This window comes from Oryctolagus cuniculus, chromosome 9 (assembly GCF_051225735.1).
Source record: "Oryctolagus cuniculus isolate XC-2025 breed Fujian yellow rabbit chromosome 9, ASM5122573v1, whole genome shotgun sequence".
Classification (NCBI taxonomy): domain Eukaryota; kingdom Metazoa; phylum Chordata; class Mammalia; order Lagomorpha; family Leporidae; genus Oryctolagus; species Oryctolagus cuniculus.
The window spans coordinates 15,073,085-15,361,442 of record NC_142875.1 but is presented as its reverse complement, the minus strand read 5'-3'; the positions used below and the strand labels follow the sequence as shown (position 1 = coordinate 15,361,442).

At 42.3% G+C, this 288,358-nt stretch overlaps 1 protein-coding gene across 20 annotated transcripts; it reads left to right on the top strand.

Annotated features, from left to right (window-relative positions):
• Window positions 1-109,880: 109,880 nt before the first annotated feature.
• MBNL2 (muscleblind like splicing regulator 2) lies at window positions 109,881-282,552 on the top strand. Of its 20 annotated transcripts, XM_008260116.5 has the most exons (10): window positions 109,881-110,079; window positions 161,572-162,346; window positions 226,392-226,556; window positions 236,782-236,982; window positions 240,101-240,364; window positions 246,759-246,812; window positions 247,440-247,593; window positions 254,391-254,426; window positions 255,722-255,816; window positions 279,774-282,552. In XM_008260116.5, exons 2-10 carry the CDS (start codon window positions 162,173-162,175, stop codon window positions 279,786-279,788), a joined length of 1,158 nt encoding a protein of 385 aa, XP_008258338.1. In that variant the 5' UTR covers window positions 109,881-110,079; window positions 161,572-162,172; the 3' UTR covers window positions 279,789-282,552. The 20 variants fall into 20 exon arrangements, with proteins under 20 accessions (XP_008258338.1, XP_069904780.1, XP_051706486.1 ...); XM_070048679.2 differs by lacking the exon at window positions 254,391-254,426 and having other exon boundaries at window positions 161,735-162,346; XM_051850526.3 differs by lacking the exon at window positions 255,722-255,816 and having other exon boundaries at window positions 161,735-162,346.
• Window positions 282,553-288,358: the final 5,806 nt, after the last annotated feature.

Here is a 288,358-nt window from a genome sequence, read left to right as displayed (position 1 = left end):
CGATGTGTTTTGCTACGAGCGTTGTTGCTGCCTGTTATGGGACTTTCCAGCCAAGCTCCACACTGCAACAGCCCCCTGTTTGAGCTCTGTTGCTGCCGAGGCAGAGGCCGAGGGTAGCAGGGAAGCCAGGAAATGCACCATCAGCCGGTGGGGAGTGGAGGGTTGAATTTGACCCATCTGTAGCTTAAGCCATCTTGGCTGGCAGGATGTGGTCATCTATTTGAGGCCTTCTTCCCACTCAGTTCCTTCCTAAGTCAGGCAAGACTCTCCTCACCTCTCCCCTCCCCACCCCCTTTCTCTACTCTCTCTGTATTGGAACCTTCCAGGGCCCAGGAATCCCTTCAAATGCTGTGTGCTCCAGAAACAGGCCATACAGCTGGTTCTGCTGGGATTCAGAACTCTCTGCTTCTCACCTTTTTCTTGCCTTGAATGTATGAATAAGTGAATGAATAAATGAATGAATGATACAGGGGACACCTTGTAGTTTGATCTTAATTCTGGAGCTCCATTCAGATGCAGCTATATCCTTTTGATGAAGTTTTTACCTGGACAGCCGGTTTCCATCTCTGCACGTTGTTGGCAGTTCCACGAGGTCTTATTTATTTCCTCCTTTTTCTCAGAGTTCCAGTTTCCTTTTTGTTTTGAAAGAAGGATGCCATATAAAGAGTGTGGAACTTGGAACCAGGCTGTGTGTGTGTTAGGCCCAGACTTGTCCCCACCCCACCCCCCTACTAGCTAACTGGTCAACCCTGAAGATGTCACTCATCCCACAAGCCTCAGTTTATCTGTCAGTGAATGGAGACCCGGCCCAGCTCCCATGATTTCTGTGAGGATGTATGTGAGAAGGTGTCATGAAGGTGTGTGTGTGTGCTCTATCATTCTTATCGGCTTTCTCTAATGGTCTCTTTTCTCTCCTCAAAACTGGCATTTTAAAAACTGTTGCGTTAAAATGAGTACTTGCCTTTTAAAAAAATCTCGAAGTTGCTAAGCAGCATCTACTCCCCCCACCTTCTCTTTGATGCAGCATGGTTGCCATAGTATCATCTGAGCATGGTAACAAGAAGCAAAGAGCAATCATTTTTCGCTAAGTAGGGTTGGGCTGACGGATCAACAAGCTAAAATGTTTCCTTCAAACCCGTCTTGAAGAAGGAGGGAAACGGCTCTCTAGTACACATCTGGCTTCTTCCACCAGTTACTGCCCCCCGTCGGTTGTTGCCAGCTGTTCTCCCTACCTGTTGTGCCACAACCCCTTCCTAAAAGGGCTGCCGAAAGGGGCTGCTGCTGCTACTCCCTTATTTGTAGCTATTTAGGGCTAAATGAAGACTCAGATCCTTCTCAGAGATTTGCTAAACATAGACATTGAGTGTGAATCAGTGTTGTGACTAAAGGCGCCCGTGCCGTAGCAGGTTTAGGGAAGATAACAAATAAACGTCATCAGAGTGACATCAAAGCGCGCCCTTGCAAAACAGGATTAAGAGAGAGGGAAAATAAAGAGCCGACTTGAAATCTAACACGTCTTTGAGGAAGAGAAGTCTTCCCGCTCCTGTTCTTCAACTCTAAGCTCACCAAGTCGGGTGGCTGATGACCAAGAACATGGACCAAAAAGCACAGACCTGGAACCAGAAAGTGACCCCCCCACTGAGGCCCATGTAGTGCTGAGTGGTCCAGTCCACAAAGCCACTAGGCACAGGTTGTTGAGGTGCTGTGGTGTCTCTCAATTGGTCAGTGTTGTCACTCACTCCCAGTGTTCCAGCCACCCATGTTCTGTCTGGGCGCCCGTGGGAACTCCTCACACCCCGGTGTCTAAGGGGCTATGGGGCCTCCAGGAGCTGCCCAGCTCTGCAGACAGCAGCTGTGCCAACTGGTCAGCATTCCTTTCATGCTCCTTTTGAGATCGGCTGCATATCACCTCTAAGAGCCGCCCTCACATACCCCCAGCCTGTTCCTAAATATGTAATGAAGTCCACATTTTCTTGGAAAGCAACATTTACTCTTGCAAAGTAAGCCATCAGTGCGGCGTGCTGCCCTGTACAAAGAACGTGCCTGCCCTCAGCTTTCTTGGGGAAGACAGTCCCTTTGAACTTGGGTCACAGGACTGCGACGGACAAGCACTGTCACCCGCACTCTCATGCTTGGCTGCCCCCCGACAATGACGAAGAACTGCCAGGCTGAGAGTAGAGAGCTCGCTCTCTGGTTCCACAGTGCTGAGTGTGTTGATCTCCTGAGCTGATCCTCTACAATTTCAGCACACAGGGCACAAGGGGTCTTACAGAGAGGGCTTTCCAGGCAAAGGCAGGGCGTCCCCAGATTCCTTCAAACAAATCAACTTCGCCCGCCAAGTGGAAAGACACTTCCTCCCATTGTCTTCCTGGGTTGTCTTCATCTAGGTGTGACAGCTTCCTCTGCCCCTGCTTCCTGCTGGCAGCCATGCTGTGGTTAAGAGCACAACTTGCCAGAGGAATCGCAGAGCCCAGGAAAGGAGCAGAGAGAGTTCCTGATTTTTTTCTTCAGCCAGGCAGTATCCTGAGACATCCCAGGCAGATGGTGCCCGTCCAGCATCCTGCAGAAGGAACTTCTACTCCATCACTCACTTTCACTGGGTGACAAGCTGATGCCTGCCCTGGGAAAGCATTGTGTGTGGAAATGCTCTGTGTATGGAATGCATTGCGGAAGCCCGGATTCCTTTCACCTGGGCTTCCAGGGAAGTACAGGTCAGCTGTCCGATACCCAGTCAATTAGTCCTCTTGAGCCCTGGGTTTCTCGGCTCTGCCCCCTTCTTCCTTCATCTGCAACATCTGCTCAAATGAGAAAGACGTGTAGTACCACAGGGTCCTTTGCACTTGCCTCGCAGGGCCCTCACCCATAGCCACCCCTGTGACTGCAAAACAAAGCTGTTTCCCTAGACTCCTTGCCTCTTTCCAGACTCTGCAAACTTTACACACCACCCCTCCCACGAGGCCATCAGTGAAAGCTTCTCGGGGCTTTGGCTATTTTGCTGGCCAAATAATCTTTGGATTATGTTCCAGTGAAATGCTGATAAATGTTTCATAACAGCCTCTCAGGGGAGGGGGCTGTTTGAAAAGAACAAAAGAAAGAAATGCGGAGTATAGAAAAGAAAAGCCCTGATTCGTGTCATCTGTTCACTTCTCTACATCGGTACTCCCACCATGACCAATTTCAAGCCACCAACACAGAGTCACTGAAGGCAGAGTGGGGAAGCGTGAGCTGGTGAGAGCTGGCTCTGGCACACCCTTGAAGGAAGCCCCTCTTCAGGGTAATATGATTTGATCTTGTTTCAGGTTCTTCTCTGCATCTTGTTTCTGTCTAGTAGCTAATTCTGTCAGACATACCAATCCTTTAAACCAGTGGTTTCCAAACTGCTTTTTGGCCACAGGTCTTTATGTCTATATCAATAAGTGGAGTGCATAACAGCTTGCTGCCTGTCTGTGAGCTGGGAAGGGTTTGGGGCTCCACACTGCCCTGAAGTGGTGCAGAACATTAGGAATCATTACTTTAGGGTTTCCCTCCACTTCTGATGACTTGAAACAATCCAAAATTCTACGGCTTGTCTGAGAGTTCTCGACGCATAATTATTTGTTTGAGGTCTGTGGAATCCACTGAAATGGGCAATACATTTGGTCCACTTGGAACCATTTATGAACCCATGCCCTCAGCTAGGAAGGGCTCTCGGGAGCTTTCTTCAACAACATACCTCAGTAATGACCTCATCCACGCTGTAGGACAGCCGCTGCAGTGGGAGCCCTGGCTCTAACAGGATGCCTAATTTAAGGCTTGTCTGCAGCTCCGAGTGTTCTCTGGCTTCAGCTGTCTACCAAAACCCGAGAGCTATGAGTCATGCCACTTAACTGGCTGCAGGTTTTCAGTCCGGCTTCTTTCTCAGGCAACACCTTTCTCTATCTGTTGTGTCTCTCTGCATTTGTTACACTATTATTCCATGTTAATTCTGATAGCCTTAAAATATTCTCTTCTATATTTCCTCTCCAAATAGTGCTTCCATTTTATTAATATATTTTATGATATAAGTCAGAATTTGATGGAGCTGCACCCTTCAATCTTAGTGAGTGCATGATTTCATCTGATGGGTTACTTTTATTTTGATGGGAGAAATAGGCTTAGCATTTCCTGAGGTTTCAATAATCAAGTTATTAATAAAGAAATAAGACAGAAATTAGAAAGCAGGAAATGAGCCTAGGAAGATGGGAGCTGCAGGAAGGTCTTCACAATCTATGAGCACTTTTTATCTCTCCCCAGTGTTTTGTGTCAGACCCAAAGGTTCTTCTTTTTCTTTTTCTTTTTTTTTTTTTTTTTTTTTTTTTTTTTGACAGGCAGAGTGGACAGTGAGAGAGAGAGACAGAGGGAAAGGTCTTCCTTTGCCGTTGGTTCACCCTCCAATGGCCGCCGCGGCCAGCGCGCCACGCTGATCCGAAGCCAGGAGCCAGGTGCTTTTCCTGGTCTCCCGTGGGGTGCAGGGCCCAAGGACTTGGGCCACCCTCCACTGCACTCCCAGGCCACAGCAGAGAGCTGGCCTGGAAGAGGGGCAACCGGGACAGAATCCGGCGCCCCTACCGGGACTAGAACCCCATGTGCTGGCGCCGCTAGGTGGAGGATTAGCCTATTGAGCCGCGGCGCCAGCCCAAAGGTTCTTCTGATTCCAAATCTGTGTGGCCACAGTCTTTGCTCAGACAACTGATTGGGACATTGTACAAATGTTTGGACAGCCTGCAAGCAAAGTATGATAGAAGTGGCAGCCCCGGGCTCTCCTGTGGTAGGGAGGTACATGAGTGCAAAAGCTTAAAGGGCTTTAGCTTTGAGCTACTGGTGAGAACCACTAATAGTTGAACTTCAGACATCAAACTAGGTTAGGGAATAGGACTAGGAAACATCTTTTGTAAATGAATAGTCCTTATCAGTGGCTCCAAAACCACACAGGGAGGCTATTGATTCCTCTGTTTACATGACAGGCCCACCTTGTGTGTCCACCAGGAATGGGGAAGGCCAACCTGACCCATATCACCAGCCTTGCTGGACTTGTCCCTCTAGATATCTTCAGGGGCTTCACACTGAGCATATCCAAAGCAGAGCCACCTAGGCTCAGTGTTTAGTTCTGTGCTCTGTATCTCAGTTAGCAGTACCGTCCACAAGATTTCCCAGAGCACAAACTGCAGAGTCCTTTTTGGCCTCTTCCTTCTGACTGCCATCCACCTAATTGTTCAGTCCTATAAACTGCCTTTTCAGCTTCCTCTCACATTTCTACCTCTTTCCATTTCCAATGCCATTCTGCTACTTTGGGCTGTTTTAATTTTTGCCTAGCTTGGTAGAATGTTTCATTCATAGAACACTTTCAGTATCAGTGGACTGGGTTACTATAGACCCTTGTCTTGTCCCCAGTCAGTGTACTTTCCATCTCCCATTCATCCTCTATACTGCAACAGAAGTTCTCAATATAAAGTGGATCATGGTGCTCTGGGAGGTCATGACATTGCACCTGCCCTGTTCCTCTGCAGGCATCTAGTGAGCTTGTCTTCCGCTGCATGGTCTCACGCTCTTTAGTGTATCCTTCCAAGCACTTTTACAATATTCTATTGCTTCCATAAGTCTACTGGGCCTTGCTTCTGCAAACTGCATCCCAGACTCAGCCTTCCTAAATTCATGTTTCAATCCGCCCTGTTTCAGGGAATCCTCTTAGTATCGTATCTCTATCTGTAAGTGGAATATTATTAGTATTTCTCACTTAGGTACTGTGCCAGACTTTCTCTCTGCCCCTTCTGTGTTCTCCCTGAATCACGAGTTGGCAAGTCTGGAAACTACACTTCCCAGAATCCCTGTCAGAAGTTTCCAGCTCAGATTCTGCCAATGAGAAAAAATCTCAAGCAAGATTCAGAGTAGAAGCAAAGGAGACAGCAGCATTGTCCTTGAAGCAGCATTGGTCAAGTTTAGAGGCTTCAGGTGGCTTACATGAGATTTGACTGCGGCTCCCAGAAGGTCTTCTACAGATCACCTATGGGCTCTTGTAGGCATCTGAGATTCTTGATTTTGGTTTCCTGTAAATCCTGAAATTCCTGATTTCCTAAAATTTTTAATGTTTATTTTAATAGTTGCAAATTTGCAAATTATAGTTGTAAGCTTTCCTAAATTCTAAAGGAGGCTCTCTTTGATCTTTGTGTTATTCCTTGAACTCCCTTCACTCCATCATTTTTGCTGGAAATTTCTGCAGTGGTTTCTATTTTCCTAACTAAAACTTGAGTACCACAAATCAGGTAACCACTGATTTGGAGATGAGTTTAAGCCAAACCTCAGTTTTCAAGCTTACTAGATGCAGGTTTTTTGTCCTATCTGTAGCTACAAAAATCTATAAGATTCCACTTATGTTCCAGTTCCCAAGTTGTATCCTAAATCCTTCCCAAGAATTAAATCATTGTGGTGGATGCTAGCCCAGTTGGCCTAAGTTCCTGGTACCTTTCCTAAATTCTGCAGGCTTATCATAGAAGGTAACTTAACCCTCACTCCTTGCGCACTCTGACTCTGGAGCCGTGGTATGAACTGGGCAGCCTGTCAAGAACCAGTTACTTTCACACAACTTTGATATTAACTAGTGCCTGGAAACTTCTGCTCTTGTTCTTTATTTACTTTTGGCTCTAATGTGCCTTTTGCCTCCAGTCAGTGTTGGTTAATCATTAAAATCTTGCCCTATCTCTCTAGGTGACAAATGACAGACCAAGTTTTCTAATGTGCTATGACTCCTGCCTCAGCCCAGTTTTTTCCTGGTCTCTTTCCTTCTATTGCTAGTGCAGGCCTAAAGTCTCAGTGAATTCCTCAGTGAAGTCTGCCATGCTTATAGCATAATCTGATAATATATCATCAATTTTTTGAAGGCCTAGGTCTTTCTTTTTCTTAAAGATTTATTTATTTATTCAAAAGGCAGAGTTACAGAGAGGTAGAGGAAGAGAGAGAGGTCTTCCATCCACTGTTTCATTCACCAAATGGCCGCAAACACTGGAGCTGGGCTGATCCAAATCCAGGAGCTTCTTCCGGGTCTCCCACGCAGGTGTAGGGGTCTAAGCATTTGGACCATCTTCTACTGCTTTGCCAGACTATATCAGAGAGCTGGATTGGAAGCAGAGCAGCCAGGACTCGAGCCAGAGCCCATTTGGGATGCCGGCACTGCAGACAGCGGCTTTACCCATTATACCACATTGCCAATGAAGGCCTAGAACTTTCTATTCCATCTACTTCCAGTAATTGTTGTAACCAGCTTCAAGATGCTGTATAACTTATAAGTACAAAAGGAACTCAGTAAGGTCATAAAACATGACATTAAATTCTTTAACCCAGAAGCATTAACTGGTATACTCATGACAGATCTTCCAATTTCTGAAGTCACCCGCTCTTTACCTTGACATATTACATTGCAGTAACCTGTTCTACTTTTTCCTCATCTACTCTATTTCCAAGAGCTTATTTGCTGTCCTGACAAATCTCTTATTCCATATTTCAGGAACTGGCATGCACATATATGCTGTGCCTTTGAATTAGCCTGACATAGTTCCTCTGTGATGCTGAGAGAGTTCTTTCTTTTCTTTGGCACTCTTTCTACTTTTTCTGTAGATTTTTGTAACCACATGTATTCATTTAGTAGTGCAGACTCTTCTTTAAGAGGTAATTTATGGAAAACCAATCCATGTGTATTATGAGTGCCAATGTTGTAAGTCCATGTAATCATAAAATTTCAGGATCTGTTTCAGCCAGAATACAGGGAAATCAATCTTTGATATGCCTGTAAAATCCTCACATCCACTTTCAGAGGGGAGTGTTTAGCACAAAAATCACAGCAGCGATTATTTTTACCTGCCTCTATGCTCAAGATTTGAGTGTGTGTGGGGGGGAGTTCTACAAAACATTAGAAATGGCCATGCCACCGATTCTTCTTGGAAATATTTAAAAGAGATTCCACCCACCTATCCCATTGTTCTGCAGGATGAGTCATGAGCACTGGAATGCCACAAAAGGCAGATTCTAACACATTGACTCCCAGACCTCCTGGCTGGACAGATTGGCTGTTCGTGTCCGTCATGCTCAGTCTTATAACAGTGAGGTGCACTCTAATTGACACAATGGCATTGTGATGACTCTGTTCCCCTTCAGTGTCTGACTTCAGTCTAGGGCTTCTTCCCTTCCCCCTCTGTCTTGCCATCAAGTCTTGCTTTCAGTCACTTTCCAAAATCCAATTGCCTGCTTTCCAATGAGGGTTTCCATGACAACTTCAATTTGTGATATTGTTGACTCCATTACACTATTTCATCTCTCCTTTGTGGCACTGAGCCCTTCCTTCTATGTTAGGCCTGAATATTCCCAATCCCTTTCTCAGCCTCTTGTGTTCTTCTCATATTGTACCTGACTTTCCTCCCAGCCCCCCAAGCTTAATTTCAATGTTGGGTTTTGTTCTCACATCATCCAGAGAGGATCAGAATCAAAGACACATCTTTAAGCACTACCCTATCACAGAGTACTGGGTCAAATCAAGGGCCTGCTGTCTTTTATTTATTTTAAAGATTTATGTATTTATTTGAAAGGCAAAATTGCACACACAGAGAAGGAAAGAAAGACAGATGGAGAGAAGGAGAGACAGAGATCTCCCATCCACTGACTCACTCCCCAGATGACCACAATGGTTGAAGCTAGGCAGGTCTGAAGCCAAGAGCCAGGAGCTTCCTCTGGGTCCACATCAGTGGCAGGGGACATCTTCTGTTGCTTTCCCAGGCACATTAGCAGGAAGCTGGATTGTAAGTGGAGCATCTGGGACTCAAACCAGCACCCATATGGGATGCCAGTGTCAAAGGTGGCGGCTTTACCCACTAAGCCACAAGGTTGGCCCCACTATGCTGCCTTTCAGGAGTGGAGGCTATAAATTGTCTACCCTGGAAAACAATGGTTTGATCAAAATAAGGGGTCCTTATCACCATTGTCCTGTGGAGATAGGTGCAGGGTGCTAGTGCTGGTGTTTGTGCCACATGGTGCCATATGCAATTGAAATCGTCTTTGTGAAGTGTTCTTGGAGGAATAGCAGGCCCACAAATGCAGATCCATTATACTCCACTGAGAACACAGATTCTCATCCTTGGTCTTCCCTTGCATTTCAAAACCTTCATAAGCAGGGCTTATTAGTAAGTAATGTTGTACAGTTAGTGATGTAGTCACTTAGTTTATAGAGTCAGATTAGATGAATAGACATTTTGAAATCTTTGAAACACAAGACATCTTTCTTTATTAGAGAGAGTATAGGTTCTGGACATGGTATGTTCTCAGATCCAACTAGATTCCCCTAAGTAAATAAGTTCACCCAGGAAAGAGAATAAAAATTTTCTCTTTAGGGCCATGAAGATTATGAAATAACATCTATTATATCTGGGAGAGTGTCAAACCAAATCAAATCTCAATAAATGTTTTCTTTAGTATACACTGCTAAAAGGGGAAGACATTTTTAGTTTTCTAGATCTTCCCTACCAATATTCATCCCAAAAATTCAACAAAATAATTATTGACTAATATGTGTCAGCTTGTGTAAAATTTGGTATCATTTATTTTTTGTGGATTTCAATTGAGTCTGTGACTTAGACTTATTTTGAAATCAAATTGCTGGAATAGAGTCACCTTAATTAGACTCATGATATGCGTGCTCTTCTTGGCCAGTTTTCCATTCTACGTTGGCTCCTTTCTGTATTTGAAAAAACAGACATGATTCACTGTGTAGTCCAAATTGTCTTGAGAACCCTTTGGCCCATTCGTTTCGGTGCAATCAATATTTATGTGCCCCTTTCTGTGTGCAGAGGGTAGTGCTAGATGTTCGGAGGCAGGGAGCAGTGAAGGAAGAATAAAACAGTATTCTGTTTCAAGGAACAGTAAATATGGCTAAGAGCCAAAGCATTGAGCAAATGACTAATAGAAAACAATGAAATGAATGCAATAAGCAAGTGATATGGGAAATGCAGAAAGGTTCATTCTGGTTGGAGAATCAATTAGTGGATGAGGCAGCATTTATACTTGGACTTGAAGACTGAGAAGGAGCCCAGCAGCTGGGAAGAATAAGTGACCCATGCATGCAAACAAGGTTAAGTACCTACATCGCCATAGTCAAGAAAACAATGAATTTGGTTAAAGTTATAGCACTGGAAGCACAGACTCACTATATTTGATAGCTGGAATAGAGCCTGAAATCCAACCCAATCAATTTAATGGCACACATTACAGGGAAATAAAGGAGGGGGATGGGAGTATGTTTAAAAAGTCATACTGGAAGGGCCTAGGATTTCATTTGAAAACGCTTAGCTTTATATTGCAGCAATGGGTGTTTTCTGGAGGTTTTTGCAGCTTTGTGGTAGACCTGAATGCATTTACAACTCTTACTCCCATTTTGCCTCTTTCTGCAGAAGCAGTCCTCAGACTTAGACAAATACCTGGAGAGCTTGTCTAGAAATGGATTGCTGACCTCTGACCCTAGTTTTGGACTCAGTAGGTCTAGAGGGGCCCAAGAATCTGCAGTGGTAACAGGTTCCTGGTGATACTGCTTCTGCTGGCCTAGAAACTACATTTTGAGGACCACTGTTGTGTTGTGTGCTCTCAACACGGCTGCCCATCCACGTCATCCTCCCGTGCTCTATCCCAGATCAACATATCTGGAAGCATGGAGGATGGGACTACTTAGAGGTAATTTTTAAAGCTGTTGGGTGATGCCTTGGGTGCACATTGTCCCCTTTGCTCATGCATGGGAGTCAGTAGGAGCCTTGTCGAGATGCAAATGGCTTCCTAGTAGGCCTGAGTCGATGCATTTATAATAAGCTTCCAGCAGATGGATGCCAGGTAGCAAGTTCAACATCCTTCCATTCTTTTTAAAAAACTATTTTTCACATCGTTTTTCTCTCCAAGTTCCTCTGAAGTGGTTGATTCTCCCTTTCTCTTTCTCCCCACCCCCACCATTCCCCATGCAATGTCCTCAAACCCCAATTTGAATTATGCTTAGTCCAACAACCACAGGGGGATGGGGTTTGGTCAGTAGCTGAGCTGCACTGGCACCGGGCCCCGACACAGCCTGGTGCACACAGGTGACTGTGCCACCAGGAGCCCGGAGCCACCTGTGTCCGTCTGCAGCCTTCTGTCCCTGCCCCCTGCAGCGCCTGGCAGGGCACCCACACACCTTCCCCACAGGTCTTCCTTTACATTTCTGAGCTGTGCTTGCCCACTCTCTCTGCAACCTGCTTTTTTTTTTCTTTTTTTCTTTTTCTTTTTTTTTTTTTTTTTTTTTTTTTTGCACAATTACTCTCTGGGATCAGCATAGCTCCCGGAGAAGAAGCAGCTTTCTGGTATGTCTATTAGTCAGGAAGGCGACTGAGAGCTGTGGAGGAGGAAAGAGAGAGAAAGACCTATAAGCTACATGGAAAACACCCATGTGCCATGCAGATTCTCTGGCAGGCTCCAGGGGGTGATGTGCACCCCTGTCCTTCACTGGAAATGCCCCCTCCCCTCCCGTGTCTGTGGGTGTGGTGTGGGGAACTGAGGCAATGCCCCCCTCTTTGTTTCTTCCATGAACTCTGACAATAGCTTGCAGGGTTCTTGCTAGAAACACATACTTGGAGGAGTAAGAATGAAAACAGCCCAAGGTTATGAGGTGAACCCCATTCCCTGACAACCTTGGGGAGATGCAGGGTAGGACAACCAGATTATTTCAATTAAGGGAAGGTATCGGAGCAGGGCTGCACTGTGCTGTTATTGAACAAAGAAAGCAACCCGTCATTGTTTTTTTGCTAAGCTGTGTTTACACGAACAAAAGCTTCTGGAAGAGTTTAGCCCCTGAAATTCTTCTTCGTGGGACCTTGCGACACTGCCACTGAGGAGAGAAACTGATAATTTATGTGCTGATTCTGTGTGGGTGAGGAGATTTTTTGCAAGAGTTCCAGGAACGACTTCCAAATGGACAAGAAGACCGCTGCATGCAAAAGGCTGCAAGAATTCAGGCCAATTGTGATACTCAGTGATCCTCACGGATTTGGGTCACTCTCTCAATTAGTGTAGCTCCTCATCTTAGTGAGCACAGAAACAAGAGCTACTTGGAGCCCTTGTGGCTTGGCAGGCTATCCGAAAATACCCTCCTAAAGAGGCTGTGCCGCAAATCCAAAACAGACTTCTCAAAGAGCCCCAGCAGGCAGCTCTCCTGGAGCTGGCAGTCTGGCCCTTTCCCCAAGCTCGGGGTTTGCAACTTCAGTGCCGATGGCTACAACACTCCTGGGTGAGCTGCCTCCCCTGGGAGGAATCCATCTTTCTGAAAGACTGTCGAGACTTCTACCATTCCAGACACAAGCTTTCACAAGCCCTCCACACTCCCCCTCTCCTGCTAGCCATTTTCCATCTTCCCGTGGTGGGAGAGGGAAGCGCGAGTCCGCAGCACACTCAGGAATGAGCAGTCATGGGAAGGCCACGCATGGCCCACGTGGAGCTGGACAGGGACTTCGGTCTTGAAAGTCGTCTGGGATGCAGGTGGTGGATGGCAATCAGTAGAGTGTTTAGAACTGAACACAAACTCTGTCCTGTTTGTCTCAGCCGTTTATGTCACCAGAGCAAACTTTTATGTTTTGGAGCAGAAGTACAGATCATCTGTTGTGCTTTAAAGTGGGTGTTTTTTTTTTTTTCCAAAGGAGCTAATTTGGTTGTGCAATACCATCAAGAGGAGCCACTTGTAAATTATATTTAGGTGTGTGTATGCTCCTCCACTTGTGGCAATGATGAATCATAGCCTTCTTTGCTCCGTTATGTAACTCAATACTCACAAGAAGGACTCCCAGCCCCTACCCATCTGTGCTTCCCAGCCCCTCTACCTGTCCTGGTGTTTCTGTGCAGAAGGCAGTAGAGTGACCATCTTGTCCCCGTTGGGACTTTCCTGGGTTTAACAGGAATTCCTGAGTTCCAACAGGAAAGAATGGTCACCTTCACAGGCCTAACTCTGCCCATTCCTGGCCTCAGGTGCTGAGGGTACAGACATTCAACTTAGGCCCTGGCTGCGGGCCCACCAGCCTTCCACCCTGCAGAAAGTCAGGCAGATGACACACCCTGGAGTCGTGAGGCAGATTTGGAGCCTTGACTAAAGCGTGGACTATGGACATGCATGCTTGCTTCTAAGCCCACTTCGTTACAGTGAGAAGGCAGCTGGGACATTGTCTGTGGGGGAAGAAAACGAACTTTGGGTACCAACTGGGTTCAAATACTAGCTATGCTCCTTCTCCATTCTGTCTCTAGGGCAAATTATTTTGTCTCCTTCAGCCTCAGCTTCCTTGTCATTAAATAGAGATCATGGGTCTTAGACTCAAACTTCTAGATAGTATTTCTTAGATGAAAACAGCATCAAACTCCATATTGTTTCCCTAGAATAAGGCAGTCATCTTGGCTTTTGATCAGGTTTCTGTTGTCTCTAGAACATCCCAGCATCTCCACCCTTTTGCCATCTCTTGCAAATCTAATATGTTTTGGCATTCAAGCAATTTCCACTCTCTGTGTACTCATTAAAATAAAACAACTGCCATATCAAATAAACCCCAAAGTTCAGTGACTTGATGCAGCAAAAGTTTGTTTCTTACTCTTGGAAATTTGATGTAAGAGGGGAATGGAGTGCTCTGCTCCACACAGATATTCAGGGACCCAGGAACTTTGTCATGTTCGGTACTTAGCTTCTAAGATAGGTGCAAATGTTCATCCACGTGTTTTAGGAAGGACCAAGTTGATTTAAGTTCCTGTTCAGTTTGTGAAAACTAGAGACATTGCTCCACTTAAATGCAAAATAGACCAGAAAATGCAGTCATTGGCTGGGTAACTACTTCCTAGCCACCATTCTAACCAGGAACTCTCTTTCCACTGAAGACGATTTCAGACGTAAAGACTTTCTCACTTTCAGAATGTGTGAGGCCTGCAATGAGCATTCAGAATAAAAAGATGATCAAGACAAAGCCTTTGCTCTCAAGGAGCTTGCCTTAAATACTGGCAAACTATTAACCTTGCCACATCGCTCTTGCTTGCCTTGGAGCTCTGAGATTGAGCCTTCTGGCTTCTCCCTGATGAAAGGGACAATGAACGCCGAGTACAGGGGAATCAGCTGATGTCCCAGCCCATTCTCTGCTGCAATAACTGAAAACCACTAACTGGGTAATTTATTTTAGAAAATAGTTTTATTTAGCTCACACTTTTGGAGGTGGGAAGTGTAAAGGCACGGTGAGGGCCTCCTTGCTGCACCTTAACACGGCAGCAGGCATCACATGGTGAGACACAGCAAGTGTGACTTGCTCGAGTCTCTGTTTTGCCTCTTATAAAGCCACTAATGCCATCAAGTTCTCTGCCATGACCTCATCTAATATTATTTACTTCCCAAAGGCCCTACCTACAAACACTATGGATATATGAACTTGGGAATTCAGTTTCCAAAACGTGAAGCTTTAGGGAAACATTCAAACCTCAGAAGCTAATAATCAAATTAAAGCTGAGAACAGGAGTTGGGGGAGGTTTTGATACACTGCTTATGTTGTTGCTTGGGACACCGGCATCCTATACGGGACTGCCTAGCTCAAGTCTTGGCTACTCAACTTCTGACCCAGCTTCCGGCTAATGTGCACCTTGTAAGGAAGACGATGATGGCTCAAGCACTTGGGCCCTGCCACTCCTGTGGGAGACCTGAACTGAGTTTCTGGCTCATGGTTTTGGCCTGGCCTGGCCTTGACTATTGTGGGCATTTGGGGAATGAACCCACAGATGGAAGATCTTTATAGATCTGGCTCTCTATCTCTCTGCCTTTCAAAGAAAATGAAAAAAAAATAATAAGGCTTAGAGCAGTCTTAGTGGTCATCTACAAAATTTTTTTCCCCATGGCTAAGCAAATAGGAGACCCAGACAATTTGAGTGACATATCTAAATTCTCCCAGCTAATTAGTGCCAGAACCAGGTTAAAAGCCTTCTCTTTCATCTTCCAATCGCAACTGTTTCCCAACACATCCTGATCATTCTGGTAACTTTGCAGTACATAAGAGTTTCTGAGTTCAGCCCTGTTTAATGTGTGTTTAGGTAAAGGGGACGAATGGCGGGTGGAATTGCAGACAACACAGTCAGCGTCACTGTCACACCTGCAGAACCCACAGGCCTCAGTGCTTCACGGGGAGAACATCTGGCGGCTCGGGCATATTGCCTTTACAGCCACCTTGGATCCTCCCTGCATTTAACAACCACGCAGCTCACATGTACAAAAACTGTCAGCTTTACCCAAGGTACCAACAGCTGTCAGCATTAACTCGTCCTGTTAGAAGTCTGATGCCTACCAGAAGTTTGAACAGTGCTTTCTTTCAACATACAGTGCTCTCTACCTTAGACCCAAAGCCACTGGCCAAATCTGTAAATTGCTTCATTTTTACTTAAAACCATAGTTGTCATTATTTTCTCCAAAGGACCCAAGAGCTTGGGTCCAAATGGTCATGTCAGAGGGCGTTGACAGTGCTGGTTGGATTCACCTCGCCAGTTTTTGCATTTAGCTAAGGGGGTCCTGGGGAGCTTCGAGAGTGAGTGATAATCCTGACCAGCAAGTCCCCAGGCAAGGGGCACCCCCAGCATGTAAGGTCACATTTTCCTGAATGGAGATTCCTCTTCCTGGAGCTACTCCTGACACGGAAGCTTTTACCTCCATAAAGTCTCAGTGCAGGGTGTAGTTCTCAGATGCACATGGACCTGAGCAGCTGGAACTCAGGCTATTCCTGAAGATTCCAAATCTCCATCCTGGAAAAGTGAGGGTAGTGGGGAGACTCAGGAAGGAAATGGGGAGAGCAGGCTGCTGAGATTCCAGGTGAGCTCCTCGAGGGTGAGGGCCATGCCTTGCTGGATGTTTAGTTCTCTTTCATATATTCATATATATATTTAATTACATTAAATATATATTTATATATTTAATTACATTAAATATATAAATATATATTATATATAAATATATATAATTAATATTTTGTATATTTTGTGCTCTTGAGTGAAGCTGATTGGGGAACTCCATTTCTACCCCAATATGTATGGCAGTTAAGATCTTGGGGAAGCATAGTCTATGTTTTTTTTTTTCTTTTTTCTTTTTTTTTTTTTTTTGACAGGCAGAGTGGACAGTGAGAGAGAGAGACAGAGAGAAAGGTCTTCCTTTTGCCGTTGGTTCACCCTCCAATGGCCGCCGCGGCCAGCGCACTGCGGCCAGCACACCACGCTAATCCAAAGGCAGGAGCCAGGTACTTCTCCTGGTCTCCCATGCGGGTGCAGGGCCCAAGGACTTGGGCCATCCTCCACTGCCCTCCCGGGCCACAATAGAGAGCTGGCCTGGAAGAGGGGCAACCGGGACAGAATCCGGCACCCGGACCGGGACTAGAACTCGGTGTGCCGGCACCGCAAGGCGGAGGATTAGCCTAGTGAGCCGCAGTGCCAGCCTAGTCTATGGTTCTAAAACTAAGCAGAAGCTGTACAATGGTACCTTAAAAAGGTTTCAGAAAAGTGGAATCAAAAGATAAATCTTGTGATGCAAAACAAATTGAAATCCACGATAGTCACTTGATAATGCACATTTCTCCATGAACTTTTTGGAAATATCGTCACATATATCCTGCAACTCTAAAGCTACTCTTCCCAGATGGTAGGATTACTTTGGAGCAGAGTAGATGCAATAGAATTTCTAGACCAGAGCAGTTTGGGGGGCTTGCAATGAACACACATAAACACACGGGCATGTACACACACACAGGCACACACCAAAGTGGCCCATAAACAACCGAGAAATGCTAGGAACTCTGTAATCAACTTTCCAAGAAGTTGATGTCTGTGCTTGAGGTTCTGAGACTGAGTTGAAATTCCCTGGAGGGTCACAGACGCTCCTGAATTCTACAAGTCATGCACTCAGCTGTTCAGCTGGAAGAAACAGCCCTGATGGGAAACCTAATTTCTTAATATATAAATAGAAATGGAGCTTTCCCTCCATCCTAGACTTGGATTTTTGCTAAGTTTTTACTTGCATTTCCCTAGAAAGCTACTAAGGCACTAAAGTATTTCCCACAGACATGTTTTAGGTGATGCTGAAATGGCCAAGTGTCTCCTCAGTTGAGAAAAAGAAAAGAAAGAAAAAGGAAGGGAGGGAGGGACAGAGAGAGAAGGAGAAGAAGGAAGGAAGGAGGGAGGGAGGGAGGGAGGAGGGAAGGGAAGGAGGAGGGAGGGAGGGAGGAAGGGAGGGAGGAAGGAGGGAAGGAGGGAGGGATGCAGGGAGGAGGGAAGGAAGGAAGGAGGGAGGGAGACAGGGAGGGAGGGGAGGGAAGGGAGGGAGGCAAGGAGGGAGGAAGGAGAGAAGGAAGGAGGGAAGGAAGGAGGGAGGGAGGGAGGAAGGAAGGGAGGGAGGAGGGAGGAAGGAGGGAAGGGAGAAAGGGAGGGAGGAAGGAAGGAAGGGAGGAGGGAGGAAGGAGGGAAGGAGGAAGGGAGGGAGGGAGGAAGGAGGGAAGGGATGGAGGGAAGGAAGGAGGGAGAGAGGAAGGAAGTAGGGAAGGGAGGAAGGAAGGAGGGAAGGAAGGAGGGAGGGAGGAGAGGGGAGGGAAGGAAGTAGGGAAGGGAGGAAGGAAGGAGGGAAGGAAGGAGCGAGGGAGAGAGGAAGGAAGGGAGGAGGGAGGGAGGGAGGAGGGAAGGGAGGGAGGGAGCAACGAGGGAAGGAGGGAGGGAGGGAGGAAGGAAGGAGGGAGGAGGGAGGAAGGAAAGGAGGAAGGGAGGAGGGGGAAGGAGGGAGGGAGGGAAGGAGGGAGAGAGGGAGGGAGGAAGGAGGGAAGAGGGAGGGAGGAAGGGAGGAAGGAAGGAGGGAAGGAGGGAAGGAAGGAGGGAGGGAGGAAGGAGGGAAGGGAGGGAGGGAGAAAGGGAGGGAGGGAGGCAGGGAGGGAGGGAGGGAGGCAGGGAGGTTGGAAAACAGAGGAGGAGGAAACCCATTCCGTGTAGCTGGAACAAGGTCTCTGAGAGTTTCATCAAGTAAAAATATTCTGTATGTGTATCAAAATCAAGTTATAAATTACTTTTGGGCCTGGAAATGTGGTGCCGTGAGTTTAGTTGTGGCTTATAAGTGCTGGTTCAAGTCCTGGCTGTTCTGCTTCTAATTCAACTCCCTGCTAACGCGCCTGGGAAAGAGTCACCCAGGAGCCACCTGGGTGACAGGGGCCCAAACACATGCTGCTTTTTCCAGGCCACCATCAGGGAGCCGGGTCAAATGTGGAGTAGCTGGGACACAATCTGGTGCCCATATGGTGCCCAGTGTCTCAGGCAGTGGCGTCACCTGCTATACCACAATGCTGGACCCAAACCTAACTTTTTATATATATATAAAGAACTGGCTGTATTTTTTCTGCACCAATATCTTCATACTAGTAGCATTCCTGTCAGTGAATTGGCATTATTCTCTTTGCATGCATAATCAGAAAGGCCAGCTCCAGCTGGCCCACGGAGCCCATCTCTTCTTCTGGACTCTGAAGGTGAATGTAGAAATTATTTTCTTTTCCTTTCACATAGAATACCTACAGACTTCACCCTCCTGTTCATTCAGTCATTTATTCAGTGACGATTTCTTTTGAGCTGGTAATGTGTGGGATACTAAGTTGGCCAATAGGTTTTTAAAGATGAATGAGGCATGGTCTTTTTCTTCATGGAGACTCCCTTAATGTCTAGAGATGAGTATGTTACCCGATGCTATTCATATTTGGAGAGACAGCAAGTTCATTTTAGGTGGCCTGCGGTCCTGCCCTGGTGCCCACCTCCATGGGCTCAAGTACATGACTTTCAATGTGATCGCTAGCCATTGGGTACAATGTGAATGGTCCCCTGAGATGTGCAATGTGGTTGCTAGGAGAGTATTAAAAATAAGACTTCCTCAAGGATGAGACACTTGAGTTGAGCCTTGAAACCATCAGTATGTTGGCAAAACCTAGCAGGACAAGGCAGAGAATAACCCAGGCAAGGGAATAAAAATATGAGGCTACAAGTAAATAAGGCTAGAGTTCAGTAGGCAAGAGCAAATGTGGTAGCTGATGAGGCTACATAAGAAGGCAGAAGTCAGACAGGAAGTGTCCTGCACATGTAAAGAGTCTGAAAATGCATCCAGTTATTGCTGGGGAGTCTTTAAAGAATTTTAAATATGGTAGCAACTTGTAGTTTGAAGATTCACTTTGTAATCAATGTGGAAGATGGACTTGAATGGGAAGAGGTGGTGTGGTGAGGTGAAGAACAGGGATACCAGTTAAGAGGTGACTGAAATAGCCCAGCAGAGAAGTGATGGGACTTTGACGTAGGGTGCTGAGGTGCACATGGATGCAAGACATGTAAGAGGTGAAATTCATTCATCTGGGTGACAACTAAGATGCAAGTGATAAACAAGGAAAGTTGCTTGATTGAAAGCCCAATGATGGGAACATAATCAATTCACCAGGATAGGGGACCCAGAATGAAGGTGCCTTTGGATACAAGGACCTGCTTGGGTTTTGGATATGTTGAATTAGAAATTGGGACCACCAGGAGCGTTTTGCTAAGTCGGGAACTGAGGAGACAGATCTGGACCACAAAAAGCAATTTAGAACCATCAGTATTAGGGCTGGAGGAAGAGATTGTCCTAGTTCCTAATTCCTCCTCTTCTCTCCACTCTATGTGACCTCTGATGAACTTTCCTGGTGATTTAACTTTTTCAGAGCCATCACTGGGAATCTATTCCGTCTTAGCTGTCAACTTGAATTACCACTTACATGATCCTTCACCTGATTATTGCAACCCCAAGTCCCTTTCTAAGGTTTCTGTCTGTTTCTCTGATTGCTTCTAGTTAAATAGTTGAATAGACTTTCTCCTGGGCTCCGATCCAGTATAATTCAGTAAAAAAGACAAAAAGCCCAGTTCCCTCCTTGCCCACATTTGAGTCCTGGGGTCTTGTAAAATTATTTAATTTCTCTGTACCTCTGCTTACTTATCTTTACATGCAACTCAAATAAAAACCTGAGCAAGATATTGTTGAAGTTTAAATGAGATAATGTATAATAGTGTTTTAGCATGCCACATCAGTAGATGCTCAACAAACATTAAATTTACATGCACCAATTTTGTAGATCAGATTCTATTAGAGTTGGAAGACAACTCAGGGACTATCTCACCTAATTCTATCCAAATACAGAAGAGAAAACTGGGCCACAGAGAATGAAAATGACTTGGCCAAGTTTACACAGCCAGTAGACGGCAATTCTTGGACTCCACATCTTCACATTTAACACTATACCAAGGCCCTGCCTTCTAGGTTGTTTGGAAGAGTTTACAGACATCCAAATATCACTAGATCTTGATTGGGCTTCCTGTGCAAGACTGGGAACTGAAGGCTATATTATTTATCCATCACTACATAACAAATTACCACAAACTTAGTAGCTGAAAAACATACATCTATTATCTCACAGTGTCTTTAAGTCAGAAGGACCAGCCCAACCCAGCTGGGTTACTGCTGAGCGTTTCACAAGGCTGCAGTCAAGGTGTTGACTGGGTTGTGTTCTCATCTGGAAGCTCAACTAGGGAAGAATCCACTTGCAAGTTAACACTGGCAGAATCCATCCCCTCAGGGTCGAGGGACTGAGGTGCCCATAATCTTGCTGGCTCTTAGCCGTTAGATGGGGGCCACTTCCAGGAAGCAGAGACTACTCATTTTTGACACCATCTGGTCCTCTCAGGTCCTCTGATGATGTGGCATCTAGCCCTCAAGCCCAGCAGGACAGTGTCTGCTTTGACTCATGTTCTGCATATAATTGCAGGACATAATTACAGGACTGTCATTCTATCATCTTTGCCATTTTTCAAAGGCTAAATGCAAATCCAAGTTCTACCCCCTTTAAGATGAACAATCACACAGGGCGTAATTCCATGAGACAGAGAGCATGGGCTCTGCCCTCTGCAGGTGCCACCGTGGACTCCATCCGGAGAGTGTCACAGAGCTCATTCTGGTTGAGCCTCTGCCTCCTGTGATTACAGCCCAGCACCCTGCACCACTGTAGGAGCACTGTCCCTGCAGGACTGCGATGGCAGTGAGAGCCAGACTGAGGTATCCTCAGGAGACCCTGTGAGGCACATAGCGACAGCAAGGGACACAGTGGCACCTGTGCCGGTGGAAAGACAATGTGTGCACTGTGTGTTTATATATGAGTGTTGGTGTATTGGTGTATATGTGTGTATATATGCATTTGTGTCTGTGTATATATGTATATGTTTATGTGTATATATTTATATGTGTATCTCTGTTTATGTATATGTGTGTTTGTGAGTGTACAAAGGTTCTCCAAAAAGTCCATGAAAAAAGTATATTATGAAAAACCTGCATGAATTTCAAAAATTTCTGCATCAGAGTAAACTTGTTTTTTAATTCTATTTTCCATGAACTTTTTGAAGTACTCCCGTGTGTGTGCGTGTGTGTGTGTCCATATGTAAATGTATGTGTGTGTGTGTGGATGTGTGTGTGCATCTGTGAGTGGATTGTGCATACGATCGTGCATGTGGATGTGTGTTTACATATGTTCATGAGTGGATGTGTGCATGTGAGTGTGGGCATGTGTTTGCGAGTGGGTTGTGTATGTGTTCATGCATGTGTGTGTGTGTTCTATGCTGAGTGTCAGAGGGTCCTTCCTGGGAGCTCACTGACAGACATCACCTGCCATTCTTGCATTTTCTAGAGTGGCTTTTTCCTGAATTGTTGGTACACTCTGTGACATGAGTCACACTGCTTCTTTATTAAAAATCCATCTCCTCCAGCTGAGGCAAAGCAAATATTTACCCACTTCCTACTCTGGTCCCAGCCTGGGCAAATTCTGTGCTTCTCCATGGAGCTGTCCATCCCTAGTAGGAATGGCTAAAAGAAGGAGATACTCCACTTGTCCTCAATCCCTTGGGAATGAACAGGGAAAGGTGATTTCTAACCATGCCCACCATCTGCTTCACCTTATCCTTGAAGGCTTTCTAAGCTGTGCCACCCTCCTTCTCTCTACTTCCTTCATGCTGCCCCGCCTTCCTGCTCCTGGGAGGGTGAGGAAATTCCTTGTGGTTCAATAGCTTTAAAAAAATGATTCATTTTATTTATTTGAAAGATAGAGTTACAGAGAAGTAGAGACAGAGAGGAGTCTTCCATCTTTTGGTTCACTCCCCAAAATGCCCACAACGGCTGGAGCTGTGCTGATCCAAAGCCAGGAGCCAGGAGCTTCTTGCAGGTCTCCCACTGGGTGCAGGAGCCCAAGAACTTGGGCCATCTCCGTTGCTTTCTCAGGCACATCAGCAGAGAGCTGGATCAGAAGTGGAGCAGCTGGTGCCCACTGGGGATGCTGGCACTTCAGGAGGGGACTTTAACCCACTGTGCCACAGTGCTGGCCCCTTCAATAGCCTTCATCCTTCCTGGGAGATACCCCCCAAGGCTGATAATTAAGGCAAACCTGTAATAAGAGCCTAAAAAATTCTTCTGGGTTTCATGCCCTCATTTTATGCCAGTTGATACCTAAACCCTAAAGACCATGATCCAATGGAGGGAATCAGCCACCCTGATCATTATGATTTTTCTGTGCTAAAAGTTAAAAGTGGAACCCAGCAAAGCTATCCTAAGGATACAGCATAAATGTTTGTCTCCTTTGTTTTGCTCAACTGTGGACTTTCAGGAGCATTCCATGCCTTCTTCATTCCCTGTTGTGGATGGTTCAGTAAAGAAGGAAAAGTGTTGACATTAATTTCCATAAAGGTAAAACTGCAAGTGATAGAATTCATTGGTTTTCCCTTTTACAGAATGCAGAGGGCCTTGATTATTGATATGAAATAATGCACCATGCAAGGCCCAGTGGAACCAGAGGTTTCTTGTTTGAGAGGTGCCCACTGAGCGGGGAACTCAGGTGCAGGTCATTGCAGGGGAAAGGGAACGCATCAGAGAAAGGGAGAGAGATCGCTTGTGCAGTCCACTGAGTGCCCCACATCGCTGCTCCAACTTTCTCCACTGCATTCGGCCATGCCCCATCTGCAAAGATTACTTTTTCCAGTGAAGCCAATCTGTGCCATCAATTACCCATCAAACAGTGCTACCCCTAGGCCTGCCCAATTCAGGAACTGTGCCCAAAGACCTCAGATGTAGAGCAAGGGCTTCGGGAACCTTGGAATCCTCATGGCAGAGAAGAACAAGAGGCAGGTCTGCATTTTGGAAGACCCCAGCCCTGTGCCACTGAGAGGAAAGACAGCTCCCATTTGCTTCTCTTCCCTCTCCTTCCTGACCTATCCTTGGGTCAGGGCAGATTTGGGGAACTTTGGACCAATGCTCTTGACAGCTTTCTCTCAGCCTAGGCTTTCTCAAGAAGCCTCCTGTCCGAGTTTAAGGGGAAAATCAGGACAAGAAAATTACTCCGTTCCTCCCTGCAGAGTTTAGCTGTTGTTGCAACCTCTATGTATCCATCTTTTCTCTGTCTGCCACTGCGCTATGCACAGTGGATGCCAAGGAATCACATCAAGGAAGTACCCTTATTACCCATGGTTGCCGACAAAGAAACAAGATCCAGTGATGTTAAGTTAAGTGCCTACAAATGCACAGGTAGAAAACAAGAAAGACAGCCGGAGTTTGAGTCCCAGGCTCTCGTCTGTAGCCTTAACTCCTAGGTGCCATGCTACATCACTCCACACGTCTGCAGAAATTTTATTTTACTGCTTCCCATCATCTCTCTGTTTCCCACAAAATTTCCTCTCTTTTGTATTCTCTTGCCTTTTTGATGGTCTCTGTCTTCCTTCCTTCAGGCTCCTGTACGAACATAACATGGACCAGGTGGCTCATAATAGACATTGATTTGCTACAGTTCTGGAGGCAGAGTAAGACCAAGGCACTGCAGACTTGGGTCTGGTGATGGCTTCCTGGTTCATGGATGACCGTCTTCCCTGTGTGGACTCGTGTGGTGAAGAGCAACGTTGTTCTCTCTGGGTTCTTGTATTGAGTCAGCTTCAGGACCTAACCATCTCCCAAAGGCCTCACGTGCCATTACCATCCTATTGGGTGCATGGTGTCAACACAGGAACTTTGTAGGGGACACACTTTCCAATTGCTCATTGAACCAAAGATTAGCTCATGTTTGTTAGTTTATTTTTAAACCTACCTGTGTTTGGCACAGTAAGTGCTGGAAATCTATTAATATTCAAACTTAGCCTTTAAGCCTGGCAAGCACGTAGGAAGCACAGGAGGCAAATAATAGTCTCATGGTCCAGCTCTCAGGGGAAGGGCCAAGAAAGAGGAGGGAAGTGAGGTGTGGAAAGAATGAGACAAGGGAGACATTATCCTGGGCTTCAGGTTGGCTGGAAGCACAGAAAACCGAGTCCATGGGCAGTTCATGCAGCAAGTTGGCATGATAACAACTGTGGTTTTGCACAACTGTGCAGTTCAGATCTGATGAGCAATCTTAGCGTCACAAAAAATGGGACCTGTGGATCCTGATGCAACTCGCCATGAAGAAAGCAACCACACCTGTGAAGCCGTTTGCCGAAAATGTGAACTGAGTTGTACGTAACTTCCAAGTCACAGGAAATAGAGGGGTTAGACAGCTAAGGCAAATGGCTCAGTGAGCAAGTAGTAACACAAATCCAGCAGGGGGGATCTTCCATGATATCCCTGCTAGTCTCTTCTACCTCTTAACAAGATGGAAACTAGGAGACATGGAGAAGCTGTTTGAGATTAAAGGAAAATAAAGAAATACAACAACCAATTGGATCTTACTTGAATAAATGGATAATAAGACATTTGGGAGACAACCAGGGAAATTTAAATATGGAATAAGGATTATGTTATATGCAGGTATTATTACTAACTGCTAGATGCAGTAAGGGTACTATAGAGAAAAATGTTAATTTTTAGAGATGCTCCTAAAGTACTCAGGAACAAAACGCTAATATGTCTGAAACTGACTTTAAATACTATGCCAAAAAAATGATACAATAGGGTTTGAGCCTTTAGCCTAGCACTTAGAATGCCCACAACTCACATCTGAATACCTGGGTTTCTTTTTTTTTTCTTTAAAGGTTTATTTATTTATTTGAAAGTCAGAGTTACACAGAGATAGAAGGAGAGGCAGAGAGAGAGAGAGAGGTCTTCCATCCGCTGGTTCACTCCCCAGTTGGCCACAATGGCCAGAGCTGTGCTGATCCGAAGCCAGGAGCCAGGAGTTTCTTCTGGGTCTCCTACGTGTGTGCAGGGGCCCAAGGACGTGGGCCATCTTCTACTCTTCTACTGCTTTCCCAGGCCATAGCAGAGAGATGGATCAGAAGCAGAGCAGCCGGGACTTGAACTGGCGCCCATATGGAATGCTGGCACTGCAGGCTACACCACAGTGCTGTCCCGTGCCTGGGTTTCATTCCTTGTTCCTGCTCCTGACTTTCCTGACAATCCAGACCCTGGGAGAGAGCAGTGATGGCTCACGTAACTGGGTTACAGCTCCCCATGTGGGAGACCTGGATTCAGTTCTTAGCTCCTGGCTTCAGCATTGACCCAGCCTCAGCCACTGCAGACATTTAGGGAGTGAACCCGTGGAATGGGGGCTCTCTCTCTCTCTCAAATAAATAAAAAATAAAGTAAAAGTAAAGCATATGCAGCAAAATGTTAATGTTTTCAATGCTAGTCGAGGGTGTATGATGTTCATTATACTATCGTGACTATCATAAATCTAATGAAATGGAAAATTACAGCTTTGGTTTGGCAGTGTAAAAGCAATGTAATGATTTATAAGCCCTATTTAGTGACAATTGTCACGTGCACAATGGCTATTAGGCATATTGTGAACGTGTCAGATTCGTTTTGGTGAGTCCTTCTGATTCCCAAAGCACTATGTTCAAGTGCACCCAGTGCTGATGTATGTGGCTTGAAAGGAATCTTCTTGTGTGGCCTGGCTCTGCTTCTGATGCACATGGAGGGACTGTTGCTGGAGACTTGAGGACACCCATGGTGAGGGGTCTTCCCTGGACAGGGCTGGGAGGTTGGGCAGCCCTTGCCATGGCCGACATCCAGACCCATCAGGGCAGACAGCAGCAGCCACGGCAGACAGGGAGACTCCCCATCGCCTATGCCCTTCTATTGTGTCCTCGTCTGGCACTTGGACTTTGCTGGTGTCACACGTGGCTGTGATGTTCATCTCTGTTCTTACAGAGAGGCTGGGCCCACACTCTTGCTTCTTTCATGTTAAGTGAAACTCTTGTGAGCATTTTTACCACTTAATTTTTCCAAGCCTGCTCCAATACCTGAGGTTTTCCCTTTCTCCATTGTTCTTTGTTCGAGCTTTTCTTGCTGAATTCTTATATATCTTTCTTGTCTCGTTCTTATGCCGCTTAGGATTTTATCATGATTTATACAGTGGCTCTGAGTTTGACAACTCTCTTTCCCCCAAGGACCATCTGCCTTTTTGCAGAGGACTTGTGACAACCACATGTACATAGCCCCCTTGGTGACTATCAAGTCAAACCTGGACTTGTCTATTCGCAAGTGATGCTTGGGAAAGGTGAATTATTCTTCAAAACTGGACCATGTAGTTAGCACTTGCATCATGCCAGCAATCTCGTTTTCACTGCAATCATAGTATTGCACCTCCCCCAACCCAAGTGATGAGCGCAGCTCCAATTCACCTTACCCCCATTGCCGAATAGTCCATTTATTTCCCTTATGTCTCATCTTGGTTTGTTTGGGGTAATTTGGTTTTTGAGCCATTCTTCCCTTGTTAGAGTCTATAATGCCTCTTCTAAATTGAAATTCTTCCTTCAGGGAGCCAAAATTCTGACGCTTCTAAATTTACATCTGGGTAACAGATTTGCTACGAGGTTGGGCTACTGGGGAACAAATTCAACATTTCAAAAATTTTACAAAGAGTTACATTCCTCAAGATCTCATCTGATGAGTTTCGTCATAAGGGACAGATGGGCCACTTTAAGTATAATCAGGAAGTTCCAGAAACATGACATAATGTTTTCATCTCTTATGATTTTTCTCGTAGGTTTGGCTTCTGAGAAATACTCCATGTGCCTCTCTCTCTCTCTCTCTCTCTCTCTCTCTTCCTCTTCTTCTCTCCCACTCCCTTTGTCTCTCTTTCTCTCTTTGGCAGATTTAAAAAAAAAAGTCCAGAAAGGCTTTTACATTATCTTTCATAGAAAGAACATATTTGTTTCTAATAACATATTTGCTCCACTTTAACATCTTTAGAACATTAAATGTCATATTATTCATGAAAAATAATATGCTTTATTTTGAGCCAATAGATAAGCCACAAGTTTTCCGGAAAGAGATAATTATAGGAAAAGAACCTAAAGGCAATCAAGTTGACCCAGGACTGTGACCCAGACGATGGCCCTACACCAGCCCTACATCTGACATTTGGGCTCAGGCTCTCACTACAGTCTCATGTGTGAGTGTGCATCCAGGATGGCAGCCAAGGACAGCCTTTTATAAGATGGGTGTGACTACAGGACGGATGTTCAGTAATTTACAGAAAAAAAATCTGAAACGCAAATTAGTTTTAAACCATCTTCGTAAAAGCAAGAAAATGCCCCAAACCAAAACCAACTGTGCCAGTTCCTTTTGAAGAAGTAGTGCTGATTTAGGGGCCAAAATACATGTTAGAAGTCTCTACTGCTTTCTGTGCCAAAAATTATTCAAAAGTAGCACACACATTTTTTTTTTCTCCCATCTTGTTTGGGGCATCAGGAACCACTGTGTTGTGCACTGTCACTACGATCTTAGGCTCTACATGATCATTTAATGTAGTTCAGAGTCCTCAAGGCTCTTAGGGGGAGGTGTTACAAGGAAACAGGTGATTGCGCTAAGCTATGAGTGTCAACTCCCCTGAACACCAACTGACTGACACTCTGGGTGACTTGAGTCCCTCCCAGGCAGAGCTGGAGCTGTGAGTTACTACGTCTCCCCATCTTCCTTCTCCCAGCTGCTTGTTTGTTTGGGAGGCAGAGCTGATACTGAGGCTGGGGAGATGTAGTTAGCAGCAAGGCACGGAACACTCACTCCACAGAGAGCGGCCACAGCTGGGTTACCCTGGGGCTTTCTATCTCAGAGCATTCAGTTCCCTGAAGCAAGGTGCTGCTAAGATTTTTTACCTAAGGAATTAAGCCAGACAGAAAGTTAGTTTGCAAAATAAAAAGAGAAAAAATTGACAGCATCTCTAAGCAGAGCATTGATAGAGGTCAAAAGAGTTCGAAAAACTAAAGTGGGTAAAGACCCCAGGGATAACAGCTTTATCATTTATGAGAATTAATGTACATTAGAACCGTACTTATTATTAGCTGTATCTAAAATGGTGGCAAGTGGCTGATTTAATGGGACAGCTTAGTAAAGATAAAGTATTAATGACTGTTTCTTTTCACTCATTTATCAGTAGCACTTGATTTCCTACAAAGAATACAACTGAACTTATCTAATTGAGATAATATACTCACCCTTGATTTCTCAATTGTAAATAGACTCATCAAATGCTCCAACGCAAGGGTCTTGTCTAAACAACTCCCGCTTGGGTTAAGCATTTGATGTGTTTGGAACTATTATGGAAACTTAACATTGCTCAGGTCTCGGTTTCTCAGAACCTACGGCAGTGGAGCTACCCATGCCCCCACACGCCCTGGCATTCACCTCTGCCCTCCCTTCTCCCTCACAAGCTCCCTTGGAATAACCTAGAAGTAGTCAGCAGCTGGCCGGTGTGAGCCAAGCCATCCCCATAGCTGCTTGGGCTCTGTGCCCTTAGCTTTTCCACACATCTCTTCTCAGCCTGACCTGTACCCCTGCTTCCTGTTCTCCCTATCCATTCAAAGGCTTACGGGACACTGCACAGGCAATTAGGACTTGTTAACTTTCTCCAGGGATAACTTAGAAACATCTTGTAGCCCAGTGAATAGAACTAACATATAATTGTGGAAAGCTTCATCTGTAGACATTTTTCTAGTTTGCCTTGAGAAAATTTAGAGCTGTGCCTTAGGAAAATAAGAAGGTGGTGTGTTGTCTTTGGTCCTTCTGGTTTCTCAAAAGTGCCAATTGCATCCCCTCAGGACTAAGGGCTCTTCACTTCCTACCTACTTACCTGGACCAGATTTGTGCTGTCAGTGAATCTTCAATGTAGCGTTACTGAGCCATGGCTTAAGGATTAGTGTTGCAGATCCCAGATACTCATATTTTTGTTTTGTTTTTATCTGGGGAGCGGAGAAAGAGGGAAAACAAGCTCCTATCCACTGGCACTAGCCCAGATGCCCACAATGGCTGGGGCTGGGCCAGGTTGGGCCAAGGCTGGGGGTCAAGAACTCAATGCAGGTCTCCATGTGGGTGGTAGGAACACAACTGCTTGAGTCATCACTGCTGCCTCTCAGGGTCTGCATTAGCAGGAGGTTGGAGTCAGGAACTGGAGCCACATCCTGAACCCTGGGACTCTGATGTGGGATGCAGACCAAACACCTGCACTTCCACTAGCCTTCTTATTGGTTCTTCTTGGGAAGGAAAAAGTAAAACTTCATTCTCAAAGGAATAATCTCTAATTGTAAAATCATATGAACCTAGTTAACAATGAGAGAAATATTTAAGAGGCATCCCCATGACCTTTATGATCTTATATAAGAAGGCATGTAGCACTCCCAACATTAGGCCAATTTGTGCCTGATCCTATCTGTCATTAGTTGATATGAGCCTCTGCACCCTCAGAAACATGACGGGGTCTGTTGAAGGACCTTCCTGTCATCAACACTTCCCAAGTTCCTCAATGGCCCTGTGCCAAAGAATGCTACCCAGGAAAGAAGTCAAACATACAATACTGCTGCTATTTTTTCAGTAAAGTGGAGAACAGGGGCAGCTAGAGTAGGTACATGGGCTTCTTCCTTATTGATCCCTGGTGCAAATGAAATAGGTGCCATTTATACCCAAAATAATACACTTGCCTTTCTTCAACTCCCAGAAAATGTTTTATTAACAGTTAATCTTTGACCTTAGGGATATTATTGCAATTTTTATAATTTTTATTTACTTGTTTATCTAATTATAAAGGCAGGAAGAGAAAATAAAAAGAACTTTCATCCACTTATTCACTCCCCAAATGCCTACAATGGCTGGGACTGGAACTGGCTGAAGGCAGAGCCTGAAACTCAACCCAGGCCTTGCACATGGGTGGCAGGGACACAAGTGCTTGAGTTATCACTGCTGCCTCCCAGGGTGTGCATTAGAAAGAAGCTGGAATTAGAAGTGAAGTTGGGACTTCAACCCAAGCACTCTGGTATATGGCATGCAGGCGTCTAAGGAGTGTCTTAATTACATTGATTGTCTGCCCCATCTTATAATTTTTAAATGCAATTACTCATGTTTTCTAGGGCTCATTCCAACTATAGTTGATACTAAGTAACCCCTCTAATACTTTTTTTTACTTTACGAAGTGTAATGAAAATGGCTTAACCTTGACTTATTTGGGGGCAGCTCAATGACAATTATGAGAGAAGAGAGTTTACAAGATTTTTAATAGGGAGCCATGTCAAGTGGGAAAGGGAGAGTGTGAAGCAATAGCTGGGGAAGAGCAGCCTCAATGAGGTCTGCGTCCTTCAGTGATGTGGGGGCCCCAGCTGAAGACAACTGCAGGACCCTGACAGCCCATGCCTTCTGCATCAGGCATTAAAAAAAACGAAAGATACTCTCACCCCCTCTAAGTAATACTCCTTATAATTATTCTGGGTGCCACCACCATAGAGGGCCTGAGGATGAGGAGGAAGCAGAGGAAGATCTCCAACAAGGAGGGCAAGGGGCAGACTGGAGAGAGTGGAACTTAGAAGCAGAGTGTTGGGAAGGGTTCTGAAACGACAGAGTTGAAGCCCTGGCTGGGGTACTCACCAGGGATACCCAGGGTATTTGGACTCCAACCTCACAGGTCAGGCGCATGGCAGAGGTGCACCTCACCCACCAATGGTGACTGTGCCCTTGTAATGTGCTTCAGCCATGAAATGTGATGGAAGTGATGCATATCTCATGTCTAAGAGGAAGCTTCCAGAAATAACTCTCTTGATTTACTCTCTTCATGCTCTAACAGCATGTGAGAAATCATCGCCCTCTTCCCTCTAGCAACCTCTGATGGACTTGGGGAATGATTGGGAAATGCACTTTGTTTAGGAGAGTTGAGGGATGTTTGTTACTGCGGTGTAACCTGGCCGAGTCTGACTGACACTGAAGCAGCAGATAGACCCAGAGAAAAGGCCCAAAGCAAACATGATAAGCACGAAAGTGAGAGAATGGAAGATGAACAGGAGGGAGAGGGAGGGAGAGATTAGAGGAGATACACAGAAAAAGAGGGAGCAAATGAGTAATACAAGAGAGAAAAGAAGAAAGAGACCATGGTAAGGAGAAAGTGACCAGGAGGAAGAACCAAGGCCACAAAGGTAAGGCTGGCCAGCATAGCTGTCAACAGTGTCAACTTGCTGCATGAAGTGACAGTGTGCACAGAGTGAGTACCCAGACCTCGACTTTAACTGCTAACTTGATTATTTCCTAAGTACTTCTTAGTTAGCATTCTCTCTCTCTCTCTCTCTTTTTTTTTTTTTTTTTTTTTGCCTCAGCCTGTAGATTTGAGGTCAGCATTATTTTTACATGGAAAGGAACTACAAGGTGAGGGTGCTGGATAGTGTTTGAAACACGGCAGTCCAGCTGTATTCTGAAACCACAGTTGATGGCAGAAAAGAGGCTGCCAAGTCATCTAATCCTGAATTCTTTAGGGAATGCCTTGAGGTGCCACCAGGATTCCATGGCTATCACAGGGGCTGCACCCTGAACAAAGCCAGGCAGGCCAAGTGAGTGATCTCCCTGGATGATTACCTGAGCAGCTGCGTTTTATCAGATGTCTACAGCAGGCTCTCAATAAGGTTTTATTTGAAGAAATGGTTCCATTCCTAAAAGAAAGAAGGTTTACCAACAACGCTGTGAACAAGATACCACAACACTTCTCAAATACTCCATGTGAGCATGAGGTGTGGAATTACCTGTTCATTCAGAATGAAAGAGGTTTGCAACTAGTAACAAGGACTTAGGAATGAAAAATGAATGCAGGGATATTGCTAGTCAGGGATCTCACTTGATCCATGGACCCTCAAGATGGTCACTACGGAATCTAAGGGATGAAAGACTTAGGCAGAGATTTCCACACAAGCCAGTCCTTTATCTTAGGAGGAGTATATAGCAACAGGAAAATTGCCTGAAGCTCTTTCTACAGAAAGTCTTGCCCCTGTTCACACTCCAAACCAATTCTAGCTTTCTCATCAGAATGCATGGCTGGTCTTCCCTCCTACCCAAAGCCAGAAGTAGCCACCTAGGATGTCCAGGATGTGCCACGGTCAGTCACAGGCGTTGTTAATCTCTGAAGATGAAGTCAGCAAGGCCAAAAGGAAGCCATGCAGGCCAGTTCTGGTAGGGATGTTACTTTTCCTATGGCTACCTCCCAGTTGAAAGGCAGCTTCCATTGGGTCTGTCTGCAAACAGGAGGGAGGTGTTCCTGCTGTGCTGTGGACCAGAAGATACACCCATTTGTTGTGGGTACTTTCGTTGGAACAAGGGAGAGGGTAGAAGCATCTAGAAGAGTGTTTGACACCAGATCCTACTAGAAAAGGAACTACAATGGTGATTAACCAGACAGAACCAGAGACAAGAACCGTATCTGAAAACCTGGAAGGCCAAATGAACTCCTATAGAACTCCTATTCTTCCTAAGGTTGACTCTCTCACTGCTGTGGTCGCCGAGGAAGTGGCAAGTTGCACGAAGCATGAGAAGTACCAAGCACTCCTTCCAGTGCAGCACACACGATCCGTTCAGTTTGTATCATCCCAGACTAAGATATGTGGAGGAATGGTTTTCATCTAAATTCAGAATGTATGAAGATAATTTGAGCTGTGTTGGGAAAATGCATGTTCATGTTGGCAGTGCCCCTAACTCCGCTTCCATACTCATTCCTTCCCACCCAGCATTGTGACTTTGGCTGAGTGTAAAGCAATAGCCCACCAATGGCTAGGCATGATACCACTCTGACAATTTGGAATGATTTTCCCCCACTAACTAATAAAGAGATGTTCATATTTACCTGATTCTTCAACTTGCAAATGAAATAGTCCATTTCATATCCATTTCTCGTGTCGGTTAGCATTTAGATGTTTGGCAGTGTAAAAATCTAGCAGAGCCAATGAAAACTATAGCTTCCTCTTCCCTTAACATCTAAAGTGCAAAGAAATAACACTGCAACACATCCACTTAGATACCCAAAGGATGGCACTGAGCTAACACAGGGGATTACCTGATGTCAGGGTTTGTTTTCATGAGAAAAGAAGAAATCCATGTTTTAGAGAAAGTAGATGTAGCTGATGGTGAATCAGGAGGTGAGAGAGTGGGTTATAGAGTTAAGGGTAAGAAAGCACACATGGTATTAGAGCAGGAGGGGAGCGGGAAGAGGGAAGCTGAGGACTCCTTGGCTGTGGACAGTGAAGCAAGGGTACTAGAAATGGCAGAAGTCAAGTACCGGGCAGGGCTCTGCTTAGTCTCAAGCATCAATGTGCACGTTTGACCTTGAAAAGAGAAGTCTGCATGGTACAGAATGAAAGGTTGAGAAGGAGGATGCTGGTCCACTGGTTACATAAGAGGAAAAGAACAGCCAAGCTGGTTCAATTCCTGACAAATACATTCATTTGCTGTCAATGTTCCATTTAGCTCTCTGTGGAGACGATTTAAAAACCAGGTCGAAGCCTTGTCATATCATCCGACAATATTCAGGGTAGACAGGTGGCTCCCTGTTCTTAGCTGAAATGGTTTTGCCCATGACACCTGGGAGGGAAAAAAAATCTCTGTACTGTAGTTCCCTATTCTTTTAATGTGACCAGTCCCAAAGTACTATTAAAATAATACAACACCAAGAGCAAATCCTAATGGGTGACACTGATGTGTCACTGTGAGATCCCCACCTGCGACAAATGGATCACTCTGGTGGGGGTGGGGGTGTTAGGTCATGGGAGGAAGCTGTCAGTGTGTAGGGGCAGGAGACATATGGGAAGTTATGGTACCTTCTGCTCAATTTTTGCTGTCAATTTAAATTTGCTCTAAAAAAGCATATTTAAATGGAGAACAGAGAAAAACCATGATCCTGCTGAGAAAGGACAGTGCTTATAAAAGACGGATCAGTATGATTGTCTTCCATGGAAAATTACAGTATTTGGCTGGTAGGCTATATCTTCTATTTTCAGAATTAGTGAATGTTCCTCTTAGGATGTGTAGTAATAGTTACTATCATTAGAAGTAAAGATGAGTTAGTACAATGCTTAGTATGATTCCATATGCACTTGTGTCTGCATTGACACACACTTGAGAACATTCCCCATTCAAAAGCAGATTTAAAATGCCTAGAAAGGGGCAAAGGCTCCAATCCCACTCAGCTTGGAGACTTTCCTTTGCTGTGTGGTGGATTTGAGGCAACATGGCTGCTCTTGCCACTGTCACCACGGTCGTTTATCTCGGAGGTGCAGGACTTCGCCAGGGAACTATGTGGGTGTAAAACAGAGAGGGGAGTAGTGATAGGACAAGATTCAGCCTTGCCAGGCATTATGGGAATGCAATATTATGCTGCCCAAGGTCCCCTCTCCGTAGTGATTGAAGGAGGATAATGCCCTGCTTTAAGGTGATGCTTAATGCCTTGTCTGAAGTGAGGCGTTCCTGAAGATAAATCCATTTGCTGTCTTGTTTGCCCTGCATGCTTGGTAAATATTTAATGTCAATTCTGCATCTTCCTCAGGTCCACTAACTCGTTCTGTTTTCTCAGGGAGCAGCCCCAGTACCTCTGCAGAAAGCAGACCCTGCCTCCGTGAGCTCTCCTTTCACACGTAGCCACCTGGATGTGACTCTGAGCTGACTGGGGCAGACCTGCCACCCACGGGAGTAGCATGTACCAGCAAACACTCGTGAGTCAGCCTGTGGGCTAATCTGACTCCCTTCTTACCTAATCCTCACAGTGCTCTCGCAGGTAGTTCTCATTACTCCCTCCATGTTGCAGATACGGAGGACGTGGTTTAGAGCAGAGCAGTTGCCCAAAGGCAAACAACCCTACCTTGGTGGAGCACAGCCCTGTTTCTAACTGAAATGTGTGCGCTTGTGTATTGGGCAGGCAGCTCTCTCTGATACCCTACAAGGTAATGCTTTTTTCCAACATCATGGATTTTCTCATGCTTGCCACCCTTGAAATTTATCCCCTAAGAGGGAAGATGCCCTTCTGACTTCTGGTTTCAGAGGGTGAATTTAGGAAATCCACTGAAATGGTTGGTTGGCCTGAGGAACCATATCACACATCAGCCCCCTGTAAACAGATTCTCTTGGGAGTCTGGGCTAATGACTTTGAGGGTTTTTTCCAGTTATCCCTTGGCACTGTGTGGCCAGCTGCAGGGACAGGGGAGCTTTTTGTCTTGGAAATTGTTGCCCATCACGGAACCAAAAGTGAGGAACTCTTCCAATCCACAGTCTTCAGCTGTCCTACATTCCTGGCTGGTGGTGCACGGGACATGGAATGAAAGGACTCAGCCAGGCTTCTTATTTGCCTGGCATACATTGTGCTAAGTGACCTGCCCAGAAATGCCATTCATTCTTCAGTGTTATTCATGCCGTGACGCTTCCTTACCTTTTGAAGTTGAAAAAGTGAATTTAACAAGATGAATGGTGAGGCTGCATGAAGCAGGAGCAAGATTAGCTATTTCTCAATTACCACATACATTCTAACCAATTTATAGATTTACAGGAAACGACTCAAATCCACACGATCGCTTCAGGTTGCCTCGCTACTGGGAAACTTCTCCAACTGAGGGGAAAAAAAATATGTATTTTACAAAGGCCAATAAAAGCGTGAATTTTCAGGAAGTCAGAGAATGACCAAGTTTGTAATAGTTGACCAGACATTGGATACAGTCCGGCAAGTGGTTAACTATATATGGGGACTTGTTTCGCACTTAATATGATCCTGGTCCTGTCCTCAGGGGCAGTCCTGACCACCAGTTACACCTCTTTGTTTTTCTGATCTGGCAAAGCTAAAAATCACCAACTGTGGCCCAGGGAAAGTGACCGAGCCTGTTGGGCTGCCCAAGTTCTTTAGAGTTACTTCTGGGTGTACTCAGGGTAGGAGAGGGTATCACTGAGCCATTCTGAACTCTTGGCCTGCCTCTAAGGGACCATGAAATCTCCAGCCAGATTTTTTAATAAAAGCAGCATATCGAGTCTGTGTTTCTGTTGCCCCTCTTCCAGACTGCTAAAAGGATTGCAAAGGGCAGGGTTAAAACAGAGACAAAGAAGAGAGTAGACAACAGAAACCCAAGAGAAATCTCATTTGGCATGTTGAAAAGCAGGTAGATGAGTGATCATTGAATTGGCAGATTACAGAAAGCTGAACCCTAATCCCAGGGCTGGGGAAGTGAAGCAGAAAACCAGGAATGGTGGTACTTTGAGGGCTAAATATAGCAGAATTGTTTCAAAGTGTGTTAAGTGTCAATAAAGCACTATATTCCTTTGCCCCGCTCTGTACAACCCTGTGATCCTGTCCCCTTTCTCCAACCCTAATCAAAGACCAAAACACTACTTCTTGATGGGGTGTTCTGGCATGGGGCAACACCACATGCTGGGGGCCACCCGGGGCCAGGTGTCCAGTGCTCATTGGTGCAGTGCTTGTGCTTAACTATCAGCTGGGATGGGGAGGGGGTCATTGCCAATGGCAATGTTGTAAATATTCCCATCAAAGCTAATTCAAGCTACAAGCATAAAATCTGCAGCCATGAAGTTGTAAAGCAAAGCAACTACCATCTTTTTGAATCCGCAAGCTGGCTAGAAGACCATGGAATATTCTGAAAATTGAGAAAACAAGTGGAAGCAATGAGCTATGAGGAAACCTCTCTCTTTATCTTCCTTCTCTATTTGATGCCCATATTCAGGCAAGCACAGGAAGTATATTGGAAGGGTTTTCTCTGAGGAATCTGATTGGTAGAGAGAAGACAATGGGGTTGTAGAAGTACTTACAGACATGTGTACCCCCATGGAACAGACAACCAGGTTACTCTGTCCTGAGTTCCATCCGACAATGAGCCCACTCAACAAAGGGCACTTTATAAATTCAATTATATGTAAGTAGTTGTTCAACCAAAAATTTTAGGGAATCCACCAACTTGAAAGTCAGATACAAAAATAAAGAAATAGGAGAGAAAGGAATTTGAAATAAACAAGACAATGTAGAGAGCAAACTTTGGAAAAATTGAGAACTGTTATACATTCATGAAAGAAGAAAAGGAAACCTGCATAAAGGCTGGATCAAAACGCAGGAAGGAAGCATAGGAATAATAAAAAGATAGAAAAATGAAAATATAATAGGCTATTTGAAAGATAAAGTTCAGAAAACATTCTAGAATGGAGAAAAGGCAAATGAGTGAACAATGAGAGAAAAATATTTGTAGAGTTTTAACCCAGGAGGTCCAAAGTCCAAAGTGAAATTTCATAAGGAGAAAAAGAAAAAAACATAAAAAGAGAAAAATATTCAAGAAATGACACAAAAACACTTTTGAACATTGAAGGACATGAATTTCCACATCAGAAATACTACTGTGGACACAATAGATAGAAAACACTCAAGCCCAAACACATGATTCCTTAAATTTCAGAACACTACAGGCAAAAGAAAATGTCTTGAAGCTTCCAGAAAATCAAAACAGATATTCAGCATTCAGAAAAGCACCAGCCTTCTCAATGCCGTGTTGGACAGTAGAGATAAATGTTCCATGCATGCCTTCAAAATTTGGGGTAAGTGGGCACCCATCTACACCACCAGTCAAGTGAGAGGTTAAAATAAAGACAGTCGAGGCCAGCGCCGTGGCACAGTAGGTTAATCCTCCACCGGCATCCCATATTGGCACCGGTTCTAGTCCTGGTTGCCCCTCTTCCAATCCAGTTCTCTGCTGTGGCCTAAGAAAGCAATAGAAAATGGCTCAAATCCTTGGGCCCCTGCACCCACGTGGGAGACCCAGAATAAGCACCTGGCTCCTGGCTTCAGATCGGCACAGCTCTGGCCATTGCAGCCATTTGGGGACTGAACCTTTCTCTCTGTCTCTCCCTCTCACTGTCTGTAACTCTACCTCTCAAATAAATAAATAAATAAAATCTTTTAAAAAAATTAAGACAATCGTCAGACATTCAGAGTTCAAAAATGTCCTTCTGTTTCAATTTTTCTTAGTGGAATACTGGATACATGCTCCAAAACAAGGAAAGACGCCAGTTTGAAAGACATTGGATCCAGGAAACAAGAAATCAAACAGAAAGAGCAGCCAATAGGGGAGAGAGGTCCCTGGAGGACCTCAGGGTGACCTTGGCAGTGAATCCGGAGAAAGTTAAGAATGAAACAGGAGGTTCAGGAGCATTACCTCAAAAAGAAGAATAAGTAGTAGACCTAATGCATGTGTCTGTTATGAGAAGAGTTACATTTATGCTAAAGAATTTGTGGATCAATCATGAACCAATACAAAGAAAACTAAGCAACCCTCCCTCCTCAGAAGGAGAAACGGTGGAGATTACTAATTCCAGACACATAAAAATGCAGTATAAGGAAATATAATAATAATTCACTACCTGGCTCAGCTGCGAATTTGTTTTCCAACCTCACAGCAATGTAAAACACCATATCAACCCAAGCAAACACCACAATATAATTGCATGGGAAGAATGTGGGGGAGGGATGTGTGTGTCATGGGAAGGGGAAGAAATGAAAAAGCCAAATTCTAGTCAATAAAAATTGGAAAATTAAGTTTAAATAGTATGTGCAATTTATTTAGATAAACATAGATATAATATGGAGGGGCAAGTATGTGGCTCAGAGGTTAAGATGTTGCATCCCATGGCAGAGTTCTTGGGTTTGAAGCCTGACTCTGCTTCTGATCCAGCTTCCTGCTAATGTGCATCCTGGGAAGCAGCAGGCAATAGGTCAAGTACTTGGTCCCTTTACAGGAAGCAGGTGACAACTCAAGCACTTGGCTCAAGGATGGCATTCTAGGCTCCTGGCTTCAGCCTGGACCATCTCCAGCTATTGCAAGCATTTGAGGAGGGAACCAACATATTGAAGCTCTCTCTCTCTCTCTCTCTCTCTCTCTGTGTGTGTGTGTGTGTGTATGTGTGTGTGGATGCCTTTCAGATAATTTTTTAAAGGTTGGTTTATTTATTTGAAAGGCAGAGTTACAGAGAGGCAGAGGCAGAGAGAGAGAGCGAGAGAGCGAGAGCGAGAGAGAGAGAGAGAGAGAGGTGTTCCATCTGCGGGTTCACTCCCCAGATGGCCCCAATGGCCAGAACTGCACTGATCCAAAGGCAGGAGCCAGGAGCTTCTTCCAGGTCTCCCACACTGGTGCAGGGGCCCAAGGACTTGGGCCATCTTCTACTGCGTTCCCAGGCCATAGCAGAGAGCTGGATGGGAAGTGGAGCAGCTGGGACTTGAACTGGCGCTCATATGGGATGCTGGCACTGCAGGCAGTGGCTTTACCAGTTATGCCACAGTGCCGGCCCCCAAGATAAATTTTGAAAAGAATTCATCTTAAAAAACTATAAGGAGATCATTAAAGGTTAAGGTTAGCTACAGTTGAGATAAAAAAGGTTGTAGAGATTTTTAAAAATGAAACTTGTAGAACAATTGTGTTTTTAAGCACTGAACACATATGATTTTGATTAGAAAGTAAATACATCATAATAAATAAAATATATTTAGGGAGAGAAAACAAAACTTTTAACAAGGTAGTGTTGTTTGAATGTGTGCTCCACAGTCTCTCTCTCTCTCTCTCTCCCCCCCCCCATATATGTACACTCTGTCCTGCCCCTCCACCTTCAACCATAGGATAACGCAACAAAAAGACCCTCAGCAGATGCAGCCCCTTGATCTTGGGCTTCTCAGCCTGCAGAACTGTAAGAAATAAATTTCTTGTCTTTATTTTTTTTTATTTTTATTTTTTTTTGACAGGCAGAGTGGACAGTGAGAGAGAGAGACAGAGAGAAAGGTCTTCCTTTGCCGTTGGTTCACCCTCCAATGGCCGCCGCAGCCGGTGCGCTGCGGCCGGCGCACCGCGCTGATCCGATGGCAGGAGCCAGGAGCCAGGTGCTTTTCCTGGTCTCCCATGGGGTGCAGGGCCCAAGCACCTGGGCCATCCTCCACTGCACTCCCTGGCCACAGCAGAGGGCTGGCCTGGAAGAGGGGCAACCAGGACAGAATCCGGCGCCCCAACTGGGACTAGAACCCGGTGTGCCGGCGCCGCTAGGCAGAGGATTAGCCTAGTGAGCCACGGCGCCGGCCAATTTCTTGTCTTTATAAATTATCTAGAGCTGGGTATACCATTAGGGCAGCACAAAATACGTGGAGGGTTGCACAGGGTACGTGGCGGCCTGGGAAAGTCCCTAGCTAACAGCAGTGCAAACTTGCCAGTTCTGCCCAGAAAGTCAGATTTCCTAACTGGGAGAACACACTGGACCACAAGAAAACTCAAGTCAACCAGGCTGTGAGGAGACTGCCATCAGAGGGCCATGCACCTCTTGGACTGTCGTGCTGGTGCAGCAGGCAGCCTGTGGCTGTCCTGTCCGCTGCTCCCTTGCAGCATGTTAAACAAATCCACCTCTCTTCTCTCCATCCGACTGCTCTGGTGAATTCCTCCACCACCCATGCCCCAGCCACTTCCCCCAACGAGATGGACTAACACTACAACTATCTTTGAATGCCTCTTCAGTCTTCCAAACGACTAGAACAGAAACAAGTCATAAGGCGCTATGCCTAGTCTCCAGGATTTAGTGTCTATTTACAATTGGGAAAGGACATAGTAGGCAACAACTTGGCCATGTCCACCTGACCATGAGATTTCATAAAATTTTGAAAATTTGTCAATGTCTGGCTTCCAGATAAGTTGTCATAGCCCCTATATGTTTCCACGACCCTTAGCATACTTCTATGTACAGGACCCTTGCCAAAATCTTTTCTAATGATCAATTTCTGCAGCTGTCTCATTCGTTACACATTAACTCTGTGAATTGAGTCTCCTGCAGTAAATATTTATGTGGTATACATATTCTGTGCCAGACTGCGCAGTATGCTCAGGAACAATAGGCATTCATTCCTTCCTTCATTCATTCAACATCTGTGTCTAACGTGTCTAGAAGCTGAAGAAACTTGATAAGTTAAAACAGGCAGAATTCTTCCTCCTGGAGCACAGGGTCATAAAAGGAAATTAGATGTCTAGAAAAATTAGACAGAAGAGAGACTGACCTTCTAATTCTCATCAGAATCTTGGATAAGATTTTTAGCTTTCACAAGAGGATTCCAGCCCCATTTTTTACCACGCTGATTTTTTAAGCATATGGATCAGCATCAGCCCTAGAGAAGCGGGAGTGATTAAATCTGTCTGGATGTAGCTGGGAAGGCAACGCAGAAAAGTGTGTCTTGTTCTCTTGTTCCCTCATGTCTAGCAGAATACCTGGCATGGGGTTGCTTTTATGCAGATACCTCCTGAATGATCACATGGTGTAGGGATAGGTGGGTAGATGGACAACCTCATCCACCTGAAAATCACCTGGCCTAAAGGACGTGGTTCTGAGATTTCAGCACTGAACCAGCACTGAAGCCTGTGTGATAAGCATTAAGTAGGTAATTCTAAGAGTAATGGGGACATTTTCTTATTCCAGAAAAGAAATATTTGGGGCAGATCTGATTCTATAGTTCCTGGGTAGTCAGGATATGAGTTGTTCAGCGCCTTCAGCTGTCATCAGTACAGGTTTCAAGATGAGCCCAGACTCCCAGGGGCCCTTGCTTTTAGAAAGGGCACATATTTTAGAGCTCTTTGCATTCTCGGTTTAGATCTCAGGGAACCAGGGGACTGATTACATACATGGACCTCAGGATAATTTTTTAGATGTTTTTATTTGAGTTGGAAACACATTTTCCATTCTCTCATTCTAGATTTTTCCCTTTACCATTATTAACATATATTTTCAGATTCAGGTTTAAAATAATTTTTGTCCAAAATCAAGTCTTTCTCCACTTACTGTCATCCTTCCAAAATCTGTCTACATCCAAAATCATTATATTTGCTAAAAGGAAGTTATTTTCTTATGTTTAAAAGACACTTTCACTGTCAGGGGAATGATCTCTGTTATAATATTAACTCTGGGATGATTGGACCTTCTGGAATTAAATAGCTGTCTGTCAAGCCAGTTGTGTGATTTAAACTCAGTTGTAAAGACATTCCAGGCTGTGTTTAGCTCACCTTACTAGACTGACTTCTCCCATGCTCAACTGCAAAGGGCAAGAAGCAGTCCTCCCTGGTAGAGCTTAGAATGTTGCCATCAACAGGAACCCTGGCTTCAAGATAACAGTCAGTTTAAGTCCACCCAAACAGGATGCCTCCTGCTTACTAGAAATTAATAGCAGACACTGCCCAATTTCTTTGTTTCTGTCAAACTGCATTTAGTTTGCATTGAACTCCTTAAAAACCCAGTATGAAAATTGAGGTAGCTTTAACTCAGGCAGTTAATTGTGAGGCACTTGAATACATACATACACACACACACACACACACACACACAGAGGCAGATGAGCCCATGAATTTACCTAAAAGGTACATGGTCCATGATAAAGGCATCTTTTGAAACTTAAAAATATTGCATCGATAATTCCTACTTTGGATCCCTGCCCTTAACTCTGTTGCCTTTGTAGGTGTGTAACTCAAGGAGGTCTATGTACTGCTGTATTTATGGAGTGTGATTTACGAGGTCATCACAGCCATTTAAGCCTGCGATCATCCCCCATTTATCCCGAGTGTGGACGTGTTCTCCCACTTGCTCACAGGTCATGTCTCAGATGGGTGCTGGCAACCTGTGCAGCCCAAGCTGGCCAGCGTCCACCTGCCTGCAGCACTCGGCTCTCTCCGCAGCCTGGATGGCTGTCCCACTGCTGTGCTAGAGCTGAGTGAGCCGTATTCACTGGCACTGGTTTTTTATTCTAAAGGATAGACTCCTTGGAATGAGAACCAGGCCTGCCAGTTTTCCAAACATGCTCTTGTAAGCAGGGCGCACCCAGAGATTTGTTGGCATCACAGCCTGATGAAGAAGGATTTCTTTCCTTTCACCCTACCAAAGTTTACAGCTTTAAATCCATCTTTTCTGACACCACAGATTAGGCAAAAGCAAAAAGAATTAATTCTCACATAATTTTTCAATTGAAATGGAAAATGTCATGCAAAATTCTGTCTCAGATTGAAGATGGGATTTTCCAGGGTTATGAAAGATGTTGGCAAGATTGGTCATTGCTACTCAAAATGTGGTCTTTAGACAACAGAATCAGATTCACCTGAGAATTTTTAGACATGAGGAAACTCAAGCCCCATTCCAGGCATACAGAAGCCCTTCTTTTAAAAAAAGAGAATTGCAGTAAGTTGAGAAAGCAGTTTTGGATGTTGTCTTTCACTGAAGACAAACAGACTGGTTCCCAGTGGCATTTGGCATTGAGAGGAATATAGGAACATAATCCAGTTGGTCTTCATACTCTTTAGCTCTAAGAACCCAGTATCTGCTTTTGCCCACCCACCTCTACAGGCTTTTAGGAGTGGGGCTTGGTTCCTGTTTTTTTTTTCCATTGTGATTCTTATCTTTGCTCCTTTTGTAGCTTAACTTGTACCTTAAATATTGAGGGTGAGGAGAGTGAGTAGGTCCATGCCTGTGTTAGACTTCAGTCTGAAACTTCCAGAGCACATTGGAACTTCCAGCAGTCTTAGTGACCTTTCTACTTACCCTCAGTATAGTGGTGTCTTAAGCTCAAATAGTTTTGGGCAATATTTGTACAAGCAATTATGAGTTTATATTACAATTACCATTATAAGTGTAATATTTTGGGGAATAAACAATAAGCACATCACCTTGTGTCTAGAATGTCTATTGCTTAGAGGATCATGAATCCTATCATTACATTGATAGAAAATAAACACTGCTAAAACAATTGGGAATTTAACAGGAGGTGATGAACAAGTGCTTACCATGCTCTCAGTTGACCCAAGCTGTGTAAATTATCTGGAATTGGCTGGACATACTTGTTTGGCATTTGGACCCATTTTTGAGTATAAAAGGGCTATTTTTTAAAGGATCAAAGCTCTGTGTTTTATCTCAGGATCTGAGAAGTCCACCCAAGTGACATCTACATCAAATGAACTCTAAGAATGATGGAGAGCGTGGGAGAGCAGGGAACTGGCTGTTCATTAGACTTCAATCTTGACTACGTGGAAGCATTAGCTATGGAAGCAATGACTTGTTGACTTGGATTCTTGCAAAGAGAACACTCCTGCATGGAAATGTGAGTTCGTTTTCTATTTCCCATCTATTATTTTTAACATGTGCCTTGGTATATGTAGGTTTCCTTGACTTCTGATTGCAGTTCCTGCTGATTGTATCTAAGGGAAATTATAAAAAATATGAAGACCGGGTTCAAAAGCTCTGGAGTTACAGACATCTAGTGCTCCTCAGGGCCCTTCCCTGTCCTCAAGAGAAAGTCAGGCTAGTGATTAAGAAGGAAGAGGACATTACGCAGCTCAGCCTCCCCCAGCACCGCAGGCTGGTTGTGGTTTAACACACTCATCTTTGCATATTGCTTACAAGAGTGGAAACATATGTGAAGTAATATTTTTAATAATTCATTTTTAAGATCTAACATAAGACAGGTTTATTTTTAATACCTAGCTGAGATCTGGGTGACAGGACAACACTTCAGATTGGGTGAGGGAGACAGGAGGGCCAGGGCATTTGGAGTAATGATGGGAAGAAATAAAGCTCTTAAAAAATCTTTGGCTTCCCAGGTAATAGATTCTGAACATCAGAGAAAGAGCCCAACGCTGAGGTATTAGAAAAAGCCATTTCCTTTGCCAACCTGAGCATACACCTACCTTAAGCTGCAGAGTGATCAGATTTTTAGACTACCAGCACTGTCAACAGCAGAGAACATGAGTGGACTTAAATGCTGGGAAAAGCAAAGCAATCAGCAGAAAGAGCACAGCACAACCAGGGGGCAGGGTCTGTGGCTTGCAGGATGACACCTTTCATGTGCCCCTCCCTCAATCCCTTCTTTCCTAGGCTGTCATGCTCATGGGCTAGGACAAGTGGATACTCCAAGGTCAAGATATTGTGTATTTAAAAGTGCAAATTATTTAAAAAAACAGCAAGAAGTCATGTCTCCCAGAGCATGAATATAAGAATCCAAGTCATATTGGATTCTTATAAGAGGAAATTTTGGACATGGAGAAACAGGGGGAAGACATCCTTGTGTGGACAGAGACAGAGCAGAGGAGGGTTTTGAGGGAAGAATCTAGAAGCCAGGTGATGCCTGGGACTACCAGAGGCTGAAGGGGGCAAAGGAGGTTCCTCCCCAGGGGCTGCAGGGGGTATAGCCCTGCCAGCCTCTTGACTTCTGACTTCCAGCCTCCAGAATGGGGAGAGAAGGCTTGTCTGTGAGCTAAGCCTCCCGTGGTGTGGTACTTTGTTAGGGCAGCCCTAGCAAATGAACACAGTAACCAGATTGGATTAAAAGGCCCTTCTTCTCATCCAAATTTACCTGGTTGTAACCTGCCATCACTCTGCTCCCCAATAAGATCGTGTTCTGAGGGAGTGGAGGTTAGGATTTCCACGGTTAATTCTTTGGACAGGTTGCATGAAGGCTGTAACCATGTTGGTATGGTGGAAATTTCTATGCCTTTGATGCTGCCAACTTGGGATTCTCTTGTGTGCCACGACGTCGCCATATTAACCAGAATCTATTAGCACAGTGCGTGGCACTCAGAGATAGTTGACAGATACAGAAGGAGCAGATGACTGACTGCATAATGAGTTGAGAAGGTTTGTGCAGAAGAAAACATTTGTCAGCATTTAATCACGAGTCTGGGTGGTGCTGCAGCCTTGGCACCAAGGGGCTAGGAGTAAAACTGGCAGGGAGTAACCATCCTTGCTGTGCTGTGACCTAACAGGAACTTTTACAAAAGCACTGTATTTGCATTAATATTTTCTCTCTTGCAGAGAAACCTGAATTTAGGCAATTTTTTTAATAATTAAAAACCAGGTGAATAAGTTTCCCTCTTCCTAAATAAAGGCCAAGGGAAAGAATTCCTCTTGGCTCTAGGGAAACCCAGTCCTGGTTTTGCCCTGATCCAGTGCCTGCCAATGACCAGGTCTGTTTAACCAGAAGAAAGATTCGGTGTGAGCCTCCTGGGAGCAAAACCAGCAGCTCTCATTATGTTCCCTCCCTTAGAAAAAGACAACAAGCTCCATTTCCAAAACAAACTGCAAGAAGCTATACAAAAATATACCCTGAGGGAGCTGAGGAGAAACGAATGTTTTTATAATAATCCCTTAAAAGGGGAAATGTCACCTTAATTTAATTGGAGCTCTGCTATTACATTTCTTCTCTATCGGTGACACAATTAAACTCTATTATCTAAAGCACTGACCCAAGATGAGCTACTTTTTCTCAAAAAAAAAAAAAAAATCTTCCTGACATCGTTTTCCCAGTGTCTTTTTTGAGTCCTTTGGTTCTGAATTAATTATTTAGAGGAAGGGAAAGTAAATCAGAAATTCAGTTGAGAGGTTTGGGGCATATGTGGTTGGGAAATCACATTCAACCCTGTAATATAGATTCATTGCTAGAAAAAATGTAAATGTTTTAATAAAACAAATAATGGAATTTAGAGAGTACCACAGCCTTAAGTAGAGGGGTGCATAAAAGAAAGAACCTGGCTGGCGCCACAGCTCACTAGGCTAATCCTCAGCCTTGCAGCGCCAGCACACCGGGTTCTAGTACCGGTTGGGGCGCCGGATTCTGTCCCGGTTGCCCCTCTTCCAGGCCAGCTCTCTGCTGTGACCCGGGAGTGCAGTGGAGGATGGCCCAAGTGCTTGGGCCCTGCACCCCATGGGAGACCAGGAGAAGTACCTGGCTCCTGCCTTCAGATCAGAGCAGTGCGCCGGCCTCAACGGCCATTGGAGGGTGAACCAACGGCAAAGGAAGACCTTTCTCTCTGTCTCTCTCTCTCTCACTGTCCACTCTGCCTGTCAAAGAAAGAAAGAAAGAAAGAACCTCCAGGGTATCACAACTCCCTAGCATCTACAGCCTTCCCCAGGAAGCGTGGTGTTTATCAGAATCTGGGACTTGTGTGCCATGACGCTTGAACACTGTATGGTTTTTTTTATTATTATTGAAGCATATCATATTGTCTAACCTTCTAACTTTCTCTTCATAGAATTCATATATCGAGTCCACACAAGGGCAAGTCTATGAGGCAGGACCTGTTGTTTGGGGAGATGTTGTTTGCCATGGAGCTATGGTTGTCTCTCCTGTGGCGGCCTCTCTTGTGGCTATTATTGATCAATATTTGCAGGCAAGGAAGCAGGAACCCTGTCTGATCACAGGGACAGTTGCTATGCAAACATCAAGTACAGTCACAGTGTTTGCTAGAAATCTAACAAGAGTGGAGAAAAGATTGCAGGAATCTCTTCGGAAGATCAAAATGGTACTATTGATTATGTGTTGAATAATAGGAGGCAGATCTAGCAAATATCTAAACTTAGGTGATATATTGTTTAGGCTGTTTCCTCCTGAATTAAATAAATTATCAGAAAGTACATGAATCCAGTGAATTCAGAAAATACTTTTAAAATGTCTATTGGGGCTGGTGCTGTGGTATAGCAGGTAAGGTTGCTGCCTGCAGTGCTGGCATCCCATATGGGTGCCAGTTCGAGTCCTGGCTGCTCCTCTTCTGATACAGCTCTTTTATGGCCTGGGAAAGTGGTAGAAGATGGCCCAAGTCTTTGGGGCCCTGCACCCATGTGGGAGACCCAGAAGCAGCTACTGGCTTCTGGTTTTGGATAGGCCCAACTCCCACAATTGCGGCCAGTTGGGGAGTGAACCATTGGATGGAAGACCTCCCTCTCTCTGTCTCTCTCCTTCTGCCTCTCTGAAACTCTGCCTTTCAAATAAATAAATATATCTTTTTAAAAAAGAATCTATGAACATATTATACACTTACAGTTGTAGATCCTTTTCATCTTCATCTTAGCATCTATCAGGTGTGGATGAGAAAGGCAGATAAGGCATAGGACACCCACCACGTAGGCTAACACAGTTCTTTCCTCATCCGTGTAATTCTGGATCTGCAACAAGCAGACAGGAGAGCATCCAACAACCTGATGATTGTACTGCTTTGAAGGTCTTGTTCAACCCTGGTTTCCCCCACTGAGTTCTTTCCCCATAACAAAGCTGAGACAAGAATCTTAAATGCCTTGAATGTTGCACAACACAGAGTAAGTGTTCAAGAATCTTTGTTGGGCAGGGAGGCATTTGGTACAGCAGTTAAGTCATCGCTTGGGGTGCCCACACCCCACATCAGAGAGCCTGGTTCCAGTCTTAGCTACTCTGCTTCCAAGCCAGCTTCCTGCTAATGAACACCTAAGGCAGCAGATGATGGCTCAAGTACTGGTGTTCCATGTGGGAGACCTGGTTCAAGCTCTGGGCTCCTGGCTTGGGCTGGCCCATCCCTGCCTATTGGAGGCATGTAGGGAATGAAGCAGTGGATGGAAGATCTCTCTTTGTCTTCCTCTCTCTCTCTCTCTCTCTCTCTCAAATAAAATGGGAATAAACATTTGAAATTGATGTACCAATGCATACATGAATATTAAAATACTAGGTAATTACCTGTGTATACAAGTATTAAGAACACTAATTAATAGAATAAAATAACAGATTCATTCAATTTGAAATCTCAGGCATTGAGTTCATTACCCAAAATAACAAAATAACCAAAGAAAATGGATGTAGGAAATCTTTAGTTTGAAAGGATAAGTAAGTTAAATCTTGTGGGATTTGTCTCTCAATTATAGAATTCACCTACATATGCCACACTGTTGCCATTATGAGTGTCCAAAAATACAAAGATCAATTAATGCTTTATTTAAAAAAAGAAAAAGACAAACCTGAGAAATGAGGACCAGAAAGTAGAAGTTATTATAGAAAAAATCTAAAAGATAGAAAGAACGAAGCACTTAAAAAATAAAAATAAACGACTATAGGAACCGAGTTCCCTTTAGTCACAGAAGTCCATAGTTCACCACTTTCCAAAAGGTAGAATTAACCTCAAATTGGACTTGGATATTACATTTTCTTTATAAATTATAAATTTATATAAATTATAAATTTCTTTATAAATTAGCTCCTTTAATGTATTTAGATGCATTATGGCTAAATTTTATATTTAACATGAGGCTGAGCATCCAAAAGGTTTTCATTCCATGGATCCTGGAGAGGGCTAAGAAGTCGTGTTTTCCATGTTTCCCAGTTCCTTGTGCCGCAGTGAGTAAAGACCACTCTGAAAATAAAAGAATGAGGTCAGCGGAATGAGGGCATTCACCACTCTCAGACAGACTCTATGTTTGTCCCTGAACCTGTATGACTGTCAAATTTGAAATTGACTAATCTCTTCCCACATTAGCACATATTGTGGCAGGAAAAAAAAGGGGAAAATCTAAAAATTTTTTTGCTTGTACACACTTTTTTTAAAAATACAAATTTCAAAACTTGTCAAATCCAGTTAATCCCCAAATTAACCTTTGTTTCCCTTGTGGCTCCCCAGACTGTCAACAAATGAAGAACAATGAAGAATAAACAGGTATTGCGTAAGACTAGAAATTCTATATAAATATCGTGCTTCCTATCTCCATTTCCTATAGTATTTTCCCCATAGAACTATCTTCTAGCATTCTATAAACATTTTAACTTTGTGTATTTTTCTGTATTGCTGCTAGAAGTCAACCTTCATGAGGGCATGAATTTTTGCCATGTTTTATTTTCTGATGCATCCCCAGTGCTTAAACAGTGTCTGACACATAGTGGGCACTTTATTAGCATTGTTGAATTAAATAAGCATAATGAAGAGCTACAGATTCCAAGCCAACAATATTTCCAATAAACTTTGTTTAGAATAGAACATGGCATAAAGTTCTTCCCAGGACTACCAAGTCAAGTTTTACAGAAATGGCAAATTAAATAACATTTCTATGGCACTGCAGCAATTGAAAAGTGGGAGAGTGGGAGAGTGGTTATGGGGGGAAGAACTATAATCCAAAACATGTACTTAGAAAATTTATATTTATTAAATAAAAGTTTTCTGTAAAAAGAAAGAAAAAGTGCTTTCTCATGCACTGTCTCATTTGATCTCCCAGGAGCACCCCCAGGAAGCTTCTTTCTATTCTCACAGTGTCGTAAAGGAGGGTACCAAAGCTCAGAGAAGTTAAAGGATTTGTCCCAAATCAGCCAACACAGAAAGTTCTGGATCCCAGACACAAAGGGGGTCTGTAGGCAGCAATGATTTGTGCCCTCTCTCACCAGCCAGCGGCTTCTCATTTCTAATTCTCTTTCAGCCTTGTACAGGCTGTGCCCAGAGCTGTGCTCTTTGCAGCATGGCTGCATGTAGTCATTTCAAGGACCAATAACTTGCACCATGAGTGTGTCCAGGGCACGTTGCTAAATGGTCCTAAATCTGGGCAACTGTCACTTGAATGCCAAGTTCTCATTGTTCTTATTGGACATCATTTGCCAAATGAAACAGAGTGGCTAAATGTCTCAGGTGACTTCATTTATATCCCCCCAACAGTTGATTAAAAGCAAACTTATTCAGTAGTGTGTCAGACACCCTGAAAGACATGGGATACACCTTGGACATCAGAAAGGGCTTGAAAAAATGAAGGCTCCGTTTCCACCAGCAACGTTTGGGCACTTCTCCAAATGTTTTCAACCGATGGTGAATTAGATCAGAAATTTTGTAGAAATAAGAACTCTCAGCTCTCAGAGTTTTCTGAGGAAATTCAAAGCAGGTCAAAGCTAAATGCTTTATTGTATTTTGGAAGCTTTTTGTATCCCTAACTGACACCACGAATTCAAAATGAACATGTAATTTTCCTTCGCATTTAAAGAACTCCATCTTTCCCAACATTTGAGGTTGTGTGTGTGAGGTCAGGTCAGAGGTACACACAACTCCCGCCACCTGCCTTTCAATTCACAACTGAGACCACCCTTCCCAAACTTTCTCTGACGTGGATGCTAAAAAGGGGTTCCCCTATTTTACGTGGCTGCTGATGGTGGTGGCTCTCTGAGAGTTATCTCCCTACAACGCTGCCACATTGTTTGATGTGGACATTCAGATAATAGCAGCATGCAACTAACAATGGTGCATTGGATTTCACAATTTTAATCCCAATGAGATGGCTTCAATTTAGTGCAATTTGGAAAACTGCTAATAAAAAAGCATCTGGTCATTCTCTACTTATATTGCAACCACATGTTAACAACCACATTAATGCATTAGAACTCCAAAGCTGAAGTTCTCATAATTGCAAGTGGCTATTCTTGTCATTCTGACACTACACCTCATAGTGTTATCCTCATCTCCTTCACTTGGGGTCACTTCCTCCTTTGCCTGACTTCATCCTAAATCCCATGGGCTAGGAGACACCTAAAAGTTATATATATATATATATATATATATATATATATATATATACATACATACATAAAGGTTTAGGATGATATTTAAAGCATATGTGTTACGTGAATGATACTAACAATGATCACCCCCATTTATTGAGAATGAACTATGAACCAGTCAACTGTGTTAGATGCTTCACATGAACTTCTGATTCAAAACACCCAATGACAATAACTATAGGACATAAGTATCCCCCAGCTAAGTACCTTGATGAAGGTGGCACAGTGGAAGTGCTATATTCACATGTAGGTTTGCCCAGTCTCCCATGCTTGCACAGGATTGTCTCTCTACTCCAACCCTAGGATTTTTCTTCAGAGTTCAACCATGCTGGCTACATAATAATAATAATTAATTCATAAGAGTCACTATGAACCAGGTACTATTATTGCCTACATACAATCTCATTTAATAGTTATAAATAAGGGAGGTGCTATTTCTCCAGGTGAGGAAGCTGAGGCATGGAGTGGCAAAGGATCTGCCCCAAATTCAGAGTTTGTTAATTATAGAATGGGAATTTAAAATTAAACAGCCTAGTGCCAGAGGCCCTGCTTGTAACTCCTATGATATATTGCCTCCTCAAAACCATTTACGCTATAAAAATTTTCTTTTAAATTACCTAAATATATTAATGTAATATCCAATACACTACACACACACACACACACACTTGTATACTTTGTACACTTTCTTAATCTCTTCACCATGTTATTCATTTAGACTTTGAAACTTACTAAGTCAAGTGTATCCCAATTACCTACCAAAATTACATCTAGAATTGTCTCTCTTTTTCCACCCAACAAGTCTAACAGATAGCTGTGAACACCAAGCCAAGCAGGGCAGTAATAAGAATGTATCTGTGTGCAATTCACTTTGTTATTTTGTTTTCATTAGCCCATTCCAAGGAGCAAGTGCAGAGATTTTTTTTTTTTTTTTTTGGTCGTACCCACCTGGAGCACTCAGAGTGGAGCGGAGGGAAACTGGGTGGTACTCTCAGGGGACTGCCTCACACTGAGTCAAGCATAGGGACTCTAATTAGTGCCACTCTCGTTCCTGGCTCCTTTTCTACCTAGCGGGGGCACATTTCTATTTCTTCTGTTTTATTCTCCAGGTGAAGTGCTAACAATCTATTTAAGGCAGACTCTGATTTGGATGTCAAATAAAACTGATTGATTTTATGATTCTGTAAAGGTCACCTCAAAAGGTGAAACGATTCCTGCTGCAGGGGAACACCCATAAATTTACACTATTTGTGACAAGTCTTGTCCCACCATAGGAAGATGAATTCTTGGATCTGCATCTAACCCTAGGAAAGGTAAGCACATTTTCCTTTGGTTTGGGCTCAAGGAAGCCTACATATATTCATACAGCATGGTTAAATGAGAATTTGCTGTCAACTACTCTTAGAGTAGAACCATAAGAATGAAAAATTAAATTACTACACAGGTCCTTTGGCAAAATGAAAGGACATCTCTCATACCGTTTGGTTACCTCATTAACATCAGTTAAGAGCTCCTGAACAGGTTGGTCTGTACCTAGATGCCATCCATATCTTCTAAGCTCCTTGAAGACAGGGGATATTCTCCTTTGATACTGCTAGGGTTTGGATGTGCTTTATCCCTCAAAGGTTCATGTGCTGGAAGCTTGGTTCCCACAGCCATGGTGTTGAGGTGGTGGGAGCTTTCAGAGGTGGGGCCTGTGGAAGGTGGTTACATCATGGAGGCATTGACTTGGAAGGAATTAACACTGGTCTATCTACATGCATCAGATAATTACAAAGTGAGGTCAGCTTATCTGCTTGATTCCTCTGCAGGCAGTCAGTCTCCTTTCTGCTTCTTTGCCCTGTTGTGACACAACCAGGGGGAAATTGGATGTGCATTTTTCAGCTACTAGAATCATGAATCAAAAAACTTTACACGCAGTAAGAAACAACGAAATCCAGTCATTTGCAACAAAATGGAGGAATCTGGAACACATCATGCTGAGTGAAATAAGCCAGTCCCAAAGGGACAAATACCATATGTTCTCCCTGATTGGTGATGACTGACTGAACACCAAGAGGGAAACCTGTTGGAGTGAGGTGGACACCATGGGAAACGGTGGCTTGATCAGCATAGCCCTGACTGTTAATGAACAACTTAATACATTATCCCTCTTGGTAGTTTTTTTATCTGTTCTACTTAATATGACTGGTTTAGATCTGTAATTGATGCACAGTTATTCTTAAGTGTTGAAAATTAACTGAAATGTGATCCCTGTTGAACATGGTGGTGGGAATGGGAGAGGGAAGAGATGTATAATTTGGGACATGCTCAGGCTGACTTGCCCCAAGTGGTGGAGTTGGAAGCATACCAGGGGATTCCAATTCAATCCCATCGAGATGGCATGTACCAATGCCATCTCACTGTTCCAGGTGATCAGTTTCAGTTCACAGTTGGTCATGGTGGAGGGACTGGGAGTCAAAGGGAGCACATAGACAAGTCTAGTACCTGCTAACGCTAACCGATGGAGTAAATAAAGGGGAGAGTGATCCAACATGGGAAGTGAGATACTCAGCAGACTCATAGAATGGCAGATGTCCTAAATAGCACTCTGGCCTCAGAATCAGCCCTAAAGGCATTCGGAGCTGGCTGAAAAGCTCATGAGAGTATTTCAGGCATGGAAAGCCAAGACACTCTGGCAAAAGATCTCTGCGAGTGAGATCCCAGTGGAAAGAACAGGTCATCGAAGAAGGAGGTACCTTTCTCTGAAGGGAGGAGAGAACCTCCACTTTGACTATGACCTTGTCTAAACAAGATAAGAGTCGGAGAACTCAGAGGGCTTCCATAGCCTTGGAAACTCATGACTGGAGCATAGGGAGATTACTGATGCCATAGACAGGAGTGTCAATTGGTAAAGTCAACAACAGGAGTCACTGTGCACTTACTCCTCATGTAGGATCTCTATCCTTAATGTGCTGTACATTGAGATTTAATGCTATAACGAGTACTCAAACAATATATTTCACTTTGTGTTTCTATGGGGGTGCAAACTGTTGAAATCCTTACTTAATGCATACTAAACTGATCCTCTGTAAAAAAAAAAAAAAAAAAAAAAAAAAAAAAAAAAAAAAAACCTAAGTTGAAGGAATGCATGAGTTTCATGAAATCTTTGATACATTTCTATATCTTTCAGGATAGCATCAAAACTCCTTGAGATTCTTAGTGCATAAAATGGAGACAAGGCTCAATAGGAGACAGATAAATATAACAGAAAAGTGAGGCTGGAAAGGCATGGATTAGGGGGGAAGTGGAGGACAGGAGGTGTGCACAAGCATTCATAAAATAATGCAAGAGTAGATGCATGGACTATGGTCCACACTAGTTTAAATAAAGGGCGTCCAATGAACTAGCTTATTCCTATTGTCTAAAACAATGTCCAATCAAAGATAAGACACTTGGGGAAACTACTTACAATAAGGAGCAGGAGTTTAGCCTTCTGATGAAGATGCGCACACCCCACATTGAAGTGCGTGAGCTCTATAACTGGCCCCACTTCTGAACCCAGACCCTGGGAAGCAATGGTGATGGCTTGAGCAGTTGGGTTCCTGCCACCCACAAGGGAGATCTGAATTGAGCTCCAAGATCTGGGTTTTGGTCTCAGCCATAGCTGTTGCAAGCACCTGAGGAATGGACCCACAGATGAGAGTTATCTCACTCTCTCTCTCTCGCTCTCACTCTCTTGCTCTTCCTCTCTCTCTTCCCCTCCCTCTCCCACTCCCTCCTGTATCTCTTAAATAAATATTTTTAAAGATTCAAGACCTTAAAAAATCATGGTAAGGCAAATAAATAACTCTATAGAAGCTTTAGAAGATAAATTCAAAAATAAAGTAGAAAAAGACCCAAAAACGGGCAAATTGAGGAGAAACATATGAAACATATCAAAACAGTCAAATTATTAGGTCTAATGTTCCAAAAGAGGAAAGGAAAAAAAAAACTAGGGGAGGAAATTATCAAATAAATAAAAAAATATAATTTCCTAAAATGAGAAGAAATGTGTTTTCAGAAAATTCCTGACAAAGTTACTAAAACCATAAACAAGACACAGCAGTATTAAACTTTCAGAACACTAAGGGTAAAAGCTTAATCTCAAAAATTTCCAGAAGGCTTAAATGTGTCCCATAGAAAGAATTAGAATGACATCAGAATTCCCAAATGAAATACTGAGAGGTAGAAGAAAATTATGGTAGAAAATTATTTTTCACCTAGAACTAACTCTCTAAGGCAAACGATCAATTAAGTCTTAGCACAGATCACCTCCATCTCCGGACATTAGAAATCACAAAAATTTACCTCCTATGCATGTGTTCTTAGAAAGCTCCTGGGAAACGTTACACCACCAAACTGACAGAGTAAACCAGGAAAGAAAGAGACAGAACCCGTGAAACAGGGAATGCAACACAGAATGAGAAAATAGGAATGGACACGCAGAATTCTGGCAAAGAGAATGCCAGGAGGACAGTCCTTTGAATGAGAGCAACTGAGGTAGATTGGAGGGGGAGGACGGAGGAGGACAGTGAGACAATAACTATGAACACGGACCCAATTTATTATGTGTTTAACTACACTGACAGGAGCAAGCAATTCTGTTGGAGAGTTTGTGGAATAATTAATGATTAGTGCAGAAAATTTAATGAAAAAACAAATAAGCTATATAAGAAAGAAAAAAAGCAATAAGGGTGTACTTTGTGGCTAAATATGAATAATAATTATACAGTAAATATTGAATATTTAAGACAAATATTGTTATACAACCATTTTAGAGGAAAATAGAGAAGAAACTTGTGCAAAAATCCATAGGATTTCTCAAATGTGCTTCAAGTTCATCTTTCATAGTAGGGAGTCAATAAAAAATTTACAAATGAAAATTGCTCAGTAATATAATAGTAGATATCAAAATTACTAAAAGGGTATGTGTTTCTGAGGGTTGATCTTGGAAATGGACAGTTGAAACAGGGAATTACATGCATTCTCCTTGTTTGTTGATGTGTCTGACCTTTTAATATTTGGTACATGTTTTGCTTTGATAAAAATTTAAATTATTCAAGACCTAAACACTGGGACCAGTGCTGTGGCACACCAGTATAAGTTGCTGCCTGCAACATCATCCCTTATGGGTGCTGGTTCGAGTCCCAGCTGTTGCACTTTGATCCAGCTCCGTGCTAATGTGCCTGGGAAAGCGGCGGCAGATGGCCCAAGTGCATGAGCACCTACCACCCATGTGGGAAACCCAGACAGAGTTCCAGGCTTCTGGCTTTGGCCACTAACCTGTTGAGGCCATTTGGGCAATGAACCAGATTTCTCTCTGTCTCTTTTCCTCTCTCTCTTCATAACTCTTCCCTTCAAATAAGTAAAAACTATTAAAAAAAAAAAAACACCACACACACACACACACACACACACTACCACAAGGAAGAACAACTAGTAGCTCTCTAACTAAGCATGAACCAGTCTCTTCTATCTCAAAGGCAACAATGCACATCTCCTTGACATCTGGACCTCATCAGCCCGCTGTTCCATTCTCTTCTCTGCACAGACCTGCTTCTTCACTGCTGAGAACTCACTAGCTCCACTTCTCACCAACCCTCAGATTTATCCAACACTGGTACTAAACTCTGTTTTTTGTTCAATCCAATGAATTCTTTCCCCTTACTCTACTCTCTTTTGTCTTAAGTGCCTCAGTTCTGCTCCCTGTTCCCCTCTGACTGCTTCCTCTCATCTCACGCCCCAGCCGACAATTCTGCTTTCTCTATTGGACATGCAAACATGCTCAGGAAATCACTATTAGGCTATTGCAAACTTATTTCCTTGGTAGGTGAGAAGTGAGATTCTCCCATTTCGTTTCCCTAACCCAGGTTCTCCTCTGATCCTTTAGCCAAGTGTTCTCTCTCTCTTTGCTTCCTTGAACTTAAATTCTAGACTTCCTTTCCCACCTGCTGTCATCCCAGGTGAGGTCACCAGGATCCCTTAAACATGCAGCGATCTCTTGCTCTCCTGCTCACTTCTCTGCCTAGTCTCAATTCCTGAGTGTGTGCCTGGGCTTGAGAACCCGGTTCCTGCTTGTTCTAGCAAAGAAACACTGGGTGTGCTGATCTAGGGAGAGAAGAAACATATGTTGAGGGAACAGCAAAATCATCTGGTGACTAAAGATTAGAGAGCTAGAGGGAAAGTGATTCCAGATGATGCTGGAAAAATGGGAAAGGCCAGATGACACAGGGCCTTTTGTTTAGCTCACAGATTTTTGTCTTGAAGACCAATAGATAGCCAGTAAGTTGTTTGGAGCATGGACTAATTGTGATTGGATTTCCATAAAGATGAGTTTGGGTGAAGTACAGACAATGTATATGATGTGGATGAAAGAAAACTAGTTAAGAATGGTGCATATGACAAATAATAGTAATTAGATTAACTTGGTAATGTGGAGATGGAGAGATGTATTCTAAACGGGCATGTTTAGGAGGCAAAGCAACATGATTTAGTCATGACTTGGTCAGGGATAATTAGGGAATGGTGGTAAAAATGCTCCCCGCTCCAGGCTTCTGGCCTGAATAGTTGAGAAATTAATGGTGCCTTTCACAGTTAAAAGGGACCCTGGACAAAGGCCAAAACTGTGTTTTCAAGCATGATTTATATATTTGAGACAGCTAACTCATGATTTTTAAGAAGGCTTGTGAGTGAGTGTTATGACCCAGCAGGTTAAGCCACTTTTGGAGTACCTGCATCCCATATTGGAAAACCTGGCATAGAATTCTGCCTCCCCTTCTGACCCCGCTTCCTGCTGTTGCACCTGGAAAACAGCTCGAGACTTCTCAAGTACTTGGGTCCCTGGTATCGCCATGGCCAACCCAGATGGAATTCCTGGCTCCTGGCTTCAGCCTGGCCCAGCCCAGACCAAGTTGTTGCAGACATTCAAAAAGTGAAACTGAAAATGGATAATAATGGGATAATTTCCCATTATTTCTGTCACTCTGTCTTGAAATAAATGGATGTCTTTTTTAAATAGAAGTTGGCTGAAGTGATCAATTTCAGTTCACAATTGATCATACTGATAGGACTAAGAGTTAAAGGGATCACTTAAACAAGACTAGTGTCTGCTAATACTAGCTGATAGAATAAAAAAGGGAGAGAACGATCCAACATGGGAAGTGGGATACACAGCAGACTCATAGAATGGCAGATGTCCTAAATAGCACTCTGGCCTCAGAATCAGCCCTTAAGGCATTCAGATCTGGCTGAAGAGCCCATGAAAGTATTTTAGGCATGGAAAGCCAAGACACTCTGACAAAAATAAAAAAAGGGCCTAAATGAAAGATCTCTGTGAGTGAGATCCCAGTGGAAAGAATGGGCCATCAAAGAAGGAGGTACCTTTCCCTGAAGGGAGGAGAGAACTTCCACTTTGACTATGATCTTGTCTAAATATGATCAGAGTCAGTGAACTCAAAAGGCTTCCATAGCCTTGGCAAGTCATGACAAGAGCCTAGAGTGATTGCTGACGCCATAAACAAGAGTGTCAAATTGTTAAGTCAACAACAGGAGTCACTGTGTACTTACTCCTCATGTTGGATCTCTGTCCTTAATGTGTTGTACATTGTGAATTAATGCTATTACTAGTACTGAAACAGTATTTTACACTTTGTGTTTCTGTGTGGGTGCAAACTGTTGAAATCTTTACTTAATATATGCTAAATTGATCTTCTGTATATAAAGATAATTGAAAATGAATCTTGATGTGAATGGAATGGGAGAGGGAACAGGAGAGGGGAGGGCTGTGGGTGGGAGGGAAGTTATGGGGGGGGGAAGCCATTGCAATCCATAAGCTGTACTTTGGAAATTTATATTTATTAAATAAAAGTTAAAAAAAAAAGAAAAAAAAAAGAAGTTGGCTGGATGTACAATTCCAGAACATAGAATAATGGTCTCAGCTGACAGACAAAAAATGGTGTCATCACAAGTATGGTGTCAGTGTTATATCACTACTGCAACATATCATCACAGTCCATCTGTGAGTGTCTTAAACAACACAGACCTCTTATACAGTTCTAGAGGTTTGAAGTCCAACATGGGCTTCACATAGATGAAATCAAGGTGTCAGCTGAGCTGCCTTCCTTCTGAAAGCTCTAAGGGAGAACCAGCTTGCTGGGCTTTCCCAGCCTCTACAGAGGTCCCAGCATTCTCCATTCCATGGCTCATGGCTCCTTTCCCCATATTGAAAGCCAGCAGCACAGTGTACCACCTTCAAATCTCTCTCTCCTCCCCTCGCTCTGACACACATACACCCCACTTTTCCTCTCTATTTGACCTCTCCATCTGTCATCAAAATGCCCGTGATTTTCACTTTGTGGCCTCCTGCTTTTTTTTTAAAAGAGATATATTTATTTATTTATTTATTTGAAAGGCAAAGTAACACAGAGAGAGGAGAGGCAGAGAGAGAGAGAGAAAGAAAGAGAGAGGTCTTCCATCCATTGGTTTGCTCCCCAATTGGCTGCAATGGCTGGAGCTGCAATGATCTGAAGCCAGGAGCCTTTTCTGGGTCTTCCATGTGGGTGCAGCGTCCCAAGAACTTGGCCATCATCTACTGTTTTCCCAGGCCATAGCAGAGAGCTGGATCGAAAGTGCAGCAGCCGAGTCTCAAACTGGTGCCCATATGGGATGCCAGCACTGCAAGTGGCAGCTCCACCAGCTAAGCCACAGTGCCGCCCCCTGTGTGGCCTCCCTCTTAAAAGGATCTTTTTGGTTACACTGATTCCATTCTGACAATCCAAGGAAACTCCACACATCAAGACCCTTAATTGAATAACAACTGCAAAGTCCTTTTTTCCGTGTAAGGTAACATATTCACAGGTTCCTGGATTAGAATGTGGGCATCTCTTGGGGGAACCATTAGTCTGTCTATCAGAGGTATAGAGATATCACTACATAAACATTTATGGGATAGATAGAGGTTTTCTTTTCTTTTTTTATTTTTTTGACAGGCAGAGTGGACAGTGAGAGAGAGACAGAGAGAAAGGTCTTCCTTTACCGTTGGTTCACCCTCCAGTAGCCGCCGTGGCCGGTGCACTGCAGCCGGCGCACTGTGCTGATCCGATGGCAGGAGCCAGGTACTTATCCTGGTCTCCCACGGGGTGCAGGGCCCAAGCACTTGGGCCATCCTCCACTGTTCTCCCTGGCCACAGCAGAGAGCTGGCCTGGAAGAGGGGCAACCGGGACAGAATCCGGCGCCCCGACCAGGACTAGGACCTGGTGTGCCGGCACCGCAAGGCAGAGGATTAGCCTAGTGAGCCGCGGCGCTGGCCAGATAGAGGTTTTCAAAAGGAATGAGCTATTTTAAGTGATATTTTGGTTTTCCTCTAATTGAATCAAATCAAACATAGATAAGAAGGTATAATGGATGAGCCCAAGGAAATGATGGAATTTATAGTACTGCTAAAATACAGGTAGCTTTTACCCAAAAAGTTTTAGGTATTGTTTCACCCAAAGAAATTGTCCCTTTTGAACAGATATAGGAAAGAGAACTTTTTCCTGAAGCCTGGCATCCTGAGAATTTGTTCAGCTTTTCTTCCCAATGAATGGGTGAGTTGTGATATATGAGAAGTCAATCTCTGTTAAGACACGCTTTGGGGGCTGGCGCCGTGGTGCCGTAGGTTAATCCTCCACCTGCGGTGCCAGCATCCCATATGGGCGCCAGTTCTAGTCCCAGCTACTCCTCTTCCAATCCAGCTCTCTGCTATGCCCTAGGAAAGCAGTAGAAGATGGCCCAAGTGCTTGGGTCCCTGCACCCGCATGGGAGACCCAGAAGAAGTTCCTGGCTGCTGGCTTTGCATCAGTGCAGCTCCAGCCATGTGTCCATTTGGGGAGTGAATCAATGGAAGACCTTTCTCTCTGTCTCTCCCTCTCGCTCTCTGTAACTCTACTTCTCAAATAAATAAATAAAATCTTTTTTTAAAAAAAGACATACTTTGATGAGGAGATGACTTTTTTTGGTCTTTTCACTCTGATTATGAGGGTACTTCAAAAAGCTCAAGGAAAATGAAATTAAAAGAAGTTTTTTTTTGGTGCAAAAAATTGCAATACCTGCCTTATGAGGGAATCTTCAAAAAGGGTTGTGAAAAATGTATATATGAAAAGTGTTATGCATGAGATTTTAAATGTATTTTGCACAAAAATAAACTGATATTTTAATTCCACTTTTCATGAAGTTTTTGAAATGTACTTGTACTAATATCAATTGTCACTGTCATGGCCTCAGTGTCACAGTGCAAAGCCACCATGATGGGGACAGCTTTCATGGTTACATCCAACAGGCTGCTCTTTATGGCTTTCTTTTCTGACTTTGTAACTCTGAGAGGTTTTACTACCCAAGGGAGTTCTACTCTCATCAGCAGATATAGAATAGTTCCAGGAATGCAAGACTTCCTTGGAACCTGGCTGTTTTTACTTGTCCCTGACTACCAACAGTTAACAGCATGATGCTATACAAAAGTGAAATTGAGATGTAGGGATTGAACCCTGGCCCTCCCATAGACACTGCCTTGTAATATCCTGCCCACTGGATGGCCCATGCAACCTAAACAGATCTACCTGGGGCTCAAAAATAGATGCATAGTAAAATCCCAAAGGCAATCAAACTAAGGAGTGGAAGAAGGAAATCATAAGTGCTCAGTTAGAACCTAGTGACAAGTTACAGAAAGAATAATTGAAGCTATTACTCATTTTTCCCTCTTTGCTATGCTCCGCATATAATTAGTGTTTTAACTGATTTTCCCCCACTATCTTATAAATGTAAGTGCACACTGGTGACACTCATGCCATTTAGCTCACGGGTGGAAGACTATTGATGAGGGATCCCAATGGAAGGAGGAGTGGGCATTGTTATAATCATCTAGGCTTAGAGGCGTTTGGACTAATTAGTGAAACTTTGAATTATTTTCCTATTGAGAGAGCAAGTTAGTGCACTTTTTATGTGTCTGAGTAGTTGACTTATATAGCTATTCATGTCAGGATAGTTAACTTATGTTAGTCTGTTTGTGGCTTTTTTTTTTTTTTTTTTTTGAGCCGTTGAAATGAGAAGAAAGATGCTGTAGATTTCAAGCAATACCCAAGAAGTGGACTATATGCACACATATTAGCAATTTTGTTGCACACTATCCATCATTTTTTCCAATAGAACCTTGACTTTCTTCTGTGGGCTTATTTCTCTCCATTGTGTATTTGGGTCTAGCAAATACTCTCCTCTTGGGAGGAGAATGCATGCTGCATCACCCTCCAAAGGCTAAATGTCCCATCTAAGTTACAAGTAAAGAGGGGTCTGGTGCTGTGCTCAGAAAATAAACTGACAATTGTTACAGTGTCGATAAAAATGTCTGATTTTACTAACATAGAATGAACGTATATATAGTTTACTGTGTACTTACTATATAATTGCCAAGCGTGAATGCAAGTTTATCAAAATCTAACACTATATGGTGGGGCTGTATTACCAATCCTAATTGCCAACCAATATAGTCTAGCTCTCATAACACAGACAGGCCTCGTATTTTTGGTAAGGCTTGAGAAGACTCCCTCTTTTCTATAAAAACTTAAAAGCAAAAAGCAAAACAAAAGAAAATACAGACTTCACTTGTGCTTACTGCTCTTTGGTTCCCCTGACATTTCGCCCTTACTTTCCCCTCCCTAAGCAAGGATCACCATCTCAGTCCTTGTGCTCTCCATCACAACCCCTCACCATCTTGCCTGCATCCCCCCTGCCCCCCAAAACAGTTCTTCTCTCACCAAGCACCAGTGATCACCTGGCTTCCTAATCCTACAACTCTTCCATTGCCATTGCTGATGTGTTTGCTTGTTTTGGATACTTTTCTATATTTGGCATTAATGGTACATTTCTCTATCTCTCCCCTGAAGCAGACACTTAATACTTCTTTGGTATGTCACTTTTTAAAATAGTTTTACTTTTCTTATTTACATAATACTTGAGAATTAGAGAATAGAATTGAAGAATGATGTATATTTCCATGTTGCTAATGAAACAACAATAATCCATTTGTTATGTTTTCTTTTGGTCTATTTTCACATTTCCCATGTTATCTCAATTGTCTTTTGCGTTCTGCTACCTTTCATGCTTTCAACTGTTGCATAGTATTCAATAGTGTTCATATGTTAGTTTACAATTATAATTGATATCCAAAGTAAGGAATCAAACTCCTCTCCATGCTATTCTGAATAAGATGACTAAAATTGGAGTTAATGCCAAAGTGTGGTGATCTAAAGTTGATCTGCAATAAATAATTCAGCTCACTTAATAAACAAGAATTTCAAAGAAGTATGGTCTCATGATCGCTCAATTTCAGATTTTTAAACTTTATTATGATGCAAAAGCATTAAGTAATCAATAGAAACTACACTTAGCATTTTGAATTTGGATCATTTTCTGGGCCTAACAAGATGCAGTATGATGGTCTCTGGTGATGCTGGGCAGCAGCAGCAGTGAGCACAGCTACCAGTCAGCCCCGTTGTCACCAAGGGAAGCAGAGATGTTCTACAATATGTTGTGTAGCTAAGCTAGTATGTTTGATATTACTTACCATTTTCAACTGATTATGGGCTTATTAGGACATGACCTGAATGGAAATCAAAGAAAATATGTATGTCTTTTTAAAAAAAAAAACTTTTATTTAGTAAATATAAATTTCCAAAGAACAGTTTATGGATTGCAATGGCTTTCCCCCCCATAACTTCCCTCCCACCCACACCCCTCCCATCTCCCACTCCCTCTCCCATTCCCTTCACATCAAGATTCATTTTCAATTATCTTTATATACAGAAGATCAATTTAGCATATATTCAGTAAAGAATTCATCAGTTTGCACCCACACAGAAACACAAAGTGTAAAATACTTTCTCAGTACTAGTTATAGCATTAATTTACGTTGAACAACACATTAAGGACAGAGATCCAACATGAGGAGTAAGTACACAGTGACTCCTGTTGTTAACAATTTGACACTCTTGTTTATGGCGTCAGTAATCACCCTAGGCTCTTGTCATGAGCTGCCAAGACTATGGAAGCCCCCTGAGTTCACTGACTCTGATCATTTTTAGACAAGGCCATGGTCAAAGTGGCCCATTCTTTCCACTGGGATCTCACTCACAGAGATCTTTCATTTAGGTCCTTTTTTTTTTTTTTTTTTTGTCAGAGTGTCTTGGCTTTCCATGCCTAAAATACTCTCATGGGCTCTTCAGCCATATCTGCATGCCTTAAGGGCTGATTCTGAGGCCAGAGTGCTGTTTAGGACATCTGCCATTCTAGGAGTCTGCTGTGTATCCCACTTCCCATGTTGGATCGTTCTCTTCCTTTTTTATTCTATCAGTTAGTATTAGCAGACAACTAGTCTTGTTTAAGTGATCCCTTTGACTCTTAGTCCTATCAGTATGATCAACTGTGAACTGAAATTTATCACTTGGACTAGTGAGATGGCCTTGGTACATGCCACCTTGATGGGATTGTATTGGAATCCCCTGGCACATTTCAAACTCCACCATTTGGGGCAAGTCAGCTTGAGCATGTCCCAAATTGTACATCCCCTCCCTCTCTTATTCCCACTCATATTTAACAGGGATCACTTTTCAGCTAAATTTAAACACCTAAGAATAATTGTGTGTTAATTACAGAGTTTTCAACCGATAGTATTAACTAGAACAAAAAAAAAATACTAAAAGGGATAAAGTATTAAATTGTACATCAACAGTCAGAACAAGGGCTGATCAAGTCACTGTTTCTCATAGTGTCCCTTTCATTTCAACAGGTTTCCTTTTTTGTGCTTGGTTAGTTGTCACTGATCAGGGAGAACATATGATATTTGTCCCTTTGGGACTGGCTTAATTCACTCAGCATGATGTTTTCTAGGTTCCTCCATTTTGTTACAAATGACTGGATTTCACTGTTTTTGACTGCTGTATACTATTCTATAGAGTACATGTCCCATAATTTCTTTATCCAGTCTACTGTTGATGGGCATTTGGGTTGATTCCAGGTCCTAGCTATTGTGAATTGAGTTGCAATAAACATTAAGGTGCAGACAGCTTTTGTGTTTGCCAATTTAATTTCCTTTGGGTAAATTCCAAGGAGTGGGATGGCTGGGTTGCATGGTAGGGCTATATTCAGGTTTCTGAGGAATCTCCAGACTGACTTCCATAGTGGCTTGACCAGTTTGCATTCCCACCAACAACAGTGGGTTAGTTTTCCTTTTTCCCCACATCCTCGCCAGCATCTATTCTTGGTAGATTTCTGAATGTGAGCCATTCTAACCCGGGTGAGGTGAAATCTCATTGTGGTTTTCATTTGCATTTCCCTGATGGCTAGTGATCCTGAACATTTTTTCATGTGTCTGTTGGCCATTTGGATTTCCTCTTTTGAAAAATGTCTATTGCGGTCCTTGGCCCATCTCTTAAGTGGGTTGTTTGTTTTGATGTTGTGGAGTTTCTTGATCTCTATGTAGATTCTGGTTATTAATCCTTTATCTGTTGCATAGTTTGCAAATATTTTTTCCCATTCTGTCAGTTGCCTCTTCACTTTCCTGACTGTTTCTTTTGAAGTACAGAAACTTCTCAATTTGATGCAATCCCAAATGTTAATTTTGGCTTTGACTGCCTGTGCTTCTGGGGTCTTTTCCAAGAAGCTGGTACCTATATCTTGCAGGGTTTCTCCAATGCTCTCTAATAATTTGATGGTGTCAGGTCATAGATTTAAGTCTTTAATCCATGTTGAGTGGATTTTTGTGTAAGGTGAAAGGTAGAGGTCTTGCTTCATGCTTCTGCATGTGGAAATCCAATTTTCCCAGCACCATTTATTGAATAGACTGTCCTTACTCCAGGGATTGGTTTTGGATCCTTGATAATCTGTATTTCTTAAATTGCAATTTATTTAATTGGGAGTCACGTGTTCCAGACCAGCTCTTAATTCCTGTAATGGGTAGAATAGCCCCTCTGCCTAAAGAGTCGCATGTCCTCAGCCCTGGACCCTGTGACAGTGTTGCCCTACATGGCCAGAAGAAACTTTGCAAGTGAAGCAAATGGTCTTGAGATCAGGAGATTATTTGGGATTATCCATATTGGGCTTAGTACAAATCACAAGAATCCTTGTAAGGAGGAGGTAAGAGAATTAGGAAAGGTAATATGTCCATGAAAGCTGAGGTTGGGCTGAGGTTGGCCATGAGTCATGAAGTGTGGGAAGCCTCTAGAACCTGGAAGAGGCAAGGGCAGATATTCTTCTCTGGGAGCCCCAGGAGGAGGGCAAGGCTGCAAACCTCTGGATGTAGCACTGGCTTCAGAACTACAGATAATAAATTGACTAGCTTTAAGCCACTAACTTCATGGTAATTTGTTAAGCAGTCATGGGAAACTAACATAAGCCCTCCCCCGGCAACCCACTCCAGACTGAAGCCCAAAGCTCTTGGATGGTTTGATCTGCTGACTCAGGGTCTCCTTCAGAACCCTGCCTCCCACCTGTTGTTCTATCTTCCTCTTTTTCTGACTTTTGCCCCATTCTTGTTTTTTTTTTTCTCTCTCTCTATGCTCAGCCCTTTTGTATTTGGATTAGTGAACCAGGTTAACTGAAACCCAGATGATCTCCCTTGATAACTCTGCTTTTGTCTCTCCAGTGCTTGTCCTTAGTACTTAGGATCCTAGATCATCAATGGCACTCCGAGTGCATCATTTGTCCAGTGTGGGAGATTAGGCTTGTCCCTAACAAATGAGCGATTTATCATTTTCCCAGAATGTTCCTGAGAGTCATGCTCATATGCCAAGTCATTTACTGGGCATACCTATTTGCATGTTTCTACAGATGCCTAGACTCAACATGTCCACAGCTGAATGCATGACATCCTGGAATCCTGCCCTTTCTTCTGTAATCCCAACCATGGTGATTGGCAACATTCAGTCGTCTCATCCAAAATTTTCAGAGTTAATTTAGATCTCTTCATCTTCCTGGTGAGTATGCTCCATTCCCATACTCCAGTACAGGAAACTCCTCATTTATTTTAAAATATTTACAGTCCAACGATTCATCAGAGATCTTGATTAGAGTTGAATCTAGCTCTCATCAGTTGTTAATATAAATTATATATGGTGTTAGATGTTACTATAACAAAATACCTGAAGCTACTAACTTTATAAAGAGAAAAGGGTTATTTAGCTCCCAGTTTTGGAGGCTCAAGTCCAAGATCAGGTGGCCCAACTCTTCCTGTCCCTGTAAAGGTAGAGGATGGCAGTGTCAGAACAGTTGCATTGGGAGGATCACCTGGAGATCTAGGAAGCAGGAGTGTTTGGGCCCAAACTCCTGTCCTAAGGGCATACCCCAGTGACCAAGGAGCTCTCCCTAAGCCTCGCCTCCAAAACGTTCCATAACCTCCCAATGGCACCACCCTGAAGATCGAGCCTTTAACATATTTGCCTTTGGGATACACTTAGACTAGCATCCAAACCTTAGCACATATTAACACAAAACCATTGAACATGGTTAGCCAACCCATGAAAGAGGCCAGAGTGACTGTATAACCATCTAAAATGTCCAGGTTCCAAGATAATGCAATGCTCTCCTCCTTAGTAACTAGAAAACTCCACCAGGCATTCACTGGTCTAATCACAGGCTCTTCTCTCTCCAACTCTGGGCATTTCCAAATTCTTCTGAGGAGCACAGCAAATCAAAGATTAGGCTAGCTTTACATTGTCTCACTTTACTCTGATAATAATATTAAAACTAGGGGCCCACATGGAAGTGTAGAAGGCTAAGCCTCCACCTGCAGTGCTCATATCCTATTTGGGCACTGGTTTGAGTTCCAGCTACTCCACCTCTGATCCAGCTCCCTGCTAATGTGCCTGGGAAAGCAGCAGAAGATGGCCCAAGTGCTTGAGCCCTTGCACACACATGGGAGATGTGGAAGAAGTTCCTGGCCCCTGGCTTTGGCCTGGTCCAATCCTAGCCATTGCGGCCATTTGGGGAATGAACCAGCAGATGGAAGGCCTCTCTGTCTCTGTCTCTCCTCCTCTCTCTGTATTCCTGCCTTTCAAATAAATAAATATATATTTTTAAAGAAAAACACTGACACTGATTGCTCTATATGGAAATACTGGCATTGGCATTTCAATCATACACCAGAAAATAAGAGGTTGCTTTCTACACTTACCAGCTTCGGTGCTCACAAAGCATTGCAAGTTGAGACAACGAATTGAAATCAGATCCCAGTGTCTCCCCAAGTGATCACTTGGTGACCTTGTTCTGTAGGGTCACACTGGACCCACAGCCTTATTCTCACTCTCCATGAGAACGGTGAGAATTCTACCTACAGAGTATTTCCTGTCCTGTGCATTTTGCCCTATAGGGGATGATACTCTCAAAGATCCTACCTAAATTTTACTAACAGGTGAATACGTACACAGTGCAGACAATATGAGAGTGTACAGACCATGTTCCTTTTGGAGTGTAGACTAGATACCATGTAGTTTTTATTTTTGCAAATGCAATTTAGCATTATTGCTTCTCTGTTTATAAAATATAGTCAAGGGTACTTCAAAACATTTATGGAAAATGGAATTAAAACATGTTTCTTATGATAGATACAAAAATTTAAAAACCATGCAAGCTGGGGATCTTCAAAAGGTTCATGACAAATGTGTTTTATGAAAAAGTTGTGTCTGAATTTCAAAAATTTTGACACTAAAATAAACTTAATCTTTTAATTTCATTTTTATGAATGTCTTCAAGTGTCTTTATATATACTCATTACAAAATCATGAAGAAAAATACAAACTAAGAGATATGAAATAAATTTCATCTTAAATCCACCACTCATATTTAGTCACTGTTTACATTGGGTTTATATTCTTCTAGGATTTTGTCTAAGCAGCAAGGAACTCAAAGGGTTTTGTCTGTGCCAGAGGGGAAAAAATGAAATACAGAAGCTAAAAGGTTCAAAAATAGGAAAAGCCAGCTCCTATTTTTGCTGTGGTAGCAAACATAAGGAATCAGAGCCCAGAGCCACACAAAATACTCCCTAATGTCATTAGGAAACCAAAATTATCTGTCTCCCTCTGCCACTGGGAATCCTCAAAGTATGCAGCTAAAAAAAATAAAACCAGAAAAACATCATTCCTGAAATGCACTGTGGACAGCGATATTAGACCCTAACCCACGAGAAATGATGTAGCCCTTGATTTACTGGAGGAATCTGCTGGCGAACATTTTGTTTCTCATCATCTCCACCGACAGATTCATGCTTACAGCAAGGCTATTAGGGGTTTCAGGAGGAATATTTTCCCTAAATTCACCCACAGAGTAATTGTCCTTAAAAGGGAGCCGGAAAAGGTGAAAGAATCCTTGGGAGGCACTTGAGATAACGAATGGCCCAGCTGCAGCCATTATCAAGGAGATAGGGCGAATCTGTCACCTCCCTAGACCTCGGCGTGGAATGGTGAGTTGGTCATGCTCAAGACACCTCCCTATGCTTCCCCAGTCACATCCCAAGAGTGGAGACAAAGACGCTCTCAGACAAGTACAGCCATGCACAAATACCAGGAATTATCGTCCTCCTGGGGCTATAACCATACCCATCCTCTCAGCACTGAAAGCTGCAGGGCGACACATTCCCCAGCATTTTCATTCAGATTACACAACCCCTGGGTGCCACACATGTATTGAAACGTGCAATGCCGTCCCTTTAACCATGACTACCCATTTCTGGTTCAACTGGCTGAGTGAGCCCAACACGCACATGTGACTGATGCACAGATAATTTCCCCAGAACTCTGACGCATGTGAAAACCAGGCAGAAAGAAAAAAAAAAAAAACAAAGGTGAGGAGAAAATATATCTGTATTTGAAGATATGCATAAAAATATTTTTAAAAGAAGTAAACACATATATTTAAATATATATTTGTAAATATTATATATGTACATAATATGTGTAGGTATATTCGAAGATACATATAAAACATTTAACAAGAGTTAAGAAAATACAGAGTTTTTAAATTTTTTTTTATTTATCTATTTTCATTTCATTTGAGACTGAGAAAGATATTTCGTCTGCTGCTTCACTCCTCAAATGTGCACAAGAGCGGGGACTGGGCTAGGCTGAAGCTAGGAACAAGGAAACCAAGCCAGATCTCCCACATGGGTGGTAATGTGACCGTCAGACTGGCTAATAGGCAGATAGGATAGAAGGAGGAAAAGAGGATTCTCTCTGAAAGAGTGCAAAACCCTTGGTTCTCCAGAAGTTATCTTCAGCAAGATGGAAGTGCTGAATCCCACTGCAAGCTTCTCCCCAAAATCTGCTTTTAGCAAGACAACAGTGTCTATCCCGCTCCGTGGGAGCCTCCAGTAGTCATTCCATCCTGTTGAGTTCTCAGTTTACTGTGAAAACAGAATGAAGTCACTGGCCATTGATCCCAGGCTTCTGATTATTTTTTTCTGTCTTAACTCCAAGTTAGATAGCATAGACAGTCCTTGGGACTGCCTCTCCAGGGGCCCTCTCCTGATGACTGTGTGGGAGGCTTCTGACTTAAATAAATCTTGTTTTTCTCTCTGCCTTGTCCATGTGGAAATTCTTCTTTCATGTGAAACAAAGCACCAGGGTTGTCTTTCTCACCTGTGACAGTGGGGACCCAAGTACTTGAACCATCACCTGCTGCTGCTTCCCAGGAGTGCAGATTAGCAGGAAGCTGAACCAGAAGCGGAGCCAGGACTCAAACCCAGGCACTGAAGTAGGGCAGCCCACGTTGTGTCTCAACATGCTGAATGCCTTACCCTTACCTTACCCTTACCTCTTATCTTTCACTAGGCCCACTGTGAGTCCCTCTGAGCAAGTGGCCAATGCTTCCTCATGCAGCCAGTCGGACTTCCCTATCCTGACAGCCAAAGTTTCCTCGTTCCTGCCAATCTTCCCCCTCTCCTCTTTCACCATCCCACCGCTTGCCCACTTCTGCTAGCCCAGGGCACACTACCTCTTTCTGCCTCAGCCAGACTACTCGAGACTGTGAAAGAGTCATGCCTTCTCAGACCTCCACACACAGGCTCTTCAGGGGAGACGGGAGGAAGTTCAAGGTGGGCTCTGTTAATGTGAAACTGAGGGGGGCTGGTGCTGTGTCCTAGTGAGCTAAGCATCCGCCTTCGGTGCTGGCATCCCGTGTGGGAGCTGGTTCCTGCCTGCTGCTCCTCTTCCAATCCAGCTCCCTGGTTAATGACCTGGGAAAGCAGCGGAGGATGGCTCAAGTACTTGGGCCCCTGCACCAGCTTGGGAGACTCCAAAAGAAGCTCCTGGTTCCTGGGTTTGGGCCATTGCTGCCATTTGGGGCGTAAACCAGCAGATGGAAGACTTTTCTCTCTGTCTCTCCCTCTCTCTGTTTATAACTCTACCTCTCAAATAAATAAGTAAAATCTTAAAAAAAAGAGATGAAATTAAATGTTTTGACAAGGAGAAGAACCAAAATAATTGCCTGTTTCTGTGGAGAAGGAAATCGATTTATCATTTATCTCTCTATCATGTATCTATGTATATGTCTATCATGTGTGTACCTATCCATATTTATGGGTGTATGCATATACATACATATGACTGTGTGTATACATACATGAAAAAAACTATGCCAGGATTTCAAATGTTTTTTAACACCAAAATAAATTCATCTTTCAATTTCATTTACCCAAAAATGTTTTCAAGTCCCTTTATTCGTGTATATGTGGATGTGTGTGTATAATAAATGTGATATGATATCATATAACATATACATGTACCATATAATGTCTAAACAGACATATATGTATTCTGCTCTTCCTGGCTCACCTATCAGCCTATCTACTATGTGTGTACAGGGTACACACAGATGAAATTAATATGACCACAACTTAAAGGGACAGATAAGGACTTTTAAACAATTTTCAGCAAATGGTTATTGATGCTTACTTTTAGAACCATACGCACAGCATGTGCAGCTGGTGACGCTGTGTGGGCCACCTGCTACCTAGCGCTTTTTCAATCATGCTTGATTACAAAGACAAGGGAGAAAAACACCAGATAGCTTCACCTGATATGGACTTTATTATTCAGCGTGTATGTGAGCAAAGGAGTCCAAGCCATGGGTGTCTGCAGCGTGGACGACGGCCTGGGGCTCTGGCCACCTGCCGCAGCGGGTCTCTGGCGTCGTTTCCATGTGCTCTGCTAGCATGGCTGAGAACAGACTCCAACTGGTCCCAGTGGGTGACAGGAGCTGAAGCTCATCCCTTCCTGAAAGCATTCCATGCTCTCCCTCACGCTGACCATGCTCTTGCTACATTTTCCAGCTCTCTTGTAAAGAGAGTAAATAAATGTTTTAAAAGAAACAGTCATCAGCAGTGATACTCATTAGCCTTGAGAGGACCAGCATAATTACACTCCCTTGCCTTTAGATGGCGTTTTGTTTGCCCCTCAGCACAAAAGATGCAGGAAGACAGGATGTTTGGGTTTTGCTTTTTTTTTTTTTTTTTTTTTTTTTTGCAAATGAAGAAAATGAGATTGGAGAGGTGAAGTTAATTTCCCAGGATTAGCCCTGATAAGCTTTGAAATGCCATGTTTATTATAGATCAGATATTTTATTCCAAAGCAAGTGCAGTACAGAAGGGGAAAAAATGGGCATACAGTTAGAGTTTGTCCATGCATATCAACGCAAGTGACACAAGGTCACCATTTACTTTCTCTGGACCTGATAATTCTCATCAATAAAATGAAAACACCTACCCTTTGCATGTCCAAAGCTAGGGTGCACATAAAAGACCACTGGGAGTTAGGAGGCACTAGATCCTGCCCAAGAAGGCTCCTGGTAGATCCTGGTGATGATCTTCAGAGGCCATAGCAACAGAGTTGAAATCCGAGGCTAGATTTGCAGTATCACTGAATACATCAGCTCCTACCAACCTATGCAAAGAGCAGGCTCCGCATCTGTACATTGGGAGCTGATTTAACCCTTCATTGTGACATCATCTGTTAGCTAAAATATCTGCTGTTGTTTTGATCAAAGATAATAACACTTAAAGTCTTAATGAGAAATGAGCACTTTCATTAAAAGTCAAATGAATTTTTAAAAAACACATTTGCTTGGGAATTATGTGCATAATAAAGTCACGTTATTATGTATGCAACAGTGCAATGATTAGCTCTGATAAGAGAATTGTCACCAGCAGCCTATGTCTGGGCGTGTTTCAGTTTACACAAGGATTACATTTTAAACGTCCACTTGTAAGTTGGTTGCTTAATGTTTACAATAAGTTACACAGAAAAATCCGTTATCCATCTTAGATCAGCCTCCCTATTTCTATATTGCTGTAGTGTGAGCAAAATATAAAATAACATTTCTGTTGTGTTTTGGATTTAAAGCCTTTTTATGGACCAGTGTGGATATTTATTCACCGTTCCTGCGGGCAAACATATTCATGAATGGTAACTCCAGACGCTGCAAGTAAACATCCCTATATTCAGAGCAGCTAGGGAAGATACCACCTTGCCAATAGGAAGAGGCCAAGGCAGGGACAAAAATCCCTCTGCAGCTGTGCCGGACACATGGAATATGACCAAAGGGACCACCCGCCTTGCACCTGCCATGGCCTCCCAAAGCAGAGGGACTCAGAGCGGGACATTCCTGCATAGCAATAGAGGGCATTCATAACTGAGAGGTTTATGAGCTAGAGAATAACTGGGATGCGTTTCCTACCCTTCCTTCCCCCACATTAGACATCTAAGACGGTCTCAGTGATAGGATCCAAAACATAGATGTCACCTGGCCCCAGAAAGACCACCCATTAGTACTGCAGCATGGCTGGCCTGTATCTGTTCATATCAAATCCACTAATGGAAGAAAACAGGACAAGAAAATAAAATCTTCAGGAATTGAGGTAGAAATAAATTCAAGGATAATTATTCAGGAAAAAAAGGAAAAATAGAGAGAGAAAGAAGGAAACTTCAGTGTTCATGCTTCCACCAAAAAATACCAGCTGCTTCCTTCAGCTTTGATCTGACTCCACTCTCCTCCCTTTCCAGGGTTGTCTTTGCTAATAGGATGGATATGACCTTGGGCTGGAACTGAACTATTACTAAAGGAGATATGATCCGGACCTGGTCCACCTGGCAGGTGTCAAATGAAAACAATCATTTGGACTTGAAGGTTAGGCTAACACCTCATCTTGAGAAAAATACCCCAAGGGTGAGGCCAGTTGAAAAGCAAGGGGTACTGAATCCTATACTACGGATAGAGTGTGCCCAAGAATTGTTGAATCTGAACAGTCGGGAGTGCCAGGTGAGCTGCCTGCTTACTGGTCACAGCATGGGAATCAGGAAACCAGGATCCTGAAAAGAGGCTGAGGAAAGCATTTAGAGCCTTTTGACGTCAGACCTTAGACTTAGCCAAGATTTCCACTGTAGAGATTCTGATTCAGTCGACTCACAATGGGCCCCGGAATCTGTGGTCCATACTTTGGAAAACACTGTAGCAAGCAATACAATTAGATCTCACTCTCAGACAAGCAAGTGGGCTGTAACACCTGTAAAGAAGTCAGTTCAGGGGCTAGTGCTGTGGCACAGCAGGTTAAGCTGTCGCCTGCAACACTGGCATCCCATATGGGCACCAGTTCGAGTCTCAGCTGCTCCATTTCTCATCCAGCTCCCTACTAATGTGCCTTAGAAAGCATAGGAAGATGGCCCAAGTACTTGGGCCCATGCCCAGGTGGAGTTCTTGGCTTCTGGCTTCAGTCTGGCCCAGCCCCCCAAAGTTGCAGCCATTTGGGGAGTGAGTCGGCAGATGGAATCCCTCTCTCCCTCTTCTCTCTCTCCCTGTCTCTCTCTCCCTTTCTCTGCCTTTCATATAAATAAAATGAATTTAAAAAAAGAAAATTAGTCCAAATAAAGATGAAGTAAAATCAGTGAGTGCGGGGATACCAGATATCAATTAGCAGTTTAACTGGAAGCAAGGAGTAGCTCAAGGAAGCCAGCAGATGAATAATAGAAATTATTTTACAGTTCTAGGTTTTAGTCACCCAGAGAGACTTGGTGGATATTTTGATGCAATAATTCTCCCAAGTTGATGCCCAATTTCCAGCCAACTCTAAAGAGCCATGACATGTGTTTGTGTTTTTGTTGTTGTTAAGATTTATTTGAAAGGCAGACATGGAGAGAGAAAGGCAGAGAGAGAGAGAGAGAGAGAGAGAGAGTGCTTCCATCCACTGGTTAACTTCCCAGATGACCACAATGGCCACCGGGGCTGGGCTAGGCCAAGGCCAGGAGCCAGATGCTTCCTCTAGGTCTCCCACGTGGGTGGCAGGGCATTCCCAGGCACATTAGCATGGAGCTGGAGCAGAAATGGAACAGCCAGGAATTGGGTGCTCATATGGGATCTGGCATCACAGGCAGTGGCTTAACGGACTGTTCCACAGTGCCAGGCCACCCTGACATGCGTCTAGCTGGGTGGTTATGCAGAGGAGAGGAAGTGTTATGGGAGAAGGAGACAGGGATGTGGTGTGGTGAGTCAGGTTGAATGCAGATATCCAGGAGGATATAGAAAGGGAAGGAATGAGAATCCCATCAAGTGAAGAAGCCGTAGCTAAGTGCTTCCTTCCTAGCCATGCCAGCCATGGCGCACAGGCTCATCTCAGCAGCTAGGTTCTGATTCTGTCAGGCTGTTAGAGCTAAAAGCCCTGCAGTAGTGAAGGCAAGCTGTGCCTGCCGTGGAAATACAGGACACTGAAGGGTATGCTTGGTGGACCCTGGGCTGCGGGGACAGTGGACTTGCTGGCGTCTACTGGGATTAAAGCTGACAAAGTGGAAGAAAGAACTAGCAAGTGGGTAAGAGAACAGGTCTTGCCACTGAACTGAATTTGCTTGATCTTATCACTTCTTAGCTGGAATAGTTATGGGCAGAATCCCGGAATTACAATTGGTTTATCAGTAAGATGTACATAATTATAGTTTCTACTGTTTGAGTTTTTGTGGGAATGAAATGTGATAATCAAGGTGAAGTGACTGGCAATCGTTAGGTAGGGGTTACCTAAGACAGCTGTTGCTACATTAAGGAGTTCATTCTTTGTCATCCTAGCCCTTTTTTTGAGAATCCATCCTCCCTTCCAAGTGCTCTCAAACCACTGACTTATTCCTCTTACACACACACATGCTACGACCGACTCCCCGTTTTCACACTCCAGCCCAACTTCACTGTGAAATGTGGCTGCTTGAGAGATTCAGCTATGCTCTGTCATTTCTCCACTATAATTTACTCCACCACGCCTTCCCATCCGCCTGCCCTGGACAAGATCCCTGAAGATGTACTTTCCAAATCTGTAGGCACCTGTCAGAGATTTCTCTACCACCCCTAGAACTCACCCTCTCCCTCTTTGCTACCCATGCCACCAGATCACATGTTTCTCCATTCCATAAGCAAATCATATGTTCTCAGTAGCATCCTGAGACCTTCTCTGCACTGTGTCCACACTCCCAGTGCTTTGGTTCAGGATTCCTTATTTTTCCCCCATATTAGCCCATTTAATAGTCATTTCCCCAATGTATTACAGCAGCCTCCCTAACCTTATTTAAAACACACACACACACACACACACACACACACACACACATTTATTTACTTATTTGAAAGGCAGAGTGACAGAGTCAGAGGGAGAGTTGCAGAGACAGAGAAAGATCTTCCATATGCTAGCTCATTCCCCAAATGACCACAAAGGCTTGAGCTGGCCCAGGCCTAAGCCAGGAGCCAGAAACTCCATCCAGGTCTCCAACATGGTGGCAGGGACCACAGCACTTGGGCCATTTACCTTTGCTTTCCTAGGTGCATTAGCAGGGAGGTGAATCAGAAGTGGAGTAGCAGGGACACAAACTGACACCCATATGGGATGCCAGCATCGCAGGTGGAGACTCAACCCACTGTGCCACAACACCAGCCCCAGTCTCCTTAAAATGTAAGAATCTTCCGAAAGTCTCCCTGTCATTCCCTGCCTCCCACATATACCCTCAGAGCATAAGAAATCCACCAAATCACCAGCCAGACTGTATTTCTAAAATGTAAACTTATTCTGCTTCCTCTCCCACCCCACTCCCAGTTGTCCACAGCTTCACTGTGGACAAAATTCTCTGGACCATCAAGCGTGGAGTCATCTGTGACTAAATCCTGCCCTCCCACAACCCGCATCCAAGTTTCAGAACACACAGCAGTGCTATCTCCAAGGTACGCCCACTTCTTGCTACCTCTCTTGCCATCACCAAATCTCAGCCGTGTGACTTCCTTTCTGCTCTTTCTTCTTCTGTTCTTGCCTACCTGAAGTCAATTCTCCAACTAGTAGCCAGGGTTGCGTCATGTCATCCTAGAGCATCCTTAGTGAACCTCGGAGCCTTTGACCCTGGCCACCCAGCTCCCGTGGTCTGACTTCTGATGAGCCCTCTTGCTATGTGCAGCCTCTTCCCTGATCTTTACGCTTTGGGGGCAGGTCAAGATCCTGAGGCAGTGTGCCATACTGTGACCTGGCACACCCTCCCAGAACACTGTTCTGCCTGGCCATTCTTCACAACACACTATGTATGACTAGAGCTTTATCAGGTCTTCCTTCTAATAACACTTCTTAGAGAGACTTTTCTGATCACCCTATCCAAAATTTGTTCCTGTGACCCTGCCAGCACCTTATTTCCTTCATAGCATTAATGGAAACTGGTGCTTATCTAATTCATTACCATTGCCTTACTTTCAGTGTCCACTCCACTGGACCTCTTTGGAATCAAAGTTCTAAGTCTCCATGGGACTTGCCTTCTTTAAAAAAAAGATTTATTAATTTAAAAGGCAAAGAGAGAGAAAGAGAGAAAGAGAGAGAGAGAGAGACCCTCCATTTGCTGGTCACAACACAAATGGCCACAATGGCTAGAGCTGGCCTAGGCTGAAGCCAGGAACCTGAAACTCCATCTGAGTCTCCCACATGGATGGCAGAGGCACAAGCACCACTACTTTACTGGGTACATCAGCAGGGAGCTGGATCATAAGTTGAGCATCCAGGATTCAAATTGGTGCTTATGTGGGATGAAAAAATCTTGGGCAGCAGCCCAATCCATTGTGCCACAGTGCCTGCCCCATGGCTTACTTTTATATCTCAAAAGCCTGCCATGGTACCATCTACACTGGTAGGCTCCTTAAGCACTTGTTAAATGGCCAAATGAATTAAACTTATAAAAAACTTCAATGAGCTTTAGAGTTTACATGGCGTAAGTCAAACTCTTTAGCATACAAGGTCCCTCCCACTCATATAGCCCCTTCTCCCAGTATCTGCCCCTATAATCCTGGTACTGCTAACATATCAATCCCCTGGCTACCTCTAATGAGACATTCTCAGGATAACCTCCACCTAGAATACTCTACCTTAAACTTGTTTTCCTGATGAAATCAGGAATTGTTTTATTTATTGTGATGACAATCCCCAGCCCACCCCACCCAAGGGTGCCAGCTCATACCCTCACACCCCCTCAGATGCCTCAATGTGGCATGGCTTTCAACTTGAAATTCATTGTCTCTCCCCAACTCTGCTCTCCCTATCAACTCTGCCTGCCTCAAGCACATATTGTCACTGTATCACCAGCATCTAGCAACTTACATAGCACATAATTAGTGCTCAGAAAAATTTGTCAAATAAACAAGTGAATGAATAAATATGCCTCTGTGTAAAGCTCTTAGAATAACTGTCTAAAACTACTCATTTTTAAGTCTCACTGCAATCAATATGTTGATAATTTTACACTAGAAATTCAATATGGCATACAGGGTGAATTAGTGTGATCTAAGCCATGGTACTAAAATTATACATAATGGCATAATTATACTTGGTATCAGATGATTAGATGTGATAAGTGACTTTAAAAGGTTTTGGGTGCATTTTCACTAATAGTTGATGCTTGGTAATCTTGGACATTTTTAATATTGCCAATTGACGTGTGACTTGGTGAAGATCCATTTCGACTGTGAGAGCCTCATATTCTACAGCGTGTTGCTTTCTCTCTAACGGCACAGCAAGTGTTGCTTTATGCATTCATTACATTGGACAGCATCAGTCAAAGGTAACTGGAGGATAATCTCCAAGGACACCCATAGTCCCAGAAAGGCAAATGTATACAAGTGGCTGCATTCATTTTTGTCTAGAGAACATTAGTTTTCAAGTAATTTCAACCTTAATGTTTCCCTTGCTGTGTTTTATATCAATTCAATAAAACAAAAACAAATATAAACCACCATTTTGTGCCATGCAAGGTTGAAGCACTGCTTCTCAGGTGTCCTCTGTAGACAGAAAATCTCCAAGGCTGAGGAGAAACTGGGTTGGGGAAGGGGAAAGGTGGATCCAGTAGATGGAGGGAATAAACATCTCTACACTGAGCCTGTTATTCACCAAAGGTTTCTATACAGATACATTAAGAGTGTACCCTGGTTTCACAGAAGATATTCTGGGGGTTATAAAACTATACAACCCCTACCCTTCAATGGTTCATTGCCACTTAAAAATTACTTAGCACTCCTGTGTCATTTAGGGATCAGTGGTTGAGAAAATGTCAATGAAAGGACTACTGCTTACAGAGGTGTGGACAGGGTGAAGGTGACCTGTAAGGCATATTGGGGTACCCAGAGATTAGCAACAGAGGGAAGCTGTCACTTATCTTTAGGTCTGAAGGGCCGAGGGGTGGAAGAGTTGCTAGACCTATCGGGGAAGGGCCATGGAAACAGCGAGGGCTATGGAGGGTCACAGCAACTTCCAGAAATGAGAATCGAAAAAAGATGGAAAATTCAGAAGTGCTTCAAAAAGTTCATGGAAAAATTGGGTTAAGAGATACATTTATTTTTGATGCAAGATATGTTTGAAATCCAGGCATGGTCTTTCCGTAATATTAATTTACCATGAACTTTTTGAAGACCCCTCGGACTTCCTCCTGTGTGTTCAGAGTGACTCAGCCCAGAGAGTATCAACTACTGGGCACAGAAAAGTGGGGAGGAAGAAGAGACAAAAACCGGCAAAATTCCACAATCCTAATTATCATGATATTGCTATAATAGTCAGCTTTCCATCACTCCATCAACATACCTGACTCAGGCTATCAGGCTACTTACAAAGGAAAGAGAGGTTTATTTTAGCTCATGGTTCAGGAAGTCTATAGCCAAAAATTGGGCAGCTCCCCTCTCCCCATTGGTGGGCCTTTAGTGATGGAGTTCTTGCTAGCAAAGTCCCCAGCAGCACAGAGGATCCCCTGGCTAAGACAGCAAATGTGTCTGCCTCTGTCTCTCCTTACAAAGTCACCATGATTTAATCTCAGGGGCTAGTCCCCAGCGATCTAACATCATCTCATCACTTCCCAGAGGCACCACCACCACCAGATACCCCATAATGCCTCTCAGTACCGGTAACAAAGACTTGAGGGACCAAGCCTGGAGCACCCGGAACTTTGCAAAACATCCAGACTAATACCCAATCAACGCCAACCCCCTGCACACTTTCTCCTGAGCTTCTCCACCTCCAGGATGGCCTTTGCCACCACAGTTTTCTGAACAGACCTAGAAAGAGGCAATTTAAATGGAATGCCCCTCTAATGTCCCTCTTGTGATCTTTGTTATTCAGATTGTTTACATAGACCAAGGGTCACCAATTACTTTGCCCCTAGAGCTAGGATGTGGAATGCGCGGAAATTGCTTTCAGTGATACTGCAAATTAAAAAGCAGAGTCACAGAACCTCCAAAGACATTGATAATCCAGCCTGCAAGTATGCAGTCAGATGCCTCCCATATTACCTCTTACTATCTGCAAATTTCAGATAAATGCTTTTCTCTAGTTTGGGTAACAAATGCACTTTATTTCTTAGGGAGATAAAGTGTCTTGATGTTATGCTACTTTTATTAAAAATGTTGTCCTTTGCACGCAGTTATTCTGCTTTATATCCTACACTTCTACTACATCAGAACAAACTGAAGAATGAATTCATAATCTCTGCAACAGATTTGTATTTTTATAAGTGAAACTATCCATTTCACATTCTTGGTTGAAACATGATTTCTGGTTCCCAGTTACTGAGGTTCTATGTTTATTCAATTTCATGTTTATTCATTTTCCTAGAACAATATTGATAATCTCTCGAAAGTTTTCTCTATAATTGGTTTTCTTTTCACTGGACCCATGGATAATCTTTGATTTGTTCAAGCAGTTTTGGGTTAACTATTTTTTTCCAGTCAGTTGTGTTTGTTTTCCTTGCTTTCTTTCCAGTACTTAACTCCCTTGATAAAAATCACATGAACAGTATGTGTTCTTTGATCTACAAATGTACTACTACTTTATTTGAAGTATTTATAATTCCCCTAATTTTGATTTTAGTAATGTAATGTTTCACTAGAGAATAATGTTATTGGGTATTTGGATTATATCGGGATCCAATTAAGCTAGTTAAGGTTATTAACTACTTAAGCATTTGTCTGATATTTAGACTGAGTTTTTCTTTTTTTTTTTTTCCTGTGGTTGTGTATTAAGTCCCTACTTCTATGATTGTTACAAATGTTTAGCAAGTTCAGAACCTGCTGTCAGGAAGTAGAAATAAAACTCCCAAAATCCTATCTCTGTCCGGACCCCTCTGCTGAATCTCAGACTTGTATTAGGCTTCCTTCCTTTGAGCATCTAAAGGCATTTGTGATGTCTGTTTGTGTGGGTTATCTTGACTGGGCCCAGAGGTACCCAGACAGCTGGCCAATCCATGTTTATGTAAGAGTGACCTTGGAAGAGATTAACGTTCAAATGTGTGGGCTGAGTACAGCAGATGGTCTGTGGTAATGTAGGTGAACCTTATCTAATCAGCTAAAAGCCTAAACAGAACAAGAGACTGGCCTCCCTCAAACAAGAGGAAATTCTCCCACTTGATGCTCCTCAAAGAGGAACATTGGTTTTCTTCCTGCCTTTGACTCAAACTAAAACACTGGCTCTTCCGGGGTCTCAAGCCCGTTAGCTTTAAGACTGGAGCTACACCATCGGCTCTGCTGGTTGTTGGGCCTTCAGACACACTGGATGTAAACCATGGGTTCTCCTGGGTCTCTAGTTTTTAACTCACCCTGCAAATCTTGGGAGTTGCTACATTCCACAACCATGTAAGCCAGTTCCTTAGAGTAAATCTTTCTATGTATACAAGTGTGTGCACACACACACCCTACTAGTTCTGTTTCCCTGGAAAACTCTAATACAGCACCTTCAATTCACCAAGTCTTTAACCAAATCCTTGATGCCCTCCACAGAGCTTCCATGGTATTCCCTGTCTCACTAAAGGGCAAGTCCATCCTTCCTTAGAGCCATCCTTGGCTTCTCTCTTTTCTATCACATTCCACAACAAAACTTCAGAAAGCCTCACTGGCTCTATCTTCAAATACATACAGACCCTCCAGCTCTTTCCCATCTCCACTGCCACTTCCCTGACCCAAGCCACCTTCTTCAATAATCAAGGGCCTCCCCCAGTGGCTTCCGCTCCCACCCCTGCTCTCTGTTGTCTGTTCTCAGTATGAGTCAGTATAAGTAAAACATCTTAGAAACTGTTGGTAGAAGTCCAGTATGATTTTCTCCACTGCCTCTTTGACCTTAGCCACTTTCACAATCCCTTTTGCCCAGGTTCACTTGTCATGCTGGTCTCCTTCCTGTTCCTCTTGCATTAGGTCTTGGAGTGTGCTCTTCCCTCTCTCCCTAGATGTTCATCCTCCAGAGGTCTGTTAACTGACTCCCCTATTTCTGTTATGCCTCTACTCCAACCCTTCCCTAATCACCCTTTCAAGGGGAGCCCTCTCTCTAGGACAACTCCCATCTGCCTTGTTTTCTCAGTTCCAGCTATATTTCCTCACATATTACATGAGCATACACACCCAGATTTTATGCCTCCCCTACTAAAACGCAATCAGGGCCAGAAATTTCTCTGCTATGCTCCTTGATGGACCCTAAGCATCCATTTCTGTTCCTGCTACCAAGTGGGACTTAAGAAATCAATACTGACTACTAAGCTGTGCATAGACCACCATTGCTGAATGCAGAATGCATATTTGCTATATGAGACTCATGAGAAAATTCTGTGCCTGTGGAAAAATGATTTCTGGCTGGAGAAACCAAAGAAGGCTCATCCTAAGGAATTTCTGACCTATATACCTCAATAGAAAGGAAAATTAAATGAAAAGCTGATAGCACAGTGGTTAAAAGCCTGTGCTTCCTGGATTCAGATCCTAACCCTGCCACTCACAAGTTTGGTGGTCTTTGGTAAGTCGCTTCACCTTTCTTTTACCTCTCTCTTATAACTGGAAATAGAACCATGTGTTGCTAGATGGTTCTTGGAATTGTGTGGGCATCACCGAGTGTGCTTACACAACCCTAGATGCTATAGGTCAGTTGTATGACCTCTTGATATAATCAAGTGATGCAGTAAACATGAGATGCATAACATAGCACAGTGTTGGACAGCGAATTGTTCTGTAAATAGAAGGGACACACTCTAAAGCAATGATAAAAATTATAGTATGTGGATGAGCATTTGCCCTATGCAATTAAGATACTGATTAGGATCCCATGTCCTACATCAGAGTGCCCAGATTCAATACCTGGCTACAACAACCGACTCCAGCTTCCAGCCTATACAGACCCTGGGAGGTAGTGGTGATAGTTCAAGTAGTTGGATTCCTGCCACCTACATGGGGTACCTGAATTGAGTTCTTGGATCCTGGATATGGTCTTGGCCCAGCCCCAGCTCTTGCAGTCATCTGGACAGTGAACAAGCAAATGAGAGCTCCCTCTCTCTGTCTGTCCCTGTCTCTGTGCATCACAAGTAAATCATAAATTTAAGACATTTTAAAGCATACTGTGGTGAATATATAAGCAATTATCATTGTTATTTATTATCATTATCAAGTATCATGTACTTTATATATGGTTATGATACCATGTTTTTCTAGGATTGGTAGCACAATAGGTGTGTTTACATTGGATATCACCACCTATTAGTGAGTAATGCAATGTAAGAAATAATGTTACAGTGTCTACAGTGCCACCAGATTTTAGGAGGTTTTCAGCTCCATTATAATCTTAAGGGGCCACTACTGTATACATGGCCCATCATTGACTGAAATGTTACGCAGCACTTGACCGTATGAGTAATAATGGCTGTTTCTTGGGTTGATGTGTGATTCAAAGGGAGTAACCTATATCGTGTTTAGCAGAAGCCTGGCACATGAAGCAACCTCAACACCTGGTATCTCTCGTTAAGCAAGGAAAATCTGGGGGGAGGCATTTTGGGTACAGAGATCAGAGAAAGCAAAGTCCTAAGAGATGGGAAAGCATGAGATGTGACCTATAAGGGGCAAAACACTCTGTCGTTTCTGAACATGGGGGTCACACAGAGGGAAAATGAGACAATGATGAAAAGGGGGTGGTTGCAGCCTGGTTGTTGAGGAACTTGAATGGCATCTACCAGAGGCTAGAATGGCGTGATGGGAATAAACTGCCTAGCTAGTAAGCAGGAAGGACTGAGATATTAATGTGCATACTACTAGTGCAGTTTAGAATGAGATAAGTCTGACTTCCAGCACCAGGTCTGCACATTCCAGCAAGTTATTTAATCTCTTGAAGACCTCAATCTCCTCCTCCTCCTCGGGTTCCTGTATCATGCAGTGGTGTTAAGATGAAATGGGTTGCCGGTGCCGTGGCTCACTAGGCTAATCCTCTGCCTTGTGGCACCGGCACACCGGGTTCTAGTCCCGGTTGGGGCGCCGGATTCTGTCCCAGTTGCCCCTCTTCCAGGCCAGCTCTCTGCTGTGGCCAGGGAGTGCAGTGGAGGATGGCCCAAGTGCTTGGGCCCTGCACCCCATGGGAGACCAGGAGAAGCACCTGGCTCCTGCCATCGGATCAGCGCGGTGCGCCCGCCACAGCGCGCCACCCGTGGTGGCCATTGGAGGGTGAACCAACGGCAAAGGAAGACCTTTCTCTCTGTCTCTCTCTCTCACTGTCCACTCTGCCTGTCAAAAAAAAAAAAAGATGAAATGGGTTAATACAGATGAAAAAGTATAGACCATTTAACATAAGGAAAGCTCCCCATTAGCATTTTCAGAGCTGCACGACAGTAGTGACATCGAGACAGAAAGGAGAGGGCACATTCTAAGGACGTTTTCATGGTAGATGCAACAGGATTCAGATCTAGGAATAGAAGATTCTGCTGTTTTCCTCTTGCATGCCTGCAGCCATCAGTGTCCTTCACTGCAAGTAAGAAAGTCTTTTCTAGCTGATCATACTCTTAACCTATCTCCCTAGCCCACAACATCTTCAGAATTCACAAAGAATCAGATTTGGAGATGACTCAAGAGAAGCAGCGCACAAAGTGTACTCTACTCTTGTCAGGGGAAGTAGGCATCACTGTTCCCACCTCTGAACTGGCCAACAGATACCATAATCTCGCTCTTGAGATCCTAGAGTACAGAAAGCATCACCGACCTCCTTAGCCAGAAAGTGAGTTCCAGATGTGCCTACTTCTGTCCTACTAGTCTTCACTCTTGTCCCATTAGTCTCCTCTAAAATAAAGTCTTACCTTGTTCCAACAGATGGGTAGCCTCAGTCAAACACCTACACTATGGCTGTAAGGGAAGCCAGGAAAGAGAATTTCCTGGTACTCACATTGTGAAAAATTCTTCTGATATGGGAAGGGAATTGAAAGGATGCTTGGGGGCCACAATTTCTGCTAACAGAAGTTGGCAAGCTAGGGCAAAGAGTAAATTTACTTGGGGGTGAGGGTTGAGCCTGGGGTTCAGTTCCAATGGAATAATCAATGGGATGCATCTGGCAGACATTTGGAAACATGGACTTGGAGTTCAGGAGTGGCACTATGAGGAAGTCATACTAAAGTGGGAATTGCTAAAGAATACTAGTGCATGGAATTGCTGATTCCTTAAGATTTCCCTTTGGTTTTATTCCTTTAATTTGGAGAATTTATTGTTGGTAAAGTAAAAATATACAACAAAGCTCAAAATCGAGAGTGTTGGATTTCATTAAGTGACAAATTTATCTTCTGTACCCTCCATAATGATCAAATGAATTGAGAACTTCCAGAATTGTTTAATTTTTGATCCTTCAGTCTTAATGGACAGAATAGTGATTTATTACTATGGTGGCCCATCAGGAAATATCAGACATAAATTTGTACTCTGTATTCAAATCAATTACCAATTTTGAGACTATTTATATGAATTTGGTGAGTTTCTTTTTCCTTCAAGAACTGAATGAACTATAATTTTTGAACTTATGTCAGTCAAGGTTTGATCAAAATCAGAACTGCTATGTATGATAAAACTAAGTCACTTATGCTATAGGAGCCATTGGGTCTGCATAAACCATTGATCCTGAAGTGTGGAGACTTTGGGTCTGCCAGACTAGAAAACAGGGAAGAAAGATGGATGTGGTTGAAAGCAAAGGCAGATGGGAGCCAAGTATGATGAACTAAAGCTCCATAAAGTCAACTGGAACCCATGAGATAAATTAGAATCTGAATCTGTCTCCCAACACCTCCAATCTTGATGTTATGGAACATCTGCTTATAAGCTGGCACCTTTCAGGGCAGAGTGGCATCTGCACCTGTCTCAAGCCATGTAGAAACTGATGCAGCAGATCTTTTGGGAGCTGGAGGAGCAGTAAGTTGGGTTGCTGAGCCAACCATCCCAATCAGGAGGGTCGCGAGATGTGCACAGTCTGCCACTTGCCTGCAGTTCTGCTCTGAGCTCCAGAGTAAAGGAGAGATGGCTGTTGGGTGCACTGCACATCTCGTATCAAACGTCTTGTGGCCAGCACCAACTCAGAACCATACAAGGAAAGGAATCTTGGAAAGCTCAATTCTCAATTTGATAAACTGACACACCATGGTTGTAAGAATTTCTACTTATAATATTTACTTTTTATAAGTCATCACTCTGTGTAGAATATTAATAGACATTGAACAACAAAGAACCCTCTTGGATTACACTTTCATGATTTGACTACAAACGGTTTTAATGAAACTTCAGTTGCAACTCTTTGAAATTTGCAACCTACTAAATCCCTCAGACATTCCTTACTTTTGAGTATTGTGTTTAACATCCTAGCACCTACTGATACCACTAAAAAGTGAATACAGCAATTGCGGCATGTTTTAAAGGGAGTAGGACTGTTGCATTGCTGTGTGCTAAGGAAGCACCCTGCTCTACCCTCCATAACTGGAGATAAATTCTAGTTGCTTTAGAGGTGAATTGAATCTCACCTTGCAGAACCTGGACTACTGACCTTCCACCCAAGGCCCTGCAACACGATGCACATACTTACTTCCCTGGAAACTCTGTTTATGAAAGTTCATCATTCATCACCCATCCTTATCCTGTTTCCTCTACTGATGACCTCAGACTCTCTTCTCTCCAGGCAATTATTTCCCCTCTCTCACTCATTAAGCTAATGGACTAGAGAGAGAGAGACTTTCTTCGAAAGCCACCCCTTCCTTGAAGTCCCTGAGTGATGAGCTTTTAATGATCTATGCTTCCTATTTGGTGAAAGGAGGCTGGGGGTTAGAGTCATCTGCCCACAAGAGGAGAAGTGCAACTTCAAAAGAACACCTCCTCCTCAGAAATGCACGAGGTCTCGTGTCTGATTGCTTCTTCCCCCACCTTACACAACCAATCAATCATACTTACAGCCTTGTACTTCACTTGCCTGACTTCGTCTTGAGTTCTGTAAAAAGTAATAGTTTCTTTTCATGTATTATTTAAAAAACCACTTTCAGACACACATCTTGCCAGATTCAGAGGTAGGCACATGACTGGATGGATGGATAAATTGATTGGTGGACAGTGGAAGGGTAGATATTAAATACATTGTGCATCAGAGAGGAATGGAGCTTTTGGAAATCATTTTCTCTGTTATTCCTTTTAACACCAATGAGTCTACTCTTTCTCAAAGTAAGAAACATTTGTCCACTAAGGAAATTTATTTATTTATTAAGTAAAATCAGTTGGGGGTTATAAAATTCAAAAGGTGCTAGAATTAGAAAATTCTGAATTATAAATTCCTGATTACTTGAATTCTTTTTTGTATATACTTGCATAGGAAGCTGAGTGATCTACTTAGGCATAGGAGTCAAAGCTTAAACTTTCCAAGTCCAATTGCTTCCTGCTGTGCCATGGAGAACTATATGAGCCTAAGCACTTCATGCAAAATAGTCTCATCTGATCAAACGCCATTTAAGTGCTAATGCTGGAATACAAATGATGTGATATGTGAGTTGGTAGAGTCCATTCTTCATATGTACCAAATCACATTACACCTATAAGATTATGGTCTTGTAGTTAAATCACAGCTTGAGGCTATGTCTTCTTCTTTTTTTTTTTTTTTTTTTTTTTTTTTTGGACAGGCAGAGTGGACAGTAAGAGAGAGAGACAGAGAGAAAGGTCTTCCTTTTTGCCGTTGGTTCACCCTCCAATGGCCACCACGGCTGGCGCGATGCGGCCGGCGCACCACGCTGATCTGATGGCAGGAGCCAGGTGCTTCTCCTGGTCTCCCATGGAGTGCAGGGCCCAAGCACTTGGGCCATCCTCCACTGCACTCTCGGGCCATAGCAGAGAGCTGGCTTGGAAGAGGGGCAACCGGGACAGAATCCGGCACCCTGACCGGAACTAGAACCCGGTGTGCCAGCACCACAAGGCGGAGGATTATCCTATTGAGCCACAGCGCCGGCCGAGGCTATGTCTTTTAAATTGGAGGCTTCAAACAAATTATTGTTAATATTTTTATATGTAGTACCAATATTATGATTGTTTTTTAATTTCTCTTTTACAAATAAGACTGAAATGTTTATCGATAAAGTGATGTGACATCTTGTCTTTACTTCAAAATAACATTATGTTGGGAAAAATTAATGAAATGGAATTAGCCTTGTGTGATAATTACTAAAACTGGGTGATGCATATATAAGGGTTCATACTACTCTTCTCACTACCAATGTTAGGGTTAAAATTTTCCATAGGATGGTTAACTTTAAAAAATGGTGCCAAGGTCTGGCGTTGTGACATAACAGGTAAACCTGCTGCCTGCGACACCATCATCCCATATAAGCGTCAGTTTGTGTTCTGGCTGCTCCCCTTCTGACCCAACTCCCTGCCTGGGAAAAGCAGTGGAAAATGATTCAAGTGTTAGGGTCCCTCTCACCCATGTTGGGGACCCTGATAAAGCTTCTGTCTTCTGGCTTTAGCCCAGTCCAGCCCTGGCCATAAGGGCCAACTGGGGAGTGAACCAGTAGATAGATGACTCTGTGTGTGTGTGTGTGTGTGTGTGTCTCCTCCTCCTCTCTGTAACTCTTTCTTTTGACTTTTTTTTTTTGACAGGCAGAGTGGACAGTGAGAGAGAGAGACAGAGAGAGAGAGGTCTTCCTTTACCGTTGGTTCACCCTCTGATGGCCGCTGCGGCCAGCACACTGCGCTAATCTGAAGCCAGGAGCCAGGTGATTCTCCTGGTCTCCCATGCAGGTGCAGGGTCCAAGGATTTGGGCCATCCTCTACTTCCCTCCTGGGCCATAGCAGAGAGCTGGACTGGAAGACGAGCAACCGAGACAGAATCCAGCGCCCCGATTGGGACTAGAACCCGGTGTGCTGGCGCCACAGGCAAAGGATTAGCCTATTGAGTCATGTAACTCTGACTTTCAAAATAAATAATTAAATCTGTTTTTTAAAAAATTATGCCACTAGAACATTAACATGGTGTGTATGGGCTCCAGTGCCAAAATGAGATTTTCATGTCAGACCTGCCATTAACTAGCTCTCCATCAACAGAATGATTGTAAAGTATCCAGCTTCTATGGCTGTAAAAATTACATGAGATAACACATGTAAACCAAGCCTTTAAAACAGTCCAAACACACTTGGAATCACTCAGATTTTAGCAAATATGTTACTATTACTGCCATTCTTTTGAAAAGATACTCTATCTCCATGGTTTTCTGTTCCACTCTTCACCCACTGCAAAGTTTAAAACACACGTGTTAATAAATAAAAGAAGTGATTACCATTATCTTAGGGGTTTCTTGTTTGTTTGTTTGTTTTGCCAGGCAGAGTTAGTGAGAGAGAGAGAGTCAGAGAGAGTTATAGACAGTGAGAGAGAGACAGAGAGAAAGGACTTCCTTCTGTGGGTTCACTCCCCTAATGGCCGACCCGAAGCCAGGAGCCAGGTGCTTCCTCCCGGTCTCCCATGCGGGTGCAGGGCCCAAGCACTTGGGCCATCCTCCACTGCCTTCCCGGGCCACAGCAGAGAGCTGGACTGGAAAAGGAGCAACCGGGACAGAATCCGGTGCCCCAACTAGGACTAGAACCCAGGGTGCCGGCGCTGCAGGCGGAGGATTAACCTAGTGAGCCATGGCGCTGGCCCATTAGGTTTTGAGAGAGAAAACAGCTTCACAAAACCTCCCCTGTGACCCAGGTGTGCAGCAAGCACACCGAAAGGTTAAACTGCAGAATGCAGGAAGGAGACTACAGGAAGTACTCTTGACTGTGAAGATGAACTGTTACCCAAAGCAAAGCAACCTGGCACTCTGCACTCAGAGGAGACACGGACACGGCTGGGGGGCTAGGCCCAGGACCGGATGATGATGATGCGCTGTCTGTCAGAGCCAGCAGATCCTGAGCACTGTCAAAGAACCGTCTGATGTAGACCCCCTGTAGCTCTTCTTGCAGCAGTGTGCCTCTCTTCCTTCTCCACTTCCCTTCCACCGTGGATCTTCTCATCCCTCCTGTATGGAGAAGTGCCATAGCTCAAGTAAGTGCGCAGACCAGAAGGGTTTGCCTGTAGGATCTATGCTAAAGCTGGGAAAGTTACAGGAAGGGATGCTTCAACCAGGAATCAGAGCCTGGCAGTTATTCACAATATGGGCCACTTGCAAATAGGGAAGCCAGAAAAAATCCCTTTGCAGAAGACATTTCTGGGAGTCAGCAGAATGTTGCCAGTGCCCATACTAAACCCTCCTAAGTGCACTAATGTGGAAACAGATCCTGGTGTCGCCAGGTATCTCAAGGGCTTGCTTCCTTTTAGTGTTTGACCAAATATAATATTACTGGTGCAGCTCTCCATGGATTCCCTCCAATCCACACCAATGGAATGACCGTGGGAACCACTGCCTGGCCTAGCATTATGTTTCCCTTTTCTCTGCCTTGCCACTCTACATAACTTTTATTTTTATAAATGCAGTCTGATTAATGAACCTAGTTAGTTAATTATCAATCTCTACCTTCTCCATGAGAGCATGTACATGTATCTGTTTCATTCTTTAGTTGATCCTCAATACCTAAAATACTACTTGGCACGTAGTTATTATTAAATACAATTTCTGTTAAATTGAATGAGTAATGAATCAATGTAGGCATGAATCAACCAGCAAGAAAGTGAATGAGTATGTGAATGAATAAGTGAACAAACAAGGAAAATAAACAAGGAAAAGAAACATAAAACTTCTAAGGTTTAGCTCATTATTTTTTCCAATATCCCTTTGTGATAAAATGACGTATAGAAGGAACATACCTCAACATAATAAAAGTACCATTTGACAAACCAACACCTAGCTTCCTACTGGACAAGGAAAAGTTGGAATATTTTCCTCTAATGTCTAGAACAATACAAGGGTGCTCACTCTTATCACTTCTGTTCAACACAGGACAGGAAACCCCAGCCAGAGCAATTGGGCAAGAAGAAGAAATAAAGGGCACCCAAATTGGAAAGAAAGATGTCAAATTATCCTTGGTTGTAGAAAACATGAGTTATATATAGAAAAAACTAAAAAAAATTACAAAGTTATTGAAACTGCTAAGAAATTCAGTAAAGTTGCAGCATACATAACCAACATACAAAAAAACAGTGGCATTTTTTTTATTTAGTAAATATAAATTTTCAAAGTACAGTAATGGATTACAATGGCTCCCCCCCCATAATTTCCCTCCCACTCACACCCCTCCCATCTCCTGCTCCCTCTCCCATTCCCACATCAAGATTCATTTTCAATTATCTTTATATACAGAAGATCAATTCAGTATATATTAAGTAAAAATTTCATCAGTTTGCACCCACACACAACATAAAGTGTAAAATACTGTTTCAGTACTAGTTATAGCATTACTTCACATTGGCCAACACACTAAGGACAGATCCCACATGAGAAGTAAGTACACAGTGACTCAGTAATCTCCCTAGGCTCTAGTCATGAGTTGCCAAGGCTATGGAAGCCTTTTGAGTTCGCCGACTTCAATCTTATTCAGACAGGGTCATAGTCAAAGTGGAAGTTCTCTCCTCCCTTCAGAGAAAGGTACCTCCTTCTTTGATGGCCCCGTTCTTTCCAACAGTGGCATTTCTACATACTAATAACAGACTAGCTGGGAAATAAATCAAGAAAGCAATGTCATTTAAAATAGTTACCCAAAAGAGTTAGGAATATATTTAACTGAGGAGGTGAAAGATATCTACAGTGAAAATTATAAGACATTGATGAGAGCAATTAAAGAGGACATGCACAAAAATAAAGACATTCACGTTCATGGATCAGAAGAATTGTTAAAATGCCCATACTACCGAAAGTGTTCCACAGATTCAATGCAACCCTTATCAAAATAACAATGACATTCTTTACAGAAAAAAAAATGGTAAGATTCATATGGAACTACAAAAGACCCCCAAACAGAGAAAATAGTCCAGAGCAAGTTGAAGAAAAGTGGATGCACCACAATATCAGACTTCAGAGCGCACTACAAAAGAGCTCCCTCTCCCACCCAGGGCTACCTTCTGGATTCCAGCTGTGCGTCTGAGGCTCTGATTCACCCAGGCCTTTGGCATCAGTGACACAGGTGCCCTTTCTGGGAGACGACTGCCGTGTGTGTGAACCTCTCCTGTAGCCCAGGATGCAAGGTCGGCTTCCGAACGCACAAAGTCCTGCTTTGACATGAAGGAGCGCAGGAGAGGTGAGGGGCAAGGTTTGTTACAGGGCCCTGGAACTTTTCTGCAGAGACCTGAAGGTCTGCTCTTGCGTCGAGCCTTGGCCAGTTACGAAATGTCTGAGCAAAAGGGTTACTTAAAGTAAAATGTTTGGGGCAGAAGCTTGCCACAGCGATTGAGAAGCCACCTGGGAAACCAGCATCCCTTATGAGAGTGTCTGGGTTTCCATCCTGGCTCTGTTGCAAGTGCAGCTTCCTGTTAATGTACACTCCGTGGGTCCACAGGTGACAGCTCTGCCACCAACATGGGAGATCAGCCCTGGCTGTTGCAGTCATTTGGGGAGTGAACCAGTGGATGGAATCTCTCTTTCTCTCAATCTCTCTCTCTCTCTCTCTCTCTCTCTCTCTCTCTCTCTCTCTCTCTCTCCCCCTCCCTCCCTCTGCTTTCCTAATAAAAAAGAAAAATAATAAATTATTTTTAAAATTTGAAAATAAAAGATATCTGTTTCAAAGAATCTACATAATCCATTGAAAACAGTTTTTAAATCTAAATACATCTAAGCAACTCAAGCTAAGTAATGCCAAGATATGAATCTCCTAGCTTTATTTTCTTGAACATATAGAGTTTATTGTGTGAGTGTGGAAAGGTTGATTTGCATAAACTGTTTAAATTTACTGTTTAAGGAAGAAATAAATTACACTTTCTGTGGAATGATCAAAAACCATCTAGTTACGTAGAGGTTCAATGGTGTATCAACTTGTTTAGGAAACTTTTTATTCTTCAGGAGTAGGAAGCAGGCCACAGGACAACCCTTTCCAGCCCGACTCAGCAAACACCCTCAGGTCCTGCCTGCCCTCCCAGACCCCGGTCAGTGCGGATGTCCACAGAGTAACTCCGTGGTACCCATGGAGCCACATTCCGCACAGAACGGAGTCCATGTAAGTAACAGACTGTACATAACCTCACAGCCTCCCTTCCTCTCCAACTTCCTCCCAACACTGATGCTCCTGCCCCACAGTAAGTAGGAATCTGTAAGTCTTGCATTTCACAGCAGAATAGCCTTTAAAAAGACTCAAAATGTGGCAGTTTTGTTGGGATCTAATTTACATCTACTTTTTTTTCCTTGTAAGAAGAAAGCTCTCATTCAGAATAAAATCTGTCAGAAGGTGACAGCTGTTTTTGTTGGAGATGGAATTAAGTAAACAGTTAAGACAGTGGAGCTTTTACTAAGATGATTTAATAAAGCTCATTAATGTTGTTGATTTTAATAGCTGACCCAGATAGAACACAAAATGCAACCCTATGCAGCAGCAATGTATCATCAGAATGTATTGACACATTAAATATGCTGCCAATGTTAAATTCTAATTTCAGATTTAATCAAGTTTGTTAAAAGAACGCAAAGGGAGAAATATTGGAAATACTGAAAAACATTTTCCGTTCATTTCTCCTTGTTTTCTAACCCATGTGAAATGTTCAGTCTACCTCATCAGGAAAGTATTAATAGCTTCATTGTTATGAAAAACCAAAAGCAACAACAACCTGCAGTTATTTCTGAGATGACGGATCAAAGCTATTAAGTCAATCAATATAATGGCCAATGAGTAGCTAGCGACAGGCTGTAGCTGCCGCTAAATATCCCTTTTGTCTCTATCAGTTGTATCCTTGATAATGAATCAGCAAGAAAGCATTTGACCCAGCAAAATTCCCCCTGCATCTGAATGGTGCTTTATGGAGCTCAGAGCCTCAGAACGCAGGCCACTGCATGCTCTCTGTGTTCGACTTCCATGTCCAAGTCTGTCCCTCTTCTTTCACCACACAGTGGTTGAGGTTATCAAACAGTCTGGACGATAAGTTTGTGATTCATTTTCATTTATTTATTAAGATCTCTTGGCCCTCCTTCAGTTTTACGGGAGTGGAAGGGGGGTGGTGAGTTATGTTTTATATTTTATTTCATTCCAGTAGCTCCTGACAGTTAATAACCCAGCCTGGGCTGTGAAAACTTGTAAACTGTGAGAATTAAGCTATGAATCGTAGTAATAAAAACAACTGGCAACATTTATTAAGTATTTATTATTTTCTGAGCACCAACTCCTATGAGGAGAGAGAGAGATGGCAGATAGAGATTCCTAGGACTTGTGCAAAGTCACAAGCTAACAGTGGCAGGGGTGGGACTTGAACCTGAGTTCTGATTGGAGCCTATACAATCACTACACCATGATGTCTCTTCAATGGCAATAATAATGATCTAATCTTATCTGGTAATATTATGCTAAGTGCAATGAAAGGGAGAGAGCATGGGAAAATACAAGGCTTGGGGCAGCAAACTGGGGTCAAGTTAAAGCTGTGCACCAAACTAGTAGTGTGACCTTGCACGAGCTGTTTGTTTAAGCTTTGGCTTCTCCATATGTAAAATGGATTTAATAAATCAAGGTCAGCTTGCCCTTTGAGTGCAAGTGCCCTCTGTCATGCTTCTGTGTCTCCTGTCCCTCTACTTACCACCTCCTCCCCAGAACCTAGGGTCCCCCTGTTCTCCTCCTTGCTGGCAGGCTGTTATGAAGCTCAATTCATTATACAGCTAAAGGGTTCATTAAATCCCGCAAATGGTCAGTTGCACAAACTATGTTGGATACTAGCTAATCAAGACAGTGAAGTCAAGTCAGGAAATACCTTTGAATCACATAAAGAATTATTTTTATTGTTTGTTGACCTTGTTTTTTTCTGTGTGTTTGCATTTCCAAATGAGAATTTTTTATATTAATAGGAGATACCAAATAAAAAATAAAAGTTTGGGGGGAAACAGAATGGAGCATTTATTTCTTGCAGGACTTATCAGAGCCTTTAATATGCTAATGCGTAATATGAAGCCCCAAGTGGGCAAGGTTTTCCAAGATATCTTGCGCGACCAGTATTTAACAGGAAAAACTATGAGAATGTCTTGGTGTGGGTGGTACCAGGTAATAAATGCAAGATGCGATGACTGTGGTTATTTCTGTGAATTAGGGACTGGGGCACCATGTGTTAGCTCCCTAGTAGGAGCTGGAGGTCGAGGCTTTTGCAGAAGCTGTGGAGTGGCCCCAATTGCACAATGCGACTGGATTGTTCCTGGGACTCTAAAGAAAGGCTGATTCATGGGCTTATCTCATCAGTCTCCTGGAGCACAGAAACCCTAATGACTATCCCTTACGCTATTAGGGGGAGTGTAGAGGAACCGCAGCCGCAGACACATTGAGAAAGATTTGAGCGAATAAAGAGAAACAGAGAAGAGTCAGAGGAGAAGCATGAAGGTTATGCATACACGGTAACCCTGTGGCAACCCTCTAACAGTTTCCACCCACCCCAAGTTTCATCTGAAGATGTTAACTGGTCAGATGTGTATTGTTGAGCAGGCTGTGTACTGCGCAACTTCAAGGGTGTACTGCAGTGGCAACTGTAGAATGACAATTAGTGTCTGAATTAGGTCTTGGAGATTTGCCGTGCACAGCCCCCAGGGCCACGCAACGATGTCCGTGGCCCCGGACATTAACCTCAGCAATGAAGTCAACTGAGACTGGGTCTTTCCAGAGTGGTGTTTTGTTTGTTTGTTTGTTTGATTTTGGTCAAACTATAACTAGTTTTTCCATTAAGTGGAGTTCTTAAAGTTAGGGGCAAGAAAAAAAGAATCAAGCTAAGAATTCAACTGGAAAAAAAAAACCACACAGAAACAACACACATACACACACACACACACGAAATAAATTAAATATCCCATAAAGATATGATATGGATAAAAAAAATCTTAATATTTTTAAATTAAGTTTCTGTGTTTCCGTTAAAGTATTTCAGGAAGTTCTCTCTAGTTCTGTGCTTCCAACACAGTCTCACTCCTTATTATTTTCCTCTATACAAACAGGAGAACCCACCGATCCACCGGAAATGCACCCAGTAACTCCAACCCAGACTTGTCAGTTGAGCACGAGCCCTTGCTGGAGTTTCCGATTAGACAACAGGTCCTGAGCATGGCACCCTCAGGGGGCCCGAGGGTTCCAAGGCACCCACCCAGCCACCAAGCTCCTAGAGACCTAGGAGTCAGTGCTCAACCTGCTGTGCCTCAGTTTCCCCACTTGTAAAATGAAGGTAAAGAGAGTGACCTCCCAGTCGGAGCAAGGAAGAAGTGATAAATTATTGCAAAGTGCTTTTCAAGAGAGAGTGCAAAATGAATGCTTAATAATAATCTTTCCAATAATGAAGACATAAAGATAAATTAGGCAGCCCTTTTGTCTCCGTTGAGAACAATGATAGAATCCTTATTTGGTGTCAGAAAGTCTAATTAAAGAAATACATACTTGTTAGTTGATTCAGTGTGAAAAATGTGTACTAATTGCCCATTTGGTAAAGCTTACAGTTTTCTATCATTTTGGCAATCTTGTTTGGCTAATTTTATTTCTAAAAAATCCTTTAAAAGAAAGATATGAATTTCTAACCACAGAAAATATCCTCATTACATTGAAATGTAAAATCTGAGATTAGGAGGATTTTTAAAATATAGTCCAAAACTATTAGCTCAATGATGTTATATAACTCAAATATGTGTCTGTAAAGCAAAGTTACAAATGCTTGATTATGTTAAAAATAGCTTTAAGATTCAAGTAGATTAAAAATATCATCTGTGTTTCTCAGTCAGGGACCCAGCAAACTGAGAACTTTGCAAATGACTTCTGGAACTGACGGGTAACGTGTGATGAAAGCGTATAAAGGACGGCTTTGTTTTCCAGCAGAACTTGTGGTTTTGAAAGCCGAGAGCCTCGTTTTGCCAAAACAGAATATGTGTGGGGATAGTTTTCTATTCATTGACAGTGCATTTGCTTCTGTCAACATGTACAAATGTTTGGAACTCTAAAGAAACACAACTTAAACGATTCTACACAACTCTGCCTTTTTAAACGTTACTTAGTGAAAGGCCAGCGCCAATACTGAATCTCGTGGGTGAACCAGGCCTGGTCCAATTCCTGGTGCGTGAAGGGGCTCTCTCTGGCTGCTGTGACCCGAGGACTTGGGTGTCTGGAATTTTCAAGTATGGAGGAGATGAAGGGAGGCGTGGAAGACATGGATGGAAAAGGCACCTAACATCTGGTGGGTGATCTGACACCCTGTGAGAATCCTCACTGAAATTTTGAGAGGCCACAAACTTCCAGGGAGTTACAATCTTTTCTGTCTTTCATAAACGCCAAATACTGTGCAGCTGTCTGTTTCCTTGCTTCCTGAGAAGCAGCTAGAACCTGCGTGAAGAGGAAGATGTCTTTCAGCCCTCAGATCCGTGATTGTAATCTCACCGGAATGGTCTCCGGGTTGGAGTGCTTTGCAAAAATAAAATCATTTGTAAATGATCAGGCTTGCCGGAGTGGCTGGCAGCCCCGAGCATTGGAGGCTCAGAGGAAGCGCGTGGGCTCTTCCGCTCAGGAGACCCCAGAGTGCAGGCAAAGCTATAGCAAAAATTGGAGTAAGTAGCAAACGAACAATTCCCATTTTGTTTTGCTGTAGAAAAAGGGACCTGCGAACAGAGCTCCAGATGAGAATGACTCAGTGAATATTTAAATGTGTCTATTTCTCTCTTTTTCATTAAGCCTTTTAGATGCAGAGATCTATAAAGCTATCGTTTGAGATTTGAGAGAAAAGAACGCAGTGACACAAGAGCAAAATGATGTCAGAATGCTGTTGCCAAGGTGAACCTGGTTTTTCCTCTCTAATCCAGCTGGAAGACGAAACCATTGCCCATTTCTGGTAAAGAACATATCCATGGCACGAGCCCGCTTCCGCAGCAGATAAAGCAAAGCCAGATGCTTGCTCTGTGCACAAGTCACTTTTAAAATAAAGACACAAATTTTACCAGAAAACATAACAGACACCCTTGAAAGGACACTCAGAACATTTTATGTAAATTAATGTGTCAAGAATATGTACTGGGATCTAAGTGGATATCAAGATGAGATATTTTAATGAATCAACCTGAAAAGCAGCATTCTGAATTGAGTGAACAAAGGAGATGGAACTTTCTAGAAGCGAAAGACGAAGAGCTGCAAGCTGGTGGTTGTTGACAGAAGGCGGCGAGGGAGTCCTGGGTGAGGAGGAGAGACAGACGCCACCACGTTAGGGCCCTGAGGGACAGATTCTGACATGAGCACAGAGCTCTGCACCACCAAGCTGAAAGACAGAACAAGGGTTGGCACTGGTGGCAAGCTGGAGCCAGAGCAGTGGAACGCGGAGTCCCTCTCTCAGATGTGACTCTTTGATTGCTCCAGGGGCCTGTGTCTTCTGCTGCGACCTCACACATGCTCCCTCATTGCCACACATCTCTCTGTGCAAGCGCAGTTTCTCCTCAAGGTCCGTCCTGGCTATGCACCCCCGATTCTACCTGACTGCCAACTTCCCCTCACCATGTCCTCCTCTTCCTTTTTAATTTTGAGTTTCTTATTAACCGTGAACACTTTCTAATTTACCATGAAACTTGCAAGTTATATTTAAAGTCAGAAAAGTGTCATGGTCAAGAACATGGACTCTGAAGCCAGCCTGCAGGGGTGGACGGTGCGTACCACCCCTGAGCTGCGTGGCTTTGCCGTGGTCAGCTGGATGGCTGGCTACGTGTTCTCATCTGTCCCTCTGGGGTGGCAACACATCATGCATTTCATGGTGCTGTTCTTGAGTCACAGGAGTTGTGTGAATGTTTAACAAATGAGTTGTCTGTCCGTGTCCCTGTAACTACGCGAGCTTCCCAGAAGCACTGTCATGAGCAGCATTTGGTAGAGGAAAGAGATGAGTAACACATTTTTCAGGAACTGATGTTTTTGGTGGAACACAGAATTTAGTCGGGGTAAAGATTTGGAAGGGTAGTTATGCTCAGAGGTCACTATACAGCCCCTAGGAGCCCTCTGCTGGCCAGAAAATCCTGGGCAAATAGTTGCCAAGATTTGGTGAGGAGGACCAAGAAGACTGGATCAGGCTGGCATATACTGGAGCCACAGAGACTTCCAGGGTAACCCTGATTGTGAGTGTTATATATTAATGTTAGCCATCGCAAAACTCACCGAACACTGGAGTAAGGGAAAGGGTTTTTTGGGGAACACCCAACAGACCGGAGTGAAGGGGCGGCGAAGGGAAAAGAGAAAATAAGAGAGAAATAGAGAGGAGAGGAGCTAGCAAGGAGAGAAGAGAGATGAGAGGAGCCAAGAGAGAGGAACCAAGAGAGCGCAGGAGAGAAGAGCGAAGAGAGCACGTGTTCAGGAACAGGCCCTTTTAAAACTTCACCGGAGGGCAGGCAGGGAAGCAGGAGCAGCGAATCCCATTAGGATGGGGGTGGAGCCTGGCTCAGGTAGCTGGGCCTTGCGGCCACCTGGCTAAAACTGCGCCAGTTTCCTAACAGTGAGCTATGAAGAGAATGTAGCATGGAGACGTGGCAGATGCCTCACAAGCTAATGGCAAAGCTGAGTAGCTTGTTAACGTGAGAAAACAGAGCATCGAACCAAAGGTGGTGAGTTGAATGGGGTAAGCAGATATGGACATGGCCCAATGAGCAGCAAAGAAAAATACACATTTATTTGGGCCAGTGTTTCCCAGAATGTCTCTCCCACCGTCATACCATCCTAGTGAGGTGTGTTTTGAGTAAAAGTGTCTGGGATAGAATAAATCCTCAAACACAGTGGACAATATACCTATCTCCTCTGGGAGATTCACAGTACACGCTCCCACAATCAAAGCTCTGAGCTGTCCAGTAAAAACGCGGTTGTACAGTTCCCCAACTGCCCCAGCTACGATTCCTTTCCTTCAGGGACACTTTGAGATGAGGGTGCGTAGGTTTCACTTTGGGGGTCACTGGGAAATACCAGAATTCTGTGGGGTCAGGTTTCAACTGCCCTTCTATCATGAAGATATAAAATCAGGACCAATGTATTATAGTGGGCAACTCTTAATCAGTTGAGGGACAAAGCAGACCTTGGTAGGGCAGCAACCCTGGAGGAAACAGAGAGATGGAGATGGCAGTGGGAGCACTGATGTCTCTCTTCACGGTGCATTACACTGTAGTAAGTCCAACTCAGTTGCACGGATTTTGTAAATGCAAGTTGGTCATCACAGCTGTGATTTCACATATGCCTCACTTGTCTATTTGCTGCACCTGTCCATATTCTCACATGCAGATGACAGTGTCTTCTCCAGTTGACAGGCTTGGCCATTAGTCTCACCAGGATCTTTGCGCACCCTTCCACTTTGAACCCGCGGTGGAAGAAAAGGTTGACATTCCATTAGAGAACTGTAGGGGAGGGGGGCTGAGGCATTCATCCAACATCCAGAAAACACCAAACTCCAACTCTGCAGCAGCACCCACTTTCTGATGACACCCACACCGCCCTCTCAAACTGCGGTGTTGGCTTCTTGACTCTTCCGTGGTTTCGGAACACTTGGCTCTAACGGCCCTAAGAGGATCCTTAGGCAATGCTGCTCCAGCTTTGATGCATGCCCTGTGTCCCAAATACAATTTCCTCCTCATCTTGTGCCGTATTTTGGTCCTCCCAAACTGTACTCGTTGATATAACACAGATTTACTGCCAGCCCCACGAGTCAGGTGCTCTAATATGCCAGCAAGCAAACCAGGAACACCTCTGCCTTGGGGGTGCTTACGTTCCCATTAAAGAAACAGACGTGGAGAATGCTGTAGAAAGGCAAGAAGTACAGCAAGACGAGTCTCCTCCAGCTCATTGCTAAAGGACCCTGTTTGCTTGATTCTCAGTCAGAAGTTGACCAAAAGGCAATGGATGGAAAAATCTTTCAAGTCATCTAACGGGGGAGGGGAGGATATCGTGCCATCCGTCTGGAGAGTTTCAGGCTGGGAGTGTCCCTTCTCTGTCAGAAACACCACTTTGACATAAGGATGCAGGGACCATGGTCTGGGAACACTCACAGAGGTGAGCTGTGATGGGGACACTCACTCTGGGGAGCACAGCGGGAAACATGAGGCATGCATGTGGTTCCCCAATCCTCAGGAGAGCAGCAGGAATGAGCAGAAAAGATGTGTTGTGGTCCTGTTGAAGAACAGTGACAGGACAAATACTCACTGTGGCTTTCTCTTTGCACTCATTTGTACACGTCGCCATTTCTAAAGGTCATTGGCAAGTCCTCAGCAGCTGGCAGGATCAACACTCACCTTGCTGCCTCACGGGCCACTGCAGCTCTGCAGAGGCATCCGTGTCACCTGCTTCTTGGAGGCTTCCAATGAGCTCAGCTCCAAGGATGGACACGTCCAGGAATCTCTGATCTGACCTCTTCTCTGCAAATTCAAATGCCCCAGGCCTGCGACTGGAAGAGATGATGCAACTATCACACAAGCAAAACAATGAGAAAGTTGCTGTGGCCAACCTGGGGGGAGCCTTTTTCAGTGTGATGGTTGCAGACCAAGCTGTCCAGTGCCCTGGAAGCTGTAATGAACACACAGGGATTGCATGGGATAGTCTATAGTCCCAAGAGAAACGGTAACTCGACATCTGCAGGCTCTGTGTACACTACTAGCTCAAGGTAATTCAAAATTTCTATATTGGAATCAAGTGGCACTACTTTGTGGCATTCGATATCTTTGAAATACGGATTTTTGACAGTTATAAAGATGAAAAGAAAGTACTATGCGAAAATCACTGTGAAACCGGAAGTGAGAATAGTGTTTCCAATCCGATTCCAGGCTTTGGGAACTCTGTGCAGTGCCCAGTAGGCATGCAAATCCATTAATAACCGATTGGAGTCAAAAATCAAACAAAAAGATTGCTTTTTTTATTCAAATACTTTGTATAAAGTTTCAAATAGCTACAAAGTTGTTAAAACATGAAAACTAAGTTGTTTTCAGGTAAATATTTAATAAGTAGAACAACCAGGTAATCTTTTGGCCCAGGAGGTCAGTGAAAAAAATTACTGAACATCAAGATCACCATGACTGAAGAAAGTTTGGATACATCTACCTTGGTTCATTACCACTTTTTTGACATGTAATAATTACTCTTCAGTGAAATCTCACTAGAATTGTAGAACCAAGAAAGCTGATGATGTTTATGATGACAATACTAGCAGTAATGGACATAGCTACAGGCACTGTGTTCTATGCTAAGGACTTCTCAGACATTATTTAATTTACATGATGTACACAATTTATTTCATTCTGTTTTCCTTAACCCAGAAAATGTTAGTCCTAATTTTCATCAGAGAAAATTTTCAAAGCAGTTAATATTTCTTGTGATAAACTCAATAGAAGACGTTAGAACTTTTTCTGACAATTATAAAACCAGTTTTATGTTTCCTGCTAGTTTCAGCCCACACACTTAAAATAATGTCAATCTCTTCTAAAGTACATAAATTTTCTCCAGGATCATAAATAGAAATCAATCTACCAAAATTAATTCAGCACTACTCCATGTTAGGCATTGTAGAGGACACAAAAAGACTTTAATACTTGGTCTCTACTCATGAGGGCCTTGTGATCTGATTTATATGTGAAACAGCTAGAGGGGGAATAAAAAATATTATATACTAAGTGACTAAATGGAGCAACAGTATATGGTAAAGGACTAAAATCAGAATATACTAAGGACTAAAACTATATTGAGAGGGAAATGAGCCCTAAAATTTAATGGTCACTGACCAGGCCCACCTTCAACTTGCCTTCCTGTCTTGTTTTTTCCTTCCTACAAACAACTACTCTTTTCTAGCCATCTCTTCTGTTAAGTCAGACACTCCTATCTGTTCTAAGATAACTCTCTTGTTCCACTCAAAGGAAGACTTTGTTTCTCTGGAAATCACCAGCATTTTAAACATCATCAAAGGTTACTTTTTTCCTTGCTGTTTAGCTTATGAACCTTGGTATACCCAACAGAGAAGATGATTTAATAACTCCATAGTACCTTTTAACTTTCATATTATTTCTCCTTACCCTTCTCTAGCTCAATAGACCAGGAGAGCCTCAGAAATAGACAGACTAGATCCACTGTCTCTAAGGCTCCCCTATTCATTTTTTGCTTGAGCCCTGTCTTTGCCACATTATTACTAGAAACATTTTCCAATTCATCCATTTAACCCTTTACTAAGTGTCTGCTATTATACAACTGCATGTGCCGAGAATAAACTAATGGAGAAAGACAGTCACTTTTCTCACAGGGGTTAGTGAGGTGCATAAACAAGCAAGATATATTTGCGCTATACTGTGATAATTGCTACAGTGAGCCAAATGTGAAGATGCTGAGGATGTCACGAGGTCAGAGAAGGCTTCCTGCAGCAGGTGGTGGGTACACTGAGTATTGCTAGATGGAAAGATGCTAGATGGGCATGGAAGGAATAGAAAATGTTTGATGTAGAAGGAATCCAGGTTCTAAATCAGAAAAGACATGACACATTCCAGAGACTAAAATTAGTTTATTAATACTAGGTGCAAAGTAGGAGGGAGGGGAGTTCAAGAGGAATAGTGATACCAAGTGGGAAACCACGCAGGGGATTTATCCAAAAGATAATGGAAATATGCAGGTAATGGTAGTGTAAGATTTGTTTTTAAAGGATTCGTTTGACTGAGATGTGGCAAATTCAGAGGGAAGTTAAGGACTAGATTGGAGTCAGAGAGGGGAGGAAGGGACCAAAGGTGATGTGGACTTGAACTAGGGATACAGCAGTGATGAGGGAGAGAAGTGATATATTCAACAGATAGAAAATGACAGGATATGGAATGTTGGGGATTAGAGAGAGATAGGCATCAACCATGCCGGATCCATTCACTGAAGTGACAAACATAACAGAAATAACAATAACAAATTATTTTAGCTTGACACTAAAATGAGTTATTTCTGGTATATTTAAGTGAAGAGGTCAAGAGTAATTTTTTTGTAACTCTAATTAATCAACCTGTAGATTAAAACTTCCATTGGGCAAATCCAAATGTGTCTTTTTTCCCCCTTTCCTCAGACTATCATCTTTACCTTGAACCTAATCAATCATATTTTTGATACTCATTCTATGTTTGGTTTCTTATCCTTTTCTTGGCACAATATGACCTCAATGAAGATTAAGCTTCATTCTAGAGTCTCTATAATTTTGAGGAATCTATCTTGAGTCACCAAAACAAGGAAAGGAACAGGAAAATGAGAAGGAGCAAAAAACAAATTTAGTTTGGATCTGTGGATACATTGCATCAGTCAATTCATTCATTTAAGATACAAGGGTATTTCAGAAAGTTCATTGCAAAGTGAAGTTCAAAGATGAGTTTATATTGGTGTAAAAACTTCTGAAATCCTTATCACTGGGTATCTTCCTTCATGTGCCAGGTACATGCTGGTGAGACAATGGGGACTTCTGGCACTAACAAGTTGGTTGGGAAGGTAGACCTTTAGTAAATAATTAACCCAGTGTAACATACAACCACATACTGAAGTAAGTTTACTATGAAATGAACAGCCACATCGTGTAAGCTTTTGCTACTCGAAGAGTGGTGCATGGACAGGCAATATCAACATCACCCGGGAGCTTGTTAGAAAAGCAGAATTGCAGTATCCACCCAGGAACTAGTGATATGGGACCTGCATTTTAACAAGATCCCTAGGGGATTTGCATGCACATTAAAATTTGAAAAGCACTGTTCTGGAGTTCACAGGGTTGGGAGAGAAAACAACAGGTGGGTGCGAACTCACCTTGTGTGTCAGGAAGGGTTCCGGACAAAAATGGCCTCTAATCAGGCTGGAGAAATAATTGGAGGCCAGGACGCACAGAGCCTCACAGGCCATGTGGAGGACTTTCTTCTTTTTCTTAAGAGAAATCAGAAGATATTTAGGGTTGCATTGGTCAGCTCAAACTGCCATAGCAAACACCATCGACTGGGCTGCTTAGATAACAGAAATGCATTTCTTACAGTTCTGGAGGTTGGACACTTGAGACCAGGGTGCCAGCGTGGTCAGGCTTTGGGGGGGCTCTCTTCCTGACTTTTAAACACCACCTTCTCCCATGTCCACTCATAGGAAGAGGAAGAAAGAGATCTAGAGAAATGCTACTGCCACATGAGGCCTCCACCTTCATGACCTCATCTAGCCCTAATCACCCAAAGGCTCCTTCTCCTAGAGCCAGGGCGGTGGGACGGCAAGGACATCAATACATGAAATTTAGGGAGACACAATTCAGTCCATAGCAAAGGTGCAAAGCAAAGGAGTATGGGAAAAAAATCAGATTTCTGTTTCTGAGTTCCTTTTATGGCTGAACTATGGAAAAGGGCTTGAAGGGGGCCTAGAAAGGAGACCAACTAAGAGGCTATTTCAGTAGTCTTGGAATTAGATGGTGATGGATTGGACAAAGCTGCACTGGCAAAGATGGAACCAAGTGAAACATTTCTAAATATTTTGATGTTAAACTTGACAGACTTGATAATGGATTTCAAAGGGTGGCTGGGAAGAAGGGTTAAGACCAACTGCCAAAGTTTATTTTGGTTTGTGCAACTGGACAACCACGATGTCAATTTTTTGAGGTAGGAATCATGAAATCAACAAGTTTATACATGGTGTCTTGCTAAATGCAATGATCAATATAGAAATAACTAAGAATATTGTCATTTAGTGTGCATTTATCATATGCCATATAGATAGTTTTTGCACATTTTGTTACTTAATATGTGATAGAAACCTTGAATTCTGAGATTGAAAGATCAACTCAGAAAAGCTAAGGGTTTAAAGAGATTCAGTGAAAAGTACAGGATGCTTTCAAATGGGGAGAACATCATAGCAGGCAACGTGGACAGGGAAAATGTGACAGAGGAAAAGGGATGAGAGGGGTGGGCGTTTGGCACAGCAATGACAATGTCAGAGAGCTTGGGATTGAGACCCAGCCCGACTTCCCATTCCAGCTTGTACACTCTGGGAGGTGCAAGTGGTGGCTCAAGTACATGGGAGACTCATGTTGAGTTCTGGGCCCCTGGCTTTGGCCTGGCCCAGCCCTGGCTGTTGAGGCCATTTGGGGAGCAAACCAGCAGATGGGAAATCTTTCTTTCTGTCTCTTTTTCCTTCTCTCTCTCTCTCTCTCCCTGTCTCTCTCTCTCTCTCTCTCTGTCGCTCCCTCCACCCTCTCTCTCTTTCAAATAAATAAAATAAATAAAAACAATATTTTACTAAAGTGAATGTGAGATGGGGTCTACATATTGAGTAAGGAAAAATAAGCATGACTCCATCAGAAAGTTTGTTAGGATAGCAGTGGAGAAAAAGATGAGTAGAGAGGAAGAGGCCAGACTATGAAGGACCTTCAGAGTCTCTAACTTGGATTTTATAGAGAAGGATTTGAATAGGAAAGCAGTGTGACCTTGCATGATTTATGAAACCCTGTGTGGCAAGAGAGGGATGTGAAGAAGAGAAGGCTTGAGTCCCAGAGGCCATCTTGCTAGCATTTGTATTACCTGGGTGACAGGTCAGCACGCTGTCCTGGCTGGGAGATAAAACATGGCTTAGTTTCACTGGATGAGAAGGGAAGTAAAAGATGCCTAATATTTTAGGAATGAGATTTAAGGGAATGTTAGCTTCAAAGTCAAAACCAGAGAGTGACCAGGAAGAGGAGCTCGCAAACCTGTGATCATGCGTTTACACAAAGGGTAACTTGAACTATATTGGTATTCCAAAGTAATTTTCTGTTTGACGACCAAGCTAATTTAAATTTCCAGAAAAAGTACAATGCACCAAAGCCTGCAAATTATGAAGCTTGATGGATTTAGTTGGGAATGAAAAAGAATATCACACAAGTATAAACAGCAAGGGTAATAAAGCATGGCGCTCTAGTGGAGAAAATATTGGGAGAAACATGAAATATTGTGTCTGAATGATGCAATTGACAAAATAAAAAGAAACCATTGCATTCCACCCTGTCACTCCATTACAGAGGCACTGAACAGTTGCTTATAAAAATTAGTGCGTTGGCTTCAACCTTTCAGATGAATAGGAGCTTTGTTTCTGTCTTGGCCTAGTCATATAACTATCATACTTTATTTTTTAAAAAAAAATTCAAAATCTTGTTTTTAGTGGAAGGAAAATGTGTGCTTATTGTGTTTGCTAAATGCCATATGTTTTTGTTTTTGTTTCCAAAGCATGCAGAACTACTGACGGGGTGGGGGGTGGTGGTGGATAAATAGCCCTTCACTACCCTTTTCCATTTTTCTTTCCCTTGCTTTGTCTCAGGGAGCCCCAGCACCTCCCAGAAGATCTTTTGTGGAGGGGCACCTCCTGGTGCCCCGTGGATCACGTGCCATGTGCACTCAGCAGTAAACATCTTCTATAATCATTGCTTCATTAGCGACAATGTGGGCCCATGCACTGCACTGATCAAATGGCATCTAAGGATCTAAGGCTGGGAAGGCACACCTAATCCTCTTGTGGGTGTTTGCCAAGAGCACCAGTGGGTAATGTATAGATAGCAACTGTGTTGTTCCTGTTCCCCCCCACGTGCCGAAGTCCCTGGTGGTCTGAAAACTTAGATGCAAGATCTATGGGCTCCAGTCATTAACGGCTGCAATAGTAGATGTGCACACAGGAAACTGTGTGTGCTAGGGGTAAAGGCGTGTGTATATTTTGAATTTGCACTTGGGCTAGCACATTCTCCCTCAATCATGGAAATCACATGTCAGTGTTTTGTAAGGTATTAGTTTCCATGGCAGACGTTGAATTGTTTTTCCTTTTGAAAAAAAAAAAAAAAAAAGGCGGGGGTGGTGGAGGTGGGGGGAGAGCACACACACACACACACACATGCTTCAGCAAATGGGATAACGACTCCAGGCTCAGGTACAACCCGGATGTCTTTGGGAATCCATGGAGTTTTGTGTTTTCCGAAGTATTTGCAGTGGCGCCGCAGGCTTGGGGCTGGCTGGCTCTCGGGGTGTTTTCTTGAGCTACTCTTGTCTCTGCTCTGCCAATTACGTCCCACTTTGTCTTGGTGCTGGAGAGGGAAATTCCTCTTTCATCAGTATGGATGCACTGTTTTCAGACCCTGCCAGCGCCGTGTTGCTGTGTCAGTCATCCTATGAGGGCCAGCTTCGGCGGAGGAGGGCTGACGACCCGGCCGCCGATTGGCCGGCCGCGGCGGGGAGGGATTTGTCGGAAGGAAGGGCTGCAGCTTAACGGCAACAGAGTTTAGACTGTCTTTGCTTCATCATCTGAAGGTAAAATTTTCCAGATACGGCAGACGGCTTGCAGAGTACAATAAACAGGGGACGAGAACTGTTTACATGGAAATTTCTTCCTCGTGATGCGGTGGGGAAGCCTCGGCCGCTGGGTGCTGCCAGATGTTCCTGGGGTTACTGTACATGGAAGAGACAGGCAGAGCTAAACAAGGTAGGAGAACCTCCCCCCCCCCCCCCTTTTTCTGAATGTTTAAAGAGTTTGCTGCAGTGTGCTGCATTCCTTCTGTGTTGCTTAGGGGAAGCCGGGGAAACCGGATTCCGCGAATTCAAATGTAATACTTGCCGGGGACCCTGGAGTTTTACGTAACATTTGGATTTGAGAAAAAGAAATGGCAAAGCTGGAGTCGGTGCTGCCTGTTCCGGGTGAGGCACGACGTCTAGTTTTATTTAAAAAAAAAATAGCTCCTTTTATTATCTTTTTTTTTTTTAAGAGCATTTGAAATCTTGGAAGCATTATTATGTTCTTGTTATAGAAAAAAATCTTCACGCTGCCATCCCTAGCTCCCGAATAGGTAAAGTTTACCTTGACCCTTTTATGTGAAAACAGACTTGCCAGTTAAGACGGAAGGAGAAAAAACTTCGTGGTAAATATGCATAGGTTGGGGGTTTGGCTGGAGACATGTCTACTTCTTGGAATTTCGGGAGCTCCCCAGCTCTGCAGTGCCACGGCTGTGAGTTTCCAGAGCACATTTTTAATGACCTCGCGGGCGCGAGCTTTCTGGCAAGTTTTCGATGCCGTGGTACATGTTTACATTTCGTTTTCTGGCATGTCCGAGCCTTTGTTTCCAGCTTAAAAGTGGAACCATTATATTCCAGAGTAAAGCTGGGTTAAGAACGCTCGCTGCAATTATCTGATCTCTATGCATTTTTAATGAGAACACACAGCCAGCACAATGATTTCACAACAGCGGGCTGGCTTTTAAAGCCGAGTTTCCCCTCTGCCCAGCCATATCAACTTTCTTGCCGAGAAGCCTCGGCGAGAGATGATGGAGAGGATTTATTTTTAACACACTTGGCCCAGGGAGAGAAGGAGAAGATGTATTTGTGAAAGACTTCTTTCTGCCCCTTCTCCGTTGTAAATTTCTGCCAGGCATGAGGTGGCTGTGTTTTTTTGTTAGGCCGCGGAAGCATGTGTTTACAATAAATGTGTAGCATTTTTAGAATAGTTAGCAAGCACTGAAGCGAAGAAAAGGATCTGGCTTGCCTAACCACCGCCGCCGCCACCGCCGAGTGTGCTTTGAGAGCGTTCCTTGCAAAGACAAAGGTGGAGTGGAAATATATTTGTTAATTGGGCGATGTGTGTATTTGGGGCACAAGAAGGCAAAAAAGAGAGGAGGCATGGGGACGGTCTTGAGATCTTTTAAAAAAGAGGAAGTTTCTGGGGCTCTCCTGCCTGCTGGGAGAGGAGCAATACAAGCACCCGTTGAAACAAGGGTAGTGCCACGTAGATCCTTCTAGACCCACTGTTTTTACTTTCAAGGAGAAGTGCAGGACACTAGCCCAGAACTTCTGACGTCATCTCCCAACTATTTCTGCTGTGTGTTCTTTTATTCGGGCTCGTGGAGAGGAATATTTCTTTATGTCCAGGCCAGCAACAGTCTAACTCCTGCTTGGCAGGACTTGAGCTATGTCTTCATATTTTAACCTGTCCTTTTGTGAATCCTGCACGGGGGCCCCTCATAAATACCACATCTTCGCGCAGCTGCCTGGTGTCGGACCCATTGCGCCGCACACGGTTCCTGCGGGTTTCTGGCTGGACTGCCCCAGAGCAGCAGGGAGCAGAGCGTGGGTTTCATTTCATTTTATTTTTCTGGCCTAACTTCCCCTGGGTGCAGGCCAGCACTGCCACCTGGGTGGACAGTCCCCGGAGGACTCAGGTAATGCCACCAAGTTCACAGCTGGTGGTGACGATGGTGGGCACAGCTGCTTGTATTAAAAAAGGAAGGAAGGAAGGAAGAAAAAGCCCCAAGTTGTAGGGCAGAAAAGGAATTACAGCACTGCAGGCTTGAATCAGTGTCACAGGTGGCAACATGAGCCAGAGAGAGCAGAGGAAGGTTGCTGCTTGCTGGCGAGCCTTGTAAAAGGGTTTTGGTCAGGACACGTTGGAGTTCCCAGGAGTTCCCAGTGCTCATTTGTCTCCCCCCGCCCCACCATACTACTACATAGCCTTGAGCAAACACTATCTCCATGTTTCTACCTCTTCACAGAACTGAAAAATACTTGCTGCACTTGCCTTCATAATTCTAGCATTTGGAGAGACCTTGACCTTGTACCGAAAAACAAAAGTTGTTTGTCTCTTGGCACAATGAGCTGTTTAAGGTACAAAGAGATCAAACCTTGGTGTTAGGAAACTGTTGCAGATGCCTTCTGGTGCTGACATACATGTACGCAGGCAGTCATGGGTTGAAAACACTTTCCTCTATTCTGTGCTCATGTGCATTTTCTGGGGGAGTTTATCCTTAGATCAACAAATAGCATTTCCAAGGAAATCAAAGCATTATTGTTTGCATTTTTTTTTGCCATAAATCTAGTGTAAGACACTAGAAGCTGTGCAAACCAGACTTTTGCAGTGATAGGCCTTGCGTACCTGAAACATTTAGTGCTATTTTTGCTTTGACTTTTGCATTGAATTTGTGAAAGTGGAATGGATAAGAGAGAAAATAAGAACGGAGGAGAAAAACGTGCTTGCGAAATACACTGGTTATGTGCTTTCCTGGTTACCAGCCTGCCTCCTCTCTGCTAGTTGTTTTAATTTGCTGTTGCTATGGTGAAAACAAATCAATATCACATGGCTACCAGCCAGTCCCGCGCTCAGGGAGCGCCATAGAAATTCAAGATCAGGTACTCAAGATTCCAAGCAAGAATTGTGAGAAGAGAATTTCAGCATTGAGCTTCAGAGGATTCCTTGTAGAAGGAATGAGTAGGTTCAAGCTAGCATGCATCTTCCTTTTATCCTGTACATTAATACTGACACGAGAAAATAACATGGGAAGGAAGGTTTATGACTTGTTTACATTTCCCAAAATGACAAAATATATTATCAATATAGAGGTAGGTAGAAGCACATTGCAAGGAGTAGTGGAAAGATGCTGTAACCACAAGACGTGCTGGTTGTCAAAAACACAGTTTAATAAGGACAGCTGCACATCAGAACGGGGTGGGCTAGAAACAGTGACCACTACCGGGTCAGGTGAAGAAAGCTGGTGACTCCGGGTGGCAGGTGGGCAGCAGAGGTGAGGGATTTTAGAAAAGGGGAGGGAGTTCGGAGAGTCTAAGTTGGGATAAAGCTGTAGACGAAAAGTCCGGCCAGGTGAGCCCGGAACCGGAAGGGCATGGCAGAACACAGGAGAGGGCATTTTGCCCTCTGCACAAAATCTGCCTGAGGCCCAGCCTCCAAACGTAGCCAACAAAGAGAGGAAGCAGATGTGAAGAGAAACAGAGGCGTCCTGAGCCCAGGTCCCCACTCAGGAATGGTCGGCTCAGCTGGGCGGGCAGAGCTGGCCACTGCTGTGTGGAGCAAGGGGCTCCGTGTTTCCTGCTTGGGTTCCTCCAGGAAGAAAGGCAGGAAGACAGCCAGGCTTTGTAAAATGGTTACAATACCTCATGCTTTCCCTCCAGTTTTTCCTTAGCTCAGTTTTTGTTTTTCTTTTTGAAACCTTGCACACTCTGTTTGCTGCAGCTGTGATAATGTTCCTGGTAAGGAGTCAAAGGTGACATACGGCTGGGTCTGCCTCGCCGCCCCCACCTCCAACCGCACAGGGTGTTTATGGAGAATAATCCCCGCCTCCATTGCTCAGTGAGAAAGCAGGTGTGCCAGGGAAGGCCCCAGGCTTGCTTTTGTGAGCCCAGGCTTCCAGGCTGACAGACGAGTTTTTAGCCGGCCTGCTCCCTTCAAAATGGCAGAAACACATGGTAACGAAAGCGGATTCAGTACTTCACGCAGTGTTTGGAACAGATTGCGTTGTCTAACATGTCCTAGGTCAGTGTATTCCATCAATCAGTCAACCAGCGTTTATTAAACACCTCTTGGGTTCCCTCATTTTTGGTTAGAACACCAAGTCAGTTACCTGATACCTGCCTCTGTGTGTGTGTGTGTGTGTGTGCACAAACCTAAATGGTACACAATTATGACTTTCAAAGACTTTCATGTTAGGTTCGTCACAGTGTGTTGTTTTGGGAGAGAATAAGAAACATAATTTTGAGTTTCATATATCTCTATGGGTGTACTTTCTTCATGGCTGCTCTATTTCTCAGTATGAGCGCTGTTTAATGACATATAAAGATGCAAGGTGAGTGACACGAGGACGCTGGAAAAATAAATCCAAAATGCAAGGCTACGGAGAGCAATTAGCGAGTCTCAACAAGCAGAGTTCCAGCTCCAGAGTCACTGGGGAACTCGGCCCATCGTCCAGAAGCACTGAAATGCCAGTCCGTCAACAAAAGGAAGTCTAGGCCTTCTCCCACACTTGGGAGCCCCGCACGCCATCCTCTCAGTATCCCCAGCTCTACCAGGAAACCCGATTCTTGGAGGATCGTGCTCCCCCTCTTTGCTTCCTGAAAGTAGTTACTTAAAAAAAAATGGTTTCCTTTTTTTAAAATGCTAAATTTAGTTTTTGTTTCGTACATCACAATTCCTGTGTCTTCTCTGGGCCTAGTTAAGCTACAAGGGTAGAGGACCCATTCAAGCTGAGAGAGGAGACTGCGGCTGTAGCTTAAAGAATTCTTTTTGGTCCTGGGTCTTGGCAAGCAGACGGGCAGGTCCAAGGTTTATGAGGGTCTGTGGCAAGCTGGTGGCTGTCAAAGAGCCTTGGGAGGAAAAGGGGAGAGGGCAAGTAACAGGGAGGATGCTGCTGGTCCTTATTCCCAGCAGCCTGCAATTCACAGAGCCAGGAAGCAAGACGCTTACAAACAAGATAAGAGCTAAGAACACTAACGTCCTCAGGAGGGCAATTAACATATGTGTAGTTCCTTTCCCTTGCTTTACAAAGGGCTTTCACTGGCATTGTCTCAATGGAAACTTCAATCAGAGAGCTAATAAAGTGGGAAACTAAAGTTAGGGCGCTCTGGCAAGGGTGGCCAGGTAAAGCACCTGTGGGAGATAAGCTGTAAGCTGGGCTTTGAAAACTTGCGTTCATTGCTTTTGCTCCGAGGTTAATGGACTTGAGTTTCGAAGCACAGTTTGGATGCATGTCACTATCTCCTGTCCCCAAATGCTCTTTCAGTCATTCAGATTAGACTTTGGGGCCCACAGGCAGCAGCCCTGCCAAGACAGAGCAAGAAGAGCCGTTGGTTGGCTTCCCTTTCTTGGTTCAGACTACTCAGAAGGAAGTGGGGGACACAGCCCTGTGCTGGCTCTGCACCTGCACCCCAGGCCAGTGGCTCAGCAGTGAGGTGCTTCTAGAATGAACATTTCATTAATGGTTGTAAATGACCTGCAGGCCTGGGATTAATCAAAGTCAACAGTGAGCCGAATTCCAAGTATTCATTTCCCCATCATCTCGTTGCGTTCTCTTAAGGCTGACAACATGGAGCAAAAAATTAATATTTTAGGACTATGTGTTATAAACTGGACGCTTTACACAGATTACCTAGAAATAGCAGGAGAGCCCTGAAAAGTTGATGTTATCCCCGGTTGGCTGAGAGAAGAGAAGATCTGAAAGGTGCCATAATATCCACAAACTATCCCCACCCCCTACCCAGTTAGTACTTGGCGGAGCCAGTGCCTATGCTCAGGGCCATGCCTCTCCTAAAGCTGTGGATAAGGCGTATCAGGTTTTCAACTGAACATACAACTGAGAAAATGAAAGTCATTCGTTTGAAGGAACAAATAAAAGCTCAAGTTGGAGGTAGATCAATTAGTTTTGAAATCCCACTTACATAGTTTATATTACACTGAGTGTGATAACGATGTTAACTTCTTACCTGTACATATCATTTCAGTTGTTATGTGTGTTATCTTTTCTAATGGTCACAAAATGCCCTTTTGTCCCTGTGTTATACATTAACTGACAACTAAATTTGAGTGACTAGGTGATCTCACTAACCAAACAGTAGGCAAGTTCATCCACACACCCACAGGAACACATGCCTATGATATTTAAGGAGATAATGCAATTACACTGCAGTCTGACTAGGAGTTTTCTTGTAATGGATGTTGCCATAGTTAAGTAGAACCCAACCCACGCAATTTTGGGAAGATAGTTATTTTTAATTAAGATATTGAATTATTCTAAAAAATCTATATATGCTAGTCTCCTAAATGCAAGCTTCACTTCATCAGTCTAAAAGTACTGGTGAAGCATATGTGCATAAGTGAACTACTACTTATCATTGTAAACGTTCAGGGACTTCGGGAAGTGGAGCTCTGCTTGGGTTGGTGTACTCGATAAGGCTTTGTGGAGGGACAGCCGCTCCCTCTGATTCTGAATGGATAAATTTTATCTGGATCAGCATTTCTAGTGTGGGATGTCCATGCCCCAGGCCAAGGGCAAGGTTATTTACAAAGTAAGGAAAGGAAATCATTGAACTTGTATCTTATATATTATTTAACATATCCTTTTAAAATGTCAATTTTGATGTATGTTTAGTAATGTATATAACATATTACAGTGCAAGTACAACATTTATAAATAAGTAACCATCTTTATAATGGTTGTTTCTGCTTAAAAAAACATTAGTTTTCTGATAGGAATGTGTGATCAAGAAAATGTTGGAGAGGTTTGTAATCAAAATGTCAGGTAGGACGGACAGCAGAGTGGTGTGGGGTAGGAGGCACTGAGGGCAACTGACTTTGGAGAGAAGGGATTCAGTGTTAGGGAGCAGTGGAAGATGAGCTTAGATGGAGGGCTGGGGTCAGACTATGGACATGCTGAGGAGTCATGCGGAAGAGTTTAATTGCCTTACCTGCAGCATCAAGTCTCATGTTTCATAAAGCTGTGACCTGTACCATAGGGTTAGAGGTCAGAACATTTGCAACAAGGAAGTCGATATCCAGAAGGTGTTTGCAGTACTCCAGTCATGGCGTGGGAAGGAGTTCGATCAGCATGGCTGTGTGAGCATGGACAGGGCGCATCCCAAAGACACCTTGAAGGAGAAGTCCCTGAAGCAAGTGAAGAATCAAAATGATAGTGGAGTTTCTGTCAGGAGAGATGTCAGTGATATCCTGAGAGAAATGGGGGGAGACTGGAAAGGGGACCTACCAGAGGGAACAAGGGTTGGGGAAATGAGGGGGCTGAAGAAACAATGTGCTTATTAATAAAGGGGCATCTAAGTGGAAATATTTCATAGACATTTGGCAACGTGGGAATGGAGAACAGTCTAGACATCAGGCTGCAAAATTAAGCTTGAGACACAACTGTGTGGAGGTCCTAGGTAAAGCCACGGATGCCCAGGGAAGAAGGGAGCATAAATACAGACAGGAGGAGGATCAGAGACGAGCTTTGGGGAAGACAGTCAGAGACCTGGGAGAGAGTACGAGCTAGCAGTGAAACAATAAAGAAAATAAATACCCACCAAGAAACAGCCTTCATTTCTTACACTGAGTAACCTCCATGGTTCCACAGGAAGACAGCCTTGCCTCCTGCACTGGACTGCTTCTACTTTGCCCTCTCTGGCAGTGGTCTTCCTGGAGGCAAACATTGGCTCAGGGTTATGCTTAGAGCCGCAGCATACTGGGTGGATAAAGTGACCTTCATAGTAATATCTTTCTTATATACACTGAACTTTAAAAAAAAAAAAAACCAGATCTTCTCTAATAACCAAGGAGAACTTTTAAAACCAATGACTTCTGCATCTGTCTCTCAAGAGTATAAAGACTAGGGATGTTACTGGTTAGGGCAGTAATTTCAGATATATATCACTAGACTCTGGCCATGTTGTTCATCAAGACTTGGGGATTCACGTATTACTGGATCTAGCAGAGCTCAGCTGAACATAGCCATGAGGAGTATTTTGAAGAAAATGGACCTTTAAGAGGAGAAAGTGCTTGTAATATGGCAGTGTTGATGCCCTCATACAGGGGGCTACAATGTAAGCCAGAACAGCATTTCTCATACTTCCCTGTGTCAGTGCAGCACTTTGGGGATCTTATTAAAAGTATAAATTCTGCCTCAGTATATCTGGGGTGGGGCCAAGATCCTGTGTCTCTCATGAGCTCCCGGAGGGTGAAGACAGGGGGGCAGGGGGTGCTCATCTGAAAGGCTCTAGAACACAGCAGCTGCTTGGCAGGAGTGTAGGTGCAGCAGGTCTGGGCCAGCTGCTTTGAGGAGCACTGTGTAAGGTGGCGCCCATAACCCACCTCTGAGCATCACAGGCCTCTCCAGCTGGCTCAGGCTTGGAGGGCGCGGTGTGCACTGATGCCTTCTTCCAGCCTTGCACCAACACCACTCGGGCGGGAGGCATGGAGGCAGAGGCTTCAGCAGTCAAGTAGCCACACCCAGCCCTGCCTGGGGCCTCTGGCTTCTGTGTGGACACAGACCCTCACGCATTCCCCACGAGGTTTGCTGGCTGCCTCCAGGGATGGCTGGTGTGCTTGTTTACACATCTGCTCCAGAGAAACTTCTTTCCCTAAGAAATATGTGAGATCTAAATCAGCCCTAGATTCCTTTTTTTTCTTTTCTTTTCTTTTCTTTTCTAGATAGTGGTCAGATCTGGAGCCCAGGAGTTTGATGGCCCCACCTCAGTCCTCCCATCCTCCATGGGTCAGTTCCAGGAGCTTCAACAGGCCCACACATTCTCTTAAGATGCAGATTTGCCTTTCTCTCCTGAGGACAGGAAGAGTAGAGAGGAAGTGTTATATGCCATGAAAGTTGTATTTGTTTAAAAATGCTGGCTTTAGGGACAAGCAACACAAATGAAGACATTATTAGAAGAGAGAGCTCTGGGGAAATGCTTAGGCCTGGTGGCAGGCAAGCTCAGATCCTGTTGCAAGTCTCACATCTGGTGCCCCCAGCTCCCCTCCCCCCGGGATGCTTCCATCCTCCGTGTGTGCCACACGTGGCTCCTGTTTCCTAGAGCCAGGAGTCGAGCTAAACTGATCTAGAGGACGTTGTCCCTGCTCAGATGCCCATTTAGTCTGCACACAGGTGGCTAGTATTTTTATGCATTTTTAATTCACCAGTCACCTTGTAGGAATGGAATGGGACAGTGTATACGGAGTTTATTGAGCGCCTATGACATGCAAGCCCTCTGCTAAGAGCTTTGTGCCCATCAATTGAGTGTAAGCTTTTCAAGAGCAAAATGGAGCTCAGCAAGACTAAGTGCCTTGACATGGTCGCACGCTATCCAGTGAGAGGACAAGGACGTGAAGCGTATTTGATTAGCAGCCAGACACCCAGGGCTTGTCCAATGGGGCTTCCTGGGGGACTGCGTTAGAGAAAGTTCCCTCACAGTTGCAAGTAGCAGCAGCAGAACTCACTGAATGGTTAAACAGAACACAAACAAGCAATTCCTGGCACACTGTACAGGCTTAAGTCCAACTGTAGCCAGGAGTCCCTCCTCACGGACTTTGTAAAGGAACAGGAGTGGTGAGGGCATCGTCATCATTTGTTGTGCTTACTTGGCCTTTCCCTAATTCTTGAAACGTGTGTGTGTGTGCACATGAGTGTGTATGCCAATATACGTGTGCTGGATGAAACTTAGGAAACTTGATGGATCTCAGCTTACAGATACCTTAAATAGGTAAACGCTCATTATCAACTGCAAGTTGTGCTGTTGTGACTTTGCTACTCTGTGAGAATCCTTACAAATCCCTTTTCTTCTTCTTACCCTGGGTAGTGCGACTTTTGTTTTTGTTTGTTTTTAAGATTTTTATCTTATTTATTTGAAAGGTATAGTGGGAGGGGGCAGCAAGGAGAGACAAAGGTCTTCCATCTACTGGTTTACTCCCCAGTTGGCCCTAATTGCCGGAGTGGGGCCAGGTCGAAGCCAGAAGCCAGGAACTCCATCCGGTCTCTCACATGGGTAATAGGGGCCCGAGCACTTGGGTCATCATCTGATGCTTTCCCAGGTGCATCAGCAGGGAGGTGGAGAGGGAGCAGAGCAGCCAGTGTCACAAGCAGCAGCTTAGCCCGCTGTGCCACAATGCAGGCCCCAGAAACGCTACCTTCTTTCACCCTGGCCTCTGCATCCTCTCCTGAGGGCCAGTGGTTCTTCTTTCTAGCTGCCAGAGATTCTGCCATCTGCCTGCTGATAATTCTCTCACTGCAGGTTCTCTCTAGTTCTTTGCCTGCTCCTGAGCTACCCCATAGTCTCTTCCCATGCTCTATTCTCTCCTCCAAGTCTGTAGCTGGCATCCCTACACTGGAGGCTGGTGTTTCTGGGGTTCTGGGCACACCTGACTCAGAGCAGGGAAGAGGAACTCTGGACTTTCCTTCTTACTAAGCCATTCTTCTGACCCTAAAGTCTCAGCTTCCTGGCAGCCACCACAAAGACCTATCCCCTCAGGAAACAAAACAAACCCTATCTCTAGTTTCCCCATTTCTTTTCTTTAAAGTTGCCTGGTGCAACCAGGCTGCAATTAAGAGGCAGGATCAAAGAAAGGAGCTGCCTCTGGGGCTGCTGGGACCAGCAGAGAGCGTGAGTTGGTTTAACTCTTTGCTTCCCACGACTTGCTCTCCAACCACTTCTCAGTTCCCCTGGGGATTCGGGCACCTGAGGGCTGCTTTGCGTGGGAAGACCCTTCGGAGCTGGTGGAAGAACGGCTTCCACTCTGCAAGATTCTGATAGTGCCTCTTCTTTGGGATCTACCAAAGCAACAAAAATCACCAACAAGAAAATGAGGACTAGATGGAATCCCAAGCAGGAAGGGCTATGAGGGAGGGTCTGGCATGGCTCCTGTCTTTTACCTACTACCCTGGGGCCTGATAAGCTGTTTTGAGCTGTTGTGTGTCTTCCTCCTTTGACCCAACAATCGGGAACAAGCACAGACATAGCAATTAACCCTTCCTTGTGCCAAAATGAAACGTGACTCCCCTGGCCTTCACTCTTCACCCCTGGTCAGGCCTTGGAATAGCCCAGCAAGTGGACATTTTCTTCATCAGGCAAGTCCCTTGCCTATTTCAAGGTGTCAGGCTTCCTTGGATAAGACCCGGCTAGCACCTCCCTTAAACACGAAGTAACACTTTCACTGGTGCAATCTAAGAGGCTCCAAGTTTTCTGGCAGCTTTGCCACTATGTTGTTGATCCACTGTGGACTCCCGTGGAACCTAGGTCTCGCTATGAAGGAAAAAGGAGTGGAGTTGTCCACTTCCCTTCCGCTCTGTCCAGGCCTGAGTATAGTGGGGGAAGCTGATGGATGAAGTAGAAGTGTGTGTGTGTGTGTGTGTGTGTGTGTGGAGGGTGGGCCATCCACCTTCTAGGACCACATGGAGTGCTTTAAAGCTGTTTTCAGTCTCAACAACAGGCTGGAAATACATGGGAAAATGCTGAACACTGCCTTGCAGAATTACCCACAAGGAACACAGGCAGACAGACAGACAGAACGAGATCTAGATGTGTGTGTGAGGAGACGGACAGATGGAGAAACATGGACATCTCCATACAGTCTGAAAAACACACTAAGGCAGCTGTCAGCGATACACGGCATGCTTGGGGTTTCCTTTTGTTTTGTTGGTTTGGGTTTTTTTTGGCTCAGTACAGACAGTGATCCTTTCAGTCTTTGGTCGCTGAGTTCCTCTGGGGGCTCTCCCGAGCCCTCCTGCATCTCACGCACCCTGCCATCAGCAGGTGCCAAGGTCACCGAAGGAGCTAATTAATCCCAGCTCCAGGCCCCAGCAGGCTGCGCCTGCCCTGCCTTCCTTCCTCGGAGCTCAGAATCCAGGAAGGCCTTCCCCCCCAGTTCCTTGAGGCCTGGGGAGGGACACCTTGAGCAAACAAAGGAAGGGTGAGGAGGGCGCTCAGCCATTTCCCTGCTAGGTGGCCTGGCCTTCTTAGAATTCTCAGGTTGATATTTAACCTACAGATCCGCAGGCCTCTACTCTGTCATAGACTCTGCCCTTCTCTCTCTCTCTCTCTCTCTCTCTCTCTCTCTCTCTCCTGTTAGTTTTTTTTTTAATGGTCTATGAACCGGGCCGACACTCTCTGCTGAGCTGAGAATGTACCTTTATTAATGAAAACTGCCAATTTTCTAGTGGATCACTCAAAAGTGTGATATTTCTCCGCCCACCTTGGGGCGAAATTTATGTCATGAAACCCAGACCCACTAAATAATGGATCAGAAAACGTAGCCAAGAGGGCTGAGTGTTTTTGGGAACCTTGAGGTTGGAGATGACAGTTATTTTATACCGTGTAGGTATCGGAATTTGTGGGGGTCCCCTTAGCCTGATGCACACTTTGGGTCTTGAGTTAAGTGCTCTGGGGCTGTGCATGGTTCTTTGGGGTTCCGATCTCTTCCAAATTAGCCCAGACAGACGAGGAAAAGCCTTTGCGCCTAGCAGGGCCGACAGGACGGCGCCCCTCCGTAGGGAGGTCAGCCGGCTGAGTCTCAGCCCGGCCCTCTGCGGGACCCTCCTCCCGGGGGACCCCGAAAACTGCCACGCCACGAGGGGCATGCGCAGGGCAACCCGTTTCCCTTCCAGTTTGGCAGAACGCAGCAAATCTTGGAGTTAGGCTTGTGACACCCTCCATCTTACTCACTGGTTAAAAACAGAAGAAGAAGAAGAAAAAAAGTGCCGTAGAAAATCAAAACCATATGTTCGGTACAATATCAAGCGGCTGGTGAGCATGCTGCTATTAAATAATCGCCGTGGCGCGATCCGCGGGGCGAAGGTTCTGGGCGTGGGAGCCGGGCCGGCGCTGCCCAGGCCGAGGCCGGGGTAGGGGCGGGAAGGCCGCTCTGTTTGCTTCCTGCCTTGGAATGGCCGGGGCTGGAACCCTTCCAGCTCCCGGCGGCGCAGGCAGGAGGAGGAAGGCTGCACCGACAGCCTGCCTGCCCTCCTTCGCCTCACGTTTTCAGGGCTGAAAATTAGAAACACTTTCCTCCGACACACGGAATGACTCCCTCACACACGCGTTCCGCACCCCCCTCTGCTTGGAATTGGCAGTTGCTGCCCTGAGAGGTGTCTCTCGGAACACATGCGGCTGCGGCCAGGGCCGCCAAGGGGCCCGCTGGATGGTGGGGAGGGGGCTGCAGGGGTCTCACGGGAGCTGCTGGGCCGGCTAATGTTTTATTTCTTAATCTGGGCTTTGGGGGGCGGGGGGGGTGGTCACACAGATGTATTCAGTTTGTGAAAATCCAGGGAGCTGCATTAGTTAAGATTTGTAGTCTTTTCTTTCATAAAACTTTTGTTTTTTCAAAATGTAGGGGGCTATCTCCTGTGGTGTAGTAAGATAAAGGAAAAGTTGGTCGGAGTTGTGCCTGCGCCCCGCCCCCGGAACAGGGCCTCCACTCCTTTATTTTTTCTCTCTTTCCCCTTGGGCTTCCACATGGGGGCCTCTGTTCCCACCAACAGCCAGCCCCACAGAAGCCCCCAGCAGCCAGATGGCCATCCTCCCCTGAGCCAGTGAGAAGTTCATGCTTTACACTTGAAACCTGAAGGGGAACACATCGGTCTTGGGTAATAGTGATGACGTCGCTTTGGCAAGGTGTGCAAAACATCCCCGTTCTCCCTTTTTTCTGTTTCATTCAAGCGGAGAACACCTTTGCTTAATGGATTTATTTTTCCTATGTGGCAATCGAGGTGAGTGGAAGGAAGGAAGATTCCGGGGGCCATGGATGACAGCTCCCTTTGCTCTTGCTTGTTGTGTAGATCTAGCTACCCATTAGTTCTTTTAAGTCACCCGAATGTAGATCTCAAAAAATAAAGAAGGATGGCCAGGGATGGCAAGGATCCAAAGCTCAGAGGTCAGTGAGGGACTTCAGTCCTGGGCTCCCACGGATTGCAGAGGGTGACCAAATGGCATGGAGCTGTGTCTTCTTCATGTGCGTGAATCTAGATGGTCTTGCCCCATCTGCTTTGGGAAGCTTTGTTATAACAGTGTGCAGGAAGTGTGGAGATGCCTCTTTATTGGTGGAAAGCGGCTGAAAACACTGTCAGTTTAATCTTGACCTGCTCTTCCAGGGAAATTTTTTTTTGTACTGCTTAATAAAGGATTTCTTGACTATAGAAAAAAAATTGCAGGAGAAAAGAATGTATGAAAGGTGTAGGAAGAAAAGTATTTCTCAATCTCCCCTGTTTCCTTCATCCTGCGGAACTTAAAAAAATATTTATTTACTTATTTGAAAGTCAGAGTTAGAGAGAGATAGGCAGACACAGAGACAGGTCTTCATCTACTGGTTCACTCCCGAGATGGCTGCAACAGCCAGTGCTGGGCCAGGCTGAAGCCAAGAGCCAGGAGCTTCATCCAGGTGTTCCACATGGGTAATAGGGGCCCAAATATCTTCTGCTGCTTTTCCCAGGCCATTAGTAGGAAGCTGGATTAGAAGTGGAGCAGCTGGGACACGAACCAGCACCAATATGGGATGCAGGCAGTGGCTTTACCTACTGTACTACAACCCCGGCCCCTATCCTTGTGGAATTAATACTCTGGTGTGACAGGCACAATGTGTAGATAACTCAGCACGATGATGGTGGTGCATGCCACTAGGAGGGCGGAGGTGCCCTGTGAGTAGATTACTGCTACTGGGGTGAAACAGAGAAGGCTTCCTGCAAGAGGCAATATTTGATGAGGCTTGAAGGATGCGTGTACTTGGGAAGCATCATGCAGGTTTCTGTGCAAGTTTCCATGGAGAATGGGTACAGTCTAGGGAGCATTCAGCATGAACTACACTGTGCATGGCCTTGATTACAACACGATGGCTTTCCAACTTCTTTCAGAATGCAGCAGAGAGCCATCACATGTTTATGAGCACGTGAGGAGCAGGGGAAGACATTGCTTAAGGAAGTAATTCTGTGAAGAGTTGACATCTGAGAATTGCAGACCTTAGGCGCGTGATGAAGGCATGAGCTGGAACAGTGGCTGTGAGAATGAGGCTTGAGGGGTGCTGATGCATGGAGTGACTGCCCTAAGTGCTTGGGTAGGGTTTGTTTGTTCAGGCCAAGAGAGAGAGAGGAAGTCAAGATGATCTGGAGACATACGCTTAGGTGACAGAAACGTCTGTAAAGCCAACGAGAAAAACATGCAGGAGGGTGGGGGAAGAGCCCAAGAGTGGTACCGGACATTGGGAGAGTGAAGTGAAGCTGGATTGTGCTCTCCAAGCTGCAGTCTTGGCTTCTGTAGAAGGCTGAGCTGTGTATATTTGAGATTTCCTTTACAGAGGACTGATGTTGAGATCATAAGAAGAGTAGAGATAGCTAAGGCAGCAAGAATAATGTAGAACAATGGTTGATGACATGGCCTTGGGGGTATTTATGTAAAGGGATTTCCTAAGGGAGCATTCATTGGCATGGCACATAGAAATCCAGTTGATTTTAGAGTGTACTTTGCAGAAGGAGTTTGGGCCTCATGGCTTGGATCTGTGAGGAGGGGTCATGTCCTAGATTAGAGTCTTTTAAAACTGGTGGTCCTGGGAAGTAATGCCAGATCCCAAAGAAAGTTCAGTGAAGTTGAGGACTGGGCCTGGTACCATGATGTGCCAGCGTTAAGATGGCACCCTTGATTTTCGGAAGAATGCTTTTGGAAGAGCAGTAAGTGGGAAGCTGAACTGCAAGATACAGGGAGGGTGGAAAGTGGAAACGCTTAGAAGGGAAATGTTCAGCGTTAGGGCAATCAAAGGAGAGATGGCTTCTGCTCTGCTTCCGTAAGCAGACAGGAAGCAGGGTTCAGGTCATCTTGTTCAGCTTTGAGGGGAAGGTGTGCTGGGGTGGCAGATGGCATGCAGTGCAGCTTTGAGCCCCTGACGGCTGCTGGAGATGGATGGGCTGAGGCTGCTGGGAGGAAATGATTTTGGGAAATGTGTAGGAATACGTTTGATTCTGCTGTACCAGGAAACGTGGAGGACATGAGATCAATTGAAAGGAAGGTAGTGAGTTGAGGTCGAAAGGCTTCTCCAGGGAGGCTACCAGAGGCCTTGGCCTTGACATGAATTCAGCTCTGTTCAAAATAATGGCAGTGGGGAGAGGCCAGTGTGCTGCGTCGATCTCCGTTACTAATTGCGGACGAGCTTTGTGCCATGATAGGCTTAACTAAAAGGCAGCAACTGCTGCTTCTTTCCAAAGTGCCATGCAAATGTTATTTGTTGTACTTTTGTTATTTCATTATTTTTCTTCGCTTTTTTCCTTCTTCTCACTGGGTTGCAGCAAAGGATAATTCATGAGCCTAGCACCCTCCTTTTAAGTAGCAAAATCTGCCAATATAGATGTCGCATATGGAATATTTTAAATGTCTCTAGTAGTCCCCATGCATCTTAAACTTGAGTCAGTGTCTGGCAAGTAGTAGATACTTAATAAATGTTTGTGCAACATGATTGAATGACTGGAGTGTTCTTTTATTATTGATATAGGCAGAAATGATTATTAGCTATTATGAGTCATACTCACAGAAATCCATAGTCAGCATCCACCCTCATGAGCCTAGAATTTTCTATTATTATGAAAAGAAAATGCAATTTTCCCACTGGGAGTGTACATATTTCTACAAAGTTGTACTTTAGTACTAAAGGGAGGCCAGCTAACCCCCAACCCCTTCAAGCAGGGATGTTTTATTTATTTAAACTCAAGAGAGGAAGTTTAACTGATGAAGGCAATGAGCAGAGAGAGACTAAAGGGTGAAATGCGTGAACTTGGTGTTATCTGGAGATCCTAACTTAAAATAGGCTTTAGTTGCTTAATTGCTATTGAATAGACATTTCTGGTTATGTTCAACTGCACAAAATATACAGCACTTCTCATCAAATGGACTGACCTATTTCTCCACCCTTGAGGCCTACTTGAAAACTAAATAAGAGACAAGCATACCCACAGCCAAAGCCAGAAGGAGATTTGCAGCCACTGGGACAAGGTCATAGACCTGCATTATACTCACTTCTCTACCCCACTCCATCCCCAGGAGGAGAAAGAAGTTACGCCTTGTTCAAAACTTCTTACTCCAATAGTTAACTGGTTAGCTGTACAGACTCTTGGGCAACTTGTTAAAAAGACAGATTTCTAGGCCTTATATTCTGACTTAGGAAATGAGAGGAATCCTGGGATCTACACTTTTTTTTTTTTAATTTTTTATTTTTTGACAGGCAGAGTGGACAGTGAGAGAGAGAGAGACAGAGAGAAAGGTCTTCCTTTGCCGCTGGTTCACCCTCCAATGGCCGCCGCGGCCGGCGCGCTGCGGCCGGCGCGCTGCGGCCGGCGCACTGCACCGATCCGATGGCAGGAGCCAGGAGCCAGGTGCTTTTCCTGGTCTCCCATGGGGTGCAGGGCCCAAGCACCTGGGCCATCCTCCACTGCACTCCCTGGCCACAGCAGAGAGCTGGCCTGGAAGAGGGGCAACCGGGACAGAATCCGGCGCCCCGACCGGGACTAGAACCCGGTGTGCCGGCGCCGCTAGGTGGAGGATTAGCCTAGTGAGCCACGGCGCCGGCCGGGATCTACACTTAATTATAAGAAAACACAGTGATCTAGATAGCAAGTGTTCACAGATCTCCTGGAATAGGGCTTAGAAGACCCTTCAACTTTTGGCTCTGCTACAGACTCACTGAAAAATTTCAGGCAAATTTTAAAATCTGTTTGAATCTCAGTTTTCTCACCTTTAAAATGGTGATAACAACACCTTATTCTCTGTTGATGATTGGCATTAAATGAGATCACCTATTTAAAGAATTTTCTTTACTTTGAATGACACATGCAAATCGTACGCATCTATAGGGCAACCATGTGATGTTTCCATACATGTACACATTGTGTGGTGTTCAAACTGGAATAAGCATATCTAACTTCTCAAGCCATTTATCGATGCTTTGTGGTGAAAACATTCAAAAGCCTTTCTTCCCACTTGCTTTGAAATGTCCAGTACATCATCACTGCCTACAGTCACCCCACTGTGCAGTAGAATCCCAGAATTATTTCTCCTGATTCATTGTAACTTAGCACCCGTTCACCACCCTTTCCCCATGCCCTCTCCCCATCACTCTCCCTAGTCTCTGATAACCACTATTTTACTCTCAGCTTCTATGAGATCCACCTTTTTTAAGATCAACTTTTCCTCTGAATAAAAAGATCTTCATATATCCACAGAATAAACAACTAGTATGTGATAATTAAGATATGTTTCTCTAAAGGAAACAAGCTATTGGAGAAGAGCCTCTCCCCCCTCCCCCCAGTGAATACTACAGACCCTGTATGCAATTCCAGAAAGAGCAGGGATATCAACATGACAATTTCTGAGAACACGAAATGTCTTATTGTCACTCACAAAAGACCTCATTGTTCTTCTAGCAAAATGCAAGAAGGCTTTATATACTACAAAAGAATTTTATTCTAGGCTTTGGGGAAGGTTTGCATTTGGGGGGGATGGCAAGACACTGACCCATCATAGTATTCCTTGGATGACTGAAACACAGTGGTGGTTGGAGGGCAGAGGGGCTGTGCTACGTTTGGAAACCTTCATGTAGTGCATTTTTGAAAATGGAGCACTTGAATGAGCTCCATGAGAGGCCAGGCCTTGAGCTGTTTTGGCTCAGAGGAAAGTGATTCTGCCCTCACCCAGCCTGTTTTGAGGTTGTTCTGACAGATGACAACTGGTTCACCTGGGACCAAACTTCTGACTTTAACTTTGGGGAATGAATGAATCAATGAATGAGTGAATGAATTTTCTCTGGGGCCAGAAATACTCCCAAGACATCTGCCAGTCCATGCTTGTCCTCTGGCCCCTAAGGAAGGTCAGCCTCTTTGTTGCCTGGGGAACGAATACACAAGGATTGCTTCAAGGTGTTTCCTGGAACCAGACTGCCCTTCCTTCCTGGCTAAGCTGACCCAGTTGCCCGTGTGGAGAGACTCAGTATCACATGTCCTTTTTTCTTCCCCCACTGAGAAGGCATCAGCAGCTGAGATGCTTTCACAAGTTAGGTGTCTGCCCGAGCTCCGGGTCATGAGATTTGGGTCACACACAAACAGGAAAGAAGTGTTGTACGGAGTGCATTTGATCAGTGCACAGGGAGAAAGGACAGAAAAGGAAACTCAAAAATAGGAGGGAGTGCGAAGTGAACCGATTGTTACCCTGGGATCTGCAAGTCTCAGTTACAGCTTACATTTGAGAAAGATTTGCAAATTTTTCCAAATCAAAGCCTGTCTTTAAATCTTCAAATTGATTGTGAATCATTTTCAAAAAGTTGCCTCCAGCCCAGCCTCCAGAAGGTATTAAGGAAAGTCCAGCTGTGCCCCTGATACCTTAATGCTATACAAACAAAGCAAAACAATGGTGATTGGTAGCCAGTGACCAAATGAGGAGCTAATGATAGAGATTGCAGGGGACTCTGGATGGCAAAGAAAAACACAGCAGGATCCCTGAGGAAGGGAGAGATAGGAGGTGGGGGACTCTTATACAATGTCATCTTTAGATGTTGTTGGGTCTGTGAAATGGACCTGGTTGAGAACTGCACACTTCTGTGCAAAACAGGCTACTCCAGTATCAGTCCCTGATTGGTTCATGTAGCACACCTCACTGGCATATACTTTCAGCCCTCTAATTGGCTTTTATTCTGGCCTCCCGATTGGTTGTTGTCCCTGCCTCCTGATTGGTTGTTATTCCACTCTTCCCTTGATTGGTTGAACCTGGATCTGGTTTTCAGAAAGTGGACAATCAGAGAGAGCCACATGGTTTATAGAAGAACCAGCACTGACAAGTTTCTCTGGCAACTCCTCCCTGGGAGTCCTCCTCCTGACTGGTGTGGCAGGAAGTTTCTCATTTTCTCACTTTATTCACTGTCCTTGTCCCCATGGATATTCTTCAGTGTGAGAGAAGAACCAAGACTGCCTCTTCCTGCATTAAGACACACGTGAAGGATGCACACATCCATGCACACATGTGCAAACAGTCACAGGAATGGATGGCAAAAGGCAATGGAGGACCCTGAGGCTAAGCCTGTTTGCCTTAGTCCCCAAGTAATTAAGCCTTAATCTAAGATAGGAAGGAGAGAAAGGCCATCAGATTGAGGCCGGTAGGCTAGACTCTAATTGCAGTGGGTCTTACATAGAGCTTGGAAGGATGCATGGGTTTAGATAACCATGAAGAGCGGAATACATTCCATAGCAAAGGAAACTACTCAAACAAAAGCCAATAGGAGGAAATGAGCTCTTATTGTGTGCACACATGGGGTTCCTCAGAAAGGAAATTACTTGATTAAAAGACATTTCCTATTCTTCCTAAAGCAACAGGGAGAGAGGTTGGGCCTGTGTTCTCAAAACCCAGAGAAGGTGTCTCCCATATTTAGGTGAAAAGACATGTGTAGGAATTTAGCAAAACCATCCACACTCCTAGATTTCCAGAAATTTCACTTATACAATGTGCCCTTTCTTTATGTTCTTTCTTGTGCTTTATGGTATTAGGATCTAGGACTAGGACAAAATGAGGGTCAAGCACTTGGTACAAGTATCTTTTTTTTTAAAAGATTTATTTTATTTATTTGACTTGCAGAGTTACAGAGAGAGATAGAGACAGAGAGAGAGAGAAGTCCTCCATCTGTTGGTTCACTCCCCAGATGGCCACAATGGCCGGAGTTGCGGCGATCCAAAGCCAAGAGCCAGGAGCTTTTTCCAGTTCTCCCACGTGGTTGCAGGGGCCCAAGCATTTGGGCCATCTTCTACTACTATACCAGGCCACAGCAGAGACCTGGATTGGAAGAGGAGCAGCCGGGACTAGAACCGGTGCCCATATGGGATGCTGGCGCTTTAGGCCAGGGTGTTAACCCACTGTGCCACAGCGCTGGCCCCTGGTACAAGTAGCTTGATCTCTATACCGAAGGGTCACCCCTTCAGGGTGCATCATCACCTGGGATGTAGCCCATGCCTAGAGGGTCACCTCTTTTCAGGCCCCTTGTTGGTGCTTGGTGAGGGTCAGGCCCACTGGCCTGAGGTTTGGGGGTGGGGAGGTTTGCATCCAGGCCCTTCAGCTCGACAGTGGGAGTGTCAGCAGTCCTGTTAGCTGCTACTTTCTGCTTTTGGATTTTGCAGAGCACAGCCTAGGGCCTGGTACTTGTCCTGGATAGCACGGGATACCGAGAGACATTCTCAAACCCTTCTAGACATTAGGGACTAGAAGAAGAACATGCATTCTGATGAACATAATTAGACATGGGAATTTTCTGGGTTTCTGGAGCCCCTGAAGTGGAGGCATCAAAATGTCTTGGAATAGGCAGGACTTGTTATTTTTTTTTTATGTTGATGACTGACAGCTGGAGTACAGTCAAGCTGGAATCTGTGGGCATACTACTGTAAATGCTAGGTGTTATGGAGTAGTTTTGCAGGACACAATTCTCTGATGGGGGTGCTAACGGAAGGTAAGATGTAGGCAGAGTAAGCAGGGCTCCGTGCTCGGGCCAGTGCCTCCCCCCTCCCCGCCCCGGCTGAGTGGAGATGCTCCTATGGAGGAGGAGTCACCAGCTTGCCCTCTGACTCAGCTTGCACCCCCAGAGCCTTGGCATGAGCTCAGAGAGTTACCAAACCCATCACTTCCTCCCTTATTCTGTCCCCAGGGACTGCCTGCAGTAGTGGCCAGTGGCAGGCGTGGACAGTAGATGTGGAAGACAAGACTGATCAAAAGGCAGTGCTCCAGGAATATGTCCATTTTAATGCAGTTTATCTCACCCTGGAAGATGAAAACGCAAGGCCTTACATTTTTCTTATAGGCTGATCTTGGGTCATTCACTTAGTCAGTCAACAAATGCACAGTGAGTAGCCCGCATGTGCCAAATGCCGTTCTGGGAACTGGGCTACAAAGGCTCATTAGCCTGACTGCTGGGCTCAGCTGGCTCATGTTCAACCTCAAGGAGAGAAGGACAGAAACAGAAGAGGCACAGTGGTCAAGCAGGGCAGCTGTGGGCTTAGTGGGAATAGGAGACTGTTGGGAATCATTTTCCAAGGAGGGACATCCGAACTCAGCCTTGGAGGATGCACACAAGGACGGCAAGCAAAGAAAGGGGCGAAGGGTGTCACAAGCTGTCTCCTAATTAGCATGCTCCTTCTAATTAGTTGCTTCTGAAGCATATCAAGTCTTATTCACAAATGAAAACTAATAAGCAATTGAGCATGGAACAGTTTCCTTTTGCGTTCTTTCTGTCTTTCTTCTTTTCTCTCTCCCTCTCTTTCTTTTTGCTGTCCCCTCCCCAGCCCCCTTCAAGGGAAAAACCCATGAATTAGGAGCTGGATTGGCCAGCCATTCGCATAATGTGGCTGCAGAGAAAGCAGGCTGTTTTACTCAGCATGGATCAGGCCGTGTAACTGAGAGTGGATCAGGCTGTGTAACTGAGAGTTCTGTTCTCTGGCCTGGACCTTATTTTGTTTTCTTTCATCAGAAGCCGCAAGTGAAAAAGGGAAAGAGGGAAACTTCTTCATGGGCCCAGTACTTGTCCCGCCTCCGCTGTTGTCTTCTATCCAGACACCAAAGAGGCAAGGAAAGGGACCCTTGTTCTCAGCCTCAGGGTGCACAGTATTTTACCTTGCCCTGTGGCTGAAAATGACAAAAACAAATAATAATTAAAAACAATAAATAATAAAAAATAAATAATAAAAAAGTGATTCATCTCGCATGACATTGAATAATGGTGGTTTCAAGATTCTTCTTGGTTTAAAAGCTAATTTACACGTTGAGCTTACACAAATGCTTAGAAAATTCCATGGTGATTCTTCCTTTACATTTTATTTGTTTGAAATTTACCTTACATTCAAAAGAAATAAATCAATAAAAACAGCCACTTGTGAAATACTTGCAATGAGCTTAATTTTTCTTGTATTTTAAACACTTCTGTAGCTGTCCTGAATAAACTCAGGCTATAATTCTGAAAGCAACAAATTGAAGGGCACAGAGAGAAAAGTAGGCCAGTGCCCAATAATACTGCGGAATAGATCAAGATCAGGGAAGCTAAGGAAAACGTGTCATGCACTAAGGAAAACACGGAGACGGAGAGAGACAGGTCAGGTCAACTTATAGTCAGGATGATTCCCCAGACCAGGCAAGTTCACTGACAGCCATGCAACCTTGACTTTTTCCTGTATTCACAGAGCTTTTGTGCCTTTGTTTTACAATGTAGATCAACTGATAACGTGCCTTGTTCCTCATTGACTTTGTAATCTCATTCTTTGCCACCCATATAATGGCCTGTTTGTTTTGCTGCTGGTGCACACTGGCCAAAGAATCAGACATTTGTTTCATGGCACTTGTTTTGAAGAAATCAGTCCTGGGTACATCTTTACACTGTGCAGAAAAACAGGGGCTTATTTGAGTGAGAGATACACCAGGTCTGCACCGGGATAGGCTTACATTTACGCACAGATATAGAAAATGCAATTGAAATATCCTAAAACTTCATTTCTAATAATTACTGAGAAGCCTGAATTACAGACTATTCATAAAGATGCACAGTTTTATTAATTATAATGGCGTACAGTAATTTGAACTGGCCAAGGGTATTTTATCTAATAATGACCCTTAAGAAGCTCTTACTAATGAAGAGATAAGAATGATTTATAAGAAGTATTACAGGTATTTATAGCTAATGAATGGTAATGAAACTCCTGAGAAGTTTGGTCTCATAAGTAGGGTAAATATTCCCGTTGGAGTTACGTTGACTGTTAATTTATTCAGCAAGCATGCCCCTTCTAACCTTTTATTTCATAAATAGCTCAAAGGTAAACTTTAGCTCTGTGGGGGAGTGGTTTCGATGCACAAGAGGATTCTGATCAGTTGATGATGGCTGCCTGCCTGCCTCTTGCTTTTGAGTTTTCTGATGCCAAGTCTAGGCTCACAGAGCACACATGTTGGGATCAATTAGTGATGCCTGCCTTGGATGGGAAACAGTTGAAGGGAGAGATGGACGTCAGTCATCTGCTGCCCTTGGCATGGGCCCTTCCAAATAATTGTGAAAAGATTCGCACAGGAGTCACCCTCATCCCCTAGAAAATAACAGCAACTTCTATGATGCTGTGACAGTTTCTGGGCTTCTCCAAAATCCAGCATTTGAAGGTGTTTTCTACAAGAGTGGAAGTCATTTAACATCTCAGTTCATTTGGACCCTAAGTAAGAAAATTCAGTTGATTTTACCAAATGTAACTATGTGAGATGTATTTTTATTTTTATTAATTTTGACAAACAATATTATTTTATGACTCTTATTTCTCCTGCATGTGATATTAAGGCAGTGGGAGGTACTGTTAAATTGGAATGAGCCCTTTTGAAATGGTATTTTAATATTCTATTTTAATTTCATGCATAATTACCATTGTAGTTTTTGAAAGAAAGTGAATAAATGCTTATTTCCTTCCACTAAAACAAATCTGAAATTCAGGGCCCTATCCACACAGTAGCACAAGCCTTCTTCATTGTGAAGCTAAATAACAGATAATGAGTAGGACAGAGGGAGGGAAGTGGTGCCAATAATGTACCTGCTGTGTTCTAGGCATCTGACATTCACTTTCAAATAAATTTCTTTTCTAATTTAATGTTCCCCACTGCCTGAGAGAGATACAGTATTGTCCCATTTTATAGCTAAGAAGAAAAGGCTTAGAAAGGTCAGGCTGTTTGTTCAGTCTGGAGCTTAAATTGGAACGAGCCTCTAAAGATGCCTGACAGTTCTGTCTAGAGTTCAGAATTTAATCATATGCCACTGGTTCCAAATTTTCTTTTATTTATCTATATAGATTTATGTGAATGACAGAGAGAGAGAGAGAAAGATCTCCCATCCTGTTGGTTCTCTTTCCAGATATCCCTGATAGTTAGGTTTGGCCAGGCCAAAGCCAAGAGTCAGAAACTCAGTTTGGGTCTCCCATGTGGGTGGTATGGACCCAAGTATTTGAGCCATCACTTGCTGCCTGGAAACCAGAACCGGGAATGGGACCTAGAACCCCGGGGATTTGATATGGGACGTGGACATCCTTAGCAGCATCTTAACCACTGTGCCAAACGCCTGCCCCACCCCAACCTTTGAACAGGACTTTTGCAGTGATGTTTTATGTACTGACTAATAAGAATCTGAGAACCTAAGCATTTTGAGAGCCTTCAAGAAAAGTTGGCTACTATTATTTTTAGAACACACACACACACTCACACATATGAGGGTACTTTAAAAAGTTCATGAAAAATGGAATTAAAAGGTAAGGATAAAAAAATGTGAAAGCCATGCGTACAAAGGATCTTCAAAAAATTCATAGAAAACACATACTACTCAAACAGTACTTTACACTTTGTGTTTCTATGTGGGTACAAACTATTGAAATCTTTACTTAATGTGGGGAGCAACTCGGACTAGACTAAGTTACTGGAATTAAGACTTATTCTATGCATCTGCTCTCCCACAATATGGCGCTGGGAGAGGAGTAAACAGCTTCTACGCAGCTGCCTCTTGCCAACTTGAGTGATGACCTGCAGGAGCTGATCCTGCTCCTGATTGGAGGAGAGCAGCGTACTCGGCGTGTGGGTAGCAGAGTTGGGATTGGTGGAAGAGGACTATAAAGGAGGAGAGACAACATGCACCAGGAACATCTAAGGGGAACACCTGAGGGACATCTGAGCAGCCCCCAAGAGAGTCGGCCGGCGGTATGCCGCTCCCCCGCGTAAGTGGGGAAAGTGGCAGGGGGAACCGCCCTTCCACGGAGGTGGAAGAACCAGCAGCAAACCCGGGAAGGGCCGAGCAGACAAAAGAACAGCGCAGGGTCCTGTGTCGTTCCTCCGCGAAGAGGGGGAGCGACAACTTAGTATATACTAAATTGATCTTTTGTATATAAAGATAATTGAAAGTGTATCTTGATGTGAATGGGATGGGAGAGGTAGCGGGAGATGGGATGGTTGCAGGTGGGAGGGAAGTTATGGGGGGGAAAAGCCACTGTAATCCAAAAGCTGACTTTGGAAATTTATATTTATTAAATCAAAGTTAAAAAAAATTATGCATGGATTTCAACATTATTATACTCAAACGAATTTATCTTTTTATTTCATCTTCCCTGAACTTTTTGAAATCCCTCCAAGTCTACTGAACTTGAAATGCTTATTGCAAACCACTTTGTCTTTTTATTTCAAAAAGAAAATGTGGGTGTCTACTCTTTATGTTAGAAAGTTATTGGGAAGTATCACTCTGTTCCTAAATCTGTATATATGAAATACATGAAATTTGTTCACCTTATATAAATAAATATAAAAAATAATAAAAAATTATCTAAAACCTAAAGCAGAAAATTTTAAAGGACAAAGACTAACAATCAGTAATGTGATAAGAAAATAGAATGTCATCCTGAGATTTCTTACAGTAAGTACACTGAACTTCTGATTCAGAGGGAGCCGGCTTTTAGTTAACTGCTGTGACCACATTCCTGTTTTTAAAATTCTCAATCTCTATCTTTTGGTGGGAGGGGTAGTGAAGTTGGTGGAAGAGAGAGTTCTCTCTCTCTCTCTCTCCCCCTCAATTTTCATTAATCTCTCTTGCTGAATTTTTGACCCTGGACAGAAAAATAGATCTATTGTACTGAGCCACACTACAAGGCGGACTCCGCCACACAGGCTCTTTCCTTCCTGCTGAAGGACACAGATACCGGCTTTATGAGCTGGTTACAGTCCGCTTTATCACACAGCCTGCAGATTTTCTTAATATACTTAGTGCTGTTCTGTAAATAGCATAGGGCGATCATGAACTCAATCACTTACAGGGTCAACAATGAGACAGATACTGGTAATCTTGGGAAGAAAGTGTTGAGTAGCCTAAATAATCAAGTGAGTAATTGGAATTCTTTCTTATTGTGCAGACTGACAGTCTGGAGACCAACTCATTGAGTACCTATTGTCAACCTTTGAAACTTAATGAAATAATGCATGCTAGAAGCATTTTAGTCACTGTATAAAATTATATGTAAATGCCAGATGATACTATTAATGATAATAATTGTATCAAAATTTTCAATTCAGACACATGGGAGCTCCAAGATTGCCCAGGGTGTTCCTTTAAAAAGATGTTTCATTTAAAAATGGCAATATACTTTATTGGTTTCTTTATTTTCAAGACTATCTAGAGGAACAAGCACTAAATCCTGGCTTTATGTTAATGGTAGAAAAGCCTGCACAGAACAGACTTCCACCCCCTTTAAAATGGTCTGCCCCTCTGGTCTTTAAAATTCTGAATTGTCCTTTGATTCCCTTTAAAAGCGGCAAAGGAGAAGGGAGATGCACTAAGGTCTGGCACTGGACACTGTATTAACTCCAATATTACCAGATATGGGTATTCAAAAAGTTCACAGAAAAGAGAATTAAAAGAAAAGTTTATGTTGGTTCCAAAAAGTTTGAAATTCATGCATTGTTTTTAAGTTAATTGGTTACATCTGAAGGGCAGAGAGACAGAAGGAGCGGAAGGGAAACAGAGAGAGAGAGAGAGATCTTCCATCCACTGGTTCATTTCCCAAATGCCTGCAATGGCCAGATCTGGGGAAGGCTGAAGATAGAAGCCAATGACTCAATCCATGTCACCTACATGGGTGGCAGGGACTCAAGTACTTGAATCACCATCTGCTGCCTGCAAAAGAGTTCACCGAGGCAGGAACTGTAATCAAGAGCAGAGCCGGGACTGGCACACAGCAACTCTGCTATGGGATTCAGGCTTCTCACGTTCTTGCTATGCCAAATGCCTGACTCATAGTTTTTCATAAAACACATTTCCATGAACTTTTTGAAGATCCCGCATATGCATGCAGTTAAGCACTGCTTTGCGTCCACATAAACTTATCTTTTAATTCCATTTCCCACTAGTGTTTTTGAAGTCCTCTGGTAGTTCGTCATGCTCTTAGTGGTGGCCTCATTTCTTCCATACCTGTTCCTCTTGTGTACTGATTAAAGTTCATGATGGAACCTGAGCACAACAATTTGCAGTATAAAATGTCATGGTTGTTCAGGCAGTCATGTTGCTTATATTAAAACTGTTTCACACTCTGGATATTTTATTCATTTCATTTATTAAGCAGTTAAAAATTAACTGATTGTTGATTAACAATCTCGCTTATTCCATATTTTAGATCACATTTTGGTTCAATGATGTATTAGTCTGCTTTTCATTACTTTAACTAAAATATCCAAGAACAGCTTCTTGGGAAAGAGAGGGATTATTTCAATTTACAATTAGAGGTTGAAGTCTAGGATCAGGCAGCCCCATGGTTGGCCCCATGTTTGGCACCTGTGGAGGCTGCTTATGGTGGGTGTGAAGGAATGATCACATGGTGAGCCAGGAAGCAGAGGGAAAAGCAAGGCAGACATTGAACTCAAAAAATCAACTCTCTGAGCACCCTCCGAAGGCATGCCCCCAGGAACTGAGACACCTTCCACTGCACACGCCTATGGAGCCATAGTCAGGTCTTCATCCTTAATCCATCAACCATTAACATTAAAACATGAGAGTTTCAATGTCTGTGTGAGTTTGGGGAAGACAAGTCCAACTCAACCCACAACAAATGGGATCATTTTTATTTCAGATTCTTCAGCAGTTAATATCTAAATCTGCAAGCCAGTTGATTCTTTATCCTTGAATTCTACCCCCAAAATATAGGTTTGCCCAAATCTAAAAAACATGTATTCTGAATCAAAGCACAAATGGCAAATCCTTCATCAATATCCTAAACTTAAATTCCCAGCAGACAACCTCATTCTGGTTTGGTGCTTTTAATGCTGCACTGGAGATAATATTTCAAATATTCCTTCAGATATTTACTACTCCTGGGGTTAACATGTAATTATTTATTCTTTGCATAACAATTTACTCTTCATAATATTTCATAGTCATGGTGGAGGCTCTTGTACATGGTTGAATAGCCCAGTTGGTTAAAGTGTAAGATAATGATCACAGGTGCCTATTGCCACAAGCTCATGTTTCATCCCAAACCCTAGCCAACCATGCAAAACCTACTTGCTATGGGTCCCCAAAGGGACCAAGCCACAGCACAGTTATCTCCAATCACTTAAAACACAGTAAGAAAGAGACCTGGTGTTCATTGTTGCTGTTCACAGTAACAAAGCTAGAATAAGTTTTTTTTTTTTTTCCTAAGAAGCCCCCTTTTCTTCAAAAATCCTGTAAAATCAAAGGAGGCAAAGAGGATGCGAAGCAAAATCCTAAGTATAATGTTCAAACTGTCATATATGGCACCTTAGTGGTTAATATTATATTAGTTATGTTTTATTATTAGAAGCAATAATAAGTAGTTATAATTTAACATTTTTATGCCAAGTCTATGAAAAGTGTTATGCAAATTTAACTATTATTAGAAAGCTACAATTTGCAAGCCATTGTCACTCTATTTGTTCTTTTATTTAATCCTTTTTCTTAAGAGTTGGCCAGCTCCCCCCACCACAGCCCTCTCTCTGTGAGTTGGAATAACTCAAATTAACATCAAGTCATTTAAGTATTAAACTGTACTTTACCTCGTGACTTATTTTTAATAATACTTATAATTTCTGCTACACAATTTGGACAACGGACTGTGATATATAATATACCCATTGAATCATCTAAATGGGCATGGCTCACAATAAAAGTGTGTCTAGACTGAATAATAATGTAATTTCCCTATTTTTCTGTCTTCTTGAATTTGAGGATGTTCAGTCTGGAAAGTGTATTCATATTTTATAAACAATTGTCCCTAAACTGTAGAAACATTTGTCCTACTCCACTTCAAAGGAGGAAATTCCATGTTTCCTGGCACACAAACCCACAGGGCATTTGTGGAATTTTTGTCTTGGTGGGTTTTTATTTGTTTGATTGATTGACTGAGTTTACTTTCTGATAATAAAATAGTCACTTCCTCAAGAAAAAAATATAACGTTGACTATCATATGGTGAACATTTGGATCAGATATTCTACATTGATAGAAAACGTTTTTTTAAAGTGCTGCTTCACGCTCAATAACATGAAAATACCAAAATTTATTCTAGTGTTTCATGTTGTTTAATATTTACATTGGCTCTAATGGTTTATTTTCATAATTATGCTATGATTAGTATCCTGACACATGAATATTTAATTCCACTCCTGAATTTTTCCTTTAGGATATATCCCTCAAAGTGAGATGCCTGGGAACTGCTGTATTTTTTATTTGCATATCTGAGAATACTTTTCATTTTCATGTAGGTAATGTAGGATGAGTGAAGACATTTTGTGGAGTATCAAGTTTCTCCCTCAAGATTCTATACACATTTTTTCTATTGATTTCTAGTGTTTTATGCTGCAAAACAGAAAATTGGAAGCCAATCAATTCTTTTTGGGGGCAGAGGGGCTCAGTGATTTTAGGAATCACCCTTTGTCTTCACAATTTAGTAATTATGATGTTTTCAGGCTCACAGAGTTTTTCAGTGACTTTTTCTAGGGCATGGAAATCACTTGGATTTTCTTTTTTTAAAATGTATTCATTTATTTGAAATATATATATATATATATATATATATATATACACAGAGAGAGAGAGAGAGCGCTCTTCCATCCACAGGTTCACTCTTCAAGTGGCCACAACAGCCAAGTCTGGGCCAGGCTGAAGCCAGGAGCCAGGAACTCCACTCTGATCTGCATGGGTGGCAGTTAGGAGTTTCCAGTATAGCCAGAAGCATAGAGACATCAAGAAACATGAAAGAAATATTTTCTTTATTTTTAACCCTGCTTAAAATTTTCTTTCACTAGAGCTTTTGTGTGGAAAATCAGACAGCTACTTGTGCTCAAGTTGACGTGTATAAAAATCAGAAGTTTGTAGTTAACGTGTATTGAAGCCTTTAAAGATCTTCTTGTCCTTTGCTTGCCTTGTTTTCAATTCTTAGGACTTCCGTGCCCATACATAGCAATGACAGATTCACTGATTTTTTCATTCTTTTGTAGATTATTTTTCGTGTCACATAAATGGTGAATAGTGCAAGTTGAGTCTACAAATTGAGTTATTATATAGTTTTTCCAGTTTCTCAAATAATAATTGTTGAATAAGGTATCCTTTCTCTTATGTAATATGTATTATCTTCTAAGTTCTTGTGTATTTTGAGATATCTTAAGGGAATTTCTGAATAAATTCCATTGATTTATTTGTCTGTTACTTCAATGTGTCAAACTGCTGTTTTGTTTCAGATTAATAGTATCTGTTCTACATGTACTAAAGCCAGTACTATATTTTATGATTCTTTTTCAGAAATTTATGTTCTGTACACACCTATTTCTTCAAGAGAAATGCCAAAATCACTAAGTTCTTCCTCATACTCATAACAACCTTCCACAACAATAAAAAATTCCTTTTGATATTTTATTAATGTATTAAATCTACAGATTAATTTTGATAAAAACTAATAAACTACAGATTAATGTTGATAAAAACTAACACTTTTTAAATGAGAAGCATGCTTGTTTATAAATATTAATTTTATTCAAATACAACTTTATATTTCTAGGTAAAGTTTGTTAATGTTTATGTTTGTCCAATGCATTTTAAGTTGTTATTTTTCTATTTGTCTACCGGATTATTGCTAGGAAACAAAACTATTGGTCCCATTCAACTTTATTTAGTTATCTCATTTCTGACAGTTTAACTGAATTCTCTTTCTCCTTGTGAGAATTGAATTTAATTCTCTTGAATTTCTTGGGATATAATCATATCTACTGAAGACATGATATCACTTTCTCCTTTTCTCCAATAGCTCTGCTACGTAGTTCTGTTGCATATTAATGCATTGACTATCCCACTTACTGACTTTTGAAAATTTTGAATAGCTTATCTTCTGAAAATTCTCAAAAGTAGATGGTTAGTGATGCAAGAATCTTTGTTTTTTATATCCTGTTGTGAATCCATGTTTCCTCCAGGGAATTCTAAGCCAATTATAGCAACCAGTAGCAGGCTTTTCATCCTGCTAACTGAAGTCTTAAACATCTTATAAATGTTGGTTTTATAACATTAAAAACAAAGTTCACAGTAGTACATTTAAGACTAGTTGTACTTAATTTCCTACTGTATAAAAACTACAACTTTGATATATAAGTTTAAAATAAAAATGAGTAACTATTTTTTGCTGTTTCATTCTTTCAGCCATCCATTCATCTACTTCGCAAATGTAAGTTCAAAAACCTTGTAGAAAAATGAAATTAAAAGACATGTTGATTTTGATGCAAAACAGTTTTGAAATCCATGCATAGTTTTTGCATAATACACATTTCCTTGAATTTTTTGCAGACCCTCATGTTAGCTGAACACTGTTTGAATCAAATAATTGAAAACATGTGGTCCCACCCTACACCATCTCCATCTACCCCTGTTAGAGATACACAGTTCTGCTCACACATTCAGGTGTATGAAGGGTCTTCAAAAAGTTCACAGAAAATATGTATTATGCAGAAACTAGGCAGGGATTTCAAAATTTTTTGCAACAAACATATCTTTCAATTCCATTTTTCCATGATCTTTTTGAAGTACCTTCATATTTAGGCCTAAAATTATTCACAGCTTCAATAAATGATATAAAGAAAAAATATATTTATTTACTAAGTTCTTACTATATTCTAATTGTATGCTTATGAGTTAAAACTTGATGTTTTCAATAAATACAGGTTTATAGAAGTAAAAACCTCGAGTTGTACAGCACAGAGGATGACTATAGTTCACAATAAGGCTTTATAAAGGACTGCAAGAGGGGAGCTGGTATATTCCAGTCAGAAAGCGAAGAAAATGGAAATGCCGATTGCCTGATGTAATCATTTTACACTGTGTGCATGTGTTGAAATATTGTACTGTATCCCATAAACTGTACAAGTGATACCTGATAATTATTTTTATAAAATCATATGTTTATAATCATAGTAATTAAAAACCTAAGGGAAAAAAAGAATTTTATAACCGTGGAGTATCACCACTAGCAGACTGGATTAATCATTATTTTTATTGAGATTCTATCAAGTTCAAGGCATTTTTGCAAATAGCTATGTGAGATGTAACATACTGCTACTACCTTGCTTTTTCTTTAATTGAAATAGTCTGTTCAAACTGGAAGAAAATGAAAATTTTGCTTGTAAAAATTTCAGTTAAAACAAAAACCAATCTTACTTTTGCTCTAAAATTGCCTCTGAAAAACATTTGCCTCTATTCAAAATATTTGAACTTGCCTTTTGACTTTTTTTTAAGATTTCTATTTATTTGAAAAGCAGAGTTACAGAGAGACAAAGAAGGTGGGAAAGAGAGAGAGAGGTGTCTTCCATTCACTTGTTCACTCCCCAAATGGCCACAATGGCCAGGGCTGAGCTGAACTGAAGCCAGGAGCCTGAAGTTTTTCCCGGGTCACCCACGCAGTTGCAGGGGCCCACTGCCCTCCCAGGCCAGACCAGAGAGCTGGATTGAGAGTAGAGCAGCCGGGTCTTGAATGGTGCCCATATGGGCTGCTGGCACTGCAGGTGGCAGTTTTACATGCTATGCCACAGTGCCAGCCCCTTGCCTTTTAACTTTTAATGCTAAACCTAGCTCTTCCTCCACTCCTTTATATTTGATTCTTAAGCCTATAGGAAAATAAAGATTCTAAATTTATTTTAATTGTATCAGCCTTCATCATAGTGTGGATTCTTAAGAAAACTAGCTAATTTAATGGATTTTTCAAAAGCAAGATGGACCTTTGTCAAGTTTGAGCAAATATAGCTGAAACTCAATAGGTGCTACTTTTCAGTGGCATGAACAGCTGATTTGTTTTCCAGCCAATAAACTGATACATTTGATTCCCCAGCTTCAAAGGCGATACTAAAGGCTGATGTATGCCATGATTGTTTCAAGCATTTGGATCTGGAGAAGTATGATCTTCTCCCTGGTGGGTTAGAGATTCAGATGGAATCATTAGCCATAATGAACCTGCATTTCTGATGCAGTGCTAACAAACTGCCTTTGGGGGCCACAGAATCTCCCCAAAGAGCCCTCCCTCCACCAGGCAAGAAACCTGATTCCTAGCATGTCCAAGACAGAGGAGCTGTGGAGGACTCTGCAGTTCAGTATTTCTCAGGTTTCTCTATTGAGAAGAGTTGGTCTCTGAGGGGTCAGAAGCACCAACAGGAGAAGTCTCCTTTTCTGTCTGAAAAGCCTTCTAAATCTTGCCTTCTCCTCCATTGTTTATGCTTACTCTAATAGGAAAAAAAAACCCAACATTTTAAATTACATACCACATCTGTTATTTGACTTTCTCCCTCACCCTCCACAACTTTCTAAGCTGCACCATAGTTAACCCTGGCCACGGATCCACCCATACGTCATTGTGAGGACCACTGCTTGGCCCAGATCCTCTGTAATGGTTGAGGCCTGGCGAGACTTGTTGCTCAGCCCCAGTCTCCCCCCAGCGTGTGACTATGCAGGAGCTAATACTCAGCTCTCCTACTCTAGCTCTCAGCACTGCCCGTTTTCTGACGCACAGTTAGGCAACCAGGCTACTCCCAAAGGACAGCCTAGGGAACTTCAGAAGGTCCTTACTTTTACCACTTTCCCTCTTTGGAAAAAGAAACGCCGATTGCCCTTTTGTTCCAGAAACTTCTTGAGACCTGATGAGCTGTGTTTTTGGTGAGGGAGGAGGGCAGCCAAGTCAATTATCAATGAAATACCCACAATCTACCCAAGTGTTTGTGTATTCCCACACTCTTGGCAAATGAAGTGCTTCTTTGAAGGAAACCATTGGGAAAACCCACAGCATCAACATAAGACAGATAAGAATGAACCCTTAAAATGGCCAGCATGTGCACATGTATCTTTATGATTGGTTTTCTCTGAAAATATTGCAAATACCATTTGCAAAGCTGGATGAAACCTTGGGATGGATGGAGGCTTGATTCTAGCAATTGCATCATGAAGAAATCATAGGCAGACTTCATAAATATTTTCTGCTGATGAGTCACTCTTACTGGAAAAGTGGAGCAGACAGAGACATCCCTGCCAAGTGCTGTGAAGATTATCAGAGTGGACTCACCAAAATTTCCACCATCAGTGTTGTAATCTTGCCATGGACACCAGGAATGTTAATGCCTTCTACGAGTGTTCTGTGTTTAATCCCCCACGTTCTTCCATAGATAGCGTATCACCAGGGTCTGAGAGAAGAAGCAACTAAAGTTTGCAGTCCGATAGCTTGTCCAGGAGAATGTGGTGTGTAAGCTATCTCTTGACTCCTAGAAGTGTGGATTTCAGTCAGCAATCGTTTCTCCTTGAGAAGCACACTTGGTTTGGCCCTGACTGAGCCATTTTGATCACCACCAAGAAGATACACACGTTTCAATAAGCAGAACATCATTTGCACATACTAAGAGTTTTATTGTGATCAGAAAAATTACTTCATATTTCACCCTTAATTAAAAAGATCATGCTAGTAAAAAAAAATAAATAGTAATTTAAACACAGATGTAGTCCTGCATGGTCAAGTGGCTTTTTCATACATAGTGCTGAAGACGAAACACTATTTTGGTCACTGGAATGTGCAAAAAGCATGTAAGTAGGTAGCCATATGCTAATCCTTATATCAGAAACATATTATCCAGATTTGTTCTCTCTCTCTCTCTCTCTCTTTCATTTTATCGTGTTAGGTTTGGTTTGATTCAGAACTTTTGTATCCCTTAGCAAAGGAGTTCAAACCAGTTTGAGGAGCAGGCGGCATTAGAGGAGCAATCGAAGTATGCATGTGGGAACTCAGATGATAAAATCGTTTTGGAAAATAATGAACAAGTAACTGGAGAGCTTGTCTTGAGGGTGGTATTGCAGGTTATGCCAGGTTATTAATTTTCCAACTCAGCAGTATGCCTCTTGAAAAAAACACTTAAAGAGAAATGGATATGATTTTGAACGAAATGCAGCTGACTGAAAGGAATTATAAAACTGAAGTTCACATGCCAGTAGACCTAGGAAAACAACACTACTTACATTTAAATAAGAACTGTGTATTGGAGAGAATGTGTGAAACATATGGTATGGACAGCTGTATTGAGTACACCAAAACAGATAGCTGAAGAGTCCCAGGTTCGTCTTAACGATAGTGAAACTGGCCCTCATCATGTGTGTGTGTGTGTTTGCTTGTTTGAGGCACGGTCGATGCCTAAGGAAATGGCCCCATGAGCAGTGAGCACAGCCCCATGTGTACAGTGGGCCATCAGCTTTTACATTTTGCTCCTCTGTTTACAGGATTTAGAGGAACACTGGCTTGTCCCTCAGTTTCTCCTTCCATAAAGTGGGAAGAAGCATGTTTGCCAGCTCAAAAGTTGGCCGTGACTATGGGCAAGACAGCTGTAACAGTGGCTCTTCCTTTCTCCCCGTTTCGCTGTTGTACTCCTCAAAGAGGTGGCCGTTGTTACCATGGTGACACAGCACAAGGTGACGTTGCTCAGAAATGATGACAACTGGTGACAGTGGGGAAGCCGAGCTGGGTTGGTGATCAGGCCCTGAGGAGCGCTTGGGCTGCAGCTGGCAGAGTAGAGGGAGAAATGGGAGGTGCTTGAGGCTACCCTCGTCCAGCAGCTAGCACGGATGTCCCCAGTAACTGCGTGGTGTTTTAACAATAAGGCCTGGGTGTCACTGGGCGTCCATCCTCATCCTCACAGAATGCACTCCTTGTTGCCAGTTTTTTATTGCTCAGAGCTCAAGGCCTGAATTGCAGTAAATATTTGTTGTTGATGTTGATATCTGGCAGTTAGCTCAATTTCCTGAAAGATAAGAGGAATTGTTGATGCAGACTCATTTCTGAACCCTACTCAGCGCTTGCGGCTTGAATCATTCCTTGTGAATGGCGATTAACAAAAAAGTGTGGCAGGAAATTGATTTTTTTTTAACTTCTAGGGTGAGTGAAATGACAACAGAACAAAATCTTCTTTTATTAAATTGACCTGCTCCTGCTCCTGAATTCCTGGGACCTGCTCTTCCTACTGAAGTCAAGGGGTGGGCAGGGAAGTTTTTACTAATTTACTAATTTCATTTTACTAATGAAATAATCAGCGCGGCTGACCCTGCTCAGAGTGTTCTCATAGTGTTCAATACACGAGCGGTATCCTGGGTCTCCTTGAACCCTTGGGAGCTCCAGGCCATAGCCCCTGGGTCCTGAAAAGACATGGGGATAAGGCTGCAAGTGGAAGAGGTTGGGGGCTGGAAGTTTCTTTCCAGGAGCACACCCCTGGATGACCTCCTGAACGTGCCATAAACTCAAAGACATAGAAGACCTGGGACCATGGCCACTGCAGAGGGCCTGATCTCGCCAGCCAGGACCGAGATGCCAACCCTGGGATGTGCCGTGAGGAGGGTGCATGTGGCTCAAAACTTAGAACTTCACTTCCTAGAGAATCCCAGGGCCAAGGATGGGCCCCTTGGAGCCCAGTCTTATTGTGGAATATCTTCACGGCCATGGATCTCTCAGCAGCCAGTTCTGCTGACCACCCCCTTGGGCCAGTGCTGCTCCCATTCAGAAAGTTCCAGGCTCTCCTCTGGGTCTGGGACCACAGCAGCTCCCACTACCAGAACCATGAGTACCTGGCTGGAGGTGCTGCTGAGGTCATGGCACTCTGCAGTGCTCCTCCTGGGACCTGCATCCTTCTTGCAGGCTGAGGCTTAGGCACCTGCACAGCCCTCTGCAGTCCTCCTCCTCACCCCTACTGCTTCTCATGCACCAAGAGTGCTACAGGCAGAACCCCCGCCACCTGCCCACCCCTCGGGGATCCCCTTTGGTGCTGCTTCCTTGGGTCTGGACTCCGGAACAGGAACAGGGTGGGACCCACAAATGCCCCCCTGCTCCCCAATACAGATGCTGCTGTTCGATCCCACAGCTCAACGGCTGCTAACGAATCTAGGCCAAACCCAGCCAAGCTGATAAGATTTCCAGAAGAGTTCCTAAAAATACATTTCTCCTTAAGTCAGCCTTGCCAATCACCGTACAGTCACAAAACTTTAAGGACAGAGATGCTTTGGAAATTGCTAAGCCCCCTCCCTCCATTTCAAACCTAGAAGCCAGAGACCCAGTGTGCCGAAATAGTAGCGAGAACAACAGCATTTGGGAAAGATTTCAAATCACATCATGAAGATGGAACAAAATAAGCCATGAAGGTGGCACAGGCTGTGAGCTGTGGGGCACACTCATTCATTCATTCAATCATCCAGTCATCCACTCAGTCATTCAGTGACTACTTACTAAGTGCTCACTATGTCCTAAAGTGAGGTGTTGCTCTAAGTGTTGGGGACACAGACCAACCCTGCCATCACAGACATACATTCTGGCTGGTGGAGGAAATGAACAGATAAGCAAGTAAAGGTGTGAGTGCTACCTAATAATAAGGACTTTGGAGGGAAATAAAGCTGGGGGAGCCAGAGTGAGGAGGTAAGACTGATGCAATATTACATCAGAAACGGTCTCCCCATAGACTGATATCCAAGCTGTGTGAGGAGGAGAGACACAGAGAGCAAGAAACACATTTAGCATTCATCACATCTAAAACCACAGAACTGAACAAGGAAGGGTTACACAGAGGCCTCTGAATTTTGTAGCCAAAGGGCCTGTGCTCCAGCCACTCTTCCTCATCTTCACATTCCCCACTTGTAGATTTGTGAGCCTCCTTCTCCAGGTATAAAACTCTCTGATGGCTCTCATCTTTGCTGCCTTTTCCTTAAAAAACATTATTTCAAATGGCTCCGTGTAAATGTTGGTTCTAAGATCTATGGGGCTTTATATTCCCATGAAAGAAGCTAGCCTCCCGGCGAGAGCCATCATCCTGGGCATCTCTCAGTTGGTTCTACCCATTGCTCCTTCCAGCACTGTCCATCACCCGCCATCTTCTTCTCACTGATACTGGTGTGCACCTGCTATGCAGTTATTCATTCTGATAGAAGGGAAGCTGCTGGCTCTTCACCCACTGGTAGAATGCATGTGATTTTTATGTGCTCAGCTCACAATTGATCCAGCCGCTGTTGGTCAGGGAGAGCAGCCATGCTCAATTCTGACACTACCCACTGCTGCTGCTTAGCAATGTGCACACTCTCTCATGTGCTTACACATCAATGGTAGATTCAGAAACAAAGGCGTGGTAACAGATGTTCTTTCCATCCAGGAGGAAACAACTTTCCCCACCTCCTCAGCTATAGTCACCTCAAGTGTACTCTTGCCAAAACCTTAGATTGCCCCCTCTCCAAGGCCTTGAACTTTGAAATTGGCGGCAACTTTTCTTGGGCTCTATTCTTGGCTGGCCTAGGGTAGATGGACAAAGCCATGATCATCATTTCCCAACAAATGCATGCTCTTCCACTGAACTTGTGCCTCCTGGACCACCTGGTTTCAGCTGCCTTTATTACTCTCCAGCATCCTCTTCTGTTACGGCCTGTGGTGGATGTCCTAACTTCAGGAATTCTCTGGAAGGCTCTCACTCCACCTTTGCATTTGCCACAATAGAATATCTATGAAACTTGACATGGCACAGCTGCAAGACAAAAAGCTCTCCCAATTTTATTGTCCTGCTTTCTGGCCTCAAGCCAGGCTTAGCCCTTTCTTCCTGCCTGCTTTCCATCACATGAGCGAGAAGTGAGTATCTTAACTTCTCTTCTCCATGAGAGCTGTTGGTCTTGTCTTCTTTAGGCCACTGGTGGCTGTCCTGCTGTTGTCTCATACCCTTGTCCTGGTTCTCTCCTTCCACTGAGAAGAGAAATGCACATAGGAAGGGTAAGAGGAGCAGGCGATCTTTAAGTGTGCATCCTCATGATTTTGTCTGACTTCAGAGGAAAGAGAGAAAAAATTTCTTTGTGGCCACATGGTGTTCTTGCAGCACTCATTCCTCAACTGTCCCTCCTCTCACCCCATAGCACAGTGCCATAGGAACCACCTTGAGCCAGCATCAGTGTCCTCATCAGGACATCTAAGCCACCACCACTGTGCAGACACCTTGACCTCCTTGTGGCAGTGGGCTTTTCTGGCTCCTCACTCTTCCTGAAGCTCTAAGCCTTTCTCCCTTGAGGTTTCACACAGTTCAGAGGATCTTCTGCCTCTTGTTAATTTTTTTTTTTTTTTGGTGGGTAGGGAGGGGGGTTGGCCTGTTCCTCTTTCTTCTTCCACCTTAACACAACTAAATGAATTATCCTTGATCCCATTCAAGTCTTTCTCTTTTCTCTTCTAGATTCACACACAGAAACCATCCCCTTTCTGTGCCGCTGTCTTGTTTTAGCCATTCTATAGAGCTGTCATCTCTGTGCACATGGATTCCAACTCTACATGCACAGCCATTACTTGTATACCTCTGCTTCCAACTGGCTTCCCTTTCTTGGCACCCTTCCTCAAAGGTGGAGCATCCGTGTTCTAACCATGCGTGACTCACATTTTAAAGTTGTCTTTGACTAATCTCTGCTGTACTTCTCATGCTCCTTCCTCAGAGATAATCCCTTCCCAATGCACTGCCCGAAGTCATGACCCAGAAGCACCCTCCTCCTCTACCTTCCCACCACTGAACCATAAATTCTCACCCGCATTTGTACCTTTCCTCCTGGACCACTGATAAACCTTTAACCAAAATCTCCCACACTAGCCTCTTGTCATTCTAATTCATACTAGGTGATGCTTCCAGAGAGAACCTCCTCCAGTTGGGCTTTTGTCTAGACGTTTCCAGTGCTCCCCAGTGTCCACCATACTCCTTTTGCCGATGTGTTATACCCACGTCTGTTGAAAATCAGGAAAACCTAAGGCCCACCAAAACTGTTCTCAGTGAGGATTGTGCCACTCCAAAGGAACACTGAGAAACTTAAAGGATTCTGGAATTCAATGGATTTTGTTTATCTTGCAATGGGCATGACTCTCTCAGAGTGAAGAATTAACCTGTATCTCACATGATGTGTGACTGTTCTGCTGACATTTACATATTTGAAAAGCCTATTCATGGTGACAGGAGTCAAGATCTTAACACTACTTTACATATTGACACCAAGTTTCGTTTTTACAATTTTTAACTTCTGGGCAGTCTTAGTGTAATTAAATTTTTCAAGAATGCAATACTACATAAAACAAGCCAAGACTATTCTTTAACTGGTTAGAAACTTTACCAGGAATTGTTGGGATTACCCCTGTCAGTCCATGTCTGTGCCTGTCACACTCATAACACTGCCACGTACATACAGGCACTGGCTTCTAATCACTTCATTCTGTCTTCTAAGATGTCTATACCTATGCATTGACATTTCAAAATGGTATTATTTTATTGATTTTTTCCTCTAATATCTTGTTATTTACAGTATGACAATATATATTTTTTCAAGTACATCGATCGTCATCAGTTATTTTAAGAATTTTGCTCAAAAGTGGGGTACTGACATTTGTAGGTGGCCAGGCAGATGACAGGGCCACAGGCTGGTGTCACTGGGGAGGGAGTGAAGCATGAAGGCCAGCTGAAGGCAGTCCCGGCACCCACAGGCTCTGGTCAGGGAAGGAACTGGAAGCTCTGCAAAGACTTCCCTGGGAATTCATGGCTAGATTTCAGCCTGCAGCTCTATAATTGCCTGTCTGGCTGCAGCCATTGGTTCCTGGACATCCAGGAAACCGGTAAGTGCTATGTCAGTCTTCAGTGCTACCTAACACAATTGCTTTTATTCTAGCAAGAGTGCCTTCTAACTGGATTATAAGTATTTGGATAGAAAACACAGACACAATGAAAGAAACATAATTTGAATACAAATATATATTGAATATATTATATCCAGCTCTAGTTTCAGGAGTATATTTAGACATTTTCCCTCTTCTAATGGAAGATAGGATTTCTACCTCTGACCATTCCTGGAAATGGCTGTGAAAATAAGTTAGAAATTTTCACCTGTGAAAATGGGCCCTGCCTGGATTCTATGAATTTTTCACTTATACTTTGAGGTACAAGACACATGAGGAAACAGGTTGTTAGGAAATTTCTCCTCTTACTACCTTTGTCATGAGGTATGGACTCATTTGACTCATTACGTGATTGTGGCTGCCCCTGTGTTTTATTTCCTCTATAGAAATGTATTTTAAAGTATGTGGACAAGAACAACATACTCTAGGAGGCACTTCCTAGCTTTTGCCCACCTACATAGACAGAGCTTTTCTACTTTTTATTTATTTATTTATTTATTTTTACTTACACTTCATTGACTTTGGAGAAAATTACAACTTTTGGTGAGTAAAAGTTATTTATACCTGTCAAGTGCACGTGTGCCTGTGTATAGTTGTCTTTTAAGAACTACTATTGATGCAGGTTAGATACCATTCAAAGTACTTGTAATGTTATATAAATATATTTTGATGCCAGTATATATATCCATGGCTTAAAAGTTACTGTCCCCTTTATTAGAAACAAGGAATCCAAAGCTTAGAGAGATCACGTGATGTCACACAGCTCTTCAGAGGTAGAAGAGGAGATGGACTCCAAGGTGGAATAGTTTTTATCCCTCATCTCAGCAGAGGGTTCACAGCACTATTTTACTCTGATGTATATATTCAGTGACTTAAAAAAACGTAGAGGCCTCTAGAAAGGAAACTTTTTAATGACAATCACTTTTGCTGCTCTCCTCCCTTGTCTCCTTTGGAAAGTCAGTCAGGTTCTTTATTTCTTTTGCATTGGAATCTCACATGTTTCCTTCTTCCTCTTGGTCCGCTGGGCTTCCTGTGGTAAGGCCCCAGTGAGGGACCTTTCCTCCTGCCTGCCATCACAGGGCACTGGTCCGCCCCGTGCCTGGAAGTCAAGTGGCTCTCAGCCCCAGCTCTGCAGCTGGGGGTTTCTCCAGGGCCCTCTGTGGGCTCCCACATCTGATAGGCTCAGCATGTGGCCAAGTCACTGATCAATGGAGAAGGCACATCATGAGCTCCAGACATAGAGGTGGGCATGCTCCTTCCAGGAAGGAGGAATTACTCTAAAAATGCATTTTCAGATCTTTAAAATTAAAAAGAGGAAATCCAAACATTTTAAAAACTAGGGAAGTCAATGAGAAAAATATTCCTTTATTATAATTAGATTTATGCAAAATGAAATTAAAGGCATCCTACAAATGACTTAATGGATAATGAGTCCTTGGCTGTCTGAGTCAGAGATGGGTTTGTTTTGCAAGAATCCTTTAACCGGCTCCCTGGGAGGCTGATTTCTGGCCTGCAGCTCAAAGGCCGTACATAGATGACCAAAAGTGAACTGGAGGAGCTGTGTACTGCAGAGCTGGTTCCCCTCAGGCACTCTTAAATTTTGATCAATCTCAGTCTCAAGATGGGGAATGATTGATGTTTTCTCCTTGAAAAACTATCCACAAAGTGTTGGCATGGCGTGGCCACGTGAGGTCCGCAGCCTGGGCTTGTCTAAAGGGGTGGGATGGAGGGAGGCTGCCTGTCTGCAGAGTGGAAAGCCAGGCTGCTGAACTGGCTTTGCTGCATGCTTAGGCGACTGTTTAGGCACAGGAGCTACAAATGCTTCCACGCAGGCAGAAGTCACAGCTTGCTAACATGTAGAAGAGCTTTGAATATATTTTGAAAAATAAAGTGTCACGTTAAGTAAAGACCCTAAAAATAATTTGGGATGATTTTGTAGAGTTGAATGGCAAGTCCTTTGGCATTTCAAGAAATACTATAGAGCCTCCCTCTCTGTATCGTGGGGGTTTTGATCTTTTCTTGCCTTTAAAGATGAGTCATACAGTGAGCTTGGATATTTGTTCTGTCATGCGCTATCTGGAGAGGATGGGGCACCATTGGTTCCTTTCGAATGGCCCTCTCTCAAACATGAGGTCATAAGACACATCCTTCCAGCCCCCATTCCAAAGGCTGGTTTCATCCTGCATGCAGTCCCTAGAGCTACTTAGTAGTCTGTTTTCCAGTTCTCACAGAATGGAGCCTTAGCTGGAAAAAAAATCCCTCAGGTGTTTTCTTTTGGTCTAGCTTTGTTTTGTTTTGTTTTGTTTGTATTGATCAGGAACACAGCTGCTGGGGGTGGCCCCTGGCCAGGCCTGCTGGGATTACTTCTGTGGGAATCCAGGAAATGAAGACCCTGCAGGCTACGCCAAGAGGTCACCCTGGCCTCTTAGCAACCAGCAGGATGCCGACACACAGAGGGGCACAAGGGGAGTTGATGAGGGTGGTTCTGAAACTGGAGTGTGCCTCAGTGACCCTGGGAGGGGCTGGCAAAGCCCAGAGTGCTGGGCCTCACCATCCAGGGTCTCTGACTCAGGACTGACCACAGAGGAGTGAGGCCTGATAATCGGCATTTCTAACAAGCTCCTAAGAGCTACTGCTGCTAGTGGCTTAGGCGCTACACTTTTGAAAACCACTGGGCTAAGGGTCCTGGGTTTTGGCACTCCAATAGTTCATCTCTAGGGCAGCTCTCTACTCTCAACCTAACTGGCAGCAGCAGGACAAGCCAGTAGGCCTGTTGGAACTTTCCTACAGATAACACTGGAGTTCCCTATTCAGAGTGTTATTCCTTTAGTTTAGACTTTGGTCCCTATTAAAATGCAAATGATCTTTGGAGGAGGATCTGGAGTTCATTCCACAAACATTTGTGGAGCACATTCTACAGACCCGGCACTGAGCGAACCCTGGAGATTCAAAAATAATAGACAAAGTCTATTATCTACATAGGGCAAACCCAGCAGGAATTGACACTGGGGGAGAGGCAGTTGCATAAATCAATATTTACAATTCTTGAGAATTAAGGAATAATGACATCTATTTAAAAATAATTACCAGGCAGTGTAGAGAGAAATTGTAAGAGAGTATCAGAGGGGCTGAAGGAAAAAAGGAGGAGAGAGTGCTGAGTCAGGGTGCAGGGTGCGAAGGCTTGCCAGGCGTGACTCGGCTCCTCTGGCAAGGGCAAGCTCATTCCTGGACTGCCAGGGGCTTAGGAAGGTGAGAAGTTTATGAATAGCTAAGGAGGAAGAGGAAAAGTGGTACCAAGGGAGACACCGAAGGCCAGAGAAATACTTGAGGGCGGCTGCTTCCAGGTTCTGCTGCCATAGGAGCTGAATAGGGTGAGACTGTTCATACATGGCAAGTAAAACTGAAGCACCCGTCCAAAAAGGAGAGGATGTAGGTCACAGGATGCAGAATAGGGTGAACACATTTAGAAATATAACGTACAACATGAGGTCTAAAGTCAGGCAAATGACACTGTAGGGATTTCTGTTACATAAGTAGATTTCAGCTGTGCTCTCTCTCTCTCTCTCTCTCTCTCTCTCACACACACACACAATGTGAGATGACAGATACACCAATCTGCTTCACTATGGCAACCATTTTGCAATCCTAATGGATCCCATAACAGCGTGGTGCAAATCTCAGATAGATACAATAATACTTATTTAAAAAAGAGAGAGAGAGAGAGAAGGAGGGAAAGGGAAAATGGAAGCACAAGCAAACCTGCAAGAATCTGAAATACAAAGACTGGGAACTGATGGGAGTGGAGACCCAGCTGAACAGAGCAGCCCAGGAACTTCCGGGAAAGGAAAGTGGCGCCTTGCATATAATGAGGGCCAAGTGGGCACAGCTGAGACCTCTGTGAGAATCAGAAGAAAGTGCCCTCTCCAGATTCACATATTATTAACTGAGGCCCTCTGGGCAGAGGAACTTGAAGGTGCTGCCCCTTCCTCCCACTCACCCAGAGTGCAAGGGAAGGAAACAGAGGTTGCATTTCCACTGTGCCCTCAAGGGAAGCAGGCTTCCCACCAAGGTTACAAGAGTGTTGGGGCCAGACTTGCCAGCCAGGGTGCTGCTCAGACCCGAATGGTGAATGGCATCTGTTTACTTTTGGGATAACAGCAGCTGGAGAAGATAACAGGCTGCAGGCCTTTGTAGCAACACTGGGGGGGGGGGGGGGGACCTTGTGTCTCTCCGGCTGCAGAACAAAGGCACAAAGAAGTTGGGTCTGCTCCAGGTTAGGGTCCTGGGTGCCTTGAGCAGTCAGGCCTTGATCTCATAGCGCAGGCACCATCCTGCTCTCAGAACCTGTGGCTGGGGCAGGTGCAGATGTGGTGGTCCATACAGAACCAGTGTCGAGGGGCTGGTGTTGTGGTGCTGGTATCCCATGTGAGCTCTGGTTTAAGTCCTCGCTGCTCCTCTTCCAAATCCTGTTCCCTGCTCATGCAGCTTGGAAAGCAGCAAAAGATGGCCTGAGTGCCTACATGTCTGCTGCCCATGTGAGAGACTCAGAAGGAGTTCCAGGCTCCTGGCAGCCATTTGTGGAGTGAACCAGTAGATGGAAGAACTCTTTATCTTTCTATTTCTCTCGCTCTCCCTTTGTATAACTCTGCCTTTCAAAAAATAAATCTTAAAAAGAAAAGCAGTACAGAGCAAGAAGACGGCTGAAACTAGTTTGGTAATTAATATAGACCAAATCTGTATTAACTGGGACAATTTATTGTTAACAAAATGGTTTTATATTTCCCCTATAATACATCTTCATGGAAGCAACTGTGTAAAGGTAGGCAGGAATGATTATCAGCATTTTATAGACAAAGAAAGAGACCTCAGAAATGCAATTACCCAAGGTTATATGATGAGGAACCTTGACAAATGAGAGCTACCTATATAAATCTGAATTTTCCAGTGGTAAGAAAAAAAAAGCGGGCGGGGCTAATTTTAATAATATTTAACCCAATAAATTAAAATGTTATCAATTTGGCATGTTATATATGTGTGTGTGTGTATATATGTACATATATATGGAGCAATATTAATAAAAGATTTTTGGGGCTAGTTAAGTTGCATAGTGGGCGAAGCCACCACCTTTGGTGCCGGTATCCCAAATGGGCACCCGTTCAAGCCCTGGCTGCTCTACTTCTAATCCAGCTCCCTGCTAATGCGCCTGGGAAAGCAGTGGAAGGTGACCCATGTACTTGAGCTCCTGCACTCACATGGGAGACTAGGAGGAAGCTCCTGCATCCTGGCTTCACATCAGCGAAGCTGCCCATTTGAGGGGTTGGGGGGTGAGATGAGCCAGCAGATGAAAGATCTCTGTTCCTCTCTCTCTCTCTCTCACTCTGTAACTCTTCCTGTCAAATAAATCTTTTAAAAAATGGTTTTCACATTCTTTTTCTTCCATAGTATGTCTTGGAATTAAGTGAATATTTTACACTTACAGTACAACTCAATTTGGATGCTAAATTTTCATTGAACATATTTAGCCTCTATTTAAAGTCCATAACATTTATAATTTGAAAAGGAAAATGATATACTCCAGTTGGTCCAATCATACTTAAAATTTTTCCAATAACTGAATCAGGAATCAGCTTTTAAGTTAAATTTAAATTAAGAATAAACACAAAAATTCAATTTAGTAACTCAGTTCCAATAGCTGTCTGTAGCTGGTGGCTCCTGCAGCAGACAGGGTAGCACTAACACTTAATCCTCCTCCTCAGCAACACGGAAAAAGCTGGGGAAAGAGAATCCATAAGAGGTGATGACAATATTATTTATGTGTGATGCAGCTCTTCATTCTAGAGCACCTTTTAAAATGTATGTATTTATTTGAAAGGCATAGTAGCATCAGAAACATACACACACAGAGTGCGAGCGAGAGCGAGCGAGCGAGAATCTTCCATCTGGTAGTTAACTCCCTAAATGGTCACAACAGCTAGGGCTCAGTCAAGCTGAAACCAGGATCCAGGAACTCCATTTGGGTTTCCCACATGGGTGATAGGCGTCTAAGTATGTGGGCCGTCTTCCACTTCCTTCCCAGGCATATTAGCAGGAAGCTGGACTGGAAGCAGAGTAGTCTCAATATGGCTGCTGGCATTGTGAGCAGTGGCTTAACCCACTGTGCCGCATGGCTCTTCCAGAGTATCTTTAGTCAGCTGACTCTGACACCAGAAAGCTTGCCTACCCCCACTTTTAAAAGCAAGCTTATCTTAACGTCTTTTTTTTTGTGGAAAATGTGTGTTATGAGAAGTTGTGCATAAATTTCAAATTTTTGATACAAAATGAATTTGTATTTTAATCTCATTATTCCATGAACACTTTGGAACATCCTAATATACAGTTATATATTCTTTTTTTTTTTATGGAAAAATGGAATTAAAAGCTAAGTTTATTTTGGAGAAAACAAAATTTATGCATAGTTTTTTCTTTTTTTTAACTTTTATTTAATGAATATAAATTTCCAAAGTACAGCTTATGGATTACAATGGCTTCCCCCCCATAACGTCCCTCCCACCCGCAACCCTCCTCTTTCCCACTCCCTCTCCCCTTCCATTCACATCAAGTTTAGCATACATTAGGTAAAGATTTCAACAGTTTGCACCCACACAGAAACATAAAGTGAAAAATACTGTTTGAGTACTAGTTATAGCATTAAATCTCAATGTACGGCACACTAAGGACAGAGATCCTACATGAGCAGTAAGTGCACAGTGACTCCTGTTGTTGACTTAACAAATTGACACTCTTGTTTATGGCATCAGTAATCACCCTAGGCTCTTGTCATGAGCTGCCAAGGCTATGAAAGATACAGTCTTTAAAAACTTAACTCATAGAAGCAGACAGTAGAATGGTTCTTACCGGGGGCTGAGGGGACTTCAGGGATGTTGGTCAAAGGATACAGCATTTCTGTTAGGAGGACAAAGTAAAAAAAAAATCTATGGTACAACATGGTGACTATAGTTAACAGCATTGACAATAGTCTTGAAAATGTCTGAGAGTAGATTTTCAGTGTTCTCATTAGCTTGACTAAGCCATTCCTTGATTTCTACATAATTCTAGACATTATGTTTTACACAATGAATATATAATAATTACTATTTAGCAACTAAAATAAAGGAGTAATTTTTTAAAGCAAGTTAATCTTTATAGAGTCTGACCATCCAAATTCTGGGTTGGTTTGTGTTTGTTTGAAAAAGGAGAGAGAGAGAGAGAGAGAGAGAGAGAGAGAGAGAGAGAGAGAGAGAGATGGGAAGCTCCCATCCACTGGTTCACTCTACAAATGCCCACAGTGGCCAGGGCTAGGTCAAGCCAAACTCAGGAGATGGGAATCCAATCCAGATTTCCCACACGGGCAGGGGGAATCCAACCACTTGAGCCATCAGTGCAAACTGGAATTGGAAATGGAGTAGGGTTGAACCCAGGCTCTCTGAAATGGGATGTGAGCATCACAAGTGCATTGTCACCGCTGGGCTAAATGCTCACCCCTGGTTGGATTTTTATAATAAGTAGAAATGGGAATCTCTTTCTCCCAGCAGGAAATGATGTCTTCCTATCCAAAAGCATAAGCAAAATGTACACTATTTGCTGGATTAGATTGAAAGTATTGAACCTGGATGGGTTTTAGGAATCTCTGAGTAGTTATTCACGCCAAGGATACATAAGTGCTTGTAATGCCCTTTTATTTTTCTGTTTCTGAAACCCAGTGAGACTATGCTGCCTCTGGAGATGAGCATCCAGTTTCTCCTTGTTATCCTATGATCAACCCTGGGCCTGGCACATAGAACACAGGGACTCTCTATGATATTTTGTACATATGAATTAAATGTGTTCAGCCCGCTGTAATATCATTAGTGCTTTACCGCCTTGCCTCCTGCAGCCTTTTGTTCTCCAAGGTGTTGGAGGGAGGGGGTTGAGGTAATGAGGACACAGGCCCAGGCTGGCCTATGAAACCTGACCCAGAGTAAATTTGGCTATTAAACTCATCTTCTTAAGTGCCCTAACTTCAGCTAGTTGATGTTAGCTGCTGTTCAAAGAGGCAAGCAGGAGCCTGCCTGGCTCCTTCAGATATTTTATAATTGAAGCTAGGTATGTATCACAGCTTCCAAGGTTGCCAATCTCGTTAAATGCACATACAATTATAGCTCATGGAAACACTTTTACTAACAAGTAGAATTACTGGGATGAGGAGGCATTCCCCACCGGTCCCAAGAGAAGCTCTTCTCAATGAAGGTTCTCTGATAAGTGAGAGACACCCTTGCAGCTCCTCCCTCCAGCATCAGACGCAGCACCAAACTGAAACCCTACTGCATGTTAGCCTGTTTGACCTGGTGTGCCCAGGGTGAACTAAACTTAATTGGTCCGAGGACCCACTTTCTCAAATACTTTTGAACAACTTCAGAACTGGCATAGCACCTGCTAATTTTAAAGACAGTTGTGTGTAGCCTAATGACAGGGACACATTCTGAGAAATGTGCGGCTAGCCATGTTCATCCTGCGCCAGCATCCTAGAGTGTGCTTACACAAACCTGGGCGGCGTGCATCAATCACTTGGCCTCTTGATGCTGTCATCAGGCAGAGTCAACACCAGATGTATGAGGCTGCTGCTGGTGTGACATGGCAGCCTGCTTTGCAGAAAACTTTATTTTAACTAAGTGGAAGGAGCACACTCTAGTATAATGACGGTATGTGCTGTGCTCTGTAGGCTGGCAGTGCAGTATGTGTGTTTACATGAGCATCATCACAAACACAAGGCACTGTGCTATGATGTTACAATGGCTACAAAGTCACTTGGTCATATCAATTTTTCAATTATAATTTTTCAATTATAATCTTATGGGATATATACGGCCTGTCAACTGAAACATCATTATGTGGTACGTGAGTGTAATCTGCTTCCAGTCTTTATTTCGTTCTTCTTAGCTGTAATTTCTTTGGAGGGCCATCAAGGCTAAGCAAGTATGTATGTAGCTTGTAGCATGTATGGTGTATGAAAATGACTGACTTCGAGACCTTAGTCCTTTAGTCATGCTTGACCTGGTAATGTTACATTTTTGATAATTTCGTAATTGTTGAAAAAAATATAATGGGTTGATTTTAGAAATCTGTACTTAATAATATTTTGATTGTAGACATATGTTTTTGCCTCAGCATTCCTTAGAAAAAAGCATTTTTCAGATTATAACTCAATAAAAAGCTGAACTAAATTAAAACAAGCACACATTCATTCAGTCATTGGCAAAAGCAGTCAGTAAGTATTGCTTGAGGACCGACTAGGTGCCATGAACTAAGGCACCAGAGAGAGAAATGAAAACTATAAAGAATAATCCTTGCTTTGAGGGTGTAAAGTGCCTTTTCAGTGTAAAGAGGGAAACTTTACACATTAACCAAGTAACAAGGGGAAAGGAAGTGTTGAGATCAGAGGATAAACATCAGAAGGCTCCCACCTGTTCATCTTTAAGTTCAGATCTCTATAAACTAGAAAGGACATAAAGAACAAGAGCCATACATTTCATACAACATGACAATGTCTCTTGTTACATAGAAGAGACACATCCCAAATAACTGTTTATAGCACTCTCAACAATAAAATCAATAGCCTAAATGTGAAATTAATTGGAAGCCACAGTTCTAATACACTGTTTTGGTGATTAAGCACATTAGATTGAATTGTTTCAGAAGGCCTAATTATTGTGTCTGCCACACTCATCTGTTTGAGTCATTCCTAACTTTTGGACTGCTGCCTAGATCATTCTGCAATACGGTTTCAGTTGCATATTCCTGGTTTTTTTTTAATACATAACTTTCCTCACTATACTCAAAGATCCAACTTGGCCTTTTGCAAATTCTAGATGAGAGCTCAATAGTTTGTTAAAGTATTGATTCCACTGCATTGGAGGTAAGTTATATCTTATTTGTGTTTTGCAGGTTCATGATTTATAAGTGCCTGTGTTGAAGTCACTTTTGGTGGAAACTGCAACCCAATAGCTCCGGGTTCACGTCTTGTTTTTCTGTCAAATACACATTTACCCGACCTCATACGTGGATGAAGATACCTCATTGTCTGACATTGCCAATTGTTTAATTTCAGAATTTAAAAAGGAGGAAGGAATAAGAAATCCTGTTAAAATATAAACATCTGAGTGGCTGATTTTCCAGCATCATCAATAGCTGTGGGACATCAGAACTGAATATTCTACCAAGGAGTGCCATGATAGTGAAGTCACTTTATTAAAAATAGTTGCGTCTGCAGAAGAGCAGAGACTCGGACGTTAGAGTCAGAGATGACACTGAGCATGCTTCCAGCGCAGCCCGCAGTCTTCAAGTGGCGCATATTGATCGACGAGTGACTGCCTGCCGATAAACGCTCTCGTCACTCTGTTCCCTGGATTGGACTTCATTAAGCAATTTATCACTTACCTTCCGACTTACATGTGGGAGTTTTCACGACAGTAGTCTTGCAGTCACTGGAACTGGATTGATATCATCATTTAGCAGAAACTAACAGAGTCCAAATTACTTTGTCATCATGGCCTTGAACGTTGCCCCAGTCAGAGACACAAAATGGCTGACATTGGAAGTCTGCAGGCAGTTCCAAAGAGGGACGTGCTCACGCTCCGACGAAGAATGCAAATTTGCTCACCCCCCAAAAAGTTGCCAGGTTGAAAATGGAAGAGTCATTGCCTGTTTTGATTCTCTCAAGGTAAGAGAATGTGTTTCACATATCCTTTCATTGCCACACTGGACCTGCAAGCCGAATCTTTGTTGCACTTTTATAGAAGTTTCACAATCACTTCTAGATTCTGTTTTCTGGACTGTGGTGACTGTTTAGAGATTTTTCACTCAAGTGTTTTTTTTTTTATATCAGGCATACATAAATTTTTCACACATCTATGTTTAAATTAAAAATACATGATGGTGTATTTCTGGTCTGGCATGACATTCGTGTACCCAAGAGTTTTAAATCAAAGTCTGGCTTGTGACAACTGAAGATAAATATTTTATTAATGTTTGATCTTCAGGAGGTTATATAAAGGTGAAGAAATTGAATGTGTCACTTTTATGTGCCAGTTACTCGGATGTACCTCTTGAAGAATTTTCTATACTTGGGGTTTTCTTTCTGGATCAAGGGTTTCTAAAATACTTCCTCATAGGCTAGTCACTCTCTTTGAGAATTTGCCATGGCTAAAGTACCCACTCCATACTTAATACTTGAGAACCTACTGTGTCTGAGTTGTGTAACAAAAGGAGTGAATAGGATTTAGAGGGTACCCTAGGTAGGAAAAATACAGACTAATAGCAAATAACTACAATGCAAGAAGAAAGGGACATGTGTCCCAGCAAGGTACAGAGAGGACACCTCTATGGGAGTCCAGTAAAGAGTGCTGCCCTCCAGGTCACTGTTTCAGGAAATGTCTCTAGGGGCTGTGGTATCTGAGTTATGTGCTGAGATTGGTGGAGTTTGGACTTAAAGAAACGGGGGAATTTCATGAAAGATCTAGTTGAAGGAATTAAGATGACTTAGTCTATAGTACTTTGAGATACTTAGCCCCAATATCATGGTGCTATGAATTCCAGGTTATATAAGACAGGTCTGAAGGCATAATACTATTGTTTTCTATAGAGAAAAGGAAGACACATAGATTAAAAGAGATTAACGTTTACAGTTCTGCAAGACTTTAATAAACATACCAAATAGGAAAAAATATGTTGACCCGTGTTCTTGATAATGGTTTGAGAAATCGTGATACTGTGAGTTTACAAGGCAATAAACGTAGCCTATTCTTGAGTATTGAAGGGACTGAGTATATCCTTCAGGAAAATTTCATTTTAAGGCAAAAACAACTTCTTACAAGACTTAAAAGTAAAAAAAAAAATTTAAAGGTTTATTTATATACTTGAAAGTTGGAGTTACAGAGAGAGAGAAAGAGGGAGAGACAGAGACCTTCTATCTATGGCCACTCCCCAGATGGCTGCAACAGCCAGAGCTGGGTGAGGCCAATGCCAAGAACTCTATCCAGGTCTCCCACATGGGTGCAGGGGCACACACATTTCAGCGTCTTCTTCTGCTTTTCCCAGGCCATTAGCAGAGAGCTAGATCGGAAATGAAGCAGCAGGGACATGAACCAGTGCCCATATGGGGTACTAGTGTCGCAAGTGGCAGTTTTATCCATTATACCACAATACCATCCCCAGTCAAAATTTTTTACTCTTATACATATAAGACTTCAAGCAACATATTTTAAAGGGAAAATTTTGTCTGTATACTAGAAGCAGAAGAATGCTTTTATAGCCTGACAAGTCTTTTAGAGGCAAAAATTTAACACATATAGGTATCCCCATTTTATTCCTTTTTATCATAAAAGATTTATTAGACTGTACTCTCTACTTTTAAAATTATGAATCATTTCCCCCATTTTAGGGAAAGGAAGTAGATTGATCACAATTCATAGAAAACACTGTAAGGGTATTTGTTACTAGTATTTGTTTTACTTCAATCCAAAAAAGTAAATAAAGCAAGTCTGGTTTTTGCTTTTTTTTTTTTTTTAAGATTTATTTATCTATTTGAAAGGCAGAGTCACAGCAGAGAGAGACAGAGGTCTTCCATTTGCTGGTTCACTCCCCAAATGGCCCCAATGGTAGAAGCTGGGCTGCTCTGAAACCAGTAGCCAGGAGCTTCTTCCGGGTCTCCCACACAGGTGCAGGAACCCAAGGAGTTGGGGCATCTTCTACTGCTTTCCCAGATCATAACAGAGAGCTGGATGGTAAGTGGAGCAGCCAGGACCTGAACTGGTGCCCATATGGGATGCTGGCACTGCAGGTGGTGGCTTTATCGGCTACGCTACAGTGCCGGCCCCTGGTTTTTGCCTTTATGATTATCTCTGAAGGGAACGTTCAGTATAAAAAGCGGTATAGGCTTAAAACTAGATCATAAGAGCTTTGAGATATGGAAAGAGGTCAGAGATGAGAAATTAGTTTTCCTGGTCATCCCCAATTTCTTCATTTTAGTAGTCCAAGCCCTCTCTGTTTGGATATTTAATATCTGTTACCATTTTTGCAAGTTTGTTAAGACATTATATTCTTTAAACTACTTACTGAAATTTGTAGAAAATATTGCTGACCATGTTAAGATGAAGTATTTATTTTTTAAAAGGAATTTATTAATACATTAGATTCTCAGGGTCATGGCAAATGCATGATAATTCCTACAACACAACTCTCATCTTAACAAGCTACTAATACAAAGAGAACAGATTCAGTGCAGTTTGTATATCAAATTCTAATATAAGGATACTTCTTGAATATCAACATGGCAGTAACTTTATATTCATTATATTCATTACATCATGGTGGACTCACCAGGAGCACAGCTGTCCAAGTCGCCCAGCCCATGGATGGAGGATTATGACCAACATCATGTTCAGAGTAGAAGCATGAACCAGCTACAAGAGTGATGAACACTGATCACATATAACAGAGCTTTAAAAATCTTTTCAGAATTACCTAGTAGAGCCATTTTCAAGAGGCATGCATAGCTATTTATGGCCTCAAGTTATCATTCACCTTCAGGATTGTAAAATTTCTGGTTACTTGAGTATGATATACACACATGCACATATGTATTTAATTGTGAGACTAAAAAGAACATGAAGAGAGCCTACAGGTATGGGAGTAAAACAGGCATGAGTCCATATACCTACTCAGCTACTTCCTTGCCTTTGAAGGGTTGTTTGTGACTTCTGAACTTTGTTTCCTCACCAGTAAAACAAGGACATTCATGAGTGAAATTGGCTAACGTATGTGCAGTCCCTAGAGTGTGATGACACATTTACCTTGCAGAGTTATGAGGATTACAAGTTCTTACAAGAGGCATAACAAATTAAAAGAACACTCAACAATAGTAGCTGAAAAAAGAAAAATGATGATGATGATAATTATGAGGCTGTTTAACTTGATTTCATTTGATACAGGTTGAACAACCCTGATTCAAAAATCTGAAATGCTCCAAAATGTGAGACTTTCTGAGTGTCGACATGATACCACAGTGGAAAACTCCACACCTGTTCTCATGTGACAGGTCATAGTCAATACTCAGGCTCACCATACTGTTTAAAACTACCTTCAGGCTATGTGCATAGTATATGAAACATAAATGAATTTCACTTTTAGACTAGAATTCCAACCCAAGGTATCTTATTATGCAAATATTTCAAAGTCCAAAAAAATCTGAAATCTAAAACACTTCTGCTCTCAGATATTTTGGATAAAGGATAGGCAACTTGCATAATTTTAAATTTGGTATTGCTCAGTCGAGCCAGCCTACAATAGAGAGAAGAGCAAAAGGCTTTCGGTCAAACAGGGCTTGAGTGGACTCTGGCTGGGCACAGGCTAGCTGCTTCATTTGCAGGAAGTTATTTTACCTCCTTGACTAAAGTTTCCTCTTACATAACAAGGATATAACTTCTACTCTGCAAGGTTACTACAAGGACTGTGACATCACCGAACTTGTCAGGAACTGGCATGTTAGTTTCTTTCCCTTCATTAGTAGAGTATCTCATTATAGTTATTCATTTTGATGACTGGCTTTTAAGACCAAGATGTATCCAACTCTTAAGAATCAACGGTGACTGATGATACCTGAGCCCTAGAAGTTAGCCACAGCATTAACATAAGTAAGACTTGAGGCATACATGGTTTTTGCCGTTATTTATGATGAGATTTTTTTTTTTGAAGACACTAAGGGGTATTTACTGATGTTCATTACTGCTAAAGGACTCTCTGTTTCTCTGTCAGTATGAGATGACTCAGCTGTGACTTGTGTATAAGTTGCTTTTATACAGGGATAAACTTACCGTAAGTACACACTTAAACAATTTTGTGGGTATCTGGAAAGAAGTTTGCTGAATTTTCTGGAAAGACAGTGGCACATATAGAACTGCTTTTATGAAAGATGTTTTAGAAAACACAGCAGCCTCTGTACGGTGACATTCGTGCGTTTTTCACAACTGTTATCACATTTGATGTGAAACATATTCAAGCAGCTGTGGGTTTCTTTTTTAAGTTCCAGTATTATTGTGAAGCACAGACATGGCTTAAATATCCGCTGGAAGGCCAGGTTACATTCCAGAACAGAACATGGCATTCCATAACATGGGTTAACCTGACAAAATGCTGCAGCGAAGGCTTTGACTAAGCTAACCCCATCTCTGATATCTCTGTGACTCACAAAGCATTTTCCCTTGCAGTTAACATGTTTGCAGTTTTCTTTTCCAATTCCTTTTCTTGACTGATAGGAATGAATATGGACTATTTTGTACATTGAAACACTCAGAAAGGGATACTTGAATTAACCTTCATGCTTCTTGAAACTAAAGGTTTCAGCACATACTTGCCACTCCCATCAAATATTCATTTGCTTAAACATTTGAATTCGAGTTCAGTTTTAAAAAAGGGAATGATGTTAAAAAACATATGCTAATTTTGATTAACAACACTGAGAGTATTCAATGAAATTGTTTAGACAGTTTTTAGAAAGTTAGACATAACATTTCATCATAAAAATTAATTCAAAGACAGTGTGAAGTTCTCTCAACACCTAAATCAGTTAGTGTCTCTCCTCTGTTCTGTCCCATCCGTGGCCTCCCATCTCACTTAGTGGAAAAGGTCAACACTGCAAAGACTTGCGAAGCCTGGGAGACCTGCTTCCCATCCCAACCACCTAACGTCACTTGTGCCCCTGTCCTCCATCTGTTCACTCCAGCCAGCCCAAATCTCTGCCTCCCCCTCTGGGTGTTTGCAATTGCTCTTTGCTCCACTGGGAATGCTCTTGCTTTAGTTACAGGAATAGCCCTTACCCTCATTTTCTTCAAGGTTTTGATAAAAAGTGTTAACTCATTAGTGAACTCTTTCTGCCAACATTATTTCAAATGTTTATTCCACTACTGCTGGGATTCCATTTCCTCCTCACTTTGTCCTAATGTTTTCTCTAACCTCAACCAGCATCTGATACACTAGACACTCATGTTTTTATTGGTTTATCACCTGTCACCCCTCCCCATCTCTTCTAGAATTTACGCTGCATATGCACAGGAACTGTGTCTCTCATCACCGCTATTCTGTCTCCTGAGCCTACAACAGTGCTTTACACATAACCGATGTTCCATAAGTATGTTTTGAGTGGTAGAAGATGCTCATCTGGGAAGTATGCAAGCCTGCTGCCTATGTTTATATGGGGGTACATTGCACTTCAGGGACACCTCTCTCATCACCGTCTAGGTGACCCACACCCCTTGGAGTTGGACAGTGCACAACCTGTGCAGACATGTGCTGTGGCCCTTTGCTAGTATCCCAATAGATTTATAAATCAGGAAGCTCTCTGTAGGAATACTGAGACACAGGCAGGACTCTGGAAGCATAATACAAGATTGAAAAATTCCCAAGTGAATCATTTCATTGTCTCTGCAGGATAATTCAAGCTGCATGTGATTCTACTCTCCTATTCTGTCTAAATTTCAAAGATATAGCAAAGTCAACCTTTTTCATTTACATATGAGAGGCAGCTATAAGCTGAGGGAAATTGAATATAGTCTTTGCATTTTAAAATATTTTTGTTTATTTATTTTCATGTTCTTGAAATGTAGAGAGATCTTCCATTGCTGGTTCACTCCCCAAATATCTGTAGCAGCCAGGGCAGGGCTAGGCCAAAGCCAGGAGCCCAGAACTCTGTCCAGCTCTTCCAGGTGGGCGGCAGGGGCCCAAGAACTTTAGCCAGCATGTGCTGCCTCCCGGGATGCATTAGCAGGGAGCTGGATAAGCAGTGCAGATGCCAGGATGGGAACTGGCACTCTGACGGGGATGCAGCTATCTCCACTGATAGCTTATTATGCATGATAACTTCAAAGTTAAAAGATGTACAACTTTGACCATTTTGGACAGTTCTTTTTTTTTTTTTTTTTTTTTGACAGGCAGAGTGGACAGTGAGAGAGAGAGACAGAGAGAAAGGTCTTCCTTTGCCGTTGGTTCACCCTCCAATGGACGCCGCAGCTGGCGCGCTGTGGCCGGTGCACCGCGCTGATCCAATGGCAGGAGCCAGGTACTTCTCCTGGTCTCCCATGGGGTGCAGGGCCCAAGTACTTGGACCATTCTCCACTGTACTCCCTGGTCACCGCAGAGAGCTGGCCTGGAAGAGGGGCAACCGGGACAGAATCTGGCGCCCCGACCGGGACTAGAACCCGGTGTGCCGGCGCTGCAAGGTGGAGGATTAGCCTAGTGAGCCACGACGCTGGCTAATTTTGGACAGCTCTTAAAAAAATATCAAAAAGGTATTTCCTAAAGTGTATGCCCAATTTTGGCCTAATTTGCAAGTATTATCTCAGATAAACTTTTTTATTGTAAATAGTAATAATTGTAGTCTTATAACACCTATTATTTGCCAGGCATTATCTGTTCTTCCAATAACTATGTAAGGTAAATATGATTAAATAGACATCATAGATGTGAACATAGCCTCAAAAAATTTACATGGCTCCTTACTAACAACCAAGCTTGTAAATGGTGGAGAATTAATGGGGGCTCCAATGACAACACTATCTGGTCTCTGTTATCACTCTGCTTTTCAAATAAAAATAAACAAATAAAACTTTTTTTAAAAAAAGTAAAATAGGAAAGGAGGTAAGAGGGGTAAAAAAATTAGGAGAACATTTGGGAGAAATGTAGCAGGAGAGAATTCTCCTTGGATGAGTCTACAGAAAGAAACAGAGACGTAAAAGAAAATGACAAAAGTCATTTGTGTTCTCCTAATTCTTTTACCCCTTTTTAGCTCCTTTCCTATTTTACTTTTTTTAAAAAAAAATTATTTATTTTTATTTGAAAAGCAGAGTGACACAGAGACAGACACAAAGAGGTCTTCTATCTACCTGGTTCATTCCCCAAATGCCCACAACAGCTGAGGTTGGGCCGGACCAAAGTCGGAGGCCTAGAACTCAATGTGGGTCTCCCAAATGCGTGGCAGGGACCCAAGTACTTGAGGGATCACTGCTGCCTCCCAAGGTGCATACTAGCGGGAATTTGGATCAGAAGCGGAGCACAGACTACAATACAGGCACTCCAATGGGGAAGTGGGTGTCTTAACTGCTGTACTAAACGTCTAATTCCCTGTTTTACTTCTAATGCCACCCTTTCTTCCTCTTGCTCCAAACTGGACTCTCCAGGACTGAAGTTCAGCCATCAGTTCTGAGAGCTCATCTGCATTCACGTGTGCAGTTCCCACTTCTTTGTTGAGGAAGCCTAAACCTGGGTCTCTGCCCTATCTGGCCAAATCTATAGCTTTCCCTGCCGAGCATCCTCATCCGAATGCCTCATTGTCATCTCCAGTTCAGCATATACGAATCCAAACTCTGCATCCTGACTTTACCCCAAGCCATCATCTCTCAACTACCTACCAATTCTTTGTTCCCCAGGCATAAAACCTGACCACCATGGCCTGGACAATTAGTCTTTCCTTTCTTTGTCTCTTTCTTTCCTTTTTCTTGTTCTGGTTGTACAGAAGTATAACATCTATAACAACTAATCAAAACTATGGAATCTTACCAATTGCCTATGCTGAAAGACTATTGCAAACAATATCAAGACCTCAATGGTTTTGTGTCCACCTCTCAAATCTATCTATAGACTGCTAAGGAAGAAGCCATCATCTAAGGAGGAGTCTGAAACATCAAAGTGGGCATGAGAAGGTGAGAGGGGCATTAAAGAAATCTTTGTTCACAGATTTTCCTAGAGCCAAGATCAGCACCCAATTTTCCCTAATAGTTCAGGTAGTGTAAGCTAAGGGAGGATAGGTTTTGCCCTCAGGACAAGCGGAGAATCATCACTCACATTCAAGAGCGGGTAGAAGGAAGTTCAGTGCCTTGCTTGAGCACCAGAATGAGGATGCTGGGGACGAGGGCACCTGCCTAAATGTCTCACTTCCTGACAGCACTTACGAGCCGGAAGTGATGCACTTGCCCAAGGACTCAGTTTCCTCCAGCAAGTTGCCTTCATTCTACCCATTTAAAATTAAAAATTGGACAAAATAATCTCTGTAGTCATTTCTTAGGGCTGTAGTAACAAGGGTACCACAAACCCAGCGGCTGGTAAAACAAGATATTTTTTGTCTCACAGCTCTGGATGCTAGACATCCAAAATCATGATGTCAGTAGGGTCACGCTCCCTCTGAAGCCTCAAGAGGGTTAGTTTCCTTGCCTCTCCAGCCTGAGGGGACCCTGAGACCCCGGTTGTCCCTTGTTTGTGACTGCATCACTCCAGTCTCTGCCTCCCACTTCACATGGCCATGGTCCTGTGTGTCTGTCTCCACATTGTCCTCCCTTTGAGTCCATTGCCTGATTCTCTTTTTTCAAGGATTAGTTTAATTAGCTGTATTAGCTTAAGGGCCCATCCTTCTCCAGTTTGACCTCATCTTAAGGAACTTCATCAATAACAACCCTATTTCTGAATAAAGTCACATTCTGAGCAGTTGTGGTTAGGACTTCAACATATATGAGAGCACTTCAAAAGGATTTGGGAAATGCATTTAAAAGATAAGTTTATTTTGGTGCAGTAAATTTTGAAATACATACTTATTTTCATCATACCCATTTTCCATGAACTTTGTGAAAACTATTTGTGTATTGGGTGCACACATTTCAACCCAAAGTAATAATATGCAAACCTGGAAAATATCAGAAATCCAAGCCTATGGTCTAACTCAAGTCCAAGTATTGGAATCGGCAAGAGAAAGGAAGCTTAAAAAATTCCAAGAGTGTTCTTCAATACTGAGTAGAAGAAGTAATGATGATTAAACACTGTGTCATTCTATGCTTGTAACATTCTTTGGGTAAAACATATAGCAGAGGTAAAAATAATTCATGGGTAAATATGACAAAACTTATTTTCACCTAAAAACTAATGGAATGCAGTATCAATTTTAATTACATCCTTTGATAATTATATTTGTTACTAATTTTTGTTAGTCTGTGCATCAGTTCTTAAGAAACTGTTTCTCATTAAAGCTTAGGTAGAAAACATTTGTCATGTTAAAAGATTTTCTTAATATTCTGTTATTTCTAAAAATGGAAATAGCATTTTGTCGGTACTTTTCTTTCATTTTTTAAAAGAATTATTTAATTTATTTGAAAGACAGAGTTACAGAGAGAGGTAGAGTCACAGAGAGAGAGAGAGAGAGAGAGAGAGAGAGAGAGATCTTTCATTTTGCTGCTTCACTCTCCAAATGATGGCAATGGCCAGAGATGAGATGATCCAAAAGCTTCTTCTGGGCCTCCCATGCGGGTGCAGGTGACCAAGGAGTTGGCCGTCCTCTACTGCTTTCCCAGGCCATAGCAGAGAGCTGGATGGGAAGAGGAGCAGCCAGGACTTGAACTGCCGTCCATGTGGGATGCTGGCGCTGCAGGCTGGGGCTTTAATTCCCTGTACTACAGTGCCGGCCCCTCTTCTCTCATTTAAACTTCTCTTTTTATATTAAGGTTTTATTTAAAAAACTACAATGACACAGAGGAAGAAAAGATTTTAAATAAAAGCCATAGCCTGGGAAACTGCATTTGAGTTCTGGATTTGCTGCATGTAAACTTGTATCATTTCACCTCTCTGGGCTCCAGGTGCCTTATAAGTAAATATTCAGTAATTAATAAATGAATTAATTCTTTTAGCAAGAGGCGCAGACTGAAAATAAAAAGTCAGTGTTAGGGAGACTCATGGCAGAAAATTAGCTCAAGAACACACAGCCACTGTAAAGATGACAGCTGCCTCTTGGCAACAGATTGAGGAGGTCTGTCTCATGACAATCTATGTGATTTGTATGAAGAACCAAGGATCCAAATTTCTATGTGAAGTTTCTCAATTTTTGAATGTTGGTAATCAATGGGAATATTGTTAAGCCAGGGAACCCAAATAAAACACATCTACAGGATGGGTTCAGCCAGTAGACTGTCGTGTTTAACCTCTGAAATAACCAAGTGAAGAAATACTGATCTTGCAACAGGCACTGCTAACACTGTAAAAAGTAGCGGTGCACATGGTTTGTTTCATCAGTAGAGATCATTGAGGGCACAGGGAACACAGTGGGCACTCTGGTCTCAATCGCCCTTGGAGGTCTTCTTCACAGTGTGGCTCACTCAGTTTTTCCTTTACCCCACTGGCTGCTCCTTCCGTTTTCCTTCCTGAATCTTTCTCCTGCTGACATCTATGTACCGGAGCCTCCCCAGGCTCTGTCCTTGAACATCTTCTCTCCCGTTCCTCACTCCTATAGTGGACACTTTGAGCTTCTTAAACTCACCAGGCGTGTTATTCTCTTAAAGACTCTGGACTAGCTGGCCCATTAGTCAGAAAAGTTGACTCCCTAGTGACCTCATTCAATCCAATGACAGTAAATTTTCTATATGCTGAATATTTCTCAGTGTCCATCACAAGCCCTTATTTCCCCCCTAATCTCAAGACTCATGTCTTCCATTGCCTACTTGACATTGCTACTTGAATATATGCCTCAAGTTTAATTCCCAATGGTTAATTAACCCAATGGTTCTCATTGTATCCATTCTTAGAAGAGTTGGTTCCATTCATTCAGTTGATCAAACCAAACGTCTTGAAACCCAGCTTGAATCTTCTCTTACCATTACCTCCAAGTCCAATTCAAATCTTATTTTCTGTATTCATTTATATCCTACATTGGAACATTTTTCATCACTCCTACCTGGCTACAATTGCATCTAATATATGACTATAAGCTGTACAGGAACTCTCATTTTTATCATTCTCTGTCTCAGCAAACAGAGCAACCCCTTTAAAACATAAGTCACAGGACACTATTCTGTTGCTCAAAACCTTCCAGTAGCTTTCAATTTCATTTCTGAAATCCAGAGGACTCTAAAATCCTGTGTAATCTGGTCTCTGCTACATTTATGAACCCATGCATCCACCATTCTCCCACCATTACCAGCTAGTCCCTCTACCAGGAAGGCTCTTCTTCTAGGTAATTAGAAGTTCCAGCTCTTCCCTGTAAACCGGTCTTTGATTAAATGTCACATTTACACCCTCCCCCACAACTTCTCATTAAGTGATATTCTCTGTTTACATGTCTCTCCAGTACCCATCTCCTCTACTAGAGCGTAAAACTGTGAGGGAGGGGTCTTATTCTTATATCACAGACCTGGCTGTAGTTGGGTACACGATCATATTTGTAAGTGAATAAATGTACCCTTAACTCTGAAACTTTTAAATACAACTCTTCCAGTAAAATTCATATAACTTATTGTGCTACCTATTATTCAGTTTCTCTGTTCAATCCACATATTAAAAATTGACCACATTAATGTTAAAGGCTTTGTACAAACAAGGCTCTTTAGTTTTGGGTTATGTTCATGTATACAGTTATTCCAGCAGACAGGTCCCATGAAGTCTTGCCCGTAACTGTCAGCTGAGAGGTATCAAAATCCATCGACTGGCTTGTTGGGATTCTGTAGGCAACTCTCCTGTCCCCAAAGACCTGGACATAGACTGTTGGCTGCTGTCCAATAGGTTTTCACCAGTCTGTTCCAAAGTAAGGCCATTAAATACATTTTTTTCTTGAAAGGAAATCCATTCAATGTTTTTTATTCTGAGATTATTTTCTTTTTGTTTCTCTCATCATCATAATATTCCTTTCTTTTATAAAATGATTACCATAATAGATGAGTTTTTTTTTTTCTTTTTCCTCAAGCCCTTACTTGGCAAAAGAAAGACAGGGAAATTCTACGTCAATTTCTTCCCACTCTTCCTTATAAAATATTACTACTTTGTAAAATTCAAAGGCAGTGATCTATATCCATACAACTTGGATGGAAATCCACGCCATCAGATTCACTCCTTTGAGTCCCACACACTGACTGAGTTTTGGCACAGCAAAGTCACTGTTAAATCTGCATTATAAAAAAAAAAAACACCAGAAGTTCCTCAAACTTTTGCAATTTTCAAATGAGAAGACCTAGATCCACCAGAAAAGCTCATTTCCATTTGGGGTATGGAGGATAGAGCCCAAATAGAGATCTGAGACCTAGGATGCATTGGCTTTAGTGTACAGGAGCAAGTCCCACAGAAGCTGAGGGGAGCTGGCAGACAAAGCCAAAGTCTAAACTACGGCAGGTGTCACACTCTTGGGGCATGGAGACCAGGCCTGCTCTGCAGGAGCTACACCACTGATGCTCTTCACCTGTTTCATTATGAACGGATCCTGCTAAGCAGCATATTTTTCTCCTTGATTTGATTCAATTTCCTCCAGCTCAAAGAGGACAGTCCAGTATATATTACTCTCTCAGCACTGCTGTGACCCCAGAACAAAACTGACGGTCTCAGGACAATCATTCCTCATGAGCACCTAACCTTTGGAATTCAGGAAGTGAGTAGACGCTGACACAGGCATGTGTGATCGAACTTACCTAACAAAACTGCCTGACTGGCCAACATTTTTGGGAGATGACCCATGAGATCATTTCTGATGACTGAGGTTGTATACCCAACACTGAGTATCAAGCTCTGTAGAAGGTGAGATATTGCCAGGGGAAGGGGTGAAACATAATGATGTTGAGATGTTCATGGCATTAAAGCAAAGCACAATGGCCTGATTCTACTTTAGTTATGACTATATTTTATTTATATTATATTCATCTTACTGGAACATTTCTTATTCTTAATGAAACTGTATCACATTTAATTTTTGAAAAAACTAATGTGGCTGTTAAGGTACATTTGTAATCAATTGTAATTAATTTTTTGTTGAAAGTAGAATTCGGTACATATAAGCCTTTTTAAGTGTCCACCTGATTCATTTCTCAAATCTTATTTGAAGGAATATTTCAAGTGCTCTCAGTCCTTTGTAAAATCCTTAATGACACTAAAGAGATCGTTTCCACACCTGCCATGAAACTAAGCCCTGACCCAGATGCTTGGGATCTAAAATTAATCAGCAGCAGCCCTCATTTGAGACATTTAATTCGCAGGCCTCTTCTCCATTCCCATTGGGTATTCTGCTGTTAAGAAGAGCTGTGATATCTGGAAAATATTGGGATGACAGAGTTCCTCATGAAGAATTCTAGTAGGTCCAGTATGTTCTGAGAGATAACTAAAGCTAAAGAGAAAGAAATTTCCTTCCCTGAGGAATTCTAAATATCATCTATTTTATTCTGTAAATTGTCACTGAGCCACGACTAAGTGCCAACCACTATGTTTTGTGCCTAAGCAAGAGGCAGGACCTTGTTTTTCTGGAATCTTCAGTCTCTTGGGGAAAACAGGAAGCTCAGAAATAAATGGTTAAAGTGCATTAAAGTGGAAACCAGGCCAGCAGAATCTCTGGGCAGATAAAGCTGATTAAGCCGCATACATGACCTTACCCTTGTTTGACTTGCAAACCTAAGTGAAACTCACCTTGAGCTATTTCTTGCAAATGCCTGTTTTAAAGAAAAACAGACTTTAAGTTCAACCAATCAGAAGAAATAAACAAAATAATAATTATATAACTAGGAAATTCCCAGTAGAGTAGACCAAATAAAGCAATTTTGTAACTGTAGCCAATCTCATATTTTCTTTGCTTTACTTCCCTGTTTGTCCTATAAAAGCCTCCCCTTTGCTTGGCCTCATTGGAGCTCCCGACCCACTTGTGGTTTGGAGCTGCCCAATTCATGAATCACTGCTCAAGTGAACTTTTCAAAATTTTATTATATAATAAACGAATCTCAACCTATCAAAAGTGTTATTTACAAATTATCGAATGTTTATAGTATGACAGGCATCAGGTCAGGCACTAGAAATAAAGTGTGTTATAAAAAGAGCATGTGATTCTTTTTTTATATCAGGGATTTTCCTTCTAGTGGGAGTGATAAAAAACAAACTGGTACAAACAGCCCTCCTCTTACTACTCCCCCAAAATGATATATTTATCAAATGTGAGACTTGCTAGATGGCTATGCCAATTACCCTTATCTAATCATGGGCCGTGGTCTACACATATTGAAATGTCACACTGTACTCTCTATAGATGTACAATTACTATGTGTCAATTAAAAATACATTTTAAACATGACATAAACAGAGTACTCCCAGAGAAAACAATGAGATTAGGGAGGACTTTGTGTAGAAAGGGTGGCGTGGGTGGCCTTCTCCAAAGAGTTGTTTTCTGTGCCGAGACCCAGAGGAGGAGGAGGCAGTCAAGTGAAGGAAGAAGGGCTTCCCTGGGCACAGGGGAAGGAAAGCTCTAAGCCTGGAGACGAAAGTGCTTTGTCAATTCTTTAAGACATTGCCTGAGACAGTGAGTAAGAGAGAGTCTGAGTCGGAGTTTGAATATGGTACTTAGCACTCAGAGTTGAGCAAAGGGGTGGTGTGCTTGGACTTGTCTTGTGGGACAGCTGTTCTGCCTGGAAGGTGTTGCAGGATGTGGCAGGACCAGAAGACCACTTTTTGGAGCTTTTGAATTTTCCACATTAAGGTCATTGCTGCTTGGCTGGGGTGGTGGTGATAGAGATACAAAGATGTGTGTAGATTGAAATAAATTTTGGAGGTAGAATTTTTAGGGAAGAGGTATCATGACTGGATATAAACAAGATCAGTTTCGATACACCCTATCTCAACTTGTTCTTTTCGTTGGTATATCTGGACACATCTGTCTTTTCCCCTTCAGTGTCTACTCTGATGGATGTATTTGCCCTGCCATTCACTTTATTCTTGGTGGTTTTCTCCATCTTCACTCAGTAGCTGGGTGTAAAGCCAAGCTCCAGGGTTCCTCCTCATCAGAGTGGACTTCAATCAGACTGCTTATATAGAAGAGCCTTCTAGATGTGTCTGGTATAACTTAAGCTCCTGTTATTGTTGACTTTCCTTTGAACCAATCTTGAGATTTGCTTGAATCTCATGAATGTTTTCTTGGTCATTTTAAACAGAAAGTTCTATTTGATAATTTTTTTCTATAATTTTTTTTGACAGGCAGAGTGGACAGTGAGAGAGAGACAGAGAGAAAGGTCTTCCTTTGCCATTGGTTCACCCTCCAATGGCCGCCACGGCGCACCGCGCTGATCCGAAGCCAGGAGCCAGGTGCTTCTCCTGGTCTCCCATGGGGTGCAGGGCCCAAGCACTTGGGCCATCCTCCACTGCACTCCCTGGCCACAGCAGAGAGCTGGCCTGGAAGAGGGGTAACCGGGACAGAATCCGGCGCCCCGACCGGGACTAGAACCCGGTGTGCCGGCGCCGCAAGGTGGAGGATTAGCCTAGTGAGCCGCGACGCTGGCCCATTTTTTCCTATAATTTTTAAAATTTCTGCTTTATTTTTCCATAGGTTATCTTTTCAAGTTCATTTTGATTTCGATTTTTTTCAGAAAATTATGTGCTTCACCAAGGTTTTTAATTTTGTCATGCAACATAATTCACTTTACACCATAACAGGCCAATCTTTTCTATAAACATTATTAAATAGATTATTTTATAATTTATTTTCCTTTTATTTTAAAATGAAATTTATAATTAAATGTTTTAAAAATAAATTTACGGCCGGCGCCGCGGCTCAATAGGCTAATCCTCCACCTAGCGGCGCCAGCACACTGGGTTCTAGTCCCGGTTGCCCCCCTTCCAGGCCAGCTCTCTGCTGTGGCCAGGGAGTGCAGTGGAGGATGGCCCAAGTGCTTGGGCCCTGCACCCCATGGGAGACCAGGATAAGCACCTGGCTCCTGGCTTCGGATCAGCGCGGTGCGCCAGCCGCAGCGCGCCGGCCGCGGCGGCCATTGGAGGGTGAACCCAATGGCAAAAGGAAGACCTTTCTCTCTGTCTCTCTCTCTCACTGTCCACTCTGCCTGTCAAATAAATAAATAAATTTACAATAAGTTAGTTTTATTTGAAGAGCTTATGTTCGATCTTAGCAATCAATTCTATAAAAAGATAAATTTATTTTTCTCTCATTATTATGTGTCTTTTTTTCCCCAGAAAGCTGTTATTTAAGGTGTACAAACTTCATGCATTTCATAAATACAACTTTAGGAACATAATAATTCTTCCCACCATACCTGCCCTCCCACCCACATTTCCATCCTGCTCCTTTCTCCCTCTCCTATTCCCATCCTTATTTTTTATTAAGATATATTTTCAATAGATTTTACACACATAAGATTAAGTCGGCCAGCGCCGTGGTTCACTAGGCTAATCCTCCACCTAGCGGCGCCGGCACACTGGGTTCTAGTCCCAGTCGGGGCGCCAGATTCTGTCCTGGTTGCCCCTCTTCCAGGCCAGCTCTCTGCTGTGACCCGGGAGTGCAGTGGAGGATGGCCCAAGTGCTTGGGCCCTGCATCCACATGGGAGACCAGGAGAAGCACCTGGCTCCTGGCTTCGGATCAGCGGATGTGCTGGCCGCAGTGCGCTGGCCGCGGCAGCCATGGAGGGTGAATCAACGGCAAAGGAAGACCTTTCTCTCTGTCTCTCTCTCTCTCACTGTCCACTCTGCCTGTAAAAAATTAAATAAATAATAATAAAAGATTAAGTCTATACTAAATAAAGAGTTCAACAAATAGAATGAGAAACAAATAACTGTCCCTCAAAAGTTGAGACAAAGGCTGTTCAATGTCATCACACCTCAAAGTGTCAATTTTACTTCTATAGATTACCTTTTAGGCAAGCTAGTAGTTACCACAGATCATGAAGAACATATTGTATTTGTCCTTTTGGGACTGGCTTATTTCACTAAGTATGATGTTTTTCAGTTTCATCCATTTTGTTACAAACAACAGGATTTCATTTTTTTTAACTGCTGTGTAGTATTACATGGTTTACATATCTGGTAATTTCTCTCTCCAATCTTCAGTTGATGGACATTTGGGTTGATCCCATATTTTAGGTATTGTGAATTGAGCTGCAAAAAAACATTGGGGTACAGATAACTCTTTCATATGCTGATTTCATTTGCCTTGGGTAAATTCCCTGGAAAGGGATTACTGGGTCATATGGTAGGTCTATATTCAGATTTAGGGGTATTCCCATACTGTCCTCCACAGTGACTATACCAGTTTACATTCCCACTGGCAGTGGATTAGGGTACCTTTTTCCTCACATCCTCACATTTATTGCTTGTTGATTTCTGTATGAAAGCCATTCTAACTTGGGTGAGGTGAAACCTTATTGTGGTTTTGATTTGCATTTCCCTGATGGCTACTGATCCTGAGCCTTTTTTCATGTGTCTGTTGGCCATTTGGATTCCCCCTTTTGAAAATTACCTGTTAAAGTCCTTTGCCCATTTTTTAACTGGGTTGTTTGTTTTGTTGTTGTTGAGTTTCTTGAGCTCTTTATAGATTTTGGTTATTAATCCTTTATCAGTTGCACAGTTTGCAAATAATTTCTCACATTCTGTCAGTTGCCTCTTCATTTTGCAGGGTGTTTCTTTTGCAGTGCAGAAGCTTCTCAATTTGATGTAATTCCATTTCTCAATTTTGGTTTTGATCGCCTGTGCCTATAGGGTCTTTTCCAGGAACTATTTGCTTATGCCAATGTCTTGCAGGGATTGTCCAATGTTCTCTAATAATTTGAAAGTATCATGTCATAGATTTAGGACTTTGATCTATTTTGAGTGGATTTTTTGTAAGGTGTAAGGTAGGCATCTTGCTTCATACTTCTGCATGTGGAAATCCAGTTTTCCCAGCACAAATTGTTGAAGACATTGTCCTTGCTCCAAGGATTGTTTTAGCTCCTTTGTCAAAGATAAATTGGTTGTATATGTGTGGGATGATTGTTGGCATTTTTATTCTATTCCATTGGTCTATCCATCTGTTTTTGTACCAGTACCAGTCTGTTTTGATTACAACTGCCCTGTAGTATGTCTTGAAATCTAGTATTGTGATGCCTCTGGCTTTCTTTTGTCATGTAAGATTGCTTTAGCTGTTCAGGATCTCCTGTGTTTCCATATGAATTTTAGCATCGTTTTTTTCTATAACTGATAAGAATTTCCTTGGTATTTTGATTGGTATCACATTGAATCTGTAAATTGCTCTCTGTAGTATGGTCATTTTGATGATATTGATTCTTCCAATCCATGAACATGTAATTTTTTCTATTTTTTATGTCTTCTTCTATTTCTTTCCTTAAAGTTTTGTAATTCTCATCATAGAAATCTTCAATGTCCTTGGTCAAATTTATTCCAAATTATTTGATTTTTTTTGTAGCCATTGTGAATAGGCTTGATCTTAGAAGTTCTTTCTCAGCTGTGGAATTGTCTGTTTATACATAGGCTATTGATGATTTTTGTGTGCTGATTTTATATCATGCCACTTTACCAAACTTTTCTATGAGTTCCAGTAGTCTATTACTGGAGTCTTTTGTATCCCTTATATATAGATCCATGTCATCTGCAAAGAGAGATAATTTGACTTCCTCCATACCAACTTCTATCACTTTGATTTCTTTTCTTGCCTAATGGCTCTGTTTAAAACTTCAAGGATTATATTGAATAGGAATGGTGTGAGTGGGCATTCTTGTCTGATTCTGGATCTTAGTGTAAATGCTTTCAATTTTTTCCCATTCAATAGGAATTGACAATGGGTTTGTCATAAATTGCCTTGATTGTGTTGAGGAATGTTACTTCTATACCCAATTTGTTTAAGGTTTTCATGAGGAAAGGATGTTGTATTTTATCAAATGCTTTTTCTGCATTTATTAAGATAATCATATAGGTTTTGTTCTTCAGTTTGTTAATGTGATGTATCACATTGATTTTTTCGTGTATATTGAACCAATCCTGTGTACCTGGGATAAATCCCTCTTGGTCTGAGTGAATAGTCTTTCTGATGTATTATTGGATTCAATTGGCTAGTATTTTATTGAGGAATTTTGCATCTATGTTCCTTGGGGAAACTGGATTTTAGTTCTCTTTCTCTGTTATCTTTTTCAGGTTAAGGAACTGGGGTGATGATGGCTTCATAGAAGGAGTTTTGGAGGATTCCCTCCTTTTGATTGTTTTGAATATCTTGAGAAGAATTGGAGTTAGTTCTTTAAATGTCTGGTAGAGTTCAGCAGTGAAGCCATCCAGTCCTGGACTTTTCTTTGTTGGGAGGGCCTTTATTACTGATTCAATTTTTGTCTTGGTTATTGGTCTGCTTAGATTTTTTATGTTTTCATGGCTCAATTTAGGTAAGTTCTATGTGTTCAGGAATCTATCCCTTTCTTCTAGGTTTCACAATTCATTAGTATACAGCTCTTTGTAGTAATTTCTGATGATTCATTTTATTTCGTTGGTGTATGTTGTTGCATTTCATTTTTCATCTCTAATTTTATTTATTTGAGTCTTCTCCCTCTTTTTTCTTTTGGTTAGTTGGCCCAATGGTGTGTCAATTTGTTTATTTTTTCAAAAAACCAGCTCTTTGTTTAACCGAGCTTTTGTATTTTTTGTTTCAATTTTGTTGATTTCTTCTCTAATTTTAATATTTATTTTCTCAAACTAGTTTTGGGTTTGTTTTGCTGTTGTTTGTCTAGGTTCTTGAGATGCCTTGATAGCTCATTTCCAATTTCTTGATGCCTTTCCAATTTCTTGATGTAGGTACCAATTGCTATAAACTTTCCTCCTAACACTGCTTTTGGTGTATCCCATATATGTTGTGTTATTATCCTCATTCATTTCTGGAAAATTTTTTTATTTCTCTTTTGATTTCTTCTATGACCAACTGTTCATTCAGAAGCATGTTGTTCAGTCTCCATGTGTTTGCATATGTTCTAGCAATTCTTGAGTTGTTGATCTCCAGCTTAATTCCATTGTGGTCAGAGGAGATGCATTGTATGATTTTAATTTTTTTTGAATTTTCAGAAACTTGCTTTATGACCTAGCATGTGGTCTATCCTAAAGAAAGTTCCATGCAGTGGTGAGAAGAATGTGCATTTTTCAACTGTAGGATGAAAAGTTCTATAGATACCCATTAGATCCATTTGGTCTATAATGTTGATTAACTGTAGCTTCTATGCTGTTTTTCTGTCTTGTTAATCTGTCCATTGTTGAAAGTGGGGTATTGAAGTCCCTCATTACTATGGTATTGGAGTCTATGTCTCTCTTTAGATCCATTAACATTTCTTTTTTTTTTATTTTTTTTTTTTATTTTTATTTTTTGACAGGCAGAGTGGACAGTGAGAGAGAGAGACAGAGAGAAAGGTCTTCCTTTGCCGTTGGTTCACCCTCCAATGGCCGCCGCGGCCGGCGCGCTGCGGCCGGCGCACCGCGCTGATCCGATGGCAGGAGCCAGGAGCCAGGTGCTTTTCCTGGTCTCCCATGGGGTGCAGGGCCCAAGCACCTGGGCCATCCTCCACTGCACTCCCTGGCCACAGCAGAGGGCTGGCCTGGAAGAGGGGCAACCGGGACAGAATCCGGTGCCCCGACCGGGACTAGAACCCGGTGTGCCGGCGCCGCTAGGCGGAGGATTAGCCTAGTGAGCCGCGGCGCCGGCCAACATTTCTTTTAAATAGCCAGTTTCCTTGTAACTAGGTGCATATTCATTTATTATGGTCACATCTGCCTGTTGAGTTGATCTCTTAATCATTACATAATGCCCTTCTTTGTCTCTTTTAACAGTTTTTGTGTTCAAGTCCATTTTGTCTAATATGAGGATGGCTACATCAGCTTTTTTGTTTATTTGTTTCTGTTAGCACTGAATATCTTTTTCCATCCTTTCACTTTCAGTCTACGGGTATCTTTGTTGGTGAGGTGTGTTTCTTGTAGGCAGCAAATAGATGGGTTTTATTTTTTAATCCATTCGGCCAGTCTGTATCTTTTAACTGGAGAGTTGAGGCCATTTACATTTAAGGTGACTATTGATAAGTAAGGACTTGACCCTGCCAATTTTCTGTAAATATTCCTATTGTTTACTTTGTATTTCATTTCTACTTTTACTGGGAGATTTTTCTGCCTTCACCTTCTTTCATAGTGATAATCAGGTTTCTATGTTTTTGTGTATAGCATATCCTTTAGCATCTATTATAAGGCTAGATGAGTGGTGACAAATTCTTTAAATTTCTGTTTGTTATAGAAGGTCTTTATTTCACCTTCATTCATAAATGAGAGCTTTGTAGTGTATAGTTTTCTGGTTTACAGTTTTTTTCCTCTTAAGACTTGGAATATTTCTTGCCATTCTCTCCTAGACTGTAGGGTTTCTGATGAGAAGTCAGCTGTGAGTCTAATTGGAGATCTGCTGAAAGTAATCTGGCATTTCTCTCATGTACATTTTAGAATCTTTTCTTCATGTTTTACTGTGGAGAGTTTCATTACAATGTATTGTGGTGGTTATGTCTATTAGGAGTTCTGTGTGCTTCCTGTACTTAGACATCTTTTTCTTTCTCCAAATTGGGGAGGCTTTCTGCAATTATTTCACTAAAAAGGCCTTATAATTCATTCTCTTTCCATGTCTTCAGGAACTCCTAAAACCTGTACGTTGGGTTGTTTGGTAGTATCCCATACATCTCTGAAACTTATTTTTAGTTTTCTAATTTCTTCTTCCTTTTTTTGGTCTGACTGTAAAATTTCCAGAGATTTGTCATCTAACGCAGATATTTTTTCTTCTACTTTACTGAGACTGTTGTTAAGGCTTTCCACCACATTTTTTATTTGAGTTATTGAATTCTTCATTGCCAATATTTCATTTGATTTATCTTTAAATCTCAATTTCATGGAAAAATTTTTCATTCATGTCACGTGTGGCTTTCTTTAATTCATGGATTTGCTTCCGATTACTTCTTAGTAATCCTATGATCAATTTTTTGAATTCCATTTCTAGCATTTCTTCAATCTCTGCATCTTCACATTCTGGTATTGAAGTGTTGTTGTGTTCCTTTGTAGGCATCATGTTGTCCTCCTCATTCTTGTTTCTTGAATAGCTGCATTTATTTTTAGGCATTTGTGAAGATACCTGGTTTTTTTTTTCTTCTCTGTGTTGGCTTTTATCTTTGGAGTATTCTTCTGTGGCTTAGTGGAGGGTCTGCTCTTTCAGTGAATACCCGGATATGTGTTTTGGGTGCAGCCATGGAGCTCTGTTTACTGCTCCAGGGTGAGAGTGTCCAAGGTGACAAACAAATTGAGCATGTTAAAGCTTTTTTTTTAATCAGAAGGGTTTTTTGTCCAATTTTTGCTTTACATGGGTTTACTTCTCCTGCTTTTCATCTTCATGCTTTTTTTTTTCTTGACAGGCAGAGTTAGAGAGAGAGACAGAGAGACAGAGAAAGGTCTTCCTTTTTCCGTTGGTTCATCCCCAAAATGGCCACCACAGGCAGCATGCTGTGCCAATCCAAAGCCAGAAGCCAGGTGCTTCCTCCTGGTCTCCCATGTGGGTGCAGGGTCCAAGCACTTGGGCCATCCTCCACTGCCTTCCCAGGCCACAGCAGAGAGCTGGACTGAAAGAGGAGCAACTGGGACAGAACCGGCTCTTCAACCAGGACTAGAACCCAGGGTGCTGGCACTGTAGGCGGAGGATTAGCCAAGTGAGCTGCGGTGTTGGCCCGATCTTAATGCTTTTCTAATATAGCTTGTCTTGTTCTTATTTTTAACTTTATGATACGTTTTTATCTCACATAAATATCATTTGTTTGAATTTGATTTTTAGTCCGAATTAATCTTGAAATATACTTTTTTATATAAGATATAGAGATAGATATACTCCACATACCTGCTTAAAGGCCCTCTTTATTCTTGTTTTGGAAATTTACCAAGGGCTGACAGTCTAAATAATTACCTAACTATGTTAGATTATAGAATTTTTCTAAAAGTGATAGAATTCTGATGTTTCCAGAGGGCTAAGAACTTAGAAACTTACAGGTATAATGGTCATATTTACATAATGTTGTCTTGATGCTACTATCTAGCATCTCCAATGATCAGGTTTGCTAGAAGAGAGAGATCACACCATCCACATCAACTCTCACATTTACATACGGTAGCAGGCCACAAATATCAAACAAACTTCTCCAAAAGAAAAAGGCTTCTTTAATATAGCCAATCTTAAACATCTCCATTTAGGTTCTCCTCTCTGCCTTCTTTTGTCTCTTTTTCCTCTACCCTCTGAAAAGAGGTTTCACCAGACTCTGTGTCCAATATTATGCCATATTCCTTGGGAGAAACATGGAAATGAACACTAAGTTCTTGTTATTAGGGATTTTAAAAACCAGCTGAAGAGGGAGGGGCCAGTGCTGTGGCATAGCGGGTAAAGCCGCCACCTGCAGTGCCGGCATCCCATATGGGTGCCAGTTCTGGTCCCGGCTGCTCCACTTCTGATCCAGCTCTCTGCTATGGCCTGGGTAAGCAGGAGAAGATGGCCCAAGTCCTTGGGCCCATGCACCCATGTGGGAGACCCAGAGGAAGCTCCTGGCTCCTGGCTTCAGATCTGCCCAGCTCCGGCCATTGTGGCCAATTGGGGAGTGAACCAGCAGATAGAAGACCTCTCTCTCTCTCTCTGCACCTCTTCTCTCTCTGTGTAACTCTGACTTTAAAATAAATAAAATAAATCTTTAAAAAAACAACTGCAGAAACAAAAAGCCCTGTAAAATTAACAAATATTAAGCTATTTGGGGCTAATTATTAGCATAAGATATTTGTTGAGAAAAGAGACAGAAGCATTAGCTGTAAAAGGCAACCAAAAAATGTCATGGTGAAGAACTTTATGGGCTAGGTAGGATATAACTAAAAGGAAAGATGGATCTTCATGTTGTGTGCCCTATAACATTAGCTTCCAAGTGTTATTCCTTTGCGGACTTCTGAAGGCACCTGTTCACTAGGTCTGGGTACAGATCCCAGGAATATGTATTTTTAGAAGCTCTCCAGTGATTCAGATGCATGGCCAAATTTAGAAAACATTACCTTGAGTGATCTCATCACATAATCTGTAATTGTTCTTGTGCTGTATAAGTCTATTAAACATCCCTGATGGTCTTACTGAAAGTTTCCATTTGTCTTACAAGGTTCAAATAAGGCTCAAAAGTTCTGATAACTATGAAACAGCATTTAGTAGGTCAGGATTAAAAAAGATCAGGCAGCTGCCACTTCTTATTCCTATGCCAGTTTTAACTGCAGTGTACAACAATGCAACAGCCTATAAGTGATTGACCGTAACTATACTAAACAATAACCATCAATCCCAGTTGTTGCCTGTTTGAAATACCATGGTGTTTGGGGGAGGCAAAAGCAACAACAAAAAATGAAGATGAATGAGTAAACTGTAAACTGGATGTGTTTACTCTGGAGAAAGGAAGACTCAGAGAAGACATGACAGCCCTCTCGGCTGGCATGCTGAAGCAAGTCCACTCGCTCCATGTAACGAGCGGGTCTATGTCTGCAAGGTACGTTTCTGTTCAATATGAAGATGAAGTTTATAAACATGCCTTAAAGGATTAAAGTTTCCATCTCATGAACTGCTCATATAGATGGAAGCCTGAGATTGGTTTTTGGATTAAGTGTCTTTTAAGTTTCTTTCTATATCAGAGACAATAAGAGATGGTCCCATATAGAACTAATTACTAAAATGGCCAATCTTAGCTTAGCAATAGCAATTTTCGCAGGTGTCAATATTGGAGTAGTTGGTTGCCTAGCAACTAGAAATATCTGTGATGCATCAGAAAATCATTAGTTTGTGTTTGAATTGATTTCACAATTCCTAACACTACACTTGGTTCATTTCACTCATACAAGTATTCCCATTAGAGTTTGTTATATATCACAATGTGTTGAACTGCATACAACTTGCACAGTTTAATCTTTATCAAATGCTAGCCTACTGCCCAGGTAAGCCATAACACAACCATTGGAAATAGGTGTTTGATCCATGCGGGAGATGACAGGATAAGAGAGCAGAATGAGTTTGGGTATCTATAAAACTGTTCCATGCAGTTAAATCCAGGAGAGTCCTTGGGGTAATGTACAAGTTTAATCATGAACTCTTCAATTTTGGAATTCTGTGAATTTTTAATACTTGACTAATATTAGCACTCAAGGTATAGAAGAAAATTTAAATACATAACATACTTGAACCAAAACTTTTCCTCCACAGTCTCCTAGGAAACCAACAAAATACATCTGGATAGTTTAAAAGTTTGATCTTATTTATAAAGGGCTGCTTTACATTATAAGAACCAAAGAACTGTTATTTGTCAAACTTCCACATTAAACATCTGCCAAGATATCTTATTAGGTTTTCTTAGTAATAATGACTCAGTACATAAAATGAGCCACAGAGCCCTTCTAGATTCTACGCACACTAAAGATCTGAGACACTCATTTCCTCTTCTTTGTTTGATCCCTCAAACTCAAATCATAATTTAAAAAAGTGATTGATTTGGCTAATTTCTCTTTTCTCCCCAAAAGGTTTAGAACTGCTTTAGGTAACTTTTTATTAGCCAGTCCAAGATACTTGTGCTGCAGTATAATTAACAGCATTTTAATGAAAATGATGGTCCATTAATTGGTAATATTTGGAAGAGCGTTTTTTCCTAATTACTTATTAACCTTTAAATCAGATACACACAAGGGAGCAGAATATCCATGTCTCTGAGTATCTGAAAGCTTTTCCAAGGTGCTTTTTTTAAAAAGAACCCAGAGAAGCTATTTTTTTCCCTCGGAGCAAACTTGAAATTATATCAGGAGCTAAGTGTGGTATGATGCTTATCCCATTAATAAAGAAGTTTTCAGTGTACCTATTCTTGGCACTTGGCAGTGAGTTGCCATTAACAGAAGTATAGTTTAATAAGATAGTAAAGAAGATGCCACCAATTCTCTTCATCTTTTAAATTTGTAGCTAGTTGCAAAAAGTGCTGAAAGAAAGCACAGACATTACTAACGTTGAGATGGAATTTTGAGTATTTCCACATACATGCTAGAAAATGAAGAAGGCTAGAATAATAGATTTCTAGATCTGACTTCGTGGACCAAAAAGGTTCTAGAGATAATGCCAACCCGCCTTACTGCCCTGTAGACAGCCCTGTAAATGGCTGAACATAAGCTGGATGGAGAGAGATAACTGGGGTTTGGGCGACAAGAGCCCAATTGCATTGTCTCAGGGAAAGGGCATCCTACTCTGGGAGTCTTCCCTGTGGCCCATTCCCTGTAAGTTTCTGACTGGCTTTTTCTCTATGGAATGCTTCTGAATGAGAATTACTGTTCGAAGGTCAAAGCTGCTTTCCCACTCGTGATTCATTGTCTGCCAGGGCCTTCCTCTAGGTCTGTGCTCTGTTAACTTTGTTATTTTCTCCCTCTGCCTCTGCTTTTATTCATTCATATAATGGAAACTGAGAATATAGGTGCCTGGTCCTGTCCTGGGCAGGGAGGTGCAGCAGTAAAGACGCCTCCCTTCCTTCAAGTTGCTGGTCATAGGATGAGTCTGCAAAGGGTGTCAGGCAGCTTCCATGCAGTATGATAAGCACCAGCAAGGGTTCCAATGTGCCTTAGAGTTTGGTGAGATTGGAGCCACGTGCTCTAGACGTGCACTGGGAGTTAGCCAACTCACGTCTGGGGTTGCAGGGAGATCAGGAAAAAGATCTCATTGGACTTGACGGAAGAATGGGGGTGAGAATGGTCAAGAGAGGCAACATGGCTGTCTCTCACTACCTTCTCCATGAGGCCACCTGTCTTCTTGGCTCCCTCACGTCTGTCCTTTTCTCTCTTTACCTTCCGTGTATTTCGGTTGGATCACTATCTTCCTAGGGACTAGCCTCTGTGAGGACCATCTGTCAAGCCACTGTGTCACAGTCAAGGATAAAACACCTCTCAGAGGCTCTGCTGCAGGGCACAGAAGGCCGCAGGTTGATAAAGGAGTCTGAATCTCTGTGACCCTACTATGGTTTGCCTACCAGTTCCAGGAGGTCTGTTTGCATTGGAGATCAAGTTATAGCGGTGGCTCTGCATGTCATTCCCAACCAGCCAATACTGGCAAAAACAAGAGGCAAAGGTGGAATGCCACACTATAGATGGAGCAGCAATACACACATAAATAAATATAAATGTCAGTAGATAAGTAGACAAAATGTTCCTTGAGAGGAAGAACAAATGAAAGAAGATAATAATCATAACAACAGCTGCCATCTACTGAGTATACAGATATTGTGGACTGTACCTGACATTTTCAGTATATTATATGTAATTGTTACGACAGTCCTGGAATCCAGATTCTAAAAATCAATCAACAATCAATCAAACAAAAATCATCCACAAATCTGGAGCTGGAGCTGTGGCATAGCTGGTAAAGTCGCCGCCTGTAGCGCCAGTATCCCAGGTTCGAGTCCTGGCTGCTCCACTTTCCATCTAGCTCTCCGCTGTGGCCTGGGAAAGCAGTAAAAGATTGCCCAAGTCCTTGGGCCCCTACACCTGTTTGGGAGACCCAGAATAAGTTCTTGGCTCCTGGCTTCAGATCAGCCCAGCTCCAGCTGTTGCAGCCATTTGGAGAGTGAACCAGCAGATAGAAGACCTCTCTCTCTCTCTCTCTCTCTCTCTCTCTCTCTCTCTCTCCCTCTGCCTTTCAAATAAATAAATATTTTTTTAAAAATCCACAAATCTTGAAATAGACCTTAGCACTAAGTAGAAAGTTAGTAACTATTTCTCGAATAAATAAATGAATCCAGCTATTCCCTTAGAGTCCATCTCCCATCCCCTCTTCAGAATGTCAGCTTCTTAAGAGCAGGGATCTTATCTTGACTTCCCCTGTATCCCAAGTACCTGGAATGGCAGCTGGTGCAAGATAGGTGCTTGATGACTTCGCCCTTATCAAAAGACAAGCAAACTGAAGCTAAGCAAGATTCAGCATTTTCTGAAAATCACACAAACTGTAAAGATTTGGAACTGGATTGCAAGTCAACCCATGCTCTTCTGCCCTCTGTGTAACACCGGTCTGGCCTTTTTCTTCTTCCTCTCCATATCATTCTCTAATTATCTCAGGCCTGCTCATATTCCAGATATGCTCTCATGCCTGTAATTCACCAGTGAGGTTCTGTTTAAAGACTTAGCATGACAGCATGCACTGGTGAATACTTAGTGCATACCTATTAGACCTATTAGGGTGGGGAGGGATGAGTAAGCTTTAGTTCTCTCGTTTGTGCTGAAAAGGCACCAGAGGAATATACAGGGAGAATAGATTGCCTGCCTCGTGCAGCTGTAGTGGAGCTCAGCTCTGGAGACAATGCAAGATCAGTCTTAATAATGTAAAGACAAACTCACTGATGCATTGCCGTTCATTCCCACGATCTCCTAAGGTCATTATGGTAACCTGTATGTGCAGGCAGACTGTATAATTGCAGTAACAAGCATAGTGAGGTCAAGGACTTGTATTGTACCTGGCTGGTTTGGGAGGAAGGCAGAAGGGAAAGCCATCAGAGGTTAGGAATTACAGGATTAGGACTGAAAACTGTGATTGTCTGAGTAGTTCAAGTGACTCAGAATTTCACAAAGCATGGCATTGATGGGCTGAGTTAATGCTAAATTCAAGATACTTTTATTTTTCTAGTTTTTCCTGTTATTTCTACAGTAACGTCCTTTCTCTGTTTTTCCCATTAACTGGTTAAAATTTAAATACTGCTAATGTTGACAGTGGTATAGGGAACCACACACTCTCATATACTTATGGAAGTATACATTAGTTTAGATCTTTTGGAGGGAAATTTGTAAATATATACTACATTGTTAAACATTTATACTCACCAACTAAGCCATTCCACCCCTAGATTTTTACTCTGGAGAAATATTTGTGCATGTGTACAAAAAGGCACATACATGCATGTTCATGTCAGTAGTGGTAATAATATTGAAAATTAAAACCAATCACAAAGCTAACTAATAAAGCCATCTAGGGAGGGAATTACTTAAATAAGCTATGATTCATTGGTACTATAAAAAACTGTATGGTGTTTTAAAGATAAGGTAGAATTATTCTCTCTTCACTCTATCACTCTGGTGTATTATCTATATCAAATATACACACATGGGGCCAGTGCTGTGGCATAGGGGTAAAAGCCACTGTCTGCAGTGCTGGCACCTCAGATGGGTGCCTATTCAAGTTCCGGCTGCTTCACTTCCAATCCAGCTCTCTGCTATGACCAGGGAAGACAGTGAAGATGGCCTGAAGTCCTTGGGCTTCTGCACCTGAGTGGGGGACCCGGAATAAGCTCCTGGCTCCTGGCTTCGGATCAGCCTAACTCCAGCCCTTGCTGCCATTTGGGGATTGAGCCACTGTATTGCAGATATCTGTTTCTTTCTCTCTCTCTCTGCCTCTCTGTAACTCTGCCTTTCAACTAAATAATCATGAATCTTAAAAAAAAAGACAAAACAATATTTTACAAAATAATATTTTACAAAAAATTGCTGCAATATTTTGTACATGGTTATCTGGTTGCATTTACAATATGGAGAGAGGTATTTCTATAGGGACATATATAATGTGTTAATTGGATAACAGCAGCTAGGCTGTAATTGGAGACCCAACAGTTACATGACTTTTAATCACAGGCTATGACCAATGAAAAAGCAGCTTATTTCTTTCCTACCGTAGGATGTGGTGGGTGTTCCACAGTCATTCAGGCCCTGGTTCCTTCCATGTCATGACCCTGCCATTCTTTAAACCCTAAGAATTGCATGGTCATGTACTAGAATCAGGTCAGAGCCCACCTTTAAGTACAGGAGAAAATAGGGAGGTGGCTCATACACTGCCCTAAGGGCTCCCACTTGCACACTGCACACAGTACTTCCACTCAAAAGCTGCTGGTGAAAATTTGTTTAATCACCCCTTCAGCATGCCCTGGCAAAAACGACCATGTACCCAACCATCGCTGTATCACAATGAAAGTAAAAGAGGACAGAGTCTGGTGTACAGCTAGCTGTCTCCTCTATTATGCAGGGGACAGAAAATGAGAGGGTCATGAAGCTTTGTTCTAAAGTGGGGATGGAGCTGGAGAGCAGAGGAAACCTTTGCCTCATCGGTGTCCTTTAAATCATTTACTGTGACTAGGAGAGATTAGGACTAAGGTCACAGGCCTGCACTTACCTAATCTGTCCACTCAGACTAGGTAATAGCTACCCCAGCCCACTTGACCCCATGCTGACCTCTCATAAATCTCGCAACACTGCCTTCCTCTTCCTCTTGACCTACAATATTTTTATTCCGTTATTCCTTCTGCGCTAAATATGCTCCAGGAATTGGATGTTCAATACCTACTTGATTATCATCTTATTAAAAAGTCAGGTTGCCACTGGCCTTTGATTCTCACACTGGAATTTTTTCATTTACTCCTTTTTCTCACACAAATGTGTTGGACATTTATCACAGGGATAGATAAAGTAGGAAGTTGAAGTGAGGATACAGAATTATCATTCACTGACACTAGATTTCCCCTTCATTGACAAAACAAGACATCTGCATCTGAATAGATGAGTGACAATGGCAGTTGATGTCCCAAGTTAGTGGTAAAGCTATTAAACTAAATAGGGGTTCAGAATGGGAGATGATGACCAGGATTAGGAAATTTAAGTGAAGGCTCCTTAACGAGATGAGCAGATGAGCGTGGAATTGAACCCCTAGCATATGTGATATTTGCTAAGACCTAAAGACATTAGCGTGTGTTAGGAGGACAGAGAGTACATTTATTGATTGCTTACTATATGCTGTTATTTTACTTGCATTATCCATTTATCCTTATAATATATCACAGAAATAGGTATCCTAATTTTACAAATATGGAGAAGCAGGGAGTGTGTTAATGATTAAGGACCCCATGGCTAGTAAGTAGAAGAGGTAGGATCTGAGTCCAGATCTGTCCATGTTCTAGATAGATCTAGATTTATATGATTTCCAATTATCTCACTTTTCTCAGAGCATTTCAGGCAGGAGGGAAAGCAGATGCAGTGGGACAGAGCTGAATGCCGGCTGTGCAAGAGCACGGAGGAGAGCAGGTTGAGTGGCAGGTGTTCTTCCTTGTGTTTTTAGGTTGAGGTCACCCTGGTGTCTGGGTGCTCTGGGAGGAGAGGACTGAGTTACTTGCAGGAAGTGCTGTATCAGGCTTCACTTGCCATTGAGATCTCCTCTAGTCCCAGGGAAAGAAACCTTGCACGTCAGGCTAGCGCCACTGGCCCAATTTAACAAACCAGTCTAGATGAGGGGTTTAGTTAACAAAACCACCAGCAGCCTCTGTTAATTCGCCAGTGGCAAATGCTGACAGAGAGTCCTGTAGTCTTCCTGTCTCGGAGCAGCAGTTGCTCCGGTTACTTGGGCTCACTAGAATTGAGGGCAGGAAGGGTTTTCGGTTTCCAGACACAAGCGATGTTAGAGTACGAAGCACACTCCACCTCTCAGATTCCTTCTGGCTGGATTCTTCCTCAGCTCTTCATGAGGTTATCCTATTCCAGTGTGTTCTTGGGGACCATACCTGTTAAAATACCTCAACTTTTGCAGCGATTCTTGAGCATATCCTTGGACTCGGGGATGCTGTTTTTCTCTGGTGCTGTAGCCACCTGCCCTTGCCTCTTCTCCAGAAAGCCCTTCTCCTCTGGAAAGTGAAAACAAGAGTTCTCTTTCTAGGCTACTTCCCCTTCTTTGATTCTCTGGCTCAAGCCTTAAGTAATTACCAAATATTTTTAAAAGAGCTTTCTCTTCTAGAAGTGGCCCATTATTTGAATAGCTCAAATGAGAGGAACAGAATTCTGGTCAATCAGAAGCTGTGGTGGGAGCAATGTTTATGACAGAGGATAAGAGAGTGCCAACAGAAGTAGGTTGTACTTATTCCTAATGGTATTTTGGTTGTGAAGTGTGGGTGACAGAGAAAGCCTTGGTGTTTTCTGGGCAGGACGATGTAGGGTTGAAGTTATTTATAACGTAGATCTGGTCATAGCATACAGGACTGTCAAGCGAAAAGGAGACGGCTTTGCTACTGTTCATAGCATGTTAATATATGTAGGGTACTATGCCATGCCCCCAAAGGGCCTGTGATAGTTCACTTTCACTTAATCTTCACACAATCAGCACTAAGAGATTGTGCCCATTTTATGGATGTGGTAACTGAAGCTTAGAGAGTTTTTGTTTTCCAGGGCTGGTTCAGGGCAGAGTTGAATTTGATCCTGAGGATTTCACTCCAAATGCAACAGGCGCAGATAGGTCACCACAGTAAGGACAGACGTTTCCTGGAGGCTGTTGTGGAGTACGTGGTTTCTCATGGCCCAGACTCTGCTGGCTCCAGGAATAGAACAGAAAGGAAGGGAGGAGGCATTCACAGCAGAGGTGGGAGGCTGAGCTACAAAGGACAACAGAGGAGAGGAAGAGGACACTTAGTGGGCATCTGCAGGCCATACGCTGCTCAATGGTCATTTCATCAGCCCCCACAATTCTGATTTTGCCCACTTCAGTGGTCCATGTGTGACTCCCAGGTGAGCACATAACACTGCACTGCTATCAGTGTGACTCCAACCTTCAGCCCTTGGCAGGAGCAGGATCACAGTTCCCAGTCCTCAAAATAGGGAAGCTGTCTTGGGGATGTGGGTAGGCATGGGGATAAGTTTGTTGGGGGCGAGGTGGCAGGAGTCTGTTTGGTTAGAAATGTCTTACGTATCTGGAGCCAGGATCTGGAAATGTAGATTAGAGCAGCAGAAGCATGAGACAGATGCCAGTGCCTCCACACACACACACACACCCTGCCACCACCAGCAGCAAAAACAGAAAATAAGTAGTCAGGAGAGTGCCAGAGGTTGGGCAGGAGGATGATGGGGGAGGTACCCACAAACAGTGAAAACATAAAGAAAATTATTGGTGCCAGTGAGAGAGCTGGAGAAGAGCCAGTTAGCAGCACTGGGGAAAATAACAGGGAGCCATGCTCAGGCAAACAAAATGGCGGCAGCACGTACAGAAGCCTGGGGATCCTGGTGCCTCTCAGCCAGCAGGCTGTCCACTCACTCCCAACTGCCCATGATATTTTGAATCATGTCTAATTTATTAATAATATATTGCATTCCATTAAATGCTGTAACCATGAAGGACAATGAAGTAGGTACTCTCTCAGGAATCACTGCTTTGGGTGGCAGATTGCACCGTTTTGTCAGCAGCTCTCTCTGACTGGTTACTGTTTCCCAATGAAGTATTTGCTGAACATTTGCCTTACATAAACAAATAGAAAAATAATAACAGTGTGTACTCCCTCTGAACATTATAGGAAAGTGTAGGCTTCCATTTAATGAGGTTTGGAGACAACATAGCAATTTTGATGTCCTGTCAAGCTTGTTAAATTGTGGTTCTACTAGGATTTTATATTGAGCCAGAACCAGTACATCCCAGGGTATAAATTAGGTATAATTGGACATGTAACGACTCTTTTGGGTCACTGGGATATAATTTAAAGCAATAATTGAATAAATCATACTGTTGTGGCCGGAAAAGCCCTCTCTAAAAACTTCTAGCCCACTCTCAGGAATTAACTGGGGAGGCTGAGTCCCTTGTATGAGTTCATAACAATGTTTTCCAAACTGAACCTACAGCTGAGGAATGGCTCCAATCCAGACCTATTGCTCTATATTTTTAATAAGAGAGACAGGAATTTGCATTTTTAAAAAGTTTTCTAATTCGGTTGGGATGTCATATTTAGAAAATATTGTTTTAATGTTCTTCAGGGAGGAAGGCTTTATTGAGTATTTTATCCACCTAAACTTTGTTCAGATTGACTTAGTGTGGCTAAATGGGGAAAGTGTTGATTTGATCATCATCTACACTATTTGCACAAGTTAAAATTTATATTTAAAGGATTTATTTATCTTTTTACATACTTCAGAAATACAAAATAGATTCTTAAAATTTATTTTATTTTGAATTTAATGATATTTTCCATTGTCTTTTGGTCTTCTGTCCTGATTCTCTAATATAACTTGAACCTGAACATGAGTGTGATGACTTGACAATGATGTTACAGTACAGGTTGAGCATTTCTATCCTGAGAATCTGAAATCCAAAATGCACCAAAATTTGAAACTTTTTGTGTGACAGCATGACACTAAATGAAAAATTCCATACCATGAAGCTTTGTTTCATGTATATAATTATTTAAAATATTATATAAAATTACCTTCAAGCTATGTGTATAAGGCATGTATGAGACATAAATGAATTATATGTTTGGACTTGTGTCCCATTCACAAGATATCTCATTTTATATATATGTATATTCTAAAATTAGAAATATTTTATAAAATATTCTATAAATATTATATAAAATATTCTATAAATATATATATATTCTAAAATTACAAAAAAATCAAAAATCCAGGACATTTTTGCTCCCAGGTATTTCAAATAAGGGATACTCAACCTATGTGTCATCGTATAAAATCTCTGAAGAGCTGGTTTTGAGTTCTGGATCTATCATTTATAGGCTAGCTGACCTTATGGAAGTCATTTGCAAATGCAATAATAATGGCAATATCTAGTCTGCTTAGCTCATGTAATTGTTATAAAAATAAAATGACATGATGAAAGTGACAGTACTTTGCAACCTATTAAATACTTGCAAACATTTACTACATAGAAAATGTAGAATTCAATAAAATTAAATGCTTACAAACATTTACTGTATAGAATTAAAATAATAAGGTCGTTGATGTTTCCTCTAGTATCCCAAAAAGGTATACCAGCTTGGCTTAATTTAGAGAAGCTCCGTTTGATTTTTATGGCCTAAATATCTGATTTATATATTGATCTTCTGCATAAGACTTCATTGGAAATCTGCTGCTTAAACAAAAAAGTTGCAAATCACTCTTCTATGTTCTTGGGCTTTCTGCAGATACTACATATACTGCAAAGATATGGTAAGACTATTGATTGGCAGGTGCTGAGTCACCAGTGTGAATACCTGGGAAACATACAAATGGGAAAGTCACCTCTTGATCCTCATTTAACTTGCCCCATTTGAACATTGAACAAAGGATAAAATACTTCTAGAAAAACCTGAAGGGATTTCCAGCACCAGAAAACAGAGGGAGTTGAAGCAAATACTTGTCCTATTTATTAGCTCATTTTCCTTGGGGAAAAAGCGTGCCTGGGAAGTAGAGAGCCTTTGGACATTGGTCCCCTGGGGTTCAGTAGAGGCGTATGTTGGTTGCCAGGCAACAAGAACAAAGCTCAAGAACCATAAGTTCTTGTCTACTTTGGAAGCAAATCTGGATGGGTTTTTGATAGGCTTTCAGGAATTGACCCTGGTTAAATTTTCCAATGTCTGTATGGTCTTCCAGCATGCCTAGACCTTTAGCTTCTTAATTCTCACCAATAAAGTATTTTCTTCATTATTATTCTATACATGTTCTGCTATCTATCTAGTTAACTGAAAACTTCATTTGGCAAATAGAAAGGAAACCCAAATCTTCTAGGTCCCACCTCCATGCATCCAGCACATAGTGTATCTTCAAAAATAACTGATTGATTGATTTTTGGCCCATGACCCTGGTTGGTTGTCAAAGACCCTCTTTTTATTTTTTCTTGGTGGATAAAAGTTCAGTGACACTTGTAGAAACAAACTTTGCTTTTCGACTTTTAACTTCTATTGATTTTTCCACTGAGTGTGCCAAAGCCTTAAATTGATTCCAGTTGCTTAAAAGACATGTATATTTTTCTTCTACAAGTTTTAAGGGGAAGAATCCATGAATGTATTTTCCCTAGACTAAACCAAAACCAGATAGTTTTTCCAGAAATGTATGAATGAACAACAAAGTGGTTACTTTGGAAATACCATTATATTGGATTTCAGTAAAGTCAAGTCATCCCAAATTTCATGTGATTCCAGGTGAAAGAAAAAATATTTAGTCAGTAACAGGAAAGGGAAAAATAAATTCTAAAGCTCCCTTGTGCATATTTGTGATATAAAACTGAACAATTAATGCAGAAGCAATATGGTAAATTGTATTAGTGAATATGAATTGCCTCTTAGACAATGGCATATTCATAAGTTTTTGCTGTATAAAGACAAAACAGTCCTCTTTATCACAGAATCACACAATCTTGGATTTGGAAAAGACTTTAAAGAATTAAGTTATGTTCCGCTCAGTGCCAAGACAGTGACCCCTCTAGGGCAAGGATCATATTTTCTGCTTCCTCTTCAAAATGTCCACAATGCTGAGCGAAAAGCTGGGCTCTCAATTCCCTTAAATAACAGTCAAGAATGTGTATACTGGTGGCTCACAGCTATAGGGGGTAAGAAGAAAATCTCATCCTCACTTGCTGCAATTGTGTTTCTCTTTGATAGTAACCCATTATGAGCCACAAAGCTATTGTAATAATAGGGATTACAGCTTTGGGACTTTCCCTGTGTCACTCATTAAAATGTCATGCAAAGACTACCCTGGTGCTTCTGCTGCCTGACAAGCCCTGGCCGGTTGCCATAATGCCTGCAGGCCCAGTTCACAGAGACCCTGCATGCTGGCCTGCCCACTCAGAAAGGGCTGCAATGGCCTTACCTTTCTGTGACCACAGTGCTGGGACTTAAAGTGATTCAAGATCAATACATCTTTCCAAGTTCCTCTAGGAAGTCCTACCAGCTGTCACATAAGGGCAATTAACACATCTCTCTCAATTATGCATGCGGGTGGAAGAATTTCAAACATTTGGCTGGATAACAAATCCATCCCCTCTGTTAGAGAAAGGTCATCCCTTTGGCCATCTGGATATTTACTTTTCTTTAGAAATGCACTTCATGGAATTTTTCTGTTGGGAGGCGAAAATGAGGAGAACAAAGGGAATTTCCTAGTGAAAATGATTATGTCTCATTCAACATTACTCATGCCCACACACCAACAATCTGAAATCTTATATACAACTTATTTTATTTATTCCACTGGCTAGTAACATGTACCACATTTAACCTGCACATGATTAAGACAAGAGCTGTCTTAGATGGTCTTGAAGTTATGCTACTGGCCTTAGTAGAAATTTCTTTTACCTGCTTATGTGGTCATAAAGGGTACAAGTAATCACTTAATGGGAAGCTGACAAACAAAAGGCACTTGAGACAGATGCAAGATGGGTAAGTCCCTACTGTCTTGCAGGATACAGTCTAGCAGGAGGAAACACACAAGTGACTCTAACATAATGGTCATAATCCTGAATTACCACCAATGCAAGCAAAACAAAGCCCTATAGAGGCAGAGACATTTCTGAGGGGACTAGGAAGGCTTCGTATAGGAAAGGACATCTGATGTGGGCCACAGAGTGGAGGAGGAGGACATTCTGGGCTGAAACAGCCATGTGGGCATGGGTGTGGAGGCAGGAAAGTGTGGGATGTGCTTGGCATCTGAGCGCAGCACAGCTGGACTGCAGTGCAGAATGATAGGGGGCATGTAGGGAGGTAACATAATGCGACTTTGACACAGGGATGTAGGGGAACTTCAATGCCAACGTGAGAAATGTGAACTTTCTTTCGTAGTCAAGACTGTGGAAGATTTGGAAGATTTTCAGTAGGGATATTAGAAATTTAAAAAAGTATATTAGAGGTGGAATTATGCTCTCTCAAATGCTGTATTTTGAAGTTCAAACCCTGTACCTTAGCATGTGACTTCACCTTACCTCTGTAAGGTAATCAAAGTGAGGCCATGGGGTGAGCCCTAATGCAGTATCACTGGTATCCTTAAGAAAGGAAAGTGCGGACACAGAGGGGCCCGGTGACGTGCAGAGACACAGGGAGACGATGGTCTTCTCCAAACCAATGACAGGAGCCTGGACAGAGTGCTTCCCCGAACGCCTTTAGAAGGAGCCAAATCTGCTGACTCCCTGGTTTTACACTTTTGGCCTCCAGATCCACTCAATAGTAAATTTCTGTCAACTGTAAGCCCTCAGTCTGGGGTCCATTGTTATGGCAGCCCGAGCAAATTAATATAGTGACAGTGTGTGAGACTGACTGGAGTGGGCAGAATCTGTGCTCTAGGAATGAGGACGGTGGCCAGGGGGCAGTCAAAGGAAGACAGACAGATGAAAAGTGTCATGGAGGGAGACGTGTCCTGCTTGCTGACGGAAATGTCAGCGTGCAAGGCACAGCGCGTAACTGGCTCCTCGCGCTCTGTTCGGGGCTCCTATTGGGCACGGAAGGCCTGGAGTCTGCTTAGTTCTGGACCCGGCTCTGAACGGTTCATTGATCCCAGACAAATCACGTTCTTTGGAACTTCAGGGTTAGTTCCATGAAAGGAGAGGACTTCATGAGACAATCCTGCAGATTCAAGATCCAAAAACTCTCTGGTTCTGAGATGCTAATTACATGAGGTTTTATGTTAGTTGCACTAAATATATATTTGTAAATGAGTGAGATTTATAGCCTACTTATTTCTAAAAAGGCAATTGAGGGAACTTATAAAATTCAGCATCTTTTTTTTTTTTTTTTTTTGGTGGTTGTTGTTTTTAAGAGAACAGCAAAGTAGAAAATTGACCCAAAGGAAAAGAGAAACATATTACAGGTCACCTGAGATGAACTCATTATTGGATTTGAACTTTAGCTTTGAGTTTCCTGGCAGCTAAGGTAAAAAGAAAAACATGCGCTCATTGTCTGATAAAATCGGTGTAATATGATTAGTTCTTGAGAAAAACATGCAGACATGCTGAGTGCTCAGATAAAGTTGCATTCCAAGAATAGGCCCATTCAAGATACATTAAGAGCCATGCAGAAATCCATACTCTTTAATCCAGTAATTCCACTTACATGGAGAGAGTAGAAAGGAGGGGGAGGGTGGACTGTGTGTGTGAAAATGCTTGTCACGAAATTAGTTATGAAACTGCAGAACTGTAAAGAGCCAAAATGGGAGAGATAGTTCACTTAATTGTGGTACATTCATTCAAGCGAACCTAATTCAGGCCTTGTAAACAATAAGACTCTGCCAGTAAAGAGAAACAGGTTTATGATAGGATCAGTGAGAACAATCAGGAGATGAAAGTATTTGTACACCAGGATTGTAATATGTAAAAATATTAAGAATATCAAGGGTTCCTCGGGCGGAGTTATGATTATGGTAGGGTAGTGCTCTTGAGGATGAAGCCCCCACCCCTCCAGTTGGCGACAATGTTTATGATTATATCTAAGACGACAAGCCAGCCCACATACTTAAGCTTTACGTTTTAGCCATGCTTTATGGGATTGCATTTTTTAGTTATAATAAAAGAGAAAGCTTTCAGAAATGCAAAAACAGCAAACTGAAATTGTATTACTTAGAAAGAGCTGTTATTCGGCTTAATGCAATTGCTTTAGTTTATTAGAACTGATTTTAAAACAAAGCAAAACATATGTGGGAGCATGGTGGTCATGAAGAGGCTCTCCTTGTTTCCTCTGAGGTCACTACAACCAGCTGGAGTGAGCACAAGTGGAAATACTGGTAAGGGGATAGCAGTGTTTCAGGGCCCAGCAGGCTTCTGTCCTTGGCATGCTTGTGGGCTACATACTTAGGTTAAAGAGCAGCAAGTGGACGTGCAGGCAAGAGTATTTCTCCTCTGGCATGATCTGCTCCCTTTTCCTTTCCAGATAATTCTCAGTGCCATTCTCATTATGATTCTTTGAAAAAGAGCTTCCATTCCTGGTATTAATTTGAATGAAAGTAGTCTGACCAAGAACGGGCTCTTAGTGTTGAAATGGAACATTGCAAAGTTTCAAATTCTCAAATCTCCATGACATGTAGAACATTCTGGATAGTATCCAGTCTAGGAATAACTTGCAAAAATGATTCACAGAGGACATGTATAGGTGCACATGTCAAAAACCGGCCCAGTGTTTGTCAAAATGCTTCAAAACACACACACACACAAAATCAATGTCATACCCTATATTAATAGAATGGGAGGGGGAGATACATCAGTCCAATTGGCGCATATAAAATAAAATAATTTGATTTTTCCAAGGAAAGTTCTCAAAATTGTTCCTGCTTTTCTTCTTTTCCACATATCTCATTGCACTCCTGCCTCTAGCACATTGGGCCACTCTCTTCTTAGCTGGCAGAGGAGGAACTCAAATTCTAATGGGCCAGTGTGCTCCTTGTGAGACATCCCATCACGTTAGAAAGGACAGAATGGTGAAACTGGCGGAAATGGGATTGAGGCACACTCTCTACCATGAACTGTAGATTGAGTTAGCCCGGACTTTCGCCTGCTCGGTCATGGAGACTTCTGCTGCTGTTCTCAGAGGAACGTCCTCAGCCTGCTGCTTGAACAGCTGTTGATGGATGTCTTCTGCCCATTGCACAGCTCCAAGAGGTGGCTACAGAGATGACCAGAACCAGTCCCAGCTGTCTGGAGTTTTAGGCTGAGTTGGAGGCTGCTAAGGCAGTATCCTCTCATTTCAAGGAGGGACCAGGAGAGGCCTGAGGGATGACGCAGTGGACTTGCATGCCGCCCTGCCTCTGCGCCGCGTGTATCTAAGCCCTTCGTGCTCTCTCAGGCTCTGACCTGCTCTCTGATCACAAGGGCAGAGCTAAATGGAGATGTGCATGAGATCAGCAATATTCAGTGACTGGGAGTTTGACATAATGCACTTTCTCATAATTTATTAAAGTTGCTAATACATTTAAAAACTATGTGAAGAACATGGAAACCTCTCAGTAATATGGTTCAGTGCATTAACCCTCCATTGATTTTGCCTTTCAATCAGAGTAAGAGCCACAGTCCTTATGATGATCAGTAAGCTTCACCATGTGATCAGCTCACTCTCCTCACCTCCCCAGCATTAGTCACTACTCTTACCCTGCTCACTGTCTTCCAGCCACACTGTCCTAGTGATGATGATCCCCAGAGCACTCTAGGCTCTCCTGCTCCAGGGCCAATGCACTTCCTCTCTGCTTTTCCCCGAATCTACCAGACTTTCTGCCTGCCTCCTTTATGTCTCAAATGGCAAAGTTACAGAGAAGCAGAGCCAGAGAGAGAGAGAGAGAGAGAGAGAGAGAGGGGTCTTCCATCCCCTGGTTCACTCCCCAAATGGCTGCATAGGCTAAAGCTGGCCTAAAGCAAGCCAGGAGCCAGGAGTTTCCACCAGGTCTCCCACATGGGTACAGGGGCCCAAGGACTTGGGCCATCTTCTACTGCTTTCCCAGGACATAGCAGAGAGCAGGATCGGAAATGGAGCAGCCGGGACTCTAAGCGGCACCCATATGGCATGTCGGCACTGCAGGCAGCAGCTTTACCCACTGCGCCACAGCGCCGGCCTTTCAAATGGCAACTTCTTAGTGCAGTTTTCTTCATTCATCCTCTAAAGGCACTGAGTTCTATATACATGCATTTATCCTGTCTCCTCTCAGATGCATTTTTCCCCTAGAACTTAGCACCATCACATTCATTATATAATTCATTTGCTGACCTTGTTGAGTATCTCTATTCCCCCATGAAGTTACAAGTTCCATGAAGGCAGGGACATTTGCTTGTTTTGTCCGCTGCCTTACATACGGTACTGAGAACAGTCTGTCACAGAATTGAATACAGTAAAATGCAATGGATGAATTAATGATTTAAATGGTAATGAATTCTGTCAAAGGACATGATCATGGGAATCATCTTGCTTTGATGTTCTCTTCTGCTGAGACAATCTGCAGCTTGGACATGAAGGTCAACAACTGTAGGGTCTAAGGACTTCCAAGTGGAGGGGAGGAGACCAAATGACAGGGTTTGAAGAATCCCTTGGCTTTTAAAAGAGCTAAGTTAGAAGCCTAACTTTGCCAACTACAAGCTCTGTGATCACTGATTAGTTCTTTATTTTTTTTAATGATTTGTTTATTTATTTGAGAGGTAGAGTTAGAGAGAGAGAGAGAGGAGAGAGAGAGAGAGAGAGAGAGAGAGAGGTCTTCCATAAGCTGTTCACTCTCCAAATGGCTATAATGGCTGGAGCTGGGCTGATCTGAAACCAGGAGCCAGGAGCTTCTTCTGGGTCTCCCATGTGGGTACAGGGGCCCAAGCTCTTGGGCCATCTTCCACTGCTTTCCTATGTCATGGTAGACAGCTGGATTTGAAGAGGAGCAGCCAAGATATTAACTGGTGCCCATATGGGATGCTGGTACTGCAGGTGGAGGCTTAGCCTACTATGCCACAGCGCCAGCTCCCACTAATTAGTTCTGTAACCTAAACTAGTCAAGTTAGGTCAGTTAGTTCTCTGAGACTCAGTTCATGCAAAATATGTAAAATAGAGATAATTATATAAAACTCCAAGGCTGTTACAAGAATCAGGGTTGTGGCTGGCACTATAGTTCAGTAGGTTAAAGCCACGATCCGCAGTGCCATATGGGCACTGGTTCAAGTCCTGGCTGCTCCAATTCTGAACTACCTCCCTGCTAATGTGCCTGGGAATGCAGTAGAGGATGGCCTAAGTGCTTGGGCCCCTGCACCTCTATAGGAGACCTGGAAGAAGTTCCTGGCTCCTGGCTTCAGCCTGGCTCAGTCCTGATTGTTGCAGCCATTTGGGCAAGTGAACCAGCAGATGGAAGGTCTGTCTGTCTCTCACCTTCTCTCTCTCTGTATCTCTGTCTTTCAAATAATAAATCAATCTTTAAAAAAAAAGGCATCAGGGTCAAAGTACTTAAAACACTGAGCATATAGAATGCTTCATAAAAGTGAAACTTATTTTCATATACATAAATCCTCTGTATTATTTGGTAGGAATTCATATACATGTTTGCACTATCATTTTAGGAAACTATTTAAAAAGTCCTTGCAATAGTATTTTTTTTTGTCTTATGGGGTGGGTTGAGGAGAAGCCTTCTTAAATATATTTTTATTGAACGCTAGTATAGATTTATACCACTTAAAGATCCAAAAATGGAAAGAAATAGCCTTTAATGCAGTTGAAACCATCTTCAAAGCCAATGTGTTGACTCCCTAGGCCTCATCCTAATAATTTTACCCCAAAGTCACTTGTTAAACAAACATTGACTAAGTATTTGACCTCTTCTAAGCACCGTGCTATACCTTGTTGGCTATTTTGACACGCATAAGCAAGCTTCTGCTTGTGTACAACTTAACATTAAAGGCCAAGATGGCACCTGGCAGTGATACCAATACTGATCACGGCCGAGATAGGCATTCGTGGCTGAGCACCACCCCAGTGGTGCAGAACGTTGGAGGAGTAGAGGAGAATCTGATTGTCAGGGTTTGTTTCCTTCGAAATTGTACTTGAAGCCGACTGCCACCAGTCTTCTTTGGGTTTTCCTCTCTTGGAAGCCCCCTTCACTCTGGCTGGAGTCCTTGATTCTAATAAATATTTCTAAATCTCAAAAAAAAAAAAAAAAAGAAAGAAAATTACTTTTTCAAGGAAGGCTGAGGAGTAGGTGGAGAGTCATTGACAGTAGGGAGGGCAGTGAAGCCAGGCCTTGGAAGGGACGTGGAATTTGGACAACTCAAAATGGAGACAAAGACAGGGCAATGGAAATACCTTGCAAAAACTAGCAGAGGTGCCAGGAAGGAATGAGGTGTTAAGTTGTCCCAACTTTGGCTGTACTTGGGTCAGGGTTGCTTGTGAAGGCAGCAGCAAAGCTGATACTGGAGAGGAAGCTCACTGTCTGACAATGTGGAAGGTCTGATTTAAGGTTCAGACCGCTGAGTTCAGAGACCCAGTAGGGGGTGAGGGCTCTCTGAGGCTTCTGAAGAAGACAGTGATACACCCAGTCTGCAAGTGAGGAAGTGTATTTGTGGCCACCAATTCCTTCTGAATTCCAAAGCCTCCCTAATGTGTGCCTCCAGACCATTCTTCTCTCCCGAACTCCAGATTCCCATAGCCAACTGCCTGCTTGCTGCCTTTCCTTCAGTGTCTTATAGGCATCTCAGACTCAATCTGTGCAGAACACAGCTCCTGTGATTTCCAGTAAACCTGCTGCAATCATGATTTCTGCATCTCAGCTGATGACAAGTGTCCATCCCAGGACACTTATCTAGGTCCCAAGCCTAGAGTCATCCTAGACAGGTCTCTTCTTCATCCAGTGCCTTAGAAAACCCTATTGGCTGTACCCTCCAAATATAGCCATTCTGGCCCACTGCTCACCACCTCCATGCCACCAGCCTGGCCTTGGCCACCATCATCCCTCTCTTGGATGATGGTGAAGCCTCATCAGTCTCCCTTTGCCTATTCTGACCTTTACAGTGGCCAAAGCCATGCTTCTAAAATGTCAGTCAGGTCATGTCACCCCCCTGCTCAAAACACCAATGTCCTCCCAGGAAGAAAGCCAACTGCTGACAATGCCCCCCCGCAAGGCCTTACCTGATCGACCTGCTGGTACTTCTCAGTCATCCTTTCCCCCTTGTGGTGCTGGATCCTCCTGGCTAACTTCAGACGTGCCAGAGAGGTTTCTTCCCTGAGTCCTCACACGCACTTCTGCCAGATACAAGCAGATGAACGGCCCACCCACTGCAAGGTTACTGGAGCATAGGCCTTTGATGACAATGCCAATTTAAAATGCGTTATTTCAAAAACTAAAAAAGGAAGGGAGGAGGTAGCGAGAGAAAGAGAGGAAGGGAGGGAGAAAGGGGGAGAGTAAGGGAAGCAGGGAGGGAGGGGGAGAGGAAGTGAAGGAGGGAGGGAGGAAGGGGAGAAGAAGGAAAGGAGGGAGGGAGGAAGGGGAGAGGAAGGAAAGGAGGGAGGGAGGGGGAGAGGAAGGGAAGGAAGGAAGGAAGAAGGGGAGAGGAAGTGAAGGAGGGAGGGAGGAAGGGGAGAGGAAGGGAAGAAGGGAGGGAGGAAGGGGAGAGGAAGGAAAGGAGGGAGGGATGAAGGGGAGAGGAAGGAAAGGGGGGAGGGAGGAAGGGGAGAGGAAATGAAGGAGGGAGGGAGGAAGGAGAGAGGAAGGGAAGAAGGGAGGGAGGAAGGGGAGAGGAAGGAAAGGAGGGAGGGAGGAAGGGGAGAGGAAGGAAAGGAGGGAGGGAGGAAGGGGAGAGGAAGGGAAGGAGGGAGGGAGGAAGGGGAGAGGATGGGAGGGAGGGAGGAGGGGGGAGAAGAAGTGAAGGAGGGAGAGAGGAAGGGAATATTAAAATTTTAGAATTCTATCTATGAACTACATTGAGTCTTTTCTATTTGTATTAATATCACATTAATATAAAAAGTACCAAATGGTAAAAATAAATAAAAATAAATGAATGAAATATAGATCCTGTTTAAACAGTTCAAAACTGCATGTCCTCCCAAAGGATCCTACAAAATGCCAAACTCTGCATGCCAAGGGCAGGCAGGTGGTTCACCTTGGAGCCATCTAAAAAGGGGTACAGCCCTCTAGCCTTCAGCCTGCTGTTCTGGGGAAAATGGTCAACTGGGGCTTTAGGTCTCTGCAATATGTAAAACATTGCAAGATGCCTACAACATGTAGTTTTATACATGGGTAACCACTTATCTGCATGATTCTGAAAGCTTGCATTCTTCCCTAACAGGGTGGGCCCTGAGGCTGTTGGGGCGCCTCCTTCTGTCCTCATAGATGAGATGTGCTGAGAGTTGTTGATGGTGGATATTTGCTTCAATTATTAGTTTGATGTATTAAAATTCAACCAGCCATATTTATAAAATGCACTCAATCACTTTAATTGGGTTTGTACAATTCCATGATTTATGAAACAATACGTGGGTTCTTCAGGCTAATGTTAGACTTAACTATGACTTATTACTATGGTGTCTTCCCTTCCTTCTATTCATGTGCGTCTGCACTGCAGATCCATATACCAGAGTTTCTCTAAGGTGGGAACAATTTGTTTTCCATCTTTGTGTAGACTTGGGCCCAGCGCAGTAGCTGAGGGCTGTGGGAATCCCTAACTCATACTTGCAGTGGGTCTGGAGCCAGGCTGAGTTGGTGCGAATCTTGGATCTTCCCCTTTTAGCTGTGTGACCATGGGCAAGCATTTAACCTCTCTGTGCCATGGCTTCCACATTAGTAAAATAGAGATAAAAATTAAAGCTCTCCCAGAGGCCTCTTGTCAACCCTGAGATCATTCCTGTAGAGTACTTAGCACCACATTTGTTCATCGTGAGAATTCAATAAATTCAATTTGTTAAATTATATGAGGCTATGAAAGAAATGCAGTGATTAAACCGAGTGGCTCGGGTCACAGTCCTGGTTCAAATCCTGGTTCCAACTTTTGTTGCTTGTAGGCCCTAGAAAAATAGTCTCGCCAGCTTCAAAGCTCTCAGGTGCCAAATGCAGATATTAATGGTGCCTCCCTCTCTCACAGGCCTGAGATTCTGCATGTGAAACACTTAGCACAAGGCCTACTGTGCATATAATAATAAATATTCAAACAACAATACTGGTGTTCATTTGCATTAGTGAGTATTATCAACATACAGGTAATTCACTTATTAACTTATTTTAAAGGCAGAGAGAGGGAGAAAATAGAGAGAGAGGGAGAGAGAGAGGTCTTTCATCCATGGATTCACTCACCAAATGACAACAACTGCCAGCTTTAGGCCAGGCCAAAGCCAGAAGCCAGGAATACCATCTGGGTCTCCCACATGGGTGGCAGGGGCCCAAGTACCTGGGCCATCATCTACTGCCTTCCCAGGTACAATAGCAGAAAGTTGGGTGGGCAGCTGGGTAGCCAGGATTCACATAGCACTCTGAAACGGAATGCTGGCATCACAAGCAACAGCTTAACCTGCAGTGCCACAGTGCTGGCCCCAGTAATTCTATTAAAAAAAAAACTGGACTTTGCAAAAATCAATCAATTCACTTTACCAGTAAATTTGACCAGCAGTTTCTGCACTATTTGGAGCTTAAGCATCGAACCACTAACAACAAATGAAGAACACCTGAGATTTGCTGAAGGCGAATCCTTCTTCAACATACAGGGAGGTTCTAAAAGGTTCAGGAAGTAATGCCATTTCTCACTGCTTGGCTGGATTCAATGGGAGACACCCTGGAGTCTGGAGTTAGCTCTCCCCTAGGCCAAAAGATACAGATGCCAGTGGTGAGGTGGAGCCCAGTTATGTTGTCTCAGAGTTTCCATCCTCTCTAGGTTCATTTGGAGAGAGGTTTGGCAACAGAGTGTCTAAGAAAAATGAACAGGTATCAGCTGAGGCTGGTGGTCCTCAGAAAGTCTGTGGGTGGGCATCTGTGGGCAACAGGACCCAGCTCATGGCCAGGGCTCTCCATGGAGGGAGGCAGGTTCTCAGATCCTGAACTCAGGAGCAGAGAAGAGTCCCATGTTACCCTCAAACAGGAGACCTGGGACATAAGGTCAGGTAGAAGACTTCAAACAGAGCAGCTGCCTACTTATAAGCAGGGCACTCAGGTGGGGTCAGCCAATGTGAAGATCCTGGCTCAGTTCAGGATTCATGCTGGGAACTTGGACCTGGGAGTCAGTGCAGGGGATTCTAGCCAGGCCTCAGCTGTGGGATGGAGGGCATGAGTGGTGTTAAATGCCTGGCCTCATGAGAAAGAATGGGTTGGGTGATGGCAGACCCTGGGCTGAACAGAGCGCATGCCTCGTCCTTTACCCTCTTCTCCCAACAATTTTGCCAAATAGCCAAGTGCCCATCAAGGTGGCCTCTCTTTAGGAATGAGACTACAGAAATGCATCCCTCCCTTTGTAGAAGCAACATCAAAATACTGGCCAAATTTACCCATTTTCTTTGACTTCTCTCTTGCTTGACTGAATGATCCCCTCACCCCCGCTCCATGAAATTTTAACATCAAGGACAATTCTTATCAAGTCATTCTCTGTAATCAGAATATAAAAATTATCCCAACATTTCTCTTTGAAAATGGATCTTCAGAGACTCAGTAGGCCTTTATGCATTACTAATGAGTTCCTTAGTGAAACATTTTGTCTTTTACTAAAATAAATCTCTCCTATTAAATCTTCCATATGAAAATTCTGACAGCATTTAAGCTGACTAGCTTCCCTGCTAGAAAATCATTGCACTTGTTAAGGATTTGGGAGTTGGTATCATTTATTTTTGAGGAAATTGGAAGGATCTTGTTACCTGAGTTCATGAAAAAAATTAGACTACATATTCACAGAACCGAATCTTAGGGTCAGAAGATACTGTAATGTTTCCAATCTCAGGAGGAATAAAACGTTATCTGGCATCTCTCACACGTGGCTGTGTTAGTTTCTGGGGCTGTTACCACAAGTGTCATAAACTAGATGTCTTAAGACAACAGAAATTCTTCCTCTCACCTTCTGTAGGGCAGAGGTCCAAAATCAAGGGGTCAGCAAAGCCAGCTCCCTCCGAGGGGTCATGGAGAAGGTCTGTTTCAAGCAACGCTACGGGATCTGCTGGCCTCAGGCACACTTTGGTTTATGGGTGGCCGTCAGCCCTTGTGTTTCTGTCCATCCTCTTTCCTCAGGGCATGTGTCTCTGTGCCCGATGAGGACAGTCACCTTGGATTAGGGCCCAAACTGATCAACTCATCTTAACTTGATGGCACCTATAAAAGTCCTGCCTCCAAAAGAAGGGCATGTTCAAAGGGACTGAGGATTCAGACTTCAAAATATCTTTGAGGGGAAGGAGGTACCTTTCTGTGAAAGGAGGAGAGAACTTCCATTTTGACTACGGCCCTCTCTAAATAATGTCAGAGTTTGTGGACTCAAAAGGCTTCCATAGCCTTGGCAGCTCATGACAAGAGCCTCGGGTGATCACTTACATCATAAGTAAGAGTGTCAATTGTTAAACCAACAACAGGAGTCACTGTGTACTTGCTCCACATGTAGGACCTCTGTCCTTAATGAGTTAGTTGTACTATGAGAATTAACATTAAAACTAGTCTTCAAACATTAGTTTATGTGTCTGTGTGGGTGCAAACTGTGGAAATCTTTACTTAGTATACAGTTGATATTATGTATATAATTAAAAATGAATCTTAATGAAGAATGGGATGGGAGAGGGAGTAGGAGGTAGGATGGTTTGGGGGTGGGAGGGTGGATATCAGGGGATATTGGCTGTACCTATGAAATTTACAGTTATTAAATAAAAGCTTTCTAAAAAAAAAATAAGAAGTCACTGGGCTCTGTATCAGAGTCCCTGGGTTTGTGTCCCAGCTCCAATCTCAACTCCAGTTTCCTGCTGATGTGCACCCTGGGAGTCAGCAGCTAAGATAGATCAAGAACCTTGGTCCTTGCCACCACGTCAGGGGCCTGGATTGTGTTCCAAGCTCCTGCCTTGGTCTGGCCCAGTCCTAGCTCTTGTAGCCATTTGAAGAGTAAATCAATGGTTGGGAGGTCTTTGCCTGTCTCTCTCTCTCTCTGTCTGTCTCTCTCTGTCTCTTTCTCTCTCTCTCTCTCTGTGCTTTTCAAATAAAATTTTTAAAAATTTTAAAAATAAAAAACAAAATATCTTTGAGAGGAGACACAGTTCAACCCAGAATACTGGTCATCCACTGTCAGCTCCCTAAAGTTCATAATCATACAAGATTACCCATTCTATTTTAAACAGATCTGTCCTTTGTTGAGCCAAAAATCTGTTGCCCTGTATTTTCTCCCACTGACCACAGGGGACAGTGGAGAGGCTGCATGCTTTGGTAATGCAGAACCAGAGTTTAGTTGATTCTGTTTGACTTTCACAACATGACCTTGGAATGTGCCTTTAAATCTTGGTGAGCCTCTTTTTCCTTACTTTTAAACTGGGATAACATATCACAAGAATGTTGTGAAGCTGTAATAAGATACCGTGTGTGAAGAATGTTTTTGAAGGTGTGATATGAATGCTCCATTGTGAGTTTCGTTAAACAGCTGTACTAGGATTGGGGGTGACAGCACTGATCCTGAGGCCGGTCTGCACGGACGGACACCCAGCTATGCTGCTCATTAGTTGCATGACGTTGGGGGATTATTTGCCCTCTCTACGCCTCTATTTCATCCTGTAAAATGGGACCCTAAACAGTGATCTTTGTTAAGCCTTTAGAAACTGCCTGTTACGTGGTCTCTAGAGTATTATGTAAGTCTTTGCTATGTTCACTGAGGACAGGGCCAAGGCTCAATGTCCTGTGTGCAATTCCCTCCATTTCTGACTTAGAGGGGATGCTCCCAAACCATCTGTCACACTACTTTTCTCTCAGGAGACTCTTCCAGGGGTCACTGTCTTTTCTGTGCAGCCTAGCTCAACCTTTCCTCCCCAGCCACTGCGCCAATGCCTGCTCAGTGGTGCAAGGTGCTGCCGCCTATGCCCAGGCTGTCTTTTATGGATGAAGCTCCCTCTCCCCTGCTGCAGTTCAGTCTGCAGTTCATTCCAAAGCCACAGGGAACCCAAATCAGCTTAGAAGAGTGTCCTTTTGGGTCACCCAGAGTGAAGGCACTCTTGAAAGGATGCTCCGGTTCCTCATTGTCAGCCAGTGCTTCTTTACCCAGTCTTCCTTCTTTCCTCCCCAACTTTCTCAATCCCCCTCCCCTTGCTGTCCACGCCTTCCCCATGCCTCTATCCACAGGGCACTCAATCCTTCTCCCACTTTTTCCTGGAAGCCCTCCTGACTCTAGGGCACGCTGGTTTTGTCACAAGTATGTTTATCATCAGGTGTGATATTCAAAATAGTTCATATTGCAGGTGGTCACTGGTGGGTGACAACCAATCATAATGCTGCAGAGCTGGATCTTGGAGGTTCTTTACTGCACTCAGTTTAACTCTTTGACTTTTGGGGTATTAGGAGGCAGGTGCTGACATTGAGGGAGGCACTCGAGTGGCTAGAGTAGCGGGAAGAGTATCTGAGACTATTTGCTACCTGCAGCAGAAGAATTTCCAGTACAAAAGCACATCCACTAAATGTTGGCCTTTTAAGCTGTGTCTGTGTTTGAATTCCAGGAAGCGCAGGAGGGGAGGTGATTCTCAACATCATATTTCAAATCCGATTTAAAAGATTATACAATAACAGGAGATGTGTAATGATGCTTTTGTGTCTTTGGCTAGACCCCAAACCTTCTAGAATTGCTAATGACTGGTGCTAATAAGAATAGCAGGGTCTGGTGCTGTGGCACAGCAGGTTAAGCCACCACCTGAAGTACAGGCATCCTATATGGGTGTTGGTTTGATTCCCTGCTGCTCTACCTCCAATGCAACTCCCTGCTAATATGCCTGGGAAAGCTGCGGAAGATGGCCCAAGCCCTTAGGTCCCTGCACCCACGTAGGAGACTCAAGAAACTCCTGGCTCCTGGCTTCGGTCTGGCCCAGCTCTGGCTGTTGTGGTACTTTTTGGGGAGTGAACCAACGGATGGAGGATCCTCTCTCTGTCCCTCCCTCTCTCTGTGTAACTCTGCCTTTCAAATAAAAATAATTTTTTTAAAAAGAATAGCAACCAATGTCTACCAAATATTTACCTGTTCTAAGTGCTCTGGGAATGCCTTTTAAAAATTTTAGGAATTTAACTTCCATAGAGTGGTTGTGAATCATCGAGGCTTTTTTTTTTTTAAAGATTTTATGTATTCATTTATTTGTGAGGCAGAATTACAGACAACAAGAGAGACAGAAAGAAAGGTCCTCCATCTGCTGGTTCACTCCCCAAATGGCCACAACAGTCAGAGCTAGATTGATACAAAGCCAAAAGCCAGGAACTTCTTCTAGGTCTCCCATTTGGCTGCAGGGTCCCAGGCACTTGGGCCATCTTCTGCTTTCCCAGTCCATAGCAGAGAGCCGGATCAGAAGTGGAGTGGCTGGGACTTGAACCGGCGCCTACATGGGATGCCAGCACTGTAGGCAGAGGATTAACCTACTGTGCCACAGCGCTGGCCCCGACCCAGGCTTGTTTTAATTCTCCAAATGGCCAACTCATACTCTCCACCCTCTATGCCTGCACAGAGCTAGATGACCTGGTAGAGATCTTAGATTAAATAGTAAATGTCCCAGGGTGTGGTGCTGTGGCGTAGTGGGTAAAGCCACCATCTGCAGTGCCGGCATCCTGTCTAGGCACCTGTTCAAGTCCCAGCTGCTCCACTTCTGATTTGGCTCTCTGCCATGGCCTGGGAAAGCAGTAGAAGATGGCCCAAGTCCTTTGGCCCTTGCACCTGCATGGAAGACCTGGAGAAGCGCCTGGCTCCTGGCTTTAGCTCAGCTCATTTCTGGGAGTGAATCAGCAGATGGAAAACCTCTCTCTCTGTCTATGCATCTCTGTAACTCTGCCTTTTAAATAAATTAATAAATCTTTAAAAAATAGTAAATGTCCCTTCTTATGGAGTTCCCTCTGACTCCTGAACTCTGAAGAGCTGTCCACAGGTGTTCACTCGAAGCCATGTACTTCCCTTTTTGTGGCACTTACCATGCCATATGTTATTGCCCACTTAATGTCTCAGGGCGTGGCACACAGAGGGGGTTCAATAAGTGTTTGTTAAAGGAGGGAAGAAAGCTCATTTGATAACAGGCACTAAGTCTAACTGTGTGATGGCTGTGGACTGTGGGCTTTGAACAGGAGTACAGGAAGTAGACAGAAGAGGCCAGGAAAACTCCTAAGGCTATGTTATTAACATTTTATGGGGCTTCTAGTCCAGCACCAGGCTGCGCAGTTAGGAATGTGGTGTCAGAAAATCCAGACACTATGAAGTCAAATAGCCACCAGGATGGTTTGGGTTAAGGTGATATATTATCGCCAGCCATGTTAACCACTGTACCTCAGTGACTCAGAGGACATTTATATTCTAGTTAAGTAAAACAAATCTCAAATGAAGCATCTGGTGCCCAGAAGTTTGTTTCCTTGAATCTAGAGAACCAAGGGGCTATTTTTGCTCTCACCATTTTTTTTCTTCTGGCACATTTTCAGTTAACGTGTAAAACTAAGAGGATGAAGAATCCTTACCAGTAAACACAGGGCTTGGCTCCCTGATCAAAACAGACAAACATCTCTCCCCTGCATATAAGACACAAAGAGCAGGAAAAACTGAAACCTACCTGGCAACCAAAAATCCATTTTAAAAATAATAAATAAGACCTAAACATGCTTTGAAATGGAAAACTACAAAACACTGACTTTCTCTGCCCTCCCCCATTTGTTAATTTTTATGTTCTGTTTATTAAAATGGGCACAGAATTGATGGCATGCATCAAAGCCAACAGTGCTTGAAGACTAGGACAACAGCATAGGCAAATGCCATTGACTGAATCCCACATCTATTCACCAAGCACTTGGGCTGCCTCCAGGTGTTCCTAGCCTTCTGGTGATAGCAGCCTGCTCTCAATGCAAATCCAAGGTTAAGGGCATCCAGAAGCATCTGTAACTCCCTCTAGGAGAGGTTAACACACTAGCCTTGGAGAGCTGTGGACACTATCCCTATAGTCAAGGTGAGGCAGTAGGATGACCCAAAAGGACTTGTATGGTTTTCTGGAAAGAATATGCAGACTGACTCACCCACCTCCCTAACTTGATTCCCACTCTTCTTATCCTCCTCTGAAGTGGCAGCTGTGCCATTATCATGGTGGGTGAATTGGAGGTAGTGGTGATTGCTTGTCAGTATTTGTGATTGTCTCCTGATTCATCCATCAGGCTACACTGTCAAATCTTCCTATACATTCCTCCAGATTACAGAAGTAATAAAAAAAGAACACAGCCTAGAAAAGACTACAAATATTCCATTTTGTCTGTCTTCAATAACCCTAACACTTTATATTATTAATTGCAAATGTACACTCTAAAAAAGAAATTGTAGGGGCAGACGTTTGGTGCAGCAGTTAGGTGGCCACTTGGGATACCCACATCCCTTGTTTGAGTGCCTGGTTTGAGTTCCAGCTCTACCGTTTCCAACCCAGCTTCCTGTTAATGCACATCCTGGGAGGCAGCAGATTATGGCTCAGGTATTTGGGTCCCCACCACCCACATGAAAGACCTGATAGAGCTCCAGGCTTCTGACTTTGACCTCACCAGCCCTGGCTGTTGCAGGCATTTAGGGGTTAATTAGTGGGTGGAAGATCTCTGTCTCTCTGCCTTTCAAATAAAGTGAAAATAAATAAATATTTTAAAAATATGAAGTGAACTATAAATTGAACAAAGTAAACAGAATGGGCCTATTATGGATCCATGCATATTATCAATGATAATGGGCAATTGTTCATTTTGATGGAAGTTTTGGTTATCATTTGCTTATAACAATTCCCCAGATTTTAAGCTTCTTTCTAATTCTGATGCCCTTATATAGCTTTATTTTATTTGCTACATAATCTAGTTAGAATACAAGGAGCTCATGTGGCTCAATTAGTTTATTTAAATTCAAAAGAAGTCTTAAAAGCCTAATCTGTCACTTGCCTTAGAATAGCGCTATTTCAGTCCCATAGTTAATGTTACAAATTAAGCCCTGATGTAAATAACCATTTTATTCTCCTACACTTTCACTTGCACATATCCTTCTGGAAATGTACTGGGGGAAGAAGTAGAGATTCAAACCCAGTGCTAAACTCAGCCTTGACCCATCTGACTGAAACTCATATAAACGAACCAATAAAATCCAACTCCCCTCACTCAGATCACAGCCTTCATTTCTTCCCCCACTTTCAAAAACCTTTAGATGTCTTGATGCTGTAGGAAAACTGAGGTGTGAATATCTGATACATCCAATCATTCAGTCACAACTCACAACTACATGGCCCAAGGACCAAAAGACTCATCTGTTTGATGGAGGTTTCCATTTCCAAGCTGTGTACACAGTGGGTACTTAATAAATCCCTCCAGCCTTAAATGATTTTGACTTAATTTGCTGCTTCTGCCAATGTTCCTCATGCCAGCTCACATAGACTTCTCATAAATTTAAGAACATATCTGGACAGCTGCCAACATACAACTCTGTGTCACTTTTTAATGTGACCATCGGTTCATGCAGCTTCCCATTCTGCCAGAATAGGGACAATTAAGGAGGAAATAGATGTGGAAAAAATATCCATGACAATTTACACTTTTGTTTTTCTTTATTTTTGTTTCAAAGCAACTTGTGCTATTTCTTGGGCTCTAACAGTCATGAAAAGGAACTGAAATATGGGAACAGGATCATCTCCAATTGACAGATAAGAAAACTGAAGCACAGAGTATGATAAATTATTTGTAAAAGTTCATATAACCATTTTGGGATGAAACCACCACGAGAATTCCAGGATTTTCCAACTATAAGACACAGCTGCTTTATAAACCATAGATCAGTCATGCCGTGTGGACCAGCCCTGGCAAGTTCCAGCAGGGGAGATTTCAAAGAAAAACAGATCCAGGCTTCTTTGAAGAGATAAGTGACCAAAGTTGGCACTGATCGTGAGAACAAGGATAAAAAGGGTTAAAGAGCTTGGGAGAAAGGCCATGCAGAAGCCCAGCAACAGAGAAACGGAACAAGTAGGGAGGTTGTTTTTAACATCATGTGTAAGGGAACTGCAAAAAGTCCATGGAAAATGGAATTTCAAAAGAAGGTTATTTTGGTGTAGAAAATTTTAACATTCATGAATTTTTTTTTCAGAAGGCACATTTTCCAGAAACTTCTGGAAGTAGTCCCTGTATTTTTACAAAGAAGGGGTTAATAGTAACAATCTGCTCAGACTGTTAATACACAGAGGTGTTAATAGTAACGATGATGACGATGATGATGAGCATAATAAAACTCAGAGCATGCTGACTGTGTGCCAGGAACTGTCAGAACGTTTTGTATACATCCACACTTAGTCATGATTAAAAGCCCCTGAACTAGCCACTACAGTATTATTATCCCATTTTACAGAGATGGCAGCCGGCGGCCACCAGGCTGCACTTATCCAAGGTGCCCTGGCAACAAGAGCAGAGCTGGATTTTGAGTCCTCATAGTTCAGTTCCAAGATGGTCTCCTTCAGCCCTGGTTGAAACCGCCTCTTAGGAGAGGGTCCAAGACGGAGCAGGCTTCAGGCACGTGACCTCAAGGCCGGAGCGTCTGTCCTGACCTCAGGATGTCATTCAGCTGCTCATAGCTGTGTGGAATGTGAGGAATCTGAGAGGCTCTTCCATGGCCAGCTTTGGGGTCCAGAGCAGGCTCTGGGGATCAAAGTGTCCCTGAAGGCCGCTGTGAGAGCACGCACCATCTGCCCTCCGTGGTTGGAGGAAGCACTCGCTGTTCCACAGCCTGGCCCACCTTTTTGCCCAGGCCGAATTGGAAAAGGCAGGATTCAAGAGATCAGAATGTGAGCCTGGCCCTCAACTGGAATAGTTCTCCCCTAAAAGGACCTCCTCAGAGCCTGATGACCAATGACTTTGCTCACACAAGCAGAGCTCAAATTATTCCTAAAGTACGTACACCAGGGGCCTATAAACAGAATTGCAGATCATAAGAACTGTACTGGCTTCCCCATGGAAAACCAATGGGATATAGCTGTCTGTTAGCTATTCCTGTGGGCAAAAACTCCTGTTGTTACCAGGAGATTCCTCAGCAAGCTCCCTAATTAATCTGTTTTCTTTGTGCTCCCATATTTTAATTGCCTTTTTCAATGAGGACCATAATAGGAAAAGATTCTAAAACTTACTTGTTTTTAAAATAAGCAATTAGAAAATCTCTTTTTCCAATTATGTTTTTTCTTTCTCCTACCAACCTGATTCTGAATTCTTTTCTTAGCCAAAGATGTGCCATGTAATTTAATGTCCATGCAGCTCTGTTAGTGCTTATCTGTTGTCCTGCCAAGTTCATATTACAGTTGTTTAGCATCTTTCTTCATCCCGTGGGGAACCAACATGAGTATTTTGTATTAAAATCTTCCATGGTCACTTATTTTAATGAATTTAACTCGGTTTGAAATTCCAACTTGATTCTAATCACCTTCTGTAATCTAAATATTCTTGGAGTAGAGATTACTTTAGGAGGTAGAATAAATTGCACCAACTCATCGTAGACTCCTTAAGAATTCTGTAATTCTTTTTAAACAAATGGTCTCGAAGTACAAATCACAATAGAATTAGAAATATAAAATCTAATAATCAGGGCAAGATTTAAATGTAGCATAAAGTATAAATCTTATCTTGTTACTCTTCTGCCTAAAAACTTTCAGCAGCAATGAAGTTCACGGCTTTTAACAGGGTTTTCAAAGTTCTTATCTGGCTCCTACCTCAACTGCTTCTGTACTCCAACCTTGAAAAGAAAGCTGCCTGCAGGTCCCCAGATGGGATGATGTCTTCCTCTGAATGTCTGCATGTTTTATCCCCACAACATGCACATACCACACACACACAACTTTCATGCATATAAACATGCAACATGCATGCAGAACACACACAGCATGCATAAAACACATGCACACAGATGACACATTGATATAGCACACATATGCACAACATGCTATACACACATAATCTACATACAATCTAAACACACATTACATGCTACAATACATATACAACATGGACACAACATGCATATATACCACATACAAAACATGTACACACAGCATACTCTACAATATACAGCATGTACAACATACAAATATACCACATAAGAAACATGTTTACATGCCATATACATAACAAACACATCCAATATACACAGCACACACTACACATACTTACAGTATACAGTATACACACACAACACACAAACATACACACATGCTTTGGTCACCGCTCATTCCCTTGCCAAGTTCTTACTTATCTTTCAGGTCTCAGTTTAAATGTTGCTTCTGCAGAGACCTTCCATGGCCCAGTAATCTTGTTCTTAAATTTTTATTTTCATTTTATTTGAAAGGCATAGATGGGCAGAGAGCTTCCATCCACTGGTTCACTCCTCAGATGCTCACAATGACCAGGAATGATAATGGAAGTCAGGACCAGATACTCAATCTGGGTCCCCCATATGGATGGCAAGGACCCAAGTGTCTGAACCATTACTGCTGCCTGTCAGGGCACACATCAGCCGGAAGCAAGGTTGGAAGTGCGGTGCCAATCTCCAGTTCTACCCCTCTCCCACCACTTCTCACCATGCTCTTCCAGAACACCTATCACGATGTGTAATTGGACACTGATTGGCAGCATGATTTGGTTAACATCCATCTTTACCACTTACCGCAGGCCTCATGAAGACAGATACCATGTCCTGTTTTTGTTCCCCTTTGTTTAGTTCTGAGTGTAATGCCTAGCATGTAATAGGATATTGATAACTATTTGATGGATGAATGAATGAATGAGTGAATGAGATCCTAGCCTGGAAGTATACAGCCGCTTTGCATTTCAACACCTAGCATGCCCCGCTTGGATGAAAAAAGCCATTGAGGGCTTGGGTGACCTGTGAGTTGCAACTCCCAAACTGGTCCTTGACATGGGCCTCTGTGACTGGCCTTCACCCAGGGTCCTTCCTGTTTCCCAGTTCGAGCAGACTGCACTCAGGGAGAGCTCCCATCCCAATCCTGCAAAAAATGCACTAATCCCTGCCTCCAGGGGTTGAACTCTGCTTCCATTAAGTCTCTGGAAAGAGTAGTGCGGCAAGACCGAAAAACAGAGAGAGAGTTAAAACACAAACCAAGTCCTACTGTCTCAAGAAAAGTGTCTTCTGAGACCTTTTCCTTTTTATTTCTTGAAGTAAAATCAGGAAACCCTATTTATGACACGTCTGTTTTGTGTCAGGGTGACACAGAATGTTGCCTTACACTTCTGCACACTGCCCTCTCCCATGTGGCTATGACAACTTGCTTTGATAATCAACGGTTTTTGTGCAACAGTGCATATCCTGGGAAATAGTATGCCTTAACAACTTCCTTACAGATTGTTTACTATGTCAAAAAGCTCTTTATATTTTGACAGTAGCTTTTCCTTGAGGATTTCAGAATTCTATAGGATACCTTACTAAAATATTGTCTCCTAGAGTTCCTAGGAGACAATTTGGAATTGGTATACGCCATACATCTGTGGTGCAACATTCTTCAAAATGTTGCTACCGGGGGGCTGGCACAGTGGCGTAGTAGGTTAAAACTCTGCCTGTGGTGCCAGCATTCCATAAGGGTGCCAGTTCATATCCCGGCTGTTCCACTTCCTATCCAGCTCTCTGCTAATGGACTAAAAAAGCAGCGGAAGATGGCCCAAGCACTTGGACACCTGCACCCACATGGGAGACCCAGAAGAAGCTCCTGGCTTTGGATCAGCCCAGCTCCGGCTATTGTGAACATTTGGGGAGTGAATCATCAGATGGAAGATGTCTCTCTCTGTCTCTCCCTCTCTTTGTCTCTAACTCTGCCTCTCAAATAAATAAATCTTTTTTAAAAATGTTGCTACTAGAATGAACCATGGTTCAGGGCTATCTTTTAAATATGGGTACTTTCAAAAACACTCTGTAGAATTGAAAATAATTTAAAACATAAAATACTTGAATGAATGTATGTAGCTTTTATCATGTTTTGATGTGAAAGCTTATTTTATGGAAGAACCAAAGAATCAACCAGAATAGTACTAAATCTATGATCCTGTACTTGACTGGAAACAAAATATTATACACAATTTTTTTCATCCTTTGGTAATAATAACATTTATTGAGGGCTTGCTACATTGCCAGGCATTTTTCTAAACTTCATACATGTGCTAAGTCATTTAATTGCATAGCAGTCCTAAGAGGAGGACACAATAATTATTTTCATTGTATAAATGAAGAAAAAAATGCAATTGTGCAAAGTCGATAGGAAAAAAGAGAACCAATTATGAGCCTATAACTTGTGTGCTTAAGAGCTGTTTTCCATTTCCAAATTCTTATATATACATATATCAGTAAAATTTTTAAAATTTCCTTATGTATCATATTATTTTATAAGAATAGTGGCATATTTTTATCCTTCCTTACTGTTGATAGTAAATAGCTTGGTACAGTGATGTAACTGACTGTGGGAGATTTAAAATCCAGCTCTATCACTTACCAGCTATGTGTCCTGGGTAAAGCTCCTTAATCTTCTGAGCCCATTTACCACTTTGTAAAGTAAGAATCAGTATTGCTACTGTGACAGAAAATGAGATAACACTATACAAGTTGCTTGGACCATAGGTGGTCAATAATATTCCTTACTCCAATGTTTAAGTAAGGACACTGAGAAATCACATTAATTCTCATGAAAAAGAAGGTTCCATCAATAAATTACTAATTTGATGCTATAAATCATGTTCTATTAGCTGAAAATAGGTTATATAATTCCTAAGTGTCCTAGCTCTATAACAGTATTTATTAGAAAACTATTTTTCCGGGCCGGCGCTGTGGCTCACTTGGTTAATCCTCTGCCTGCGGTGCCGGCATCCCATGTGGGCGCCCGGTTCTAGTCCCGGTTGCTCCTCTTCCAGTCCAGCTCTCTGCTGTGGCCTGGGAGGGCAGTGGAGGATGGCCCAGGTGCTTGGGCCCCTGCGCCCATGTGGGAGACCAGGAGGAAGCACCTGGCTCCTGGCTTTGGATCGGCACAGCGCCAGCCGTAGCGACCATTTGGGGAGTAAACCAACAGAAGGAAGATCTTTCTCTCTCTCTCTCACTGTCTATAGCTCTACCTGTCAAATAAATAAATTAATTAATTAATCAAAAGAAAACTATTTTCCAGCCAAGTTTGTATGCATAGGTACAATGTATTACGTTAGCAGACTACCAATCATATTGGCAAGTACTTGAGGGAACACAAAAGCCATGCTGGTGTAAGTGTGGACTTCTCTCTTTTTCCATCCTCATTTTGTGGAATTCTGCCACTAGACCCATCTGTACACTTGTGTTTATAGGTTCACAAGTGTACCTTGTACACACAAATATTTCTGGGCATCAGCTTCCAAGTGCCATGTTTGTAGCTAAAGAGAGTTTGGACTGAGGCTATCAGAGATAAGCCTGGGATGGCTTATCCTCTACATACGAAATACCTTTCTGCATACCCTCCTGTACCCTAGCTAACAGGCAGTAGCTATGTTTCCACTTCCCATCCCAGATGTTGGGATTGTAGTCTCACAAGGCAACCAACCCAGAGACGGCCACGTGCGTGTGCTGGAGGAACTGGCTCACTCCAAAACCTCTCCTGGGGATTCAGTTTCAACAAACTGAGAGACTGAAGCAATCGTTAAGGGAAGGAATCAGGGGACGTCAAATAAGAGATGCTTCGGCCGGCGCCCTGGCTCACTAGGCTAATCTTCCGCCTTGCGGCGCCAGCACACCGGGTTCTAGTCCCGGTTGGGGCGCCGGATTCTGTCCTGGTTGCCCCTCTTCCAGGCCAGCTCTCTGCTGTGGCCAGGGAGTGCAGTGGAGGATGGCCCAAGTGCTTGGGCCCTGCACCCCATGGGAGACCAGGATAAGTACCTGGCTCCTGCCATCGGATCAGTGAGGTGCGCCGGCCACGGCAGCCATTGGAGGGTGAACCAACGGCAAAGGAAGACCTTTCTCTCTGTCTCTCTCTCTCACTGTCCACTCTGCCTGTCAAAAATAAAAAAAAAAAAAATAAGAGATGCTTCAAACAAGTTTCTTGGACTGGAGGGACCCTGAGAAGTCAAAGCAATGAGTAATGTTAGGTCCACCATACTTGTTTAAAAACAACAGGTCAGATTTTCAGAGAGAACACATGGAGAAGGATGCAGCCATTCCTAGACTACTTTTATTCAAAGTAGTTTCCAGTTGAGGTTCCAGGTTACCTGTAGCTTTAGAATAAGCCTTCTTGATGTCATAAATAAGATTGTTAATTGTTAAATCAACAGTAGGAGTCACTGTCAACTTGCTCCCCATGTAGGACCTCTGTCCTTAATGAGTTGTACTATGAGAATTAACTATAAAACTTGTTCTCAAACAGTACTTTATACTTTGTGTGGGTGGGTGGAGTGCAAATTGTTGAAATCTTTACTTAGTATAGAGTTGGTCTTCTGTATATAAAGTTAATTAAAAATGAATCTTAATGAAAAATGGGATGGGAGAGGGAGTAGGAGGTGGGACAGGAGTGGGGGTGGGAGGGCAGCTATGGGGGAAGAACCACTATATTCCTAAAGTTGTACCTTTGAAATTTGTATTAATTAAATAAAAGCTTTCTTAAAAAAAGTCAATGGGAAACAAATTAAAAGATTACAAAAAAGAATAAGCCTTCTAATACTTGCCCTAGGATGTCTATTTGAAAATAAGAAGCTGAATGTAACATCCACATGTGAACATGAGACTAAGGAAACATTTTCTGTTGTTTTATTCTCTCTCTCTCTCTCTCTCTCTCTATATATATATATATAAATATATTTACATTTTTATATATTTTATATATATATATATTTAGTAGAAAGCAAGGACCTATTCTTACGATATTCTCAGCACCTACCTTCTTATACTCCCTGAAGAGGCTGACCTCTGGGATAGTGCCAGTTGACCAGCACAGACCACCAGCACTGCACAGGACCCATGCCTGCTCTTTTCCATGGCGGGGTGGGGGTGGCAGGGAAGATTCAACCTCCAGAGAGCAAGCCTGAGCTGCCAAAAGTGCAGCTGAAATTAGTGGGAAACAGAGTGAGAACTCCAGATGTTTAGAATTAGGATGACTATAAACAACTTCATTTCCCCAGATCCACCACGCTTGCTTTTTAAAATTATTTTTGTATCTGGTAAACAAACCCATATTCTCTTTCTTTGGTTGCAAACGGACTAATTCTTTAGGGAATGATAACACTCAAAATGGTTAACACAGTTTGCTATTCTTTTTCCAGAAATTGCATAATTCATATATCAACATGATTCTCTCAATTGGTAGTTTTGAAAACTTGAGGATTAAGTATAAACACCACCATATGCAATTACTCTTGAAGACTGGTTTTATGTACACCTGTCATCTAGTTTTTAAAAAATTTTTCCATTTTAACATCCAAATGTTACTTTAGCCATAACACTATTTATTCACTGCATCATATTATGACATAAAGTGTTGTACTCTTATCTTGATGTAGGGTAGGGATGTACAGTGGCAGCTTTTGTGTAGCAAAGGCATCAGTTGCAGATGCGTATATGACTTCAAACCTGGAAATTTCACCTATGTACCTGTAACTAAGAAATGTTGACTTGGGCTGGCTTCGTGGTGTGGTGTTACCTGCAATGCCAGCATCCCATATGGGTACTGGTTTGAGTACTGGCTGCTCCACTTATGTTCCAGCTCCCAGCTAATGGCCTGGGAAGGGCAGTGGAGGATGGCCCAAATGTTTTTCATTCTGCCACCCTTGTGAGAGACTTGGAAGAGGCTCCTGGGTCCCCACTGTAGCCTGGCACAGCCCTGGCTACTGCAGCCTTCTGAAGAATGAACCAGCAGATGGAAGATATTTCTCTCTCTCTCTCTCTGTATGTGTTTTCTCTCTCTCTCTCTCTCTGTATGTGTGTGTAATTCTGACTTTCAAATAATTTAACCTTAAAAAAAGAAAAAAAAATGTTGGTTCCTGTACCATCATTGCCTCTTCATCAATAAGTTGAAATAAGGGATGTCTTCAGCTAATCTGAAACACATATTTCAGATTCTAATTACAGTCTGTACTGCATAAGTTTGTCATATAATTCATATTTTGAAATCACTCTAGCATGTATAAACCAGTGTATAGCAAGTTCAAAGACTCCTTTTGATGGGCCACAATAAACACATCCTTCTGACTGCCTTCCCTCCTGCCTACATGAAGAAACTTTCCCTTCACTCTCAACAGTCACATTTCTTTGCAATCTATTGTTAGGGTTTGAAATCTAATAAAAAAAAAAATAGAGAAAGAAAGAAAGTAAAAAAAAAAAAAAAGCTCCACTTCTCAACAAGTTCTGGCAATGTGGCTCATCCCGTACAGTGTGATGCGCTCATCCAAGCATGTGCATGCAGAATCACACACATGACCCTATGCCCTTGTGTATAAGGGGCAGTTGTACAATGGTTATTGTTGGGGACAGCAAGCTACCTATACCAGTCCTGAACCCACAATGTTCCTTTTACAGGGCCGTTGTTCGAGAGAGAACTGCAAGTATCTTCATCCTCCAACACACTTAAAAACTCAACTTGAAATTAATGGGAGGAACAACTTGATCCAGCAAAAAACTGCAGCAGCGATGCTTGCCCAGCAGATGCAATTGATGTTTCCAGGAACACCACTTCATCCAGTGGTGAGTACAACTTCCCCAACGCGGGGAGGGTGATTAAAGGGTTGGTATGAGCAATGCCACAGGGGCCTAACATGACCTCTCTCTACTTTGTCACCTTGGTTATAATTAGAGCAAATAGCTTCACAGCTCAATATATGCTGTGAAATAGGTTTTTGAAAAATTATTACTTATATGGAAAAATGTATGTGAAAACAGGAAACATTGAACCTCTAATCAATATCTGGGTAAAGTATGCCAGTTCCAGTCTTTCCCATCAGTAAACTCCATATCTGAGCCATCTCAGGGTAGAAATAGATGGTTCTGCATTTTCAATTAGAGTATGGATGATTGTCCAGGTATTGAAAAGGTTGTGATGCTTCCAATATTTTTAGCAATGCAGCACATAGTTTATGTAGTGCAATGGCATCATTCTGAGGGCAAGGAAAGTGAGAAACCAGAGAGGTTCAGTAATTTCCCCAATGTCATCCAGTTCATAAATGGTATAGACGAGACTGGAACTGGAGCGTCTCAGCCAGGGTGCTTTCTGCAGTCTGATACTCATAGCCCAGACTGAACACAGAGACCTGACAGCAGCCGCACAAGGAGTCAGAGGTGGCAGCAGGCCAGGGTCCTGCCCGAGTCACTCAGTCTCCTGTCTCTGACAGGCTAGCAGAGGGTGTGGCAGGCCTGAGGAGGACCACAAGATAAATGCCCAAGGGAACTAAGGACATGAATATGCATTGTGTAATATCTCCTCCCTCCTTTCTCAGTGTTGCAAAGTATCTCCTTAAAAGTCTGGAAATTGTTTCAGGAATGAGGTCCTGGGGGAAATGAGTGTATTTTCACTTTAATGGGTTTCATTTAGATTTGTGATTGATCTGTTAAGAATAAGCTAATTTAAAAAAAATGCAAGTGAGTGAAATTTATGTTTAAAAAGGTATATGCAGAAAAGAGAATTGTTTGAAAAATCAGTCTTTATTGTAAGGAAAGGCCTGTGTGACTGGAATCTGCCAAATTGAAAGGGACACCTACCAGGGAGCTCAGCTTTCCTACTGTGCTTCTCTAAGAAGGATGGAGAGGGCAGGGTGGCTGAGAAGAGGCAAGAATGCAGGCAGGTTGGCAGCAGTGTTGCTCATCCCTAGGTTTCTGAAACAAGTCGCCAGGAACCACTCTGCCCAGTCTAAAAGAAAAGTCAGGTGCATGAGGCTCCAGGATACATAGGATGCAGTCTTTGATGGGTGGACAGATACATGGAAAGGAAAAAGTAAGATCTGGGCACAGAAAATGATGAGGCTGGATGATGAAAGTGTATTCTATGGGATGAGTTAAGAGCTGGCCCAGACGTAAGGGCTGAACACAGAAAAGAGTTCTGAACACATTTAACACCAAAAATAGGTATTTAAATGGTCCTCTTTAAAACTACACACCAGTTTAATTTATAGTTTTCTTCACTGATGCATGCACATAAATTATTTTATTAAATTACCTAAATGCTAAAATAATTTAGTTATACATATTCAATAATGTCTATGGCAATAAATTTAGAGCCAGCAAGGTCAACACAGTAACACTGGATTATATATCTCACTCATTTGAATGATACACTTCCTATTTATTCAGAATTAATAAAAATGACTGACCCTGGTACTCAATGATGGCAATATTAACAAGGAAATTCCATTTCTGCTGTTAACTATTAGTTGAAATATTTTGGAAAGTTATATTTATTTATTGTCTATAGTATTAATTAGAAGAAAATAATCACCATGCTTTATATGAAAAAAAGAATATTACATTTAAATATTGTAATAAAAGTTTTTAAATCACAAGAAGATTCAAAGCAGTGTGACAAGTACGGAAATGATCTGCTGTATAAAGAATTCACTTCAGAGTCTCAGAAGTGAATTAGTGGCCTCACACAGAGTGGTCAGCTGCACACTGACTCTCAGAGGAGCCTGGAATCTGTAAACGTCACCTTGTATGGAAACAAGGTCTTTCCAGACATGATTAAGTTAAGAATTTTCAGATGAGGGGACTCTTCCTGGATAAAATGCAATCACAAGTGCCCTTATAAGAAGGAAGAAGAGAAAGAGTTGGCACAGACAGAAGCGGAGAAACGCAGTGTGATTACAGAGTTAGGTATCGGAGTGATGTGGCCACTAGCCAAAGATGCCAACAGCTCCCAGAGATGGGACAGATGAGGAACAGATTTTTCCCCTGTAGTCTCAGGAGGGAACAAGGTCCTGCCAACACCTTGATTTTGGACTAGTGAAACTGATTTCAGACTTCTGCCCTTCACAACTATGAAAGGATGCACAGGCATGAGGATCTGTTTATAGCAGCATGGAAAAACAATACACGTGAAGGGCTTGCTTAAAGTCAAACTGATAAACAGAGTAGCAAAAAATACTCCAACTTTAGGTCTCCTTCTAAACTAAACTTCTATAAAGCACTAGCAATATTGTTTTCACTCCCTCCTTCTCCCTTCCACCACTGAACCCCTTCCACAGAAGTCTCATACCAGTATCCTCCATGGTTACCAAACCAGTAGGCACTTTTTGCCTTCATGGTTGCTATAGTCTGAATGTGTACCCTCAAATTCATATGTTGAAGTCCTAACCCCCCAAATGATGGTATCAGGAGGCATGACTTATGGGAAGTGGCTAATGCCCTTACACAAAGAGACGTGGGAGCGGCCCTTCAACATTCTGCCCTGTGAGACACAGGGAAAAGGTGCTATGAACAAGGAAACGGGCCCTGAACATGCACTGAATCTGTCAGTGCCTTAATCTTGGGTTCTAGCCATGAGAAATACATTTCTGTTGTCGAAAGGTACTGAGTTCATGGTATTTTGTTAAAACAGCCCAAATGAACAAAGACAATAGTATTCAACCTCTTAGCAATATTCAATTATCAATATCCTTGTTGTTAAACACTAACTTCTCACTTATTACTCTGTCTTCCTCTGTCTCCTTTGCCTATTATATTTCTCTACTGTATGTTGAAGTTCCCAGGCTGGATATTTGTTTCCATCCCCCTCTCCTTCATGGTCTCTTTCACTCCTGTGGCTGTACATCATCAATGGCTGAAAGCCCCAAAACATATGTTGCTAGTCCAAACTGTTCCTCTGAGCCCCAGACTCATATGGTCGACTTTCTACTGGTCTCGCCTCTAGATTTCTCATAGGCACCTGACATGTTGACAACTAAATCTTGAATTCTACTGCATTCCCATTTCAGTAAACAGTACCATCAACCAGCAATCTCAAACCCAAACTGGCAGACTCTTCCCTGAGCACTCTGACATCCAGCTCCTCAGGAAGTCCTGTCATATCTGACTTCAAATCCATATTCTTCTCTACTTTCCAGTATCCTTCTCTGAGCTGCCATCAATGTTTTAAAAATATCTTTTAAATGTTGCTTTTCTGGCTGGCGCCGCAGCTCACTAGGCTAATCCTCCGCCTTGCGGCGCCGGCACACCAGGTTCTAGTCCCGGTTGGGGCACCAGATTCTGTCCCGGTTGCCCCTCTTCCAGGCCAGCTCTCTGCTGTGGCCAGGGAGTGCAGTGGAGGATGGCCCAAGTGCTTGGGCCCTGCACCCCATGGGAGACCAGGATAAGTACCTGGCTCCTGCCATCGGATCAGCGCGGTGCGCCGGCCACAGCGCGCTGGTCGCGGTGGCCATTGGAGGGTGAACCAACAGCAAAGGAAGACCTTTCTCTCTGTCTCTCTCTCTCACTGTCCACTCTGCCTGTCCAAAGGAAAAAAAAAAAATATATATATATACATATATATATATATTGCTTTTCTAATCTCTCAGTTTCCGCTCTTGCCTTATTCCTATATATCCTATATACAGCAATCAGAAGAATCTTTTAAAAACATAAATAGGATCCTTTCACTCCCTTACTGGAAACCTTTCAATGCCTTTTGTTTTCACTGGGAGCAAAGCCTAAATATTTAACCTTGACTATGACCTATGCTCTCTTCTGTGATTTGATCCCCACCCACCCTACTCTTTCAGTGTCCACTGAGCCCAAACCAAACTTGCAGTCCTGCAGTCACACAAGGCCTTCGCTGTCACTGAGATTTCCCACTCCTCTCCACATGTTAATTTCATTCCACTGTCAAGGACTCTACATCTATGCCCTTCACCCACCAATCAGTCTCTGTCGATGAGTTCTCATTTTATACTTATCCATAAAATTAAATTATAATTTTGTTTGTTTTGTTCTTTACCATTAAAGGTTTATAAATGTGCGCACTGTCCTGGTGCTGTGTCAGTACCAATAAATACTTTACTAAATGAGTAAAAATTCAAAGCATGCTTTCTTTCAAGATTTATTTATTTGAAAGGTGGAGTTATAGAGAGGAAGAGGCAGAGGCAGGGAAAGAAGTCTTCCATCTGTGGATTCACTCCTCAGATGGCTACAATGACCAAGGCTAGGCCAGGTCAAAACCAGGAGCCAGGAGCTTCATCTGGGTCTCCCACATGGGTTCAGGGGCCCAATGACTTGGGCCATCTTCTGCTGCTTTCCCAAATGCATCAGCAGGGAGCTGGATCAGAAGTGGAACAGCCTGGACTTGAACCAGCACCCATATGGGATACTGGCACTGCAGACTGCAGCTTAACCCACTGTGCCACAGCGCCAGCCTCAGTCTTTTTTCTTGCCAACCCTCTGACTCAAATTCACTATGTCTGGGGCTGGTGCAATGGCATGGTAGGTTATGCCTCCACCTGCTATGCTGGCATCCCATATGGTCACTGATTCATGTCCCAGCTGTTCCTCTTCATATCCAGCTCTCTGCTTACGGCCTGGGAAGGCAATGGAAGATGGCCCAAGTGCTTAGGCCCCTGCACCCACATGGGAGACCCGGAAGAAGATCTTGGCTCCTGGCTTTGGATTGGCTCAGCTCCAGCTGTTGTGGCCATTTGGGGAGTGAACCAGAGTATAGAAGACTTCTCTGTGTTTCTCCCTCTGTCTGCAACTCTGCCTCTTGAATAAATAAATAATTTTTTAAAAAATTCATTAAGCCTGAAAATCCTCCCTTTGCTTTATTCCTCCTAGGATATTTATCTCCCTAATTCCTGATAGGATATAGGAGTGATTCTTCTTTTCCTTCCTTCTCAGAACACATAAACTTTCCTAAGTAAAGGAAAGGATGAAGATGAAGAGTGGGTAACTTTAGCATGGTACAAATCTGAGAGCACAATAATGGCAGGTGTTGTGGTGCAGCAGGTTGAACCACAGCTTGAGACGCCATATCCCATGCCACAGTGCTGGTTGGAGTCCAGCTACTCTACTTCCCATCCAGCTGCCTGCTAATGCTCATGGGAGGCAGTAGATGATAGATGAGGTAACTTGGGTTCCTGCCATGCATGCGGGAGACCCTGAGAAAGTTCTTGGCTCTTGACTTTGGCCTGGCCCAGACCTTACTGCTCCAGGCATTTAGAGAGTGAACCAGTTGATGGAAGTTCTCTGTCTCACCCTCTCCCTCTGTCAATCTGCCTTTCAGATGAATAATAGATCTTAAGAAAAAAAGAGCCCAACAACTCACTCCTTTGTGACAGGGTCTTATATTGAGTCTTCTGCCTCCCAGAGCTGTGTCTGGTAGTAGAGGGAGGAGGCCTAGAAGATGCCATCTTTAAACTTTTCAGTTTAGTGTCAAAAAACTATCCTTTGAAGTACAGCTTCCTAAATCTGTGAAACTATGGCATTCTTGCTTTTAAAAGTCAATGGATGGGGCCAGCGCCGTGGTACAGTAGGTTAATCCTCTGCCTGTGGCACCAGCATCCCATCTCGGCACCGGTTTTAGTTCCGGCTGCTCCTCTTCCAATCCAGCTCTCTGCCATGGCCTGGGAAAGCAGTAGAAGATGGCTCAAGTTCTTGGGCCCCTGCACTTGTATGGGAGACCTGGAAAAAGCTCCTGGCTCCTGGCTTCAGATCGGTACAGCTCTGGCCATTGCAGCCAATTAGGGAGTGAACTAGCAGATGGAAGACCTTTTCTCTCTGTCTCTCCCTCTCACTGTCTGTGACTCTACCTCTCAAATAAATAAAATCCTGAAAAAAACTCAATGGACTAAATTTTAGGGCCATAAAATACCTGAAGCCACCTAACCTTTGCTTTCCACCATTGCCCCTTCCTTGCTACTACAAAATATCAGTGATGTGTGTGTGTGTGTCTGTGTGTGTTTTCTGTGGATCTCAACCTCTGGTTTCTTCAGCCATGGATTAGCACTGAGAGAAGATGGGGACCAAATGCACATCTCAGATAGCCTGACAACAGCACTTGTGCAGTAACTGCAGGGCTGATTCTCCAAGCTGGAGTTGGCATTCTTCCAGGGACAGAACCATGTGGAGGCACTGCCCTACTCTTTGCTCAGCTGCTGGCTAAGAATGGAATTCAGATACCAAGACACCTTGTCAGCCTAGACTCTACTATAGTTTAATTTGAATCCCAGATCTGATAACCATGTTGCCAAGACGTCAGCTCCCAAAACCATGTTGCCAAGACGTCAGCGCCCCGTGCACAGATACATGCAGTAGCCTCACACACATCCTATGGTTAGAAGGCCCAGGTTGACACTCTGCCAGCACTCTCTATCCACTGTAAAGACATACAGGCAACTAATTTTCAGGGTTTGTTCCTTGTTTGTTTAAAAAAATTACCAATAAAATCTAGTAAGTGCAGAGGAATGGACAAAACCCCAGCCTGGGAGCCAGAGTCCTGGGTGTTTTTTCTTGACTCTGCCTCAGTGGCTACATTGATCCACTTTATGTTACTATAATGAAATAACCGAGGCAAGGTACTATATAACGAATACTTAGTTATTTAGTTCTGGAAATTCAAGGGTACTGGCATGGCCCAACTCTGGTAAGGATCACATGCTGCATGGCCTCAAAGAGGTGACAGTTCATATGAGAAGGAGACAGAAACCAGAAAACCAGGAGTGCGGAGGGCCAGTCTCCCTCTTTTATAATAACCCACTCTTAGCAGAACTGGGGTCCCACAAGAATGATGTTAATTCATTCTGCAAGCAGTATCCCAGGTGACCTAATTACTAATAAGCCCCTCCTGAAGGTTTCATCATTTACTGATACTGCTACGTTGAGGACCAAACCTCTAATGCCTGAACTCCTGGAGGACAGGCCACATCCACACCACCACAGTGGTACTGACTTGGGGTTACCTTTTTAGTGTCTCTACTCTAAATTGATTTCTCCTGTAAGTCTGAAAAATTCCCACTGCCACACTTGCTTCTTGAAGATTTGAGAAAATTAAAGAAGACAAACATGTAAGAGAATGCTTTGAAACTGTCAAAAATTAAAGAAAAAAAAAAAGAAAGGAAGAAGGGGGATTGAGGGAGGGAGGGAGAGGAAGGACAGTATGATTATCTTCTCAGAACTGTACCTATGAAATACATGAAATCTATTCTCTTTATATTAATAATTTTTAAAAAATAAAATGCCAGAACCTTTCTCAGATATAAAATGTTACTGTCCATAATAATAATATAAAGTGCTCATCTCAGCAAAGAACCATAACTTTATGTTCTTACTAATCAACTTTAATGAAAAAAAAAACAAATAAAAAAGAAAAATATCTAATTGAATATATCTTCATAGGGCCTGTGTGACAGGATAGAAATTATTTCCCCAGCCCATATTTCAAAAAAGAAAATATTTGCTGTAATTTAATTCAAATTTATACCTCTAATAGTTATATTGCCATACTGATTAAATTCCTGTTATAAATCTTTAGATAATTTGAGGCAAAAAATAAACTCCCACCTTTGTTAATACTGACTTTTACACTATTAATGAGAGCTGCTTGTTACTGAGTTCTGATCTTGAGATGTAGGGGAAAAACAGAGTCTTACTGAGCCTGACCTTTTAAGCAAGGCAGTTTGACTTTGTCTCTGTGGATTATAAAAATTAAAGTTCAGAGAGGCTAATTTCCTCCCCAGGATGGAAACTCGTAAGTGGCAGAGCACTGGATTTGAACTTGGGTCTGAGTTTTCTACTTTCAACAATCCTCTGTGAACCACATTACTGTCATCATCAATAAAACATACTGGAACATTCAGTTTAGATCACTAAATCAGATGAATGAGTAAATATATTATCAAAAGCAAAATGTAGCTACTTGGGATACATTTGTTGATACCCAAAAAGGTTTTGGGGAAATGAATTTTGAGGTTTCACATTCTACTGACAGTCAAGGTACCTTGGCTCCCAGTAACTGCTGGGAAGGATGGTTGGGATGGGAGAGAGGGTTGGGAATTTGCTTCTGCCAAAACTAAGAAAGGACATACAGGAAAGGGTTCTTTTCTCTAAATGTTTATGCTGGTAATCAGTCTGTGGGTTAAATAAAACATTTAGGACAATTTTACAATACCTACTTTCATTGAACACCTGTGGCAGTGGCCTCTAAATTTGGCCACATGGTCAGATCACCTAGTAAAAGGTTTTAAAGGCAAATTTCAGGCCTTTGTTTAGGCCTACTGAATCAGAGTTTATCTCTGTTTTTAAAATCCCCCAGGCATTTCTGATATGGCTGGTCTATTGAATCACTGATGTATTACGATTTATGACCTTTCAGAATTGATTTAAAAAAAAAATCGCTAACATTACAGTCCTATAGCATTTAAATCACTTGGCTTTTTTTTTTCCCAGAGTTCTAAATCACAAAAGATACAGTTACTGAAAACTAAAACTTTCTGTAATTATGACTCCAGTGGGTATCGTACATGTAGGGAATTTTATAGAAAGTCAAGGAAGGAAAAATTTTAACTGCCATCTATTTCCCATGTTGAACCCTCATGTTGCAACTTCCTCCTGAAGTGAGTTTTATGTCTGAGCCGGGAGGATTTGAGAGCTTCCCGTGGGAGTTCTGAGGCAGCAGCCCTCTCAACCATCAGAATCTCCTCTTGCAGCCCCAGCCACTTCAATAAGGACTTTGCAGCCTCCTTGAGAACTCCCTGCACAAACTATCAATAATCTATTGTTTTCTAACATGACCATTTATGGGATATTTGTCTCTTATTGCTACAAAGGAAAAAAAAATGTGTTCACTACACAGATTTTTATTTTTCCCATATGTTAAACAATTCATTCAGAGGCATAAGTAGACAACAAAAGTGTTATGCACAATGTATAAGTAGAGAAATAGTATGACACAGTCAACAGCATATCTGAATACTTGTCCTAGAAACAAACAGGTTAAAAATCATCTGTAAGTAAAAACCAAGCAACCAACTAAACAAGAACCATCCAGATCCATTTTAGTATAAAAATGCCTCCCAAGAAAAATCTTTAATGTCTTAATCGTTTTTAAAAAATGGCTCTTTTAAGGTGAAGCAAGGTTTGTTCTCTTAAATGTACATGCTTGCTTTATGAAAGGCAGAATTTTTTTACATATTTTAAGTGAGCTCTTAAAAATAATCACCCCATCAATCTATTAGCATATTTCTTCTATCCTTGGATGAGGAGTATAGTGATACAGAACAAATTTAATAAGGTGCTGGATGTTCTTGTGTTTATTTTGTAACCTAGGAAACAGAGCCAACTTTTAATGGCCATTTGAGAAACCAGTCAACGGAAAAGTGCAAGTTCCTCTATCCAACCTTTCAGGAAGGGAAGAAGGTCAGATCTAGACACAGGGCAGCTTCAGAAGGAAAAGAAAAGTAGGTCTGTATTAAAACCTGCATATAGATTGTGGGTGAGATACATGTTAATTATGGCATATGGAAGCATACCAGCAAGTCAGAGCAAAGTAAAATTCCAAGTAATCTCCATTTTTTGAATGTATAAACTTGATTGATCTGAAAATCAGGATATTATCATTGGGTTTCTTTATTTCTCACCCTTTCAGTGACACATAGGAGAAATCAAAGATTATCAGACAGTATTCCATGGGCTTTACTACCTTAGTCTTGCCACGTTCAATCGTGTGGAATTATGAGTAGTTAGCGGGGAAATCACTATTTTGTGTTCCCTATAATTGGATTTCTAAGATGGTCTCCCATATTTTTGTGTGGTTTTAGGAAGAGAAGATCTATATGGAATTCAATTTTAAGAAAATCAAAAAGGGAAGTTTGACAAAGTTTTATGGTTCAGCATTGAATTATGTAGCTAACAAATGAGTGTAGTAAATGGTAAATTTTGCTCAAATGACATTTGCTAGAAAATGTTTTAAAGTTTTATTCTAAAGAAATCTTTTTCCTATGTTGTCTTCCTTTAACAGCCCACTTTTCCTGTAGGTCCCGCAATAGGGACAAATACGGCTATTAGCTTTGCTCCTTACCTAGCACCTGTAACCCCTGGAGTTGGGTTAGTCCCAACGGAAATTCTACCCACCACACCTGTTATTGTTCCCGGAAGTCCACCCGTCACTGTTCCGGGATCAACTGCAACCCAGAAACTTCTCAGGACTGACAAACTGGAGGTATGCCAATCCTCTCTGTGCTTTGAGATGCATTTGTGGCAGAAGTGTACTTATACGTGAATGCCTGCAAGTTATTAAATTCATTCCTGCAAAACAGCCACACACACATGCATGCACACATGTGCACATACATGCATACTTCAGACCCTGATCTAGAACTCATGCACTGCTAATTCAAAGGCTTGAAATTAAAGCCAACTATTAAGAAAAGTCATCTATGTGAAATTATTAACTTTAACATAAACAAAAAATACCTCTATGGAATATGAGTGTAAGGGCCAAATGTTCAACAATCAGTATGAAATCAAACCCATACAGACCACAGAGATGGGGCCAGGTCCTGAAGACCTCCTGCTATGCCAGGCGTTAACCCTTGCTGGATCCTGGAAAGTTCTGTAACTGGGCAGAGCAGGAACCCAGCAGTCAGGACGATGCGGGACATTTGGGGATGAGGTAGGGGGTGGGAGTAGGTACGACCACAGCTGTTTACCTATTGGTATGATCATATTTCAGCATTTTAAAAACAAGTATGGCTTGCTCCAGAATATCGGCCCTAGTTGGGTTTCCTGGTAGACAGAGGGCCAATCAGTGGCTGGATAAACCTAATGAGATAATTCCTTCTACTTAAATTCAAGTGTTCTATAAAATTCAAGAAAACAAGTTCATATATTCATAAAGCAAATCTTAAGTTGTGAATGCAGCCAACCTTCCTATACTTTGTTGGATAAAATTTCGCTTTAATCAGAGCTAGAGAATTCATCTATTTATGATACTCTGTATCTCTGAGGGTATTTAATAGAGCATTTTATAAGGTTGTATAGAGTCTGATAGACTGTTGAAAGAGTTCTTGTAATTCAATTACTGATTAAAGTTGTTAGGTGATATGAGTATAGTTAGGATATACACTGCTCCTTATGTTGTATCATTAGAGAATGTTCTTTGAGTTTGCATTCATTTAAATATTGACCCAGTGAGCCTGGAGAGAAAAGAAATATTGTTTTCTAATAATGCTGTGAATGCTTTAGAATTTGGAGTTTCAAACTGCAAATACTACTAAAGATGCATATTTTCCATTTAATCTGGAGTATATGGATCCCCAGATGAAGGGACTATGAACTGTAATCACTCTTGTTTAGGAAAGATCCAGCCTATCCCTGTGCATATTGAATAGACCTTTCACAGGACTGGAAAAGTGTTTGGGGCTCCACCTGCTGGGCCCATGGAACTCTAGTGTTGAGGATATGACTATGTTTTAGAAAACAAATTAAATCAGTGGAGTTGGGAACAAACAGTCCTTCCCAAAAGGGCTGGTAGACAGAGACATATGTAAAAATGATTCACAACGACTTTAGCATGAGCAGCTTTCAGTTCTTTCAAACCAAGAATGAAGTCAGCTACACAAAGAGACCCTTGGCAAACGCCTGATGACTGGTCCTTGCCTGTGATGCTGTCACAGACAGGAATCATCCCATTTGAAGAGGAAGGCTTACTCAGTATCTGTGGGAACATCTCAGCAATTTTTATGTTGTACTTTTTATGAACAGATAAAATGCTGACTAATGGCCAAACTAGGAGGAAGGGAAACAATGAACAGTCTTCTGATTTATCCTGTTTACCCTCCAAGCCAGCTGCCCACTGGGTAGTGAAACAGTTTCCCAAGAACTTCACAGACTGAATTCCATGCCAGCGGCCCATCATGAACATTGCCGGTGATCATGGTGTGCACTACCACGTACATGTAATGCCTTTGAAACTGGGGGCCCGAAAAGAAAGAATGTGCAGTTCTACTAGAAAGTCTTACCTATTAATGAAATTTAAAAACAGGCAAGAAGCACATAAGTACCATACGCGTGGTATTCATGTCATTTCATGTTGTCTATATTCAAGGCAAACTCAAGAATACTCTGCAATTTTTTATGAAGGTTCTCGTGATACAGAAAAGTCTTGAGCTCCCAGAATGCCCAGAGGATGGGGGATTCTAGTTGACTAAGATTTAAGATAACTCAGTAGTAAAAGAATAAAAAGAAAATCAATACTTTCAACTCTATTTTACTTCTCTTCATTTACTTCTCTCTCTTTATCTTTCCATATTTCTCTCCTTTTTATATGTGTTTTATCTTTTTTCTGTATTGTCAAAAGTAATATAGTGGGGCCTGAATCGTGGGTTAGTGGGTTAAACTGCCACCTGCGACACCAGCAGCCCTAATGGTCACTGGTTTTTGTCCTGGCTTTTCCACTTCCAATCCAGTTACCTGCTAATGGCCTGGGAAAAGCAGCAGAAAATGGCTGAAGTGTTTGGGCCCCTGCCTCCCTCATGGGAGAGCCTGGTTCCTTGGCTTCCTTGAGGCCATCTGGGGAGTGAGCTAGTGAATGGACGATCTGTCTCTACTCTCTTTCTCTGTTAACTGTGACTTTCAAATAAATAAATAAGTAAATCTTGACTAAAAAATATAGTGACCTTAAGATGAAAATGTTGATGTCTTGGATAATATAGTTCTTTTTTATGATTATGAGCACAAATTGTTTTAGAGCAGGGGAGAAGGTGGAGAGGCTGGGTGTTCAGATTCACTTGCCTTCACGCCCCGTCCTCACATGCAGGAGCAATAAGTTTGTCATTTCCTTCAGATTCTGAGGTTGTACAGCTGTGACCTGCTGGCATAATCCAGGGTGATTATCCCCAAAGCAGGTGCATGCACGCACACACACACACACACACACACACATACACAGCATTCCCATAACTGTTAGGATGGGAGATCTAGAGACATAGAAGTGATAGACAGACCGACGGTCAGACAAAGCAGGCAACATGGTATTCAGGGACAGGGGAGGCTTCGTTGAGTTTTCTTCATGTTAGCTAAGCTGCAGATTTCAGATTATTTTCTCATTACAAATTTTCACCCAAGCCAAGGGGGCAACACTAAATTCTAATTAGTGTCTCAGTAATTGCAGTTACTTGGTTATGGATAATTAAAATCTTATTGTGAATGGTCTAAAGCCAGCATTGAAAGTAAGAAAAAGCCTCTCTTCCTTTGCTTACGTGAGCACCCTGGGCCTCTGGGGCGCGCTGGCCTCTAGGCTTTCCTCCGCATCGCCCCCTCTTCTTCCCCTGTCTCAGGTCTGCAGGGAGTTCCAACGAGGGAACTGTGCCCGGGGAGAGACCGACTGCCGCTTTGCACACCCCGCAGACAGCACCATGATCGACACAAACGACAACACCGTAACCGTTTGTATGGATTACATAAAGGGGCGTTGCATGAGGGAGAAATGCAAATATTTTCACCCTCCTGCACACTTGCAGGCCAAAATCAAAGCTGCGCAGCACCAAGCCAACCAAGCTGCGGTGGCCGCCCAGGCAGCCGCGGCCGCGGCCACAGTCATGGTAAGTGCGGCGGCCTGCGCGCCCTAGCACCTGCCGTCCTGGCGCTCTCTCCCTCTGCCAGGAGCCGGCTGCTTCTAGGGCTAGGACTTAGATGCTCTTGGAAGCAATTGGGACATGTGGAAGGCTGCTACTCCTGCTGCTCCGCTGCCTAAGTTTTGTTGTTGTTTTCCCCTTTGTTTTTGTTTTGTTTTCCCCTCCTTCCCTTCTTCAGCACAATAGATAAATCCCTCAGGCGCAGGGAAGCAGATGCGGGCTGTGGGCTCTGTCTGTCCCTTCCGCTTAGGCTATGAGACTGCACTGAGGGTCTTTCTGAGAGAGGTGGAGCCCTGCAGCTGACCCACAGACAGCAGTCCTGAGAGACTCCTAGCAACAAGTGACGGAGCGGTGACTGGCTTTTCTCTTTTCCTGCTTTCTCCCTCTTCTCTTATTTATCACAAGGGCAGTTTTTGTCAAACTCTACCCCCTCCAGTGAAATTTTACATAGAATGGCATTTCATGAAACACAAAAATAGAAGGCTGGTGCAAAACAAAGGAAAAAAAATAAATAAAGACCTGGACCCTGGCTTGCCTCCCTTAATTACCCACAGCCCTTAGAGAGCAGCAGCAGCCCTGCTGCCACCACCTGGGAGCCCATTACCGCTCCAGATGCTCAAGGAGCCTATCTGTCCATTAGGACCTCAAGCTCCATGGTTACTGCCACCCAGGAGCCTGCTGGCCCTCCGGAATCTAGGGCCTCACCCCAGACCTTTGCAGTCAGAATCTGAACTTTAAAACATAGCCGTTAACATCTCAGAAGCACCTACCTAGGACACCACTTCTCAAATTTAGATAATTTTGGGATTTCATTGACAGGCATTTAAGGTATTAGAAGAGTCTAACAGGATGAGTTCCTTTCTCCCGGTTTTCTTATTTAATTGGCCCGGGTGTGTCTTGGACAGTGGTATTTCTTTAAAACCCCAAACAATCCTCCTGTACAGGAAAGATGGAGAATCACCATACTAGGCTGTAGAAATTTCTAAGTAATTTGTTTTAATGTGAGATCTCTGGCTTATCACAGCTACTTTAATATACGATACACACCGTGCATTCATTCATTCAAATCATTTAGAAAAAGCTGCCGTGCGTCAGGCACGAGCTTGGGTAGAATAAATACGTTAGGCTGCCTTCCCTGCCCTCGAGGAGCCTGGAGTTTGATGACAGCAACAATGCTTCTTACTGACAGGATGGAAATACGTGGTACAGTCCAGTGGGGTGGGAAGGACTCTGTGGCTTGTGTTTCCTTGGGAAGGACAAATATAGCTCCAGGGAGGAAAGTCATTGTTCAAAAACACATTGTTCTAGTGACCGCCACCTTGTACACTGAGAACTGGTAGGAATGGAACAGTGGCGAGCAAGTTCATCATTGCTCAACCTTCTTCTCAGAGACGTGCATAAAGGCACAGGCTTGTGATGAGTAACAGGGATACAGCCAGAGAGAAACAGAGCCTGCCTCCAGGTTTTGGTCAGAGAGAGCTTTCTAATCCAAGCTTATCTCCAGGCAGTTTGAGAACTGCATTGTTCGTCCATCTCACTGTTTTCCTCTGAGGTCTTTACTGTTCCTTTAGTTCCTTTAATGTCTTTTCAGTGTCCCTTCCTCTTCTCATTCTCATTCTCATGTCACTGGACACAACACTGGTTCTCCTGAGTGCATGGATTTCTACACATGGAGGGACACATGGATCCACACAAGAGAGTCAGGAAAAAGCGGGCTTTCCCTTTCTTTGTTATAGTAAAAGAGTAGTTTCCAAAATTCACTACAACTGGGAATAGGGAGAAGAGGAAGGAAGCGGGGAGTAAAGTGATCACGTAATGGTGATGAAAAGGAATTCTTTTAACGGGTAAATGAGACCCTGTATCCATTTGACCAGAGTGGAATCCATCTTACTATCCATTTAGTAATGATCTCATCCCCTGAGAAGTAAGATTGCTTTCAGGCCAGCCCCAACTTATCCTAAATGGTGTGTTGGTTGCTGGGCACTAAGAATACATTTTTTCCCATAGAATTCACATTATAAATCATATCTACATATTCAGGAGAGCCCCAAGGATAGTAGGGACTCTATCTGCAAGAGATGAAGTAGCTTAAATGAAGAAGTTTGCAGTGTTTGATAAAGAGGCGGAGAGGTAAAACAGGGCCCAGGGATGCCTGGATGCAGGACCTTGAAGACTAGCAAGCCTCTTTCTTCTTTCTCTTCCCTCTGTCTCTGGTCAGCCACCTCCATTCTCTAATAGTAGCTTCTCTACATGACACAGACCATGGCTTTGCACATATGCAGTGACATGTTCTTAACACCTTTAGACAAGGAAAAAATTAGTATCTTCTACGTTAGCTCTAACTAGGGAGAAAAAAAAAATAATTACCAGTCATTTTTGTGACCATGCCTGTAGTAAAACTGATGAGAAACTATGAACGGCTCAGTTTGGGTACCATGGTTTCTGGTCACTGGGGTCTGAGATGACTAGTGCAAGCACAAATCCTGGTAGCTCAGATCCCTGTTAATACAATGAACCATGGTACTAGGAGTGCCCGTGGGTGCCAAGCCTGATTTTATCTGCCTGTTTCTTAGACAATCGTGTGTAGATCTGCAGTCAGTCTATACCTGATCACTGAAGGAACACTGCATCTCGGAGGTGTCAGTGGTAGATGACCTAAGCTGGCGGGAGAAGAGCAGGGATGGCCATCTGTACAAACAGCTCATTGCCCAGCCTCCTGGCTTCCCGTCAGAGCTGTGCGCCTTCACACGTCACCACGGTTACAGCTACCGTAGCTTCTGGATTATTACACCATGCCCAAATTTGGAGTTCTGATAAGTCACAGGATCTCCTGCATCTTCAAAGACAACCCAAAGGAACATCGTTTCAATACGAAAGCCAGTGTCTTTCTGACAATGACAGGAAAATTACCAAGTCTATTCTGTCTGTTTGGTTGTAGTGAGAGGCTCACTTGAAGCCAGCCAAGGTGTAGATGGACAAAGCCAAAGTACCCTTACTCTAGTACCAAGACTACTCAGTACATTGGAGAATAACTATTATTTCCTTATTCAAAAGGGCAGTGGGAGTGATTATTGCAGTTAGAAGATATTAATGTTCCACTCAGCTGAACCCAGCACACTCCCATAGTTCAATTTTATTATCATGGACTATCTGTGAATTCCCTCCTTAGTTTTGCTTGATTAGACCCTAAAAAATAAAAATTATAGTTTTGACTCTAGAAAAAGAGATATTTACTTTCTGCAGAAACTTATTCTATCCTATTACCTCTTAATATATAACCTCGAGACTCACCAGAATTTTTAAAATGTAGCAGCCAGACATAGCTCCCTGGTGATGTTTGAATCCTCGTGTTAGCTGTTTTTGTTCACATAGAGCAAAATGGGAGGATACAAAGAAAGGACTACTCTGCAAAAGGAAGTGGGACAACCTGCCACCGGCTAGATAAGTTTCCATTGTTCAAGGAATGATGTACAGGAAGTTTGCTTTCCATGTTACTTGTCCACATCCTTTTATTCCATTTTAAATTGACAACTGTTTGCTGTCAGTGGGGTCTTCCGACCCCTTGGATTTTGTCTTTGCCCGTAATGCCTGGCATTGGTTTCCTTGCCTTGACCTATACTTAGATTGCTCCCCCACCCAGAAAAAGAAAAACCTGGATTCACATACGGTCTCCACTACTCACCCACCCAATTACACAAAGCTGGAGGGGGCTCAGGAAGGGCAGAGGATCAGAAATGTTTCTGAGGCCAGCAAGAATGATGCCAAGCGGCTGGTGCACAGTAGTAACTCATTTAACATGAAGCTCTTTCTTTGCACTGGTGTTTAAAACACTTGGCGATCTCTAAAGTCTGTTCTTTCAACATAGCTAAATGTATGTCATCAAACAATATCATCTAAAACAGAACATCTGCGTGCCAAAAAGTTGCTTTATTACATGATTACTCATGCACACGAATCTTTAAAATATATTCTGCATATGTGCTTCACAGTGTGGTGGGTACAAGATGTTGAAATATATATATATATATATGACCTATGCCCCAAGACCTCAGTGCTTACTTGAAAAGAAGATATTTGCATCTAATAAAAAATTATAGTGTGAAAGAGACATACAATCACTGGTTCACTCACTATACGTTTTTCAGTTTCTTTACATTCCTAGATTTTTCTAAGTTTTATGACTGGATGAATTCTAAACTAAGAAAGGAAAAAAGAGAACAGTAATCTTCCAGTGACCACTTTATGGAGAAGCACTAATATTTCTTATTCTACGTGGAGGCTGCATTAACTAATGTCTTGTTAAATCAAAATTTTGCTGATTGATGGCAGCTTTAGGAAACGTAATCACTCTTACAGTCAGCATTCCAGAAAACATCCACACAATAGCAGTGTGATTCTACAGAGACTTAAGGGCAAGAAAAGTGAAGGGAAAAACTGAATCTGAAAAGTTGAGGCCAACATTATCTTGAGTTAAGCCATCCAGTCATGTTCTCAGTGTGATAATGACAACAGGCAATGTAGACCCCCTTTAGCTAATACAGACTAATTTAAGTTTAAAAAACAAAAAAGACAAGACAAAACCTTACATCACTTAATGTAAAACTGCAGAGATGAAAGATTTTAAACCAAATAATGTGGAAGTTCCATGATGCTGGATTTACATTTGAGAAAAAGAATATTTAGTACATGCAGGCTTTCTTATTGTCAAGCTCATTGGGATTTTTTTTTTTTTTTGAAGTTTACAGTTTCGCAATGTTGGCTTCATATTTTTGATGGCCACTGTCAAAACTACCTCCCAATCCATGTTCTTCTCCCTTGGCCATCCTCAGTGCCTTCTACTTATATTCCTTACCACTTGATTTCTAGTCGCTCTTCCTCCCCCACCCCTTGTAGCTCCTGACCTGCCTCCTATTGACTCCATGCTTCTTATCATGAATCATCAAGTGATGATGGGCTCCTTTTATTTGCCAAAGAAAATATAATTGTTTCACATTTTTGAGAATTCAGTAATATCATGTCTTATCTCAAATATCATAATTCTACCGCAGAAGTCTAGAATATAACATTTGTATTGATTAGACAAACCTTGGGGATTTATCTATTGTGCTAAACATAGAAAAGGGGTATTTCATTTTTTATTTGCATTAAAGCTATTCTTTTGAATTTCTTTATTTTTATAGAATTCCATCATAGAATGTTAGGGTTTTTCCCCAACAATTAACAAGAAATAGGAAAATTTTTATTGTGGTCTAAATCAATCCATATTTGTTATTATTTTAGCTGTTTAAATGAAACTATCTTCCCCAGCATAAAGCAATAAGATATTATTTTATTTCTAAACTTTCAAGCAATTCTTTACTATTTTTAGCTGTTTGCTATTTTTAGCTGCTGAACTTGTTTTAGTCAAGAGTCCCACTTCTCAGTAACTGGGTTGGTCACTGACTATAGCTAAAAGTAAAAGTAAAATTATCAAATAGAATTATTTTGACACCTGAGGACACTAAATACCTTTAAAAAGGGTATTTTCTTAGTATAATCCGGTAAGTTTTTTGAGATAAATTAAACTATAATTTCAAATGTAGTAGAAAACAGAATGGATGATAAGTTAGTCATCAGAACCAGAATGATGGAATAAAAGTGAGAATTCTGGAAACTCACTATCTAAATTCACAACATACAAAGTCTGGAACCTCAGTGGTCATTGCAAGACACTAGCAGAGTGAAGAAAAGAATTGAGACAATTATCCACATGATTCAGACAAAAAATAAAGATCCAAACCCAAACAGTTTTGCCTAAATAATCTTGTGTTTGAATATTTTTTTGCCTGAATTGTTTTGTCTCAGTTTGCCCCTTCATTTTGTTAGGCTAGATCTAAATTTTAAATATTCTTATGAAATTTTTCAACTTGGACTGTATGCATTTATTATTTTATATTTGAAAACTAACTTATCAGAAATTCTTCAAACCTATGGCCCTTAAAAGTTTTGCATTTTTTTTCTTAAGCAATATAAAAATGCTTATGGTGTGTATGCAAGCTGCTGTTTTAATTAACTTTCCTGAATTTCAAACATCTATATTTTACTCTCTTATATGCTTTTAACTAAGGTATGGTAGATGCATTTTTGCTTCAATACTAATTTAAGGTGTAATATTCATTTCTTTAGAGAACATTTTTGTTGTTGTGCATGCCTAGTGTTTTGTACGTTGTATATTGCATTCAGAATATTTTTTTCCTTCTCACCTATCCACAATGCAATGCCGTTCCCATGATGCACCTCTGCTTGCTGTTTACCTGTATGTTAATTCGCTTGAATCCCATTGGCCCACTGCCATCATGTGCTCGCTGCCTGTTATTAAAAGACTCAGTCGACTGCCAAAGCAATGAAGCGACCTCTCGAAGCAACTGTAGACCTGGTACTTTGACCTTTCACCTTTCGCTTTGCATGTAGCTTTTCAGAGAACCATCTGAGATTTGTATTGTAAAATACTGGTTGCCAACAATCATTATTATTAATTTATGGAATAAATTCAATAAGGTGTTTAGCCATCTCATTTTCATATGTAATCTGTGAAATAAATTAATCCTAACAAATTTTAATACCTTTTCCAAAAGAGTGAAGCAAATTTAAATTACTTGGCACAGAAAATGCTCATCATAATTCTTATTAACCTTTAAATTTAAGAAATTGCCATTTAAAGGAAAGAATAGGTATTAATAATAACACAAATGCTTCTTTTCCCCCTTAGAATAGTTTAACTCATTTTAAAAGCTGAAGCCATTTTTTTGTTGTTGTTTTGCTTGATAGTTTTTCTTTTCCTTAGTTGAGATGCTACCGTTTTTGGGTTACAGAAATCATGCTTTCGCTCTCAATAACAAATTCTCACTCATTCGACATTGCCGCTGTTTAAATTAAGGTGCATGGCAGAGGCATCTCCTTAGCTGTCATTTTAAAAAAGAATGTTGCAATTGATGATCTCTGTGGACACAGAAGGTGTGTTTACTTTAAGTTAGACATATCTTATCGAATTCTTCATTTCTAGGCCTTTCCCCCTGGTGCTCTTCATCCTTTACCAAAGAGACAAGCACTTGAAAAAAGCAACGGTGCCAGCACGGTCTTTAATCCCAGCGTCTTGCACTACCAGCAGGCTCTAACCAGCGCACAGCTGCAGCAGCACACGGCGTTTATTCCAACAGGTGCGTGCCCTGACCGTCCACGTCTGTGTCCTCGTGCCCTTCCGGTCATGTGCTTTCTTCTCATTTCTTTAAGCTGTTTGGTGGCACCTAGTTTGCTTTTAAAGGTACAATACGGCCTGAAATTCATCACAATCCTAGCTATCTAGATTTATTGACCTTTCTTTAAATGATGGCCTAGGACTGTTAGGATTCTAAAGCCAAATATTTGACAGAGTTAAAGTGACAGGTTTAACCCATCAGAAACAGACAGCAGTGAGGGCATTTGGTTTCCTGTATTTACAGAAGCTCTGTAAAACTGTTTATGCACATAAGACCTTATATGTGTGTCAACTGAAATTTCTCCTTAACTCTGAATGCCCTAAAAATTCCAGTACATACTAACCTTTTTTTCTATTTCTATTCAGATCACTAAAAATGAGGCTACACAAATTAAAGTAATCCTCTACTCATATTTTTATATCCATTCTATCTCTTTCTCCATCCTTCTCAATTTTCACCAAGTTCACAAATATAGAGAGCTCTTGTCCTCAGTTTCTAAGCCAATGCCTGATAATATTAGGTGCCCCAGTGCATTAACCTATGTCACTAAGATATCAACTACATTCATCACAGAGTCTTGGAGTTTGAAAGATCCTTGGTGATCTCCTCATCCAGTTGTTTTACAGATGAGAAAACTGAGGCCCCCTAAATGAGAAGTGACTTTCCAAGGTGGCACAGCTAATGAGAAAACAATGTCCAACCTGCTTCCCTAGGCCCGGCCCAACGACATTGCACACTACCCAGCCTCTACCTATGGATTCCACAGATAAAAGTGAACTTTCAAAAAGTGGAAGTCAGATAAGAATAGTACAACCAAAGTGCAGTGCATGTCAGCTCTCCCTCACTTTTTGCCCTCCCACACACCACACAAACACAACTACCACAAACTGACTAGTTTTCACCTTGTAGTCTGTTTTAGAAGCAGTTGTTTGTGGGAAGATCATTGATTCAGTGTTTCTAAGTCATGATTCTTCATCTCATGATAAGTGAGTTGACAGTAAATGTAGATAAAGAAACATTTTATCAAAAAGAGCTTTTTGGTGCTACTCTGTATGGACTGACTGGACTTTCCTAGTCCATTATCCATTTCCTTAAATCCTCCTGTATATCAGGAGTTGATACCAGAGGGAGTTGAATAAATATTTATGTGATATTCTTTGTGTAAAGTCTACACTTTGAAATGTATTAGTAACTTGTGAACAATGTATTTTATAGTAAAAATATCAATTATATAAACAAAATGGTTCTTAGTGTTTAGTTTTCTTTTTTTAGTTCTGCACCTATCACAAAATAACCTCAGGGGCCTGTAGTAGCATCTCTAATTCTGTATGCCTTAGGGCTTCACTCTTGCCTGTTAAACCTCAGTGACACTCCAGTGCTAGTACAGCATAGCAGTGTTTGTATTGTAACCCACTTGAAATAACATAATGGTGAAGTAATTCTAGAAGGTAAACTTACTTCATGGTCCTAGTGCTTTCTAGAAGTGTCTCAAAGACCTGCTGGCCTCTAGATACTTTAAGAAGAAAAAACTTAGAATATACGGATGGGGAAACACATCAAGGGAACAGTCTGTTTCTGAAGAATGAGTGATAATGCCATTAACATCCCCCAGAAATACCTACTAAATCCTGGGCCTGAGTCTAAAAAAAATTCCAAAGCCCTTGAATGCATGGTTAGCATTCCCATCCAATAGTGACATATTTGTTAAATCACTGAAAGAATCCTCACTTTAAACTATTTTACCTGGAAATCACTTAAATATTTCCAAAACAAGGATGAATAACATCCCTTATGCAATAACCTGACTTGTTGATGAAATGTATTAAAGAGCAATACTAGGTATTGGCTGCTGTGGTTGTGTACTTCTGCCCTCTGGTGGATGTCTTAGGAACAGCTCAAGTGTGTCTGGCAACCCTCAACACAGTGGGCTATGGGAGGAAAAGGGGGCTGTGGCCCACTTAATTCTGCGAACTAGAAGTGTTTGCAACTATTATATGATATAAATAGCACAGTGAACAAACATATGGATCTTGTGTCCCAAAATTCCATTTCAACGTTTAAGAAATTTTAACATTTCTCTTAAATGATGAAAGAAAAAATAATTTCATTGAAAGGAAATTAGTATAATCTTTCTACCACTTAAATCCATATTATACATAAATTTCAGTGTTTATTTTAGCTCAACTTTTTATTTCAGGCTTTATTACTAATAGTTTCAACCTTATTTTTTAAATGATGATGATAATATTTATTGATAATCATGGTTGGTTTTCAACCTCTACAAATCAAGTAATAATGTTCAGAAAAACTCTGTAACTCAGTAGCTGGTGCACTCATTATTTTTAAATGGATAAGTTTTTATATTTCTTGAAGTGTTTCACTTAAGCTGTTATCACAAGCATGCAACCAGAAGCATTTTGTGTTCTCCTGGAGAATGCCCTTTATTGAAAGGTAACTCCTTGGAAAGCTTTGGATTTGCTATTAAAGTTCTTCACAGAAACAATGAGAATGTGGATTTCAAGAATTCTGCCTCTGGGCTGCAAAGATATTCATCTAAAATATTATGCAAAATATGTGGTTCTTCTTCAAAATCCTGCAAGGATAATTATCACCCTGGTTGATGCCCTCGCACATTTGCAGTGGGTGGGAATTTTCCTTTTTCATTTTTTTAAATTTCACTTTTGCTAGAGCTTATTTTAACCAAGGAGTTATCTTCTTTCTTTGCTATGTTAGGAAAGTGGCAAAACCACACACACTTACAAAAATAGCAACATAATATTTCTTGGCATTTCTCTGACAGGTTTATTCTGAGTTGCTGTGTTATTATAGACATTATTTCAATATTCCTCAAGCTACTGCAATTCTGTTAGTGACAGGAACAGTTGTTTGCATTTTGCAGATGGAAAAACTGAGGTTGTGCCTACATTGCAAAGTAGAATATATAATTAATGAAAAGATCCAGAATATTTCTGGCTCATAGATACTAGAGCTGAAATATTTGTGCAGCTAAAGCAGGAAACATTTGAGAAGGCTTTGTTTCCAGAACTTGTGCCTTAGTGAGATGCCTCAGCTGGTGAGAACAAAGCACCTGACAGATTCCTTCCTTGATTTGTTTCCTTGTATTGAAAGTACAGAATCAGAAGCATCAAATGTGGCCTAACAATAACAAACCGTAAAGCTTACATAGATTATCATACCACTTAGTGAAAAATTTATCAGTGTTTAGTAGAAACTATGTCAGCCTAACCACAAAAGTTTTTTTATTTATTCCATCCAATTCAGCAAGCTTTTCTCGAACACATACTATGTTTTGAATTCCAGAGCCAGTAATGAGAATATAACGTTCAGAACTAGGTGGAAACCAAATGTAATGCAGAGCATTGTGGACTTGCTGAGAGTGTGAGCAGACATTTGAGAATGAAGGAGGGTGAGCCAAAGCATTCTGCCGTCAGCATGTGCAGCTGGTGGTGGTTACACAGAATATGGGGAAGTAGGAGAAATGTGCTTAGGTCTTTGAAAGAGAAGCAAGATTTTAGCAATGGGAACCAGCATCCCAGGCAGTGGGTGGGAAGAGGAACAGCAGGTTGACCATTGTAGTGATGGTGTAAAGCATTTACAGGGCCTGTTGGGACAGCAGAATATAGGAGTGGGGTGAAAAAGCAGAGATGCAGCTTGCAAAGCCCAGCTCAGAGCCCGACACTGAGAAAAAGAGAGTCAGGCTCACAGCTAAGACAACGCTTCCAACATTTACATCACTAGGCCATGCAGAGAACATTGCAACCACATTGAGACTAAGGCCAGTGTGGCTGCAGGAGTTGCTGTTGATTGTCAGCAACCCATGGACACAGGAAAGCCCTCCAATGTAGCCCTTCCACACTGGAATGCAAGAGAGTAAGAGGGAAATTTTAGAGGGGTAACTCTGAATCCAGCCATGGAGAAATGAAATTATTCACAAAGTAGGTACTTTTAACAAATTGCACCCAACACATCTCTTACTAATGATTAGAACGTTCATTGAACACATTGATGACCTACTCCTACTATGTGTTTGCCCCAAAGAACTAAGCAGATAAGATTTCTGTCTCTCAGAGGTCACTGGAAAGGATGAAAGAGGGAAGTCCAACAAAGACCCATACAAGTATGTAATTAAAATTGTTAATGAGAGCCATGATTGAAAAAGTATAGAGAGATTAAAAATAGAACTGATCTAGATGGCATGGGGCAATAGGTTAAGGAACACTTGCAGAGTTCTCTAAAGAAATAGCATGTACCTTGAGATGTGGAAGATGACGATAGTGGGTGAAGATTGTTCTTGGCAGAGGGGACAGCTTGTGGGAAGCTCAAAAAAATAGAACAAAAGTGTGTTGTGTTCAGTTAAAAGCAATGAAAGGTTAGGAGAGTGGTATAAGATAGACGGCCTGGGGAGGTAGGAGCCTGGACCACAAAGGGTCTTCAATCCTCATCTCTAAGAGCAATGAGGAACCACTGAATCCTATCTAGTAGAATCGAGACCAGCCTGCATGTGGACAGGTTTGCACTGCCAAAAGCATGGAGGATGGACTATAGAGGGGACTGGCATGGAAGCAGGAAGAGGAGTCAGGACACTGTTCCATAGCCACACTTAGAGAAGACAGTTACCAGGACTGGAGAAGTACAGGTGCGATGGGGAGGGAGACAAAGGCAAGCTGAAGTTTAGAAGCAGGATTGCTTTGGCTTATTGCTGACATGGACCTGGGAATGTTATGAGGGGAAGTGGTACCAGGCATAACTTGAAGCCCAGGCTAGAGCTCTACATACATGGTGAGGCCCGTGAGCTATTTCTTGAGGCAGAGGAAAAGAATCTGTGGAAAGGATCAAGGTTTGAACATGCTAACTTTGAGACACTGCTGAGATCTCCAAGTAGCCCAGCCAGGTGAGCAGGGAGATGAGAGGACTTGGAGCTTAGAGAAGAGATCTGGGCAGGACACACAAATATGGAAGCTGTGAGCTCTTAGGTTATATTTAAATCCATGGATTGAATGATAGACTAGGACAAAGTGTAGAGCAGATAAAAAGGACCTGTAAAAGTTGAGTCCTGGAAAACTCTAGCCTGTCAGGACACAGAGTTCAGAGAAAGAAGAGAATCCAGCAAAGTAGACGAAAGGGAGATACCAGAAAAAAAAAGTATGTGGTGTGTGTGTGTGTGTGTGTAAGATGGACAAGTTCCCACTGATCACAGCTATGTGAAGTTCTTTGGTGACATTCACAGTTTGACCAGAGAGGTGAAAATGAAAACCAAACTGGAAAGGACCAAATAATAAATGGGAGCAAGGAAGTGAAAATTTGTGTGTATATAACTTTCTAGAAGTTTGACTGTGACCATTAGAGATAGGCCCCATGAAAGAGATTGTGTCATAAAAGGGGTTTTGAGGAGGAGTGTGTGTGTGTGTGTGTGTGTGTGTAAGTTGCATATACTGATGCATGTTTGTTGAAGAATTCAGTAGTAGCCCAGATAAATAGTCCCTTTTCCTAATGACAGTCTGATCAAAATGTAGCTGGGGCCAGAAGTCTCCTGATCCCACGTGAACAGCTTAGCAGAGAGAACAAAGACCTACAATCCCAGATTCCTCATCTAATATCTCAGAAGACATTCTGAAACCCTACCTGGTTATACCTACACTGATTATCTCTGGCACCTACACAACATTCAACCTTCAGTTATCTAAATCTGTGTATTAACATGATTTTCATTCCAAGGAACATGACTAGTAGCAAGTAATTCTTCAAAGCTTTCAATACGTTTATTTTCCATCCTTAGTATGATATGCAATGACATTCATGGTCAGAGTTTCATGCACGTAAATAAAATCACCCATAGGTGAGACAACCATTCCCAAGGAAGGGCTGAAATTCCCCTCTCAGCTGCACACTTAAGAAAACAACTTGGACTTCCTAGCAATTTTCCCAAAGGCCTCCCTCAGGGGTCACCTTGTAGCAGCCATGACAAAAATCCTCAGCTCTGCTGTTAACTCAGCCCTGGTTCTGTAATGTTTGAACTGCATTGTTAGATACCACCCCCTTTTAGGCAATCAGCAGAAAGTTGGTCACATGCACACCTGTGTCATTCTGTCCGGGAACCCGTTTTCCTACATTATTGGCCTTTCAAGCAGTAATCTAGGATTCTGCTGATCGGTCCTGCTAGGCTTTGATTTGGAAGATATAAAATCTTTATCATTCTTATTTTTATATTGTTGACATGAAATATTTTTACAAACAAGATGTTAATGTAATAAGTTCAGCATAATTTAGGGTATATAAAACCTGACCTAGATTTAGGAAAAGAATTCTATTTCTAGCCCTACCCTAACTCATACTATGCATGACCTTGGAGGAGTTACTATGCCTCAGATTTTTCATCTGTAAAATACCCTCTTCCTACATTGGAGGATGAACTTGATAATGTCTGTAAAATACGTTGTAGTCTCACAGGAAGGATGCAAGGGCATTATCACATGTCATTCTTATTAGAATCATGTCGATATATATGAACAGAAAGTGTGAAAAATAGTCTAAGGAGTGAGCTTACAATAGTACTGGCTTAAACTAAGTCAGATATATTTGCGTCTATACTGACAATGTGAATGGCCCTAGAAGATTGTGTGAACTAACCCTACTGATTTCTGGTTGTGCTTCAATCTCACTTTGAATGTTAACTCTAAACCGCTAACCTGTTTCTTTCCCTTTATTCACTTTTTCCACCCACCATTGCATGACATCAGGGTCAGTTTTGTGCATGACACCCGCTACCAGTATTGGTAGGTTTCAACCTTTTTTATTTGTCTTTTCTATGATGTACAATACCTTCACTTGCTTGGAATTTATTTCAGAGATGGTAGAAATGCTTTAGGAAATATTAGATTTGAAGGTTTATTTGGCTTTAGAGTTAACATGTAGGTTTAAAAAAAATGTTCTTGATTTATTGAAAAAATTATGGTTTTAATGTGACCTCTGTGCTAGAACAATCACTCAAAAACAGAAACCACAAGTACGAGTCTGCTTTTTAATAATTTGTGTTTGGTTTTATTTATAGTTTTTACAATATAGCATAAGAAAAAAGAGCTTACTTCGTCAGAGAGGCAGGCTAATTTCATCAATGTTTTAAAGTTTCATAGTGGTGTGCCTTTATCTCCTCTTTGCTGTGTGTTAGAGTTATCAGAGTTTCCCAGAAGTATTTATTTAAAAAAAAAAACTATTAATGGATGTATTTTGAAACCAAATGTCCGAGTTGCTTTACTTGATTATCTTTTTAAATTTCAGGTGTTGATTTACTTGTGCTGATTTTTTCACATCTCAGCATTCCCTTATGTTAAATTTTAATACTTTATAGTTATCCTCACACATTTCAATGCCTTCATACAAAAGTATGTCTTTAGGACATACAGAGTAGTCCCACTGAGGGTCAGGAAAAATAAACACTGGCAAAATATGCCTGGCTATTTCAGCATAACTGTGTTAGAATTTATAACAAGGCTATGATATTTGCTTCACCATTTATTGACCCAAATAAGCATCCACAGCAATTCCAGTTCACATAAGCAATCCCAAATTGAAAATAAAAAAAATTCAGTCTAACCACAGTTAATTCCAAAGAACATCCTATCCCAAATTAGACATACATATTGAGCTTTAATGTTTTAGAACTTATGACTAAAAATGAAGAACACATATTCTTATTCTTACATCATTGGACATTAGCTGTCATAATTTTAGAAACAACTATAATTACACATTCTATATCCTTAGAATTGGGAATGGATCTATTGTTGGAAATAAAATGTTTATAAATACATCAACCAAAGTACACTGCTTTGGCCTTTCTGGGAATCACTGATTATGTTTTAAAACTTCCTTTAATTGTACTTGTAATAAGCTATTTTCCCTTTTTTATTTCTCTCCCATGCTTCCTTGCTTTGCATTGTGATTGCATGCCATCTGCTGGTTTAACCCATGATGGCTTGCTGCTCTGATATTCACCATGCCAAAATACCACTTCTATTACCATAATGCTACACCCTCCTGTTCATTGCTCCCATGGTTCCCCTCCTGAAAGTACCCATGATGCACAGCGCTACGTCCGCCACTGTCTCTGCAGCAACAACTCCTGCAACAAGTGTCCCCTTCGCAGCAACAGCCACAGCCAATCAGGTTTGCTCCTTTTAAAGCTTTCTTTCACAAATCCCAAACTCTAAATGAGTGCTGATATTTAAAAAAAAAATTCTCGGTGAGAATTTTTTTTTCATGTTTATCCATCAAATTTTATTTTTTTAATTAGTTTATATAGCAAGCATTTATGGACAGGTTGCACTTATTTAGAGTTAACATTTACTGCAAATAATGATGTAGCTATGTTTTGTGTTGCACTGTTTGTTTTCGTACCTAATATTGTGTAATTAACCTGACAGGCTTAAATTCCTTTTAGTACAGCATTACCTATCCAGTGGTTTGTGAATCGCCATGTAAAAATTAGAGACACGCACCTGTGGGTGCTTCAAAACTGGCTCGTTTTTTGTTTCGGTTTATTCAGACCCTATCATCTGTTGTAAAGGAGAAACATTCCCCCTAAATCTCCCTTTTTTTCATATGTGTCCAATTTGAGGTCTGAATAATTCTCATTAACATTCGATCTTAGTAATAGTTGCTACCAAACTCACTTGGTTACCACTTAATGATTTGTTCAGATAGTAGTGTTAAGAGGCCAAAGCATACTAGAAGAAGAGTATGTACCACTGGGTTCACAAAGGCTGGATATAACTGAATCGGAGAGTTTAACTCTGTTGGCTTAATGCATGTGCCTATAAGACCATGGATGTAATACTTCATGGATGTGAGAGCCAGTTGACTATTTCCTGCTCTGTGGTTACCAGCTGACTGTAACCCTGATGCTAGCCAACCAGCATATAAACATGTGCTCCTAGTTCTACAGAGATGAGTGTGAGATGAGTGAGCATAAACTCTCACCTCACTTAGAATACCACTTTATTGTGCATGCCCTCCCTTCATAGAAGAACAATTTTGGTTTTGTGCTTAGTTTTGTGTTTGTTTTCTTTTATTTTTCTTTTTTTTTTTTTTAAAGAAAATCAATTGTGCTGATAAAAGATGACAAGGTATATAGGAGTAGGCTAGAAGGAAGGGCCAAGCTAAAAGGAGAAATGGTAAGTTGAGCATTGGGAGAAATCACGTCAGGGCAGAAATAGCCCATTTCAACCTGTATCCTACTAGCTAGGGGTGTTGATTCATGCTTCTTTCCTAATTCAAGTGAACACAAAGTGGTTCCAGTGCTACAGGTTTCGTGACTGAACAGAGAGGTAGGTGTGTGTGTACCGGAAGGTAGGGATGGAAGTTAAATCCCAGGATAGTTCCCACTGGGTCCTCTGCATTGTGATAAAGTGGGAAAGAGAGAGGAAGGAGGGAAGAAAGACCGAACAGGCAGTGCAGAGTCAAATAGAGACCGGGTGCTGACAATTCTCCAGTTCTTTCCTCCCTTCTTCTAAAATGCCATCCTATCCTGTAAGCAAAGCCAACTTAGTTTCCAAACCAATATACACAGAACAGCAAGTAAGTTCCTTACCTGGGAAGATTTTTTATTTTTAATGACGAAATGAGAAGGAAGAGAGACTGTTTGCAACCTTCTATTATGAGGTTCAAAGCACCTCCTCTCTCTTGATCATTTTAATAGGAATGTTGTATATCTGATTTTTTTTTTTAGTCTAATCCTGCAACCTGGAACATGTTTATGTGATTTGTGACCCAGTTTGTGTTACAAAGTCCCGTCATAAGAAAACAACTTTGCAGTATAATACAGTTGTAGCTGTTACAACAAAGTTTTATCTATACTTTAGAGCAATTTGAACATTTCTGACAGAGATTTTTCTGAGAAAGGAAAGGAAATCAAGATAAGGGAATACTTAGGAGTTTTAAGGGTAAATCCCTTTGTATAGTATAAATAGTTGACCATGTTCATACATATTCTTCCAGCCTAGTAATCATTTACATGCATATGTGTAGATTTGTGTATTGCTATGAGGAGGGGGGTAAATAGCATGAAATATTCAGAAGATAAAATACGTTATTTTGAAGCATGATGGCAAAGAAATTAACAAGCTTAAACTTCAATTAAGCCAAAGAGATGTGATGAGAGGGTTTGTATCAGTAGCTTCCAGAATCCTAGATTCTGTGGTTTGCAGGTTTTCAAATGTAATAGTCACTACAGGACTGCACTGCCCTTAAAGAATGAAAATAAATCTTTTAGCAGCTCTTGATGACGGTCTGCTTGCACACAAAAGCCACAGAAAAGTAAATAACAATAAACATAAATTTTTGGATATGATGTCCTTTATGTATTTTCAAAGAGAAAAACATCTATAGACAAACTTGGAAATTCTTTTAGCATCCAAGAATAGAAAACTTAGGGATTGTTAATGACTGTGAAATCACAAGTTATCATCTTGTTAAGATTTCAACCCTCACATTCAAACTGAATGAAAGCCGTGTGAATTACATAAATCCGTTAAACATGGTGCATCTCAGTTTCCTCATTCACGAAAGAAAGAACAGAATTAATAGAAGCAGATGGCCTCTGAGTTTGAATGAATCAATGGGTCCATGATTAAGAAGCTAGGCCTGGCCGGTGCCGCGGCTCACTAGGCTAATCCTCCGCCTTGCGGCGCCGGCACACTGCGTTCTAGTCCCTGTCGGGGCGCCGGATTCTGTCCCAGTTTGCCCCTCTTCCAGGCCAGCTCTCTGCTGTGGCCAGGGAGTGCAGTGGAGGATGGCCCAAGTACGTGGGCCCTGCACCCCATGGGAGACCAGGAGAAGTACCTGGCTCCTGCCATCGGATCAGCTCGGTGCGCCGGCCGCAGCACGCAGGCCGGGGTGGCCATTGGAGGGTGAACCAACGGCAAAGGAAGACCTTTCTCTCTGTCTCTCTCTCTCACTGTCCACTCTGCCTGTCAAAAAAAAAAAAAAAGCTAGGCCGGAACGGAAGTGTGAGATTATAAAGGTCAACATAAACAAAATGGAAGGAGCTTGAGGGTTGAATTCAGTGAATGGTAAGCATCACGCCTTCTCATCTTCATCGTCTCAATACAAAATGCCATAGGGTTTTGAAGGATTTTATTAGGTTAATTTGATAAGGTGAATATTTTAAGTATTTCGAGTCTAATAGGTATTTGCAACTAGATATAAGTCATGCACAGAAGAAGGAGAATAGACTAAAACACTGTGACAGCTTCTTCTTGTCCAGTATTCTCAGCCTGTCACCCCATGGTGAGCAGAGCAGAACAAGCAACACTTTAATCGAAGTTTTCACTCAACTTGACATGTAGTTTGAAATTAAATAAACACAGGATCCAATACATCTTGGAGATATAAAAATCCTTTCATAAAATTATTTTGGGCTATCTGGCTCTAGGAATAGATGTATAAACAAAAAATAAAATAAAACGGATTTATCCAGAGATATTTCTTATTTCAATTAATGTATTTTGAGTTCAGTATACAGATTATACCTAATAATAATGTTAATATTACAAACCATTTATTGTGTACGAGGTCTGATTGTAATTTGTCTTCCTCTCTCATATATTATATATTATATGACCTATTCAATTCTATGACAGAAGATATGTATGTAGGGATACTCAATTAACCCTCATAATAGTTTTATAAGATAGGTACTAGGATCAGCCTCCCCATTTTACAGATTATAAAACTGAAATTAAGGTAAACTACCTAGTTAACATCATATCACCAACATGTGATCCTGCTGGAATTTAAAAACCCAGGCTTTCTGCGTCCAGGGCCTTCCTCCTAACCATCATAGTATGGTGCCTCTCTCCATACTTATAAATACACAAGAAGTACTTTTTCCACAAATAAAAACTGTGTGTTGAGTTTTGTCCATTGTGGCCCACTGGCAACAAACTCTGATGCTATAGGAGGATGTGAAGTAGTCTTGCAAATGTAGCTAGCACTAAAAGTGAATCTTAAACTAAGAGGAACTAAATTTAAGCATAGCTTCAAGTTAGTTATGTAACAGCTAGAACATGTTTAGAAACCATATAGTTAACTACATAGATGTTATAATCAATGAAAATTATTTAAAATTCCTGCAGAAGAAAGGATTAGTCATTAATCTCAGTGAAGCAGGTCCTTGGGCTTATTTTCTGTGAATCAAGTCCATACACTTGTGTCCTACCCTCTGCCAATCAACTTTCAGATTGCTTGGTACCAAATCAGAAAAGAAAATTATGATAGAGCATAAGTCAGCCAATTTCAGCCCACTTCCAAAGAACTATAGATGCCTGTATAGAAACAAATTTGATTTTAGAATTTACATTAAAAGAAGTAGAGGTAAACAGCTTAATATATGTATTAACTAGTTTTTTCATATTGTAAGGAATCTTATTTAATCAAATGAGAGTGCAGATTAAAATTACAGTAGCATAAATTGCTATAGGACTCTATGATGTCACTGTTTTAGTATTTTTGTTTTTAAAATTACATTCTATTTCAAAGGGGTAGTAATTTCCAAATAAATATATTTTATGTTTTTAGTTTCTTCATTTATATACAGAGATTATTCATTTTACCTAAGAACTTTCTTAAAGGTCTAATTAGAATATGATTTGTACTGTGAGTCTTTTCCCCTGTCCTCCAGCTCACTCACACCCACCCAGCTAAAAGTACTTTTTCTATGTTCTAAATTTTACAAGGATTTTGAGCTTCCCTGAAGGCATCATCATTAGACAGAAAGAAGACAAGTGCAAGGACACAAAGATGTAGAAGTACGAAGTGTAGCTGGAGAAGAACTATCAGATGGATCCAACAGTTCATTTGCTGATACAAGGCAGTCGTTGGAATCCAACTGTGCAGTCCTTAATGTCAGATTAAAGGGCTCAGTCCTTGTTAGGCCACAGAGGGGTTTTCAGGATGAAAAGAGAAAGACCTCTAGGAGGAGTGAGCAGATGGATTCGAGACAGCAGAGTTTGTAGAGACCACTAGGAGGCTTTCAACAACAGCCTGAACCAGGACAGTGGCTGCTGGCAAATGGCCTACTTTGTTGTGCCTTTGCACGTTACACGGAGTGTTCCTTTCAGCCAAAGAGAAACATAAAAGCAATGTCATACCATGGTAAAACCTGTCCAAATCAATGTCATGTGGTGGTGGTGGTGGTAGTGGTGGGCGTGGCCTCATGTGAAAGGTTAACCACAGAGTGTTGACTGTAGGCAACGAAACCGAGTCCCTTCCCTTCCAGGACAGCAGTTGACACTCACTGGTCAGATGCCTCCATTGTGCTCATCCCGAACATGCAGCTTCCCACTTCCTACCCAAATGAGATCTCCCCAGTTCCCAAAGCACCTCCCCAGTTCCCAAACTGGAGCGTATGCTTGAAAGAGATAGTCCAGATATGCAGTGCATACATTATAGCTCTGTGGACACTGAGGGCCATAATTCACCTCGTTCACCCTGGTGTGAGTGCACACTAGGATAAAAAGCTTGTATAGATTGATATTAGCAATCTTTTTGTGGAGCAGCCCAATGGTGAGCACCTTAAATGCTGATGTAATCAGATTATGCTATTGAGGCCTGTCGACCAACACGAATCACTTCTCCAAAAGTGGTGATTCATGTTTAAAATTCTGACCTCAATGTCTGTCACTTCTTTGGAATCATCCTCCAAAGATTAAGTCCATTCAACAGTATTAGTCATAAGAAGAGTCTGTTGAAACTTAGCTGATGTGATATGATATACCCATAGCCCTGGACTCATTGAATATTTGATGTCAGAAAATTCCATTTTCCAAACATGCATTAGGTATGTTTACTATATAGGATAATAATCAATTTCAAACATATCTTACCTGAAAAATGAAATAGCATTAAACCAGATTTAAAATACTATGGTTTATTTGGCTTGCTACAAATTATTAAAGAGGCAAGAGAAAGGCTTAAAAATCACCCAAATATGAACAAACTTCAAAGCTATTTGTAGGTACGTTTTTGGATGTCCAAGTAAACCTATACCAACCAAGAAAGCTGGGAAGATAAGGTGATATTTTACTTCATCTCTCTCTCATTTCAAAGTTTTATAAAACATCTATTATTCAATGCCATCTGTGGGGACTATATTCAGACAAATGTAGGAGGCATTAAACATTCCCCACTATTCACCACTTGACCCATTTTGAGGCCTGTGCTTGTTTCATAAGAAAAATCTTGGTTCTGCGAAGCCCCAGTGTGGGAGGAGTAGGCTCTTGTCAGATCTCTCTCCTGAAATACACAGCAAAGTGGCTGGCCTCGGTGTCAGATGATCAAACTGTGAAACACTCCCTTCTCACAGTTTCTCATTCCTGGGAACAGATTACAGAAAGCAGCTGGGCCCCAAGTATGTTGTTCTTCACAAAAGCAGAGACAGCAACTGTCAGAATCTAGCCCTCGGAACTGGTACCCCAGGCTGAGACACCTCTCTCAGCGTTCTCCTGCTAAAGTTGTTGAGCCACTGTTAACGTTTTCTCTAACTCTAGAGGAGGAGTTCATTCTTGGTAAGGAACCCAGTTGCTTCAAATGAGGCAAATATTTTGTGGGGAGGAAAAGATTGAATTGTGTGTGTGTGTGTATGTGTGTGTGTGGAGAGAGAGAGAGAGAGAGAGAGAGAGAGAGAGAGAGAGATTGGAACCTGTTGCCTCTCTTTGCATAATAAAGTAAAACTACAAAAATTGCAGCATTTGCATTTAGCTAATGCTACTAGTTAAAACTGGCAATTTGAGTCTAAATTTCATTATACAATGTGGCTCGTGTACTGGAACCCAGATTTGCTAGTATGGCTTTAATAATAATAATAATAATAGTAAAAGGTGGGGCATAACTTTGCCTGTCTGAGGCAAACTTGGGTCCAGAAGACCAACAAAGATGAAGATTAATTTTTTCTTCATGAAGTCAGAAAATAAGAAGACAACAGATCTTTTATTTCCCTGCCTCAGAAGCAGCTGCTTTGCAGGCCCACCCTGGGGTTTAATTAATAAATGCATTTGCAGATTTCCCAAGGCAAGGCTATGTTATGTAAGTGTTGTAATCTAGTACATTCCCATTTTTCATGAATAATTTACATCTCATGGTGAGAAACTTGGGTAGATTCCTTTGTATACAGCACCTAAAGACATAATATCAGTTCCAATCTTGTGCAGCTGAAAAGAAAATGTCAAGAATCCTTATGAAGTCCTTCCTGCCTTGTGGATTGTCCTACTTATCAGACCTGAAAACCCATCCTCTTTTGCATTGTGATGGAATTGGGGGGGGGGGGCTTTTTTGATTGAAAAGTCATATTCCCAGTAGTATTTTGGCTTTTGTTGATAGTAGTAAAATCATGCTCCTCTTCTCTAATTTCGGGTTTTCTCCTTTGAGCAGAATGAATATGTAGTTCATCCTATGTATGTATTTATTTCCAGCTTTAGATTCAGAAGCAGTGAGAGGCTAGCTGCAATGCAGGAATTCAGATCCATTTTCAAGCTTGAATCTCATTCTTAGTAAGAGTTGCTATGAACAGAATAAAAATTTTATTCATAGGCATCTATCTACCCAAGTTCTGCCACGGCTCCGGCTCCTACCTTCTGGCATTTCTATCTCTGCCTTCAGGGAAGTAGTCAGCCGTTCTGTGTGGGTGGATGGGGGGGAGGCAGACACAAACTTGACTGTGGCTTTACTTACAAAGCATGATGCCACTATGTGTCAAAGACAAATTGGCATTATGGCTGGCCTCCCAGCCCTTTCTAGCCTAGCGTTCCCTCTGGGCGACACTGCTAGAGGCAGCAACTTCCAAGGTCAGACCAGCCTGAGTCTGCTGAACCAGTTTGGGGGAGATGCTGAGGATACTTTTCACTGTCCAGTGAAAAAGATGTGAAACAATCAGAGCATGTTATAAAACAAAATCTTTCAGCAGCCAAACATTGCTGCATGGGAAACAGACTCCATGGCAGGGTCTCATCCCCAAAGTGGCTGGGGCTATGTAGGTATCAGACAGATAAAGGACAGAGAAATTGTTTCCGACAAGCTTGAAATTTAAGGGGTGTGATAAAGAGAAAAGGGGATTGATATGCACAAATGCAGCAGCAGTCTGCCTTACATGTGTTACCACATTTTATTTTTACATATGAAGAAATCAAAACTCACATTTGCTCAAACCTCTAATCAATAGTGTAGCCTGAATTTGACCTCATGTCTGCCTGACCTTCAAGTCAATGCTTTTCCCCTTATCTTACATTATTTCCTGATAGCACAGTGGTTTAGAAAGGAGTTTCAAAATCAATCCCAGACTTTATCTCATGATAGAGGCAGATTGAGGAGCTGGGATTACATCAGATCTGAAGAAGGGGACACAGTGTTTTGTGTGAGCTAAATGAGTTTGCTTTAGGCCACATTGCCATGAGTGGCAGACACAAGGGAGTGTGAAGAGGAGGATTCAGTGGGAAGTCCTGGGGCCTTGAATGACAGAAGAAGAACAGGAAAGGAAATGTTAAGTGAGAGGCTTGGAAATGGAACCTACTGAGAGTAGGTAAGAGCTGGGATGGGCTGAAAGCAAGTGACTGGAAGTGATGAAATCAGGGTTCAAACGAAGAAAACCAAGGTGTTGGGAGGTAGATGAATAATTAAGAACCACAAAGATTCTTCTCCATCCTTTGCTCTCTTTTGCTCACTCACTTGCTACTGTCCAGCTTCTGCAGTACCTGTGGATTTCAACACAGTCCTCCCTGCCATGCAGCTCTCCATCCGATACCTCGCCCACTGACTTTTATAAAAAGAATGGTTTTATCTACATATCTTCACTTTGATTTGAACTGTAAGAGACAGAATTGTTGACTGATGTTTTGTGACATCAGCTTATGAAAGACTAGCGTTCATGCAGAAGCCATATCATGCTTCAGCCTCAAATATAATGTGTTGGAGCTCTTGGTCTGTCTGTTTTACTTTCAGTGATCAAATTATATTATTCTTGTCATCACTCCCTTTGCTCTGAAGTGTTCAAAGATCTCAGTTTATGTCCATAAGCTTCCAGTAATCAAATACACTCTTCACTCTTCACCACAAGGCATTTCTGGTAGCAGCAACATTAGCTGATTCTCGTAAAACATCACTCATGTTCCCCTAGGTGCAGCAGCCTTTGTAGGTCTGACCTAAGACCAGCATCAACTAAAGCACAGATATGAAAGACGGCAAGCCGTAAGAGGAACTTTACTACTATCATGCTGTACCTCTTGCATAACTTCTACAAAGAAGCATTATGACAGAAATTTCACTCTATATTGGAATAGGAGCTCAGATCAGCAGGCATAGAAGCCAGTTGTCTGTGTCCTGCCTGGAGCAAAGTTGTTGCCCCTCCACCACATTGCCTTCCCAAGAAAGTGCTTCACTGATCCGGAAGGAGCCCCAGAGACCTACAGGACATGAGCACAACACCAACAGCTATCTCTCCAGGCCACGCGGCAGATGCTACCCTAGGTGTTTTCTGTGAATTACTGTCACGCCCATGACCAGATGAGGAAAACACACTTCAGAGAAGTTGAGGCTTCTGCCCACGATGATAGTATTCCATGGCAAAACCGGGTTTAGGACTTTCCCTGAGCTCCCAATCTTCCATTTTATGATGAGAAGAAACCTGAGTAGTTAAGTGACTCCCGAAGGTCGCAGAAGAGACGAGAAGCTGAGCCCCTGAAACTATGCATAGTCCCCTGTCCCCGCCCTCAAGCCACAATTTTAGAAAGGGTTTCGAGGGAAGTTAAACGAGATTCTTTCTTTTTCTCTAAACATTTTTTTCCAGGAATAATTTCACAACGGTTCCATTAATCATTCTCTCAGTATCTGCTACGGTGACACTGAAATGATGAAAGGGCCAGAGAACCACTCTCCTCCTGAGGGTTCAGGAGAGAAGGAAAAGCTTGAATTGATTCCTTGTGTTCATGTTCTTTCCTTTGTTCCTCCTGGACCCCTGCAACGTTAAGGATGGTCTTGAACAAAGAAAGAGGTGAAGGGGGAAAATCTAAGAAGTGTTTGAAAGAATGAGAGGAAAAATTCCATTGTATTCCTTTGCCTTGGACCCTGGAGTTTAAGTTGGTTGGGTTTTGTTTGTTAAGCAGGAGCTGACAAATCCCCTTCTGCTTGTCTGGGATCTGGGTGACAGGAGGCCAAGGCTGGAAAAGTGAAGGACTTAGAGAAGACCAGGAGCACACAAGTATCCGTAAATAGCCATTTACTATAAGCACAGCTATCGAAGAAGTACTAATAAATACTACAGCTTGTCGAAGTATTCACATTTATGGCTTAGAGTAGAAAATTTTAAAAGTTTGGATGTTACCATAAAATAACAATAGTATTCATTATGTGTTTTCTGCCACTGGGCACTCTTTAAATATTCCTACATTAATCCTCACAACACCTTATGGGTTAGCAAAAATTTTGAATTATCATTACAGAGTTGAAGAATACTAAGAATAAAGATCTTGAATAACTTAGCCATGATAACATGCCTACTAAACCTAGAAGCTGGGCTTGAATTAGATGTAACTTTAAAGATTGGGAGGCTCTGTCTCTTAAGGGACTTATTATTTTTATTGCAGTGGACACTGATCATCATGAACTGATGGCTGTTGATGCTTTTGTAAGAATTAAGATTTTAGTTTAAAAATGATTAATAGGAATCGATAATCAAGACTTTAATGAAAAATAACATAAATTCAGCCTACATTTAGTTGTCAGTGATATTTCAAGATATACAAATATAGACAGAAAAGTACATTTGACAATTTTTAAAATATTAATCTCATCAAAACCATGTTTATTCTCTTTTTTTTATTAATTTATTTGACAGATAGAGTTAGACAGTGAGAGAGAGACAGAGAGAAAGATTTTCCTTCCGTTGGTTCACACCCCAAATGGCCGCTACAGCCAGCACTGCACTGATCTGAAGCCAGGAGCCAGGTGCTTCCTCCTGGTCTCCCATGCAGGTGTAGGGGCCCAAGCACCTGGGCCATCCTCGCTGCCCTCCTGGGCCACAGCAGAGAGCTGGACTGGAAGAGGAGCAACCGGGACTAGAACCCAGCTCCCATATGGGATGCCAGCACCATAGGTGGAGGATTAACCAAGTGAGCCATGGCGCCGGCCCCCAGTGTTTATTAAAAGTACATGGAATATCACATAGAATGTATACTACTTAAGTACACAATATCACTTTAAAAAAAAAATTGTCAAATTTGTTTGGAAGGCAGAGAGAGGCAGAGAGAAGGAGAGACTGAGAGATAGGGGAGATCTCCCATCTGCTAGTCCACTCCCCAAGGCCTGCAACGGCCAGGGCTGTACAGTCCAGGTCTCCCACACAGGTGGCAAGGACTTAAGTACCTGAGCCATCACTGCCTCCTCCCCGGCTGTTCCCTAGCAGGAAGCTGGAGTCTGGAGCAGAAGCGGAGCCCCAGTCCCAGGCTCTCTGAAAAGAGCAGGCATCCCAGTGGCATCAAAACTGCTTTGCCAACCAGTTGTCCCCAACATATCATTATTTAAATGTCTAGTTACATAGAAGCTAAGATCAAATTTTACTTAAGGATATAAATAATAGCCTAAGGGAAGGGAACCAACACTTACCAAAAAACCGCGATTATACATACACTCATACATGTCATTTCATTTAAAGGTCCCACATAACTGTGAAGTACCTTACCCATCTTTCAGTTGAGACCAAATCTTAGAGAGTAATTGGTTAGGATTCATGTGGGAAGAAAATGTCTCAGCAGGTTTAGATCTCAGGTTTGCTTGCCTGCAAGTTTCCTTCTCTGTGACTACTATTTTTAAATCAGATGGAAACTTATGGCCAATGTAGAATAGGGATGAATCTATTTATGTGACTCCCCTTAAAAACTACTAACGACAGAGTTTAGCTATTGGCATAAAAAAGTTTTACCTATTTAAGAAGAAAGTTCTCATAAAAGCAAAAACTTGTTAAGGTCCAGGTGGAGTATCATAAATAAACTAAAAATATTTCTGGTTGGTGAGATCAACAAAGGCATCCAAATTTGAGTCTGGTGAACAGGAGCCACGACACAGAGGGAAGAAGGTAGGACTATGCACTTCCCAGGGTGATAAGTGCACAGATAACTTCAGTTGAAAAAAAGTCTACCAAAGGAGTGCTCACATCCAGGGCTTTGGTTTTTTAAGCAACAATCATTTAAAAAGAGAGACACTCTTTTTTCTCCAGTGTTCCCACAGAACCCAGGTATGTACACATCTCCAGTTGAGAATGCTTTGGGCAGTATGGAGGAAGCAACTGTGAAGAGAGCGAGTAGAGCTGAATTTAGTTGCATGTAAAACCACAGAGCTAAATTAGAAAGCAGGGCAAGGGTTTTCATGACGATTCCAGGGCACAGTGGAGGAGAACAAAGGATCCTATTTTGAAGCCAAAACTGCAAAGGATGAAAGGGAGAGAGGGAGGAAAAGAAAGAAAATGAAAGGAAGAAGGGATTAAGGACCAGAAGGGAATGGGAATTATTGTTTAAAGAGGACGGACTTTCAGTTTTGGGTGATGAAAAGTTCTGGAGATGGATAATGGCGATGGTTAGTATCATTATTATCATTGAATTTTACAACCAAAAAGATTAGAATAGTAAATTTTATGCTATGTGTATTTTACCACATTTTAAAAAAATGGACAAAAGATGTGAGTAGGCATTTCTCCAAAGAAGGAATTAAGAACTGGCAAGAAAGAATTTGTCTAATTGTATCAAGGATTTTGTTTTATTAAATCTTCTAGTAAAATGATTGTTTCCACACTAAAAAATTCAGTATTGTTCCCATGTTTCCCTTTAAGAGTTCTGTCTTCACAAGGCAGGTAACTGAGTATAGATGTGAATTCGTCCTCAGAGAACCATGTCTGTTAGAAGGCAGATCGAGGCTGAGATGCTGAGCCTCAACAAGAGCCCATGGCTTACCCATGGCAGTAGATCTTCCCATGTTTTCTCAACAAATGTATATGAAGAGCACACCATGTGCCATATACCATTCAGGGTCCCGGGAATATGGTTGTGAGGAGAATGGCCCCTGTGCTCTTGGGTCTTACATAGTGAGGGGACCAGCAGTGGAGAAACAGGAATATAATTACACTCCAAGTAATTGTCACAGGGTAGGGATTATCTCAAACATCGATGAGCAGTGCTGAAACACTGGGTCTAACCATGGCACTCTGATGGGGAACAGTTGGTAACCAAGAAATTAAAGAGGAAGCACAGCTCTACTTCTGTATAAACTATTCCTCCTTGGTTCCCATTTTGCCATCTATTACACCAGGGCACTCTGGCACTTCTTGGAGACCACTGGGAAGGACAGATGTTGACCTTGTATAACTACAATGTCATAGAAGCAGAGTGAGAAACTAAGGTTCAGAAAAGCCACAAATTCAGCTTGTGGCAAAGATATGCCTCCTAAATCCCACTCCCAAACTCTTTTGACTTTCCCCTTGCACCTCAATTTTGTACACAATTGAGTGCTTTACACACACACACACAACAGGAAAAAAATCTGACTTTGCTGGAAAATTTGTGAGACGGCAGCATCGTCCTACCAATTTGGGAAATGTGCAAGATGGTTTACAGTCCACAAAGACACACTTTCATGTCCAGTACACAGTATTAATCTTACTGTTCCTTTTACTGAATTTTAGCATTTGTTTGCTTTTTTCTCTTTAGTGTGTTAAAAGCCAGTTCTTAACAGACTGAATTATACATTCTGCCCCACTGCTAAAATGGGGACTGCAGCCAAAATGTGCTCAGGATTCTAAGTCTAGCATAATGGTATTGACAGAGCATCAAGCAGGACTGGGGACTTTGTGTTAAATCCAACAATATCTTATTTCTATGATTTGTTTTTCTTGACCCTAATCTTTAATTTATTGCTGTAATCAAAATCCCATATTGTAGAACTTAATGTTTTTAAATTTCATGTCAGATGCACCATAAGTTCATTTTTACAAATTGATTGTTTTAAATTTTTCCTGAACACTTTGTGAATTTGCATGTATGTTAATATTTAAATTTATTTTTCACTCCTGAGTTGCCACTCATATCCTTTAAAACATTTATTTATTTGAGAGGCAGGGGGAAAGAGAGAGATAGAGACTGATTTAGAGAAACAGACAGTGCTCCCATCCACTGGTTTACTCCCCAGATGTCCAGGTAATGGGAACTTAATCTGGTCTCCCACATGGGTGGCAAGGACCTTACAGCCTCTCAGGTGCACGTTGGAATCTGGGATCAGATTGAGCCAGAACTCAAGCCCAGACACTCTAATATGGGATGCAGGCACCCCCAGCAGCATCTTAACTGCTGCATCAAATGCCTGCTCCTCCTTTAAAATATTTAAAGTATCTTTATGTCAAAAATAACCATGAACAAATAAAGATACATTAGGGAATTTTTTTTTCAATTTATATAGAAAGTAGACCTTAATACTATGTTACAAACACTGGTTGTTAAAGGTATAAAGTTTTCTGATATTCTACCTTCATGTGGTCAGCCTATTTAATCACTGCTACCGTGACTTCCCACTTTTCTCACTGTAAATATTCTAAAGTTTAGAATTTTTGCTTAATTAGTGTGGCTCAAATATTATATATTGCTTCTTGAGATAGTGTAGGAATTCAGCTTTCTTTAATGGTAATAGTACCTAATATTAAAAATGTTTGAACTGGTTAGGAACTCAATTTTCCTATAATGATAGCAGTGGACTTGGTGGTTGGGTCGCTAGGTTGGTTCACAATGGTTTATTTAACTCATGATACTGTTCGTGGCTGTTATACTAACAACATAGAACAGACCAACCACCTTCTATGTTCATGGATGCTCCTTTATGGTGAAGAATGATGTTAAGTAGCTCATGCCTGACCAAACCCCTAGACACAGTCTGACAGAAAACTTCTGCAACTCCTCTAGCGGCCAGAGGAAGGGGAACCACAAATTATTTCTTTTTGACAGGCAGAGTTAGTGAGAGAGAGACAGAGAGAAAGGTCTTCCTTCCGTTGGTTCACCCCCCAAATGGCCGCTATGGCCAGCGCGCTGCACTGATCCGATGCCAGGAGCCAGGTGCTTCCTCCTGGTCTCCCATGTGGGTGCAGGGCCCAAGCACTTGGGCCATCCTCCACTGCCTTCCCGGGTCACAGAAGAGAGCTGGACTGGAAGAGGAGCAACCGGGACAGAACTGGTGCCCCAAACGGGACTAGAACCCCGAGTGCTGGTGCCGCAGGTGGAGGATTAGCCTGGTGAGCCACGGCGCCAGCCGGGGAGCCACAAATTATAATGGGTTCCATTTCTAGAATGGAAGCTGGGGATGCTAGTGGAGTTGAAATGTGAAGTATAGTATGGAATCAAGAATGTCAGATGAAGAAACAGGAATGTAAAACCTCGGCCTATTCCTGTGTTACCATTAGACCACTCACAAACCCTCTTTCTCACTTTCCTTGATACTGTGGTTTGATCTATTTCGTTTTTTCCTGGCTATTGTGTGGCTTTTCTCTGTTGAGCAATCGTGGTCTCATAACTCTCTTCCTAAATAAATACAAAACATTCTCAAGCATATTTTTTGTTTTAAACACTCCTATTGCACCAAGAGAAAGGACCAGGAATAAAAAGCAGTCTTTCCTTTGTCACATTGCTTTACCTCCTTCTTCATTTGTATCCTAATGGGGGTGGGGAGGAGTCAGTCTTGTACAATATATGGTTTGTTAGATGGTCTGAGGACTAATTCCCATCTCAGTGTGAAAACAACAAATGACCCTCAGAATTCCCTCAGGGAGGTGGACTGGGAGAGGCTGGTCCTGGAGAAGAGAAGGGGCCACAATCAAAGCCGCACTGTGGCACTACGAAGAATCTAGATGTTTCTACACACGGCATAGGTGCTGTGAGCAGTGCAGTCTTATTCAAACCAAGCATTTCCAATCATGGATTTTACACAGATAGTCTGCATTATCAATATGGGCCCTGGTTAGTAATCTTCAGTGAGGCTGGGGTTTATTGCTTTTCACAAAAACCTTAACTATTAATATTTTAATGACAATTTTTCATATACTGAAAGTATATCTAAAAAGTTGTTTGTTCGAATACAACAGAGTGGAAAAATACTAGAAATGAGTCATCAACAAAATAATATGTCATAGAAAATATAGGAAGTAGATAGAGCTTGGAATGTAAATGTTACATTGGCAATAAAGAGCAAAGCCATGGTCCTAACAAAATTACTCTTTAAGGTGTACTGGATGCTATGGCAATTCCAACCAACTCCAGTTTGCTCTCTTAACAGTGAAACTGACTGTGATATTTAAGAATTTTCTCCCAGGACCCCAATGTATGCCTCTTCTGTACAAATAAAAATATGTCTTAAAAATAAATTCAACATGACACACCACTGCCCTCCCCCAGAACAATATTCCCCCAAAATAATGAGTAATATTATTTTTTTAAGTATCTTCACATCCAACACACATATCTCTGAACTTTTTATAAAATTATAGTCACAGAATAGGCCAAATAAAGTTTTTGAAAATGTACACATATTAACATGTATAATTATAAACTGTTTTAAGAGCATGACACTCCCACTCTACCTTCTCTCTCTCCCTCACTCCCTCCATCTCTCCTTCTTTTCTTATATTATACTTTTTTACAGTGACATTTCAATTTTCTTTATAGTTGCAAGCTTAACCATCCACTAAATACAGAATTCAACAAGTAGTAAGTAGAAAAACTACGATTCCTCAAGAATAAAGACAAGGACTATAAAAAATAATTAAATCTAAAAATGTCAATTTCACTCATATACATTACTTTTTTGTATTTTGTATATTAGTTATCACAAGTCAGAGAAAACATAATATTTGTCTTTTTGGGACTGGCTCATTTCACTAACTATAATGGTCTCCAGTTGTATCCGGTTTGTTGTGAAAGGCAGGATTTCATTTTTTTATGGATAAGTAGTATTCCATCATGTATATATACCATAATTTCTTTATGCAGTTGTCAGTTGATAGACATATGGGTTGATTCCATATCTTAGCTATTATGAGTTGATCTGCTATAAACATGGGGGTACAGGTAACTCTATCTGATACTATAAATTCATCTTGAGGTAGAAGAAATTTGCTTTTGATTTCAGGAATGCATACTCCTATTTAAAGTACTGAATTATATTGGGGACAAAAATGTACTAATATCCCTCTTGTGCATTTTGCTTTAATCCGATAAATTCACAAGTTTCTCATCTTAGGGTGAGGGTTCTAGACAGTCGTGTCTGCCATGGGGAGGGTGCAAGGGGCAGCAGGACTGAGTGGGAGAGAGAGAATGTTAACCAGCGGGGAGACAGAGGGAGGGAGTACCACCAGTAGAGATAGGAAAGAGGGGGAAAGAACAACAGAACTGGAAGAAAACTGTGGACAAAGAAGGCAGAGGTCACTATCAATTTCTGTAAATAACATATTTCATTTAAGGAGCCAGTGAAATATTTTTCCTTTAATTATCTTTTGAAGGAATAGGGCCCTGTAATCACAGAAAAAGTTTTCTGAGAGGGTTATCAATTCTGAAAGTTTTCTTCAGCTGGGATTTTCATTTATCTTCCCCCTGTATGAGGGATCATGCCCCCAGCCTCGGCTAGTTTTACATTTGTTTATATATAATGGGAAAAAAAGGGAAGGGTGTTTCTTATTCTTGAATATTTCTGAATCCCTAACTGCCAGAAAGGGTTCAGTGGTGTAGCTTGTCCATGGGGCTTTTTTTCTGCATCTCTTGCACCTCTCTTATGAATGGCCTGGTGTCTTCTGTGGTGCCAACATTGTGGCACTGTGTCCTTAGTGACTTCCTATTTATTCAACCTCAATCTCTGCAACCAACTGTTAGTAAATGCCTTCTGTGTCTCCAGCCCTGCCCTACACACCAGGGATATAAAGGTGAATGAAACATTCCCCTTGTCCTTAACAAGCATAGTTTTGCTGTGAAACCCAGTTAATGCACCAGCCCTGCTTAGAAATACACACTTCTGCCTACATACCAGTGCTATCAAGACTCACTAAAATCCCTTCATTTTTCAGCAGGGACATGCAACTATTTTATAAGGTATATTTTATATACCTCTCCACATTCAGCATTACCAAGACAGTCTTTGATGGCTTTTCACCAGAGAATTTAACTCACACATACACTGTTCTTGTCTAATTATTTTTATGGCTTGAATACATAAGAACAATCTGGTTTTTTTTTCCACTGAAATGTTTCCCTATCACTTAAACAAAGCAAGAAGAGTTCTCACTGAATTTAATATTGAGCTGTCTTTTTAAAGGATAACTCATCTGACATCCTTGAATCTTTACAACGAGCACTTTTACATCAGAAGTGTAAACATTTCTAGAAGTTGTCCAGAAGCTCACAGTTTCCAAATGTACAGTTATTGATATGTATGGTTCCCTGGAGATCAAGCACAAGGTAGGAAACTCAGGAAGTGTTAATACTTAGCGCCTCTGAAACACTAAGGAAATCCTTTGTTGCTGTGTCTTCTGCAGCCTCCTCTCTGAGAACTGGTTAGTTCAGCTGTTGAGTTCATGCTCATGAGTTCCAGTTCAGTGTTTTGGTCTCTACACACAGATTATTTTGCTTTCAACCGAGTGTACACCATGGTGTGCATGGTGTGCATCCATTGATCATGGATTTAAGTTGAACCAGCCAACTGGTTGAGAGTGTCGCTCCCCCATTCGTGGAGGAACAACACCGGACCCTGTGCTGTTCGTTTATCTGCTCAGCTCTTTCCCGGGTTAGCTGCCGTTCGCTCACTCGCGGAGGAACGACGCCGTCCCGGGTTAGCTGCCGGCCCCTCCACCTCCGTGGAGGGGGCGGCAACCCCCGCCATTTTCCCCACTTCCGCGGAGGAGCAGCACACCGCTGGCCGGCTCTCTCGGGGGCTGCTCAGATGTTCCTCAGGTGTTCCTGGTGCATGTTGTTTCTCTCCTCCTTTATAGTCCTCTTCCACCAATCCCAACTCTGCTACCCACACGCCGAGCACGCTGCTCTCCTCCAATCAGGAGCAGGTCCTGCTGCTTATTGGTTGAACTGGAGGCAGCTGTGTAGAAGTTGTTACTCCCTTCTCAGCGCCATATTGTGGGAGAGCAGATGCATAGAATAAGTCTTAATTCCAGTAACTTAGTCTAGTCTCAGTTGCTCCCCACATGAGAGGATTCGGCTGCTTCAACTTAGATCCATCATCAATACAGAAGAGACAAGAATACACATATTTTATCACCAGTGACTCAGTTCAAGAAGGGATAGTATTTTCTCTTAAGGTAGCAGTTTCCTATTGGTCAAGTAACCTATCCTTATGGATGAAAGCCAACTGTCTGAAAGTGTTCACACTCCTTTAGTCCTCTCCTGGTCCCACTCACCTTCACCATGGCTGCTTCCCATGATGTTGTCTGCAGCCTGCACGGATGCCCAGTCCAGGAAGCCAGCCAACTAGACCTGGTGGGTACCTCCTCCAAGGATATAAAGCCCACAAAGGACACAAATTGGCAGCTCACAGCTGAATTCAGCCCAAAAAGATACATTTGACCTATAGTGAGTTGTTTCCTATACTGTGAATTAATTGCTGGATTTTCAGCTTTCTTTGGAACATGGGAGGCCAAGCAATATGGAGCCCAGGTTTCTGTAGGTAACAACTGACTGGAGCTGAGTGGATGCTTCCACATTGATGTCCTTTTCCTACCTAACCCCAGCATGCTCAGTATTTAGACAGCACTTAACTTAGTCTACTTTTTAATAAGCTTGCCTGCCATTGCACTACAAGTTAATGTTGCATACTTTGCTGAGGATACTGAAACTACTGCCTAGCTTCTTGTAACATATTTGATGAGAAAACAACCCCTTTGAAGTTCTTGGGAGCTGTTCATGCTTTGTCTCTAATAAATAACAAAGAGATTAATCATATACTAGGTTCATATGGGGTAACTTATTGTTGCACATTAAGATTCTTAAATCCAATCACCATGGGGGAAGTAGATGACTTCACTTAGTATGACCTCCTTTTTTTTATTGATTAGTAGACTCTGTTGTAACCAACTGATATTTTTGCATCACAGATATTCTTGCTATAACTGGAGGAGCCACTAAAGATTTATAGAGGCACTCATGATTTGAGATCAAGTGTTATCTTTGTTTTAAAAATAGAATTGTGGATTCTGTGGGCATCAGCTATTCTCATTTTTGTATGCTTTCCTTTTAGTGGAAAAAGGATTGAAATAATGCTTTCAGTTTGGAATTCTGATTTATCACACTAGATTGGTTAGAGTCTTCTTTAATAATTTAACTTCCTTCTCCTATCACAGTTCCCTGTTATATAAAAATCCTACTTACCTGAGGGAATATTTTATCAGGGAGATAAATAAAAATGTGTCTTATTCAATATATTTGGTGTTTTTGCCATCACCATAGCCTTTTCTGAGACTGCAGCAGTGGTGCTGCATTTGGGGAGGGTGTTCTGTTGCTGGGTGCAAACACATCTGTGACATGCATCTGGGGTGGGGTGCTTGGGCAGGAAGTAGTTGGCCATACAGAACAGGATGCCCTGAGCAGAGCCCTAGGAGTCTCACAAGTCCAGTAACTATTCCTACCCATCTGGCACCCGCAGATAGTCAGTACTGCCTCCCACCTGGAGCTCCAGGCTGCATCTGGCCACAGCCTCACTTTTACCTGATGCTTAAGTTGAGTACCTTCCTCAGCTAGCATGGTCAGAGGTAGGCTCTTTGAAATCACTACTTTCCCTGGTCCCATCTCAGACTGTAAGTCACCTCCATCCCTGGAGGGGATTCCCACGGCAGTGAGCAGAGTGAGCAAACATTTCCAAGCTCATGCCGGCTTGTGTAAGCACTTTGTAAATTGTACCAGCCAATTAAAACCGTTCACATTTTCTTTTCCATATCTGTAAAATACGGTCACTCTACTGACCTAGCTTGTAAGAACGTGATAAAAATCCTCCGAGCTCCTCAAAGTCAAGGGCATGTATATTAAAATTCAGACAAAAGCAACGATGCTTAAGACAGGGGACTTTTAGGAGATCTGGTGTGGTAGCTAGTCCTCACTGTGCGCACTCTGGAGACTGTGGGTCAACTGCCCCTTTCAAGAAAGCCTGGGCTGCAGTGCCTTGGAGGTTGAGTAAGGAACTTTTGAGTATCAGGCTCAGCCTGAACATTTGCAGGGCAGGAAAAACGCCACACACGGTGGGCCTATTGAGCTCATTTTGGTAAACTGTGTTTTAATTAACCATTTTTAAAATGGACAAGTTCAGGGTTGGGTGTAGCCCATATTCCAAGGGCACATACAAGCCTGCTATTATGAGAATGTATGTTTTGTATCCATATTGAAATATTCAGGGAGTTTCTGAAGCTTTCCATCCTCCTAGCCACAACAATTACAATGAGGACTGAAGAAGTTTAATGAATATAATGAATGAAGAAAATGTCAGAGGAGAGACAACAAGAAAACACACAACATGTACCTGTTCATCTTATTTTAAATTATGTCACTTTGGTGCCAATTAAAAATATAACCAAATAAAGAAAATCCCTATTAAAAACTAGACAGAAGAGTCCCCTCTTTCCTTCAAAGCAGCTTCTCCCCACCCCTCCCACTCCCAAAAACATGCACACACACTTGGCTCTCCTCTTCCCTCCCCTGTGCCCTGTGTTTAAACGGCCCTACCCTGCCCTAGGGTCCTAAGGCTTCAAATGTCATGTGCTGCCTATCAGCAAGAGCAGCCAACACACAGCAGTTAAACAAGAGGCACTCAGTAGAAAACTGTCTTTCATCCAGATCCCTGTTCTATTTCCAGGATATATTTCACCCCAGAGTATACTTCAGACTAGCAAATGATATGTCTCAGATAAAGATTTAATAATAAATGATATTTTCAAGAAAAATTGCTGCCACCAAAATGGAACTTAAAAGGAGAAATACCCAAAGCTTCCCTACCTGCTAAGATCCGATCTCTTGAACCTCCTGAGGTACACAGCTGCTAGGAGTAGAATTTATTTTTTTACACCACATATTCGTATTTGGTCCACAAGATAGACAAAGACATGGACCAAGGGATGGCCAGGGTTTTCTGGCCCAGAGGCCAGGCAGCAGTCACAGTTGAGAGTTCAGTAGAGTTGGTACTCATTTCTATTTTTCTTTCTCCATATAATGGTTTGTAAGGAGACTGGGGCAAGAGAGGAAAGCAATCTGAGTCTAGTTAATGCTTGCAGATTGCTTTATAGTCTGATTAAACCTTGATAGTTGTGTATTTCACTTTGTCAAACACAAGTTGAAAGTATTGTTGCAACTAACTTCTGCAATACAAGTTCACCCACTCTAATTTGCCCACTGCTGTGCTTTCTATAGAATACTTTTCTTTCCAGATGGTTAGGAATCTCACCCTATATGACATTTTAATTTCATTTAATAAGCAAAAATGTAAATATATTCACAATTTGTATTACTGTATATCAGCATAAGAAATTGCAAGATTTTTTCCATAAATATTTTAGAGAGGCTCTAATTAAAGTCAAAGAAAAGGGAGAAGAAAGCAGGGCATGATTTTATGTCCTCAGGTACATTATTGTTTGGAAAACTTATAGATGGTATTGAAGCTAAGGGACGAAATGGAAAACTTTCTATATAATAAATATTTAAATTTAAAAATGAAGTTAAAAACTGACCAGATGGAAAATTTGAATTTTACCTATTTGCAGGGATACCATGCAAAGATACTTTGATGATAGTATTCAAAACTTGATATGATATTTACATATAAGTCATATTTTATTTTTATTCATATCAATCAGTATATGAGACAAAGTGCTATTTTTCCTGATTAACTTTAAATTCCTAAACATTTTAAAATAAAAAGATGATCTATCTGCTTTTGAGTTTCCATTTAGTATATTTAATGTAAATGAGTTCATCTATTTTCATCAATTCTTTGCAAATTAGTATATTTTAATGCAACAAAAATATTCATATTTATTTCATGTGAGCAACTACTGAGTGTATTAAAACTTAAAGAGAAAATGACCATGAGTGTAAATTCCTACATAAATTATACTTGTAGAAATAAGGCTTCTGTTGGGAAATGAATTTCAGCATGCAGGAGCATTAGAGGAGCTTTCGTCAGTTGTTTCCTAACAAAAGACTTGGCTGTTTAATAAACATTTGCTTACTACTTATACAATGTTTCATCACAGCATTTCATAAAGAATAATATTTTTGTTAGAATGGGTTGAAAATGTGGTTCTTAAGCTTGGCGTTTAATGGACTGCACCACACAGGCCAAATTCCCTCTCCTTTGCAAAGATATGGATTGGAAATAAATTTAGAGATCAAGCTCAGGAATCATAGTTTATATTTGACAGCTGAGCCTTATCTGAGCTGTAGATGCTTTTGGACTTATTAAGAAAGTTTTAACTAATTTATTAAATTATCATCCTAGTTTTTTCTTTAATATGGGACATTTAAACATACCTTGAATTTGAAACTAGGTATTCTATCTTGGGAACAGGGTTATTTTTGATGAGAATATATTTTTGAATTATAAATGTGTTATTAAATATCTGATTTATTATAATCTTTTAAATATTTATACTTAAGTCTTAGAAAGCACCTTGCCAAGTGAAAACGGGTGCTCTGATTAGACTTCCTGATCACTTTAGCAAATATGAACAGTTGTATGAACATAAAATGAAATTTGAAGCAACACTAAAAAAAAAAAAAGAGTAGGTCTAAACATACACTGCATGCCCACATATATGGGTCACGTTTTACAGAAATCCTGGGCTTTTCAATCATCTCTTGTTATAGCGATCACAGAGTAGACGTGTTAAATTTTTTAGCATGAAGGGCAAGGATTGTACAAAATCATAATTGCTTCAAAATCATAATTGCATCAAAATCATAAGAAATTGAAAAGTTTTATTTCTTAAATGTCTATTTTCAGCGAGTAAAACTTAAACTTGCTGTTTTATCCACAGAGAAGGATATCTAAATCACACTTATCTTTTTCTTCAACAGATAATTCTGAAATAATCAGCAGAAACGGAATGGAATGCCAAGAATCTGCATTGAGAATAACTAAACATTGTTACTGTACATACTATCCTGTTTCCTCCTCAATAGAATTGCCACAAACTGCATGCTAAATAAAGATTTAGTTCTTCTGGACAGACCACAACTCTAAGAAGCTAGTGCTGCTATATCATATATGAGTATTAAATATGGTATGCTTAGTATATTCCAACCTAAGATAGTTCACTACCTGAGACCAGCTGTGATGTTTAAAGACATAAAGGATAAAGTTTACTTTTAAAGGGTTTTTAAACATAGTTTCTGTCCTAGGAATATTGTCTTATCTCCATAACTATAGCTGATGCAGAAATTCCAACCAGTTTACTCATTTCGACTCAGAATATTTCAAATTTAGCAATAAATAATTAGCATTAGTTTAAAAACCTATTCCAAGGGCAGGTTCCATTCTAACTCCAATCACTGTCATTTCATTTACCCACTGGATCAAAGGGTATGTTTCACTTCTTGACGAGATGAATGCTGCAGCAAAGACGAGAGGTGAAGTAAAACCGATACCTGTCCTGCAGGTCTAAAATTTGAATGGAAATTCAAGCACAAGTGCTGGGGACACATCAGAGTGTGGTATTTGGTTTGCCTGGAGATGCCGCGTTGAATCATGTGATTCTAGAATAACATTAAATAGATTGAAAAAGAAACTTTGCACGGTATGAGCTTCATACCCCACCAAACAAAGTCTTGAAGGTATTATTTTACAAGTATATTTTTAAAGTTGTTTTATAAGAGAGACTTTGTAGAAGTGCCTAGATTTTGCCAGACTTCATCCAGCTTGACAAGAACGAAAGGCCCATGCCAACAGTCTAATCTAAGGGATTAGTCCTTCAAACTCACCATCCGGTTGCCTGTTACAGAATAACTCTTCTAAACTAAAAACCTAGTCAAACAAGGAAGCTGTAGGTGAGGAGATCTGTATAATATTCTAATTTAAGTAAGTTTGAGTTTAGTCACTGCAAATTTGTGACTTTAATCTAAATTACTATGTAAACAAAAAAGTAGATAGTTTCACTTTTTAAAAAATCCATTACTGTTTTGCATTTCAAAAGTTGGATTAAAGGGTTGTAACTGACTACAGCATGGAAAAATAGTTCTTTTAATTCTTTCACCTTAAAGCATATTTTATGTCTCAAAAGTATAAAAAACTTTAATACAAGTACATACATATTATATATACACATACATATATATACTATATATGGATGAAACATATTTTAATGTTGTTTACTTTTTTAAATACTTGGTTGATCTTTAAGGTAATAGCGATACAATTAAATTTTGTTCAGAAAGTTTGTTTTAAAGTTTATTTTAAGCACTATCGTACCAAATATTTCATATTTCACATTTTATATGTTGCACATAGCCTATACAGTACCTACATAGTTTTTAAATTATTGTTTAAGAAACAAAACACCTGTTATAAATGGATATTATGTGTAATTGTTTAAAACATCCATTTTCTTTGTGAACATATTAGTGATTGAAGTATTTTGACTTTTGAGATTGAATGTAAAATATTTTAAATTTTGGCATCATTGCCTGTTCTGAAAACTAGATGCGCCAACCATATCATTATTTGTTTGGAAAAAAAATCTACATTTTAATTCATGTTGGTTAAAGTCTAATTACTATCTATTTATCTTATAGATCTGATAACCCTTGTATCAAAAGAAAATCACATTCTACGTGTAATCTTACATAGTGCTTGTATCGTTGCATTTGTTTTAATTTGTGGAAAAGTATTGTATCTAACGTGTATTACTTTGGTAGTTTCATCTTTTATGTATTACTAATATTTGTAATTTTTTCAACTATAGCAATGTAGTTATGCTACAACTTACCTAAAACATTCAAACTTGTTTTCCTTTCTCTTTTTTTCTTTGTTAATTCATTTAAACTCATTGTAAACATAGTATACATTACTAAAAGATAAATTATGGGAATCACTGAGATATTTTTGTAGACTAATTGTTGTAACATTGTCTTTTTTTTTCTTCTGTTTCATGATTTTGATTTTAAAATTTACTAGCACACAACTATTTTCCGCCCTTTAATAATGCAGCATCAAAAACATCACCTGTATCCCCAAACAAATATAGAAGACTGTATTTTTTACTATGATATCCATTTTCCAGAATTGTGATTATAATATGCAAAGAGTCATAAATATGCCATTTACAATAAGGAGGAAGCAAGGCAAATGCATAGATGTACAAATAGATGTACAACAGATTTTGCTTTTTATTTATTTATAATGTAATTTTATAGAATAATTCTGGGATTTGAGAGGATCTAAAACTATTTTTCTGTATAAATATTATTTGCCAAAAGTTTGTTTATATTCAGAAGTCTGACTATGATGAATAAATCTTAAATGCTTTGTTTAATTACAAAAACAAAATCACCAATATCCAAGACATGAAGATATCAATTCAACAAATACTGTAGTTAAGAGACTAACTCTCCACATGTATGGGAACTACATTTCACTCTTGGTTTTCAGGATATAACAGCACTTCACTGAAATATTTTTTCACCCATACCACTGGTAACATTTCTACTAAATCTTTCTGTAACACTTAAAGAACTCCCTCATTCATTACCTTACAGTGTAAACAGGAGTCTAATTTGTATCAATTCTATGTTTTGGTTGTAATATTCAGTTCACTCACCCAATGTACAACCAATGAAATAAAAGAAGCATTTAAAAGGATTATACAGTGTTCCTCCTCCTTTTTGTGTCAAGACAGCTAAACAGAATGGTACAAGAAGACCAAGCCCTGGTCTTCAAAAATGAAATCCAAAGATTTGGCTTTTTAAAAGCAAGAAAAACACTTTAAAATGGTAATTTGGGAAGTATTTTTAGGAACCTTCAAAATTAGAAATAAAAAGAAATCCCACCACTCAGGCCTCTTGACTCTGAGAATGATGCCATGGAAGCATTAATAATTCAGTGAAGAACACAACAGTCTCATTAACAGATAAGAAAGTACCTATGCAGGCATCTGGTTAGAGCTTGAATGGACATGACCTAGACCTTGGGCTTACAGAGAGCGTATCGGTAAGTTCTGTTCTATGTAGAGGCCAAGTGGACCAATGACAGTGTTGTACAGACAGGTCCCCTGCTATGCAATACCTAAGCTAGATTCTTCTATGAGAAGGTGTGTGGACAGAAGGGGCCACCAAGTTCCCTCGTCAGTCTTTGGAGACCCACAGTGTTTCTCAAGAAAGTATTCAGGCCTTTTGAGTGGTGTCTTAATCCACTTGCTGTTGCTTTAACAGAGTCCCCGAGACTGAGCAATTTACAAAGAATACAGGCTTATTTTGGTTCACAGTCCTGGAGGCTGGGAAGTCTAAGACCGTAGCCCTGGCGTCTTTTCTGCTTCTGCTGAGGCCATTGTGTGCTTCAACTCGGTGGTGGAAGGTTGAAGGGTAACTGGGTACATACCAAACACACAAAACAGGAGGGCAGGCTTTCTTTACAACAACATGGTGGATACTAAACCTGAATAACTAACCCAGTGCTGAGAAAGGGAGAATTCACTCCTGTGCACCAAAATTCCACCAAGGAGAAAAGCATTAATCCCTCTTACTGCTCCTACCACCTCTGAAAGATCCAGCTACCTCTCAATGCCATTAGATTGGCAATTACATTTCAACATTGGTTTGGGGGTACACAAAACATGGTTCAACCATACAGGGGAACATTCCTTGCCATGCCGGGGTTGGCCAAAATCAGTTCCTCCATGAGCCAAGGCTGGAGCAGGAGAGAGCAGAAGCTTACCCCCAGGGCAGAATAAAGCTAGACCTTCTGGGGGGTTAGGACGTCCCTCACAAGGACAGAAAGTAGAAATAGTCAGCAGATCAGACACACACAAGTAAAGGCGCTTGTATTTTCTAACTGTCCCATCAGGATTTCCAAAGGTAAAAACATCTGTAACAGCTTTGTGGATATTTGTAAAACTGGCTATATATTTAGATGTGCAATTTTTTTCAGGGCAATGCACAAGAAAACCTGCTATTCCATCAGGTACTCCTTACAACAACAACAACAAAATCCTATGTTAACAGTAGGTTCAAGGTGCCAACTTTAGAGAGCAGTTGTTATTTTAAGTGAAAAACCTAAGACAAGCTGTACTTAAAGTTTTTCACACCTGGTTTCATGAAGTGTAACTTCATCAGTAGGCTGGCTTTTTACGGCACTACATCAAAGCAAAAAATGAAACCTAAACCTCAGAGGGTTAAAAATATAACTCCTCAGCTTTGAAAATATTTAGGCATAAAATATCCATTAGCCTACAATTACTTCTAAAACAAAATCACTATTTTAATTGTGAACTGTCTAAACAAAAGTGATGTTTCAAACACAGAAATATATTCTTTGCCTTTTGACCAAAGTCCTCCTGCAGTGGTACAGATTTTAGGAGCGGCTAGGCAAACCAAATTAAAGTTCAACCTTTTGATATTTGTAAGAAGGTACTGGCTCCCTAAAGAATTATTTTTTTCTTTCCCTCAAAAATATCTTTCAGTCTCTGGAACATTAAGTGATCTTTGCGGCTGTACTTGTCTGTCTCCATAGAAATGGCTGTACCACTGTAAGTAAGTATGAGTCCTACAAAAAAAAAACCAAAAACCAAAAAACAAAACAAACAAAAAAACCAGCAAGGAACTAAGTGTAACAGCGGAAGCACCTCAGTCTCCCAAGCAGCACCCAAACCCCACCCACTTTCATGCTGACTGCCACTGTGGAAGGTTTTGCCATTTAAGAGCTAGCACCAGCTCGAGATATCCACCAGGGATGCAGGCTTGGCACACCCACTCCTATCATGCACCTGAACACCACTACCATCATGACATCATGCACCAGACTCCATGACAATTACCAGATTCCCAAAAGAGTGACACACTAATGGCAGGTACCCAAGCCCTGCCCCCAGATACCACCCTCAATATTCAATTAACCACCACCGCAGGCACCACTCCTATCCTATAAAAGGGACTACCCAAAATTGGTTTCTCTTTCTGGAACTTGCCTGCCCTTATTCCTTGTGTGTGTATTTTCCCTTCACATTTATATAAATCTTGCTTTCCTGCTCACCTTTATTTATGTCGCTTTTTAGAATTTCTTCCTGCATGAAGACAAGAATCTCGAATAAGCCTAGCAAGGGGCCTCCCCCACAAAACCTTCAGTAGCCTGCATGTAAATTTCGTTGGCGCTACTTGGCCCAAACTTCCATAACACTACTTTGGAATTCCTCTCAATACTGATGATAATTCAGGGCCAGTGCTGTGGCACAGCGGGTTAATGCCCTGGCCTGAAGTGTCGGCATCCCATATTGGTGCCAGTTCTAGTCATGGTTGCTCCACTTCCGATCCAGCTCTCTGCTATGGCCTGGGAAAGCAGCAGAAGATGGCCCAAGTCCATGGGCCCCTGCACCCACGTGGGAGACCCGGAAGAAACTCCTGGCTCCTGGCTTCGGATAGGCGGAGCTCCAGCCATTGTGGCCAGTTGGGGAGTGAACCAGCAGATGGAAGACCTCTCTCTGTCTCTCTCTCCTCTCTCTGTATAACTCTTTCAAATAAATAAATAGGGGTCAGCGTCGTGGCTCGCTTGGTTAATCCTTTACCCGCGGCGCCGGCATCCCATATAGGTGCTGGGTTCTAGTCTCAGTTGCTCCTCTTCCACTCCAGCTCTCTGCTGTGGCCCAGGAAGGCAGTGGAGGATGGCCCAAGTGCTTGGGCCCCTGCACCAGCATGGGAGACCAGGAAGAAGCTCCTGGCTCCTGGCTTCGGATAGGCGGAGCTCCAGCCATTGTGGCCAGTTGGGGAGTGAACCAGCAGATGGAAGACCTCTCTCTGTCTCTCTCTCTCCTCTCTCTGTATAACTCTTTCAAATAAATAAATAGGGGTCAGCGTCGTGGCTCGCTTGGTTAATCCTTTACCCGCGGCGCCGGCATCCCATATAGGTGCTGGGTTCTAGTCTCAGTTGCTCCTCTTCCACTCCAGCTCTCTGCTGTGGCCCAGGAAGGCAGTGGAGGATGGCCCAAGTGCTTGGGCCCCTGCACCAGCATGGGAGACCAGGAAGAAGCTCCTGGCTCCTGGCTTCGGTTTGGCACAGCGCTGGCCATAGCAGCCATTTTGGGGGTGAACCAAAAGAAGGGAGACCTTTCTCTTTGTCTCCCTCTCACTGTCTATAAATCTACCTGTCAAATAACAAAAATTAAAAAATAAATACATTTTTTTAAAAAAAGAAAAATCAAAAAGTAGTTTTCATGAGATAAAATATAAAGTACCTTGGTTTGTTCACAAGTATTTTACACAAGCCTTAGTGTTATAACAGATCTAATATCCTCATAATGTAGATGAAAAATTAACTCACAAAAATGAAACTCTTCCAAAATTGCTTACAGCAGAAGTCTTCAAGTCTTGGCCTGTCATTAACTGCAGTCATGTTCAAGTGAGCTTTATTTGTGGCATATTTGGGTCAGAATTTCAGAGTAAAGGATAGGATTAACCCAGGCTCAAGGTGAAGTTACAATAAAAATACTTCGTTGGTGTACTTAAACAGGCTTTCTTCACTATTATAAGAATAGGATTTGTGCTGGGGCCTGCGCTGTGGCTCACTTGCTAATCCTCTGCCTGTGGGGCCATCATCCCATATGGGCACCAGGTTCTAGTCCCAGTTGCTCCTCTCTGCTGTGGCCTAGGAAGGCAGTGGAGGATGGCCCAAGTGCTTGGGCCCCTGCACCCGCATGGGAGACCAGGAGAAGCACCTGGCTCCTGGCTTTGGATCAGCACAGTGCCGGCAATTTGGGGGGTGAACCAACAGAAGGAAGACCCTTCTCTCTGTCTCTCTCTTTCACTAACTCTGTCAAATAAATAAATAAAAATAAAAAAGAATAGGATTTGTGAAATATTTTGATACTATGGACTTCCAAATAGTCATCTCTCTATATTCCTGGAGTCTACATGCATGATTTCAACCAAATTCATATAAAAAAGCATTCAGAATAAAAAACTGCACCTGTATTGAACATATACAGACTTTTTTTCCATGTCATTTCCTAAAAAACACAGTATAACAACTATTTAAATAGTATTTACATTATATTAGGTATTTTAAGTAATCTAGAGACAATTTATAATATTCAGGATTTATTTAACATTTATTAAATTATTTATTTATTTATTAGAAACAGTGAAAGAGAGACAGAGAGAGAGAGAGAGATTTCATAGGTTGATTCATTCCTCAAATGGTCACAACAGCCAGGGCTAGTCCAGGCTGAAGCCAGGAGCCAGGAACTCCATCTGAGTCTTCCACATGGGTGTCAGGGACCCAGGCGCTTCTGCCATCTTCCGCTGCTTTCCCAGATGCACTAGCAGGTAGCTGGATGGGAAACAGGGCAGCTGGGAATCAAACCAGCTCTCCAGTATGGGATGCTGGTGTTGCAGGCAGTGCCTTAACTAGCTGCACCATGCCTGCCCCCTAAATCCACCATAGATGTACAGAGTGATAACTATTCAAGGGTAATTCAAAAAGTTCATAGAAAATGAAATTAAAAGGTAAGTTTATTTTGGTTCAGAAAAAAGTTTGAAATCCTAGCATCATTTTTTTTGTAATATACATTCCTCCATAAAATTTTTGAAGACCTGGTGATAACATGCATTTCATTTTTTAGCACTAAGATAAATTTATCATTTAATTAAATTTTCCATTAATTCTTTTTAAAAGAAAAGATCTTAGTTTTTATTTGAAAGGCAGAGTGACAGAGAGAGAGAAGGAGAAACAGAGAGAGAGATCTTAGCTCCCAAAATGGACACAACAGCTGGGGCTAGGTCAGGCAGAAGCCAGGAGCTCAGAATTCCACCTGGGGTTCCAAGTACTCGGGCCACCATCCACTGCTTTTCCAGATGCATTAGTAGGGAGCTGTATTGGAAGCAAATCAGCCAAGACTCATACCAGCACTCTGATATGGAAAGTGGGTGGCTTAACCCACTATACCACAATGTGGGCCCCTTCATGAACTTTTTGAGGTACCCTTGAACTATTCCAGATTCAGGATAGAGCCTAATTCTTTACTAGGATCAGAGGAACATAAGAAATGTTAGCTACATTGTACCATCTCTTTTGTTGTTCAGAGTTTTATTTTCTTTTTTTTTAACTTTTATTTAGTAAATATAAATTACCATAGTACACCTTTTGGATTGCATTGGCTTTTCCCCCCCATAACTTCCATCCCATCTGCAACCCTCCCATCTCCCGCTCCCTCTCCCATCCCATTCACATCAAGATACATTTCCAATTCTCTTTATATACAAAAGATCAATTTAGTATATATTAAGTAAAGATTTCAACAGTTTGCACCCACACAGAAAAACAAAGTGTAAAATACTGTTTGAGTACTAGTTATACCGTTAATTTACATTGTATAACACATTAAGGACAGAGATCCTACATGGGGAGTAAGTGCACAGTGAATCCTGTTGTTGATTTAACAATTGACACTTTTGTTTACAGC

Coding starts and splice junctions, on each gene's coding strand:
- MBNL2 (XM_051850526.3), top strand. CDS start 162,173: ATGGCCTTGAACGTTGCCCCAGTCAGAGACACAAAATGGCTGACATTG. Junction 226,557..236,781: donor GAACACCACTTCATCCAGTG/GTGAGTACAACT, acceptor TTCCTTTAACAG/CCCACTTTTCCTGTAGGTCC. Junction 254,427..279,773: donor GACACCCGCTACCAGTATTG/GTAGGTTTCAAC, acceptor TTTCTTCAACAG/ATAATTCTGAAATAATCAGC.